This window comes from Poecilia reticulata, chromosome 2, assembly GCF_904066995.2.
Source record: "Poecilia reticulata chromosome 2, P_reticulata-male-v2, whole genome shotgun sequence".
In the NCBI taxonomy this organism is placed as follows: domain Eukaryota; kingdom Metazoa; phylum Chordata; class Actinopteri; order Cyprinodontiformes; family Poeciliidae; genus Poecilia; species Poecilia reticulata.
Genome location: NC_088831.1, coordinates 35,031,295 through 35,266,578, shown reverse-complemented (window position 1 = coordinate 35,266,578; position 235,284 = coordinate 35,031,295). Strand labels below are relative to the sequence as shown.

General features: G+C 38.1%; 8 protein-coding genes across 19 annotated transcripts; 6 read left to right on the top strand and 2 right to left on the bottom strand.

The window, feature by feature from the left end:
• Positions 1-30,514: 30,514 nt before the first annotated feature.
• Positions 30,515-70,770, bottom strand: LOC103461464 (polyprenol dehydrogenase-like). 3 transcript variants are annotated; one of them, XM_008403763.3, is made up of 8 exons: positions 69,952-70,766; positions 55,503-55,723; positions 54,382-54,489; positions 49,159-49,227; positions 40,072-40,173; positions 37,480-37,687; positions 35,807-36,014; positions 30,515-34,795 (listed from the first exon to the last, which is right to left on the bottom strand). In XM_008403763.3, exons 2-8 carry the CDS (start codon positions 55,606-55,608, stop codon positions 34,616-34,618), a joined length of 981 nt encoding a protein of 326 aa, XP_008401985.2. In that variant the 5' UTR covers positions 55,609-55,723; positions 69,952-70,766; the 3' UTR covers positions 30,515-34,615. The 3 variants fall into 3 exon arrangements, with proteins under 3 accessions (XP_008401985.2, XP_008401991.2, XP_008401996.2); XM_008403769.3 differs by lacking the exon at positions 40,072-40,173 and having other exon boundaries at positions 69,952-70,770; XM_008403774.3 differs by lacking the exon at positions 55,503-55,723 and having other exon boundaries at positions 69,952-70,762.
• Positions 70,771-71,166: 396 nt separating this feature from the next.
• znf148 (zinc finger protein 148) lies at positions 71,167-84,061 on the top strand. Of its 2 annotated transcripts, none has more exons than XM_008403783.3 (7): positions 71,167-72,370; positions 74,317-74,689; positions 76,496-76,621; positions 76,730-76,853; positions 77,554-77,637; positions 77,719-77,837; positions 78,498-84,061. In XM_008403783.3, the coding sequence occupies exons 2-7, from the start codon at positions 74,333-74,335 to the stop codon at positions 80,136-80,138; spliced, it is 2,451 nt and encodes an 816-aa protein (XP_008402005.2). In that variant the 5' UTR covers positions 71,167-72,370; positions 74,317-74,332; the 3' UTR covers positions 80,139-84,061. The 2 variants fall into 2 exon arrangements, with proteins under 2 accessions (XP_008402005.2, XP_008402009.2); XM_008403787.3 differs by lacking the exon at positions 71,167-72,370 and adding an exon at positions 73,188-73,400.
• Positions 84,062-85,009: 948 nt separating this feature from the next.
• On the top strand, positions 85,010-102,323 carry slc12a8 (solute carrier family 12 member 8). 3 transcript variants are annotated; one of them, XM_081604493.1, is made up of 14 exons: positions 85,010-85,036; positions 85,563-85,845; positions 86,303-86,449; positions 87,698-87,889; positions 87,975-88,206; positions 94,289-94,402; positions 94,601-94,688; positions 95,931-96,018; positions 96,897-97,043; positions 99,142-99,802; positions 99,878-99,975; positions 100,083-100,200; positions 101,156-101,216; positions 101,815-102,323. In XM_081604493.1, the coding sequence occupies exons 2-14, from the start codon at positions 85,705-85,707 to the stop codon at positions 101,981-101,983; spliced, it is 2,256 nt and encodes a 751-aa protein (XP_081460619.1). In that variant the 5' UTR covers positions 85,010-85,036; positions 85,563-85,704; the 3' UTR covers positions 101,984-102,323. The 3 variants fall into 3 exon arrangements, with proteins under 3 accessions (XP_081460619.1, XP_081460618.1, XP_008402015.2); XM_081604492.1 differs by lacking the exon at positions 85,010-85,036 and adding an exon at positions 85,039-85,172 and having other exon boundaries at positions 85,563-85,677; XM_008403793.3 differs by lacking the exon at positions 85,010-85,036 and adding an exon at positions 85,039-85,172.
• A 1,905-nt stretch (positions 102,324-104,228) lies between these two features.
• On the top strand, positions 104,229-117,677 carry heg1 (heart development protein with EGF-like domains 1). Its single transcript, XM_081604466.1, has 14 exons — positions 104,229-104,746; positions 110,033-111,347; positions 111,795-112,267; positions 113,791-113,904; positions 114,025-114,147; positions 114,239-114,324; positions 114,482-114,537; positions 114,672-114,832; positions 115,155-115,289; positions 115,420-115,462; positions 115,550-115,587; positions 115,698-115,785; positions 115,964-116,141; positions 116,521-117,677. Exons 1-14 carry the CDS (start codon positions 104,473-104,475, stop codon positions 116,662-116,664), a joined length of 3,228 nt encoding a protein of 1,075 aa, XP_081460592.1. The 5' UTR covers positions 104,229-104,472; the 3' UTR covers positions 116,665-117,677.
• Positions 117,678-118,124: 447 nt separating this feature from the next.
• On the top strand, positions 118,125-120,247 carry LOC103461749 (uncharacterized). The gene has a single exon (XM_081604473.1). The coding sequence runs from the start codon at positions 118,167-118,169 to the stop codon at positions 119,079-119,081; it is 915 nt and encodes a 304-aa protein (XP_081460599.1). The 5' UTR covers positions 118,125-118,166; the 3' UTR covers positions 119,082-120,247.
• Positions 120,248-120,517: 270 nt separating this feature from the next.
• On the top strand, positions 120,518-140,915 carry kansl1l (KAT8 regulatory NSL complex subunit 1-like). Of its 2 annotated transcripts, none has more exons than XM_017303750.2 (16): positions 120,518-120,805; positions 122,525-123,627; positions 127,832-127,970; positions 128,726-128,878; positions 129,835-129,932; positions 132,934-133,108; positions 133,310-133,433; positions 134,098-134,229; positions 136,015-136,161; positions 136,630-136,730; positions 137,788-137,906; positions 138,101-138,158; positions 138,239-138,351; positions 138,486-138,606; positions 139,490-139,733; positions 139,984-140,915. In XM_017303750.2, the coding sequence occupies exons 2-15, from the start codon at positions 122,576-122,578 to the stop codon at positions 139,706-139,708; spliced, it is 2,751 nt and encodes a 916-aa protein (XP_017159239.2). In that variant the 5' UTR covers positions 120,518-120,805; positions 122,525-122,575; the 3' UTR covers positions 139,709-139,733; positions 139,984-140,915. The 2 variants fall into 2 exon arrangements, with proteins under 2 accessions (XP_017159239.2, XP_008402030.2); XM_008403808.3 differs by having other exon boundaries at positions 127,829-127,970.
• A 1,906-nt stretch (positions 140,916-142,821) lies between these two features.
• Positions 142,822-227,246, top strand: map2 (microtubule-associated protein 2). 6 transcript variants are annotated; one of them, XM_081604453.1, is made up of 19 exons: positions 142,822-142,930; positions 166,716-166,768; positions 176,747-176,876; positions 188,351-188,616; positions 194,694-194,783; positions 196,352-196,426; positions 200,197-200,412; positions 202,691-203,011; positions 204,131-207,292; positions 207,401-207,643; positions 209,379-209,516; positions 210,636-210,697; positions 212,775-212,916; positions 213,398-213,454; positions 213,625-213,932; positions 218,812-218,904; positions 221,641-221,722; positions 225,008-225,069; positions 225,356-227,246. In XM_081604453.1, exons 4-19 carry the CDS (start codon positions 188,406-188,408, stop codon positions 225,575-225,577), a joined length of 5,484 nt encoding a protein of 1,827 aa, XP_081460579.1. In that variant the 5' UTR covers positions 142,822-142,930; positions 166,716-166,768; positions 176,747-176,876; positions 188,351-188,405; the 3' UTR covers positions 225,578-227,246. The 6 variants fall into 6 exon arrangements, with proteins under 6 accessions (XP_081460579.1, XP_081460571.1, XP_081460585.1 ...); XM_081604445.1 differs by having other exon boundaries at positions 225,008-225,120; XM_081604459.1 differs by lacking the exon at positions 200,197-200,412 and having other exon boundaries at positions 225,008-225,120.
• Positions 227,247-228,212: 966 nt separating this feature from the next.
• myl1 (myosin, light chain 1, alkali; skeletal, fast) lies at positions 228,213-234,446 on the bottom strand. Its single transcript, XM_008403813.3, has 6 exons — positions 234,200-234,446; positions 233,527-233,554; positions 231,805-231,948; positions 230,291-230,464; positions 230,120-230,197; positions 228,213-228,767 (listed from the first exon to the last, which is right to left on the bottom strand). Exons 1-6 carry the CDS (start codon positions 234,329-234,331, stop codon positions 228,739-228,741), a joined length of 585 nt encoding a protein of 194 aa, XP_008402035.1. The 5' UTR covers positions 234,332-234,446; the 3' UTR covers positions 228,213-228,738.
• Positions 234,447-235,284: the final 838 nt, after the last annotated feature.

Here is a 235,284-nt window from a genome sequence, read left to right as displayed (position 1 = left end):
TTAAATTTTAATTTTCCAAAAAGAGTAAGAATTTCTCAGGTTGTGCTACTGTATTTTGATTTTTTAAAAATTATTATTATTCAAATTTAACTTGTCCAAATAATGCTAATTGATTCTTCTGTGGTTCTTGTGATAAAAAGGCATTAAAATGCCACTTATTTTACAAAAAGAAAAACAATCATAAACCTCAAATGACTTCCTAAACAATCTCTCAGTGTTGCAGTCTAATTTTGAATAAAAGGTGCATTTTGTTTCATACCACAGAAAGCTCGCGCGCACAGCTGCATTCTTCATCAGATATTCACTGATATTTTTATGTGAAGACATCTGCTGAATGCTAAGCTATTTTTAGCTTGTTAACTCTGTTTTGATATGAATCTCACATCAAAAGTCACAGAAATCTTTTTTTTTTCTTACTTCATAAACCTGCATTTTTTGTCAAGTTTGTAGCATCTTGCTTTTCTGTGTATCTCCAAGCTTGGATTACTGTTTCAGTATTTACTGTTTTCCTAATACTATTTTTTGTTCTTTGGTTTACTCTGCACCTTTGCAGTGCCCAGCTCTCCCCAGGTGTATCTCATCAGCTCATTAACTCACATGTCTGACATTCTACCAATCAGCTGCAGCTTAAATAGTCTTCGTCAGTCGTGGTGTTGGACTCTCTGTGATTGCTATAGGCCTGTGTTGTTGGTTCCCTGAGTTTATTCACCATTAAAATCAGCTCTCATCAGTACCTGATCAATGATTTGTGTGGACATCACTGAAAATGAAAAGTGAAAGCTGCAGCAGCCAAAACTGTATTTTTTTTTTGTTGTAAATCCCTTGGATTAAATCTATACATGCTACTATCATATTTGCATTTAAGGCCTTTAATGTTAACAAACTTCTCAAGGTTTCTTTCTTCTTATTTTACCACAGGAACCTCGTATTAAGTTTTGCAGCACAAAACATAGTCTCATCTAAAAATGGCTTGTGTTACATTACCTCTTTTAGTTTAGTATGCGAGGCAAGTGTTTTAAAGCAAACAAATATCCAATTTACATGCAGTCATGAAATTTAACAGGAAATGCAATTGTCCGGAAAATTATGGAATATTCAAAGTTTTTTTTTTTTTATCTTTTGAAGTAAAACAATAAATAGAAAAAATATTATACTGACTAACTTCAGTTTCAGCAGTATGTGGGTAAACTGAAAGAAACTTCTGGCATGCTAAAGCATTGCTTTGTTGAAAAAGATGGATAACCAGTGGATGTGAGCGAAGTGATCACCTCAATAGAAGCACTGAGGCAAAGTGAAGACGAGGAAAGAGATTTGTGTCTTTTTCTTCAGGACCCTGGTGAGGGGGCTTCAGACGACCAGAATTGCAAACACTCATGCAGACGCACACACTAGCACACATCCATCATGTCTCACAACTCAATAAAAGTGTCTCTACCCTTTAAGCTGTACTTTGTCACTTCCAAACACCTCCATAATTCATGGGCCAGTGACAGCACTATTGAACTGAGGACAAAGATGTCTGCCCTGTAGGCTACACGCACACAGTCAGAAAGAGGGCACAAAAAAAATAAGGCTGGGGAGGATTTGCATGGACTTCAAACACAAAAACCAGAATGTATTTCTACTGAGAAAGCTTCTCAGCAGGTTGTGTTAGGTCTGTTATTTACATTGTGGTTTTGTGGTTGCATAAACCAAAACTTGTAGGTGGTTTCCCTGTTTATTGTCAAAGTATGTCTAACATATTAAGGCCTGACCTTCATGGGAGCACTGGAGATATGATGAAATCTCCATTTGCATGCTATTAGTAGCAAATCTTTTTACTCTGGTTCGTCAGTTCTGATGATCAACTGATATTCAGGTTTGATAGTAGACAGATCTGTGTACGTACTTCACAAACAGAGACGATTGTGGAGTGTCTGTTGGTATTTTGCAACAAGATGTCAAAAATGCAATAATCTCCACGTCAGTCAAGATGAATGAAGAACGCTATCCTCACTTACTCCCAATGCCAGAGATACTTTATCAATGAGACGGTGTTTCCATCCAACCCTGGTCATGTCATATCGAAATGTTGAAGCTGATCTTATTACCCATCGCATAAAAATGTCACTTTGCTTGTGTTTCCTGAGCAATAATCAAATATTTCAGGTTTATTTTGAATGCTTACATTATTTGAAGTTGTAACAGAAATTCCATTGTTTCAGAAAATCCCAAGAAACCACCTCAACAAAAATGACACTTAGCTATTTATGTATCCTTTCATATCATGAATCCCTTCTTGCTGGATAACAGCCTACAGTACATTTTGCTTTGCAGGCAAATCTTTCAAGATCTTTCAGATTTAATGGTCCTTTGCTATCAAATCTATCCACCAAAGCTGATATCTGTGATTCACTCCACAGCCACTTCATTGCAGAAGTGGCTGGGGAGAGGGAAGTCTGGGCCTCCCTTCTTAGGCTGCTACCCCTGCAACCTGACCCTGGATAAGCAGAAGATGGATGGATGGATGGATGGATGGATGGATGGATTCTTGTGATGCTGGAATGACTCAAGCGGCCCAGATCCAGATTTGTTGCTGCCTGCTTTAGATTTCCCTTCAAACTCTTCACATCCTTCTTTCTACATAATTCTTTGTGTCCCAACAAAATTCCCAGGTTCATATGCAATGAAGTATACAAAATATACAGTGTAGAAGATATTCTTTGAGCTTATGCGTCTCTCCCCTCTTTATCCAAGCATAGACAAGCACTTGCGTCTGCTTATTGTGTTGCAGTTTTTACATGGATAGACAATCTCCTAATAGTTAAAGTCCTACCCGAATAATTGATTTTCCTCAAATAATCGGGGAAAAATTATGACCTCTTGTAATATTTCATATGAAAGAAATTATGAGGTGTTTGACACACAACACAAATGTAAGTTGGGTTTCCAAAATCAGGGAACCTCTTGAATTTCATTACTCTTGAGACTGCAGCTAATCAGCTGTTAAAAAAGCTAATTAGCTTTTGCATAAGGACTCTTGCTCCCTGGAGTGAAGCATTGGTAATGAAAACCGGAAATATGGCATAATATGCCTTAACACGTCATTGCCCTGATAGTTTAATCTTGGGAGCGTACATATTTAAATATTTTTTACACAGTCAGCTGGTACACATGGACTGGCACATCCAGAAATACAGGGACTGTGTCTGAGCATGGATTCTCTTTCATTCAACCATGCAGGGAGTTATTTCCTTATAATAAGAAAAACTTCAATAAGCTCTTATGCATTGGGAGTTACATTAGCGTGGCAGTGTAGCGCGAACCAGGTATGACTAATTAGAACAGTTTAGGGCATCAGGGGGGAAGAACTAAAAACTAAAATGACACTCATTAATATTGAAGAAACTAACAAATCAAAAATATATAATTTAAAATAAATTTGAGGTGTTTGGTTAAGGTAATAAATATAAAACGAGGAGGGCAGCTACATTTCCATTGTCAGTTTATACTACACTGAAAACAGATTCATTCATTTAAAGGTTTTTCAAACATTTGTACCTGTCGGCGTGGAAGAAGGACGGGGTATTTCTGTGGGGCAGCTGTAGTGTAAATGTTCAGATATGAGTTAGTAATTTTTACCTATATGTTTTGTAATTAGGAAATTATATTAGAAAATCATATTTTATTGAGCTGGTGTTTGAAAATCCACAGTAGAAGTAATAAACGATAGGCCTGTTATGGATTTGTTCCACATCTTGTGTGCAGTCTAATGTAAATAGGTGAGCTTGATGTCCTCTGAAATGACAGCTGTGTATATGCGTGTGTGTGTGTGAGTGTGTGCGCTGCATCTCTCCACTTTATGACTAATTGCTATGTTTTTGCACTCCCTTCTTTCTGTCACTTATAGTTGCTTCTCTTTTTTTTTGTATCCTTGTCCTGCCCCACAGCGTGACTAAATACAATCTGTCTCACACATATTCACATGCACACTTTCACACACACACAAACAGCAGGACGTTGTGACTGTCCCGCAGACATATTTCAGCCAGAAGGCTGTCACTTCTGCTCCCAGGCCACATGTCACCAACCAACTGCTCCCATCCTAAAAATAAAAAAAAAAGACAGAGACAAATACATCTCTGTCCTGGTGTTGACATCACCCTCTTTCCCCTACAAAGTTAGATCCAGAAATACACAGCAGACTCTTTCCCATTTTTCATTGCACCGATGTTTATCTTGCCAGATTTTGAATGTAGAGCGGAAGAGCGCGACAGGCGGGAATGCTTCGTTTATATGCGTGACACATATATGGCATCTCCGTTTCATCGAGGTGAAATTGAAATTTGCATCAAAAGACAAACTGATGCAAAAAGGTTGTTTCTCATATAGACTAATGAGGTCCTGTTCCGCCATTTACGTGACTGCGTTCAATAAATAACTGCTACAGATTAAGCCAACTCACTTCTGTACAGCTGAACTGCCTCGTGAAACGATTTATACATACCAGTAATAATCAAATCTATAAACATAATGTACAGCAATTAATTACACATTTCTAGGTGCAAAAGGTTCCAGAACAGAAAATTAAAAAATTTGTCTTGTGGTGTAAAGTTTATTATGTTAACATATGTTATGACTTTATTTGTCTGATGTCCATGTCATTCTGTGATGCTATGTCTTTGTCAGAAAGGAAATTGTTTGAGCCAACACACTGAATGCTTTCTGTTGAGAAATAGCCTTCAGTGGAGCAAAGATCCAAACAGTCACATTCTCTTCCAAGCTGTTATTTGTTTTCTCCTTCTGCAGCTACTATAAAATTGTGTTTTCTGCCTGCTTTTACTCTGACCTGTTCATGAGTTTTAGCTCTTGTGATTCTCGCATTATGCACATTGAATTAATAAACCTGACTTAGTGATTTCCACCTAAAGGTGCTTGGTAATGAAATCCATCCATCCATCCATCCATCCATCCATCCATCCATCCATCCATCCATCCATCCATCCATCCATCCATCCATCCATCCATCCATCCATCCATCCATCCATCCATCCATCCATCCATCCATCCATCCATCCATCCATCCATCCATCCATCCATCCATCCATCCATCCATCCCTCCCTCCCTCCCTCCCTTTTGGCTTCCCTCATCCAGGTGTAATCCTTCCTGTAAGTAAACTACTCTTATTATTCATGCAACTTGCTTGTACTTGTTGCCTGCACCAGAGTCGTGCTGTCTATCATGACAACTAATTGTTTTTATTACTATATCAACTGGACAATGCACAACGTATGTTGCCCAAGAGAAAATGATCAGTTTTTGTATTTTGTTGGAAGAACTAAGAAAACCAGCTGAGGTTGACCTTCGTTGTGTCATTATGCTCACAAACAAACACCGACTTTATAATATCTGTGCTCTGCTTTGTCCTAATGAACAGTTTTTATAAACTGTGCGGAGCCATTATGACTGTGTTAGCTTGCTTTATATAAACAGCCATAATCTTTATAGGTAAATGGTTTCCACTGCCACAGGTCATTACTCAATTGAGCATCTGGCCTTTTTCAAAGAGCACAGTTTGTTTCCGCCAACGACAGCTGAGATTATTAACATATTTACTGTGATTGTTTTTTTTTTTTTTGCTGCAGTGCAAATGCCAAGGTCTCTGTCTCATTGCAGCTCAAAGCAGGAAAATTACTCCGTCCAACAGTCATGTGAATGATTGCGGCCCGCTAAGATCCATCCGTAGTTGCCACACAAAGCCAAACTTCAAATGCAGAAGCCCGGTCTTAGTCTTCGCCTTATCTTACAACGGAGTCAGTGCTCTGTATCAGACTGTCAAGTTTACATCTACAAGGGCAGATGACTCATCGGCGTTTAATTCCTGAGATTATCAGCCGTCCCTGCTCATGTTGATTCAGTGCTTCAGTCTGAGCAGTGGGACATGAGTTAAGACTCGGCTCTGCTGCAAAGTTCTGTCACTTTATTTCTCACCAAGGCAAGAAAAAAACCCAATATTTTTATAAACTAGCTTTCATTTGAAAGCTTTTAAAAGCGAATCAAACACAATATGGAGAATTTATGTCAATAACACAGCAAGGGGGAGAAGTTAACATTTTTGCCAAATCGAACCATCCTTTCTTCATCCTGTTTTACCCTCCTCATTTCTTTTTTACTTTCCTTTGTGATTGGTTTTGTATGGTTCTATTTGTAGTTCGAGAAACAAACTGGCCCTTTTTGTTCTTGGTTCAATATGTTTGTCACCGTTCTTGCATGGACTCCCAAAAGCACCCACTTTTCAGCTCGTAGAGAAAAGAGTTGTATTTCAAAGAGCTGACTGAGATGTGGGTTGAATGAAACAGAACAGCCTGTTAGTCTCATATAACATGACATATTTGTGTCATGCTTTTAGTTTGAATGCAGAACTCTTTCATGTGTTGTGATGATGCAGTAAATCCTATTTTACAAACAACACAGATCTCGATGATGAAACTTTAATATGTTCTGGCACATTTGGGCAATATTGCGTTTGAGATTTTGCAAACAGATTGGAATAATAACCCAGGAAACATTTGTCTATCGTGCTTTTCATTCTGCTCGTCATGATGTAAGAAGATTAACCTTCAAAATAGATGATAGATTTATAAAATATGTATAACTGATATTTTAACCCTGGCACTGAAAGAGACAACCATGTATGCAGCTTCGTCAACCTAAGTGACACTGTGGATATGGTGGTGGAAAAAAGGCAGAGAATAAATTAATCTCTTATAACAGAAGCGTGATCTCTCACCCCTAACTTATCCTATAAAATGCTACAGACTTAATGTACCTAAAGCGTCGGTAAAATTGATGCTTCTATTGAAAGGTAACAAGAAAGGTTTAAAACTTTGAACGAGAACTCCATGACACCCTGCTATACTTTAATAAAAAATATATATATAATGTAACACATGGGCTTATTTCTATTATGTGCTCTTCATAATGGGAAAGATGAAATCAAGTCATTTAATTAAGGTGTTTATCCCCAAATGCCAGGAAATGTCAACAAGAAAATATCTACCAGCCTCTGCTCTCCGGTATCTATATTCAGTTTGCACACATCAGGATGAAAAACATGTTTATCTTGCCATCATTTACAGTAGGGAGGATATATAGGAAAGTTAAAGAGATAAATAAACTCTCCAAAGTTTTGACAGCTCCAGCTGGGAGTGGCATTTTAGGGGGCCGCAGTGTCTCAGTAAAAAATGTTTATATCAAGGGTTTTGTTCACATCTTTGACAGGACTGATTTATTTTTTCAAGCCAGGATACAGCACATACAGATGCTGATGCTCGGACCGGTAAGTATGACTCCTGAGTCGGTAAGAGAAACAGACATCCTGAGTCATTACTCCAATTTCATGTAGCAAATTACATGATGATCAGTGTCCAAGACAAACAATAAAATCATGCAGTTGTGTTTTCTTACAAAACCAAAAACAAAACGATACACATAGACGGTCAAGCGTAATGAACCCAAGCTTCCTGTGCAGCAAGGGTCGTTTGTTTCTTCCAAATCAGTTCTGAAATCTTCCATTCCTAAAGAAAAGCCACAGCAACACTATAGTTAGTTAGTGATAGAGGCTGTGACAGGAGCATTACTCTGTTACCACTGACCTGTCGGCCACGTCAGAACCATTTATCTCTGTGGCTCATGCATTAAGCTGGACAAATACACAGAGCAATTCGTTCCTTATGTGTGTCTTCATCGTATGGGAACTGCAAGGTCATAGTCTCTGTTCATAGTGGGGCTCAGCAAAGCGGCATTTTGGGTTGAATTCATGTTATTTTTTATATGTGAAAGTCAAACAATGGAACAGTCATAAATGTCAGAGTAATTTGAAAGGAAGCCAATCAAGATGAGCCTATAATGAGGTAGTAAATGAGTCTGATTCACACTCTGCTTTGCACACAGACACAAGGCAGCTATGCTCAACTTTCTAGTTCCATCCATCAACTCACAAATACTTATACCTCTTTAAACTACCAACAGTGACTGTTACAACATAGACTGTTTACCATTTGTGTTAGTTACAATTTCCCCTTTAGTTTTATGTTTTCCCTTTCTTGGCTCCCAGCTTTGTTATTTTTTCTTTTCTCTTTGCCATTCTCGTTGCCTGCTCTCTTCCCTGGCTCCCATTTGTTCTTCTCTGATTTTGTTGATACCCAAGCTGACTCAAAGTCCTTCATATCGTCTTCCCTGACCTTTTGCTGTGTTCCTTAGTCTTCATAATGCTGATTTTCATTAATGCTCATGAATGCACATTTGAGGCCTTCAGGGAACAGGTGTATTCATCCTGAGATCTAACAACACACACATAGACCCTTTTATTAATTAGATGCCTTCTGAAGGCACCTGATTGCACTGGATTGTATTTTAGGGTATCCGAGTAAGTAGTCTAAATATGCATAATGAACTTTTCAGATTTCTATTTGTAAAACTCCAGAAAACCATATGTAATTTTCCATCTACTTCAGATTTATGCATTATTTTATTTTGGTCTGTCTCCTAAAATCCCGAAATGATGCAGCAATGCTTGTGTTGTTAACACGACAAAGGCAAAAAAGGGAACTGAGGCTTCCTCAACACCACACCCTCTCAATGCTCCTCCCTTTTCTCTAAACTAAAGTGACCTTCAGTGGCAACTCAACATGCCAGAAAAATCAAAAGGCACACAGAGTGCAACCAGATAGAGGGGAAGAAGATGTGGCGAATGAACAGAAGGAGGAATGCTAGGAGAGATGAGATGGAATGAAATTACATGAGAGACACAAATGAAGAAACAAAAGCCGAACGGAATGAAGAATTGAGACAAAAGAAGAGTGGCGCAGTGTGATGAATCGAGGTGTGCTCTCATTAAACCCAGGTTCTTGTTGTGTGCTTATGGACTCAGAAGCCCTGCTGATCCGTCTTCAGTTCAGATGCATTAGCTTGGATTCACTCAGATATCGGTGGGCGGCAACTTAATGGGACGTTTATGATAAAACGCATTTTGCAAACAAAGGCGGCTTGAGGAGGAGCTGGATCTCGTGCAGCTGGGATGTCAGAAATTAGATTAACTGCATCCATGTGTGTTTGACCTCTTTAACCTAGTTTAGCTTGATTCACTGCAATGGTGATGAACAGAAAAGAGGAGGAGGAGGAGGAGAGAGAGAGAACCTGGAAAAAAAAGTGGAAAGTGTGTCCCTGCAGTGCTGCAGGCTTCACTGCCTAAATGCTTTTTTTCTTCTCTGACTCATCGCAGAGTCATGAAACACTAAAGCTGGTAAAGGGAGATTAATTAAAAGCCATCCTATGCATTCAGTATCAATCCTCGACTGTGAGACCCTGCGAAACACCCACAAAGATATAAAAAATCTCTTCCTCTGACTTACCGTTTCTATCTCAGCCTTTTATTCTCTATCTTGCTCTTCCGCTCTGTATAATCTCCGACTCATTAGCATTTCAAAATTCATATACTTATGAGTCACGCATTGCAGGCATTCTGGTGAGTTTGTCATTAGTTGGTTATAAAACCGAGGCAACTCAGCCTCCCCATGCAAGACCCAGTTGAAGGTTGTCGGAAGGCTCTTTGCATGCCACAGAATCACAGAAACTGACAGAGAGACGTGCTGCGGAGTGAACGTTGAAGGATGCGTGCAAGAAAATAAGGGGTTGGGGAAAAAAAGGCATTAATCTTTAGGGAGAAACTGGGTCACTGCTGCAGGATTTGGCTGGAAATAAAGAAGTAAAAATAAAACAGATGACAGATTTAGAGTGAAGAGCAGCAGTGTCAAAATGTCAAGAAGATTTTGCATCAACAGGTTATGAACTATGACTGAGCAAAACGCAGGCAGTTGAAGCTAAGCAAATTGAATGGAGGAGAGATGGGGAGAGGAAATTTCACAGAATAATGCAGAAACTTGATGAAGCTAAATGGTTTTAGTGCCTCACCCCAGTCAAGCACATTTAATATGGATGCTACTCTGCAAGAATTATCCCAAACTGTATTTTCTTTCAATTATTTCATGTGAATTATTTAGCAAATCAGGATGGGGTTATTTCAAAAAACAAAGAAAAGCTAGTGTTTATCTGACCAACCGCAATGGTACAGTCTTCAGTGATTACGCCTCATCCTCCTCAACTCCTCTGCAAAACTGGTAAGCACATTGAAGCTTTTCTCTCCTCCTTGTCTTTTCTCTCCTCGGCCTTAGGAAGAGGATTTAAAGTATACCAGTGTCCAGGTGACAAGTTACTCCAGGAAGCAGCAAGAGAGTCAAAGCTTCTGATCTGCCAGATCATTTGCAATGTGGAAAGAAAAGCTTAACGGAGCGAAATAGCAGTCATGGAAGAATTTTTGATGCAAGACTTAACCGAGTGTGTTCACGTGTTCTCTGTCCAATTTGCAAAATGTTTTTGGAAACAAAAAGAAAGTTCAAATCAAAACTGGAACCTCAGGCAGTCCCACAACTTGTTGGGAGGACAGTCTGTCCACTTTGTCTTCCTAATGCACTGGGATCCCCCAGAAGGGGGTGGAGTTTGCCACTGGTGTAGAGAAAAGTCTGGATGCGTGGGTGGATGGATGAAGTGGAGGTGTGAGCGTGTTCTCCTCGCGGCTGTGTGGGCTCTTTCCAAACGGTTCTCCCAGTGTTCAAAGACGTGCATGTTAATCTGCCCTAAATACAGTACATCCTATTCTAAATTGTTAGTGGGAGTGCATGTCTCTCTGTTCTGTATAATGATGAATATAGACCTACAGAAAATGTTGCCTGGCTCTTCAGATAAGCTCCATCTTCTCATCCTTATTGTGTGCAGCTGTTTTGCTCTATATTGGTATTCTCCCTCTCACAGATTTTGTCTGTTTTTGGTTGTTTGATACACTAAAAGGTTTTAGATCACACAAAGATGACCTGAGACAATACAAGATTTCCTTTTTAAATAATGTTTTCATTTATTAAGGAGGAAAAAGCTGCATAAACTAACCGGATCTGTGTGGGAAAAAAAATAAAAACATTCTCCCTAATTATTCCTTCCTTTGCTGAAGCAACTGCTATCAAGCTGGCAAAGAATCATCAGCATCCATCCATCCATCCATCCATCCATCCATCCATCCATCCATCCATCCATCCATCCATCCATCCATCCATCCATCCATCCATCCATCCATCCATCCATCCATCCATCCATCCATTTTCTTTACACCCTTATCCCTTCGTGGGGTTGGGAGGTGTTGCTGGTGCCGATCTCCAGCTATCGTTCATCAGCTCAGTTGAGGAATTGTGTCACTCTTTTCTCACAGAATTGGTTGAATTTAGCCACATTTGAAGGTTTTTAAAAATAAACTGGCAGTAGCACAGTGTCCTTCACAATTTTCTTGTAACAAGCAGAATTTATGATTAATTGAGTTATCCGAGTCCTGAACAAGCAAAATAGCCCAGAACCATCAATCTGCCACCACCATGTTTGAATGTTTGGTTTATGTCAACTACAACAGGATGCCAGCCTAACAAAAAGTTGCACATTTTTCTAACCACTCCACCAGTAATTATTTTCCCAAACGTTTTGGAACGACTTTTGGAAAGATGTTTCTTTGTCAATGTGAGAAAAATGTTTGGTGTTCTCTTTTTGATCAACAGTGGTTTTCTGCTTTGAACTCTGTCACAGAAAACATCTATGCTAAATCTCTGTCTGGTTGTTAAGTTATGACAATTAGGTGTAATTAACTTTGGCAATCAACTTAATTAACTGACTGAGATCAGTGAGGCCTGTGGGGGCATTAAATATTGTTTTAGGTTCTTCTGGATGAGCTTTTGAAGTGCTGATGGAGTAATGTTGGTAGGCTGCTCACTTCTGGCTATTATCAACTCAGTCCCATGTTTTCTCTATTTGTAAATAATGGCCCTCACTGTGGTTCACTTAAGACCCAAAAGCTTAGAAATGGTGCAAAACATCTTAGTAGTCCCAAAGGAAAATTTAATGCCTTTAGAACTCATATTTTCCAAGTTTCTTCCTCATACATTTTATTTATTTGTGTTTTTCTAGACACTTAGTGTCACTGAAAATAAAAACAGACACAATATCAAGACACAATAACAATAAATACAAAAATGGAGTTTAAATATGGGAGTGCAGTTTGTGTAGTGGTCTGTCTTCAATGGATCTGAATGAGTCTCCAACTGAAGATACTCAGTTGTTTTACAACAGTCTTTCTTTCTATGATTTGTGAGCTTGTTGCTGAACTAAATCTTGCTTTTGGGTGACTATTCAAAAGTCAAGATAGAAGTCAGGAATTTTTTGCTCATCTATTCTTGAACATCTTTAGATTTGTGGGCGATGCGTCGCTTTTCCAGACAGAGACAAAAAAAGCAGTGCGGGTCTATTTAAGTGATTTCCCAATTCTTCATGTCTGTCTGTAATCAGGCCTGGTTGTGGCTTTTGAAATAGTCTGGAGAAAGCTGTCCAAAAATTGTGTTAATCAGGAGCTATTTTGTGATTTCACAAGGAGAGTTTTATAGCTTTTTCCACTGATACTTGAAATTATCTCTTCAAAACTGTATTTTCCTGTGACTACATCTGCCTGATATTAAAATGTGCTTAATGATCTGAGACATTTAAGTGTGACAAAAATGCAGAAACAGAAGAAATCTACAAATGGGGGGGAAATGCTGTTTCACAGCATTGTGTATGTTGTGTTGAGTAAATTTGTAGCTGTTTGCATATCTGTCTGATTCAAGCTGAAAACCCACAGAGCTCTCAAACAGCAAAAGCTAAAATGACATTAGTAGTGGATTAAGTATGCATACAAAAACATTTCATCTCTTGCACCAGTTTGCCTCACACATTTTAAAACATCAGTGTGTAAAGCATTCTGGTGGCTCGCGCGGCTATAATCCAGTGCCGGCAGACTGCCTGGAAATTATGAATGCAACAGAACTTGAAAGGTTTATTTTTCTGCCACATTTAAATTTTCCCAAATCAGTGAAGACAGACGGGCTCTTCACAACTGCAGAATTTGAAACGGCACTATGAGACTCCATCTACTGCGCTACAGAGATGGAAAGTAGTAAGATTCATGCTGGGAATTTTAGTTTTGGATTTTCAAGATATTGTTGCAGCAATTTCTTTAAGGTCACAATAATAACAGCAGGTTTGTGTATTGTGTTTCAAAAACCCCTAATGTCAAGATCAGGGCGGCTTTACCTGTTGTCTTTAGAGAGTACAGAAAGTACGCCCCCTTTGAGTTCTGCAGTTTTATAAATGTTGTATATATGCAAGATTTTGTTGTGAGTCACATCTTAAAACACGCTACAAAATTTTTCTTTCCCTCAATTGGTATAATCTTTTTTTAATAAATGTCGACTTAGTGAGTTCTGTGGTTTAAATTAGAAGCTACACCTGGTCTGGCCTTTTGTTTACCAATGATAACTTCCTGGACAAGGGCATCGACTGACATATTGCTGCCAACGACTAAACATTTTCCCTCTTCTGCTTTTAACAATTTATTTTTCATGAAAATAGAAAGTGCTTCTACATCAGTTCTGATGTTTCGGTTGTGGCAGATGGCCTGTCATACCGAGCCAGGTTCTGGTTCTCATGCAGGTCTCTATGTGTTCAAGGTGAGTTTTTCTTTTCCACTGTCGCTCCTTGCTCAGTATGAGGGATTGCTGTAAAGTCAACGACACGCCAACAACGATTGTCTACTGTCACTACTTGCCCGTCCAGGAAGCGTGAATGACGCAAATAAGACTGCATTCCTTGGACAGAAAACTTTTTAAGTTAAATTGAGTAACAGACTGAACTTAATTCACAGTTTCACTTGGATCAATTATAATGTAACTTTGTTGTGAAATGACAAAAATATAAATAAAGAGAATGTAATTATTTCTACATTAAAACTTATCCAGGGTTTACTTCCCTTTCACAGTGCTGTACTTGAAACAAGCCTGTTTGTACATCTTTCAACAGTTATATTCTCCTAACAAAGCAGTGACAGCGATGCTTTCCCAGGACAGATTAGAAGGTAACGTAATGGAGCAGAAAATTATTATTTTCTGCGTGTACTCTTATGTCTGCAATCAGCACATTTTCCCAGAGGCTTTATCAAAAATAATGAAAAAGGAGGAACTAGCTTTGAACTCACATCTTATACTTGCAAATCTACCCCTGAGATTGCAAATTGACTAAAAATGTTTCCACAGATAATGTCCTTTTAGACATGATCTCTGTAATTTACCTTGTTTTTGGCGCTCGAAGCCCCTGAGATGCCCATGAAAGCTGAAGAGTGCTTCATGATTGTATGCTGAACATTATGCAGCATTTCTGCTTTCAAAAGCAGAAACATGTTATTTCTGAGTTACACGGAGAGAAACATAACTTTATGCGCTGTGCCACTAAGGCAAACTTTTCCGAATTAAAAAAAAAAAGCATCACTCTATTCAGTAGTCCCTCTGCAGACATCCTGTGAATTTTCACATTTATGCATGTGTGTGCATGTAATGATAAACAGAACATAAGATTTTAAGGTCATTTTTTCCACTTTATCTCAAGGTTGCGTCATTCTCAACCACCTCTCTTAACTTGCTAAAATTTTGCTTGTTTAAAATAATGCAATAGTGATCCCTGTGGTGCTTGATATCAAATATCGATGCTTTTAATGGAGACATTTTGGATGCAAAACAAAAAGAATATATCTTGAACTCTGAGAATAGAGTTTAAAATATCAGGGGTATTTTATCATGACCCCGATAATGTGACAAGGCCCCTTCCATTAGTGCAAATTCTCAAGTTTACTCCATAAAGAGTGCTCAATAACACATAAAGAAAACAGTAAAAGTTTCAGGAATAAAAATTGGAATGATTTTCAATCAATTGTACAATCGGAAAACTCAAAACAATTACTGCCTTAGCTGGCCTAAAATTGATTATTTTTCCTCAATAACCCCTAAAGCTAGATGAGCTGATCAAATATGCATGCTTTTACTTTGTGGAGAGCGAATATAAAAAAAAAAAAACATGAACACCGCTGTGCATATTGAAACATTACAAATTTGTTGTGATATCAAAGACTGTTCTTAAAAATGACTTTCCCCAGTAAGAATTCTCTGGAAATCTCCCTAGAAGTAAGAAATGAGGCATCAAAACAGTTTCAGGGAGTGAATAACACACAGCAGGATGAGATTAATATCAGCAGTTTAACATCAGCAGCCAGATACTCTCTAAATGCGTCCCTCAGAAACATGATGCCATTCGTTCTGAATTCAGACAGTGATCATTATGTGTGTGAATCCCACTGCTCCACTATGTCTCGTACAGTAAATGCAATAGTTCAAGAAATAGAACGACTCCAAGATTCTACAGACCAATATTCTTATTTTACTAACTCTAACCCTTGTAAAATAAAATTATACTTATTTGATACTTCTTAAACTTTTGCACATTTCGGTGGGTTGAAACCAAAGACTTTGCTGTGTTTTATTGGGATTTTAAGTGACAGATCAAACCAAAGTAATGAATATATTTCTGTAGTCATTTTAACTTTTTTTTTTCATTTTAGATATTTGTTGCATTCCATTTCTCTCAATGAAACACATAGAGTAATGTCCTTATCACATTATCTTAGTTTTACCTCAAACTCTTATTTTTAAAGAATGAGACAAAGAAATGACCAGTATAGAAAATATTGAATAAAAAAAAAACAGAAATAGAAATATGCCAATTAAAACAACAGAAATTAATCTCTAGATCTGCAATGATTGCATTTTACAACAAAAGCCCTAATACATAGATACACGTATGTTCAAGTCATTCTTTTTGTTATAGGCCATTTTTGCCTGCCACTTTAGTCAGACCTACGACAAAAGTGATGTCGCATACCTATGATGTCGCAGGTATCATACCTACATCGTATGTAGGTATCATACGATGTAGGTATCGTTTTATGCTTTCCAATTCAACGTAAAGAAGAGCCCACTATAGTAGAGGAAACATCCTCAGCCTCCACCTGTCATTCCCAATCACGTGTCGTCCAGTTTCTTTGTTTATTCTATTACCAGCTGTCCCATTTCATGGCGTTATCGTCCAGAACGCATTGTATGGCCACACGTCGGCCGCAGGCCATTTGCATTGATCCCCTTCTCAATGCCTAAACAGGTCAGAGTTATTTTAACAGACAAGCAGGGTCTCCACACAATGCCTCAGCTGGTTTAACAATGTGGCTGATTGGCTAATCCACCTATTGTTTGGTGTTTTATTTTTTAGAAAAGCTTTGACCAGATGTATTGAAGGCACATGGTATTTTTCTTCATTAGTGCTCTGACCCGGCCTATAGGGACAGGATGTTCACACCGCCACCTTCCTCAAACACCACCATCACTGAGCAGTGCCAACACATTTGATGAAACACATTTTATGAAGATCACAGTGAGCCATGGGCCAGAGAGGCTGAGGAGATGAAACACATGAGAGATGAGGAGCTGACCTTGTAAAAGGCATCATCATCACATCTCTTTTGTGTCCAATTTTTGTTGCTGACTTTGACATAATATTTCTACATTTTTGTTCAAAATGTTCAAAGGAATGTGCTTTTGATGAGAAGAGCTGAGAGGTTTGCTCTCAGTTTCCCTCATGAGGGTTTAATTCGGACTGGGGATGTGAGAAAACTCCAGCCGGTGCTCAGAGAGGCTGCCGCCTCTCGCTTTCCCGTAATCGTGTCCAGATATGAACCTGCAGTGCAAGCAGACACACACAAACACACACGCACACACACAGACACACACACACTGCACACGCACGTGGACAAAACCATGTGTATCAAATGTGAAGAGCTTTTCCCCAGAAAACCCATCTGATATCTGTTATTACCATAATATTTGGAGCTCCACTGCACAGAGTAAAACTCTGGTGTACTTGGGTAGAATAATAACTCATGTAGCAAGGCAAAGCATCATAACAAGTCTAATATTTAGAGGAGATGACTCCCTTTGCTCTTACACTGGAGATTTGATTATGCTGTGAAATTCTGATTTATACATATTAGTCAAGAACAGATGCCTGAAGATGAGCGTTAGGAAAACCTGCTTCCACTTATAAATGCAGTTTACATTTTCCAGTGTGGCTCCAGAGAGTATCTGTGAGCGACAAACCAGCTCATGGTGTTTGTCCTCCTGGTTTCCTGCCTGACACCCATACAAAATCTGTGTCTAATGGAGATTTCTTTCGCTGCCATATGTAATAAAAAGTCATACAACATAGCACAGGTCTCCTCCACTTGTTTCCACAGAACAAACCAAAAGATAGCTTTGCTGTCTCTTTCTGTTTCCTGCAATAGCCTTTGCTCAAATGTGCAGAATCTGCCAGGTGCAAGGTGTTTGGAAAATCGGTTTCCTCAGATTATGAAACTGCGAGGGTGGATTTGCAATCCGTTCCCCCGAGTTTGGCTAATCCATGTGAACAGATTTGCAAACATTCAGCATTTGCCCAAAACCTGCATGTTTCAAATTTGACCATTTTAGTAACACTAACAGGAACAATAAAACAAAGTTTCTTTGCAAAAGTATTCATACCCCTTAAAACCACAACCTTTAATGTATATTGTGTATATTGGGATGTACATAATAAAAACACACACACACAAAACAGAACATAACAAACAAAACAAACTAAAACTGAAACTATGTATGCATTCCATCCCATTTCATACTTATGTAATACTTTGTGTTGATCTATTACATACAATTTCAAATAAAACAATATAAAGTTTGTGGTTGTAAGATCACAGCGAAAATGTTCGAGGAGTATGAATAGTTTTGCAAATCATTGAATCATTCAAAATATTTATTTAGAAAAATGATTCTTAAGTCATCTGATGTCAGGGCAGGTTTTCTCCACATTGTCCACCTTCTTCTTACGTACGTATTTGCCTTTATTTTTCCTCCCTTAGTAATTGTGGGAGAATTATAACCCACTAATTGACTCTAGGTTTATTCAGTTTTCTCATTGGGCTCTCAAAAATCTCATCCTTCTCACTTCTTGTCGCCTCAATTTATCCTGACCTTCCCAAAGCTCTGTCTAGCCGGAACGTCTCATTATTGCACGGTGGGGGGGGGGCTGAAACACACTCACCCAGATGGTGAAATATGTACACACACAAATCTCAGATAATTAATGAAAGAATACCCACTGAAACACACGAGCCAATCTGATAGGATAAAAAGACAACGTGCGAATGGCGGGTCTGGCTTCGCCTTGTTACCGTATGCATATCGCGCACATACACACCACCTGCAGAGGATGGGTGAGTGACAGGAAAACTCCAGAGAGAAAAGGAAAAAAGGCCTCAAAAGTGAGAGAGCGTGAAGACGTTACAGATTTATGCAGACACACACTCAAAGGTGTGCACGCAGACACACACCGAGACACAAAACCAGGAGAAAAACTATGGTTAAGTAAACAGAAAATCTCAGGGCAAACAGTGGGGCTTACGTGGGCTTTGAGAATAGGGTGTTTGTTTGTGGTCATAAACCTCCAGCTGGGGCTTTATTAGGCTTAAAATCATGATCAGACTTTTTGATCTTCTATTCTGCTCCGTTCTTTCTTTCAGTTTATACATATAGTCAACAAAGAACTTAAACTATTTGAATTTGAATCTGTTTTAAAAACTAAAACCAGACTTTCAAAGTTTTAAGCTTCAGCTCTGGACACATGATGAGCAGTGTGATGAATTTTGTATGAACAAAACCCAGACCAAAACAAACTCAGAGATCACTGACATTATTGGACTTTTCGTGTCTACAGGGGTGTAAAGTTTTTCTTTGCTGTCTAAGAAAAATTTGAAGACCAGAGTAAAAATTTTTCAGGGAGAATGCAGACAAAATACCAAGTCTTCTGTAATGATGTATTTTGGACAAATGAGTCGTAATTGTAGTAATAGGAGACCAGAACAGTAGTGATGTTTGACATAAACCATAGTAAAGAACCAAATATTTAAAAAGGTGTCTTATTTTTAGTATGGCTGTATGTGACTAGAAATCAGAAAAAAACATCAGATATGCAAAAACATTATTAACAGCCAATAGCTGAGACTAAAATCCAGAGAAGTGACGCAAACAACTTGACGGTGTCAAAATGCTGATTGGTCGATAGAAAAGATAAACTTTGTCTTTTTACATATGTTTTATCAAAATGTCAGGGGAAAAAAAACTAAAAAGAATAGAAGCAGACGTAGTCGAAAAACTTATCTGCATGCGCACTCACGCTCACTTTGTGAAAATGTTCTTGACAACTACCTTCTCTGCTCTCATACATAAGCACCTCCAGACATTATCTTCACTTTGCACAGAGAGTTAGGAGGATGAACTTCAAAAAAGCGTTCACCTCACCGGTGCAAACATTTGCATACTCACGCAGTTCACCTCATGTCAGTTCGAGCCTGCAGCCAATGCAAAAAAAAAAAAAAGAAAGAAACATTCACCCGTTTTATTTTTGTAACTGGAAAATGTGGTTTCTTTATTGAAGGGAAATCTAGATTTTGACCCCAGATTTTAATGGGGGCAACCAATTTCTAGTGAATCTATATGCATAAACAAGACTTTGGAATTAGAATATACATAGGGTAAATCATTGTCAAAGTTTTCTACTTTTAATTTGGGATATGTCTTGCATGATCCAACTGAAAAATAAACAAAAATAATATATAAGATGCAACAATCTAGTTGCATAGGTGTCCGTCTTTCCAATGACATTTTTTAGAAGCATATTTTGATTCTGTAGGTTTTTAGTTTGGATGCCAGCACCACTGTAAACACCACAGTGATCAACCAGGAAATGACTGTTTCTCGTCCAATGACAGTTGAAGGTCGGCTCTGTCTCTCAGAAACTCAGTTTAAAGGACTTACGTTCTAATTTTTATTAATTGTAACTTTGTTCATCCTGGACCACAAATAATGTTCCAGACTTTTTGAATAAAAAAGGTGCTTCTGTTAAGCATTTGCCTGTGGTTGTTTTCAATTTTTATACCTCAATAGACTCAACTTCAATGAAGGACACAAATATCTAGAGACTGTCATTTAAATGCATTGCAAAGACATAAAGTTTAAAAAAAAAACAAAAAACAAAGATGTGAGAATATTAGAAGCAGCAGTCCTGGGGGTGTTTTATCAGTGTGTGTCCCAGTCAGAAGGAGAGCTCATGTTTACACAATGACAGATTGTCTCTCCAGCCTGCTGTGTGTTCATGCGGTGTCACTCATTTGTCTCAAGCACACTCCTCCTACCACCGCTCTCACACACACGCACTCAAACACAAGCACTTTTAAGATCTCTAGACATCCTTGGTAGTGTTTGATTGTACCACTATAATCTAATGGCTTTATTGACCTGAAGCCCAAGGACTCCAAAGCTCTGTCCTCCCACAAAAAGGGCTGAGTAAATGAAAGTCTTTCTCCTTCTCCTCATCTCATCTTTAGCCTTTGCTTTTCTTCTTCCTGTCTACGTACCACCCACCCCTTCCCTTTGTGATTGTCTCTCTTCTTCGTCATCTTCTCAGTCTCGCTGCAATCTTGTGCTCCTCTCTTAAAGTCAGCAGGTGAGGTGATCATGTGAGACATGAAGAAACAAGAATGAAAAAAAAGAAAAACTGCTGGGGAAAAAAATCCCACACAAATTCAATGTCATGTAGGAACTGCCTGCATGAAACTGACTGTCTGGTAATAGTCTGCACAAATAACTGTACTGTTTGCATGGACAGCATTTGATCTAATTAACTAAAAAAAAAAATCTTTTAATGGAGGTGTGGATTTGTGTCCTATCAAATCATTTAAAAGTGTATCTCCTGTTTATTGTAATTGAATAACATTCATTAGTAACTGTTTGATGCACAGAATGATGCAGGCAGATTGTCAGCAATCTGTACAGATGCAACTTAAGAATTTATATATTTCTTGTATGCAAGTTAATTAATGTCAGTAATTTAATTTAAAATGTATGTAACAGATTAATTACACACAGATGACCTATCCATAACTTAACAGGCCTGTAATAAATTATTTCTCTTACACATTCTAACTTTCATATAACTTTGATGAATTTTTGGTTTCCATTTGCTGTGACCTGTAATCGACACGTCAAGTGGTCATTTTTGTTCATTTTTATTAATAAATAAGTGTTAAGGTAGATGTCTTCATCACCTCCATGCCAGCAATATGCTAAAAGCAAACTAATTCATGCGACAAGAAAAAAAAGCTAAGTATTACCAGAAGTCTCATTCTGTACGCTTAATTGTATTTTGCAGTGTTTCATCACCGTCAGAAAGATATTGGTTACGATACTGTCCAGAAACATTGACTACTATCTAACAGCTGATCTCTAATTATAACATTAAAATACACACAACTCTAACATTGTCTTGCATCTGTTTGCACTTTTAGGTGCAGATGTGTTATATACCTCTGCACAGCAAACAAAAAGTTTCTTCTTTAATTTATTTCTCTTTGTTTCTTGAAAGAAAACTCTGAGGTCCTCTCACTTGTCTAAGCATCACATTACAAAACCACCTTAGGGAAAATAGTTATCCGCTGTCCTTACAAACTGTTAATTAATCTCAGAATGGGGTTTAATCATTTAAGTCTCTTGTGTACATTCACTTGCCTGCACTCTTGCTCAAGTAATAAAACTGTAGTGGAGGTGTGATAAATCTCTGAGGTGTTTTTGGTCCCCTAATAAATTCCTGTTTGGGTTTTTTTTGTGGGGTTTTCTTTTTTTTTTTGGCTTGAACCAATGATTTCCACCAGCACAAATCTAATTTCTGTAATCGGGCTGCATTCAAGAGTCACATTGACAAGTTAGCAGCGGAAAGGAGGAAAGATTCTGATGCACACTTTGGAGGGCATGACAGTCAAGTGATTACAAATTGATTATCTGATTCTGCGTAGGATGTTGAGGAAAGATATTAATTTAATACAATTTGGGATGACACTGTGGAAGAAATTTAAAGCAGAAAAACTAAACTGTCAATACTTTCCAGATGGATTATATATATATATATATATATATATATATATATATATATATATATATTAGAGGTGTGCCGATCGATCAGCCACCGATCATAATCGGCCGATTTTTGTGAAAGAGTGTATGATCGGATGATCGGTGATCGCCAATCATGGTCTCTTGGTAAAGATATTAGGTAAAGCAGCGCACAGCTACAAACACTCACCCGGATTAGCATGATGGTCAGAAAGCTAAACAAATAACCCGCAAAATTATTTAAGTCCTCGAGCTGCGATGTAAGATGCTGGTTCTGCTCTCGCTGTTGAACCGCTGCTAAGCGCTACAGGTAGTAATATTTCACAGACGGAGCGCCGCTTCTGCTCCACCTGGTAGTGACTCTCACACCGAACCTCTGCTTAAAGCTGCACCATCTAACTTAAAAAAATGCATTTTACATACGTATTAAAACTTTCGCTGTCCTAACATGAGACAGATAATCTCTGAAAAAATAATTGATCTCCTCTCTGTTCTGCATAATTACTCCGCTCAGTCAGAAATAGCCACTCAGAACTAGCAGTAATCAGCTAGCCGCCATGCTATCAGGAAGTTTTCATTCAGTAACTCAGGATTGTTTATTGTAATGGATCCTGTATTTGCCTTTGATTGTTAAGTTTTATACTTGAATTTTTTGGCAATGTTGAGAGGTTTTATTTTGGCTCTTTGCATTATTTAGCCTCTTCGGAGCCTTCATGTGTTTTTAGTCTGTTAAAGACAGTATTACAAATAGCAGCACAATTTACACAATGTCTTCTTTTGTTTAGTTTTCTTGGAAAAAGTTATTAAAAACATGTTTTTGTCTAAATTAAGGTGAATTCATGGATCCTTTTTCCACATAATGTAACCGGTAGTGTTTATGATAAAAAATAAAAAATAATAATTATGTGATCGGTATCGGTCATCGGTATCGGTCACCGGCCCTCATGGGTGATCGGTATCGGTATCAGCAGGACAAAACCTGATCGGCACATCTCTAATATATATATATATATATATATATATATATATATATATATATATATTGAGAAAAGTCGAGCTCGTCCCACTTCCCCATGCTGGAGATTTTAGTTTAATAGTAACAATAAATAAAATTACCTTAAAATTAATTACACAGGTGACATCAAGACCCAACAGTAGAGTCAGATGGTAATAAAATTAATCTGGTTGTGTGTATTGTTATTGTGTCCTGCAAACTTAGCTTTAATTCTACTTTTTTCTATTTAATCATAAAAAATCATAGTCAGGCAGAAAGAGAGTCATGGAACTGGTTGAGATCTTTCCAGAACACACAGAAAACCGGTCACAAAAGCCTGGAGCTACTAGTAATCTTGTATTATGATTTAATGATGAATGAAACTCATGTAATCTTTGTTTTTAAATGCAAAATGAATTTATTATGTTTCAAAGATGAGTAAAATACATGTAATCCTTTCTTTAAAGGTTACAAGTTGGAGAGTAGAAATGAAAAGACCAGAGATAGATAAAAAGTGTCTGATGCTGTGTTACAAATATAGGGGTGAAAGAACAGTTAAGCAGAGAGAAGAGAGGAAGTGAGATTTTTAGACTATATTTGCATCAGGTGTGAATACAGATAAGAGGACTTCAGTAAGAAGTTTTAAAGAACAAGGAAGGTTAAAAGTTAAGTGGAATAAAGGTTGTGGCTAACTGAAGATACCTGACGTCAGGGAAAGTACGCAGAGATGTAGGAAGTGAAAGAACTGTGTACGTGGATAAAGAACTGATTTCATGGAGGATTCTCACCAGTTCAACTTTGGATTTATTCTAAATGGGATTCTGCCTTCTCAAGACAGGATCTTGTCCATGGATGTTAAAATTTTCTGCAGCCAAGTTTAACCTCATCATCGGGGGTCGAGTGGAGCTGCATCCCAAAGCCTCTCATTTTTAGTTGGTGACACAGTAGGTACTGGTAGGGAGTGTGATTTCCAAATAATTACTTATATTAATCTTTTAATTTTTTCTTTTTTGATTTAAGAAGCTGTATGTCATTTTCCCCTGCTAAAGCTTGCTAATAAAATACTAAAGTCTAAATTGATGCTGTGGACAGTTAATTAAGTCACTCAGAAACTAGTTTTTCAGGTTAATGTAAAATCAATGTTCATAATCCTAGTACACTGGGGGCTTCAGACGTTTCTTTGGTTATGATAAATAATGACCCTGGGACTCACGCCGAGTCTCTAAAATGATCTAAGCTGTAACAAGTGCACGTTATTAATAGAGAGAGAGCTACCGTTAACGAATGTGGGTTTTTGTTCTCGGGCACCGGCGAGCTACTCCGATGTCTGATACAGGAAGTGCAGCGGGTCATAACGTTCGGATTGAAGGTAGTTAGAGCTTTCCGTGTCTCTCTCGCAGCCAGCTAAAACAAAATGTCCTCTACAATTCAGCCGTGGTAATACCCAGGAATTAGAGGCTTTTTCGGACCCGTTAGTTGGAGAGCTGGTCAGTAGTCAGTCAGTTAGAATTGGGAGGTGTTAGGGGCGTGGCTGATTACTGTGAAATAACTACATATATATATATATATATATATATATATATATATATATATATATATATATATATAAAACTTGTGGCTCCGTGGATATCAGCTGAACTTACTTAGATTGCTCTTTTTAAACGCCTGACTTAAAAATAACCAAATAAATTTGTCTTTACTGCATTTTGAACCAAATCTCTTAATATGACGTGTCTCACTGGAATGAATTGTTCAGATGTGAACTGAGTTTGGATTCTATGTGACTATAAATATATTCTCTTATAAACTCCCTTCAGGTAATATTAGTTTTTGTAAATCAGGTGTAAATGAATTCCATGAAAAATGATCAAATGATGTCATATGACAGGAATTAAAGCTTTAAAATTTACTGAACATTTTATTTTTATTTTCTGCAGTGCATTTGTCAAATTGCATCTGGTATAAAATTAATATTTTCTTAATTTTCTTTGCTCTCTAGGAATTTTCATTAGTTTGTTTTCAGTTGCTACACACCAAGTTCTCCAATGAGCAACACTGCAGACTCTGTTTAGCAGAGCTAATTTTGACTATAAAGTGGACCTTGACTTGTTAATGTTTCATTTGAAAGTTGTTTTCAGCATATTACTGACTAGGATAACACTCTGTTGGGATATATCATACAAGCTTGCTTCAGAAAAGATGGATTGCCATCTGTGCACACACCCAGAGCGGTTTATGTAATGCGGTGCGTTTCAAGGACATATAGGGCAGAAATTTTTTTTTTTTTATACGTAATTTTTTATGACAAAAAAAAAAGAAACAGAAAAGAGGATCCACCAACCACCTGAGAGCGGATGTGAGATTGTCATTCAGCAGGCGTCTGATGGCTGTCAGGCATTTCTCCTCTACTGCAGATATGACGCAAACACATTCTCATCTTTTGCTTTTCTCCGCTGTGTCATCCTTCTCCCCCCTCTTTCCTTTCCTTTTTTCCTTCTTATGTCCTCCTTTTTTACATGTCTTACTTTTCTCGCATTGCTCTGCATGTTTCCACTTTATCCTTCCTTCCCTCCCTTTTTGTTTTTTACACTAAAGATTTTTACTTCCTCTTCCCTCCATTCTCTCAGTGGAGATGAGTGGGTGGAGTGAAACATTGTGCCCTGGAGATTGTTGTGCCATCCGCTTTTCAGATGTTGTGGCCTTTTTGTGTGCCTATGTAACAAAAACAAGAAAAATTGACTTTCAAAGGGAAAATCTAGGATATTGTCTTGTTATTGTCTTACAGAGATATTAATCTTTTTTTAAAAATTGACAGCTTATTTTCTTTATTCCCGCTTTCCCTTCCCTTCTTTTTTTTGTTTGCTTTGATCATATTTATCATTTCGTTTCCAATTCGCAGGTTTCTGAGGATATATCCCCCTCTGCTTTTTCTTTGTGTGGCAGCTGAGAAGGAAAAATGTGGACGTCCTCTCTCAGAATTTTAAAATATCTTCTCACTTACTTTGCCTTCATCTTCACCCCGCCTCCCCCCCTCTTTGGCCATTTTTAGAGAAAAAATCCCATCCTCTCCTACAGAACATCTGAGTGCCTGAGTTTATGCAAGTGTGTAGAAGTGTGTGAAGCAACACACACATGCACACAAAAACACATATCCTCTCAAGGGTATGCGAGGAAAAAAGAAACGGACTAACTTTGCCCATTACTGCAGATTCCTGAAAACACTGACTGGCACCAGGTGATACTTTGATGTAATAAAACAGCATAGTTAACCAATAGTTTGTGGATTTGACATCTATTTATAAGTTATACATTAAATTTGTATTATTTTTCTTTTTGGTTTTTTGTCTTCCTGAATTATTATTGACTTAGCCAATTAAATTGCCATGAAAGCAGCTACTGACGACCCGACCTTTGACTTCTTGCGGTGTATTTTAAAGTGTATCTACATTTGTGTCCTTTCGTCCACCCATCTCTCCTGCCATCAGACAAGGTCCATGTTTCATGCAGCCCTGTGCTGTTAGCCTGCATGAGACACGGCTGCCCGGAAGATTAATGTCTGCCTTATTCTCAGCCTAACAGACTACTAATAGGGGAGTCTGCAGATAAAGATGGAGACATCTGTAGCTGAAAGCTCTTTTTGACAGATTTTTTCATATGTTTCATTGTGTTATCCTGAAAGTAAGATGTCACATTTACGATTAAAATGCTAATATTTGTCTGTATGTTATCCCTGCATTGTACAAGCATTACCATTCGTTGTATTTGTTCCACACATCAAGTAAAGGTCATTTTCTTTTTTCCCCACTGAGGAATCTGTTCAGTGCATCTGTTAAACACATCTGTTCAGCACACTGACTTCAGATCTGTGCAAAAAAGACCTTCAGTAAATTATGAGGAGGACATGTCAGGGGGATGGAGGTGAACGTTTGAGTGTTGGTAATTTGTATCTCTATTTATACATTGGAATTACTAAGCCTTTCATTCCTATACTGGCTAAATCAATGTGAAAACAGTTTTCTGCTTTGAGGAAGTGAGTAAATGAACATTACACCTTCTCAGAACCAAAGGGATAACTTTGAGAAGCTCATTTAAATCCATTTCAATGCAGTCTTGTTTTCAATTAATCTAAATTAGGGCCTATGACTTGGTTTGGAAATGTCCTCAAGGTTTAATCCCAGGCTTAAAGCTTTTAATTTTTATTATTATTACACATTTAGCACAAGATTACCTGATGCAACTTCATCCATTATTAAGCTGGTAACATTTTAGTACTTCATAATACACCTCTTCTCCTTTTCTCTTTGCACTCTCCACACCATTGGTTCATAATTGCTTCACCTAGTTAGGATGTGTAAAAGGCTGTAAAATGAATTAATTGTGTCACTGAGGTTGTATAATCTGACATTGAGAAGTAGATGTTGCTACACTTAATGGTGTCCACAGAAATCGATTTGAAATTAATGAAAAGAAAACATCTTCATAATTTCAACCGATCAGATTTTCTGCAGAAACTTGAAATGATACATTTACGACCTCCTGCTTCCTTGGAGTAAAACAACTTGTTCCTTGAGTTGCTCTCCAAGTTTAAAACAACTGGATCTGCAACAGAGAGTCGAGTTTACATGTGTGAGTTTATCTTGAAATAAATATTCAGAGTTTGCAGGAACTTCACCTAAAACCACATCTTTTGGGCAGGATGAAATAGAAACCAAGCTTTTCTGTAACAAATTCTTCAACTGGATCTGGAACAAAACTATGGAAGAGTATGGGAGGAAAGCACCTCATCACTGTTACGTATGATGCACAGCATTGTTTCTTTTTTAAGCTCCTTGTTAACATATTAAGGTGCATAAAGCAATAGACTGATGAAATACTAAACTCGTGTACAAAACAAAGATTAAGTGCACTTTTACAGCATAATGGGACACGTACCAATAAGTATGATGGCAGTGATTTGATAAACAGCAATATTTGCTGACCCAGGTTTTTCCATGTTGTCTTTCAGTTTAGAAATCTTCCTAACCCGAACCCACGAATGAAGCTTTCCAAATTTACAGTTCAATATCCCATACATTTTCATTATTACATAATGCTTCCCAGATAAAAGATTCAATTTAAGACATTTTTACATGTCTTTACTAGACTGAATAAAGTAGTGTGGAGTGTGCTTCAATGTGTGCTCCACACCGATTACATTAGTCGTTTACTGCCTTGTGAAATAATGTCTTCACTTCCCTGTCTTTGTTATCACCTGTCCATGGGTACCTGGATATGAAATGACTCAATTCTGGTTTCTGTTTCTAACCCAGAGAACCAGGAATGCTCAGTTGTCTCTCCATCTCCATAAGAAAACCTCAAACTGTTCTGTGCATAAAAAAATAAACTGAAATGTACTGAACTCTAATATAAGCAATGACACATCACAAGGCTTTTGACAGTAATTACATAAAGAAAGGCTTACTCTCCACTTCCCTGTTCGTGGTACAGTATACCGTGGGCTAATTATATATCCATAAGGATTTCATGCAGAAAGAAACCCAATTTAATGGCTAACTAAGTATTATTAAGCATAATTATGCCACAACAGATTATAATTAATGTTAATCCACAATCTGTCCAAAACACTTTAGCATCAATTGTGCAGTTATTAATGAGGGTGCTTGTTTTTTCATTTTTAATCTCATTTCCTTCACATGTTCTTTTTGAACGAGTTGACACTGCAGTCAGTTAAATGTAGAGACGTTTTATATTCTTATATTCCTTTGGTGAAAAGTTGTTGCCTTCTTATGCCAATTATGTCAAAGAGTGATTGCAACAAGCAGATACACACATGCACACACGCCTACACACACACACACACGCACGCACGCACCCACCCACACACACGCACACACACACACACACACACACACACACACACACACACACACACACACACACACCCACACACACACACACACACACACACACACATGATGTAGCTTTCTTCCTCTGCTTGTTAAATATGCCTTGGTTGAGTTGTCATACATCAGGTTGTTGAGCCTTTTTGGGTCCCTTGCTCTGATGCTGCTGCCCCAACATTCATTACTGTTAAGGTGTTTATGTTGATATATTTTTTTTTATTTCTTTACAAAACAACAACTAAAACCTCCTTAATGGAATAGGTTCCATGGCTGAGCAGCTAAATACTTATATTTAATAATTTTATTAACTTTCTCAACATTTTAAATACACTGCTCAAAAAAATAAAGGGAACACTTAAACACTTAAGTGAACACTTAAGTGTTCCCTTTATTTTTTTGAGCAGTATAAATACGTTTCACTGAATAAGCAAACATATTCGGGTAATTAATTTGATTATGTACAATGACAATCAAATAATGTTCTCCATGCATTTCCAATGCCAACATTGTTGATGGTGCCTATTTTTCCTCCCTGTGAAATCACTGATTCTTGCCTGTGGAAGTGCAAAATGAATCAATACTGAAGATATGAGGTTCTTTGGGTTGATACACAGCAGACATAACTTTGCATCACTCCCACAATATCCAAAATGGTACAAACTATCATCTTTCAGCATCTCTGAAAATGTGGGGCAGCCTCAGTGAAACAAGGTGCCGTTACCTTCTGAACAATAAAAGACATATCTGAAGTCAAGGAAACATTTGTTTAAATTTTATGGTGTACTGTACATTCGAAATAACCACTTATATTGAAATAGTCTCAGTGTTGTATTAATCGATTGTTTCTGAGCCTTTAGGTATTTTAAATCAGTTAAACCAATAAAATTGTTGCTTGAGGAAAGATGTTTATGGCCCAGAGGAGCTATGCCAACCTCTGTCCTACCATCAGCTCTAAACCAGAAAATATTGCCTTGGTCTAAAAATTCATCTTTCATTTTATCCTCATATGAACAGCTAGGTATGTGTGAGTCATTCATGCTGTTTTATGGTAAGAAAACAACATGGTGGGGTCAGCGTGAGGCAATATCCCGCTAACCAAATTTAGGATGTGCCGCTTATTCACATCCTTATATAGGAAGAATTTCCTTAGCCGAAGAGTAACTAGGCCATATTGTAAATTGATGGATAATCTGTTCAAATATCTTTCATAGGCCACAATCTAAGCCAAACCTTTTTCCATGCAGGCTATAATTATACATGGATTTTCCCCCACATTTTTATAAAATAAGAAATAATCTGCAGAGAGCATATATATATATATATATATATATATATATATATATATATATTTTTTTTTACTATATTTTATCCTAGGCTTAAAATAAGACAAATGTCATAGACAAAATAGTAAATCTATCCAAGGAAATGTTATGTCCTCTGAAATGACGGAAACATGGGGACATACCAGTGTGTGTTTCACGTATGGATCTGAGAATGTCTCAAAAGTTCAGACTTTGCTTGAGGCTGGCAGTCTCATTCTGAGCACATCCAGGCTGACAGATTCTCGATGAGACGGTGCAAAGACATGGAGAGCGAGTGGCACAATGATATGTTTATTGAGAGGCTTTGGATAATAGAAAAAATAGGGGTGGCTGCTGCTGGAATGTTACAACCGAAGACAGGAAACATGGACATCGATTCCCTTAACTAAACAGACACTTACTCACGCATACAGGCGCACATCACCAAACGGCCTCCATCCCATCGCTCTCGAGAGAAAAAACTTACGGCAATGCACGGGACAAGACGGTATCACAGTTACTACTAGTTTAGTTCTACATGAGAAAATTCACAGTCACATAAGAGGGAGTTCTTTTTTTTTCTTCTTAGGCACAGAAAAAGCAATAAGATGTGCATCTCAACAACAGCAAAAATTATGAGAAAACTAAAACACATTTTCTTAAAACCTCAAAGGGCCGAGATGAACTGAGTTTTTACCATGGTTCTGTGGTGGGAACTTTTTTTTTTTTTTGTTGAGTCTCAAAAATGCAAGCCTGGACTTAGAACAAGTATAAGGTTTCCATGCTTTAAGTGAACAGGGAAAACAAACATATTTTCTTATACTTTAATTGTCCCAAAGTAAGGACTCAGTTCATCTGGCTCCCCCTTTTATACTCAGCTCCTCATATACATATACACATTTAGGATTTTGCAAAACATGGGACTAGAACATTTAATATAAATGTAATCCCAGGTCAGTCAAAGGAATGGCTATTAAAGCGTTTTCAATCTACACACACCTCCACTGGGCTCCTCCAGCGCTTTAAATAATCAAATACAAGTTTACCACGTAGACGAAACCACTGACAAATACTTACTGGAGCCGTTTTAGCTCCTTTTCTAAATTTGCAGTTTAAGTTCGGACAGTTCACTTGCTTGTTCGTGCCTCTGTCAAACGCTCACTCTTTGGATAACCTTGTGCTCAGATGAAAGAGTCTGAAGCTCTCTTGGTCCCCTCCGCCTCACTTCTCCCTCATTTAAATACACCGAGTTCAGCAGCTGGACTGAGAAAAACTAGATAGCTCTTTGACAGGATGTAGCACACATTTGTAGCCTTGCACTCTATAGAAGAGCAGAGCTGAGTTGTAAGCTGGTGTTTTTTCCATTTGTGTCACAGGAAGCAAGCACATTTGTTTCAGTGGGAATATGTGTGTTATTTACTCCAGTAGCCTAAGGGAGTCACAATCAAACAAGGAAGCATTGAGGCGAACAGTTTCCGAGTATTGTGTGACAACACTGAGAAGGCAGAAAACAAAATTCATCCAAACACTGAGAAATATTGCTGGCATTGAGTAGTGAGTCCTCACACAATTATGAGCCTACAAAAAAAAAAAAAACATCTAATTATTTGTTTGCTTCAGAATTGAATTACTAATGTAATTGAAGCAATGGCACAAAACTGTTGTGACTGTGGAGATAACTCATTTACTGGACTTCTGGTGCAATTGTATGTCCAAATCAAATTATTAATAAATCATATTTGGACTTGGAGAAATTGCAAAAGCGTCATATCTCAACATTTTGTTGTATTTACAAATAAACCTGACGAACATAGCAAAGCAAAGAGTCTGACAGTCTGTTCAAGTGTTTTGCAACTGTTTCTTAAATGTCTCACAAATATCAAAGCAGGACAAATGTTGTCTTTGATTAAAGTCAACCTTCAAAAATGACAAAACCGGTCTGAGGTTGCTGACTTAAAATGACAAAACCGGTCTGAGGTTGCTGACTTAAAAAGGAGTGGTTTTCTGTCTAAATCTGATGGGGAAAAAAATCTTTGCAAAGTACTCACCACCAAACTGTTACCTATAGAATGACCTTTCCGGCTGTACATGTATAACAGTACAAAATGATGATCTGATAGCAACAGGTCAATCTCATGCTATGCTATGCATGCGCTCGGTATGCACCAATGATGTGAAAAACACACCAAGACTGTGTTTTTTTTAAACTAACGGAAATATTCTGTGACAAATGTATCTTTCTTGTAAGCAAGTAAAAAACATAACAGAGTTTTCTTTCAGCCAGTTGACCAGTAATTTGCAGCAACTTATTTTCGTGTTTGAGGGAGTCCCTTTGTTCTATAAATTGAGGAAAACCCTGGTGCTCCATGATTCCATCTGATCACCTGATCAGATGGAACAAATCTGAAACAATATATATTTTTTAAAATGACTGGATAGCAGTGCATACTAACAGTTATTATAATCACTGGACAAACTATACAGACCTCTCTGTGTCTCACGACTCCTGATCGTCACAATTAAACATTTCTTTACTACGAATCTAAAACTGAACCCTCCCTTTTTTATGACATCTTGCTTTGTAGAAAGCAGACAATTGCTGACAGACAAAGTTGCAGGAGGATACTACAGGTTTAAGTAAAAAATCTGGTAGACTTTTACAAAAACAACAGGCCAGTAAAATGACGTCCTCCACCTACCTTTAGCTGTCCAAATAAATTAACAAGAAAAGGACAGAGCAGGTTATCTACGCTCTCATTTAGGGAGGAGTAACAGATTCGGTTTGACCTCACAGTTTTCTGGAGGAGACAATGTGAGCTGCATCCCTAAAAGGATCCAGACACTTAGTTAAGAAAAGGCAAAAACCTTTAAACGTAGCTACTCTAAAAAAAGCATAACACTAAAAATCTCTTCACATCTTTGTACATGTAGACAGAGAAATTTCAAATTACTCATATATCGGGAACTTCTCTGCTTCCATGCTGAATGTCTGTGCCAGTAGCTAAATTAGCTACCACAGTGATAGTATTGCTTTATATACAGCAAACAAAGATAAGAGGCTGACTTCTAAATGGCAAAGAATTTAGCCTAAGAATGTCAATTTGAGATAAACGTTTGATCTTCAATGCTAAAATGCATTAATCACAGTGGAGAGGGCATTATGGCGCATCTTGTGTGAGGGTGTAGCCCTGCATGAGAGACAGCTGTGTTTGTTTGCTGGATAAGCCTTCGCCTGGACGTGCTGCTTCCAGTGTTTTCCGAGTGAGCGTCTGTGTCAGCTCACCAGATAGAGTTTTATTCTCATCGTGGAGATTTTTCCATCCCACAATGCACTGGGAGTGGCGCCAAATAAGAAAGCGGCATTAGCTGCAGCTGTGGGGAACCAATCACAGTTTGTGCGCTAGAAAAAAAAAAAAGAAAAAGGAAAAAAGTGCTTTCTCTTTTTCCCCTTCCTCCAAAACCGATTATTGTTTTGTTCCCCATCAACATTTATTGGGTCCATAAGAGTTCATACTAGACTTCTGTGCATACTGCACACATGTCCCCGGTGCAAAACAACAGTGCGTATCAAAAACAAAAACGTATGACCAATTTCTCCTTTTTTGTGTCTGAACTGATGGAGAAAAAGAAACACCTGGAAACCCTGGCTTTGCAATAAATTATTTTTCAAACGTTGAGTCATTCACAGACTGAGGGAAAATTGTCCCAGGTTCAAGTGTGTTGAAAGAGATTCTTCACATATCCTTCCAAATCATTTTTAGGTACTAAGCAATGTCTTTAAAGTAAGCAAATCCTTCACAATCTGTCTTATTAGACAGTAAATCTCTAGAATGAGAGAAAAAAAATAAAGTGCTTTGAGTGAAAAAGATGGATTTATGTATTGATAACAGTAGTCATTACTTTTCTGCACATCCTAGACTTGTACTCTAGATTAATTGTACTAATGCGTACCTTTTCGTTATCACTTAACCCAAACATTTGGATCGTCGGAAAAAAAAATTTGTCTTGTAACTCATAGATTTAGCAATTTTTAGATGGCCAATTATTGATATCCAAGAACAAATTCATTGATTACAGAAATCTGGTTAGTGATTCTGCTGGATGACACAAATTTATGTATGTCTGCATATATTGTTTGCTTAGAAAGAAATATAAATAAAACAACATAATATAAAGACATATTCTCTTCACTTTAGCCCTTCGTAAGCAGGTCTGGAAAAACAGCTTGCCAAACTCTACGCAACCAATCACAGTTCTATCTGTGCGACCAACACCTTCATGTGAGATTTGGAAAATAATTTTAAAAAGGGTCAGAAATAATGTAAGCCCAAGTTTAAGGTCTTTATGTGATGCTTTCAAATATATTTAGTCCTCTTAGTCATCTTTAGAGTCCCATGTTACTGTAATCCCAGCAACTGGAGGCTGATTTCCCATAAACTCAATGGAAGCTGAGGGTCAAATGTAGGCGGGGTCGTCATCTCCCTTCGCCCGTTGGCCCAGTAGCCTCCGCAAGAATTCTCATCCAGGGCTGGTGACAAAGTGGCTGACAGTACAGTGGCAGCGCCCTCTGCAGGAGTCTATGGAAAATACAAATACATGCAAAATAGTCTGAGTTTCCAAGAAGGTATTCTTGCATACATATCTAAAGCAAAAGCATCGACAAAAAACATGGCAGTAGAAAAAGCATGAACAGTATTTACTGCGCATGAAAGCAGAACGACTGCTGTCACTGCAGGTTAAGTTAGGCTCAAACCAAGTGTGTGTTTGTTCCAGACGTTAAGTGTTGGATGCAGTGTTGTTGAAATTTTAAGAAAGATTTACTGTCACCATAAACATATTTTAAAATGCCTCCTAAGAGCATAAAAAGCATTGTTCTGTGGTAAGCATCATGTACAAGCCATATCGGATCACAGTATGTACAAAATTAAATTTCACTTGTTCTTTTGTAGGCCTGTATTTGTTCACGTCGAGGGCTATGACCACCAACAATAGTTTCTGAGAAGAAATGTAAACCTAAGTACAAATAATATTTAGGTTAAATGTAATAAAATGGAATGGAACAAGGAATAGGTATTACACATATAAAGGAAGTTGCAGCATGGCATAGGAAGACGGGACATTAAAGCAATTCTGCTCTCAATCTATTGATCTATTGGTTTAGTGCTAATTGATGACCGACAAAGAAGGTTTCTTGTTACCATGGTATTATTGCACAAGCAGCTGGTGATGGGGAAAAAAAGAGAGTTCTCTCAAAACCTTCTTAGCCTGAGTTTTGCAAAACATACTGAATGCACTAGCTCGATGTGTAAATCTCAGCTTCCAAATCGTTCAGTGTGCGAAGTAGGTGCCATAATGAAGAAGAGGTAAGAACTTTTTTCTGCTATTAGTCAGCCACAACCAGGCGGTCCTGACAAGATTTTTAAATAGAGTTATCACTCACTTCACAAAAGAGAAGGTAGTGGAGTTGGGTTTTTTTGTTCCAATAAAACACAAGCAATGCACAAAATTAAACAATGTCTTTGTTAGGGGTTTATTTTTCTCCTTAAAAAAACATAAATGTACATTTTTAGAAAACGTGCAACATTTACCCTGAACAGGATCCGAGCAATTAGACTTTGTGCCAAATGTAGAGGTGTGCAGAGATGCTTATATAGAGCCGTATCCACCATGCCTGGATCCACGGCACATGAAACCACTGGAAAACCTTCTCTCTGCATCTCCTGGTGAAGGTGGGAACTGAACAGCACCTGGGCCAGTTTACTTCCACAGTAAGCAGCATGAGCTGAATAATGTTGGCTGAAGAAACAGAAAACACAACGGTACTTTTAGACTTTAACAATGACCCTAAATAATGAGTCCAGTTGTGTGTTATTAAATGAAATCAGCAATCTGAATGATCAATAGTATTCTCTGATTAGTCAGTCTATGTTTTTAGCTTTCAATGTGAAAGCTTAGACTGATTTTATGGTAACTTTTGTGATATGCAGTTGTGATATCATTGACGGTTCACAAAGCAGGAACCCTAAAATAACTCCTTTTGTTCTTTCAAAAGACTTCAAAATTGACATGGTGCCCCCTTTGATCTCCAGCAGGTTTGATGCAGAAAAAAAAAAACTGATGAAAAAAGATAATAAATGTCAGGCTACCATTTATTTATCAGAAGGATAAAAAGTTCCTCATATCCATGTTTGCAATAAAAAAACCCAACAACAATTATTCCATATGATTATATCTTCGTATGCCAACGCCACATTAATGATGAAGCAAAACAGAGCGACAGCCTGTTTCTAAACAGATCTGTATCTCATATTCATTACATGCGCAACACAAAACTACAAGAAAAGTCCTGTTAGATCTTTCTTTATGTTACAGATAGTTATCTCTATCACAAGTGCTTTGCCTGGAAGACTTCAGAGCCACAAATTAAAGTTAAACAATATCAGCTATAACCCATGGAAATGCAAATGAGCAAAAAGAATGAAGAATCTAAGCTGCTAATACTTCCTGACAGCAGTGATAAGAGCTGAGACGATAATGAGACATGTGAAACAATTTTCTTCTCATCAATGCCAAAACAAAATGAAGCAGCTAATGATAATGCAAACACCAAGACATCGAGTATAACAACACCTGGTATGAAATTGTTTTCTGAATGAGGAAAAAATACCACAATCATTCCATAAGCAAAAAATATACAGTTTTCATGGTCCGTCAAGGCAGATAGATGGTAATTGTTATCCAGAACTTGTAAATGTTGTACTATTCAATTAACATTTTCCCTTTTACAATGCTGTTGCTACTAGAGTAGCACTTAAAGCTGCAGTATTTAACATTTATAAAGAATAATGTTTTTTACATATTTCTTGAAACTGTTACCACAACCTGCGTGTAATTCAATCTCAGTATAAATACAGATGTTCTGTGAAGGCCTCGGAGGGAAAACAAACACAGATGCACGCAGAATGCAACTCTCCCAATCTTACTGAGTTTGAGCAACTCAGCAAAGAAGAATGGGCACAAATTTAAATCTTTACATGTGTTAAACCCGTAGAGACATACCAAACTGCAATTGCAGAAAAAGGCTGAATAAAAGTGTCCCACTTTTAAGATTTTAATTTATAAAAAACAAAATCATGAAAAAATGTTCTTCCACTTCGATATTCTGTACAAACTTGTGAAGGTCTATCATCAAACCAAATTTTATCTGTAATGTGACAAAATGTGTAGAAAGTTCATGAAAGTGGAAGAAGTGTGTACCCACCAGCTGTTTAAGTCATTCAGTCTGATTTCCCCGATGGAATGAGCTGACGACGAAACATTGACCACACAGGAGACGTGACCGGACTTCCCAGAAACCTTCAGTGCATCCAGGAGGAGCCAGGTCAACAGAAAGTGGCCCAGGTAGTTCACACCAAAGTGCTGCTCAAACCCATCCTCAGTTCGGCCCTCAGGAACCAGCATCACACCGGCTTAAGAAAAACAAAAGTCAACATATCTGTTATTACTAGCTTTGTATGCGAAAAACCCCCCACATCCAATCATAATAAACACAATTCTCAACTTTTTATTAGATTTGGAGGAACGCTTGAACAAAGGAGAATACTCCAGATTTTACTTGGGGGAACAAATCTGACTGTACACTGCTGTGCTGGTGCTCAGTCTAATGGTACAGATTCTTGTTTACTGCATTATCAGGGTTCCTCTCTCACCGTTCATTCAAAGTACGTTAAAAAATAAATCTTTGTTAGGACGACAGACCTTCAAAACAACTTGCAAGCTTGTAAACCGACTTCCAGCTTTCTCACAAGGAACATCAACCTCAAGTTAATAGGATCTGATAGCAATTTTACAGCTAAAGCTTGTCGTGTGTGAGGGCCTGGTGACCAAGCAGGGGTGTACCTCGTGTCTCAGCCATCGAAAATGAACTTGTTGTGAAAAATGTTTCTTGTTTAGGAGCAATCAAATTGACAAACAAGAAGGGACTGCTTGTGACACGTTGACTTAGTCGTTAGCTTTCTGTCGTCACTGCCACCTCTTGTTCCGATCAGAAATTATTTATGCTATGAGCAATCTCACTTTCTGACCAACCTGACAGTGATTCAAAATGTCAACAGTGCAGACGTCGTGTTGCGCCCGGAAACGACAAGGGTGACGGACATTGGCAACCTTCCCAAAAACTGACTGCTTCCTCGGCGTACCAGGAAAGGGCCTTTGGATGCAACAACCATTCACAGCAAAGCTCAAAGAAAGAGAATTGTGTGCTGCTCCCTTGCATATGCTGCACCAATGAACCCCATCTATCACGGGTAAACAACCACTTAATTTAATATGAGGTCTGTGCGCCATCAGTCACCCAGAGTCTCACATCGTCTCGCCGTCCAATTTCATATGAAAAACTCTTGGGATAAACATGATTTAGAGAAATTGTTGAAATTTATGTCATAGACGCTTGTCTGCATGCCTAAACAGACCATTTTAGTCCTGGCACAGGGAATCTTCCAGCTGCAATCAGTGATTACTTACAGGAAGTTACAAGACCTTGGCAAGTTTGAAATGAGATAATGGGACTTTTAGCATCAATTAATCATTCATTTATGTCAGTGGATTTTCATTTCCAAAGCTATATGTAATTTTGACCTAAAGACGATCACGGAAATCTCATTATAAATTAAAACCTGTCCACTCTGAGACTTTTTTTAAAGCTCCTGTACTTCTCACGTTACTCCTAGAAAAGCCCAGCTCAGATTAACGTCTCAAAGTTTAGCGATGATCTTCATGACGAACAGAGGAAGGTACAGAAAACACAACAAAACTGAATAATTCAGTAACTTAAATGTTAATATTACATGTCATATCTGCCTCTAAAGTGGAGTTTAATGAAGAGGAAAGAGGTGCCTGAGTTCAAATTCTATGTAATTATGTATAATGTTTCTCTAAATGGTGCAACTGAGATTTAAATCCTCTGCACAGAATTTAAATTCTGACACTGTTGACAGCATTAAACTACACTTCAATGCTGAGGATTTAAAACTTGTGCTCAATACATAAAGTAATGCACTTGCATTAATACTGCTTTAACTTTTTCCACACTTCGCCATATTACAAGCACAAACCTCATTGAATTTTAATGGGATTTTACCTGTCCACAAACAAGCATTGCAAGATTATGAAGTCGGGATTCTTGTTTACTGCATTATAAAGTAAACAAGAATCTTTAAAAAAAGAAAATACATTTCTTTTTTTTTCCGAAAAAAAACAACAAATGTATTTCTTTTTTTTGGCTATTACAAATAAATAAAACTCTAAAAAGGATTGGGCCTGCATTTTCAGTTTTGCTGCAATTACAGCAGCATAGCTTTTGAAATATAGCCAACAGCTTTAAGCCTCGGAGTGAAAGATTTAAATATCTTTGCAAAAAAGTTCAAGCTCTGATAGATTAGGTGGAGAGCATTCATGAGTATCAAGCTTTTGCATCAGACTCTCAGCTTTATTTTTGTCTAGATCATTCTAGCCCATGCATATGCTTTGAACTAAACCAACCCATCGTAGTTTTGGCTGAATGTTTTCATAGTTGTACTCCTTGGAGATAAACATCCAGCTGTTTCTCCTCCAGAAAACTATCCACCATGGTTCACCCTGACAGAGAGCATTTTCACATGTTTATCTCTTTCTTTCACTTCATACCCATGAAATATTATGTGCTAATCTACCGCAAAAAACCCATAAAATTACATTGAGTTTTGTGGTTGTAATGTGACGTAATGTGAAAAAGGTCAAACAGGTATGAATATGTTTGCAAGGAACTTCATGTAATGACTACTCTACAGATTAAGACTGTGTGTCTCTTACCTACCATTATTTACCAAAATATTAAGTGGCAGGTTCCTCTTCTTGAAGCTGTCAGCAAATTGTTGGATTGACTGCAATGAAGCAAGGTCCAATTTCTCAAACTCCACTGAAATGGACAGAAACACACACACACACACACACACACACACACACACAAGCGATTGTAAATGGATTATTCCTGCAAGCACTTTTGCCAGTAAAACATCAAAGAGAGTATTAATCATCTCTTATAGTGGGCTCTCCCACTGCTATGTCTTAGTCCATCATTTCATATCTTAAATTACTAATTTTGTCAGAACCCATCAAAGCTTAAGACTTTACTATCTGAGCTTTAGTGCATGATAAGATAGAGGTAGGAGAGCCCTACAAAGGAGCCAAGATGGCTCTGCGTTTTGGTGATGGTTTATCTTTGAACAGGGTTCCTGCACATTTGTCATGTCAAATTCATTTCTGAAACGGAAAATAGAAAAGTTAACCATGACTTTACCGCCAGTGCTGAGTTCATATTTTAAGTTCTTAGACACCTCTGAAAACTACGGATAGGTACGGCGAGAGCAAGCAAGATAGACCGGATGAAAGAAACGAAAGCAAGAAAGTGTAGAAAATAAAGCGAATGAGAAAGAAGGAAGCAAAAACAAGTTATTTCTTTGTTTGGACAGGAGGAAGGAAATTAATGAAGGAAAAGAATAAAGTATAGACTTAATGACTGTAGGAAATTATTTTCATAATTATTTAACACCTAAGGTGTTAAAAAATGAAATGACACCTCTGGACACAATTTAAATGACTAAAAGTCATCAGTCACAGAAAGTTTCCTGCATAGTTACATTAAATGAATAATTGGTTTAACAATGTAACGTAACCTTAGGTTTGAAGTTAAGCTGCAAAAGATTAATATTTTGCAGCTTAATATTGTTTTCTGCTTTTGCAAGAAAAAAAAAAAAATCGATAACACTTTAATTGACGGGTTGTGAATGAGACCGTCATAAACATGACATAACACCTGTCAGGAACATGAGTAAGTCTTCATGAATATTTATGACTGTTGTCATAAAGTGTCATTCGGTAAATCATGACACTTTTAACACAAAGTTGACAGTATTCAAAATGTCATGATCTGACATAAATTTGTTATAAAAGTATTACTGATTAAACTCTAAAAAATATGTAGCTTTATGTTATTAAAGCTGAAGTTTAATCAGAAATACTTTTATAACAAATTTATGTCAGATAATGGTTACTTGGTTCATGACAAGTTGTCATAACAAAGACATTTTGAATACTGTCAACTTTGTATTAAAAATGTCATTATTTACCAAATGACACTTTATGACAACAGTCATAAATATTCATCAAGACTTATTCATGTTCATGACAGATGTTATGTCATGTTTATGAGCTCTTGTTTCTGTTTTGTTCTTCATTTACCATTTCAATAAATGAAAACATTGATGGGCAACAGTCTTATTCACAACCCGTCAAATAAAGTGTTACCAAAAAAGGTCTCTACGTTATGAAAGCTTGTCTTTTTGGAGAATTGGAGATTTAAAATGAGTCACAAAACTACTACAGTTTTTCCAAAATCAAGAGAAGGAGAAAAAGCAGAAATAAAACATTACACCCTCGGAATAATGTAGGCTATAGTATCTTCACATTTTATTGAGCTCTTGTTTCTGTTTTGTTCTTCATTTACTATTTCAATAAATGAAAACATTGTTGGGCAACAGTGTTTTTCTCAAACGGCTCTCTAGCAGCAAAATGCCCCTTCCGTTGCGGTCATGAATGCAGAGTCATTTCAAATCTCCAGCAGCAAATTGAAAACTCATCTCATGAAGAAATGGTTTAGATTCTCCCTCCACCTCTAGATTTATTACAGAGTTAAATCTCAAGCATTACAAGCACAACAATAAGAACTACATTGTATCTTTTTGGTTCTCTTTTCTACTGTAGCTGATAGAGTCATACAAACACTTAAAATGGCTGTTGGGATGCATCATGAAAATATGTCATGTGCTGCCTCTTAAATTGCTTCATAATTTGCATGATAACATGACAGTGAGATATAATATGTACCTCACAGTTTTTGGAAAGAATACTGCCTGATTATAGTAAAAATGTTAAAGAGAGGAACTTACAGTTTATTAGGTTTGGTAAGTATGCCTCAAACAACATAAATTCTTCAAAATATTCAAAGAGTAGGAGCAGTTTTATTATCAAGCCTGCTTTCAAGGTTTTAATCCAGACGTCCATGGATAAAAGCACTTCCTTTATTTCACAAACCTGAATAAATAAAGGTCTTGGTTTAATCTTTTTGATTTTATTTTCTTTTTTTTTGCTTTCTCACAAACACAACACAAACAAACAGATCAGAACTTTCTAAGAGAAGGCAATAATATATTATTCCACTGTATAACCCCTGTATGTCTGAAGAGGTTCACATATAATGGACAAAGACAGAAAGAGGACTGAGAGGGAAACAGAGGAGAGGAGATTTGATGGGACTGATAAAAAAAAAAAGGCTGCACTTATTGAATAGAGACGGTGAGAGTGCGGCTGTCCCTGATCAAGATCTGATAGCAGACTTATCTCCAGGCCTTGCCATTCACCTCTTTCTGACTGCACGTGTGAGACAGAGAGATTGAAAGGGCGCGCAGAGCACATAATGAGAAATGAGAGTGTTTGTATTCGAATGGCTCTGAGCATGTATTTGCTTCCTTTTGGGGATGCATTTGCCTCTCCAGAAAAAACAGGGACATTTCTATATCTCTGTGAATGCAGAATTAATCGTGCTTGAATGATATTCTCAGCACATCATGAACTTTAGGAAAAATACAATAGTTTTATAGTATAGTAGAGTATAGTATAGTATAGTGTAGTATAGTATAAAGTGTAAACAAAGATGTATTTATTCCATGATCTGCCTTCATTCACATGCTTCTGTCCATCTGTGGACAGATACAATAGAGATTGAAAGAAAATTTATATATTCTTCTCAGTCTATTGTAAAGAAATCTGCTGTTCAATTAAATCAAATCTATGGTTGCTCAGAGTCGTCTTGCTTTGATAAGTGGCCATAGTACACCATATTTCATTACATCTAGTCCAGAGATCAGAGATTTGAACAGGTTCATAACTATATGAAGCAGCCAAGGTTATCTTAACTGACAAATGACATGGTCAGACACTGAAACAGTGACACAGTGAAATAATGGGTGCATCTTTAAAATTAACAACCAATAGCAGTAAAAACTGACTCATCTTTATTTGACTGGTGACAGAGAAGCTGCCAGGGAAGCAAGTTAAACTAGCAAACAAAATTTGCCATAAGACAGTCTTCAGGTAATTTTTGTATAAACTCAGAGATTTTTTTTTACTTCCCCCAGAAAACAATTCCTAAATTTAAACAAACAGTCAGCAGATATGTTGTCAAGCTAAACTGACCTGAGCTGAATAAACCAATCAGCACAGAGAAAACTGCACCGATTGGAATTTTGAGACCGATTCCGATCTTGAGTTCTTATAAACCGTTTCCCTGATACCAAAACAACTCAAATTCAACAATCAGATCTTTAACAAGACAGCTAATAAATGATTTACTATCATTTTAAAACAAAGACAAATTGACCACATCAATTTGCACACTTAGCATAGCAGAAACGGCATTCTCCATCTGTACATCCTGTAGAATGTAGAGCAATGCTCTGGGAAAGACTGAAAGCCCTAAAGGATAAAACTGAGCATGTTTACTGAACTCTGATAAGCCTTCCTGCTATCTACTAAAAGTCTTGATCTCTAGCGATCCAAGAGCCTGAACAGTTTCTCTTTAGAAAGCCTTGCTTAGAATGGAAGTAGGTAACTTTTGAGTTTTCTTCCCACTGTAACAGCTTCCAGCTCAGTTGCATTATATGATGTGTTCACCTATCAAGAAAAACTGAAAAAGATCAGATTTTTGATTTGATGTTGGATGTTAAATACACCCAGAGTACAGAACATTTTGGAACGTATGCTGAAAAATATATTTCATCTTGCAGTTGAAGGTTTTATGAACAATGTTTTCATCTTTAGAACTTCAAATGAAAAGAAAATCCAAAACAAAGCTGATCTCCAACAGCTTTGTTTGGAGATCAGCATTTTCCAACCTTAGCTTAGACCTGGTCTACCATCATGTTTTCATGTCATCTCTGCAACAGAAATAGCTCTGGTTAGAATCCCAATCGGATGCTCTTTGTGTGACACATGGAAGAGAAAACAGTTCCAAGTTGAACCCCGCCCCTTTTTTTTGTATTTTGGCACACAATATATGTACATAAATTGTTAATCGGAGCACAAAAGCAGTACCACATCAAGCAGAAATAAATAAATAAGGGCAACTCGTAAAGCTAACAATATTTTAGTCTTGGTTTAACAATTCAGATTTAAAGATAGAGAGAGAGATTTGATAGAGAAAAAGTAATACATGTCGCTTCAATTTTCAATACAACATTGCATAAATGATGTAGAGGAAGTACCATTCATTTAATCAAATAAAATAATGAATAAACATCCTTTAAACCAATATCCAACAAAAAGATTTAGGTAAGTGCTCATAAAGTTTGTCAGTGTGGAAACATATTTTTCATAATGTTGTTTTTTATCACTAATGGCTAGTTTAGTGTTAAAAATATAACCATTTCTCATCTATGGTAATCTAGGTTTCCAGCAGTGTGAGAAACAAAAATTGTAAAATGTTCCTAAATTTTTCAAGCCCGGTTTCAGGATACACAAGACCTTCCACCATATTTACAGTACTGTGGAAAGTTCTGCTGAACGCCTATTTTTGTCATAGAAACCATAAACTACCACCACCAATTTGAAAATGAAGACATTTACACGTGGTCAGAAAGAGGTGATGGTATAATTTATAAAAAGCAGAGTAATTAGAATAAAGAAATGGCAGGAGTGCATCTAGCTTCTCATAAATCCCTGTTTTCACCTGGCTTTAACATGCTAGCGTTCCGACTCAGACCACAGTAGTTATGATTAAGCAGGATTACACCTAAATCTGATATTAAAATGCATTGCTGTTAAACACATTAAAATCCTCCCCTGGCTGCCAAGCGACCAGAGACACTGCATTACTCGCTAAAGGTGTCGGTAAATATCCCTGTGAGAACGGGATGGTTTAGCTTTATCCTCTGACCTGATTTAGTGATTGATTTTTGGCCTTAAAATAACACAGTTTGACCCGAACGAAGGCAATAAGATTCGTCATTTAATTACAAATCTGAAAACTACCACTTGATTCAGGAGTAAAAAATGCACAATGAATGAACCGGTACCTCCGAACAAGCTCTCGGAGACAGCAATATAAATAGATTCACTTTGAGCTGTCTGATAAAACAGTGGAATCCAAGAATATTAGCTCTGGGCAGCATGCCAGTGTCAGCTCCTCCACAGATGTTCTTTATTCAGCTGCTGTAAGGGAGGGGAGGCTGGCTGGTGTTCAGTCAACTCCAGTCTGTACCATTCATGTGATGCTGCAACCACCAGAGTAAAGACAGCTGCAAATTCAAACATGTATTTAGTTTCTTAATAATAAAAACATGAAAAAAAAGAAGTGTTTGACAGTTAGGCCTATATTTTCTCTTCACCTTACAGTATGTGTGATCTCAGAGCTCAACGAAAACAAAAAAAAAAAGAGAAAAAATAAATAAACTCGACCACTTTGGAGTTAGGTGAAAGATGGAAGAAATTTAATGCGTGTTAACCACACACACTTACACAGCTTGCCCTGCTACACGCTCTTAATTTAGGTCTATGGTTTGAGGCACATTGTGCTACTTTCAATGCACCGTGACTAAAGTTAGTGGACAGCCAGAACTGCCTGCAGCAAATATACAGAAACGGCCGGTGTGTTTATGTACATGTTCATAATTTAAGGTAAAATGCCCTAACTTCATGGACTAGCATTCAATTGTGGTCTGAAGTCATTATCATACACCCGCAGGATTGTTTTTAGGTTTTCTGGGGACAGAGGCTGTTTTTAAACCAGGCGATACACTGAAAACGGATGCCAGATGGAGCAAAGAGGTTGTACTTCTGCTTTGAAAAATACCTGAAAAAATAAATATTTAAAGCATTATTTGATTTAATGTGCTTTGGAAAAGTATTAATATTTCTTGACTTTTTTTTATATGTATACATTTTGTCACTTTCGCACCACAAACTTTAATGTATTTTGCTGGGGTTTTATGTGATAGTCCAATAAAAATCAATCCTCCATGATTCGGCTCCCCTGAACCATTACATTCAAGAACAGGGGTCACAAACCTTTTTGCAACTGAGAACTACTTCATGGGTAACAAGTAATACAAAGGGCTAGCAGTGTGATGCACAAAATTTACTTTTAATTACATAACTTATTAATTAATGATTTATCTATCCTTGGAAGAGCTCTAAAGGCAATTCATATGACCTTCAGGGGCAGCCTTGAGCTTGAAGGCACCGTGTTAGTGACCCCTGTTCTGGAACAATGTTTAAATGTAATTACATTTACAAGTGTTTTGGTGTTTACTTCTGCACATTTGAGACCAATATATATATTTTTTCCATTCTTCCTCACAAAACAACTCAAGTCAGATCAGATGGAGACTGAGAATAACAAGTTTTAGTTTTTGACACAGATTCTCAATTGGAACTAGGTCTGGACTTTGACTGGGCTGTCCAAACAGATAGGCATGCCTGGATCTAAACCATGATGTTGGTTCAGTAATAAATGAAGAGGCTTGGGCTGATTTATCTTCAGACAGTGACAAAAAAGATGTGTGTGTCTTCTTATTTGGCGTATGTCGACTTCTGGTTTCATCTGTATTTCCAAGTTTGAGACTAAAAGATAAATGATGCGTGAACAAACTCGAACATATAAAGACATTCAGCACTGAAGTGGATTTTCTTTCCACTGGTGACACCATGAAGTGATGAAACTACCTCTGAAACCCACATGTCTATTATAAACTGTCGCCAATTTCTCTCAACAGACAAATGTGCACAAACTGGGAAGGGTGCCAAAGGCCTTTTGGACAGAGATGTTTAAGGCTGTTGCCTCACATACTAATGAGAATCCATTACTGTCTCGCTCTACACACCCGAACACACGCACATCAACACATTCGCATTCAGCGCACAAGCAGCTGGCTGTAGACACCCCCATGTCCCTTCTGTCTTAGTGTCTGCCAATTACAAAAGAAGTAATCAATTCTTCCATGGCCGCATCCAGGGAAATCGACTTCAATGACACCGGCTACATGCCTGCTGTCTAAGTACCTGACACCCTCAGCCCTCTGCGGCCTTCTACCACAAGGCCGAAGCACACATGCCAAAGTCGTGCTTAATAAATGGCATTGCTCTATTGAGAACTACTCTAACCAAATACACAAAATGAGTGGTATTCAACATTTTTTATTAAAAAATGTGACTGTAATTTGCAAGGTGATGCAACACAGTGGTAATCAGCAAACCCAGGAGTTTTTTTAAACATGTTTCTGGCCTTAAATTTAAATCAGAACTGTTATCAAAATAAGAAATGTGCAAACAAGAAAAATTTCAGTTTTGCTTTGTTGCGTCTTTGTGCTTTTCTAATCCAGCGGCATGTCTTTAGACAGGCTGATATTTTTTCATCTCTTTTCATTTCATACGTTCCTTTTTTCAGATTGAAATTGTAGGTGGAGAAAATAGTCAGTTAAAGCATTTTGTTGACCACCCATCGATCACTCAATTTAATAGGTCCCCCAAAATATTATTATTATTATTATTATTATTATTATTATTATTATTATTATTATTATTATTATTATTATTATTACAGTAACACATAAAATGAACTTTGAAAACTCCCCACATTGGAAAATGGTAGGTAGTGAAACAAAATGTTGACTGAAAAAACTGAAGTTGCTGCTTATGGAAAATCCAAACTCGCAAACAAAAACCAACAAATAGAAAAGATGTACAATTTCCAAGAAAAAAATAATTAAGGATAAACTAGAATTGGCTAAATTAACCTCTAGATTTCCAAGGTCAAAACCTTGGAAATCTAGAGGTTTTGACCTGGAAAACCTCTTTATTTTCCAGGTCTAGAGGTTTTCCTCTAGACCTGGAAAATCTAGGTCTAGATTTTCCAGGTCTAGATTTCCAAGGTCAAAACCTTGGAAATCTAGAGACAGGAAATCTTAAAAATTCTGATTGGCGCAGCTCCTAATTCAAAGAACCAAAACTCACACATATTTGAACTATTGCTTAATCTAACAGGGGCAAATAAACATAAAGTCTACTAGTGATGTGTATTCTGTACTGTTTTACAAAATAATTACCAATAAATTCAAGCTAAGTATAGTTTGACTTGGAATTCAAGTCAGTAACTTCAATTACAACTGAAATACAGTGTAGTTCAAACTCAAGGCCTCTTCAGCAGAGAAAGGAATAAGTTATGACATCCTTGTCATGACACTGCTGGAATTGATGGTGCTTTGAAGGTCAGCCGATTTAATTTCTCAACACCGGAGTTAGAGAACCCTTTAAGCTTTAGTAAGCTTTTGTCGATGAAGAGATAAATTTCAGTTATCAATTGTCTCTTCTTATCTCTATCACCTCCTCTGCGGCTTCATTTCTTTTCCTGCCTCCTTTCTAGAAACAGTTTTCTTTTTTCTGCCGTGGCGCAGCACATCTTTCACTGGAAAAACATGTCTGTGTTCAAATTCATCAACATGGCAGCACAAATTTGAATGGTTGCCAGGTTGTGGGTTTACAGCTGTTGGTCAGCCTTGGTTTTGAATGTAGAGAACAGGAGCGAGAAAACAACTGAAAGTGTAGTGTTTGTGTTGTTTGTACTCCTGCAGTATTTTTATGTCTTTGTTCATCATGGGCACTCCAAGTAGTTAAGAATAGATTAATTAAAGCTCCTGTTTATGTGCCGGCAGGTGTGCAAACAGGTACGTGTGTGTGCTTAGATTCTAAAAACAAAGCTGAGACTGAGATTTTCCACAAAACGTTTCATTGCTAAATTAAATCTGCTTTTCTAGAAGTATTTGCGTGAATGCTAATGTGTTTACAGCGTTACCTCTGGCCTCCTTGTCCTCTTCACAAATCCTTTTGATGGCAGCAAGACCCCTCTGCTCATCCCTTCCACCTAAAATAGAGATACACAGAGACACAGATGAATATTATGTCTGACAAGGCCTTCGAGGCTTTTTAAAAGAGAAATACACGCAGCTTTTCTGTTATGCAAGTCTTCTATTTCTTCATTTTACAAAACCGTATTTCCAAGACGGGTCCTTCAAATTAAATGAAGACTGGATGAAAGCTCCCCGGTGTTAAGAACTACCTGTTAAAGATTTTATAAACATCTTTTTTTAACTTATTGAACTCTTGATACAGACTGCAACATTGATTTTAAAAAGTTAAGACATGTTAATAAAGACTTTTAAGGCATTTTACTGTGAATTTCTTTATAATCTGGCCCCAATAAACAGCTCTTTTCATGTAAGTGGACCATTATTAGGACGGTTAGACAAAATTTAGCTACAGCATGTCATCTCTTCATATTCCTTCAGCTGAAAGATGTCTCGGATAACACAGATTGACAAGCATAAAATAGTGCTTTTGCACCAGTTTAGCAGGTTCCAAGGAGCTATTAGTCAAACACCTGGCATTTCTTGGCATGGTGCACATTGTCCTTAAAAAGATATGAACGGAGAACACAAGTGGAAAAAGCTTTAGAAAAACAGGATAAAACAACACTGTTCATATGCAAATTTCAGAATTGTACAACCCTAAAAAAATGTGATGAATCCAAAGCACTGGATCTGAATGATACATCTGGCTTTTGAAGTAATTGAGCCACTTTACAAGAAAGATGGATCAAAAATGTTTTTAATAAAGGCGAGGTACTCACAAGAATCCTTAAAAAGGGTGAAATTAGAAACTGGAAATTATAGGTTGCTTTTGCAAAATTAAAACAAATCTAAAATGTTTATGTAATATGTGCTTTTATGACAAGTGGATGGGTTAACTATTTTAGATTTGTCTTAATATATATAAAATTTAAAAAGATTTAAACTGACAATAAACAAATGAACAATTCCATATTTTCTATTAGATTTATGCAGAATTTATTTCACAGTGGAACAAAAATGTAACAAGTTACCCAAACCTCACCAAAATCCCCAAATCATGAGCCTGCAATAAAAAAATGTATCATTTGAAAAATATACAGTACTACTATTTTTTTATTTTAGTTGATGAAAAATCTTGCATTTTAAACTTGAAACTAAAAATATATATTTCAATAATTCTGAAAGAACTTTTTCAGCCTCTGACTGTAGTGTAATGAAAAACTGACATAATTAAAAGTAAAAGCACAAATATGTTTATTTCTGTTTTTATCTTTAATTATGTCAGTTTTGATCCTCTATGTAGCTTAACGTGAAATGGAAGTGGAACATTTTTGGATTAACTAAGAGATCTTACATGTACCTCTTAAATTCATCCAAAAAAAAAAAACATCAAAGCAACCTAAAGTAAAATGATGCAGAGACAAAGACAAAAAGGAGTGAGACAAGTGTCTCTAGCTGGACTACACAGAAGAAAAATGCAATTACTGGACAACTCATCTTAATTTTAGAACGATAGACATTCAAAACAAAACTAAGTATGAAAAACGTCACGAGTTAGTCTGCCAAACAAATACAACCCAAATCAATACAAACGTCAGGAAATTATCATTTAACAAAATGCGACGCCATAAAAATATCTGAATATTTAATCTGATGTAAGAATTTGCCACATATTGACAAACAAACTTATGAAAACACACACACCAACAGTTTCACTTAAACCTTTACAAGGCAACACACACATTCACATTTCCTCTCTGACACACTAATCTCGGATTATTACACTTGGCTTTTCAAGGGCACAGCATTATTTGCCCCGATGCACTGTGGTTCAGTCAAGGCTCACGCATGCGGCTTCTCTGCATGAAATGGCACAAGGGTCACACAAACACACAGGTAGCAGACAGCAGAAGGTCGGAGTCTTTCAGTCCTTTAGTTTTATTCTTTTTGACAATCACTTAAAAGGCACATTAATAAACAGATGTTACACTACAGAAAATCTACTGAGCTGTTTCCAGACAAAGCTGCTCGATAAACTTCTGTGCAACCATTTTTGTTCAGAAGTTGTATAACAAACAAATCAGTCGACACAGAGACCAAGACAGAACATTTTTGAAGCACATTCACATTGTTTTGTGGATGAATATTAACACTCAGCTTCCTGAACACACCGTTACAATTACAATGGTGTAAAATGGTGATGGAAGCATCCTGCCACTGGAATGCTGTCCTTCATGAGTTACCAAAAACAACGATGAAAAGAAATACAAGGAAATCCTAGAAGTTAGAACTTGCAAAAAGTTTAAAGACTGAAGGGAAGTTCACTTTCCAGTAGTATTCAACAATTACATGTTTATTTAAAATATTTGAAAACCATTTATAAATTCCTTACATTACAGAATTACATGATATCTTGTTGTGTCCTGTCATATAAAATCCCTGTAGAGTATTTTGAAGTGTATAGCTGCTCTGTGACAAAATATGAAAATGTTTAAAGGGTATGAAGTTTATTGGAATGCACTACAGATAAGCTCTGCCATGATACAGAAAAAAAATGGGCCTTTGGAAAGATAGTTTTTGTAAACACAAAATTAATGCATCTCACCTTGTTGGACTCCTGATTGCCATTAGAGTTAAGAAACAACAGAAACAAATACCTGAGCTGGATTTAGGGTAAGTGCTCAGCATATTCTTTATCTAGTTGTCAGAATACAAAAACTGTCAGGTTTTATTATTTAGCTGTAATGAAATGTTAATAAATGAGAGGTATGATTTCTGCTCCTTTCGCTGTTGACGATATATTTGCAATATTGACAGAGCTGCCCCATTTAAGACAGAAACATTTACAAAGGGGAGTTTTAAAACAAATTGTGCAGACAGGTTTATGAAGTTCTGACAAGTGCAATCTGCTCGCAGTGACATTATTATCCATCAAAAAAGATGTGAGTCTTGAACTTGTGCATGAAATACCTGCGAGAGGCATTGCAAGATAAGGAGAATTTATCAGGGACAGGAAAAGGAAGGAACATGTTCATAGGGATTATTTTTGTCTGATACGAATGCAAGACATCTTTTACAAACTGAGTTCCTTAACCATGAAAAATAACTGCAGTCACTCGTGTTTGTTTTATTTTTTTCTGTTTGAAATCACCACACTATCACTTCTATGTTTGATTTCTGTTCCTGTTATCACCTACAGTGTCATTGGTCTTTTGAATATTAACAACAAAATTGCCAAAGGGATGAATGAAGATATTTACACTAAGAAATTTGGGTATTTTCCAGAATGGATGGAAATCAAAATAGGGGATTAAAGATTATGTTAATTTAAATTCACTTTTACTTATTTTTCTATTAATACACGGGGATTTAAGGAAAACACTACCAGACTTTTAAAATGTTTGTAAGCAAAAAAAATAAGTAAGGAGCAAACAAATTATTTACCAACTTCATTTTTTTTAAAGTGAATCAATTAAGTAAACTGTGTATTGTTTCTGGATTAAACAGTATCTTTTTGAAATCCCACACTAATTTATTTATCAAAATAAATCAATATTTTATCTGATCCCCCAAGTTAAAGAATAAAAATATGATCAAGTGTTGTGTGGGTGTAACGTGACAAAATGTGGAAAAGTTCAAGGAGTTATTTTATTTTAGCGAGGCACTCTGCTAAAATAAAATAACTCTGCTCCATCACCACGGAGCAGAGGCTCAAAACAAACTCACCTCCTCCTCACACAAGCACTATGCTAACACTCTACCTGAAATATGCATCCACTCCATTATCAGAGCGGGATCCACTTTACCATAAATATTCACACTTCATGAATTCAGTTGGTGGATTTGCAATGGAGATACGTGCGCCGTTATCAGATGTGGGATTAGTCTAAAAATCACAAGGGATTGTCTGAAGCCGGAATAGACACTTGACTGAGTTCTTGTGTGATTTACTTATTCATCCATAGCACACTCTTCTATGTGGCAAATCTCATTATTGTACAACTATAATTCTAGCAAACACTGTGGCTTTCTCCTATACAGTCAAAGCATAATAGTGAATGTTGCTGATCTTGTTACAGTGTAGTCTCTGTGACTAAGAAATGTTTGCAAAACAGCAACAGTGCTACAAACCTCTGCAGGAAGGTTCATTATTTATTATTTGTTTTAGGAATTGAAACTAAATTCACTGTTCTTACATATGGCACACAAATAGAGATTTGCATTTTAACTGCAATCAGTATTTCTTTGTGGGAGTTTTTTTTCTTTCTTTTTGGCCACTAAAAATGTTGAACTACAAATACAAATTTTGATTGCATCCATATGTGGGCCTGTTAAGAGGCCAGTTTAACCACTTTGCACCACATTGGCTAATTTAAATTTAGACACAAATTGCACCTAATAACACTTAAACTAGGTAATGCAGAATGAGAGATCACACAATACACCAAACTGAATAGAAAACTATTTCTCTCAGACTCTCATATTTTCCTAGTGTGCAGCACAGCTTTTGAGAGTGGCTCCTGATTCCCCTTTTAGGAGCAATCTTGCTGTGAGTCATAAGTTGAACTGGCTCAGGTTGGGGAGACACCTGAGGGCAGATAGGAACTACTAAAGTAACCAAAAGACGAGCCAGCAGGTGGCAGATGAGTGAAAATCACCTTCGATTTTCACTTTAATGTAGACGCTCATGAAGCCATAGGAGTCCAGTGATTCACCTGTGGCTTGTTTTAGGTTTCTAGTTTTAATAGTATTTGTGATATTTGTTTGATTTTATTTGTGTGGTTCAGTGAGTTGAGCAGTCGCCATGCAATCACAAGAAGGTTCGGTTCCAGCTTCTTGTCAATGTAACGGTGCTTTAAGTGGTAAGTTTAAGTGGTCTGTTGGGGGTCATGTCTAAAGAAAAAAATAATATAGCTAGCAATATGACAATGGAAATACTGGTAGAGCAATAGAAAACTAGCTATATTTCAGAATTTTCATTTTCTGTAGTATCTTTTTTAAATACTATAACTCTATTCTTAAAAAAAAACTCTTATTATAAACATAATAAAACTATTAAAACTGTTATCTCTTTTACAACCAAAGAAATTAACCTTTACTCTGGGGATATACCTTTGCATATATGTGTTTGCATCTTCATCTGAGTGATGTGGTGCTTGATACTGTACCTATGATAACATGTGCTCCCAGTCTAGCCAAATGCCGGACCACCTCATAGCCGATTCCCCTGCTTCCTCCTGTCACTATGGCAACCTTGCCATCTTGTCTGGGCATCACTGGCAGAGTCAGAAGAGGACACATATATCAGATAGAATGTAATTTCATGTAAGAATTCCATATAACTAACCTACGCTGTTGACAGTCTACAAAACCCATTTTGACTTCAAGTATAAAATAACTAAATTATGGTCTATGTATATGCTAGCATATGAAACTGATGAATTTAATTTATTTTATTGATGCATTGTCAACTCACAATAAACATTATCACAAGACAGCTCTACAGAGCAAATAAGGGCCAGATATCCATTAATGTAGAATAATTTTCATTCAAACTCCATGAACTCTAGATCAGTTCATCAGTGCCAAGCTGTAAAAATGTAGCTTGGTACCCAGAGCAGGCAAAATTCTCTTTGCAATATCGGTGTGTGAAATATCGCAATCAGAGAGGAGAGCTTGGATGCAGATTGATATCGTGGACATCTGGCATAATATTGTAATAGGAATAATAAGAGTATTTCATGATACTTTTTTTCATAGAATAATCACATGATGTGCTGCTTTCACACATTAAATATGAGCAAATTAAATTGACCAACGGTGATTGTGGCCAAGCGCTTTCTTTGATGGACATGAGTTTATAGGGGTTTTAAATGTCTCCAAACCAAACCGCATTTTAAAAATTGACTATTTAATCGCAAATCCCCTTGGAACAAACAAAAACGCTTCGAATCGCACATTTTTATATTGGGTGTAATTAACAGGTCATCCCGGAAAATTCGGCAACATAATCAACCCAAGAAAACATTTTAAAGCAGTGTTTTCAGCCTTTTGTATAACCTAGCTAGCATGGCTACTTTAGCATAACACGGTAATTTCCGTGACAAAATAAAGTTAACGGCTCACTCACTGAATTAAAATTAGAATGGGCAGGGCAGCTTATGAATATGCATACATCCTCACGTTAACTAAGGGGACTCTTACATTACTGCTAGGAGTCGAAACAACGCTGAATAGCTAACAACTTGTCTAACATTTGGTGTAACAACTGAAATCGAAATGAACTAACCTGGAAGTTTTAAACGTTTGTTTAGTAGCTGATACAGCAGGACCTTAAACCCAAGCAGGTACAGCTTGATAGCAGGTACAAGACGAAACCGAAGGGCAGCCCACATCTTTGGCAGGGTGTGCAAAAGCAGCAGAAATCAGTCAATCTAGACAGGCAGAGCGATGCAAGCCTGTGGGACACATTCCAATACGACGTTTCTGTATCCTCGCCTCCTTGCAATTCTGTATGACACACAATTCGAATCCTGGTTAACTTTGACAATATTTTTCCATTGAAGAGTTGTCCCAAAAATATATTATGCCTTCAACTCTTCCCACAACTTGGCCGGACAGTTTGAAAACTGTGTCATACAGAGGAGTCTGTTTGATGCGCCTTCTCTGTAGTTCCTGCATATTGCTTCTTTCAGCTCACTGACTACCTCATTAACTGCTGCCAGAGAGGTCACATACTTCTGAAGCAACAGCCATTTGACACTCCAGTCTGATCCATAATTTCCCCAGACAGGCTTTAAGAGCGTGTGTCTAGAGCTGAAGAAGCCTCTGTCCGCAGCGCTGTTAGACTTTTGACTGACTGATGGTCTGGCAGTTAGCTTTTCCTCTCCTGGGATCATTTCAGTCTGTCACAACCATCTGCTCCTACTGGAGACTGCCATGATAACCGTTAAATAAAACCTAAAGCAAGAAGTGCCCAGCAAAATAACTTTTTCAAGTTTTCAACATGTCACAGCTACAAAATGTAATATTAATGGGATTTAAATTGATAAATCATAAAATGTGGTGCTTCACTGAAAACTACGGGAGAAGGGGGGGGGAGCATGAATCTTTTATTGTTCTTACAAATAAAAGTTTGAACAATGTAACATATTTATTGCTGCCATTTCCACTTCAATTCATTAGCTTTATGCATCTAATGATTCAAATGTTTGCCAATTCTTTGTATTGCAAAATAACCAAAGCTCATACAGATTTGAGAGTTTAGGTAAAAATCTGAAAAGTGTGGCATGGATGTTTATTTATCCCTCTTGATTCAAATGCTTAGAACCGACTTTCAAAATTGGTAGAGACATACAAGACTTCTTGAAGTAACATAGTATTTTGGTACATGTCTCTAGAACATCTAGAACCCAACTTTCTTTCTATTTTGTGCAAATTCTTCCCTTCAAAATATCCCAACCTGAATCTGACTGGATGGAGAGCATATTTGAACTGGAAAAATTCAACTCTTGACACATATTTAGGCATTTTGCCTAAAGCCATTAAGAAATGTTGTCTGAAAAAAGTTTATTGTTATTTAACACTTCATTATTTTCTTGTTTTCACAATTAGTTGAATGCTTTCTCAGCTTTTTTGTCAGCATAACGCATTCACATACTGCAGCAAATAAATGTTATATCCTTCAAGTAATTGGTGACTGTGCAACTATAATCTAATTTATTTAAAAGCCAAAGTGCCCACATTAGAGGTTTATTTCCATCCCTTAAAAGGACACCTGTTACTATAAATGGAAATCACAGTGTACTTTAAATTCTAAGCCAAAATCACCTGTGATAAATGTGTCAAGTGTACCCCCCAAGAGCGTAAATACGGAATACTGTATATATTAGCTTTTATGGAAGTTCTAAAATGGGGTTCACTGTGTATTTAGTGGTATATTTTGTGTTCGAACTGTTAAAATAGGAATGAGTAAGCGTTTTTAGAGGGGTGACTTAAATATATCCAGATTTTAGGTATTCACAGGCGATCCCTAACCCCTGCAAATACTGGGTTTCCATTATATCTGATGCAGTCTATCAGATATAATGGAGTGCATTTCTTCTTTCTGGTTGGAGCTGAGTCATAAGAAAAGCATTATCAGTACTGCAAGTTTAATTTCACTCATCCATTCATTATCTATCAGTCTTAAAATCCCTGAACTGTCACCCCAAGATGCTTACATGTTAGTTCATGGGTCAACGTGGACACCAGTGCCGTCATGATACTTAATGGGTTAACTTAATTAAAAACCTTTGCAAATAAATACCGCGCTTTGTATTACAGTGTACTATGTTGGTTTGTATTGTATTATATAATTTCTCCCTCTGTTTTCCATTCAGCTTGTTATCAATTAACCCTGACTAAATAGGATAATAATTGAACGTCAGATTAAAGTAATTTTGAGGAACAATTGAATGATTGTATAAAGAGTTGATGCATCTATATTACCAATAAACTAAAGAAGATTGTTTGTAGAGTTTTGGTAACGAAGATGGCAACATAAGAAGATGCATGACGACCAGATTTTGAAGTCATTTTTATTTATCACTTTTCTTTGTTAAGTAACAGAAATGGAAAAGAGCAAGAAGTCATCATGTTATAAAAAAAATCATCATTTGCAAGTATCCTCATTTGAAAAAATGTTTTCCTAAGTAATGACAGAATCTCTCAGTCCATATGTGAGTCATTCTCCAAACAGAAGCTTCCTACTGCTGTGAAATTCCTTTGATTTCTTGTACTGCTTTCATTCAGTCCCCTCACTAGTGATGTTAAAGGCTGTTTTAGCCATCCATGCCCAGCATTTATAATGTCTTCCCTATACAACGTTGACTATGGTTAATGATGTGAGCTAAGGATCATTACCTTAAAATGAAAGTCATCCTTTTTTCACCTTTTGCATTTTAACAGTAATAACCCAGGATTTAAATCCCTTCTTCCTTGAAAATTACTTCTGCCAGTCTGCAATTCTACATCGAATATAAATGGTTTAGTTTCCTCACTTTCTTTTTATTTTTGACAGCAAATGAAGACAAATAATCTTTCAGATCAAGACTTAAACGTAACTATTTGGAGTAACAAAACACAAAAGATAAAGTAGTGGCTGCTTCAGTTCCTTCCACGTATGCTTTGGCACTTTTTCATGTCCTTCTCCTTTATTTCATTCTTGTCTTATTTTTATTTTAATATTTATAAATTTTTTTCAAAATCAAAACAGTAATTTATCTGAAGATATAGTAGCATATTGAAATTTATTGAAAGATTTAAAGAAATACACATCAGGAATTCACATTTTAGAAAATAGTTTGTTACAAAACATCTAACAGTTCCCATAACATGACCTTTGCATTTTTGCAGTTTATGTTAGTTATAGTTTCATTTTATCTGAGTAAAATTCACAAATATTCCATTATTTACCAATATTGTGTAAAAAAGATTATTGAAAAAATGGTAAACTCATTTGCAGACAAAATTGTTGTTTCATTAGAGCGCATATTAATATGAAAATGGATAAAATTTGAGTCAATTATTGTGTGTTGTTTAGCAGTACAATTCTACCACTTTATTGGTGTACTAAACAAGTTAATTTGATAATAAGTGATGCTATTATAAATAGGACATGACACAGATGTCAGTTTCCCTTAGTTGTCCCTCCTCAAAATGGAAAAGACAAGAGAACATAGCGTTCAAGTAAGGAAGATGGGTGTTTAAGAACTCCAGTAACTAAGTACGTCTACAACTCATAATGTGAACAAAAATAAATCAATCAAAACCAATATGACTCCCATGAGAAAACATGCATAGGCAGACTGCAACAGTGATGGCCACCGATTGGCTAAGGAGACAGCTAAATAATCACTGAAATTCAAAGCAGGTCAACCAAGCTCTCCCTCATTTCAATATAATTACAATCATTTCAACTAAAGACAGGCTTGGGGCTTTCACTGTATGAAGCAGCCTTTTTTTTGTTCCCCTGACAGGGAAATAATCAGTATTAAGTTGTGTCTTGCCTACAGTCCAATAGTTAAGTTCGGGGCAGAACAGCATCACTGTCAAGCGGTTAGCCTCAGTTATTAAAGTCTGCTCTGGAAGGCAGACAAATAAGCAGTAACATAAAGAGAATGTACCATCATGAGTCTGCAGATGCGTGTACATTTAAATATGTGTGCAGTACTACTAAGGCGGGTTAAAAAGGTGTGTTTCTCTGTCTGGCCGTGTGCACATGCTAGTGTTTGTTCTGCAGCCTGAGAGGTTCAGGGGGTCAGCAAAGCGAACTGGCCTGCCATTGTTTAAAGGAAATCGCATCTCACGCATGACTGTAGGATGATTATTTAGGATGATGGGACATCAGGGAGCACACAGACACACACACTCACACACACACAACAGGATGAAGACACATAGGAGACAAGCTGGGAACAGTACATGACAGGAGGGTGTGTGATGTAAATAACATGTGAACACCATCAAAATAGCTCCAACCGACAGCCACCCAGTCCTTTATGACAGCTACAGGCTGACTGCAAAGCACAACTTGTCTTACTTAGGAATCCAGGCTGACAACGGCTCAGTGGGATTTTTGGATCTGCATGTGTGCTCTGACAGTTAAAATGTAATATTTACTTCAGGACTTGCATATCTGGGAAAGAAAATAATATTTTTCAATAACTTTTTGCAGAAAATGACTTTTGACGTGTCCTTCTTTTTAATACATTTGTTTTTGTGTAATAAAAAAAAAAAAGAAACACCAAGGGAGATTTGAGGTGTTGTGTCTGGAAGAAGGGAATTTGTTTGGGTGTGTCATGGGCAATTTGATCTTAGGAGTGCAACAGCCTGTGTGAATCAATGTCGCCTTTTCTGGCAGTTTGAGCTGCATCTTGCGCAGCTTTCCTTCAGAAGCTCCCTTCACTTGAGAAGCACAGAATCAAGGTTAGGCTTAAAAAGCTCAGGCTTTGACAGACAAAGCTGCCGGCTACATGGCGTTTAGCCAATAATGATACTCTGCATGTGCATATGCAAGGAAGCCTGGTCCCCAAGGGTTTTCTTGCCTACAACCTAAAAGATGCGTAGTGCATATGTTTTCAGCCCTCTGTCCTTTAGTACCCAGAGTAAGCCAGTCGCCTTCACTAGTCATCTAATACGTTCTTGTGCAATTTAAAGTTAATATCATCACAGTGGCTTCAGAGAACCTTGGTGAACAAACAGCATAATGAAGATCTACAAGGCTGGGATACATCTCCAGACAAGGGGATCAGACATAGTGTATTGCAAGATGGATTGAGCTAAATACAGAAAAAAAACTGCTTATGGCAAAGGACTAGAGAGAAGGTGAACTTTCCCCATTCAGGTGCCGGTTGGTACGCAAGTTTATGACCTGGTGTAGTTTCTCCACCACCAGTTGATTTCTCCCTGGGATGACAGAGTTAAACCCAATCACCGTACTAGTATGACGATAAACATGATACACTAGTATGTCTCATGTTTTTTGCAGTGACGTTTTTGTCTCCTAATCAACGGACTGTGTTGTGTGATGTCAGTAGCTCCACCTTAACGTACCATGCGGTTGTCTTATGGACCTATCAAACCTAAACATACAGCCAGAAGTACAATGAAATGGTTTAGATCAAATAATAATGTCTTATAAACCTGTGGTACATTGCAATAACTATGCTAAAGAAAGCTTGAAGATTTTCTATTTGTTTAGTTTAATGAACTATTCAGAAAACTAACACATTTGTGCGTAATGTCAGGGTCATAATCAAGACAATAATCTTTTGCACTTAGTAACAGAAAGAGATTTTTTTTCATTCAGACATGTATTATTTTTGGTTACTGCTTATTTTATAATAAATTGAACATAGTACTTATGGTACTATACTCTCTTGAAGCTCTTTGGAAACAATCCACTGTTAATTAAAGTGTCTGAAGGGTTAAATCAACCCACAGCAGTTTTGGTTTTATTTCATGACTTAGTTAAAACAGGAAAAGTCCATAAAGAAAAGTAGAAACAGAAAATCTTAGATGATTAAGACGAATGGGAATCCCATGAGAGGAGATCCAGGGCGATATTTATGCTCCTTAGATGACTGAGAGTTCACCAGAACACGTGGGTGGGTGGAAAAGGCAGTGGACTCCTGGAGAGCTGATTTGGAAGGTTTTGTGTCATCTGAGGCTGCTGCCTCTATAACTTTTCCAGAGGGAGAGAAGCCAAAGGCCAGCTTGTAAACACTGAAAGTGAAACTGAAATTCTTGCATGTGGGAGACCCTTCAACATCGTGGTCAAATGCAGCATGGGACCTGGGTCTAACATCATACAACACAGAGTTTATTTGCAGTAACAGTTCTATTATCTGGAGTAGTAACAAGAAGATGGCATCACCTTGAGCTTTTCAGAAATTTGAAAGCACTTGGAGGGGTTTGTGGCAAACAGCTAGTCAGACATAGATTGTTTTAGTTGACGTTTGCAATAAAAAAAATTATTCAAAATGGAAATGTAACTTCAGTGGGAAACAGCATCATGTTAAGGGATATTGACAGTCCACAACTCCACAACAATGTTACATTTTGTACTATTTTCTCTTTTTTTTTACTAAATGATGTCTGTTTCTACATGGAGCTATGTTAATTAAGCACTGAACCATCTGCGACTTGCCAGTGATTTTTGATTTTCCACCAGATTTACCACAAATACCAAAAATAAGTCCATATTTTTACAACACGTAAATAAACTATTACTGATAATAATGTTGCAGACCCAAAGATAGTTATTTTAATTAACTGTACTTCACTGTTGCTAAATTCTTGGTTTCTTGCTCAGTATGAAAGATTGCTGCGGTGCAGTAGACGTCCTTATATAAAGATTTTTTTACCCATCTTCATTAAATTAACCAGATTTGATTGTGCTGTATGAAAATGCATTGAGATATAATTTGATGTAAGTAACATGAAGTTGAAAGCTTTTCAGATATTTGTTAGTAAATCATTAAGATCACATAAGCCTAATTTTAAAATAACAAGAAGGTTTGAACTGTTTCTTTATCTGTAACAAGTTGTTCACAAAAAATAATAATCTAACATTGCCACTCTCCTGATTTTTTTCACTAACTGTTTAGTGCTATTGTTTTTTATATGTATGTTTCAAAATGTTCTTACCAGTATATAACTATCAAGATTAAATTCCTTCCACCTGCCTTCAGTGGATTTTAACTTGCCTTAAACTACATGTTTTTTTCTTCAGGTTTCAGATTGAAAAAAAAAAACTGCTTCGGAAATGTCAGATGTATCCAAAACCTTTCAACAGTTTCCTGAAATACACCTGGGGCAAGGTGATGATCCAACTTCATATATAGCTTAAAAATAAAATAAAAGACAGGAAGGACACAAATGAGAACAAAAAACTCAATATGGAAATTCTCATTTTAGGAAGATGGTATGGAATTTTCATGTTGTCCTATAATTCTGTTTTGTATAATTTGTGTGCTAATTTTTGGACTTTGGACTTAAAAACATCTTAGGTCTACTTCATCAGACACATACCACTACATTTTTCCCCTAAATGTCATCAGGGACGGGGAGTGGATGTCTTTCTATTAGTAGATTTAGAATGAGGAGCAGTGGGAGGGATATTTGCTTGGACCAATTAAGTCTGTCATTAACTCCCAACGACACACTCAAACACACACGCACACAAAGGAAAAGGTACACACACAATATTTAACACATTTAATTTAACACTCTGTTAGTCTCTGTTTGTGGGTGTGTGTGCGCCTCTTCCTGTATGAAACCTGTTGGCACTGAAAGAGGACTGTGAGGAAGATCCTTCTTCTGCTTTCCTCCCTTCTGTTTCTCACTTTAGGATTAGTTGAACACTGAGAATTTATATGGTGATGTGTGTGTGTGCGTGCGTGCGTGCGTGCGTGTGCGTGCGTGTGCATGTGAGTCTTCGGCTTCAAGGCCTTCATTTTTTTCAGTGTTTCACCCAGAATAACTGTTTCTGCTCAGTCATGCAGCTTCAAGCACTGACACATTTTAGCTTTATTATCATGTCAGAGTAATATTCAGTGCCTCCTCTGATTTGTGTAATGTGTGATATAAGTGACAAGCTGTTGGCCAAACTTAAAACCCCTTCAAAACAGCATAAATTCACTTAAAAAATAACTCTTATGCACATGTAATGGAGCCCAGAAACAATACTTAATGATGTTTAATTGGGACATTAATGTAATTGAGCAGTTTTAGCAACAGAGAAAATCCCAGTTGGACTTAAAAATGCAAACACCCTCATGCCCCCCCTTGACAGTCAACTTGGAGCTAAGTGCCTTGCCCAAGGGAACACCAACATGTGGCAGGAGGAAGCTGGAATCGACCCACAACCTTCAGATCACAAGACAACTACTCTGCTTGTTAGGCTGAAGCCCCACAAGCAGGGGGCTAAATTAAAATAAATGAAAAGGGTGTAATGCTGTTTGTTTAGAAAGTTTTCATAAATTAATATAAAGTTGAATTGAAGGAGATCGAGTTTTTATGAGTATTTTTCTCCATAATTTGTATAAATTAATTTCAAGACAAATGGAATAATACACAATACGTAGTTGATTTTTTTTCTAGGTACAAAAGGAAAAAAGGAAGGGATGAAATGGTAAGGTGTAGACTTGGAACAAAGGTGGGAATTTAAGACGTGGAAAATTGACTTGCAGTCCTTTTATACAACTGAAGCTCTTTGCTTTATAGATCTCCGCAGATAGATCAAAAATTGGTATCTTAGAATGTCAACTTTAAAAAGGTAATCTAAAAATCCCATCAAAAAGGCTATTCATGTGTGCTTAAGAACTACAAACACACCAAATTGCTTCTAGAAAGTGAACTGAAGCTTGCATAAGTCACTGGGCGAATGCTTAAGCAACACAGGGCATATTGTATTGCAGATAAAACTTTAATCTAGCATTTGTATTCATCTATGTTTAGTTAAGTGATGACAAAATCAATACACGTGCTTAGCAAATATGATTTTTAGATGAAAATATCCATCTTGCTCTGGTTCCAAGTCCTGCAATGCTCCCTCTAACTTTCCCCATTGGGTTGTCTACCTGGCCAAAGGGGCTGTGGATATGATTCATGTCTAACTCAAAGTCTGCATCCCAGTCCCCTCTAATCCTTATTATGTGCAGTGTTTGGGCTGGAGGGAGTCCATTACGCTGACTGTATCACATCTTTGTCCAATGGGGGGCCCGCACAGAGACTCTGAGAGGAAGGAAGAGCAAAGACGGATGGAATAGTGGCTCCCGGGCATATTCCAGGGAAGAGTGTGTGTGTGTGTGTGTGTATGGATGCATGAGTGTGCAGCGAAACTCGGACACAGCAGACATGTGTCACCTCAGTTCTCGCGCCATCAAGCTAAACTGACATAAACAGCCCCGGGCGGCCCTATCAGAGATGGACTTTACATAACGGCTGAGTCACTCACAATCTATTTTTATGGCTTTGAGGTGTGTGTGCAGTTGTGAGTGTTGAAGAGCTTTATCTTCTTGAGAGCATATTTAAGATCCTCAGTGTGAGGACAAAACATATGTGGTGCTGGGTCATCTTGACCCTGTTTCACTGCTTTCAGGGATGATGTGAGCAGGGGTGAGACTCAGCGCTGGCAGGCGTGTAGGTCTAAACGAAGTCTGGGACAGTTGCTTGTCCATATGACAGATATGATAGTGGGAGAAGAAAGAGGCAAAGAGGTGATGAATAACAGCATGCCCCAACACCAGTGACTACGTCCAAACAGAAGCTTTCTAGAAAATGGAAATAGTGACACATAAAAGTCGATTATGCCTTTTTTAGAAATACAACTTCTATCTTCTTGTGTGTCATTCTTTGACCTTGATTTGATTTTAAGTATTTGTACAGACAAATACTCAGTAGAAATTAATGCTCAAAAGAAGAAAAACTTTCCGACGCATGGATATTTGTGATCCTCAACGCTGACACTGGGGGTTGTTTTGTGTTTTCATCAATGCTGTAAATATTATCGCATTTCTTAATCAGTGTTCATATGTTGAATGCTGATATTGACGGTGCAAAGGATGATTTTACTACAAAATTACAGTTGTAGCAAACTGGTTTAACGTTTTTTTTTTTTTTTTTGCTATCATCAATTTTTCAGCTTATCAAAGTTTTGATGAAAAAAAAATCCTTACAAGACATTGCTATAATAGCTGTTTTTAAAATTGGGAATTTAAATATAAAATTAGATTTCTACAAAAATTTGAAAGGTATGGCCTTGAACCTCTACTTTGTAGGACCAACTTTCAATGCACATGTAGTTTCAAGATTTTCATCTCAAGTTCAACCAGATTGAAAAGAGCGCATCAGTGGACATCACTTTTCAAGCCTTGCCATAGATTTTCTTTCATATTTAAGCCTCATCCACTTCAAGGCATGAATGTGATTTGATCTAAACAATCCAATCTAATCACTGGCTGTAAATTTTGTGTTGTTCCTCTGATGGAAGATGATCCCCTGGCCCATCTTCAAATATTTTGCACCTTCTAAAAGGTTTCCTTCGCATCACATTCCCTTCCATTCAATCAATTTTCATGTTCTTGTTAAAGGAAAACATATCCTGAGCATGATGCTGCCACCACTCTACTTCATTGTGTGGATAGAGTGTTAAGGGTGAAGTACAGTAGTCGTTTTCCAACTCACAGAGTTTTGCATCTAGGCCAATTTCTAGAAGAATAACAAAAAAGTCTCAGAGGTGCAAACTTTCACAAAAACAAAACAACAATAAAAAGAAAGAACAAAAATAAAATGTCCACACATGATTATCTTTTGAATTCTAATTTGATGTTTGAAGGTAAAAGATATTTTACGTGATCAAAGAACTATTCAGTTGCCAAAATAAAAAAGCATTTAACTCATGAAGAATTCACAACCCTGTGCGTTTCCAAAAATCTTTGAGTTTTCTTTCTCAAAAGTTAAATGGTAAGTAGTTAGATAACCAAAAACAAATAAATTGCAAACAGTAAGAAAACTTGGAAAAATCTTCTGTTTTGACACAGTTTGTGTTGTTATTTTGATACTTTTAAGAGTTTTGCTTTTTACACCAAAACCATTTTGGATGAAGGTTTTGATGTAAACCTTCATCCAAAGATCAAAGTTTTATAACAAACTGAACACCATCCAATCTTATTTCACTTCTGACCACTTTCTCAAGGTCTGTCAATGATCTCCAACCTGAGATGCTGCCACTTTCCTTCTTCTCTGTCTGGGTGCAAAATGTGGCATTTTTCTAGAGTGCTTCTCATTTATCGGTTTCTGTATCCTGAAACCACGTTAAAACCAGATTACAAAACAAAAAGTTTGCAAAAATGAAATAATAACAAAACTTTTAAATGTAGCTGGTAGGCACAGATCTCAATTTTTTGCTTCAGCAACAACAGCTGGCACCGTCACACACTCTTAGTCCCGTTAGCTCTTTCTCCAGTCAGAGGAGATCCAAAGAAAATCTACCTGGTCAACAACATTGCAGGAATGAATCAGAATTAAAACAAACATCTGTACGGCGTTGACATCATTTAAACTGTTTTGTGATACTAAACTGGTCAATAAAATAGAAATGTCTCCATTTACAAATTGCACTGCATGAAAACGGGAAATAATATTGGGAAAATTCCCTTTCCCAATGAAAAAAATCCTGCAGAGCTGGTCAACATTTTGGATAAGACCATCAAGATACAAATTAATGAAAAAAGAAAACAACTATACTAAGGAGGGCTGCACAGTGGCGCAGTTGGTAGAGCTGTTGCCTTGCAGCAAGAAGGTTCTGGGTTCAATTCATAGCCTGGGGTCTTTCTGCTTGGAGTTTGCATGTTCTCCCTGTGCATGCATGGGTTTTCTCCAGGTACTCCGGTTTCCTCCTACAGTCCAAAAACATGACTGTCAGGTTATGTACCCCGCCTCTCGCCCGAAACGTCAGCTGGAGATGGGCACCAGCAACCCTCCTGACCCCACCAAGGGACAAGGGTGCAAGAAAATGGATGGATGGATGGAAAACAACTATATGCAAAAGTGGCAAAGAAGAATCCGACTGCATCCAGGGCCTTGTAAAAGTATTCAGACTCATCACAAAATAGCACAAATATTTTAATGCAACTTACTGAGATTTTTTTGTAACAGACCTAGTCAAAGTAGTCCCTGCCAGTTTTATAAATCTAGAGGTTAAATTTTACTCAAACTCTTTGGAAAATGCTCAGTCTGATTGGATGAAGAGTCCATGGGTACAGCAATTTTCAAGTCTTGTTACAGGTTCTCATTTAGATTTTCTTTTCCTTTATTTTGACGAGGTCATTCACCAAATGAACCTGCTTTAATCTAAACCATTTTATTGCATTTCTTGCATTCAATTCAATAGCCACATTCTCTGTCTCTGAAGAAAAGCATGCCCCCAGCATGATGCCGTCACCACCAGTGGGGATGGTGTATTCAGGTGGATGTACAATACTAGTGCTCTGCTACATGTTCAATTTCACAAGTAAGCCACAAAATTTAAATTGTTCCAATTTAAACAAAGTACCTTCTTTCATATAAGTACAAATGAATGCCACATTTTTCAAATTTTCATATACAAATTGCAAACACCACATATCATTTTCCTTCTACTTTGAAGTTGCACACAACTTTATGCGGTTCAATGTTAAAAGTTTAAAGCGATTGTTGTATAGTTAACAGTGTCCAAACAGTTGACATGCCACATACGTATTTAGTGATGAATACCATTTTCAATAAACTTGAGTGAATTTGATGCTGTAAAGGTACAAATCCATGCACATTTACACACTTTCACACACACACACCCACGCACACACACACACACACTCACAGCTGACTCCCATGCTGAGTCCCGCTGAGCCTTTCCTGCTCCACTTTTATCAGTAATTCTGGAGCATGTCAGTGTTTAACCCCCTCCCACGCTGTCACACATGCTGCCTTTCTTCCTTAACAAACTGGACAGCCATCCATGGTCACCCAAACAGAGTTTTTTTTTTTTCCCCTCTCGTTCTTTAACACACTCAGACAACGGTCCAGGACACCAGATTAGACAGCAACAGCTGCAGCAGCAGTCATTACTGGATAGGCACATGGCAGTCACTTATGCAGCGTGCAAATCAGTGTGCATTGTGTGTGTGCGTGTGTGTGTTTTAAAGGGGCAAGTCCGGCTTGTTGCTTTCCAACTCAAGTGTGGCAAAAATCATTTTGCGGTCCAGTCCAGCAGGATTCTCCTTGTCTCGGCAGGAGAGTCCTTCTAACATTTTAGGGAGACTGCGGGATTTCTTTCTCATGGCTGCATCCAGCTCAGAGTGGAAAGCACTTATAGCTCCAAAATAAGACATTTTTTGAAATGTTCAAGCCTCACCCCCCCCACACACACACACACTCCAAACACACACACACAGCCGCCCCTCTGGGCACAGAAAGATGCCTGGCTGTTGCAATCCTCTCATGAGTTTGTGGTGTTAACATGAAAAAATGAAGTGGGTTAAGTACAGAGTGAGCTGCAGCCAGTCATTATCACTCAGTAATTACCAGTCAGAGATGTTTCACAGGGGACTGGGGCATCCCCCCCCCACCCCCCCCATTTTCCCTTTAGTTCCATTAAGAGGAGCAGCGTGAATTTATGCCCCATAGATTCGGAGAAAGGTGAAAAGGTAAACTCTGAATCCCTTCTCACGATGCTCAAATTAAAGAAAGAAAAGAAAACATGCCCTTGATTTGTCCTTGCAATTTCTACTTTAATTTGAGCGAAATGAGTTCGTTTTTCTAATCATGACTGAAGAAAATGAAAATTGGCATCCACGCCACTCGTATAATTTGGATTATGCAAAAGCTATCGTATTCAGGGGTAATACAGAGGAGAATCCCCTTTCAGTAACGCAGTGCGCTTGTTTGCGTGCACAGGTGCGGGTTTTGAAAGTGAATCAAGTGAGACTGAACACAGTGAGTGGAAACAAGCTCACGGACGTCAAGTGGGAATGAATTTGCGCTATGCGTAAAAAAAAAAAAAAAAAAAAAAAAAAAAGCATTAGCGGAGCATTCGCGATAAGGGCGCAAAACATGGCACAAGGCAGATTAGGAAGCAGACGCACATGGAACCGGTGGAGATAATCCCGTTATCTCGTTGGACGTGCGATGCCAGCATGAAAGCATTCCTCAAAGACCGAGCTGAACTGAACACGAACTAATGCAGCGGGTATATATAAACGGAGGAGGGGGTGGTGGTGCTGGTGGTGCTGGGAACACGAGGTAAACACTGTTGTTCTTGACCTTAAGGGACACGCACGTCTTTTACCGCAATGTCACTGGCGCTCTCCACCTTCTTCTCTGATTAAAAGCCCGCACACATATAACCTCCTCATGACATTGTGCCACCTTTTGTTTTTTATTTTTTATTTTATTCTCCGCTATAACAGCGTGTTCCATTGCACAAGGCGTCCGTGATGGATGACTGCTGTCAAGTTAAACGGGGCGGGAATCAGGGGCTCTCCTCAGGTCTGTGGTACCGGGGCGCACGCTGGTTTTCACCTTTTCACATTACGCGCGTAAGGAATGCGCGTGTGCACATAAACACAGACGTATATAGAAGTATCCCCAAATTACGCACGACTTAAGTGCAAAAAAAAAAAAAAAAAAAGACATGACAGGACAGCACTTACGAGATGAGACAGGACTCTTTGGGCTCCTCTGTGCGCCCCATTGTTGATTTCCCGTTATTTCCCCGCTTTAACGGAATCCTCAAATTCCGTGGTCGCAGTCCACGTCCCTACAGATGTACCAGAGGATCACATAGAGGATCAGCAGGATGGCGAAGATGAAGAGCGCAACTAGGATGGCTTTGGTCACCGGAGAAATGAGCGACTGCATGTCAGGAGCAGAGCCGGGCAGAGCGGCGTCCGTCCGGTTCTCAGTCTGCCGTCTCCCTCTCTCTCCCTCCTTCTGGTGGCAACTGTTGAGGACGGAGTCCGAGGGCTTCTTTTTGAACACACACGTGTAAGCGCGCCGCGCGCGTGCACACGCGCCGCCGGGCGAGAGAGCCTGAATATAAATATATAAATGTAAAATCCCCGGTGATCCAGGCGCGCAACGCGTGGGGGGCTTCCCTCGCTAGAGGTGGCGTAGGTAGTGAGCTGTCTCTTCCTAGATACAATCTTTCCGGCGGCTTGTCGCACATCAAAAAAAAAAAAAAAAAAAAAAAAGACGAGGCAATTGAGACTAAAGTGGAAACAGCCAGCTCACGGTTCAGTCAAAGAGAAATGCACATTTCACACACGTTTTATTAACGATGCGCTGGCAGAGACGTGTTAGTGCGTGCTGAATGAAAAAGTTGCGCACCGAGCTGCCTGCTGCACTTGACGGCAAACAGGTTGATTAGTATTCCTCACAGCGCCGTCGGTGCGTGTGTGTGTGTTTGTGTGTGTGTGAGAGAGAGAGCGATAGCTGGCGTGACAGGGTATCATCTTATCTCTCCCATCCCCATCTGCTTTTTTTTTTTTTTTTTTTAGCAAAGGTGTCAGCCGAAATAGAAGATGAATTTCAATGCTTATTAGAATAAAATAGTTTACACTTGAGCGCTTTTTGCTCTTATTGATTTGTTACGCAATACGTTGTCAGGGAACTAGTTAGCTATAATATGGATGAGGTGGCCTTGAATACTATGTGCTACGTTAAAACAAAGTAATGCACAAATGTGTGGAATGGGGAAAAAATGTTTTCAACAAACACTTTAAAACGTGTGCCATTTATATATATATATATATATATATATATATATATTTCACCTCCTTTATAAAATATAATCTTGTCAGATTCATACTTGTTAGACATTAGAGAACAAACGGCATCATGTGCACTCCACAATCTGGCCTGTATATAAAAAAAGGGTGTATAAAAAACAGTTTTGGAACGAAATTAACAAGAAACCTAATTTGCAGCTTCCAACAATCCACAGTAAACATGTGGAAGAAGGTGCTGCTCTGAGACCAGAAATAAACCATTTAAGTTTACATACAAAACCTAATGGGTTTCAAAATGCTAAGACTGTTAATCATGCTCCAGCTCCACGCTTCCACATTAGCACGGTGGAAGCGTGATTCTGCCACCATGGGCCCACCTAGGGCCCACCTAGGGCAGCTAGGTGGGCCCTAGGTGCCCTAGCATGCTGCCAGCATGCCTAGGTGGGCCCCATGTGGGGAAAAGGAGGGCAGACCAGATGGGTCCCATATGGGTTTGTCTGCGGATTCCACGGTGGCCCCACATGGGTTTGCCCATGTAGGGCCAGAGCCCACATGGGCCCTACATGGTGGTGGGCCCATATGGGTTTGTCCATTTAGGGCCCATGTAAGCCCCACGTAGGCTGTGGCCCTACATGGGCAAACCCATGTGGAACCCGTGGACAAACCCATATGGGACATATATATCAGCCCTCCTTTCCCCCACATGGGGCCCACCTGGGCATGCTGGCAGGGGAGTATGTTTTTTTTTTTTCTTTTTAGGGAAAGTGAAACTGTCACAATTGATGGGTGGATCTAAAGATAAGGCAAGCCTGTAACCTGTTTGAGGCTTGAAAACATTTGCGAGTTGAGCAAAAGAAAGAAAGAAAGAAAGAAAGAAAGAAAGAAAGAAAGAAAGAAAGAAAGAAAGAAAGAAAGAAAGAAAGAAAGAAAGAAAGAAAGAAAGAAAGAAAGAAAGAAAGAAAGAAACTGTAGTTCCATACGAATGAGTTACTTACATAAACAGAACACTTTCAAACATGTTGGCATACTTTGCTCTGGTACTTTTTTTTTGGTAAAAAATATTCTGTCTTTTGTTTAGTTAATATTTCATACATGGGTGAAAATAATGCTTATTATTTCAATAGAAACTTGAAATAACGATCCAGTGATCCCGTCTACATAATTAAAACATCGCGGTAGATCACGGCATAATGAGTGCACGAACCACTATCCTCCACTAGATGGCGACAAATAGCCATTGTCCATGTCTTCATCAAACGGGATGGTGTGAAAGATTATTCCGTGCAGTCCTTTGGAGTTGTGCCCAACAGTGATGACAGTTAAACGGCTTTAACGCACAGAGGTGAGTATAAATATTACAGTACTAAGGGTTGGCATGTCGTATATGATCGTTTGGTATTTATTAATAAGCCTACTGTTTGTCTGTCGTAGTGGCGAGCTAGCAAATGTTAGCTTTGGTAGCAGGAAATATCGTATCAAGTGAAGGGGAGCTATGGAGAACCCAATCTCTGCGGATTAGGGCAGGGGAAGTATTTAACTAATGTGTCGCACATTGTCGGCTAAGAGTTGCATAAAACACCAGATATGTGAGGGCGCAGTTAGTATTAGGATAATTACACGAAATTACAGTAAGATTCACTAACTGCTTGCAATGCTAGCGGCTATTTACTTAGCTTCAAACAGGCCAGAAAGATGTCAAGTCTTTCAAAGCAGAATGTCTTTTCCTGTTACATTATTCAGATTAAAAGACTTTTAAACGGATTTTAACATTTCTATATGTGAATGTATGCGCAAATAAACATCTTTATTTTGATGTTTTAAGCGTTTTATAAACAAATTGGCACATTAAATATGTAACTATGCCAATTTTGGGGGCGAGGGATGTATTTGGAAATATGCAGCAAAATATGCAATGTGCAATTTTTTTTATTTTATTTGTTTTTTGCATTTACAAGTGGTTTAAAAATATTTCTAAATGAATGTCTTACATTTTCACATACTTTTAAGTAACGAAATCTGAGTCTTTAAGTTGTAATATATTGTCCATGTATAATTTTTAGATTTTTGTTTTATGGAAAGGTGCCATATGATAGAACGGTCTGGAAATTAGGCTTATTTCACATCTACATTGCAAAAAAAAAAGAATTTTAGAAGCTTTTGGGGGGGTTAGGGTTAGGGAGAGAGTGCAGAAAAAAGAAATAACCACAGCTCTCTTCGGAGGAAGTTGAAAAAGTGCTTCTATTTTGAAGAGGAGGTCGCCCTCTTCCTGTTGTTTCTGTAGCTTGTCGCACCAGCGCGATGTAGCGGATTTGATGAGCGCGGTGAGCTAGTTGGCTAACTGGGGTCTCAGGCCATTTAACCTGAGTGACACAGTGAGTGTGTTTACATTGACTGCAGTTGTTTTTTACTGTCGTGGCTGAAATTTTCTCCCGTGCCTGTGTCCATTCGCTGTAGTCCTGCAAAACCCCTGATAAAAACATTCACAAATGCTACGTTAGCTAAAGCCTTTCGGAGCTGAATTCAAGCCGTTGCTAACGCTTCTTGTTTTGTTTTTTATGAGACCTTGTGTTGAAATTTTAAGCTGCTCCACCAGTTCAGTAAGATGTAATAATGTAGGAATCTCATGCTATTTATATCGACTTTCAATTTACTGTCATTGAACAGATGTATTCTAGTTAAGCATGTTTGCTATCAGAATAGCTAAAAAAAAATCTGTTTCTGCATATTAAGTTAATAAATTCTCATCTTTCGGAGTTGACTTTCTGTGTTTTCCAGTTGCTTTCACCGTAGGGTTTGTTTTTAAGATAAGATTAGAGAAGTAATGGCTGACCTAGTTACAAAAGTTGACACTTTCCTAGAAACAGACATTGTTGACATTAAGATATCTGACTTTGTGCGATCATATTCAAGGTGGAGACAATTTTTGGAGCCTTTTTTTTATTACTGTACGTGGAATATTTACAGCATTCCACATACAGAACAATACTCCGTGGAATACATAATTCCAGTATAAAGCAACAGACGTCATACCCGAGCAACTACCTGTTTGTATTTCTTATTTTCATTATTTAAATGCCACTGTAGATTTAAATGTAACATAATGATAACAATATGACCATCAAAGCGATCAGTTTATACTTTGTGAAAGAATTGAAAACTAACATCTGAGCTGTGTTAGTGACCTGTGTCTTTTCTGTCTGTGGTGGCCTGCAAGTGTTTTTATTTTGGATTCATTACGTTCGAATTTTGACCTGATCTCGTTCTAACGGCTCATTTTACTGACTACAGGAGTACTCGATGTAAGATGAACTCTGAGGACAAGTTGGATGGGATGCTGCTGAAGTGCAGCGGCGGAGGAATAGATGGAGGCGGGAGAGTGTGTCTGGGCGCGGGAGGAGGACTGGTGGTGATGACCCTCGGGGAGCGATCGCTGGCAAACCAACCTCTTTTGGCTGAGGATGACGATGACGACGACGATGATGAGGACTTGACTGGAAGTTCGCTGGTTACTCACGACCTGGTCCCTCCAGAACAGCTGATGATGCAGGAGGAGTTGACTAAGAACGGTGCAGAAGGACTAGAAGAGGAGGCAGGGGGCGAGGTTGGAGTGCATTTCCCCCTGAAACTCACTAATAAGTTGCCGTTTTCACTTCAGATGCCAGTGAGTAAATTTTTTTTTTATTGGTTTATTTGGGTCAACATGTATTTGTAGATCCTGCTGTCTGTCGGAACCAGAAATTGATCCCAGAAGAGTTCGAGTTTTTATGGAGGGGAGAGTGTTTAATATTTCTTATTGGGTGAATATTTCCTAAATTTAGTTTCCTTTCTTTGACAGCACAAAGTCCATGATGGTTTATATATGCTGTTAACAAAATTTTACACAGAGTAAATAGTATTTTTGTTTGCAAATTCAGAATGTAAACCCTTTGACTCATTATTCAAATCCATCTTTTAGATTCGTAAAACCAGAAAACCCAAATGGAAATGTTAGTGTGGAAATCTGCGTTCAGAATTTCTTATCAAAACATTTTTAGAGACTTAAACTGTCTGTGCATTTTATGTTACATGACACAAACTAAATCATTACATCGTCCCATGATTACTCATCTAGAACCGATTTTAAATCGGACAAGTCGATTTGCGAGAAAGTTTATCCTTTAAGACACGTCCGTCAGACTTTAGCCGTTATAAGTCTTTAAATCTTTCCATTTCTTTTGCTTTTAGAAGGATGCTATTTGTGTTTCACAGTGTAACTGCTGTGAAGTTATCACTACGTCTTGAAAACATTGGGTTGTAATATTGAACAGAACTCGCTATGTTCTACTTTGTTGCGCTTCATAAACTAGAAGCCTTAACACAAGATTCTGTGTTTGCGAAAAATAACAATAATTATTTGTCACTGATGCACCATTCAATGAAATTTGGTAAGTTATATGGAGGAATTGTTGTGGTTATAGTTTAATACTGAAAATCTGCAACGGGAGTCATATTTTTTCCTCACTTCTGCACTCTGTGGTTCAACAAGATGCCAGTTCAATGAAAATCCTCTGATTACCCATTTCCACAAAATGTGGAGTTATTTTTCTTATCTTTTCATTTCTGTATGAAATAATCTGAGGCCAATTTTGTAATGCTTTTTGTCTGCTATCTGGACTCCTTCCCTTTGATTCCTCCCCCGCAGTGACGACTGAATAATACACTGCTCAAAAAAATAAAGGGAACACTTAAACAACACAATATAACTCCAAGTAAATCAAACTTCTGTGAAATCAAACTGTCCACTTAGGAAGCAACACTGATTGACAATGGGGACCCTCGTCGGGTCAATCAGTGTTGCTTCCTAAGTGGACAGTTTGATTTCACAGAAGTTTGATTTACTTGGAGTTATATTGTGTTGTCTAAGTGTTCCCTTTATTTTTTTGAGCAGTATATTTTCAAACTCTAGTGTTCCTCCTGCGAAGTTGGCGTTTAGCAGTTTAGCAGATATCTCCCATGTTGATATCTTTGGTATGCGTACGTTTGTTTTTGGAGCATGAGGTCAAAACCCTGTATTAGATAGCACAAAATAAAACGTTTCATTCATAACGCCAAAGAGGAGACGTGTGACCTCTTAAAGCTCGCCCTCTTCTCCGCTGCACTGAAGATAAACAAAGTATTAAAATATTCTGCAGAAGCTCATAAACTGATATGAACCTTTGACCAACTTGTGACAAGTCTTCAGCCACTCACAAAATATGCAAATGTCCTCCAAGGCCAGCTGCCATGTAATTTCTCTTGGTGGACGGTGACTCCATGTTGCCCTCTCGACTGCAGTGCCTGAGGCTTTCTCATGTTGAGGTGTCCTTTTCTTTGTTTTGTCCGTTTCCACCTTCCAGACCTGTATAAACTATCAGCCTGCCTGGTAGCAAATAAAGTAGGTCAAGTGTCATATTAAATGTCTTGACTATGTATGGTCCCGCTTTTCCAGCTGAGCATCAAGCAGGAGCTGAAGCTCTCTGACCCTGCAGACCATATAAAGAAGGACAAAAAGGCAATTAAGGACATGACAGCGTACCCCAAGAAGAAAAAGAGGAAGCAGCGCTCCCCGGCAAAGGTACAAATGAGTTCCACTCAACAAATGGCTTCGGGTTCTTTAGCTTTTATTGTTGGAACGTTTGAATGAAAATAAAACATCTCTTCTTTGATCTTTTCACTATTATAGATCCTCGGCATGAATGACGATGGATCTGTGGCTGTACCCAACCCCAAGTGTCACGTTTGTGTTCACTGCAACGCTGCATTCAGAACCAATTACCATTTGCAGAGACATGTCTTCATTCATACGGGTACAAATGACTTTTACTTGATATTTCTTTAAAGTTACACATTGTTATCTAGCACAACCTTGACAGTGATGGTAGATATTTTCAACTTCTGGTGTAGCAGCAGCTGAAATGCGTCTTGTTTTGGGATGGTTTTAAAGTAACCGGGTAGCTTTTCAGATAGTTTTTTTATTATTATTATTTTCCTTTTCATCTATTTACAATAATCATCACGCACCATGTTCTTTTGTGGATATTCACAAACCTATGGCTAGTCTTTACTGTTTGCACTGAAACCTTTTTAATAACACAGTGCTGACAGCAGACCGGGCATGAGCTAAAGTTTCAAAAATAACAAGTAAGATTGCTGCCTCCTTTTTATGATAAGCGATCATTTAGCAGTGCGTGACATCCTGTTAACTCATTCTCAACTTGTAACACAAAAATTATAACGTCAAAATAGTTCGACTCATGGGGGCGCCACATGGCTCAGTGATAGATCTGCATGTCTTTTCCTTCTCTCTCTCTGCTTCTTCCTGTCCAGCTCCTAATGAATAAAATGCTGCAAAACCGTTTGAAAGAGTCAAACTCCACCATTTTGCTCTGTGATTTTTAAAATGCCAAATCAATTCAGGAATAGGGTGGATAGTGTTTCACATATAAGTTCAAACATACTTCGTTCCTGGTGTCACTATTTATATAATTTTTGTTCCTAAATGTGTAGGTGAGAAGCCATTTCAGTGCAGCCAGTGCGACATGCGTTTCATTCAGAAGTATCTACTGCAGAGACACGAGAAGATCCACACTGGTGAGCAACAGATTGTTAAAATAAACATTGATACGGATTCTATCTTCTCTCGGTCGTCACCTTTTTTATGTTTTTCTTCAGGTGAGAAGCCTTTCCGTTGTGATGAATGTGGGATGAGATTTATCCAGAAGTACCACATGGAGAGACATAAGAGAACTCACAGTGGAGAGAAACCCTACCAGTGTGACTACTGTCACCAGGTACAGTCCTGCTGTGTGAATGAAAACTAATTCATTTTAAACAGAGGGAAGTTGTACATTTATCTATAGAGAACTTCCAAAGCTGCAGTTCAGTATTTCCTTACCTGGGTTCATAGGAGTCTTGATTATTTTTCAAGCATGAGATGGATATTAAAGATGCAAATCAGTTTTTTAATATTGATTTATATGCAAATAAAGTCATTGGTCATTGATTTGCCACATCAGAACTTGAGTTTTGTCCCCCAACTAATTGATTGTTGCAGTTTTTGAGTTGCTGGCAGAACTCTGACATGACTATTTAGTCATTAAAGACAACTGAGGGCATTTTGATCATCTTTTAGCCCACAGACCCTCTTAGGTAGGGATTTTTAACTGCACTTGTGGTTTTTAACTTTAGTCTGGTTCCATCATAAGGTTTTATCCTATTTTCTTTGTTTCTAAACTAAATAAAGGGATCACAAATAAGTGGTATTTTTAGAAATCTGTATTTATTGTAGAATAACCTGGTAAAATTAAAAAATCAATTTGTTGTCTTTAAACATTTAGAAAAGTACAGTTTGGTATATTTGTAAAAACAGTGTTTGTACTGCAACAGCATTAACTTTTTCTTTTTTTTTTAAGAAATCTCACTAAAAATTTCTTACTGTTTTCTGTCCACAGTACTTCTCCAGAACAGACCGGGTTTTAAAACACAGGCGAATGTGTCATGAAAACAGAGAGAGGAAAACAAACAAGACCGCTGGTAAAATCGGACCTTTGCATGATACAGATTCTTCAGGGTCTCCCTTCCTTTCCAAAGAGTGCTCTCTACCCAAGAAAAAGCGCCAAAAATGTGCAGAAAAGAGCTCAGGCTCTTGCATCACAGTCCTGACAGAAGGGCACACTTTTGCTGTCGAAGAAACGGAAGCGAAGGAAGGCCCGAGTCGGGATAAAATCGAAACTCCATGTATATTTGCTGTATCATCCAAGGTCAAACATGAGTATGTGATTCCTGACTACTCCGTGGAACTTCCTGAGGAAACAGCGAGCCAACATGAAGATGACGACGTATCATCAGAGGACACAACCCCTCCAAAAATAGTCCTGAAGAAAGTCCCCAAGAGGAGCCTTAAACAGCCCAGCGAGCAAACCCCTCCCTGCTTGTCTTCCTCGCTGTCCTCCTATGAGGAAGCCGATAAGGTAGCGCAGTACACCTTTGAAATTGTGGACAAGCAGGGCCTTTTAGACGTCGAGAGCAACGCTGACCTGGAAACAGTCGAAACTCTTCAAGGAGGAACGACTAAACCGGCGGCAAGTAGCACAAACTACGACGACGCCATGCAGTTTCTCAAAAAGAAGCGTTACCTTCACGCCGCAATGGCCAACAACAGCCGGGACTACGGGCTCAACACGAGCGCCATGTCCTCTCAGCCGTCTGTTACGCAAACCGTGGTGTCGACCGTCATCGATGAAACTGTCCCCGCCACCATCCTGGAGCCCCAGCCCATCAACGCAGAGATAAAGGCAGCTCATGAGAAAAACGTTTTCCCTGATGAGGTTCTTCAAACGCTGCTGGAGCACTACTCTACCAAAGCTAATGGGCAATCAGACATTTCCTTCAGTGTCGCTGATACAGAAGTGACTTCGAGCATATCTATAAACTCCTCCGATGTTTCGGACAGTAGCCCCGTGGAGAGCATCGGATCCTCTGGCGCCCAGGCTCAGCCACCTACAGAGAAGGTCACCCTCCTGCAGGAATACTCCAAATTTCTCCAACAGGCTCTGGAGAGGACCAGTCAGAATGACAGCTACTTAACGAGTCAGAGCCTCAGCTTGGTCTCTGAAAACCCCACATTAGCCGGACAACCTTTGTTCTCTAACGAGAAACAGTTCTCCTCACCCAGCAGGTTCAAATCAGGGATGAGCTCTCCGTTGAGGTCCACTTTGGAAAAGCCTCACTTTGCATTATTGGTCGGAGACTCCCAGCACTCGTTTTCATTTTCAGGTGACGAGACGACTCCGCCCTCGGCGGTGTCTCCAGCTGATGAGGACTTCCTGGATCAGGTCTCGCCCTCGAAGAAGTCTGACTCTACGCAGGGGATACTGCAGACGTTCCAGATCAACTCCTTTGATCAGAACTTCAAGTCTCATTTCCAGGCGACGAGAGCCGCATCGTCCTCGCAGTTCACGGTCACCAACGGACAAGTAAGCGTCAGAGGACACGGCGCGGACTTCTCCGAGTTCCCTTTAGTTCGAGTCACTGAGACCAGGGTTCAATTGAACTCATCCCCTGATGTTTCAACCAGCGAATCTTTTGGCTGAAGGAAAAAACAGGGAAAGAATTTATTTGTTAATTTTAGCAGCACTTTATTTCATCTGTCTTGTTTTGCCAAAACTATTCACAACACAATCATGTTTTCTTAAAGCGGTTTGAAAAATAGTCATGTTTTGTTTGTACTCAAACCTCTCATAAGATACTAATAATAATAACTCATGAAATCATACTACGGTATAAAAAGCATTTCTCTATTGGATTCAAAGCAGTTCTTGTTCTGGAATGTACACTAGGAGGTTAAGTGACCAAAGTGTAATTATTCTCATATCTTTGCCGCCAGAGAGTTTATGTTTAATGGGAGTGTCGGTTTGCCTTGCTCGAAAAATAATCAACTCACTCTTGCTGCTTAATGCAATATTTCCACTTTTTACACACCAATCAGCCATTAAATTATGACTTCCAGACGATAGATCCTTGATGCTCCATTGATTGATGGGTGTTTTTTGTGGACCCTGCCCTGCATACCTCAGATCATTTGTCTTCTTCTGGTGGAGGGATATTTAGCAACACACTGGTGCATCTCAATATTGTTAAAATTATAGCTGAAAAGTTAATTGACTTCTGTAATTCAGTTCAAAAACTGAAACTCAAAAGTAAATCATTTGTGACTGGAGAAGTTTTGGCGTTTCTGTGTAGGTATGGCTTACAGTTCATGAAAATCCCAAATTCAGTTTTTTTTCCCCCCAAAAAATTAGTTTTACATAAAGCTAATCTAAAAGAAAAGGATTTAAGAAATATCAGCTTTTTTAGAAGTACGGTATATACACCCCATACATTATTGGTTCTGCTTTTGTCCCCAGTTGTGGTAAATGGACTGAACTTGTATAGCGCTTTTTCCAATCATTTTACCACTTTACACTAGAGGTGACTCTAGTGTAAAGTCACCTCCATTCGCACTCACAAATGCACACACATTTATACACCAATACCCAGATCGTTAGACAATTTGGGGTTAAGTGCCTTGCCCAAGGGCACATCGACATGTGGCAGGAGGAAGCTGGAATCGAACCTACAACCTTCCGATCACAGGACAACTACTCTTCCCACAGAGCCACGGTCTCCAGTTATACACTGATCCATCCATTATAATTTTTAGGGATACACCGAAATGAAAACTTCAGCTGATATCCAATATTTACATTGCTGTTATGACCAATAGCCAATCTTTTATTTATATATATATTTTGCTAAACGTTCAACGCCTTGGGAAAAAAAATGACTCCACTACTGTATGACCTACTATATGAACTTCATTCAGAAACAATATGGAAATAAATATGGGTTATTAAATTTGGCCCATTTTTATTTATTGGACTGATGCCGTTGTGGCAAGAATGGATAATATTAACTGATACTGATGTTTCTGCTGATTTATCATGAATCCTTAATAATTTTGCCTGAATTACTGTTTCAATATGGCGGCACCAGTGGCCTTGCCTTACGATCTTCTTTCGACTGCACTTATCCCTGTTGCCTGTGAACATTTTTCTACTAATCTCTTTTTCTTCCACTCAACTTTCAGATGAACTGAATTACTTAAATAAATTAACTTCTAAATTATCTCCTACTTTACTGAGATGCGCCTGTGTTTTACTGTAACTAGATATATATGCTTTTACCCGTGTAAGCTCTTGGGGTACATAATATTATGGCTGATTGCTGTATAGCTGTAATAAATGTATGCCTCTTGTTTTCTTCCTTACCTACCTCCCCTTGGTGTTTGTCAAAAAAAAAAAATCTTTATTCTAGCTCTTGAATTAATCACGACAGCACAATCATTCTTTATGTTTAAGTCACTTTATTCTCACCTTGCATGGATGTGTGTAACTAATGGTACAGGACTGATTGTATGCTTGTGACCTATTTCATTTCCCGTTTAAAATTATGTCCAATTTGGTTGGTTTGACATCCAAATGTAAAATTCTGGTGAAATTTGAGAAGATTTTAAGTCATGAATTTTTCCAGACTGTGTAACAAATCTTGATTAGAAAGTTTTTGTCTCACTTTTAAAAAAAATGGTTTGGGCTTCACAGAGCTGCACCCATAAAAATGGTCGCAGGATAATTCTTATTTTATTTGGTATTAAATCACTTTAGGTTTGTGCTTGGTGTACGGTCTGTTTGCACATTCTTTCTACAAGGAATGTAGGATGTACAGTCACTGTCAACAGCTACCTTTTATGAGACCTAATGGAAACATTTGCCACATTTAGTTTATTTGATCAACTATATTATTCTCTATGTGTCACTTAAAAGATTATAGATATTGTTTAGCGTTGTGTCGAAGTAAATGGGGGTTTTGGGATTTGGCAATTTTCTTTCACTATAGGTTATACAGCACAAGCAGAAATGATTTGCTTGGCGTTATGTTTTCTTCTGTGCCTTTGTTCTTTTTTTTTAGCACTTCTTTTTACTCATTTCTGCAAAACTTATTTTTTTGTTTTTTTCACTCAGCCTATGCTGTAAGGCTGCAAATTCCTCTTGCACATTATTCGTAAATACATAAGCTATCAGTTTGTTTATTTTTACTGTAATTATGATTAACTTGGAGCTTTATTTAATTTTGCCTTTTATGTTTTGTTGCTTTTAAGTTTATGAAAGAAAACTGAATTTAATGTCTCAAACTATTGACAAGAAATTGCATTTTATTCACTGTTTTTGTAGGTTTTATTGGTTCCACAGGTTTAGCTAGAAATCAATCTTTCAGGTCTTATTGAAAACATGCAATTTACAAATGGGTGACTTATCATGAGCGCGATCCCTTATGTACTCAATCATGCTGTTAATTGTACATAAATGTGTTTTCTTGATCAGCTCTACATGCTCCATCCACTTTGGGATGGTTTTAAAACTCCCTCTTGTTACATTTTCACCGACAATCAGGGATAGATGGCGCCACGTTAGTCATTCAATTCTTTTGTTTGTTTGTTTGTTTTTTTTTCATTTCAGTTGATTTCCCCAAGAATGTATAGAAAGTATACTGCTGTAAATATGTTGTGTACATTTTATGTTCTTCAAAGTACTGTTTATTAAAATGGAGAAAAGATGCAAGAGACACTTTTTGTCAGTGGAAGGCATTGTTAGTTTTCAAGCATTTCATGGATACTGCAATGAGATGGACGCACTACTGAGCGGTTTGTAGTTGTTAGAGACTCTTCCTAAAAGTTGTGGTCAACGTCAGATATTTAACCTGAGCAGTTAAAGCAGTTTTAGGCTGGATTATGACTGAAAGCTTAAGGCAGTTTCTAGTTCTTCACAAGTTACCGGTTTAATTGTAAGCAATCTTCAAGAGCACATTGCAGATGGGTTCAGCAAATTCAATCCTGTTCAACTTTTGGAAAATTTCAGTACATGCCATTCATTTCCTCTATATCATCAATGCTAAAGTTAAGGTTTCTTTCCCTTTTGTCTACCTATGTCTGTCTTCTGGCCATAAGTGTCCTTGTATAAGCTAGAAAAAAAATGTGTTTTGTGTAAAAAGATCTGTATTATAGATTTTTTATAAATAATATTTTTGAAACATGTCATCCAAAGCACTGATGTGTAAATTATACACTCTTGCTACCATCCTTTAGCTCTTTACTAGTTCCTGTTGAGACCTTTTCGATTACAAAATGGGAATCCAAACAGCATTTTTTTTTTTTTTTACTTTTTTGAAAAAAAATTGGACAAAGAAGCTTCCTGCTTCACTTTAGGGTTAATGAAACATTAGCTTAATTTGCATGGTTGTTGGGTTGGATGATTTTTTTTTTTCATATAATGTGCAGCTTTAATTGTAACTAATTAATCAGTCAAGTTAACCCCGTTTAATTAGAGCTTTGCTAAATATCATGATTTGTAGGCAAACAGATTAAATTGTTTTGATTGTTGTGTGTACTGTCCTTATGAATAAAATTATTCACATAATGTGACTTTGAAGAGTTGTTTAATATTGCTGATGAAAAGGTTTGTTAAAATGCGTTCTCGCCAGGTATCCATCCATTGTCTGTACTCGCTTGTACATGGGAGGGTTTGTTCCCGTCTCATCAGGTGAAAGGTGGGATAAAGTGTGTGATCTAGCTTTTGTTTTTTTTTTCTAGTGGAACTTAAAGCATAAAAAATACAAAAATCCTCCTGGTTTTAAATTATAGAGAAATTTTATTTTATAAATTTATTAATTGGTAAGTTTCCCTGTTTTAAATAGTAAAAAGTATGACTTGTAGAAACACAAACACAGCAACCCTTTTTGGATGGATGTGGACTTACGGACAATCCAAACTGCTTGCAGGCTAGGTTGTCTCATTCTTAACTTTAGAATCCCTTTCTGGTGGGTAAAAAATTGTATTTAATTTAAGATTTGGTTGTTGGCTTCTTTTATGCCACAAAAAAATTAAGGGTATGTTAAAGCTATAGCCATACTTCTCTGTAAACCCAAAGTCACTTTAGATATCAACTGAAATAAATGAGAACAGCATTTTGTTTTGCTCCTTAGTTTAATGTTTAACTTAAATAACCTACAAAAATGTTGACATCACATAAAGCAACTGATAAAACATATTTAAGTGTATGAAAGTAAGTAAGCACTATTTAAAAAAATAAAATAAAATTCCACTTTCAGAAGTTCTTATCTTTATTCTATGGCTGCATGTAAACCTTTGAGCTACATGTGAGCATAATGCATTCTCAGTCGCCAAACACTTTGCTTTTTAAGAAATGTATTTAGCACATTTATAAATCCAAGCTTAATTTTTGCTGTCACACATTTCTTTGAGAATACACGACTAATACCTTTAAATAAATGCAATGTTCGGGCTTTTCGAGCTTTAATCATTAGTCAACCTTGTACATCCGGGCTTCTTGCCAAGACTAACACAGGATCCTAGAAGCTTCCAACACACCCTGGAAAGGTAAGCAGAGGCATGAAGATAGTTCACCTGCTGACGTTTTCACACGTTCCCACTCTGCTGGCTGGATTTATCGTTCAGGATTTTAATTTGGATCTTTTCCTTTTTTTTTTCGAGTAAACGAATGGAAATGTGAAAGGTAATAGCTATATTGAACACAATGAGGAATTTACAAGAGATTTCAAAATATATAAAACTACAAAATTAGGTTAAAGTTTACGTTTAACACTCAAGCTAAACAAATACGAACCCGATTAGGGTTTTACTTTTCGCATTTGTCGTTGCTTATGCAAATATTTTAAATTTAAGTTTTTGTGAGAACATTGCCATTTTTACCTGTATCATAATGTTAAAGCTTCGATTTAAAGCTCGGTAAATTTTCGGACTGTAACAAAACAGAAAAAAAACTGTTGCTCTTCGCTGAGTTTCAGGTAAAAACCGAGACTCTGTCGAATGTTGGCGCCGCGGCGTCGGAGCACACCCCGCTGTATCCGGGTGACCTCCTGCTGCACCTGTTGCTGTTTTACAGGGAAAGGCGGCGGCGCCGGTTGCCTCCTGTCAGCTTCCACGCAGACTGGCTTCAGATATGCATATGTTTGGATGAGACAAGAAAACAAGCGAAAAACACAAGGCCTACGTTTCATGTGAGTCAAGGACCTTTTCAGGTGGCTATGGAGACGGAGGCCCTGCCAGTCGGTTGGCATGTGCACACCTGGGGCCAGGCGGGCGATGGGACCGAGCTGCTGAAGGGGGGATCTGCTGACACCAACACAAACACACATGTTCACGATCTGTTTCATGAAGATGCACAGGTATTATATTTTTTATCAGCTTAATATTTTAAGAATAAGAATACCCATTGAACTTCATGATATGGGCCTCTTGACTGCTTTCGTTGGCCAACCTGTCTACCTACAGCCTCTTCCCAATAGGTTTGCAGTCATACATGGCTACAAATCCATGTCATACCTTTTTCACAAAATAAAGTTTGAAAACGATGTACTTTGCCGCTACAGTTTTGTGTTGGTCTGTCACAGAGATCAGAACAAGATACATTGAAGTTTTGTTGTTTTAACATGCAAAATTGCGAACAAGTTCAAGTGGTGTTAAAGTTTTGCTAGGCATTACAGTAAAATTTGGTGTTTGTGGTTTTACGGATGGATTTCAGTTAAAATCTGAAAACCAGAAGAGGGGGTCAGTTTTCAAATCAAATGCTTTGGGAGTTGGACATCTCCAAACCTTCATAACTTAACTGTCCTTAATGTGCAGCGTTTCCACCAGCCTAGCCAGCCGTGGTGGAGGATCAAGCTGTTTGTGTGGGAGCCGGTGCTTTTTGGGACCTGGGATGGCGTTTTCACCACCTGCATGATCAATATCTTTGGGGTAGTTCTGTTTCTGCGCACCGGATACCTGGTGGTAAGTGTGCAACGGCTGCAGCATATCAAGATGAAAACTGTATTTCTACAGCAGTTTTAAAAAAACAATGCTGACCGAAGGGAGTTGTAAGGTAGTTGAAAGCAAGAAAAAAAGCGTCCTTCGTCTGAAGAAGAGTTGTAATTGTTCAAGGCCGAAGAAAAGAGAATGACAGTAATCCAACCTTGAGGTGATGAAAGCATCCCTGCATTTGCCCAGGTCTGGTTTTGATGAGGGAACAGCATTATATCATAAGGCTCAAAAAAGGTAATTTTACATCACACCCCCTTTTACAACAGAGTAGGACCAAAAATAGACCCTTGGGGTACAGCACAAAAATGGGTACTAATGAAGAGAAGTATTCCTGAGTATATCCAGAGATAGACAACACCTTTAGACCAACAAAACACTCCAAGCAAGAGAATGTTGTGTTCAACTGTGCTGAAGGTTGCTGTTAGATTTATTAGGACCTTGAGTGAACATTTTAACAGAAATGAATAAAACACCTTTAAAAAATCACTACATCAACATGGTGAGCTTTAAATCTGTGTAAATAAATGCTGATTAAAAAAAAAACAATCCTTTACAAATTCTTGAACATAGAAGGCTGTCAACATATAGGACTTTATGTAGACTGGATATCTTGATTTAACTATCTCAGCATGTTTAAAAGCAGCTGGCAAGCAAGGAAGTGTTTTGTAACAATATTTGCCACTTTGCCAAGAGATATTACAGTTGACAACGCAAAGATTACTGTTTACATTTGTTTGGCTATTATAGCAGCCGCAAAGACGCCTACATGCTTGTTGATCTTGTCTGACAGCTCAGATGTAGTTTCCTAGCTAGAAAATGATGTTTCTCATTGAGAATGACATGCCTCTTATCAGACAGAAATGATACGGCTGTTTATGTGTAAAGGGGAAACTTTGTTGCTAAGCATGAGTGACGGCTCAGCACCTGCTCACCATGTCCTGCTTGCAGTATTTCCTGTAAGAGCTGCAGAGATATAATATCAAGCTAAGGAATAGAGAAATACAGAATGAACTTTTTCTTTCATTCTAATGCCAGTTGCATTTCTGCTGACAAATTCCAATATGCAATTTGCAAGCAATCAGTTATTGCTAAATTCGATGTAACTTTGCAAACAATGTTGAAAATTGAAAGAAAGAAAAAACAAAAAACGTTGAATAAAACATTTTAGTGCAAAATGACAGGCATGCTGTATGTTGTAATGTCTAACTACATCATCAGGGTAACACTGGCGTGCTGCTGGGGTTGCTCCTCGTCTCCGTGGTGGTTTTGGTTGCCTTAGTGACAGTAATGTCAGGGATCGGAGTGGGCGAGCACTGTGGGGTAGGGAGCGGAGGAGTCTACTCCATGATCTCCAATGTGTTGGGAGGCCGAATCGGGGGTACTGTTGGCCTCCTGTACGTCTTTGGACAGGTGAGTTCAAACTGCAACTCCGTCCTTTAATGCAACTTGAAGATTCTTCGGGGTGACTGCTCTCCCGCCGCCTTCTTCTCCGCAGTGTGTTGCCGGCGCCATGTACCTCACGGGCTTCTCCGAGTCCGTGGCAGAGCTTCTGGGTCTGCAGAGCCAGTGGGCGGTGCGCTGCATGTCGGCAGCTGTCCTCCTAGCGTTGCTTGGGATCAACCTGGCAGGTGTGAAGTGGATCGTCAGACTGCAGCTGCTGCTGCTGGCTGTGTTGGCAGTCTCCACTCTGGACTTCGTTATTGGCACCTACACACACCTCGATCCAGGTACGGCTCAGTGGTTGTGACTGTTAAAAAAAAAAATGTAAAAAAAAGTTATTGTTTTTAAAATGAAATGAGGGGGGAAAACGCAGCTGGGCAGAGGGGATGCATAGATGCAGGAAGATCCTGGAGGAAATGCTTAACTATGATGGCAAAAGTCTCAAAGGTTCATCTTCCAGCAGGATGATTACTAAACATTCAGCGAGAGATGCGGTGAAATTCATTAGACCTAAGAACATTTACGTGTTCCTAGTCCAGTTGTGAAGCAGCTCAGAATCTCTGTCAGAATCCATTCTGTGATTTTGCTTCTTTTTGCATATGTAAAATAAAAAAACATTTATTCTTTCCCTTCCACTTCACAAATATGAATTTCTTTGAGTTTCTCTGTTACCCCCTGCTGCTGTAATATCTTTGACTTTGCTTGTTTTTTTTATTATGTGATTGAAGTAACTGATGAGAATCAACTCATCCGTGTTGATAGCTGTAAATATATAAAACAAACAGAATGCAAAGCCAAGAAACACTTTGTGTGAAATGTGCTGTTTTTCAGAGCATTTCTAGATTAAATAAATTACAGTCTCATTCGGCTTTTAAAATTTTACACGCTGTAGGAACAGACTCATTAAGTTAAATAGATGACATCAATCATAGACATCAATCTGGTGAATTGTTAGTGGTTGTTAAAACTTAAACTAATTTAAGTTATCTTAAATTAAGTTAGTTAGTTTTTTATTTTTATTATTTGCCCTGTAGGAGAACTCCCCCCAAATGATAGAAACATTTGTTTCATTCAGTTTTGCAATGCAAGTCCTGATTTATATGGTGTTTTCAGGCCAGTAGGTGGTGCTCCAATGTTATTTTTTGCAGCTGATTGTGTCCCATTGAAATGTTTTTTTTAATTATTATTTATTTATAAACTACTTTGTCCTGCTTCTGCCAAGAACAACGTAAAGTTGTCTTTTTTTATTTCTTTATTTTTTAGTAACGTTGAGACTATGATGTTAGGAGTTTTCTTTGGTTGACTAGATTGTTTCCTTTTGTTGGCCTGCAGGAAGTCCTACCCTACATTTCCTGTTCTCAGTGGTTATCAACTTCCTTTGCAGTGGGAAGAGAAAACTGCTCCAAAATTCAAAACAGTAACTGAAGAACACTCCCCCTCCCACCTAAACACGAATTTATGACAATACATAGTCAGTAGATGTCAGTCTGTGCAAAACTCCTTTTTATTATCCCATTAAAGCCTAAGTCTGCTATCGGTGACCTCTTGACCCTTTCGTTTGTTTTATAACACGAGTAGCAGAGACCACATTGCAGCTGTGAAGAACAGTGGGAGAACCAGCCACAACTCCTACTCCAGGTTGTTCCAATTAAAATGCTGCTTTGTGTGTAGTGATGATGATTTCATTATTGGCAGAGGACCAACAGGTCCCCTAACAAAGTGAAACGGCCCAGATTAGTTTAAACTCAGTGAACGCTGGAGCACATCCTAGAGGAAGTGGAGCCACCGGCGAAATGATGTGGTCATGGTTTGATAACATGTCCGCTTGGCAAGTTCTCCCATTAAGGCAGTTGCAGAAAAAAAAAAAAAAAACTTCATAGGCAGCCACTATAACAGGAGGCAGTTTATGCAAACCAAATTTTGTGCTAAGCAAATATTTCACATTTTAATTAAATTAAACTAAATGTAGCTTCTCAGTATTTTCAGCTTCTGACATGATATAAAGAACTTGGTGGTTTGCAAAAGAATCCCAGCACCTTAAGCATTTTGCCACGCTTCACTATTTTATGGGCGGATTAAATTACAGACCAACAGAAAGAAGCACATAATTGTGAAGTGGAAATAGAATAAAACATGGTTTCTAAAATGTTTTTAGAAACAAAAGAACATTTAAAAACGGTGACATGCATTTCGTATTTGATGCCATTTATTGCAGATAAATGGGACGGATCTTTTGGGATATCTATTCTAGCGTCGCACATTTTGAGCCGGAACTATTTGCCTGAAGCTCTTTGCAAATTGCTCAGCTCAGTCAGAGTAACTCACGAGTGTCTATGTTTAACAAAGTTTAATTCTTGCTACAGTTACAATGTTGGACTTAGATCAGGGCTCTGACAACAGCATTCTCACACATCAGCATGCTTTGATCTAACCATTTCACTGTAACTCTGGTTGCATATTTAAGGATTCAAGTCTTTTGCAGCCTCTTAATTGTTCCTTCAGATTTTTCCTGCTTCATGCACTGCTGTTCTTGACTTGCCATCCTGTGTGAATCTTTGTTCAGTCAGTTTTTTTTTGTTTTTTTTTGTTGCAGTTTTTGTCATCACGTCTGCACAATTTTCCTGTCATATTGCTGCCACCGCCTAGTTTCCCAGTGGTCATAATTTGGTCAAGGTGGCATGTCAGGGTCGGTTCTATGTATTAATTGGATTACTTCTCAGGGAATTTAGTTGTATTGGAAGGAGGCTTAAAAGAAAAACATGCCACATTCTTTAATTTTAGTGATTTATTGGTAAGAAAGTTTAAAACCATGAATAAGTTTTCTTTTCCTTTACAAAGATGTGCTAAATAGGAACAAATACTAAACTGTTGGCTGTTTCAGTTGGATCTAGAGTATTGATTTAATGTATTTTTCAAGCTAGGAAAATGTTTGACTCTTTATATTTTCACTATCTGATAGAAGCCAAATTTAATGCTGTTGTTTATTACACTCCATCAAAACTTTGTCATTTACAAAGTCAGACTAAACAGGTGGAGTTGAACATGCAATCTCTCTGAACTGTGTGGGCTTATAATTATTTTTTCATATAAAAGATTGAGGGGGAATCCATTTCCCTCTTTAAGTACAGTAAATGACTAGAATTTAGTCAATAAAGCTGCCAGTGTATTGTCTCTGTGACCAATCTTCTCAACCACAAACTCCTCTGACTGTGATCCAGAGATGAATTACAGCTCAGCACGCCTCACCCTGTCCCAGCTGAAGCCTTTTCTCCCTACAGAGCAGGAAGCCGTAATGGGCTCCTTGGGTCTGGGGTTTAGGGTGTTAACCAGACTCACCCACATTTTTGGAAGATGAGAAACGGAGATGGACAGCACAGAGATCTAAAGGGTCTTCTCACTCCAGGGACCGCCACATTTATTTTATTTTTTTTTCCCATTATTGTTTTGTGGTCCATACTGTAATATATGGTTTTCAGTCGCCCCTCTGGGATCTGCTCCACCTTGGTAAAATCACAGCCTGCTGTGTGCTCAGCGCAGTCCGTACTTGTTAGGGTGGGAGAGTAGGAGGTCAGTTCAGCAGAGGGAGAGGCCTCGGATGCTCATGTAATCCGACTACGCATTCCAGTGTGCATCCGAGGAATGCTGCGCTCGGTGAAGAACCCCACACATATGCTTGTTACAGAAAAAGTGGAACTTTCTTATTAGATTTGACATCAAAATATGGCTGATAACTTCAAATATATAAAAAAGCAAAGGCACTGTCTCTCTTTACCCATCTGTTATCTATGTCAAGTTTTTATCAAGGTAATATAACTCAGGTTTATCTAAAAAAAAAAAAATCAATATTGTGAAAAAGTATTTGTACCTCTTTTTTCAGAAAGCGATTCGTGACAGGTGGAGTGAAAGATATCAAGCTTTCCTTTCTTGCAATTTTTATGATCATGAATGATGGACAATAAAAGCCCAAAATTAAGTCTTGAAGAAAATTTTAACATTTGAAAAACATAAATATTAGAAATTCATGATGTCATAGCTTGATTGACCTGCTTTGATGCTGCAGTTCCTGCAAAAGGAAGCCCAACCGGGTATTGAGTGCTTGGAAATGGACACACTTTTCAGAAGACTGACATTTCTGTCTTAAATATTCTTTTTATATTGATTTGAAGCAACATTTTAATTTCCCAAGCCACTGAATTTTGAGTTGTCATCCTCTACAAGCTGTTGCGATTCTTAATTTTCCTCCGATATCCTTTAGAGTTAAATAAAACAGAGCAAGTTTTCCAACAGACACCTCGCCTGGCACTGTGTATAAGCTTTCCAAGTTTTAGGTGATAGAATTTGAACATGTGAACACCCTTTCAAACAGAGTTCAGTAGTCAGAGCAGGCGCCGTCAAACTCTCTTGGATGTTGGAGTAGGATGTTGTAATATGGGTGGGGAGCTCTTGTTGTGGACACAGACGCAGTGGATTTGTTAGGTCCTGATTGCTTAGACATGGTGATCTCAGTGGGGCACAGAGTGAGCAAGAGTTTAAATACATCTCATCGGAATCCCGAGTCCCTAAAACAAAGGTATTTCCTAAAGAAAAAAGGAGAAAAAGCACGCTCACTCCCTTTCTCGCTAACTTTGATTCTTTTTCCAAAACTTGGAAGCTGCTAAGCTTCTGAAAAGGGTGGCGACTTCCTTTAGGATAAACATGTCATTAATCTGAGAGAACACATTCTTTCCCATCGCAAGATAACCAAAGGGGGGAAATGTCCGGTTTTGTAATGCAGGCAGGTTCTCCAGGCTGTGGGGTTTTAGCGGGCCCCCACCAGCGCAGAATGACCTTCAGTCACACCTTTGACAGACCAGTCCAGACTGAACTGACCCCCTCTGCCTGGAAAGGGCTGCACTACCTGCTGTTGCCATTTGTTTTGACCACTCCTGATCCATTCACTCACATTTGACCAAATGGCGTCTGTGCAGACTGTGCAGTTGCAAAGCAAAATCTTTGAAGTCATCTATTCGATATGATGAACCTTTCTTTTTGCAACATCAAATACGATATTCATCAAAGAGATGGTAACGTTTATATGTTTACATATACTGTATTTGTTTAATGAAGGAAAGTAAATAGAGCAGCAAGTATGGTTTGTCTATTTTAGTTCTAATCCTAACTTAGGATACATAACATGAGATAAATACATTTCCCAAGTTAAACACTTTTCCTCATCAATTTACCATTTTGTGAAGGAGTTGGCTTTCCTAAATATGTCTTTGTCTTTTTGTCACCTTTTCAATGTTTCAAAGATAATCCTATGTGAAAAACAAATTGTCCCTAAACCTATTAATTGGCATCAAGCATTGGTAATAATTGGTAATAAGTTTCATATAAAGCTGTGGGGAAACTTTGGCCCACTCTTCTTTGTGGAATGATTTTAATTCAGTCAAAGTGTTGATGATTTAGTCAAGCCTTGTTTTTACTAGTGTGACTAAACTCAGACTTTTGAAAAAATATATAAAAAATATTTAAAAAAAAAAAAAAATTATATATATATATATATATATATATATATATATATATATATAATGTATGTATATATGTGTGTGTGTGTATGTGTGTAGTCGTCACAGATATTCTTTAACGTGATTGGGAATTCATTTTTTTGACACAGGTTTGGTTAGGTAGTTTTGGTACCCCCCAGATAAATCATTTATAATGTTGCATAAGTCTATATATTCAAAATTTTGTTAATGAGCATGATTTCCAAGGGCACATTGTAGAAATAAAAAAACATAAAAATACTTTAAAGACTCTGTTATGGAATACAGAAGTCTGGGACACTTGAAATTGATTTCCAAAAAGCATATGTTTCATTATAGGCCAGATCTGAGAAACATTTTTTGCAGTCTTTTCAGGTCTTCCTTTGGGTCTTGGTTACTCATTTATTCTCGAACTGACTTACAAACTAATAGTTTAAGCTTTGGGGGAAATATGACTAAAATGTGTTTGTGTATTTGCTCTCTCTTGTGTGTAACCAAAACAGCCTTTCCACTGGGGTTCACTAGACCCCTGAAGATGTGCTGTGGTATCTGGCACCAGTCTGTAAGCAGCAGATCCTTTGAGTCCTGTAAGCTGCAGGGTGGGCCTCTATGAAATCTGACATATTTCTGCAGCATATTCCACAGACTCTCTATTGCAGTTCAATCTTGAGACACCTCAAGCTCATTATTATTCTCCTCTCACCACTCAAGATAATTTTTTTATCCTGATGAAGTATGCACATGGTTCTCAGTCTTAATAAATACATTTGAAAAACTTTTTTTTTTTTGTGCAAACAAGAGAATACTTTCAAGCATCTTTAGTTGTGCCTTTTGTTTCTTTCAGAGCATGGCTTCGTGGGTTACTCAGCCAAGCTTCTCAGTAGTAACATCATACCAGATTATAGCCCAGGAGAAAACTTCTTCACAGTATTTGGGGTCTTCTTCCCTGCTGCTACAGGTGCGTGCTCTCCCACCCTTCCTGCCTCCTGTTAGATAACAAGATTCATTTATCACACGAAGTATGTCAACAACTCTACTCCCTGTTTGTTTGTTTGTTTGTTTGTTTGTTTGTTTGTTTGTTTTTTAGCTACACACTCCATGACTCTAACATTTTTCATGAGTTTTTTGGTGACTGACTGTGTGTGTTCATGCTTAGGGGTCATGGCAGGATTCAACATGAGCTCAGACCTGCAGCGGCCAGAGCACAACATCCCCGTGGGAACCCTAGCAGCTGTTTTTACTTCGTACGGCAGCAGCCGAGTTCACTCTCCCGAAAAAATAAGACACACAAAAACACAATACTTTAGCTGTCCAGGTGTATCCACACAAGTTAGAATATCGTTTAAACATGGTATAGTTCATGTTGATGACGCACAGGGTGATGTATTTCAGGTGTTTGTATTCATTTTGCTGATTTAGATTTAAAGCTTATGGAAATCCTAAATTACATGAGATGAGCAAATGTTTTAATGCAGAAATGTTTTGACTTAGCTAAAACAGCTAAAACCTCCAAGCCGTGAACTTCAGCTGATGAGTTGTTTGTGTAAAATAATTTCTGGACCTCAGACAAAGTCCTAATTTCATAAGAAAGTAGATTCTGCATTTCTTTTGTAAAGCCTGTCAGAACCTGGCGGAAGAGTGGAGAGGCACAGAATTCAAGTTGATTGAACTTTTGTGTGAAGCTTCAAAAACAGTGATGTTCTGGGCAGCCGTCTCATCTGCTGGTGTTGGTCCGCTGTGCTTTATCAGGTGAAAGGTCAGAGCAGCTGTCTACCAGGAAATGTTCGTGCTTCATGCTTCCCTATACTGACAAGCTTAGGGAAATCGTCATGGAGATGACGATTTCACTTTTGCAGCAGGATCTGATACCTCCCATCACTGTTATAAGTACCGGTATCTGTTGGTGGTCTCACATTGCTTGATTAGCCAGTAAACCTGCCTGAGCCAAACTCCACAGAGAATCCATATAGTGTTATCTAGAGGAGGATGAGAAACATTTTAGATTATCTGAAGGTCCACATTAAAGCATCCTGGACTTCCTTAACTCCTCAAGACTAGCTCTGGTTGATGGCCAATATTCTACCTTGATGCTTTAATACATCCAAAATGAACTGAAACTAATACTTGAAAATGACTGTGTGTGTAATGACGTTGTGAGAGGCACATTTTAAGTTGAATTCATAAAATAAATGTGTTTTACAATGATATTCCAATTTATAAAGACATGCTTGTACATTAACAGGATGATGGCAATTGTTGTCCACAAGGGAAATTTACGAAACCACATATGTTACTTTCCCTGCCTGCTGTGGTGTTTCTGTGAAAGGTCAAATCTTTCCTGTTTCAGTGGAGAGAACAAGCAAACCTACATTCCTGGCACGAGCCTATCAGATATATAGTGACATTATTCTGTCTGACTTTTTGTATTAATAGGGAGAGGAGCTGTTGTTTATAATTTGGTGTGGTGTACTGTCTGTGACCTGCAGGTGGTTCCTGTATCTGGTCTTTGTCTTCCTCCTGGGGGCCATTTGCACCAGAGAAGCTCTCCGCTATGACTTCTTGATAGCAGAGAAGGTAAACTCCTCTCTGTTTCCATCCAGCCATGTAACACAGGCCTCCCAGCTGAGGAGGCATGGTTAGGGGGTTTCCCACCATGGCTCACTTTGTTGATATGCTGTGGTTGGTTCAGCCTCCTCCGGTGTGTACTTTAGAAATGCTTGGAGTTTTTTGAAAAACTTATTCCAATTCTACGATGGGGAAAATATTCATATTTGACCATTTTCTGTATTGCCAGTGATTTTTTTTTTCTTTCTTTTTTTTTTTTTCCACTGGTATCTCTCAACTGGAGGCGTCAAAGAACCCATAGAAGTTGTGACACCCAGCTAACTCACAAACTAGCACAGCATTCTCTGAATTTCATTCCATTTGTGTAATTTATTCGCAGTGTAAATAAAACTGTTCAGCCTCTGCTCCTTGAAGGCTCACAAATAACTTGCAGCTGAATCTGCAGCAGTAGTTTGGTCGAGAAATCATTGATTCAGGGAGGTTGTATAAATTCACATCACACTTTGTATATTGTTATTGGTGAAGCTGTTTCAAAACCATTAATCATTTTCCTCACATTTTACTGTCCAGTGGTATTTTGTGGTGGTCTGTCATGCAAAATTCCCATAAAATACATAGAATTTTGTGCATGACGGCATGCAAACATTTTTATTGTAAAATATGACTGTCTGGAAACACATATGTAACCTTCTCAATTGGAAAAAAATTATATAAGTATAATTTTACTTGAATCAAGTGCAGAAGTCCTTGACTTCTCCATCAGTGATTAGTGCTCATTGTTTTTGCAAAGGGCCGACTGCAGCGGAACTGACTTGGGCGTAGCTTTCATGAGATCTCAACCCCACCTCATCCTTTTCACCCTGTGTTTGTTTTCCGTCTTCCTCCAGGTCTCCTTGGTGGGTTTCCTCTTTCTGCTGGGACTTTACATCTCCTCCCTGGCTTCCTGCATGGGTGGCTTGTATGGAGCGCCCAGGATCCTCCAGTGCATCGCCGAAGAGAGGGTCATCCCCTCACTGACCTTCCTAGCAAGAGGGGTGGGTGGTTAGAAGGTTGAGGGAATGACCTTCAATCAGCATGACAAAGCTTGAGATTATTTTATTATCGCTGTGTACTGTTGGAGCTTTTACTTCAGTCTACAATTGACGTTTAAGTGTATGCAAAAGATTTATCCAAAGGTAAAAAAAACAAAAAAACACATGGGCTCATTCTGTTAGGATGTCTCGCCTCTCATTCAACATGCTTCTTCAGTTCTCCAAAACTAATTTTCATCTTGATTAAAGCTGCAGTTCAGTCTGAAGACAAGCACCCTGTCAGTATATCTCATGATAATTGTTAAAGAAAGATGCTTTGTGCAGTAATTCTGCCACAGAAAGTAAGGATTTAAAGGAAAGTAGACCTATTTCCAAGATCTCAAATTTCAACATGTAGCCATAGCTTATTTATTTAACACCAAAAAGCCCAAAATTTCTTATTACTTCTCAGAGTGATCATGTACACATTGCCTTCACCCCGACTGGAAGTAAATTATGAACTTCATTGCAAAATTCATTAAGAGCTGTGAACTCAACTTGGAAGGCAATCCATTGCGAAAATGAACTATACACACAGTGACAGTGAAAATGGCTATAATGGGTTGATTTCTAGTTGCAGTCGTCTACTGAAGAAATAAAAGCATGAAATCACTAAAGCTTCAAGTCATGTGTGCAGGAAGTTAACATCATTGGAGCTTCACATATATTGAAATGAATCTGTCAACATACAGATTGACTGTGTTACCTGCAGCGAATGGCATATTGTAACCTGTTAAGTGTGTAGCCTGCATGTATAGGGGGTGTGGTGCTCAGACTCGGCAGGAAACAGTTTCTGAGCTGCCTAATTATAGTTTGGGCTCCATACAGTAGAAGTGAGTGAACTGACCTCAGCAGAGCAGCGTTACAACATGCTGCTGCTGCACACTTGGTGGACAGTCACGTTGTCGACGTGACCTTTTTGACCCCAGGCTTCCCTGTATGGCAGCGCTGCTCGACCTCTCTCAGCAGGCTGGAATTAGGCCTGAGACATCTTGGCCCAAATCAAAGCCTCAGAACAAACGCAGGAAGGGCGACGGGCAGGGCCCTGCTCTGCTGTGTGCTCTGGAGGCCCGCCAGGCGCATAACAGTCCTGTAACTGTGCAACAAGACGAAGTTGAAGAGGTTGCCGTTTGGTGACAGATTCAGACCTGCAGAAGGAGGCAGCTCTGTGGCACTTTCTTTGAAAGTTAAAGTGGAAGTAAAACCCATATTTAGATAGACATCAATAAATTGGTTATTTTTATGTTTATTTAAATGTGTTTGGGGCATATTAATGGAACTGTTGCTACAAAATGGAGGCTTCACTTTGATTACAAAGGTGTCATGTTGGCCAAGGAAAAAGGCAAAACCAAGTAATTTGAGATTAAAGCCATGCATTGCTTTTTTTAGCAAAAGTGCATAGAGTAAACAATAATTGATTGTAACTGTGACATTTTAATCCAGTTATAAATTTGCCATTATAAACTTGAAAGAAAGAAAGGAAAAAAAAACCCAGAAGATTATTTAAAACCTAAAACACAAAAAGAATTTCATTATGTATAAATTCATGTCATATTGAAGCCACATTCCATTAGAAGTAAACTTTTATTGCATTTATCAATTTTCTGTTAGTCATTTGTTTTGCATTGATAAATGTCACCTTTTTTTTATTTAGAAAATCAAGAATGAGTGACAAAATCTTAAAAAGTGTAGACTTGTTTTCTTTAACTTAAAGCCCAGATATATAAAAACGGCAACAAAAATGTATGGCTGTTGACATTAAAATGATAGAAAGCAAGTATCTTCAGATGATACTTGATATATATACTGAAATGCTTGTGTTTCTATATCAGTTGGCTTGTTCACCAATGGACAGCTTTAGCCTGCTTTGTTTTTTGCTAACCAGCTCATAAGAGAATCAGTTTTATTCTCTAAGCTCTATTGTTCAGGGTAGGAAAGTTAAGTAGTGGCTTTATTAAAACTGCTACTTACACACCCATGTAACCCATTCTAGATTTTTAAATGATTGGGTGTCGAGTATAGCATTGCTAACCATGTTGTGTAATTTTTGTCCTGTTGGCAGAAAGGCCCAAACCGGACCCCTGTGGCGGCCATTTGTCTAACCAGCATGCTGACCTTGGCATTCATTTTCATTGGTCGGGTCAATGTGCTAGCACCAATTGTCACCATCAACTTCATGCTCACCTACAGCTTCGTTGACTACTCCTACTTTTGTGTGGCCATGACCTTCCAGCTTCAAACGAAACAGAAGAGACAGACCTGCATTTCAGGAAGGAGAAGCAGGCGCAAGTCGACCAAGCAAAGCTCTAGGCCTCTGATTGAATCCTCTCCCCCCAACTATGGGAGCGGAGGCGGAAGTCCGCAGGGAAAAGGGACTCTGTTGGAGTTCAATAGGGATATGGACCAGATCTTCCCACCTGTCTCCAAACCTAATCCTGAACCAGAGAAGATGACTCTGAGGCAGGATCTGTGCAGCGGATCTCAGAGTAGGAAAGCCGCCACTAAGCAGAGACTGATGCACAGCTTTGGTCTGGATTTGAACAGCAACATGTTCTCAAATGAAAACGGAGGGGAGCAGAGCTCAGCTCCACTCGAGGAGGGAAACGAAGGGCAAAGTGGAGATGAGGAGTTCAGGGCTGGAGATCAACCTGAAGTCAAATATCACATTAGGACGGGTGACGCACCGCAAGATTCGCCTGCAGAGACTCATCTTTACGATGCAGGTGCGTAATTCACTGAGACCAAGTGTTAACACAGAAGTGACCTTGTCCTGTTTGTACTGACCTATAATCTTTCAGGTAATGAAGAAAAACCAGAGCAGCAACACTTTGAAATTCAACCCATGCGTGATGCCTTCTACACAAAGTTATGTAACCACTGGATTGCCCTCATTGGGGTAAATTACACAACACATGCAGCTAATTACAGTTTTCCTGTTCTCATAATCTGTTTTCAGATGACTTTGCATTTAATGATGATTAATCTGAACATTTTCTTTTGCAGGCAATGAGTTCCATATTGATTATGTTTATCATTCAGTGGGCTTATGCTTTAGCCAACATCCTGGTTGCATTGCTGCTCTTCTTCTACATCGGGAAAACAAGTCCTGGTTTACCTACAGGTAATGTCTGTAAGCTCATTTATCTGAGGAAACGCTTCATATTTGTGTGTGACTCTGTGACGCTAGTCTGTATGCACGACTAGTTAAGACATGGAATCAGCCTGAACAAAATTAATATTTTTATTTCAGCGGTAATCTTGTATAGAAATCTTTTGAGACTTCAGTATTTAATTTCCCCGTTTCGTTGAACGGGGAAACTGAAGGTCATATTTTAGAAGTTCCTATAAACTCTCATCAGTTGAAAAAAAATAAAGTATAAATTAAAATATGTCTTGATTACATTTAATTCAAAGGATGGAGAAAGATATCTTTTTCTACCATATGATTCTTTTTCCTTATCGAACAAATGTATCGGTACATCATTTAGACTTGTCTAAAATCAGAGATTATGCTATTGCAATTAAAGTCAGTTGTTTTTCAAATCTTTTTCACTAAGGGTGTCAACAGATTTAGCCAATGGGATTTCAAATGAGTCCTTTTGTTTACTTTAATATATATTTTTACTTATGAGTATAAAAAGGTCAGTTATCAATATGTTGCTTAAAATTAGAACATTTTGTAATGTTCAAATCTCTTACATATTTAACTTGAGGGAAAACTGGATGCACTTAAAATGGTTCCTCCATGTTCAGTTAATATTTATCTATGGCTACAGCCTCTGTTTTTAGGCTTCCCTTGCAGTCTCTCCTTGCAGCAGCTTTGCAGCTGTTGTGGCTTAGGATTTCTCCAAAAGCTGTATCTGTCTGTGCGGTGCAACACGTGTTGGCTAACTGACTCCACACATTTTCAAGCTCCAGTGTCAAGATTTTGTCTCACAGGTGGATGATGAAAAATCTGCTCGTCTCAGAGCTGTGACTGTAGTTTTCTAAAACACTTTGAAGTTCAGTAAAATCTTATAACCGAGTTATTTCCCTCAAGGCAAAGTTGAACCATTCCTACTTTGATTTATTTACAGGTATTGCAGCTCAGTTCAGCTTTTTCAGATGGCTGAAGTCAATTCTTGGTCACCTATGCAGGTATTGTATGGTTTTACTGTTGACTTTCAAATGATTATTTGTAGAAAAAGAGATAGAGGGGAACTCTCATGGAAGGACAAAATTTGGGAGGTCAAAACAGACTGGGAGAGGAATATCTGGGAGTGAGTTCAAAGTATCCAGATAGGTGAAGAGGGACGTCCAGAGCTGACTTCTTTGTTGCAATGAGAGAGCAGCTCATCGCTGCCTAACGGACTGAAAAAAAAGAAACCTCAAACTACTATTTAAAGTTGCCCATATTTACAGTCAGAGCATTAATTAAAAAATGTTAAAACTACCAGAGCTGTGACAAACAAGGGTTGACAGTGATCCAAGTTTATTTTCCAGCTCCCTCAGGGAGAAGGATGGTAAAAATCTCAAAACCTCACTGCAGGAGAACCACAGCAAAGACTGAGGTCTCGGGCTTAGCATGTCTCTAAATAACTGCTTATTTTGTGGCTTTTTAAACATCTTTACAGGGAGTGCAAGAGGGAGCAGTATTTCAGAAAATGTTAATTCACACTTAAGTTGTCAGTGAATTTAGTTATTCCTTTCTTCAAAACATTTTCAAGTTTTAAATTCTCATTTTCCTATCTTCCAGGAAGAGAGGATCTCCCCGGGAGGAGATGGTGGTGACGCCGTCTCTCTCCGGAATCGGCCTCAAAACCAAACAACTGACTGAGGACAATACTGACTTTTCCTCTCGCCACCGCTTTCACCAATCTTGGTTCATCCAAGCCGACACAATGGTGCAACCACCGTACCAGTGACACACTTGAACTCTGACTTAGTTCTATGTCATGACTGAAAACCTCAAACCACAAAGTGTGCCTCATGCTGCTGCATTTTGCATGTTTCCTATGTAGCAAAGACTTTAAGTGCCTCAGGTCATTTTTGATTAGTGTTGAAAGAACAGCTCAGCTTTTCTTAGAATTACACAAAAGCTGAGGGAGTAAAAGATACTTAGGTGCTCAAAGTCACATTTATTCATTTGTTTTCAAATTAAGTTTACATAGAAATGTATTTTTGTTCAAACTTGTGGTGTTTGATATGCCCAACATAATGTTTTTGTGACATTACAATAAATGTGTTACAAAGGTTTGATTTACACTCGTATTCAGAGATGCATTTTATTTTGAAAAGCCATGTTTTTTCACTCAAAGAGCACAAATTGCATTATATTCAACATGCTTCTTCCCAAAAATCAAGTTTGAAACAAAAATATCTTGGGGCACATCGATTATTTTGTAAAGTTTAGACAAAAAAAATACAAATACCAACCACAAGCCTCTTCTTACATAATATGACCACACACACATGAACATGTATGCTTTCTGATGATATTCCACTTATTTGCTCTGTTGCATGATGCGGTTGAGGTAGATCTTGAGCTGCAGTGCTGGCAGAGGTATATTATATCACCTCTTCCTTCTTCCTGTCATATTTAGTCTCAACAGCAGCCACATGATGATCTGTGAGCACAATAATACCTTATTGCATGTCATCTTGAGAGTAAATATTTGGTTCCTGTTGTTTTGAGATGTTTGGCTGCTTGTTGTCCCAGCTTGCTTTGACGATAGCGTTGCTGCAGCTGAGGCGCCATCTCTACCCGACACGTCGGTTTGCACACCTTTAAACCACAGGATGTTTGGGCTCAGTGTTGTCAAGATGAGATAACTGCTGTTTTTTATACTTTAAAAGACAGTGTTATTTGGAAGACTTTTTACGCCACCTATATTTTTGACCATTTACCCAGTAAGTCCTGATATAACGCCAGAAATGTGTCAGCATTACGTTTGTGAGCACTTGGAAATGTTTGTCATTCCTGTTTTGGTTTTTATTGGTCTGTTCTTGATCAGAATCGAGAACAGATTCTTGAGAATCAAGGTCCTGCTCATTGAGCAAGACCTTGATTTGTTGAATCAAGGTTGTACACAATTCAATGTATTTAATTAGGTTTTTATATGATAGACCAACACAAAGTTGAGGAAAGAAAATGATAGAACCTTTTATTAGTTTTGCAAATAAAAATTTCAACAGGGTTTGCATTCAGCAGCTCTGAGGCAGTACTTTGTAGAACCATCTTTTGCTACAATTACAGCTTTTGGGGGCATGTCTCTACCAGCTTTGCTCATTTGGGATCTAAAAAGTAGCTCAAACTTGGTCAGACTGGATATACAGTCTTTCCGAAGGCTGTCAGTTGAATTTACATCTGGACTTTGTAATATTCTAACACATTAATATGCTTTGTTATAGGCGGCAATATTGCAGATCTGGTTGTTTATTAGAGCCGGACTGTTCCAACACATAATGGTGTAATTTAAATATCGAAACTGAGATTGTATTTTTAGGCCTGTGTCCAGCAAGAGTATTTATAAATCAAATAAAATAGAAATTTTTAACACCAAGTAAATCCCAAAAATGAGTTCTTTTTAATGAATACTTTTTTTTAGTTTAGCCTCATTACCCATAAAATGATCATGGAGCTTGGGGGTAAATAGGCAGCGCTTTGTGCTTTCAAGTGAGTAGGCACCCACAAATGGCTGTCATGGGAAGTTCAAAGATTTTTCAAACATGCATGAAAGAATTAAAACACTCCATGTATGAGAGGATAACATTATATCATGATATAAAGCTAAAAAAAAGTTGATTTTACATAACATCCCTCAACACCTTTTGATCTTGGCCCTCGGCCTTCAGATCCAACTTATCTGGTTTTGTGCTAAAAGCGGACGCCAAGGCTGCTATGTCGGCAAGATATTCACTGCTTATAATGCCTTAATAGAACCTCACTTCAGATATCATGAACTCATGATGCTTTCATTTTTTTCCCCACTTTTTGTCTTCGATATAACTATTCAAGCATTGTTAAACTCTAAAGTGTAAACCTAGAACGCTCACTTTCATCACTTATTAGGAATCATTCGAGGGCATTACTTCTGACACCTGCAGGCAGCTCAGTAATCAGACTTGAATCTGTTGGTGTGTATGTGGAGGAAGAGGAGGAGGAGGAGGAGCCCGGGCTCCTCCGCCGTGATAACAGGCTGCAGCTTCGGCTCTGTTATCTTCCGCTCCCCGCCAGCAGAACTACGGATCTCCTCCGGACCTTCAGCAGGAGTCACACATTTCCCATCTAAACTTTCTCCAACAACGGGAGCGCTCGTCCCATGGTGTCCCCGGTGGAGGACTCCCGGGCATCCACTCGTGTTGGCGGAATCGATCTGCGGCCGCTACTTCGGGGGTCTTAGAAAAAAAAGTCATGGAAACGTGGTTTTTGAATCAAGTCCTCCTCTGCTCTCTGTCGGTGCTGGGTCTGGGTCTGCCGGGGCCCCTCCGGGCAGGGACCCCCGGCTACAACAGCACGAATTCGGTAACGGACGGGTTGTATTACTCAGCGGGCACAGAAGAACCCAGCAACACCGAAAACGGTGGAACTTCAACTTCATATTCCAGCGAGAGTTTATCACCGTCACAGAGGGATCTCCTGCTCACACACACGGCTGGAACCGACGCTGCTACCGCGGGGCACCTCGGTAAGAACACAGAACGAGAGTCCGGCAGATAATAGAAAGTTTATTATGCGAAAGTGTTAAACCATATCTCCTAATGTAGCTTTTAATTTAGGATGCAAAAGTGATGAATAGCTTCAGCATGCAGCATGGGAGCTTGTTGCTTCCAGACTGAACTACTCTAAACACGTGATAAACGGTAGTTATCCTGTTGTAGCAATGAGGTTGTTTCAGAGCTAAATAAATAAAAACGGAGCCAATATATTTTTTTGTCCCCACGCTGTTTTTGAAAGAGTGTTTTTAAATTCCGAATGAAATTTAATTTAAAGCTGTCTTTTATGTAGAAAACAGAACTAAAACCGTAAATAATGAATAATGAGCGAGTAATGATAGCATTAGTCTAAGCTGGATCCAGTTTTATTTGTGTTGTCCACAAAGAAACAGAAAACAAAAACTGATTAAGTGGTCCTCAATTCGCTCCTATTTAAATTTTTTTTTTACGACTCACACTAAATAAAATTCTTAGAAGTCATATCAAAAATTTAGTCGCCATTTTTTTTTCATACAGCTTGTAAATCTAATGGTAAATAATAGATAAATTTGCCACATTGTTTTAATAAGAAATGTAACAAAAAATGTGGTTAGAATTTAACTAAAGATGGTTGTTCAGTCACCTGGTGGTGTCCAACAGAATGGTGTGCCTGATATGTCTGGGTGTAGAATGTTAAATAAATGAAAAGGGTTTAAGGTTTTTTTTTTAATTCTTTAATCAATGTAGCAGCAAATCTGAAGTCAAACTTGCTACCAAGCTGAGGGTCTTCACCCTCCTTTAATTAGTTAAGTGGCCATTTACTTGTTAAACCTACACAACTTGGGTTCGGTACCAACATGGGCTGAAAGGTCACTCAGAGGAGCATCCCGTTACCCCCAAACTGCATGCAACATATATTACATGAATGCTATTATGTTTTGCCAATGCACTCAGTAATATGTCGTGAAGTAAAATGTATGCAAACTGTTGAGCTCTATTATTAGTGAAATGGAGGAAGTTTGTTTTGCATTTAACTAATAAAGTATCTGTTTATGAAAGTAGTCCCTTCCAGCTACCATAAGTGAACTTGATGAAGTTCTTCCGATATAAAGAAAATGCAGACGGAGCTGAAACTCAATTATGACATCATGAATGCGGAGCAGCATCCTCAGATGACTCCACTCTGGGCAGCATACTCTAATTTCCTGTAGTTTATGTACTCTGTCAATTGGCAGAGATAAGACTCACACAAGAACACATTCATGAAAAGTTTTTGCTTTTACACATGCAGAAGATATAGTCATAGTCATATGATGATTTAAAAAATATATATTTATTTTGCTTTTGAGGGAATTAGGGACACATTTCCTGCACACAAACCATTGGGCATTTTATTCTATCATTAGCTCACAGTTAGTTTTCAGACTAATAAAACAAATTGGGGATAATGTCTCAGATCCTTCTACTTTCTACAAAACTTTCTACTGCTATCTTTAATTCAAGAGAGATTATTATGCCTTAATGCAATCCTGGAAAGCCAGTCATCAAGGCTTTGTTCATTTTTGGTGAATTGATTCAAAACATTTTTAGTTAAATGAAGGCACACTTCAAACACACTGCTTCCTGTGTGACACCATTGGAAAATCAAAAGAAATCGGCCATGATGTCAGGAGAAATTTCTGAACCTCCACGACTCTGAAGATAGCAGTTTTATCTGTTCAAGACCTTATATGCAAGTGTAATGTCCAGCCATCATACCATTCAAGAGACAGGTTATGTGTCGCAGATACAAATCTTGTTCAGCACGAAATGCATAAAAGACCTAAAGAAGGTGTTTAAAGAGTGTAGCTGAGTGAAAGTCCTCTCAGCGAGAAAGGCTTGTGTGGTGGCCTGGTTCAAGTAGAACTGAAGTGTTTGGACATAATCACCATTGTGACATTTGGAGGAAAATAGGAAAACATACAAGTTGTAGAACAAGATCCCATCTGTGAAATATGGGGTTGGCGACATAATAGTGTCATTTTCTACAAGAGGGATTGTTGCACATTCAAAATGGATGCTACCACAAGAAAATACAGTTTGTGGATCAATATCAAAGCAACATCTCAAGATATCAGCCAGACAGTTAAAGTTTGAGCACAAATGGGTCTCATAAGTGGATAGTAACCCAAAGCATAACGGCAAAAAACCTTTTTTTTTTTTGACTAGGGCCTTGTTTCTTTGGAAAGTTTGTTGTTTTTTTTAAAGAAAGTTTCTGAGTAGAGCTAAAAAGACATGTGAGTAACACAGTCTACAACCTGAGTCAATTTTTGTCAGGAGCAATTGACCAAACATCCAGCAAATTATAGTTTGCAGCATGTGCAAGGGTACACAAAATAGTTGATCCAAGTCTTTAGTTTTAAAAGGTAACAATATGTCTATAAACTTCTGACTTTGAGTAAAGTTTAAAAGAAAATTCACCCAAAAAAAAAATGTTTCTCATTATTCTCTAAATAAAAATAAGTTTGGCAAACCTAAAATAAAACAGATCAATTTTAGTCTCATTTAAGATTAGACATTGTCAAAAATGTTTTTGTTATAGATATTGTTATTAATATCTGGTATCAGTGGTACATATGTCTCAGATTACATAAAAACCAGCTTTCCTCTCAAAGATTTTTTTTATTTATAACTGAAAAACAAGATAACTAGAACTGTATAATACACATTAAAATGCAACTATTTATGCAATGTGAATGTAGGCAATGTTTTAATCACAAAGAACATTGATTAAATACTGGGTGTATTGTATTTCAAGAGCCATCATTTCATGCTGCATGTCAATAATACATTTGTCCAAGTGTATGAACTATGCTTGTTCTTGATGTCCACACCTACTGTTAAAGTTTTGTAGCGATAGGGGGATAAAGATGATGAAAATTAAAAACCAGAGAAGAGTCAGGGAAATATGGCTTAAATTAAACCTCACATCTATATTAAAAATTGCAGGAATTCCTAATATAGTCCAGTGTGGTATTAAAATGAGCTCCCTGATTGTGCAGCAAAAATAGTGCTGGAATCTGGATGCCTTTCTTATTTAATGTTGTATTTTATTTTAGGTAATATTTCTTAATAGGCGAAACGCGTTGATTTCTTTTTACGGCAATTTTTATTATTATTTATGCTCTTTCAGGCTGGGTAATTAGGATGATGTGTTTCTAGTTTTATTTGGCCTGTGTGGGTTTGGCGAGATATTTCGGACATTCCCACCAACACCCTCTTTGATTCATGCAGTTACACTCGGTCCAAGTGGGAGCCGTCCCAAAACGTTTTATAACACCAATGCCCTGACTCTGTGCTGCGCTTGAAGGCATGGATGCTGCAAGGAAGGAGAAGACTAAAATGACTAACACAGAGCCTCAAGGTCATGGTCATATTGCAGCTGACCATCAACATTTGCAGCTTTCTGGTCACAGCTGAACCACCGGGCAACAGAACGTATGCACAAATTAGATTCACTTGTTTATTCACAGCACTTTTAATAATTTGTCACTAAGGAAGTCGGACATGCTAAACCAGAGAGAACGGTTTCTGAAGCATGTCAGATGTGAAGACACAACACTGACAACTGTGTTAACAGCTAAGAGATAAACAGCAGAGTGATCTGGGAGTGTCCATCACTTTCTGCCAGCACCCCGTTCCAGTCTTAGTTTTGTTTCCCAGGATGGATCCAGAGGGAGACAAAAAAAAAAAAAAAAGCATTATTGAGAGTGACACATGCGGAGGAACTAAGAGGGAAAAACAGTCTGATGACCCCTTTTCTCATCCTCGTAGCTTCCCACCGTCCAGGCAGTTCTCCTGCTGAATCCACCTTTTATACAAGTTCTGCATGGGAGCCGTTTGTGGCACCATCGCTAACCCCTTTTCTCAGACCTGGAGAGAGGCCAGATAAAAGACCACACAAGACCAGAGAGATAAGCAGAGGAAGAAATCTCACTCACACCAGGCCACTAACTGTGTTTAGGCAAGTAGTTATTTTCATACAGCCAATTTATGGGAGGTAAATCCTAAAACAAATAAAAATGTATTTATTTCATAGGGATTGTTGGGGTATACCACTAATTATAGTAAAAATAATGGCTGGAATATGATGCAGCAATAAAAGATTCATTTATTTTGATGATTGCTGCACGTCTTTCACACGGGTGCCAATAATTGTGGAGCATTTGGAGGACAATGGAAAGTAGTTGGTAAACGTCAGGACAGATAAATAAAATGCTAATTGACATACAGGTCATATGAGTTGTTATGGTTCCACATTTACTGCATTATTTCAGCTGGAAAAAATTACATCTCTAACCAAAATGTAATTCACAGCTCATCTTGTGTTCTGAACAAACAAAGTAATGAATAAACTGAATGTCAACACCATAATGTTGCTCTGCGGGTGATGCTAAGAGTCAAGTAATTTAAATACAACATGGAACAATGTTTCTAGGTGGGGACCTTTGCTGCATACCATTCCTCTTCATGCCGCCCTTGATTCTCAGCTGTCAACTTCAAAATACCACAAAAATGTCCCCAAATCGGCAATGGCATCCCTGTCGTCACATTCTTTTCGTTTCTGGTTGTGTTCGGGGAGTTTATATGTGACCAAACCATTTTTAACCAGCCTAAAAGAGACCTTTGAACAATGAAAACACGCCCAGATCCATGCTTTGCCGGTTTCTGCCAATCGCCCTGTGCTCACTCAGCTTTAGGAAGGAAATGGCAGATTCCCAGCAGAGACAGTCACTTCCATATTTAGGACTTCAAGCCATTGTTAGGAGTAGACAAACTGGCTGCCAGTTGTTCTCCACCCAAAATTTACTGCCCATACAAAACGTTTTGTTCACCCTGACAGCATCTTCTCACTGTCTGCACCCTCCACAGGTCCCAGGCTTCCTGGTGAGCGCCCTCTATTGGGCAATATTAAATGGTTGCGAAATCAGAATTTCAAGGATTTTACTAAATCATGACAGCATTTCTATGAATTTGCTTTAGTGAATTCAGGTTTCTTTGAAAAATCTGGAGTGTAATTTATGTATTTTAGTAGTTTGACTAATAATGTCAAACAAAAAAAAGAAAAATGTATTATGAAAAAATATTACGTTTACATGATAATTTGATAAAAATAGATTACTCAGATTATCAAACCTGGTGCATCTTAGTCTTTACGAGTTCATGTCGTACTGTTTCAGAAAGCACACAATGAGAAAATTAATCTTTGGTTTTTGCTTCTGTTTTTTTTGTATTTGCAGACACGGAGCAGACAGAAACCTTCACAGAAACAAGCAGCAGGTTTCCTGAGGCCACAAATCTGTCCACAAAGCCACTTACCTCCTCCTTTATAACTACCACTGAGTTCAGTAGTATCAGCAGCAGCGACAGTAGTAGTAGCACTAGTAGTGGTAGCAGCAGCAGCAGTAGTAGTAGTAGTAGTACTAGTAGTAGTAGTAGTAGTACTAGTAGTGTCAGTAGTAGTAGTAGTACTAGTAGTGGTGGTGGTAGTAGCAGCAGCGACAGTAGTAGTAGTAGTACTAGTAATAGTAGTAGTAGCAGCAGCGATAGTAGTAGTAGTAGTAGTAGTACTAGCAGTGGCAGCAGCAGTAGTAGTAGTAGTGGAAGTAGTAGCAGCAGTAATAATAGTAGTAACATCAGCAGCAGTAGTACTAGTAGCAGTAGCATTGTCAGTAGTAGCAGTGGCTTTACTAACACAAACCAGATGCCAGTAATCTCCCACTCTGTGTCCACGGAGGACAAACCCTGGCTGTTTCCTGAGGATGAAACCATGTCCCAGGACAGTCCGGATACGACGCTCCGTTTGGGGGACGCTACGTCTTCGGTGTCGCAGACCGGCACACTCACCGGCAGAACCTACACAACAACTGTAAGCCGTGCCGGGGAAAGAACCCTGCTCTCTGTTACCTCCTCTAACAACAGCACCTCATCGGCATTTACGGAGGACTCGAGCTCCCGTCAGCCTCCGTCCACCTGGGGTGTCCCTCCCCACAGGCCTGTGGAAACCGAGGATTATACTCAAAGTGCCCCGTCTACAAGGACTGATGGGAGAGAAACTACAGAACAGAGAGTGACTGGGAGTTTTTCTGAAACTAATGGTCCAGCAGTGGCCAGCGGAACCCCGGGTTTAACCGGACAACCTAACGCCACAAAGCATCAGCTTTCTTTAACATCTCAGGAGATATCTAACTCAACTCCACCTCTCAGGGTGACAGAGCCCAGCACTGATCAGTCAGACGCACCTGTTTCCTCCACCCCTCCTTTCACTTCACACTCAGAGGGTCCAGTAAATGGCTCTGGGACGGATCAGGATTCTGGCAGCAGTGTTGGATTGTCCACAGAGATGACCACTGGAGCCCAGAGCCCCAACACTCAGAACCAGGAAGGCACAGAAGGCCTTTCACCCGAAACCAGTGAGGATAGCGTGGGTTCAGGTTTGACTACTGTGCCCTCAACAATCAGCAGTTCATCTGAAATGGATGAGTCTCAGACAAACGTGCCAAGGACGGTTACCGGGATCTTCCTCACTCCTACACCAGTCACTGCCACCGAGAGGTAAAAATATATATTTTTTACCAGTTGGTTCTCAAAGAAGCTAATCAATTTCAGTTAGCGTTTGCGCCCCCTGCTGGTGGTAGAAAAACAGTAGTGGATAATAGCAAAGTGGAAGGAAATGATGCATGGTGTACACATTATTTCAGATGTAAAAAATGTATTTTAAAAAGTGTTAATTTGTATTCAGGCCTCTCAGTTACCTTCAGAAAATCAGTTACCTTCAAAAAATAATCTAATATGTAAAAGGAGCCCAGTTGTGTCAAATTTAATCTCTGTATAAATAAAGCTGGTCTTTGAAGGCCTCAGAGGTTTCTTAGAGCACATCAGTGAAGAAAAGATCAAGTGCTATAAGTATTTTTTAGCAAGATCCTGCACATATTTAAAATTTAGTTAATTCAGAAACAAAACTACTTTGAGATTTAAGCAATTTTCTCTTCGTTTTAACAGACCACAGACAACAGAAGAAAACACCTTTAAGTCAACTGCTTTTACCACCAGCAGCATGGATTCCACTGTTCCTTCCCTACCAGCAACATCAGCAGCAGTGCTGAGCAGCAGCTCTAGTAGCTATGCTACAGAATCCATTACAGAGACCACCGTCCCGTCCACTTCACCTTCCTCCACAGCGCCCACCCCGACCCTGCAGACCTCTGCAGCACTCCCGGCAGTCCAAACGCAGAGGCCTTCAACTAAGATGGTCATTCCTACTAAAGCAGCAACCACGCAGGCAGAAACAAGCACAGGGACCCAAAGACTCACCACAACGCAAAGTCAGTACAGCAAAACCACCGACGGTCACAGCACTCCTGCCAGGACTACAGAGGCTGTACACACCACCAAGAAACAGACGGACGGAGGGGCCACAGAGCTGGAAGTGACGACGGTGCCCACTGCGGTCCAAACCGCCAGACTGCCACAAAGTGAGTTACTGACCTAATTCACGCTCACACTTTGATGTTATTAGGTTCACTGATGTGACCTTTGCACAGCATGTTCTTCTCATCCCTGAATCAGGTCTTGTATGTCATAGAGGGTAACGTTAAAAGTACAAATGTTTCACATATATATATATATATATATATATATATATATATATATATATATATATATATATATATATATATATATATATCTTTCCGTCTAAACCAGACTTAAGACTCACAAGCTCTACTAATCTCCTCTCGACTCTGGTTGCTACGGTAACGTTTACATATCCCTTCAAAATAAGATACAGATGCGCCACAAAGACGAACATTTTACTTTTGTGAAAATTTTAACTCAAGATAATGACTAACGGGAGCCCTGAGCTTGTTTCTCTGCAACGAGACGGTCCCATCTGGGAGTGATGAGAGACAATGACACCCGAAGTGTTGCAGTTTGAAGCTTCATTACCTCATTAGCAGCCGGTCGCCGCATGTAGTACAGAGCGGGCTTGTAATGTGGGACTCACCTACCGGTCCGGGATAAATCCATTCTGCTGTCTCTTCTCTGGGCCTGTTCCCCTTTGCAAAGAAACTTTCCAAAGACATCTGATCTGTTTCTTACTCATTTTGCTGCTTGTGGGCTCAGTGTTGGCGCGCAAGTAACCGAGAGAATCCGGTTAAAGGATTTTCAAAATAAAAGATCCTCCAGACTCAATACATAAAACGGAAATATTTAATTATTTCTTGCGCGGCCCGGTACCAATTGGTCCACGGACCGGTACCGGTCCACGGACCGGGGGTTGGGAACCACTGTGATAGATGACAGATATTGTTAATGCGCGACAAAATGACTAGAAAATAAAAAAAATTAAAAAAAATTTCATAAACTGAAGCTAAGTTGTTTTATTTTCAGAGTAACTGTCGATTTTAACTCTTAAGGTTAAAGTGATCAATTTTTCACAAATGAATTCAGGTTCATCTTTGTAGGTTTTTAGCGACGTCCTGTGGTGAAAGCACGTATTGCAGCCAGTTTGCCTCTCATTTTAAACATGTAGGGGACGGACTAAGGAGTACTTCATTTTTCTCTGCGTATTCCTGTTAAATATTGCACAGCACACATTGCACTTATTCATAAAACATAACAACCATCACAACAGGTTTGTTTATATTATCTGCCTAAGAGCTAGTAAATCCAACACTGAAACTTCTGTTGCATCAATATTAAGAGCTGTGCCGTGCAAGACCTTTTCCGATGCAGTCTCAGTGGTGTAACGTGGTCGGAATCCTAACTGAAATAGCAGACCTATTACATCTGAAAAGAAGAATTAGAAAGCTGCTACATTTAATTTATTATAAAGGCATTTTAGAAGAAACATCCTAAAAATAGGACTGGCATTCTTTGTGCACATAGATAGTTATGCTGTAGTCTGCTTTACAGCAGAAAAAAAAGATTTGGTGTAAAAGAAAAAAAAAAAGAATGTTTTGATGCCAATATGCTTTTTGACCTCCCTGACTGCCAGGAAATCCCTGCGTGTCGAACCCTTGCATGAACGGAGGGATGTGTGTGAGCTATAAGGGACCAGAGTTCATCTGTCAGTGTCAGAAGGCCTGGACAGGACCCACCTGTGACCAAGGTGATGTCATGTTTACACGATCAAAACAAATTTGCAGAATACGAAGAAAATGACTGATATTTACAGGTCAGAAAGAGTTCCTCTTATATTGTATTTTTTTTTCGCACCTACTGTGTTCAGATATGGATGAGTGTAAGCAGAGCCCCTGCCCGACTGGCTCCAAGTGCTTAAACTCAAACGGCTCCTTCAACTGTGAATGTCCACTCGGCTATCATCTTGAGGATGGACGGACGTGCACCAGAGGTGATCCTGAAATACAAATCAGTCCACTTTATGGCTTTGTTGAAGTTATTCCAGCTTGCTCACTGCAGGCTTTTCTTTTCTCCTTCTATAGTAAAGACATTTCTGGGAACTTTCAGTTTTAACAGACATGATCATTTCAAAACCCTGGCCATGTATGAGAGAGAGATCATACAGCTGGTAAGTCTCGCTCTACAATGCAAAAATAATGCGACAAAATATAAAATACTGAGGTAAATACAATATACAAGGCCATACATAGTTTTGCAAGACACTTTAACGTGCATCATCACTGCCTATATCTTCATATAGTTAATACTTAATGTATCTCATTCAGCTCAACGTGTCACTGTCGGTCCTCCGAGGCTATAGTCGCTCAACACTAAGGAGCAAGTAAGTCTGCAGCACACTTCAACTTTTACATACATATTCTGTTGATGATGCTTATTTTAAAATACTTTAATTTGCTAAAAAAAAATAAATAAAAATAAGTAAAACAAATAAAACAGTGCGATTGTTCCCCATAGGGAGCAGGGCGGGGTTCGTATCTTGGCTGTCAACATGTTTTCCATCTCCACTGATGTGACGACAACTGAAGTGTACAACAGCATCCAGATGTCTCTGAGCAACTGCAGCTCGTCGTTGACCCACTGCAGAATGGTCCTGCAGCATCAGCTCTCCTACCACAGTGAGTTGATTAGCATCAACATCACCATCATCAAGATCGATAAGCTTTACTTCTCTTTCTTTCTGAGATGTCTTGGAAGGTTTCCTTTGGGCAGTTGATCAAATCTAGCAGTGTATATATATGAATAGCCGCCAGGGGGCAGAGTTTATCCAAAAACATTTACCAGTCTCAACAGATGGCATTCAGACCACTGTCTTGGTGGAGAATCACAGATTATCTGAATTAGAAAAGCATCACTTCCAACATTCTCCATTACAGATATAAACGATTTAGACATAAACTTTTAATTTAATATCAACAATGACTCTTAATTGTGTTCCAGTGGAGAGCTTATGTGAAGCTCAGAAGACTCAGTGTGATGCCGAGCGCTCAACCTGCACTGACAGCAGTGGCACGGCTTACTGCCAGTGTCTCCAGGGATATTACAAACACAACCCAGAAGACTTGTCCTGCCTAGGTAAGCTCTCTTCCTCATTATAGAATAATGACAGATAAATAAATTGCTCACTTGAAGAAAAAGAACAACAGAATATTTAGTTTGATTTGTTTAAATGATTAAAAATAATGCCAGTTTTGTCTTATTTCAGAATGCAGGGATGGATACAAGCTGGAAAATGGCACATGTGTCGCGTGAGTCAAACTTTGTTTATTGGTGCTGTCAAACCAGTAAAATGTAACGTTTAAAGTTCTAAAGTAGTTTTTGTTTCTGCTTTTCAGGTGCACTTTTGGATTTGGGGGCTTCAATTGTGCCAATTGTAAGTAGATCTACCTGACCAATAATGTTCAGTCTATTTCTAACAAATTCATGTGTTATTGGTATTAATTTTTTAATAATTGCAATCTCTTTCTTATTTTAACACTACAGTTTATAAGCTGATTGCAGTTGTGGTGGCACCTGCAGGAGGCGCTCTCCTCCTCATCCTCATCATTGCTCTAATTGTCACTTGCTGCAAGTAAGATGGCTTTCCTTGTCAGAGAATCTAAAAAAAAAAAAAAATTATATATATATATATATATATAAGTATATTTTTATATAAATCTAATAATTTAATTAGTTTTATTTAATTAGTTTTATCTGGCTTATGTTTGTGTTTTCTGTAAGTTTTAATTTTAAAAATGTCAACCTTTCAGGAAAGACAAAAATGACATCAATAAAATCATCTTCAAGAGTGGAGACATGCAAATGTCGCCGTATGCAGACTTCCCCAAAAATAATCGTATATCCATGGAGTGGGGCAGGGAGACCATCGAGATGCAGGAAAATGGCAGCACAAAAAACTTGCTGCAGATGACTGACATTTACTATTCTGTAAGTAGATTTTATTTTAATGTTCATTTTACAATATTATAACCTTTCCTGGGGCCAACAAGGTTTCAAGGTTCAAGAAGAAGTATGGGAATGTAGTCTAAGCTGAGAAGAACATGTAGCGCTATACCTTAGAAAAAAAATCTAACATTTCAGGAAAACAGAGAGACATGTTCAAATGATTAAAACTCCAGTTTTTGAGTCAACTACGCCACAGAGAGACGCACATCATTATCATACAGACTGATTAGCACACAAAAAAATCCTGAAAAAGAGGCCAACATTATCGATAGGCAATTTTTTTACCCCATCTCAGTTGATACAGTTGCTAATTTCAACAAGATCAAATATTTAAAGTATTTTCTGCATTGTTTCCCCACAGCCTGCTTTGCGTAACTCCGACCTGGAGAGAAATGGCCTGTATCCGTTCACGGGTCTGCCGGGTTCGCGCCACTCATGCATTTACCCCGCCCAGTTGAACCCTTCCTTCATAAGCGATGATTCTCGGAGAAGAGACTACTTCTGAATGTTTTGCTCTGGACCCACACACATCCTCTAACTCCTACTGTAATGCATTATGATTTTTATTGTTGCCACGGGAAGGTTTATGAGTAAAATCTGAAATCAGAGTTCAACACAGAAACCTGTGAGCTGCTGTGTGGTGTGTGGCGCATTTTAAACACAACTATTTTGCAAGTGAAATCCTTTTCCCTGTGACCATTTCAGTGTTTTTGCATGTTTTGAATCATTTAGTTCAACTTCTACAGGCCTTTGTAAATGGAGCGATTCATCCATTGTTTTAATGCAAAGGTGAATGGTCCATTACAGTTTGTGTTTTGTCTGCCTCTCGTGTTCAGTTATTGCTGCCTGGCTATGAAGCACTGCACTGATACACAGTGAAACAAAACCATTCTCCTTTATAAGATTTTAAAAAGGTGAAACGGGCATCAGCAAAATGGTCCAAAAACATCTAAAAATACCAATGGTGCAGCACCTGGAATACAAGTCCACAACACTGCTGTAATAAGAAATCTGTTTTTATAAATCTTGAAAAAAATGTGGAGCTTAACAAATAACTAAAAAAAATGTCTAAAGATTGGATCTATACTGACTGAATAATGATTTTGTAACCTGATGCTAGCTGTTATTTATTCCAAGTATGCCCAAGTTGTCCACATGTAGCACAATGGTTATCTCAATCATACACACTGACTGACTTCAAAGGGATAAACCTGTGGCTTTACGTGTGTGTAAGTGTTTGCGTGTGCACACAATAATGAGGGTAATGTGTGCGTGTGTGTGTGTGTGTGTTCGTGTGTGTGTGCGTGTGTGAGTAGGTGGGTGCAAAATAATAATTACCAGAAAATATTATAACTCTCCATAAGTGTTTGAATGTAAAGATGTATCATAATTTGCTGTTGCTGACATGGATTATTATTTTTATGAGTGTTTTCCTGCTGGTTTTGTGTGTTTATATGATGTGTTGATTCTGGCGTTTTAGTCGGAAGTGTTTATTTAAATAAAAAAATACCAAAATTATTTTATTTTTTTTTGCCTGCAATTTATTCCTGAATTTAATTAATTAAAACACTTAACAAACTATTTTCTCAATTCACATATTTTACACATGAGACAACGGAGCCTGGGGAATGTTATAGGAGCAGAATAATTATTATTGACAAGAGAAAAGTATTTTCAGTTAAAGTGGGAGACATTAGTATTAAGTTCATTTTTTTGTTTACATAAAACATCTACATTTGTCTATACATGACATATAGAGAAGTGAAACATCAAGGATGAGAACAATAATACGTATAAAGTGATGAACACATTGAAGACGACCTTCTTCACAGGTAATTTCAAACTGATGAGAATAATTTTCATAATCTGTTTGCATAATATGTAAATATGTCCGAATTGTTCCATTGCCCCTCTGATGTCATTGTCTAGTCGATAAGAGCGGGTCTCTTCACAGAGAAGACAGGAAAACCTACACATAAAAATAGAAGAAACACATCAACCAAAGAGATGAACTACCTAACCTGGGCCCTGGTCAATGGGCCTGTCGGCGTAATCAACTTCATAATTAATGCTTTTTACATCTTCTGCATCGTGTGTCCGCTCCGCGGAGAAAGGATCAAGCAACCTCTAAAGCTACTTCTGGGCTCCTTGGTTGTCAGCACCATTGTTTATTTATTAACAGTTTTTAGGATGTTTTTTTCTGAGAAAACTGCTGACAGGATCACTGAAATATATCTTGTGATCACACTTGGCTGTTTGTCCAGCAGCGTTTCCTCCTCTGTCTGGCTGAACTTCTTCTATTACACTCAGATTGTTCCTGCACAGAGAGCCATCTTCATCTGGATTAAGAAGAACATCAAACCAATCATCTTCTGCATTTTGCTTTTAGAAAACATTTACGGTTTACTGGATTTAGTCTTGGTCATTATGGCTCCCTATTCTACTGGATCTGAACTCAACATGACTTCTAAGGTGGAACAGGCACCCGTCTCCATACCGGTGGAAGAGTTGCTGAACCAGACTGTGGATATATATGCTATTATGGTTATCATAAAGAAGGGTCGTTTTTATCTCTCTTTTGTTGTGATGATGACATCTAGTTGTATCACTGTAGTCTATCTAGGAATGCACATTCGGCGTATGGTTATAAATGGACAGTCCCTTTCCAGTGCTCGGCTCAGTAGCCAGTTGAGGGTCACCATCACTGGCGTCATTCAGGGTCTCCTGTATTTTTCCTTTGCTGTCTGGCACGAGTACGTGTTTACGTCTCAGCAAAATCTGTCTGCTTTCATAAGTCCTTATGTACGATCGACAGCGGTCAGTTTCTACATGTTGGGCACCACATTTAACCTGGGAGCTGGTCAGTCTGTGTTCAGGCAGAGAGCAGCAGATACGTGGAGCAGAGCAAGTCGGTGGTTTTAGAAATAAAACATACACGACCTGCAGAAAAATTGGATATTTATGGCTGTTTTTCCTTACTCTGCAAAAATATTTTATTGCTTAATGTACTTTTAGTTATTTTTATTATCTTCATTAAATGATTTAAGTAAAAAAAAAAACAAAAAACAAAACTGCTACTATGTGGTATGTGTGTAAGCAATTACTACTGTACAGAAATATTCCACTCTATTATTTTCACTGTTTATCTCCTGTGGTTCAGATTATCTGATGTCTGAATGGGAAAAAAAATATGTATGTCTATTATACAATAGTGAAAATAAACACAATCAATATAAATTTCATTTAACAAAATCCTTTTTGTAAGTTTAATTATGTTTTTTTGCGTTTTGACAACAGTGTACTTTAATGGTACACAAGAGAGAGAGTGAGAAAAAAGCTTCTTTTCTTTAACATCATTTATTTTATAAATATGTAAAATATTTAATATCTCCAAGTTGATTGTTGCTTTGAGGCAATATTAGCCTGCACCATTTTGAAACATTCCATTTTATTTAATATTTACAAGTTAACAAGATTGGACGGTGGTTGTAGTAAAGTAAGCTTTATTTGTTCATATTTCCACAAAGAATAAATTCAGCCTCATTCTAGTACCTTTGAGAAACAGCATTTATTTATTTTTTTAGATTATTTTTGGTGTTGTCTAGTTTCTTCTTTTGATTTGCAGCATGCATTCTACAGCTTATTATTTGTTTTAACATATTATATTGAATGTGTAGTTAAAATAGGCATCTTTTCGGTTCTTCAGTGTTTGCTGCATTTTCAATAAGTCTGTTGTGGAGAGTTCCATCATCTCTTCTGTCATCATCTGGTGGGGGAGCAGAATCATTGCCAGGGACTTATAAAGTCTAGATATTTTTGATAAAGGAGGCTGGCTCTGTTCTGGGGACTACTCTGGAACATCTGAAGATTATGGAACAAAGAAGGATTATTCATAAAATCGAAAAAAAAATTACTTGAGATACAACAACATGCCTTTTTGTCTGGGATCAATGAAGTATTTTTGAATTTAATTTAAATGAAAATGTGACTTCATGTCTCAGTTAATTTTATCAGTTTAAATGAAAGAGAAAATAAAGTACATTACTTGTACAGTTGTTACTGCTACCACTAACAATAGCACAGGTAATACATAAATATTAATATTCACTGGCATTTGGTGCTGACCCATTTCTCTTTACAAATACTTTAAGCGTGAGATAAGCAGCCAATCTATGACCACATTGAAATATATTGTATTAACAACGTGTGCTCTTTCGTTTTCGCGCTACCTCGTCCTTGAAATATTTTATTAAGAGCCATTTGAAGAGAAACGATTTTTTTTTTCAGAGAAAGAGATGAGTCGCAGGGAGTAGTGACAGCTCCGAGCTTTCGAACAGACCGTGAAGGCAGCAGAGGTCTGGCTCAGCCCCTCGTCGATCAGATCCTAGAATCTTGCTTCTGTCTGCAGTTGGCCAGAGGAGATCTGGGGAGCGGATGCTAGCAGGAGGGAGCAGGAAGGGACAAACCTCCTCATGGGGAAAGAAAGTATTGTTTTCATAGTTCATATTTAATAACAGTGCGAGTCAGAACCTCGATCTTCGTCAATATACGCCATCCAGGCTGCTGTGTTTTGATTCTCAAACGCTCGAAAGTCTTGAGCTCTAGATCTCTAACCCTGAAACATACGATGTCCGACGAGCGGTCAGGTGAGTAGCTGAACACTTTAAACAGACTTTAGGGAGTGTTCATATTTTTCGCAATGCATGGCGCTGTCTAACAGCCGGGACAGTTATTCGTTTATTTATTGGTAAAACTTACAGTAAAGCTCAGTTTTGACTTGTTCTGGAGTTGAAATGCACCCGTCTAACGTTTAGTTTTCATAAGTTAGACCGTCAGTTTAGCCGTTTGGGTTAAAGTTTAAGTAGCTTGAAGGAAAAGTTAGATTTACTGACGAGTCCGTTAACAATAGTAAAACAGTTACCCGCTGAATGAAACTGTGCAGAAAAGGCTGGTAGGTAATTCGGGTTTTCTTAGAGTGTCTTGAAATAACTGTTCTTTAACCGTTAACCACCGTTGACGAATTTTATTGCAGTTTATTTACGTTGTACTTGGTTACCATTGGATCTTTGGCAGGGCCGTGCAGAGATTTAAAGAGGCAGATGCTTAAAGTAAAAAAAAAAAAATGGGGCGTGGGGGTTCATTTAATGAGAACAACGTTTTAAAAGACACGCATAACACAGGAAATGTATTTATCATTGTAATTCAGTTCCAGATTAAACTTATACATTGATGTTTGCTATATTTCAAGTGTTTATTTCTGTTCATTTTGATGATTATGGTTCACACATAATAATTAAAAAAAATGTTTTCTTCATTTTCCACAAATAACAATATGCCATATAATAAAAATATACCCATCCCTCTTTTTGCAAAAAGATTGACGTTATTTATTGTAAAGCCTAACTCTAGGCTTTAAAATGTACCGGCTAAATAGTGATGGATTACAATTTGTGGCTCAAATAAGACTTTGTTAAACTGCAATGAGGGCAAATATTAGTCTTTGAAATTTGAAGGTTGCAGACCCCTGGTCTGCACAGCAATGACTTGATAGCCGACCAGCAGACGGTCATCACAAGTTCACTGTTAAGGAAACTGGTAATTTACTGAGTCCTGTAGCCAGGGAGATTTATGGAACGTTGAGTAGGAGGAACAAGTGTAGAAGAAAAAGGTGCAAAAGCAGCAAGGACAGCCACAACAATTAGAGGATTGTAAGTCAAAAGCCTTTTCAACAGTTTCACAAGTTGTGGACAGTGGCTGGAGCCAGAGCTTCAAGAACCGCCGCACACAGACATATGGAGGACATGTTCTGCAGCTGCCACGTTCCTTGTGTGAAGCAACAGATGTAAAAAAAAAAAAACAAAACGCTTTATTCCCTGTTTGCGTATATGAAAAGGTTCACCCATCTCTAATGCTGCCAGGCGTCACTGTCCTCATGCTTTCAATGCGTCTATTAAGTTGTCATGGTTGCTAGACAATGTACCGGCTATCTAGCCGCTAGCAGTCCTATTGATGTAAAAAGAGGCAGCACTCTATACAGAGGTGGTCTGTCCACAGAGAAGCTCCGTTTTAGAGTAAATATGAATACCAGGAAGCATGAGGTTTTTACCTACACATACACTTAAATTAGGTATCTTTATTTTAACTTTTTACATCAATATAATCTTATACTTAAATCAGGACATTAAAAATTAAAATACATATATTATTTTTAAAAAATTACAAAAATATTATTATTTTATTTTATTTTTTTCAGTTTTTGCTACTCGCGTCCCTTCATGTGTTTTCTCAGTGGTACAGTCTTACTGCCATTGAAATACAAATGTGTTTATCATTTGAGGTTAACGAAGCGCACTGCTCTGTGTCAGATCCTTCAGGGCGCGCCCCGTGAAGCCTTCCGCCTGGCTCTTGAGAGGGGAATGGCCCCGGCTCTGACCAAGATCCTGAAAAATGACCACGGCATCCACCTCTCCTCTCCTCCCGCCTCTGTCGCCGTGGACTCGGATGCGAGCGCCATCCTGTGCACCGTAGAGCTCGAGCCTCACCTGAGACCGGCAGATGACAGCGACCTGCAGAAAATCAGCTTGAACCTTTGCTCGCTCGGCTACCTGGACCCCGTAGACCCCCCCGCAAATCCCGATCCTTTCGCGTGCGGCCCTGCGTGTCGCGGTCAGGGTGAGATGGTGGCCCGGCCTGCTCCGGGTTTACTCGTCAGCTTACCCTGCTTCAGTAAATGCCAGAGGGAATCACGTCAAGTGGCCACAGTCTTTCCAGGTGCAACGGACATGTTTTTAATCCCTCTTCCAGAGCACAATAGCCAGGAGGCCTTGCTCCTGCACGGACAAAGCGTTCAGCCTGAATGCGGGCCAGATGGTGGTGATGTGCTCCACTCCTCTCTCATTTTTCCCAGTGTTTGTCCCTCCTATTCCCATGGCGAGCAAGCCTCTCAGAATCTCACTTCCATGTATGCGACCCAACCCAAGATGATGTATGAGGAATTCGAGAAGCTCTGTCCTCCTCCTACTGCGGCTCTAAGGCAGTTCGGGACTGGCTTTGTGAACCCAGAGCGGCTGGAATCAAGAAATCCGCTGGAGAACGCAGCGAAGGAGCAGCTCTCCCGCCACGCGGAGCTTCAAGGTCGAGCCTGCAGGCTGCAAAGGAGACTTCAAGCCCTGCTGGGCGAGCACGCTTTGAAGCACTGCAGCCAGCAGCTGGAGGGCCTGAAGAAGCACTTTCAGCTCGAAGATGTTCCTCTCGACAGTCTGGACTCCGCCACGCCGCCACAAAGCTGCAGCAACCCCTGTTTTTCCTGGGAAGAGTCGATCGCAGCCTCGGCTTTTTTCGCCGAGGTGGCGGATTTCTGCGAGTCCAACCAGATGGTTCTCAGAGGCCTGCAGGAAGCCCTGGACTCGGAGGCCACAGGCAGCAGCAGCTCTGAAGATGAGTCAGAGGAAGACATGCTTTCACCTTTGTGAGTATCATCAAGTTGGTAATCTGTGTTATTTATATTATCATACTGTCTAGATTGGCTTTGAGCGGCTCAAACAACCAGGTGGACAAATTGGAATTCACTGGGAAGGATCAAAAATAATCATACAGCATGAGTTATGTACAAACCTCACTGATATTTGGTTCAGTGTTCCATAGTAAATCATAGAGAAATGTTTTGCAGTCGTTGACGAGGTCTTGGTTTCCTGGCACTGCCTCAGCTTTTAAACATGTTCCTTTTATTTTCAGTAGGGTCAAAGCCTGCTTTATCTGGGCTAAAGCTAATTGTGTTCAAGTTTCAACCATGTAGTTGAAAGGTCTGGCTCTGGGGCTGCATGTTTCTCTTTAACTTCTAGTAAACTAAACGGTGCTATGAAGTAAACACAGTAAAGTTGACTACTTCTTCCAGATGTTTGTGTTTCTTCATGCAATATCACAATAAAACGAATCATTTTTTATGGTTAGGCTTCAAACTTCTTTTCATTTTTTTAGTTCCTTTTATGAATAGAAAACTTTACATTCAATAAATGTGCTGTTTTAATGTTTAATGCTCGTTTTTAATTCACAAAGATGGTCTGCTCCTAATCCTTCCAACTGGAGAGAAGATAAAACAGTTTTACCACTGGCGTACGACAACTTCTGATCTGCAATGTGTCCAAAAGCATGGACTTTAAAGGGGATGACTTTCCAGAGAAAGGATGCAACCCTTTAATGTAAGCTAGTGTGTGTTTGTGTACAAAGGGCCACTGTGAGTATCTTGCTTGTGCAGCTGGTCCGTGCAGCTAAATAAACCAGCTCGGTCTCCTAGACGCTGGAAATCCTTTGAAGCATAAAATTAGATCATTTCAGTGTCAGATGTGAAGTTAACTACTCATGCTGAAGAACACTGGGAGTGCAGAGGATTTGGCTGCAGGAATAGGAGCCCATGTTGTCAGTTCAGACCTATGTGGAAAGTTCACATAGGTGTTGTCTCGCTATATTTCAGGGGATGGAAGGCAGCCAGTAAAAAAAAACAAAAAAAAAAAAACGTTAAGTGGGGTCTGATTGGTGAATTTCTGAAGCGAACAGCTAACACAGATTTTGATGTTGTAGTATTGGTTTTGGGAATTTGTGAACGTGCAGCCCCAGTCGCTGCTTGCATGTTTAACTTTGCCCTCAGAGACATTCCCGCTCTGGCTGTCATAAGTACATGTTTTGTGCTCTCTGCTGTGGTGGGTGTTCTGACGTTCTTTTTTTCCTTTTTTTTTTCTCAGTCAGCTAAGCGCTCACACATAGTTGTTTCTTTCCATGCGGCAGTCATAACAGATCCGTCTGACGAGCCAGCTCCCTCTCTACCCGCAGGCTAGGAAATAAACACGGGCTTGCCAGCGAGCCAGCAGCGTTCCACCCAGACTCTGCCATCATGTCTCAGCTCTTCACTGTTTCTAGTTGACGATGTGCGTCTCAGTGTTTGCTTTGAACGCCAGAGGTGCCGTCGTTATTTAGTCCCTGCATCCTCTACATCCTGACAGAGGCAGGTTGATTTAAAAAACTTTGCTGAGCAGAATAATGCTTTTCAGGTGGTCCAGATTCGCTTTCTTGGTCCACATCAGAGTTCGATTGTGCTCTCACACCTCCCCAAACAAACCAGATTTTCTAGACAAACAAACTAGAGTTTGATTAAAGTGGACTAAACAGGGCTGATCTAACTGAACCTTTACGTTGTCAGTGTTGAATCCCAAGACGTCACTCTTGTAGTTTGTGAGCCAAGACCTTTTTTCTTGACATTTTTACCACGGTCCAGCCTTGCTTATCACAGTTACAAATGCTTTTCTTAATGCGTTTCATTGTAATTTTCAGTTTTTATTATGTAAAGCACCTTGAACCCCCTCGCTGCTGAAACGTGCTATACGTTTCAGGATGATTCAACCTTATTGATAGATTATTACTCTGACCTGAAATATGGGCAGATTTAGGAAAATGGATGTTTTCTTTGACCCATGAAAATCACTTCCCATCTGCCTTATTTGAACGCCATGTGTTCGTGTCTTTCCCCTTGTAGAGAGCGGCTCAGTGAAATGGGCCTCTGTTCTCTGCCTTGTCATATTTTTACCCCAGCGAAAAAGAAAGCCATGGATTGAGACCATGATCTAAACAAATTATATTAGACATGCACTGATGAGGGTTTTGTGACTTTTCTCCAATCTCCAGTTTCGTGGAAAACTTTAATTTACTGATATTGACTTCTGTTTCTCTTTTGGAACTTTAAAAAAAAAAAAAAAACAGATGTTTTGTTGGCATTGTGCATGAGCGGGCAATTATTTCAATCAGGAGCAGGGGTGACATCACTTCCTCCTCTGTGCTAAAACAGTGCTGAAAAGCAGGGTTTTACATTTTGACCTGTCATTAGCATCTGATATTGGTGTTTGCACAGCCAGCATTACTAAAACATGGCTAACACAATGCGTGTGTTCCCTGGAGAATGGAGATCCTTATGTAAACTCTGGAATTTCCACAAAACGCGTCCTGAGGGCCACAGCCGCTGCTCTGCCGACTGCTTTTACAGGACACTTTGATCAAATGGGAAACTTGTGTGGGACCTTTGTAAATATGATCATTCTAGCTCATAATGTACAGGAATTGGCAAACTTGAGAAATCACAAAACAAAAAAAAAAAGTCGTTTTTCCAAGTGGAAACCAGTATATTCATATTTGTGTGTTGGGTTGTGGGTTTGTGTTTCTTGTCCAGATTCGAAGTGTCAACCAGTTCCTTTTCCCCACAGGTTTTCCTGGTATGGAGCAGTTCCCTGTGATTTAGCTCTAAACCTCCACTTTACAGATTTTATAGCTTGGTCCTTCTCTAAGTGGTTTGCTTGTTTCTTGTGAGGAAATGTATCATTACAGTCCGTTCAAAAAAAAAAAAAGAAAATGTGGAAATACTTAACTCTCTGCATTCACAGTGTGGGAACAGTTGAAGCACTGATGGGACGCAGCTTTAAAAGTGTAATTGGTTAAGTTTTGCATTTGTAGCTGGAGCTTGTTTACTCAGTTTGTTAGTTACAGTGCCTTACAGAAGTGTTCATAGTCCTTGAACTCATGTTTTGACATGTTTCAACCATAAACTTCACCTTATTTTTGTTGGTTTCTTTTGATCGACCTACACAAAGTGGTGTGTAAAAATGGAGAGAGAACCCCCCTCATTTTATCTAGCTTTACACATCTGGAGACAGAAAGTATTACATTCTTTTCTTAACAAGAGTCTTTGGAAAAAATGTGAAAAAATTTAAGAGTTCTCAATACTGTTTTAACGGATTATATATTCTTTGTGGTTAGGAGATTCTTTGACAATCTTTAAGTTTGATTGCACCACTTCCTTTGCACGAGTCAAGACAGTCAAATGAGGTAAAGCCTCTTGTTTCAGCTCGGGGTTCTCACTTTAGCTGCGAGAACCCGGAGCGTTCTCACTCTGACTTGTATTCACAGGATGTCAGCTAATATTTTACTTGGTTTCATTAACTTTGTGATAAATACACCGTTTGGGGAACATTCCCGGAAAGAGGAGCAAAGAAGTCATTCCTCCTTTGTTCACTCCCCTTCTCCTCCAGCCAGCGCTTGGCAAAAAATTCCTGGAATTTCCTCATTATGCTGGTGGAAAGCGAAAAAGGGCAAGTCAGGACTGGGCATTGTCTGTGTTTGGGAAGGGGCAATTAGCCGCTTAGCAGACACTGAAGCACACTGACAGGGTGGCTTTCACTGATATTTTCATTTCTGTATGACTTAATCTTGTCTTTAGGTATTTAATTAAATTGAATTTAACTGGGGGGGAAAACACCTTATTATATCAAAGGGTACAGAGAAATGTGGAGTCTGTAGGTTTATGCTGGGAAACCTAACCTTTCCCTCTGGATCAGAGTGTTTGAAGTGGGGGAGTCCCTGCAAGCCAAGGTCCAAGAGCACTGCCATGGCAACTGCTGTGGTACTGAACTCAGCCTCACAAAGCACGCACAAAGACACACACACACACTTGCTCCTATTGTAACCTTTTACACACAGTCAGTTTTATTACACACACTTTGTTCATTCCGAGTGCGGCCTTTAAAATAATCGCTTCCTGTCAGGTCGCCTGCTTGTTTTCACAAAGGTGAAGCTGACACATTGGGAAATGAGATTAAAACAACCATCTATCTCTCACCTTGTGCCGGCAGCAGCAGCAGCAACGAGATGCAGTGGCTGGAAGAACGAGCGGAGCTGAGCAGCAGATGGATCTGGCTGCAGCTCCGTATGTCCGAACTGGATGGGAGAATAGAGCAACTGGTGGAGCTGCACAAGCACATACGCTCCACCAAGGTATGATGGAAGTTAGAGATGCCCAGAGAAATCGCTCCACCAAGGTATGATGGAAGTTAGAGATGCCCAGAGAAATCAGGTGGTGAACAGAATAGGGTGGTAGTCAGCTTGATCAACCCCAACCAGCGATGAACTCAAAAGTCTGACCTTTTTCCAAAACTCTTTGGGTGTGAATGGAGCTCCTAATGGAAAAACACTGACAGGTAGTTATGTTTTGTACCAGTGGAGTGTTTAAAACTGAAGCTTAGAGATTGAAAAAACTATATTGAGGTTGTAATCAGTATACCCATGTCTGTGGGTCAGTCAGTCTACAAGAAAGCGAGAGCGTGAGACTTTGAGCAGCTAATAGGAAGGTCAACATGTTACAGCAAAATTTTTCTTTTCTTTTATTATCCTTTTCATTTTGGTTTTATTTAAAAAATGTAAATTTAGCTTTATAACAATATGACGTCTCTCCTTTTTGTTATATAAATAATTAGTGTCCCTGGAGGCAGGGGTTAAAAAAACAAAACACCATTTATATCATGCTCCTATATCCTCCAATATTATTATTTGAGAAAATTCTGAATTAAATCACACCCAGCAGGTCGAGTCTTTTCTAAAACCTAAAAACAGAAATCGACCACACAATTCTGATTGTTGCGTCCACGTGCTGTGGATTTGTAGAAAATGTTTTATTTAAATCAGTAAGCAAAACACAGGATACCATACAAGATCTGTCTTTTTGCATCTGTGCTCTTTTGTGTGCGCTTTAGGGCCGGGTGGTTCTTGCGCAATCCCAGCCGCTGACCGACAGGCAGATTCAGCAGACCCTGATGAGAGAAATGGCCGGCCTCTCCTGCACAGCCTCAGACGCCGACGCGGAGCCCTGCAGTCCCACGCGCCTCCTGTACAACATCGAGAGACAGGTACGGTGGCTGAGCTCTTTCTTGACTGGAACGTTGTGTTCCTTTGTCAGCCTGTGAGGATTTGACTCATCACTTACACAGGGCTCGCTGTTCGACCCGTGTGCTGTTATGGTAAATTAGTAGCTGCAGGTGGAGGGAATAAATTGCTTCTGCTTGATGATGTCAGGTGGTTCTAATTATCCCAGGAGGGAGGAAGAGCATGTTAATTGTTATAGCGGTTGAGGCAGATGTAGAACTGCTTATTAATATAACACGGTATGCATTCCCAGTCTTAATGGAATTTGAAGTTGAGTGTAATCTTGATGTTGAACGTTCACTAAAGTGAAATATATCCATACTTATGGACACATCACAGAGGAGCATCATTTTTGGGTGACTCCTTAGTATTTTCTGTTTTGTATTTTCTTTTGAATTAAACCTGCAGGAGGTAACTTTTATAAATAATATATGTATTTTAACATATTTGTTAAATATTTCACTATGTCATGACAGAGAAAGATAAAATGTGAATAAATGAAGCTTGCACATTTGCAGAAATGTAGCACTTGTTCAGAAATAACCAACCAGAGCCAGGAGGCAGGTCTTACCACTGTCAATCACCCTAATGTACATGCTGCTCTCAACCTCCCCCTTGCTCTCTGCTATGCTGCATCTCCTTCCCTACAGAGTTACCTGCTGTGAATGCTCAGACCAGTTGAGCTCTTTTTTTTTCACAGATTATCTGTCTCATGTTACATTGTCATGACATAGTGAATGTTTTAAAGAAAAATGTGAAAACAAGCACACTTTTATAAAAGCTACCTTCTGCAGCTTTGATACTCTTATGGCAGCACAGGCTTTAATGTCAGCGGTTTCTATTGATATGAACTACGATACAGGTTTGCAAGCAGTTGGATAAAGCCTCGCTTTCATTTAATTTCTGGGTTAACTTGATTTCTGTGTTTTCTTCTCTGCAGAGTGCCCAGCTCAGCCAGATTGTAAACAGTCTGATGCTTCCCCTGAGTTTTTCACCTCTCTCTAAACAGCCTTCAAAGGAAAGGGGAACCTTCACAAGGTGTGTAGAATTCCTGTTCTTATTCGGGCTGCTCTTCAGTTGCAGTTAATGGATACCCTATTCTTCAGATCACCTTGTAAACACTTTGAGAAAATCTGCCTGACCACTGTCTGTTTTGACAGCTGCATATTCATCCTGCTTCAGCCTCATGCTATGGGTGGAGGTTAGAGTTTGGGTGGAGTTTGTTACCACAGCTCTGGGGCATATTTTTGGTTACATTTGAGATGATATCTTAGGTTACAGTGGTTGCTCTGTCGCATTCTAACCTGACATGTTAATCAACCAACAAAGGTAAAACTTCATTTGAGAGACATTATTCAGATTTAACTATTTTTTTGGGGGTTTTGTTTTTAAACCCCAGACCACCCAGATTATTCTTGAGTCTGTTGGAGCTTTGATTTTACAGAGGAGGCCTTACAGCCAAAAAATGTTGCACACATTTTGAAAATGAATGTTTAAAATTTGTCAATAGATGTATTTTTTTATTTTATTTTGCAAATGACTTGAAGGTCAGAGATGACCTTCAAGTCATTTGCAAGTCTTTGGATATAGTTTGGGGACAAATAGGAAGAAAAAAAAATAAAAAAACAAGACAGAAGTTATGTGTTTTGCTGGCAACATTCAGAGCCGTGGAAGTTATGTCACACTGTTACAGCGGTGCAATGTCTCAGGAGAAAAGTTCAGAGCGCAACATGAAAACAACAAACGGCTACAGTAGAAACTGGAAAGAATACAGAATGTTGCTTTCTTTGCCTTTCATGTTAGAACTTTCTATCTATCTGACATGGAGAATAAAGGACTTTAAAAGTTGGAAAACAATAAGACGAAATATAGTCCTATACTTGCAAATCTGTTTACCGTCTAAAAAAATAAAAGAATTGCCACAGTTAGCTTCAGATGCTAATGATGCGAAAAGCACTAATTGCAAATTCTTGTTATGTCTCTATTTCTATGCGCACATAATGTAACGTCACTTCAGCTCATGAATAATTCTTGTTTTGCAGCAGAAAGGTTCATTCATTTAAATGATGTTATGGGATGTGATGGCATGTTTGACTGCTTTGCTGCCCTTTTACAGCACAGTGTTGGCAGCAGAACATTTTTCTTTTTTTTTTTCCAAGCTTGAGGTCTGTTGTGCCCCAGACGTCCCCTTCTTTGTCTCAGCTCTTGTGCTGACAACAATTAAAATACAGCCATAAAAAGATGACTCCGGCTTATTGTTTAGTCTTATAAATATAAATACAATTAAGTTTACATTAAAGATCACAGAAACACTAACTGTTTCAGTAAAGGCATTCTAGATGAAAAAAGAAATCTCTGTATGTGCAATTATTCAATATAATTATGAGCATTAGAACCCAACCTAATTGGAGCATTTCTATTAAAGCATAGCTCACTTTACTCACCAGGACATAAATTTAAAAGGACATTAGGTAAATATCACCATGAATGGTGAAACACATGATGTATCGCAACTTAACATTCACATTTATTTAGAGCAAAGCTGAAATTCAGAAGCAGATGGTTGATAAACTTCTTCTGGACAATTTAAAAATTTTTTTTTTTTTTACATTTTAGGATTTCTCTGACTTTTGTATGAACTTCCAGGCCCGCCCCTTCCTTGAACAAAAACCAGCTGTGCGCTTTTCCACTTGTGAATGATCTTTCTCGCTGTGTAGGAATGTAGGCCAGGCTGTTTGGAAATGGCATTGTAAAACTAACCTAATGGTGACCAAGAGCTGCAAAATATGATCGCCCTGCTTAATGCATTATTATACCTATTGTTTCAGATTGTTAAACCGTGAAAGCTTTTGCTTTTCTAAAAATATTGACCTGTTTATGATTAGTTAATCATTGCCAAAGATCAAAATCCACAAATTAACTGCCTGTTGACTGGGTTGCCAAAATAAAAAAAAAAGTATAACATTGTATGATAAAATGTTTGAAGAATCAAATACGAGTTGTGATTATTACCAAAACCTTAGAAGTGGAGAAGTGTGTTCTGTCTTTTTACTTTGTATTCACAAACAGCTACTCAAAAGCCAACATTGCACAGCTGCTCTATCAGCATTAATAATTACAGAGGTAACTCCAGCACATACACATATCCAACATACCTGATATAAAGCTGTGGCAAGCAGCAGTGGAAACAGAAGGTAAGGCACCATGTGACTGCACAGTCAGGATTTCAAGTCTTAATCTAATGTTGCAGATCAAACAGTTTTAATCACTGAGTATTAAATCTATTGTAATTTGCTGACACCTACATGCTTGCGGCGGTGCTATAATCCCCAGCTCAGTAGTTTTTCTGACTTGGCTGAGGGAAATATTTTAAATGTCAGTTCTGTGCTGCTTTTCTGTTATTTAATGGGCCATAACTTTGGGTAAGAAAAGCAGTGAAACATTTTTCTTTTTCTCCAGCCTGACATGAATAATGTCTTCTGGCTCTTTCACCTTTCATTCTCAGTAAAGATAAAAAGCATGTGTTATTTGAATGCTCAGAATCATTATTATTTTTTTTAGTTCATAATCATGAGCCATAATAAATATGCAACAGTGGCAATATTTTTGAATTGTTAGGGATAATCACGTGTTGCACATTGAAGATTTCAGTCAGTGAGTTTTAGGTGTACAGTATTCCTCCAGTACTTATTTAAAGACTTGCTTTAAATTCTTTTAGGAAAATAGGCAAAATGTGTATTTTCTGATGTTCTAATATTTATTGTCCAGGTTATGACTTTTTATAATCGCAGCAACCAAACAGCTCTGTCTAGTCTGACTGCATGGTTGCCTTTTTTACACCTGATTGTGAGTGAAAATAAAAGCCTTGTGTTGATGTTTATTAATTGTAAAGTAACAGGAGGATATAAGTATCAGTTACTCATGTTATTACCAGTGATGCACATCTGTTCTGTCAGCAGCCTGAAAAAAAACGGCATGTTTTAGTGCATGAGTCACAACTGTGGCACCTTCATGATCTCATCTGATCTCATTCCCGCAGTACTCCTGGAGGAGATGATGTTTTTCTAACTGGGAGCGCTAAGGGAAGGAGGCTGAAAGGCAGAAGGCTCTTCAGAGTCGATGCATCGTGTGTGTGCGCCCGCACCCGGCCCATGGTCTCTTGCCACAAGCGCAGATTGTTCTCTGTCACCTCCTGGTACACCACCAGTTCACCGGTACGCCCAATGCTGGCTCCTCTTTTTCTTGGTCTGTCCTGCTGCAGATGTACCGCACGCATATGCATCCTCCTAGTATCTGTCTTCATGTTCATAAATGTGAAAGCTAATTACTTATGTGGAAAAACTGTATTCTATCTACTTGCTAACAGAATGAGGTAAAATCTATTTTTCCCTCCTTTTGTTTTATTTTTGTTCCAGAAATCAAGAAAGCCCGTATCTACTCACTTCCCCACGTGTAACTCTTGTGATTCTGTTTGTTTGTGCTCGAAACCTGGCTGCAGCTGCAGGTCGAGACTTCACCCTTTGGTGCCTCTTTCCTCTGGTAAGACTTCCAATTAATTTTTTCCCCCATATGGAAATAATTCAGAATTGTATTCATTTTACCATTTATCTCCAAGATGTAAAATCGTAACTTCTGTGAAGTATATACCACTTTTGATTCGCCCCGTTTTACATCAGTTTGCTCGACCATCTTGGTAGCAAAGTTCAGTGTTATATGCGTAGTATGTAAAGAGTTGAATACCTCGATTATTTGAAAATCTGGAGCCAATCCAAGCATTCTGCATTCTTACATGACATAAATTAGGTTAAGCAATGTAGTCATTGAACCATAGTGCTGATAGTGGTGGAATGTTTCATTGTACAGTAGCTGGGATCACATGGTCTTTGCCACAGTGTCAGATCCATCTGAAGGTAATGCTTAGGTGTTGTTTACCCAAACCTGCATGTCTTCCAACACTGAAAAGTAATACAAACGTTGCAACAGTATGATTTAGTTAATCACGTTTTTGACCCGTTTGATATCTCAAACAATGTAACACATTTTGATCGTGGTGTGCCTCGTCTTTTCAAAGTTGTAGCCTATTCAAAAAAATTGTCAATTTCTTTTCTTGGTCTATTGAGAATTGTAAGTGATCAAATATCTTTGGTTCCTGTGACTGTATTATTTTCACCAAGTTCTTAAAGATTGTATTCTCTCCTCTCAGGCATTACTACAAGCCATCATTTTCAGAAATTCAATGCCAGAGAAGAATGGGTTCAGAGACCTTTAATTATCAATTCTAGGCTGTCCAACCCACCAAACTATGGGAGAGTCAGCTCCACACCAAGGCACAAGAGTAAGGTCCTTCTGAAGGAACTGTGTTCACATCACAGTTTGTTGCCCGTTTTGTCTGTTGACTCAAAAATCTTTTATTCTGTTTTACTTTGACACTGAGAGAAAAAAAACAAACAAAAAAAAAACAAAACAATTTTCTTTAAAATGACATGATCAGGACAAACTATTACCTGAAATCTACTGTACAGATGTCAAGTATCTAAAGAATCACCGACTTTGCCACACAATTTTTGCACCTGTAACAGCTCTTACAAAATAAATAATGAGCTGACTGGCTGCTGTAAAGATGAGCAGATGTGCTTGTTATCACTGTTTTCTTGCTTTCACAATGTTTGCTTCGAAAGACCAATTTGCAGCCGTTATTGCTCTAAATAAAAATAACCTCACAAGTCAACAAATTGCTGTCAATTTGTTTACAGCAATTTACTAACTGATTCTAAAAAAAATAATAATAATAATTTGGGACTATTCAAAACAAATGTATCAAAAAAACAAATAGATCTACCTTGTATCAAGAAATATTGTGAATGTATTTTGAACAAATATAATCCAAGGACTAAACTGTCTCTAAATAATGAATATGACCTCATGGTAATAACTTGATATTTCAACTTGGACCTGTCTCAGCTCCACCCTTGTTTCTATTCATGTCAGATGTCCCACTGAACCTGCATGAAATTGTGTGACATATCACCAGTGTTCGAATATGTTTATGTGCTTCTGCAGTTTCTATAAATTAGGAATTTATTTCTGCTTTTACTTCCTAAGATCACCATGGGATTTTAATATTGCCACGGTTGGTTTTAGTGTATCGTGGAGCAATAAAGACAGGACAAAGCGGAGATGAAAGAGTTCAACCAGTAGGCACAAAGGAACCTGATTGAATATACAGTAGATAAAAACGTCACATGAACAGCTCACGGATGATTTCATGTCGGTTTTAATGATCCTATTCTCTTTAGTCAATAGCAGCGGAAGGCAGTCTGTCAATGGTAAATTACCCAAAATTACAGCCCGACATAAATATACCGTTATCATTGTAGCTTAAATTGAATAGGATCATTTGAAACTTCCGATCAATTCCTGCAACTCATTATGGACTAATGCTTTAGAAAATCCTGACTAAATACATATGGATGCATAGAGTAGAGTGAAATGATCAACGTTAGGAACTAACTTCACCGCAATTTGCATATAGAGTTGTACTAGAACCATGTTAATGAAAATCACAGTAAAATTTGTTCTTTTAAGAAAAGTTTCACTCTAAGAGCAGGAGATTGATCCAAGGCAATTTAGAATGGATCATGTAGTTTGCATACCATCCATTAATATACCATCTTGGCCTCTAAAACCGCAAAGCCAAAGAAATATCTTAAGGAGCCCAAACAAAGATTATTAAACAGTTAAGAAGACATTCACATTCTTAAGCCATTATCACTTTATGAGCTCAAACAATTATCTTGTTATCACAAGACAACATCTTTTATTTTCCAGAGATAATTTTCTAATTATCTCAGAGATAACAACTCAAAAGTATTTATGGCTCTTTTGTTCCAGCTGAGCGTAAAGGGGCTTCTAAAATTTTCTGTGTCAGGTGAAAAAAATGTAAATCCTTACGCAATCGCTACAGTATGGTAAATGTAGGTAACATATGAAAATCTAGTGTTGTGATCGGAAAAAAATGAATCTAAAAACTGATTTGTTGCTGATCTAAAAAAATGTACTAGAAGAGCAGCAAGAAAACCGCATTACACGTCTAATTTATGCCATGTGTGCGCACTTCTAGGTAGGAAATGCAAGCAACATGTGCGGCGTCAGAAAAGGGGAGTTTTGACTCTGTCACCAATCAGGTCGCCAGGATCTGCTTGGAGTCAGCGCAGACGATCCAATAAGAGAAAAAGGAAGAGAGGACGGCGCTGCAGGCTGACGAAAGGTGGGCTTCTTCCATTGCTTACTCTGTAACTAGATGAACTGAAAAAGTTCCCACAGTAAGATGAAGTTTGGTATTGCTGTATTTAAACCACAATGTATAACGCAATTTAAGGCTTTGCAGTTTTAAAAGTAAAACGAGAATTACTCCCGCTGAAACAAAAAGTATTTCAAATAATACTGTATACTGATTTCTCAGGTTTTAAACATGTGATCTTGCCTGTAACAAATACAATTTAGTGAAATATGTTACAGTTTTCTGTAACTTTTAAGTTAGAGAAGGAGGATTTTTTTTTTGTTTGAAAAATGTGTTCAAAGAATTTGTGACATGAAATATATTGTTGATCATTTAGCATCTATTGTACTTAGTTATATTTTTTACCACATTTTTAAGTTGTGAGCTACATTGTTATCTGCAGCCATGTCCCTGATATAGTCTCACTCTCAGAGTGTGTTATATGTTTGTTTCTAGATGACCAGGATGTCCTGTACCAGCTGTGTGATCTTGGAGACAGTTCAAATGACATGCTGGAGGAGAACTATGGGCAGTTCACACTCAGCCGGGGCTCACGGGTAACATACTCAGTATCATTCAATTGTGTGTCAATCTGTAAGTAAGTGACGAAAGTCTTAACTATTGGCTACCAACAAGTGTTAGGAAAGCAAAACTCATACTTAAGTTTCTTCTTGAAAACAACAAACCTTTTCTTTTTTCTTTTTTTTTTTTAGTTAAACCTATCAAACCTACCAAACTTCTGTGAGTTGGAATGGAGCAGAAGTTAATGATTCCCCCCCCCTAATGTTTTTCTTTGTGTGTATTTGTTATTTATTATGGGACATAATGTCTCATGCCTTTAAATTAACCTAAATTATTTTATACAAGCACTAAATTACAGATACGCATACATAGTGTGAACACGGTAAATCACAGTAAATGAATAGTCTTCATTGTGGACCTCGGATCACTTTTAATTTGGATCCTCTTACTCTGTAATAACTGATGGCTGCTGGTCCAGTTAGCGTTGGGTAGGTGCTGGAAGATTCCAGATATCCTGTTTTTTTTTCAATGCCACACTTCATGTCTGAAAGGAAAGCAAGTGCAAAACCAAATGTTTTAAGAAAATTACAACTGAAGCGAAAGACGAGAAGAAGCACAAAGTCAATCACTTCATTATCAGTATCAAAGCAACTGTTCTTTATTTAGTGCCCCACTTCTTCATTTCAGGAAGAGTCCAAATAATCTTTTTTTTTTTCCCTGAAGGTCCTGGTTTTTATTATGCAGCAAGTCAATTACAGAGATTTTTTTTCTTAATTGCTGCTTAAATGCCATGTTATTTGTGGTTGCGGCATACTTATGTTTCTAATTCTACTGCTGCTGGTTCATATCTACAGGACTTGGTGGATACAGTTCATTGAATGGGACTTTCAGATGAATAATTACCCTGTTTTCGAAAACATGCAGGTTTATGTCAGATGAAATAATTGCAAACGTCGTGCGGGACGTTGTTATCTTCACACACAAAAGATCTAACAAATAGAAATGCTAACCCACTGTAATATGTAAACATTAGTAAATATTAGCCATAGTGTTAACTCTGCTTATGCAATAAGATATTTTGCTTCTTTTTAGGGCTTCCTTCGCAAACACCACAGAGGCCGAGTGTACAACATCGATGACATTGTCATTCCCGTCATTCCTCCTCTTTCTAAAGTGGAAAAACTGCAGTACAAAGATATCCTGACGCCGAGGTAAACAACCCGAGTGCTGTCCACGGAGTTTAAAACGAGTTCAGTTTAAACGTAGTGTTCATTTTACTGATCGTATTGACTTGAATTGTCTGAAGAGACACACGTAAGTTTCTTTTTCCACCGTTCAGAAAATTTTGAAATAAGACAATCTTATAAATTAAAGCAATAATGAGCAGTCTCTACTTTTTATTTAGGTGGCGGGTGGTCGACATCCAGGGTTTGACTCCTAAAATGGGAGAAGAGAACCAGAAGGTAAAGTTCAGTCTTCCTGGCGTAAACATATTGATGTTATTCTTGATTTCACCTGCCAGTGTGTTCTGTGTCGTGTGCAGATTGAGGATCTCTGTGACGAAGTCTTTGCTCGGAGGCACCAGGCTCTGGAGCAGAAGGAGAAGCGCCGCTGGACATCCTGGGAAAAGAGGAAGTGCTGGAGACGTTCGACAAGGTGGCTGCACACAAACGGACTCACGTACAAATCTTTATGTAAAAACAATCGGCGTGAAAGCCGAGCGTAGAGAAATGTTCTTCTTGTGGATGGCTTACGTTTTTCTTCTCTCTCTCTCTCTCTCTCCTCTTCAGATCTGGCAGCAGGCTATCGAGCAGCGGGGGCGGGATGTGCACATCAGGAGACGAGAGCTCAGTGGAGTGGGGTTGTGCTCAGCTGGATTCTGATGAGCAGCCGCGGGTGGAGGAGTGGCTGGTACGATCTCAAGCTTCTGGTCCTGAAACGACAAATCTTCAACGAAAATGGAGAATATAACAGTATTCCACTGAGAAAGGACAAATCTCAAATTGTATATTCTGTTTTTTTTTTTTTAAGTGGTTGAGACAAATTCTTGTTTCCTTTCTGCCACTAATGTGTATTTGTTTGGGTTCTTACAGTTAAATTGCTTATTATGCCGAGCGAGCAGAGCAAACCTGTCCCGCTGTCAGACAAACAAATTACTGACATTTTGAATAAGGCTGCAGTCAGTTTGTTTTTAAACTCCTCATTTTCTTTTTAAGGCTCAACATTACTTGAAATGTGTTTTCTATAATATCCATATCAATAATAAGATGTTATTTACCCTTTGGCTCAGGACAGGAATATAAATCAGCAGTAATGAGTCTAATATCCTCAGCCTTTTCCAGACAGGCTTAGGCGAGCTGTGAAGCCTCGATGGCTTCTTGAGAGTCTCTGCAGATACTTGTCTCCACTTGTTTCCCCTGATCCTGCTTTGATTGTAGGACTCTCTTCTCCTTTGCTGTGATTGGAGAGGAAACAAGCTGCTACTTATCCAGGCTTTTCTAATCAACTTTCTCATCACCACAGCTCTGCCTCATGCACTTCAGCACCCAAACAAATCAACGATTAACGCTGAAACCCCCGAGCTTCACCGAAACCAAGCAGACGTCAAAGAGTGAATTAAGTAAAAGGACGGGTCTGGAGAAAGCGTTTAGCGGATTTGTTTTATAGCTGAAAGAAACGACAGTGTCTCACACTCGGTTTATTGCATTTGATGAACCGTACGGAAACGATTTGTGGTTGTCGGCAAACAGACAAAAAAAAAAAACCCACATTATTTGCTCTGTGTTTCCTGCAGCCTCAGGCACCTTGGGAGTCCCGAGCCTTTCCTCTGGATGAGCGTGAGGAAGCGACTCTGCTATCTGATGAAGTGAAAATCCCATCTGGGTGGACAGAATCCAGCTGCCTTTCCCTCTCTTCAAAGCCTTCCAACTCCCAACTGTCCCCAACTCAGTCAGCCTGCACTACTCTGCCCCCTTGCGGACAGATCAAGAGCTGCGCATCCAGCGGTAGCTGAGTTTACGGTGATGACATCTTTATAGGTAAGCAAGGTGACATTTTATATTATTATACATTTGTACTTAAATATAAAACTTAGTTTGATTATTTAAAGATATTTCTGCCGTAGGGTATTTTACTTTACAGCTATGTTGTAATTGGCGCTACATAATGTCATTTAAGCATATAAAAATAAAAGTAACCCTGAAACATAGAATTAATTATGGAAAAACAGCAACACACACGATTTTTTAACCAGTTCACTTTTTAAGTATTTCCTTTTTTCCCCCCCAGCTCTCCTTACGTCAGGGACCACAAGCCAAAACAAGTCCACAGGAAACCTTTGCAGGGATACTGGACACAGTCAATGCTAATTTTTCACTCAGTGTATTGATCTGAGTACTTTGATGCGAATGTCATTTTGTATTGTGAGATGTGCCACAGCAGTTTTAACTGACATCTGCGGCTCTTGCTGCAGTTTTGGGTGTTCATGTAAATGTGGGAGCTGTCTGTGTTGTGATGTAGAGCAACAGTTTACAGTTGTCACAGGCTATTTATTCTCAAAGATGTCTCTTAAAAATGTACAGATTTAAAGACCCAAGTAGATCCATTTATTTATATAATCTGATTGATTGTTTTTACATGTTTTTTTAAATTTTATTTTCATATGTGCTGTAATTCTTGCAAATGTTTTTTTTTTTAAATGAAAACAGTAAATATTGATATTAGTAAACATTGTGAGTTTAATGTTTTATTACATGATGCATGTGCTTGTTTCTTTTCTGGTTCTCAGAGGTTGCTCATACATTTATAAGCACAACAGATGCATTTTGTTAAAATGTCAGAGCAATAATAAAAGAATCTCATTATTGTTATTGACGACCTGGAACAGTATGGAATTTGACTTGAGCACTTCGCAGGTTTTAATATGGGAAAAAGAAGACGGACTATGGAAAAATATGCATACTAATTTCCTGGCAACTGTCTACTTGTGAAACATCTGCCTTTCTAAAAATAAGTTGCTTCAGTCAGCTTACTTTTATGTTGTTTTTTTTTATGAAGAAGATGCACATTGATTATCCATCTGTTCATTATTTAATCCATCAGCTAATTCGTCCACAATGACTGTTGACCACGTCTGACCGTTCTTCCACCAACCCATCGTCATTTGAAAATATGTGACTGAACAAATGCAGTATGTACATAAAAAAAAATCTGCAAACATTCTGCAATGAGTTGATCCAAATATCCCTTTTTCATTGTTCTATACCTGAAAATGATAGTTTGTGGAAAACATTTATGGCATCAGCTAAGATATAAGGCCAAAACATATTTTATAATAAAATTAAATTGGGGAAAAGAATCCACAATTATAGAATATAGTAGAATATGGCACTCCCTTCTGTACATTTCAAGCAGTTTGTTTTCATTAGATCTCCACTGTAATTACACGTTACAGGAAACAACTGTTTTCAAGGGTCTGATCTATTTTTTTCATGTTTTTCTATAAAGTATGCTACCAACATTTAAAATATGTTTTAATTTATTGCATAAAAGCTAATAGTTGCATGGAATACTGTGAGTTCATGTACTGTTAAGATATAACTAACATGTATCAAAGTCACTGCTCTTTGGGCCGCAGTTGGAGTGAAGCAGCTTGTGCTTCAGTCTTGAATGCATAATGCCCACTTATAATTTCCTTGACAGCCAATGAGAGGCCAGATGTGCAGATGGCTGAGGTCACCCCTCTAACTTAAATTAATTTATGTATCTAACTTCATACCAAGGACTTGGCACATGACCTTAGAAGTCATAAACTCAGTTTCATCTAAGTATTTTTTTTTAGTAATGCAGACATGGCTGATTCCAGGTTTGCGCATGTGAATCTGGTCAAATGTCAAGGGCAACTATTTATTTTCATTAATGATGTCCCATTTGAAGTTTATAGTGATCTGAGAATGTGCTTTAAACACACTTATTAAGTCCGCACATTTTATAATAAAAGTGACCCTTCAATCTCCCTGTGAAGGACTCTGTTTAATTTAGTTCTAGTGCTAACTTGTGTTAGGAGTTATGATTGACAGAGCAGGTCTTGTGATGACCAAGGTTTTACATCTTAAGTTCATCTTGTCTCTAGCTGCATCTGTAAAATAAATCACCTAATTAGTCTCAAATAAAAAGCAAAGAGAACAACTGCTGGCCACAAGAGGAGCCTATTGCTTCTCAAATAAGAGGCAAAACAGAATGAATTTAATAACATGCACTTTAACCTTACTGGATATATTTAACTTATTTGACCTAACTAAAAACACGCAAGTAACTGTTAAGGATTTGACATTTAATAATAATAGTGTTAAAAATAGGTAGAGTCTGCTTTTACTATGTTTATGTATTTTTATAGTTACACACTAGAGGGCGTCCTTCTATCAAAGTGAAAGAATAGCTTACCATTTGTCATGGACTTGCATCACATCTGAAAGTCAAGATATTTTTGTTGCGCCTCTCACCATGTTTATAGTAAAAACAGTGCGGCAGAATAGTTTTGGATTACTATGTCAAAATAATATTAAAAAGCAATAAATAAAGAAAGAACTGTCAATAAAATGTCTACTTTCATTATTTTTAACGGGGCACTAAATGCATTACTTTAATGTTTTAAGCTTATATAGGGCTCAATTAAGGTATATTTTTCAAAATAAAAAAATGTATTTATTTGCCATGTGCCGTTTGATTTGCTATATTTTGTCAGTATTATTTCAGCATGATAAAAAAAAAAAGTCTTAACCATCATCATCATTAAATTTCTTAAGACAAACAGCTACACTTCAGTTGCCTTTTTTTTCCCCACTATCAACGACGCTATGACGCACCTGCCGAAAAGAAGTGCCACTTTTTATGGTCATAAAAATGTTTAGGGTGACTGTCAGCATTATCACATTTTATTGGTGCATGGAGCTGAATCGGCAGGCGGTGATAGCTGTCTTTCTAGTATTAATTTACATCAAAATTTTACTATTTACTGTGTTTTTCCCTCATGCTACCGAAAATGAATGAAAATGCAGACATATTTTGATTCAACCACTATGGTAGTTTCTAGCAAGAATGGCTCCTCCAGAGCACCGTAGTAACCGGTATAAACAGGAACCGGCACGCCTAGTTCCGGTATTACGGTAACTGAAAGGCTGCGGTGCCTCTGTGTCCGACAGACCGGTGTTTTACTGGAAGACGCCGAGCCGAACAGGTAAAGATTTTATACTTCTTTTACTCACTACCAGCGTTGTAATGCAGCAGAAAACACAATTTGTAACTCTATTTAAAAAAAACCTAAGACATTGACATTGAGGCAATCTTACCACCAGACAATAAGTGAATGTTTTAAGGAGCTCAACCTCTTTGATGAGGTGGAAAAAAAATGAGGCATTGTTCGTGCATAACAGAACTGGATCTTCGGTTCTTGTGAGTGTATGTGTGGTGGTTCTGTGGTGCCATTCAGCTTTTAAAGGGACGATTCTGCGGCTTTAATCTGATGTGAAATCACTGCTGAGCAACAGATCTAGAAACCCAGATTCTGAGGTGGGAGAGACCTGCTGATTGACCTAATTGTCCTGTGTCTTATTGGTCCAATTATACGCACTGTTTCTATGTGAGGAAATTAAATGATTTAAAAAAAAAAATGTCTGCATTGGGCTTTGGAAAGGCTTCACCTACTGCGGTGCCTGCAGGAACTTGGCTGGCTGCGGTGCCACTGAATGACCATCAGGCTCCAGAGATGATATGGCACATTACACAAACATACAGCATAGAATGAATATGGATGTTAAAAACAAGTGCTTAAATATAGTTGCTTGCTATAATTTTTTTTTTTCTAATGACAGAGAAGAGAGAGAGGGAGAGAACTGCAAAAACCAGTGCTGAGTCATATTGGCGTGCCCCACTGATTGATCACACATCCCAATAATCTGCATTTCTGCTATTGATATTTCCCATTCCATGTTAAACATCAGTAATATATATCCTGATATTGTCAACATACTCTATTTCATTCTGAAATAAAATATGACTTTTTCATACATTGCTCCATTGTGAATCTAATGTAAAAAAAAAAAAAAGCCTGTAATTTACCTCGTCTGAGGTCAAATTGCTCCCTCTGAATGGATATTTGGTTAGCTCATACAAGATGGATTTCTCACTTAGAGCATGCCGGCTTCAGTCACATCTCATTTACATATTGGGGGCTGGTGGTTGGATATCGATTTCCCTTTGTGGAGTCCACTTGCTCCAGTGTCTGCACATACATTTTGATGCCTCATGCATTCAAGATGAGGGTGGGATTCATGGAGTCCTGCAGGTTGCCGAGCGCACCGTGAAGGTATTTGTCTGGAGATTCTGGCTGAGTGTTCCACCTGCTCTCCTATTTTTTATGCTGGCAGGAGTTCATCTAGGATTTTTTATTTTTTTTTTCGCATGTTACACAATGCCATTAACGTGAATGATCACAGCAAGTGGGTGTGATCTGCATCATATGACCTGCATTGATATCTCCTTTATTCAATGTGCATTTATGTTTTATATATATAAAAAAAAATACTCTACGGCCATGCAGTTAGATAAGAACTTGGTGAAATTCGGTGTGTCAAGCCAGTCAGGGTTTGTTTACTGTTTGTTTTTTGCCTAAGTCCTAGAGGGGAACTGGATCTTTAAGATGTGCGTGCCCGTTTTTACAATGTATTACGAGGTAGTCATAACCCTAGAATCTTCCCCATACTTGTCACATTTTGATCCATGAATTTGTGTTTTAGTAGGATTTTAGATGTAGGAGTAACACAAAATGGCACATAGGTGTGAAATGCAAAGAACATCATGCATGGTTTCCAGAATTTTTCACTAATTATGTCTGGAAAGTGTGTCCATCTTCATCCCTGCTGTGGAGAAGTTCAGAGCAGAGTTGGGCTATAAAACCGGGGTGCCCAAAATAGATGGTAAAATAAGACAGATCTAGCTGTGATACAGATTGTTCTCTAAGCAAAGGCATTTGTTTTTTGGCCTTCAAGTTGTGAGCCAGACACATAACTGAATATCCAGTAACTAAACATAATCTGCTTTATAGCACAACCTCCTTGGATCATTTTCTCTCAGTGGAGAACAGGATTCTATAAAGATGTCCTTAAAACCTTTGCACACTATTTAGCTATTCTCTCTAGCATGAATGCATAAATATATGTATATTTTGGTGAAATTCCAAAATTGGAAGCTTTACCAATTGACACTAAGTTCTATATCGCAAAATTACTTTGGATGAGCTCATTTTTTAGTTTGCTACAGGTTCTAAACCAAAGTCGCTGGAAGGAAAATATTCATTCCATTATTTTTTTCATAATTTTCAGTACTGTAAAAACGTCTCTCATCATTAGATGTTTATATTTTCCATTAAGGAGTCATAATTTATTGAAATTCTTAAATGATTTTTAAACGTTAGTCCAAATCTCCTGAAAATGTTCACATTTTTTAGTTGCATATTGTTTAACTTTTACTCATTGTGTAAAATAACTGATACCGTACTTTACATGTGTTTAGTCTATAAACTTAAAATTATAATCACACTGGATGATAATTAATGATAATTAACCTCAACTTTAAAGGAGCCAGTGTCCATTTTGGTTATTTTCCAGACAGCGCAAAAGGAAAACCATCGAAAATCATCTAGTAAGAACCTAAGCTGTCCAGTAACTGCGTCACCCTGAATCATCATTGTCATTAGCTCAGTCAGTTGTTGGAGTCAGCAGTCCAGGAAGAGGTGCCAGCTTGGTGAGGTAGCCGTGCTGTCTGCCTGTTCACACTCAAGTAGAGGTAGTGCTTTGCGTAAGATTGGTGTGTGAATGAGGCAACTTAATCCTAATTCTCAGTGATATGAATGACATAAAATCTGCCGGAAGACATGGAGAGACACAGACAGTCACATGCACACACGGCTCTTGTTTGTCACATCTTGACAGAGTGCTGCATGTGCAGTTATCTCTGTGTGTGAGACGGAAGAAAGTGGGAAACAAATCTCTGTATAATAAAGAGAGGCTTTCAGTGGCAGCAGCACCAACACATTTTGTCACGCAACTAACATGTCTGCCACCTACCTGCTGGTCGTTTACTATCGCTGCCTTTCTGGCTCAAATATGTGTTTTTTTTTTCTTCTTTTTTTTTCAGTTTTTATCACAGTGGTCAGTGTGGCTCTGCAAGTAATGAGGTTACATTTTAAGGCTTCTTCAGTGTGAGAACACAGTTGTATCCTTTATTGACAAATAAAACATTCATTTCAAATTATTAAGAAGATGCAATGCCTTGCAAACACATTCATAATCCTTCAGTTTTTTTTTTAAATATTCTATGCTAGTACAACCATAAAATTAAAATTATGTTCTGCTTTGGGATGTAATACAATAGATCAACACAAAGTAGGACATAATAGTCAAGTGGAAGAAAAAATGCCATAAAGCTTTGTTTACCTATACATCACCAGAGTCAATCCTGTGCAGAACCAGTCGTAAATGGGATGGTGAGACGGTAAACATAAATTTTCAAGCCTCATCACTTATCTTCAGCTGTTTTTAGATCCAGACTGATTGGCTATTTAAACAAATGGAAATGGTTTGATCTAAACCATTCTTTTGTAGATCTGGTTGGGTGCTTTAAGTTGTTCTCCTGCCAGAAGGAAGCTTCAGTCTTATGTATTTTGCAGCTTAAAATAGGTTTTCTTCAATAATCTTTCTGTTTTTAGCTCTCTCCAGAGGAAATGTCTTCCTACAGAATGACACTGTCCCCACCATGTCCCATGTTTCAAAGTGGGATGATGTGTTTAGGTTGAAAAAACCCATCTAGGGACAAGTGCTGTGGATTAGCTGTTGCTGTAAGCACTGTGACGCAAACATGGCAGTGCGGTTCTGTTCCGTTTGTCTATGTCGATGTGTGTCTGTCCCTATCAAATAAACTTAAATAAATAAATTTAATTCTAGTTTTCAGTCACGCATAAAACTTTACTTGCAGGCCAAAAAAGTTTAACTTTGTGTGCATCTAACGAGAGGACAGATTTTTAACATGTCAACTGTGTCCCCTAATCACAAACGGTGTTCAGTGGTTTTTCTGATGCAAGATGTTTGTTTACCAAAGTTGTCCAACAAATCCTTGGGCCTTTCACAGAACGTCTCGATTCACACGAAGGTGAGAATAAACACAGATGGACTTAATTTATCGTTAACTAGAGGCAATTGTTTGCATTTGACTTAATCTAGGGGTATTATAGTAAAGGCAGGTGAATACAAAAGTGCAAATTCATGCCACACTTTTCAGTTAATTTTTATTTGTAAACAAAAAAGAAAAATATGTATTTTCCTTTCGCTTCACAACTGTAAGCTACTTTGCGTTGGGTTACCCATTAAAACCTTCAATAAAATGCAATAACATATGAAGCTGTAACTCGACAAAATGCAAATACTCTTTTAAAAAAGAGATGAATACTTTTAAGAGCATTTCAAATCTCTTAAAAGTATGGATGCTTTTAAAAGAGACCATAAATATCTGAATGCGTTTGTGGAAACAGGAACGGGGCAAAACCTTTAACCTTTACTAACAATTCATATGAAGGACAGGGTTTTGTTTTCCACTTTTAATGCCTTTTGATTGTATTAAATACAATTGGCTAAAAGACATCAAATAAATTATTTACCATTCGGCCTTGTTGTCTCTGCTAATGAAATGTGTTACTGTCTCTTGGACCTCGTCGTCTCTTCTTGAATGTTCTGCTGTTTGGAAGAATAGTGTGTTTCTATAACTTCTTTGCAGTTTGTCATTTTGGGCCTAAATGTTGTTGCTTTGAATTTTATTTGGCTTTCAAGACAGTGCTGAATTCTAATTTCAGTCTTTGGATTTTGCCAGAACAGCGTTTTTTTTTTTTTTTCATTTGTCCACCAGTGAAGCAAAGCTAATTATTGTTTCTCTATCATCTGCCCTCCCTCGCTTACATATCTTTTATTTTGGGTCCTATTTTGCACCCAAACTCTTTCAAAATGGTTTTAACTGCAGAGCTAAAATCCAGGATTATCTCTCACATGAGGCACCTAAAGTAAATCTACCTTGTGTTCAAGGACAGAACATCCTAAAGCAAAGTGGAAGGAGGAAGGGTAAAAGAGAAATGATGGGTATAGGTGCAGGACAGGGATTCATACATTCATCACAGTAATTTAATGTCTTTGCCAAAAAAAAGCAGGAATACTATGGTCAGTATGTAGCAGGTGTTTTGATGAGGCAGTCTAATTTGGCTGTGATGTAATAAACTGATTTGTACATTTTGAGGTCGGGGGTAGTTTAACTGGAACACGATCTGAAAGGCAATGTTTCAGCTAAGATCACCCCAAATGTTTGTGAATAACTATTAAAATTCCTATTAAAGCATGGTGCAGAATGCTGGTCACTGATATATGTTGTACATTACAACTATTTCTATAGTCTAAATAAAACTGCATGTTTAATTCTTTAGAACTGTCATATAGTCAAGCTAATAACTCCTACCTGATCAACACAGAACATGGATGGCATTAGTTGTGATCTTATTAGGTTAGCCTTAAAATTTTGATACAGTGGCGAATGTTGACTTCATTTGTTGTGTTATTATCAGCCCTATCAGGTAAATGACTTGTCTAAGATTTGGGACCATTGTTTCTTTTATGACTTGTGGCATACATTTGTCCATACATCCTCCAATGACCGGTTTGTTAGATAATCAAAGGGTAGTATGTCTAATTTGCTAGGGGTTTGCTGATTTTTATTTTATTTCATATAGAGGAACAACTGGGTTTAATACATCAGATCCCCTAAAATAAGCCCACATTTTTGTATTGAGCTGTACTCAAATACTTAAATGCAGTTTTCACTCTTTGCCTATTTTCTTCATTTCTTTTCCCACACTCTTTGACCATTAAAATCTTTTTTTTTTAAATTTTGGGTAATGTCATTTGTGTCCGCTGTGAGCATTCGCTGCCGTGATGCTTTGTCCAATTGGTTAACGGCTACAAGTACATGTAAAATGCATGTTCATAGCACTTGTTTTTGCTAGTTTGGATTTTATAAGGACTGTTGAAGAGTGTGTGGGTGTAGAAATGCAGATAAATGGCCAGCCACTTTAACAATAACCCACAGAGGATTGAAAATGGAGGAAAATCTCACGACTGCAAATGGTTTACATTAATCAAACTAGTTACAACGAATGTACCTCAGGATTTTTATTTTGGCAGTTTTAATACACCAAAAGGATTTCAAAAATGTGTTCTGTATGTTGAAAGCAAGTAAGCAAAATGTAAGTTCATACTCCTTGACAGTTTGCTATCTATATTCAATTAAAAATCCAACACGCAGTAAACTATTTCGAGGAGGTTTAAGCAAAAAAAGACAATTCAAATTGATATGATGACGCATATCAAAATGCAATTAAAATATCTCCTGTTCACTGCTGTGTTATGCAACACTTTCACACTTCCCATCAAAGACCCAACACTCCTGAGATGAGTTCAAAGCAACCCCGATTCCTTTCGAGCCGAAGAAATTCCCACAACCTTCTACATCCTTGTTAGCAAGTGTTTACTAGCTAAACAGATATCAGTCTTGCACAGACGGGTGAGTATTCCCCAGCCAGATTTCCTTTCATCTCAGTCAAAATGACCAATTTTCACCCCCGTCTCTTGGTAAAATGTTGCCATGATACACTTACTGAAATCCAAAAAAGATGCGTGGATAGGTTGGAGAATTGGGCTCATTTATAGGTATGAAATGAAAGGGCATTTTGCACAGTGTGAGTCCTGTCAGTTCCCAACGCTGAATATTTGCTTTTTATGGAACCGCAATCAGACAGTTTATAATCAGACGCATCTATTTGTCTGTCAGTTTGTCTAAGAATGCAGATGGACATCCTGCTTGTCCTGATTCTGAATATTAACAAGCTTACATAAACTGCTCGGGCCACACACTCTGTCAGCCTAATTGCATTTCACATCAGTTTAGTGAATGGCTTTAATATTACTGCTCCTCTTAATGGCTTTTCTTGATGGAGCACAGAGGTTGATGGTGACGCCCCCCAAGGTCTGCAACGTAGACCAGACTCAGAAGCTGCTAAATGAAGGCACTGCACTGCAATAAAATCTTTATTTATTTTTCTTCCAGCAGAGTAAACAAAGCATAGAGCACTTAACTGAACAGCACATTAAGGGCTTTTTGTCCATTTGCATTAACACGTCCTGAATAATGCCTCTGTTTAACAAAAAGACTGTTTGATAGGTGAAAAATAAACAGAAGATACCTGAGACTCTTTCAATCAGGGTGAGTCAGAAATCCATTTAATTACAATAACAAGTTGATTGAAACTACCTCCCAAATTAAAATGAAATGTCAATTTTCTTAGACATCATATTAAAGTAAGAATAGAACTCGTATGTTTTAAAAAGAAAACCTGTCCTTTCAAATTTGGAGTAGACATGAAACGATGTGCAACTAAATGCGTCCTAAATGCCAACAAAAAGAAGTGATTTGTTTGTTCTTGTAGCATACCCCAAGAAGCTGAAAAAGTCCAAGTTTTGATTTGAAGCAATTTAAGAATGTCTGTCAATATGGAGCTACTTGGGAAAACTAGGCATTTACCAAAATGATAGATCTTTTAAAGAAGTTTGAGAACTTCTTTCCGAAGCCAATTTGACTCATGCTGGTGTGATGTTATAATAAAATAATAATAATAATAACAATAATAAAGCCAGGTAAATTTGTTGTTCAGCACAGACATAGTAAAAGAAAAGTACATCACATGTATTGTCTCAGCTGTTATCCATTCTTCGTTTTTGTTTATGTTTTTTTTTTCCGTTGCCTTTTGTTCCAGCTTTCCCAGATTCCCACCATATTGTCGATATTGTCACCAGACACTTTGCGGCTTGTGTGATCTGCAGTTTTGAGCTTCTTGAGGATCTGTGGGAATTCCAGACGGAAAAGCTTGCAAGTTAGACATGAGAGGAGAACATGAATAATTCTTGAAATGTTTTGAAGCGTTGCATTTTATCTGCTCGGCTGTCGTCTTCAGGGAAGCAAGTCGTTCCTTTTCTAGTTATGTCACAAACGGTTGAGGAAATCCTGCACACAAAGCGAAAGCCACACAAATTAGCGCATTTACATACAAATATAAACACGTACACATGACCTGACAGGCAACTGAAGTATCTGAAGATTCCCGTCTGTATTATTTTTTTTTTTTAATGCGTTTGCTGTCGCTCAAATTTCAACAGGCTTTTACTCAGACTTTTATTCAGATATTGATTAAAAACAAATTATTATTTTAAAAGATCTAAAAGAAAAGCAGGTTTGAATATTATCCTCAGCTTATTTTTTTAATGAGTCGAATCTCTCGGTACGAAGTAAAAACAAACAAAGCTCGTTCCACAGTCAAGGTGCAACGTCCTGGAATGAGTGATCACGTCAAAGTTTATATCTGGTCCTTTGGATTGCAAGTGGATTTCTTTTTGAGTATTTGAAAGTTGTAGTATGTGTATTTAGGATGTCAGTAATGTAAGACAGAGGTAGGCGTTGCAGGAGAGCTCCTCTGTTCTAGTTAAAAGTCTTGCTGTTGAGTTTTGGTCCAACTGAAGGTTTGTAGTTGTAGGAGGATCAAAGTAAAACAATACTTTGATCCTTTATAACTTTCAGAAAGAAAGAGGTTGGGTGGATATCATCTAGACTTGAAGAGGGTTCTCTGTTTTTTAAAATGGTGCTGATGTCCTTAAGATCTAGAGTGAAGGACAAGCATGATTTAGAAGATGACGAGACGGATAAAGAGAGAATTGGTGAAGGTTAAGAATTAGCAGTACGATTCAACATTTCAATCTTGGTGGACGCCAGAAAGTTGTTGCGTTTAGACTTTTTATGATGCAGATATGAGATGAGCTCGAGAAGAAACAATTGTGTCAAACAAAAGCTTTGAGGGGGTTTTTGAAAGGAGGAATCAGCAGAATTCTCCCCTCCACCTCCTTTTCTAAAGCTACATAACTGCTGTCTTCATACAGTAATTAAGCCACGGTTTGAAAGGGAAGCAGATGTTGTTTTCCATTTAAAATAAATAAACTTTTTATGATCAATCCTCTATTGGTAAACTGCATCAAACAAAATGCTCAACAGCCGACTGGAGGACCATAAAGACCACAAGAGAAGGTCACTGGTGTGCTTTTCACACCAATTATGATTACACAACTGGGTGTTTTTACCATTGTCCCAATGTGCACATGGCCATTCTTCAGTATTCTGACAATATTACCAACTACCCTGTAAATGTGTTTAAATTGGTTCACTCCATCTTTTTACCATTGGTCTGCACACAGTTTTTTTTGTGTCAAAGAACCTCTGGGATATTAAAGGAATTTAATACTGATGCTGACATCCTACAAGCCTATTCTAGATTCAGCTGAGATATGACTGAAGAAAAAACAAACAAAAAAACTACTTTATAGAATCACAAAAGAAAAATCCACCCTCTAATTTGAATAGATTTATTTAGCTGGGAGACAAACAATGGTAAAAAATTAAATAAATAAAAATGTTTGTTACAGAATCCCTGTTGGCATTTCTTGCTGTCAGTACTTTGTACTAGTTTACCAATAAAACAGCATTTAGTCCCCGACCATTCCTTTTTGCACAGCTAAACGAAATCAGAGGTGTCAAACTCAACCCTCAAGGACTAGTGTCCTGCAACACACCTCAGTCCAATGACTGAATTACCTCCTCATAAAGTCAATGTCTCCCGAATCCTGCTGACGATCTAATTATTCAGTTGTGCTGACGCAGAGACGCATATAGACGTTGCAGGACGCCAGCCCTGGAGGACTGGAGTTTGACGCTTGTGATCGGAATAATCCAGACTCCTGGGCGTTTTCTTATAATCTCTTCTCTTGACTCACGCCACAGATTTTCTCTGGGTTTTTAAGTCTAAGGATTGATATGGTAATGGTAGAAGGCTGGCTTTGTTTATGTTCGACGGTTTTGGTATTGATTTGGCCATATGTTTGAATCATTATCATGCCAACAGACCCAGTGAGGGTTCATTTTCACTTTCCCGACAAAGGCCGCCATGTTTTTCCTCATATTTCAAATGGCTCAGTAGGATGAATAGCAAAGCAATTCATCCTTTTTTGGAGGAAAAAATAAAAAAAGCTCAGTCTTGTAATTGTAAGTACTTTTATATTGCAGTGATAATTCATTTAGTATTATGTCTCTCTATGATTTCAGTTCCTCATTTATATTTTCTCTAAAGTTTTTTCAAATAAAATGTTTGAAGAGGTAACTACTTTTCACTTATTCTAAATATAATTAAAGTATGCATTCAAACAGATTTGTTCTCAATAGAAAGTGATAAAAGCAGACTGAAAAATATGAACAAAGAAAAGATAAAAAAAATAGAATAGTTATTAGATTAGGATTAGTAGGTAGTTTTATTTGATTAAGTGTGAGAGGGAAATTCCCTTTCATAAGAGGAAAAGAATGGATGGGATTACTGTACTGGTATACACAGAGACACATGAATTGGTCTTATCCCAGAAAGATTGAGAGAAGAAAAAAAAGTATTTTCATATATATGTTAACTAATCCCAAAGATTAACAATGTTTTCTTTTGCTGTTTTCAACAAAAACCTGCTTAGCTGTGATACCAGATTAATCCAGACAGCTCCTCTAAGTATTTAGACCAAATGCCACAATTTGAGGCCAGACTTGTCAACTTCCAGCCCACTCTGACTCGTCCCTTCTAATTCTGTAATGAGCCTTAACACCATGAGGTTTAGATTAGTTGCTAACATTGTACACTGAGTCTTGCTGCTGCTCCCAGTGGAAGCCATTAAGTCTTACCACCCACCATTCTAACACATGCAGAGAACAAACTCTGCTTTTTTATGGCCTCCAGTCCATGTTGTATCCAGTCGATGTGCCTTTTCTGTGATTTGCATATTACAGTAAAAGAGCACTGTACAGTGGAATACTGCTGGAATAAAAGTATTTTATAAATGGCACACTTTTGCTGATTACTTCTTTCATTCTGCTTTGTTTGCCTCATTACTATGCGTTGGATAAATTTATCGTGAGGCACATTTAGTTTTTTTTTCTCTCCCCCATGGTAACCAGAGGCTGTAATCCAGTTAGGACGGGGACATATCAATAATTATTGAGCCCCACTGGGGGATTTGTCTTTGTGTAACACCTTCAGAAGGCATTATGGTGTTAAACGCATGATGTTCGACCAGCTCGGACAAACTGACACCAGGGATGCCAGTAGTGTGGATAGCATCATGTATATTGTGATATGTTTTTGTTTTCGGAATTGATTCACATATTCCCACTATATATATATTTTTTTTATTTCTGCTGTTTATTCCCAAATTCCGACATTCAGTGTCTTGGAAGCTAAACACATAATGTAAAATCTATAAAGATTCAAAATGTTGAATTTCCTGTCGTCTCATTTACCTTGTGATATGGTTTTTGTGATGTTCATACATTGCGAACCAAACAGTTTAAAAACAGAACTGATTTGTTTGCACAATGTGGCTAAAGTACCTTGTATTAATACTAATGAGTACAGTGCTAATATAGCAACGTTTTTGAAATGCAATATTTATTGTTCAGTGTGTTTTCTTAATTTTATGAATGAATGCTTTTCATGGCTGTTATGCATTCAATTTCTTTAACGGAGTCTCACTGCAGTAGCTGCTCACACTAGATATATGAGACAGTGCTGTGAGGTCATTTAAGATTGTGGAGAGCATGGTAATGACTGATATTATCATTGCCATGCTCAATGATAATATCACACTTGCTTGAATTTCCAATTTCGTTCATCCCTGCTGTTTACTGCATTTCTGCTTTCAGAGCTTTAATGTTCTGGTTGTTTACTTGCTCCTATTCTCTTTCTCCCCTTTTTCTATTTGTTGGGAAAGAGGAGAGGAAAACCACCCATGTCCAAAAAGCTGATTTTGTTTCTTATTTTTCCAATGTTAAATGTGGCAAATATGACCATAATATTTGACTTAAAAGCCGAAGTCAAACTTTTATGCTAAATATATAGTAGGTTAAGTATTTCTATTGTTTAGGTATCTGTACAGACATGATCTTGGTCAAGGTGCAGCATTGATGAATGGATACTGTTAAACTTCAGAGACATTGTTTAGTTTTTTTTTTTTATCTCATTATTTGGGAATTTGTTGGATTTTAGACACTGGGTTGCATTGGTCCTCTTAATTTCTTCAATTTTACCTCCTGAAGGAGACTTTGTTGCCATTTTTACAAGTGCATCTTAGCAAGACAGAATATCTTAAAGGTAATTGATTTAAAAAAAATAACTCATGAGGATTTAGTAAACACAAAGTGATACATTTCCAGCATGTATTTCAGTATTTTTTGGTTATGGCTTATATTTAATAAAATCCTGAAATATAGCTTCTCAGGAAATTAGATGGTTTACTTTTTGCATTTAATCAAGCATATAAATTAAACGTTTGATATTTTAATTTATAGCTTGATAATCATTACATCTGTCAATTCCTCATTTATCTCTAAAGACCTCATGTTTCTTTGTGGTTCCTTTGTTTTTTCACTGAACTCAGACTACATGAAAATATGGAAGCTGTCAGCAGAAAATGCCATTGTGTCTGAATATTTTGTCCACTTGCTTCAAATGTTGAGATTATTACATTTTGCCTCCTAGGAGTCCCAACACCCCACAACCCACCCTTCTGTCACTGTTTACCTTTATCAGCCGTTCTTGAAAAAGAAAAAGAAAAAAAAAATCTATTGCCCTCCCTCTGACATGAACCTTTACTTAGGCTGAATCAGCTAATGCTGTTATCAGTTGCCATGGAGACTGTCGGAGTTAGAATGTTGCTGTGGAAACGGAGCGACTGCTCATTACCACCCACAGCAACCTTCCACACTCCCCTGAGCAGCACCTCACAAACACATGAACGCACACCGCGCAAACACACACACACACACACACACACACACACACGCACACACACGTGCGTGTGTTCCACACAGACCCATGAAACCCCCAAAAGGTACGGCCTTGTATTGTATCAGTTGTGTTTATATTAGACATGGTGTGTGATTTTATTTTCAACTCTGAGAGACAGCGACACCTTTTTTACGCCTGTATAAACCGAGGACAATCTGCATTGATGTAACAAATGAAGCTCTGAACTGAAACGATACAAGAAGGGGATTTATTGGTGAACGCATTGTTGCCTTAACCTTCAATGTCTGGGACAACAGTAGGAGTGAGTTAGGAGACTGTGAGTTTAAATTTTGATGACATTATGAATATTAAATTGCTAATGGAGAATTGAGAAGTGGTCCATTTAGCAGCAATGCTGAAATGTTTCCACATTCTATACAGGTATTCAGCAGCTCAGTGTGGTTTCATTCGATTTAGCCAATTAAAGATTAAAGGCAGTTAAAGAGTAAATTACCATCCTCCCCCCACCAATCACTCTCTCTCGCCGCAATCACCAGTGTTGTTGGACTGTGGTTTGCTTCTCTAAAATCAAAAACATATTTAATCCCCTTTTCCTTATGTCTGCCCCTTTAGTTTCTTTTTTTTTTTTAAATGTGTATATATATATATAGACAAACCGTCAGACTCAGTAACACAATAGATATACTAATTGACAAATGATGTCAATCTTCATGCATTTACCAGCCATTGCATTACAGTGGAGCCCAGTCAGTCTGGTTCAGTGTTCTTGGATTTATTTACCTATTCAAAAAGTGAATCAAGTGGCATCAACTGAATGCTTGTAGACATCTAGAAATGGTGAAGGTGACCTGCTGAAGTTCAAACTGAACATCAGAAAGAAAAGAAAGGGGGTTTTAAGTGACATGGCATTTAAACAATGCAAACAATAATGCAAAGAGCCAAAATAAAACCTCGCAACAATGCCAAAAAAATTCAAGTATAAAACTTAACATTCAAAGGCAAATACAGGATCCATTACAATAAACAATGCTGAGTTACTGAATGAAAACTTCCTGATAGCATGGCGGCTAGCTGATTACTGCTAGTTCTGAGTGGCTGTTTCTGACTGAGCGGGGTAATTATGCAGAGCAGGGAGGAGATCAATTATTTTTTTAGAGATTATCTGTCTCATGTTAGGACAGCGAAAGTTTTAATACATATATAAAATGTATTTTTTTAGGTTAGATGCTGCAGTTTTAAACAGAGGTTCGGTGTGAGAGTCACTACCTGGTGAAGCAGAAGCGGCGCTCCGTCTGTGAAATATTGCTACCTGTAGTGCATAGCAGCGGTTAAACAGTGAGAACAGAACCAGAGAATAGAACCAGTGTCTTACATCGCAGCTCGAAGACTTAAATAATTTTGCGGGTTATTTGTTTAGCTTTCTGACCGTCATGCTAATCTGGGTGAGTGTTTGTAGCTGTGTGCTGCTTTACCTGCTATCTGATCCTCCATATGTCTTTTTTACTGCAGTGAGCCTCGATGTAGCCAAACTCCGTCAAGTATGGCATTGTTTTTATGTCATATTAGATTCGTCGTGTTGATGCATTTTGACGTGCTTCACCCCACGTGCTTCAATTTTCCGCCGCAACACGCAAACTTCCCCATTCACTCAGTGCGTTATAGTTCCACATTGCTTAGGATTTTTTGCTGCGCGTTTGCGCAGTGTGAAGGAAAGAGGAGACCAACTGCACAGGCAGGCTGCAAAATGAGATGCAGGTGATCGGTATCGGCAACAAGAGCCAATGATCGCCGATCACCGATCATGCACTTTTTCACGAAAATCGACCGATTATGATCGGTGACTGATCGATCGGCACACTTCTAATAACAATCAATCGTTGTTTAAATACCAAAGCTCTCCTCGGGATTGTTTACCTTGTTGATCCTTTTATCACCACAGTGCATCTATCCATTCCAGCAGGATAGATTCCTTTACTAAAAAATTGCCTCCACAATCATCAGATCTGTCATTTGCGATGTCATAATGGTAAACTTGCATCATGATAGTATCAATACTTTTGCTGAAACTTTATAATGATATTATGTAGATATGGGCCAAAGTCGGAGCAACATTTCGGTTATGTTGTTAAATATAAGGCAAAAGAATTAAGGTAGATCTGAGAGCAAAAGGTGGCTAAACCCAACTAGCGAGGTCTACCTAATACAGTGGCTAGTAACTGTATTTCAAGGAATTTGTTTCATAAGATCATTAATGAACATGAATATATTTCACTCTGCAGTGGAATATTTAATCTATTTTTTTGACTTGTATGAAGTGCCAGCATGTAGTGGTAGGCGTAATGTTATGGTAACACTAGGAGATGGGATTCGGCCAGAGCCAACACATTTGACCACAATAATTTTTACTGAGTCATCAATTCTACTTTGATTATTAACCTATTAGTGATGGAAAATGAATTCTTAGAAAAAGAAAACATGTTTGGAACATTAGTTGCTGTTTTTTTTTAACACATTGAGAACTTGATAGTTCCCCCAGAATAAGATCACTTCCCTGAGTCATTCATAAACTCAAGACCACACTGACTCTTTTGCAATTCTTTGTCCAAACATTAAATTAAATGAGCAATTTCAGGTATAAAAAATATAAACATTTGAACTTCAGACGTTCTTCCTTAATTAAAAAAAAAAAATCTCTTAAAAGATATTCCTCTAAAAGATTAAGCCTGGATATGTTTGCTACAAATAAAAAAAATAAATTACACTACTAAATTATCAAAATGACTTTTCAAAAAATGTAAAGGAATGTATTTTTTTTTATTGTTCTGAATTATTTTTTAATTTGATAATGTTCAGGGTGTAGAAAAACCTACCCTATGCTCTTCCTCCCTTTGGCTCTTTCATAATTCAGCCCTAGCAGAAGCAGAGCTGCCTGGTGTGGCTCAGTATTTCACTACTCCCCTGAAACTTGGCCGTGTGATACTGGAACTTAAACACAATCAGATATCACACCCTATCTGAGGCCATTTGGCCTTGAAGAGAAATCTACAGTATCAGCTACATTTATTGGTACCTGTGGTAAAAATGTGTAAAAAGACATCCTAAAATAAATGTATCTGCTATCGCAGTAGAATATTCTTGGCTGAAAATTTTCTAAAAGATGTTTGGTGGGCAAACATCACCTGACAACTTTTCCTGTTAAGAAGTAGATATTACGCACTTTCTTCAGATGATCCAAAGCACTGGTTTTCTCTTTCGCTCTCTTCTGTTTAGCTCACCATACAGCTTTTTAATAATTTTCCAAAGGATTTAGATGGCAATGAAAGAAAGGCTCATTTTGTATTTGGTAAACTATTTTTGTGCTATGTTTAGAGCATTGAAAGATCCACTAAGGACCCATCTCTCACAGCAGATTTGATTTAATCTCTAAATATAGTAAGCTCCTGAAGTTTATTTTTGTGACAACCGTTTTTTCTGGCATTCCCCTTGACCAACTGGTTAGAGTGTAGATGGGGTCAAAGGGTTATGGAGACTTTGTGACCCAAGATGCCACTTCTTGTTGCAGTTATCTAATAGTGATCTTTAGATAAACACCTCCTTACAAATATGCTCACTGATAAATATGAATCCTAATTGAGCTGAGTGGCATGTGGCTGAGAAAATGGTCCTCTTTCTCAATGCAAAATTTATACCCCAAAGGAATGATTAAAAACTTTGTTTAAGATAACAATTAGTGTGGCAGCTGTTTTTCATTTTATTGAGCTTATTTTATGTTTAACAGGATTTTTTTACCCCGTTGAAAAAGTACAATAAAAATAAAGGTTGGATTAAAAAATTTAATAAAAATACTGTTAAATTATGCTAGAGCAATACAAAATTGCTGTATCTTAAGGTGTTTCATACACAAGGACCACCACAAAATGTGATCAGCACTGTAACCTTTATGCTAATTTCTGCAAGATATTCTCAACACTGGACCAAATTCAAGTTCTTTAGTACTTTAGGAGTCGATATTTTCCAAGTTGTATAGACAAGAACACTAAAATTCTGGTAGGAAAATGACAAGGTGGAAAACATTTATTAGCATTTATGTTTGAAGACCCTTTTCATTGTGCTTGTGTATATCTATCTTGTAGTTCAAAGTGCATACCAACATATGCAATGCATAGCATAGTTATCATCTAATCTTTTATTTCTTGTATTTTTACAAATATTTAATTTCCATTTCATATGCATATTGCTAGACCTATAGTGTTAGACTTAAATGAATTTGCATAGAAGTGATCATGAAGTGGTCTAGTTATTTTTTACATCTTGAGCACCTTGTGAGACCTACGGTGCCATGTTATGATAGGATTTAAGCAATTTAAGTCTTGATGTCTGAAACAAAAAGAATAATGTGAGTACGCTGTAGTAGTGGTAGCGAATTATCACATACAGTTGGTAGGTTTCACACTTCCAGACTTGAAAACTTTGGAGCATTTGTTGTAGCAAAGCACAAACCCCTCTTATCACACACAGCATCTCTTCAGTGGCAACAAAAGCTGAATTCGCCGAATCTCAAACAGTGAACGCTATCAGCTTGCAAGTTGTTTGCTCGAGTGTTTGCGTTTCTGCGTGAGCACCGAGGGGCATTGTGAGTTTTTATGCAACGTGTTCTTCAGTTTCCTTATAACGTGCAGTAATTGACCAGTTCTGTTTTTAGAGCAGCCCACGCAAACTCATAAGGAAGCTGTGAAAACGCTGGCTTAGTTGCAAAGAGCACTGCCATCTAAAACCAGGCAGTGTCTAAGAAAGACAGGGCAGGCATTTCATTTGACACTAAATATGGTGTCAGGCTGTGGAGAAATGATGTTGAGAAGAAAAGCAGCATAAAGAAGCTGAATAAGGTGAGGGCAGGAGGATAAGAGTCAAACAGAGAAGGAAAAAAAATCAAATTTTAGATGGATAATGTGTCCTTTATTGTGTGAAGCCTGTGTTACTTTTACAGTCTTGCTCTTATACACAGCCAATTCCACTTAACAGGAAACAAACTGGTAGAGAAAGTCCTCTATTATTGGGTGTGAAAACAACTTGTTTTCAGAGGGGATTTTCTTTTCTTTTTTTTTTTTATCTCTGAGGGGAAATTAAGGGATTATTTTATTCATATACAGGATTCACACATTAAATACTGGATTTTTGGAAAATTAGAATTAACTATGTTTATATAAACTATGGCTTTGTACAAGCACATAAACACAAGCTGATATCCATCTTAGAAGTGTTGAGCAATTTATAGACCAATACCAGTTTTGGCCACCAGGGAGCTCAGAACTAATGGCGTTTAGCTCATTGAAGGTGATTATTTTTCTTTCCATCTTTTATAGTTTTTTTTCTCTCTCTCTCTTTCTGCTAAACCATTTTTCTTTCCAACCCAATCCTTTGCACCCTCTGCTGGCTGAAGGACAAATTGAAAATCTAATATGAAAATAGGAAAGGTTGTTTAAGAACAAATACAGTTGAGTCTAATTGAAATTCTACTTATGTAAATTAAAAACACACACGGTCAGTATGTTGAGCTGCTGTGAATTGAAAATGAGGATAATATGTACATTTAAATATTGTGCCACAGAGATATGTGGCAGAGAAGTAATCAATCCTGTTGCCTGAATAAAAAAAAGCCATATTATATGCCAGACCACATGTTAAATGTTGTCAATGTAAGAGCACTCTATTAAATCTCCTACACATTAAATCACAACATCGTCCATCGTCGTCTCCCTCGATCGCCCAGCCCCCTTTCACACTCTGTTGGATCATAGTCTGACAAGAATACTCAAGGTCATCCATCCTTGTCCAGTTTACATTAACAGCTGCCTTAAAATTCAGCCAAACATCTTCAGAGTCCCCCCTATTTTCTTCTCCAACTTGCTTCTCACAATTACAGAATTTCAGTAAATAAATAAATGTTACTGAAATGGATATTGAGACAGCATGGTAAGGCAGGTAAAAAAAAAGTAATTCGGGTTGTTGGGGAGTGATACTACAAAAAAGCCTTTTCTGTCCCACAGTCACAAATATAAACGTGGACTTTGCTAAAAATCTACTGAGACTTTTGTGGAAGCTGTCTGCATTGGTTGGATGAGAATACAATTCAATTTAAAAACACCTTCTTAGTCCCAGAGGGAAGTCAAATGTTGTTGTAACTCATCTAATTTTCTTTAAAGAGCCGTGGTACATGCTGATTGATGTGGGCAGGAAGGATCTAGTAGCGGTCTGCATTACAGCGAATCTGAAGAAGCCTCTAATTGAAGACACTTTGTTGTCAGCTCAGGGCTGTCTGTAATTTCTTTTAAAGAATCCTTCTTTGTACCATCATCTCCAGTGGTTCCTCAGTAGTCCCCAAAACAGAACCAGTCTTCTTAATCAGGTTGTTGAGCCTTTTTAAGTCCCTGACTTTGATGCTGAAATCTTATCAGATGATGGCAGATGACAGTTCATGCTCCACAACAGACCTAAAGAAGAAATACAGTCTCTTGCTGCAAATTATGAGGGATTTAAGAAGCTTCCACACAATGCCACAAAGCGGTCCGTCACCACTCTGTATGTATCTTCTTGACCATCTATGTTATATCCCGACGACTTCAGAGGCATCAAAATATTTCTGTGGATGACAGGAGTCTGTTTTGTACTGGAGATCTGAAGTGTACGTAGCTCCTCTGCTGCTGACCACCTGGTTAGACACATGACCATTCAGTTTCACAAACTGGTCTGTTTGTCATGTGATCATTAATCCAGGTGATTGTTGAGGCCTCCACTTGTGTCTTCTGGAGTATTTGACAAAACAAACAAGGATGAATTGTTTTAGATGCTGTGGATAAATCAAAGCACATAATCCTCGCAGCGCTGCGTGCTTTTTGTGATTGACCTGTGTAGTAAACATTTCAGATGGGCCCATAATAAAATGGTAGCGTCCTGAACAGTTTTAAATCCAAAAACATTTGAAAGAAAATCTCTGTGAATGTACAAGACAACTGAAAATGGGTCAACACCGGATCTGTCAGCAGGACGCTAATAAAAAACTAAAAACAATTTAAGACAGAAATGGTTCCCCTGACCCAAAATCAACTTTGATTCTTCACCACAGGTTTTCAGATCTAACTTCTGCAGAAACCTTATGGACTCAGCAGTAGAAAAGAGACCAGATTAGATGATTCAGTGGATTGGATGACCTAGAGAGTAACAGTTAAATATCTCTTTCAAACTTGAGAAATGTTACTTGTATACTGTACTTCAAACAAGACTTGTAAAAGTACAGCAGTGGCACCAACAATTGTTTCACTCTTGATTTCCATCCATCCATTTTCTTACACCCTTTTCCCTTAGTGGGGTCGGGAGGGTTGCTGGTGCCTCTCCAGCTACCATTCCGGGAGAGAGGCGGGGTCACCCTGGACAGGTCTCCAGTCTGTCACATCACTCTTGATTTGAGTACCATTTAGTTCTTAATCTAAGATTTTATTCTTCCACTGAATAATTATGAAAATGTCAATTAATTTTAATAGATTTTACTAATCTTTATCGGGTGTATCTACTAATTTCCCTGTGTATATAAGACAAAGTTCTGATGTTTTTTCTTTATACATCAGTATAAAGTATATTGATCAGTATCAGTATATTGATCTGCTAAATTCAGATGTCTATTCAGTGTTTTAACCAGAACTACTAAAGATTTTTTCTAGGAAGTATAGCCTGATTTATAGTTTTATGTTTTATAGATTTTTTTCGACTCCTAAATGCTGAGTATTTCATCAAATGTTATTTATTTTATTTTTTTCCATTTTCATTTCTGCCAATTCCTGGTGGCAGAAGGCCTGCCACGACACCAGAATGAGCCTGAATGACCTTTAATATTTTTAATGAAGTCTCAAGGGATTGCTGTCACTGTGTTCCCTTTGTCATCTCTTTCATGACGTTGGTGTTAGTACATTATAAGATGTTTCTTTTGAATCATGCCAACATCTATTTAGCTTCAGTGTTGCCTAGCAACATGGATGACACAGACTGTGCTGATAAGCGTCCAAAAGCCTGCTGAGGATCCTGCTGTGAAAGCATTTCTGGAAAGAAGTTTTTTTTTTTTTTTGGACTGCAGCTCTTAGTGAATTAAAATATGACGTTTCTCCCCATTTTGTGGAAGTGGCCTTTTAAAATCATTGAGGAAACTGTTGAGCCAGAGGCTGCAAATGTTCACAGTTTTTATTAGCAAAATGTTTTATGCTGAAATAAAATGTTACTGCAATTTTTACTGGTTAAAATTGGGAAAACATGCTCCAATCAAGCAAAATCGAATATAATGTTTAGCAGGGACTGGGCAAGTCTCTCATTTCATCCTCAGAACATCCCCCTATTCCCTTGTAGACTCTGTGCTACTGTCTGGCTTTTAGCGTGTTGGGAAATTATAGTTATTTCGCAGCTGGAGCACCAGAGTTGCCTCACAACCTCTTGTTAAAGACACAGTAAATTTGGGGCTCCCTTTCGTGAAGAAAGCAAACAAGACATATATCACACACCCTGCTGCTATAGTAGCCCACAGAAAACCACCACAGCCTCTGTTTAAGAGCAAATGCTTAGTATTAAATTGTCTGCTAAGATTACTTCATTTATATTTCACATATTCCATCTTATCAAACTCAAATTTTTGAACTTGACTGCAAGAAGTGAAAATGAATAAAACTTTATTGAGTGTAGTGAAGCACATTTACGCAAAGAGCTACCAAAGCGAGGTTAACAGTGATGTCATCACTGTGTCACTGCCGGTTAGGACTGCCATGAAGGATGCCTACGAGGGTCGGGCCTGTTTGTTTTTCCTGTTGGCATGACAATTACAATGTCCCAAGTGATGCATCCTATGTTTAACATGACTGATTTCTTGGTCTCAAGCAAATATTGTGATTCATATTTAACATTTAAAGTGATTGATTACCAAGGACAAAGGTCGTATTCAAGATAACTCAGAAAGACGGCTCATCCTATACTCATTTAAAACAGAACACAGTTTTTGAACTAAGGGCAAGTTCATATTTTTCGGCATCTGTTTCTACCCCAGTGCTGGTTGTGCTGTCTACATAAAAATATGCTTTTTTTATGTTTAAAAAAAAAAAAAAATCTGAACCCATAGATGGGTTCAGCCATTGTGTTTGCTTGGAATCCAATTCCAGTCAAGTTGCATTTGATCTGATAAAGAATAGCTCTTGTTTTTAACAGAACAACAGGCAGAAAACGGTGGAGGGCAACCTATCGATTTCTTGAGAGAAGGGTGACTGTTAAGGTTAATGCAGGTGCAGGAAGAGGGTCTGCCACCAGTTCAGCACAGCTTTCTATTAGCCATTGTACTACATAAATAATCCAGAGTATTGACATATCCCCATCGGCCTGGTATCAATATCTTAATTCCTTAACTGGAAGAGATGCCACTAAAGCGCCTTCCTTACATACATTTAGTGTACATCTTGGAAAAGAACACCAAAACAAATTTTAGAGACATTTTGCTATACCTTGAAAAAATTATTTTTAGCAAAAGTAAAGTAAAAAAAAAAAAGAAGAAAATGAGACCCTAATATGATCCTTGGGTATTTGGATTTTGGTTTCCTTTGCGGTTTCATTTCCTTGTTTATTTAATCAATTCTTATTGTTTCATGATGGTTCTTGCCATTATTGTTACAAATGTCTTGCCATACCAGTTCATTCCTATCTGTTTAGTTTCTTCTTGTTTGTTGTACATTGGTATTTATTTCCTTATTATTTTGCCTTTTGGTTGGAACTGTTATTCTGCCTTATTGCTACGTGCATTTAAATCATAGTTTACCTTGACCATTGCTTTAAGCTTAATTTAGCTTTAGTATGTCTAGTTGCATAAACTATGCCCCTGGCTAATTTTTTATTTTAAGCTTCTAAAATGCCTTTTTCAAATGAATATCTGCCACTTCTTGGCACATTTTTATTTTTGCACAATTCTGTGCAGGACACCCGTAAACTAATATTTGGTTCTGTTGATTTAACACATTCCATCTGTTATTGCAAGATGTATTTTATATTTGCTTATTTACAGCCTTTAGTTTGAACAGAGGAGAAGAAGGAAAACAAAAATATAAAATGAAAATATAAGACAATGGTGAAACAAGTCAAGGAGGCTGAAAAGATGTAGTTCAATGAGGACAGATTTCCAGTTCATCACAGCAATAATATTAGGAATTCTCCATGTATCTGACACTTGAATGCATCACTAAAAAGAAACGGTATCAACCTAGTGAAACATGCTATTTGAGTAGAAATGCTTAGCCTAACTGGAAAAAATGAGTGAAATGGTAGCTTTATGGTGGTTTCTGATATTCAGACTTTTTAGATTTGTGACATCCCTCTTGCCTCTACAATGAACCACAGCCTTCGTTTTCCATTAAATCTGACCAAAGGGAGTTAAATTAAAGCCACTTATATGGTACCTGCTCTCATCTTCAGCTGTGTGTTTTTATAAATGAAGCATGTCGTTCTCATCCTTTCATAAGCAACTTCACTGTGTGTAAGAAAGGAGGGTAGCGGGAAAGTGAGGAGGCCTTTTTTGTGATTGTGGCTGCAGTCGATTGAATGCTGCACATGTGGCTTTAACAGACGCAAACACCCACTCTCACTGGTAAGCTTCTCTTACCTACTGTCACATCATCCCTTTCTTCTTTTGTGTCCTGTTCCCAGCCAGAACACGACTCCTTTTCACTCCTTGGTTGAATTCAAACCAGCGTTGGTCTTACCCTCCCACATGAACCTCTGCTCACCCTTTTTCTATCACCTCTGCATCTACAGCTACTTCTTTTTCATCAAATTGCCTGATGTGTGTGTGTGTTTACTGAATTGTCACCTTACACTGCACTCCCAAAGTACTTCCAGCCAAGTCTAATCTCTCTCTCTCTCCTGTTTTTTCTCCCCCCTCCCTGCTGTTTCCCGCCTTTATCCCTGTTCGTTCTCTCAGGTCTCGGATGTTATCCTCTCCGCCGAGACACGGACATCACTTAAACTAGCCAGGTGAGCTTTAAAACCTCTGCCTCTCTCTTTTGGACTTCTGTTTCTCCTATTTCTCCTCACTACATATGCCCTTGGATGCTGCTGCAAAGATGCTGCGTCACTGTGTGTGCCCGTCTTCATATTGACTCGGTCGTTGTCTCAGTTCAGAACCAGCAGCAGAAGAAAACATACAACTCTCTCAAGTCACACCTGTTTCCTTCCCTGTCTCAGTCACCTTGACATGCTAATGTCCGTTTGAATACCTGGAAACACAGGTTTTCAGGTATTCAAATCAAATTTGATATTTGTATATATGCAGTGTGTGTCTTTATGTTGGGAACTCGAGGATTCTCTGCTTATGCAGTCACGATCGACATTTACAAGCTCTCTTAGCCAAAAACAGAGAAAAAAAATCCCCTAAATGTCAATGTCAAAAAGTGATTGCATAAATATTCACCCCCTTCAAGTCAGCATTTAGTAAATACACGTTGCAAAATACTCAAAATATTCTTATTGCTACAGATATCGAAATTAAATGTCACTATTTTAACACCGGCACAAGCACTTGGATCACAAAGAAACATTTCCTAATACTGTCAGAGGCTTTCATTTACTCAGGATTGAGATCTTGATGTTGTTTTTATTTGATGTCGGCACCAACCTGGGTTAAGTTGTGCCAAGAAAATCGCTGTAAGGAAACAAAAATCTATAGCCATGGTTCTCAAAGCTGTTTTATGTGTACCTCTGATGTTGCTCACGATCCCTTGAGTGGTGTCAACAAATTGAAAGTTCTAGACTAGGCTAATTTATCACTGTAAATTGTTATTTGAAGCTAAACTGCAGGGCTACCCAGAGTCTAGGTGGTTTAAAACTATTGTGGTTTAAAAATATTCTGTTTTCAGCTTCAAATGAAAGTTTGTTCTTTTTTTCTTCTTGGGACAAAAATAGCAAACTGGGGCAAATCTCGAGGACAACTGTGGAAGATGAAGTGAGCAACTCAGAGCAAGTGTCAGTCCATACAGGACTTGTTAGGAACAAAATGAGCAAAATTGTGAAGAAATGCAATTAGAGTTTATTTAATGTTCATTCATCTGTTGCAGGGAGACAAAGAGCAGTAATGAATGTGTAAAACACATAACGGACTAAACTGCTTACTGTTAACTAACATGCAGGGCTGCCAGACCCAAAGTTGTTTTTTTGTTGTTTTTTTTATGGAGAAAACGTAACAAAGTTATGTTGTTCTACTTGAAACTGTCACCAATATGGTGAAATACTTTTCACAGCAAATCACAAAACTTAATTTACTGAATGGAAACTCAACAGCTACATGAATTGGTGGATGTTGAGCAGGTCTACTAAATACAATTTACCTTCATATGGTTTGGTTTCCTGTAATGCTGCACTTTTAAATGTGAACCAACCTGCCTGGACATGCAGTTGCCACACATTCAGCAGCACAGACTGGGAGGGAAAACATGCAGGACAGCAAATAATTCAAGAAAAACATAGGCAACACCACTTGTATACATTTTTTGCAGTTTCTTGTTTTATCTTCAAACTTAATTGTTGTTTTTTCATACTGGGTCCTACCCAATATGAGCAGCAGGTGAAACAGGGAGCTGTCCATCATGTTGCTCTGGACATGAGATGAGTTGAGCAGAATAACTTCCCGTCTCCATTTGCATTCCCTAAAATTAGCTAAAGTATCACTTGCAAGTGGAGCGGCGCTCGCCTTCAGGTGGACTAGAGTTTGCTTGTTGTTTATGCTAGAGAACTGATGAGCTTAATTTTGACCGGAAACAGTCAGATGTCCAAATCTCGCTTCCAGACATCTTTTTAACCTTACCTGCTGATTGTAGTTTGATGAGAAGCTGATTGAGATTTATGGTAAACCTACAACAAGAATGCTATAAATTGGTACGATTCATAGTTTTAACTCGAAGCAGCTTACTTATCGTTGATTGTGTCTTTCCTTATGCTTTCCTTATGCTTAGTCTTTTTTTCAAGGTCTAAATATGACCATATGTGTTTTATTTCTCAAAAAGCTCTAATTCTAAAACTAATATTGGTCCTTCAGATGCCTCCAGTCTAGCAGCCATTTTTCTTGCACAATTCAAACACAATGAGAGAATTCAATGTGAAAACTTTCCCATGTCTCTTTTCCCTACCGTCTTCATGGAGGAAAAGCATTTGTGGCATTTCCCAGCAGGTCTGTTTGACCTTTTCCTCTCTGTTTAATCCCTCCTTTTCTCCTCACCCTCCATCAAACAAGCTGGTTGCTGAACCTGAAAGCCAAATGGTCCCGACCTTGGTCTGCTGCACTCTTGATATGGTATATCTTAATTATTATAAAGATAAAAAATGGCGGGGCAGCAAGGCAGGCAGGCAGGGAAGCTGATGGTATCTTATTGTTAAATTCAACAATCTGGCAGATTGTCAGAAAAAGCCTGAGGAGATTTATTGCTCAGTGTTAGGTCAGATAAAGATCAGGTGGGTCAGGTAGATGTCAGGGATCTGCCACATCTGAAAGTGCAATGATGGAGAGAGACAGACGGACAAATAAAACAAAAACACTGGAAGCGGGAGGAGGAGAAAAACGAAACAGAAGCTGCTGGATGAGATCATGGGTGAAATGTGCAAACAATTTGTCTTTCTGTCATCTCTGAGTAATGTGAGGCAGAATGAAGAGGAATGTGGTTTGTTTTTGCAACAGCTTATATATTTTGGGTGTTACCATGACGATGATAGTTCTGGATAATCGTTTACTTTTAAACTATTACTTTTAAAAGGACAGTCACCTTTCCATTCGATTATTGAAGAGGGTCTTGAAGATTATGCTCCAGCAACTTTTTTTCAACCCTTTACAATATGTTTTAGACATTATTCAAATATAAAAAGATGAAAAATGTTAAGTCTTTTCTTTCCCCGATGTTTTCCTACATAATAAAGGTTAGATATCACAGAAAAGCTATCATTTTAGTTCTTATTCACACAAAATAGTCACAGTAAATGGATGATGTTTGGAAGATGTTTGCTTCTTACAGATTTCTTCTATTTTTGTTTTTAATGCCATGCTTAAATGTTTCAAGTCACCAAACATGGTTGTTGGCTTCATTCATTCAGGCAGAAAAGCTATAAAAACCAAGTGAAAAATAAATTCTTCCCATTTCATAATCACGAATTAGCTGTGATTAAAGATGATCTCAATTCCACAAGCCAGGCCCTAAACTTGATAATTACCTGAGCTAGAGATGTAATGCATCTTTTAAATAGAAGTTCTATGATTTTTGAAAGATCTTAAAAAGCAACCATCATCTAAATATTTAAAAAACAGTATAAAGCAAAGTCAGCGACATCTATTAGTTTGGAAAAGGTCAGGTAAGAAATTTCTAATACTTTTTGGACTACAGTGAATCAAAAATGATTCAAATAATCCATATTTGGAGAAAACATACAGCAGTGATGAACCTTCCCAGGAGAGACCAAAGTCAGCCAAAAGGTGACTGCAGTGTCCAAGATTTAATAATAAAAAAAACTCAGTAACAAAGGAATGCATGGGAGTGTTCCAAGAAATAAACCACTGCTGATCCATTTACAGAAAAATATACTGATAATATTCCCCAACGTCCATAAGACTTTAAGGAATATATTTTGTGGACTGCCGACACAAAAACGCAACAGTTTCTCAGGTGTAGATCATCTAACATCTGACCTAAAACTAACACAGCATTTCAGAAAGAGGCAGTTATACCGGCAGTCAAACATGGTGGAGGTGGGAAGTGCTTTTCACTTCCCCAAGTCCTGGGTGGCTACTCATATAATCGATGGAATCAAAAATGTTGCTCTCTACCAGAAAATTCTGCCAGAGAACGTTCATATGTTCGTGCAGCTTTTTTCCCTTATTAATGCATTAAATCATCAATGGAAACTATTTGTGGGGGGTAACCAGATTATATTGGTTAAATCCAAGATATTCAGTAGTAAAATTTGTTTAATCTGAAACATTAAAGTGTGACAACAGCAAAAAATATAGATAAATAAATAAAAAAATGGAGGAAATACAGCACTGTAAATGTTATTCACTGGTGGTGTCTGAGGACACACAGAGAGAAAGAAAGAGAGAGAGAGAGACAGAGGGACAGGGAGGGAAAAAGGGATGTTTGTCAGCCACTGCACCAGTGATGTAATGGCCCAGACTCCCCCCACTCCTCATGCTAGACTCTTTTATTGTCTATGTTTCCTTCCTGGTTTTCTCCAATCTCTCATCTGCATGCTTGCCACCTTTTTTTCCCCTCTTTTCTTTATCAAACATACATGCAAAATATACTATTTTTTTCTAATGTAGCTGCTTGTTTGTCTTTACGCACATTAATTTGAGCAGCATCCCATAATCAGCCAACCTTTCTCAAGTATAATACCTGCCGCTCTTCAGGCAAGATTTGCACAAGATTTAGGAGAGTGTTTCCTAGAGTGTTTTTTATATATAAAGGCATTGTTGTTTGAGATTAGCTTTTGTCTTTGGCCTAGTAGGTCAGACTGAAAAACTGCTTATTGAGCATTTCAAATATAAATACGTCTGTTCTGATAAAGGATGTTGGTTTTCGTTTAAATAAAGATAAATAAACATGTTAACATAATCAACTTTGCCCACATAGTAAGAGCAACTAAAATTAATCAGTTTTATTTAACTAAACTAAATTTAACTACCTTGAAAAGGTCAAATTCATTCAGTTTGCCTTTTGAAAGAACACTATTAGTAAACTTATTTCATATCCACAATTAATTTGAAGGTTTTTTTACTTTTGTCAAATACGATAAAAATATTTTAAGAATCTTTTACTTCATTTTAACTTCTTATTGGCATTTTCCACATTCATGTTATTACAACTTTAATTTAACAATGCCGTTCAAGTGTCCCACCAATGATCAAGCATGTTCAAACTGTAGTGCAATATGTGCACAATTTGAGTTGAAACATTAAGCTAACCAACAGTTTTATATTAATTTGATTGGCTTATGGAGCTTATTGATAAAATGGATGATACATTTGAGGCCAAGAGGAAGCACACACTTCATACATCTTTAAAATAATAGAATCAGTAAATCTAATTGGACAGTCCAGAGTAGAATGACATAAAAAGTGGGGGTCACCACATACTGAACAAGGCTCTCCATGAATGTTTGTATTGCATGTAACAGGTAAACAATGGCAAACAGTGTGATGACATGCTATTAGTGACACAGGAAACGTTTCTATGACTAACATGTCCAGATAGTTGGCAATGAACCTGATGTATGCTTTGTGCTTGTCATCATATACAAAGTTTTGAACAGTTCTAATGTTGACCTAGGTTTGGCACTGGGTGAAATGTCAAAGCAGGTCACCCTGAGGGTAAAATCAATCGACCAAACAAACATCACAGCAATTCTTCTGGTGACTGGAGCAATGTGGGAGTAAAAACCTAAATGTCAGCTCCAGTAGGAAAAGTCAAGGGATCACCTGACAATCAGTGTTAAACTTCATAGTAATCCATCCAATGGTATTCAAAACTTAGATTTGAAGTGGCTAAGAAGAAATTGTGAAAATTTGATACCCCTGCAAAATGCTCAAAATGGTTATATCTCTCTGAATGGGACTGCAGTCTAAAGATAGATAACTTTAAACTACAGCATTATATAGGTGGAGGTGAAGGCCACAGCCCAAGAGCACATATTCATTAATAATTAATACATGATTCTCACATAAAATGTTCTATATAAGCTACTTTCATAGTACTGAATAATCTAAAACTTTATTTTCTCACAGTCATCAAGAGATCAGCACAAAATGCCTCTGTGTGTGTAGGTTCATTCACAAAACATGAGGTGGCTGCATTTTGACAGCAAGCAGAGTTTGATCACTAGAAAGACATCGACACGCACACACACACGCACACACACGCACGCACACACACACACACACACACATGTGCCACCTTTACAGACTACATTAAATGTGGGCTGACAGGTGACTGCAAGATGTGCAGTCTCAGGAGACACAACAAAGCACTTTCTCTGTTCGTGTGCTTAATCAGGATGTGTGCATACTCGGGGTCACATCTCTGTGTGTTTGTGTGTTGCATAAGAGAAATACAGCATTACCACTCTGGCCATAAGTATGAAGAGAGTCCTAAATGGTAGATATAAAACCTTTATTGTGCCTAGTGAGTTGTAAAAATGTGTTGTGGTTATAGATTGATATTAAATGTAATTAATCTCTTTGGTAACAAAATGCACAAATTATTTTGTCTTGGTTTTAATAAGGACTCTCTCTTGTTGCATATTTGTAAGAAAGTGCGATGGGCGATTAAGGGTTTAAATTTAATTATTGTAATTTATTTATTGTGATAACCATAAAAGAGATGATGAAAAATTACTATAACATTCAGGACCCTACAAGCACAAATATTGCTTTAAGAATTAAACCATTTATTAAATAGCTGACTACTATTAAATAGCTGAAACCATTTATAAAATAGCTAACCAGACCAGCCAGTTTTTGGGTTAGGAAACATCATAAAGTAGAGCTTTAATGTTAAACAAACTGTTATTTTTATTACAGGAGTACCTTTCTCCAATAATGACGTATACTGTGGTAACTTCACACTCATTTCTAACTAGAAATAATTTTGGAGTTATCAATCAAGAATGGTTAGTTTAAAAGTTAAAGCCCCAACATTAGGACCAAATAAAAATACCTGCTTTCTGGATGGGTAAAATATGCTTAGTGCGGAGGTTTTTCTAACAAAGAGCATTTTATATGTTGGTTATAAAAAACATCTTTGGTGTTTTTTAGGATTTATCAGAAAGACAGCATGTTGAAAGAAAACTAAAAAAAGTAAAGCCCGGCATTATAATACTTAGAAAAAGGCAAAAGTGGGACATTTAAATTGATGTAAAAAAAAAAGACTTAACTGCATGTTGCATAGAAAGTACATATTTTCTGTGTTACGATGAAGGACATTAACATATGTTTATTTTGTTCGTGGTTCCACACTTTGTACAGCGGGGGATGACTTGTTGTTATTATTCAGAAAAGCGGTTTTTTTTTTGCTATACTTAAAATAACTATCCGAGTCATACTATTGAAAACTGAGAAGTTCAGGAAACATTTACAAAAGACATGAGACTGCAGAAATGTAACATGTTTTCCACATGTCCAGATATAATCGATAGTGGTGACAGTGGTCATGCGGTGGGTTTCGTGTTCGATTTTCACTCAGTCCACCTCTGTCGTGTCCTTGGGCAAAACGCTTCATCTGTGCTGCTGGTGGTGGTCAGTGGGCCTGATGGCATGGCAGCCTCGCCTCCATCAGTGTCCCCAAGGGCAGCTGTGGCTACGATCCAGTAGCTTGATGATCGCCACCCTCAGCTTGCATGCTGAGGGTGGCGATGAATAGAGGATTGACTGACTGAGGATGAGAGTTCACAGGCGCTGCTTTAAATCGCTATAACGTGATTTAAAGCTGTTTCTGGCTAGTATTTGTTGACAGATTATTTCTGATTGGTTTTTATGTTCACAGTGAGGCCACTGTGCCACTCTGCCATCTTAGAAATGTTATAAAAGTAACTAGTTATGAGGTGATAGATGAAGTGTCATAAGTTGTCTATGGTATGTTGTCTTCTGGGGTAGTGCATGCTGTGTGGGCAGCAAGCCACAGGAAATAAAGGCCTGTCCAAGGCCTCTGTCTAATGTGTGACTCACAAGTGACCCTCAGCTGATCTAGAGCTGAAGCAGTAACAAGAAAAATAAAAATCCGTCTTCTCCTGTGATTATTTGCATCTCTGAGCTGTAGGCTGGCACTGGTTTCCTTTCAGTCAATTCAAGACTCCTATTATGTGTGAAGGGTGCTCATATATGGAAAAAATAGTGGAGGAAGTTCTTTCTAACTGCGAAAAGCCTGACTGTCATTGTTACACTTGTCTTACTGAAACTGTCAGACTTCATTAGCGAAGGAATAATATCAGTAGAATTCACTCAAATTAGCATTTTGTATGTCTTTATATTGTCGCGCAGCCTTGGAGAAAAGCATCGACTGCATACATTAATTTACAAATGTTATGGAGGTCACAGTTCAGACCACCTCTCTTACTAGGCCAGAAATGTTTACTGATCAAAAAGTTACTTTGAAATTTGACTGTTTGTGTAGAAAAACTACTCAGTGGAAATTTGTGGAAAAAGTTTAATTCAAGTTGGAAGAAACATTGCATCAAATTTGGTCTGCAGTCTTACTTTCGGTTTTCTATTTTGTCTTCATGGTTTTTCTTCAAAAATTCTGCAATGTTTTTTTTTTTTTTTTATGAAGCAGAAATATATTTTTCTGACATGCTCCTTCACTTTCACCTCATCACAATCTTATTGTTAAAAAGCTACATTATATATTCCTATATCTCAGTAAAATTAATGGCCATTAATAAAAAAGCATTAGTTTAGTTCAGACTGGAGTATAAAGCTTCTTTTGCACATTTATAAATTAACTCTATTACTATCCACTGCGTCCAACCATATCTTCCTTTCATTTATCCTTCAGAACACCCATTTATCCAGAGTGATATGAGAACATTAAGAGTCATTTTCTAATATATGGAAGAAAAGGCTCTTGGCAATGCTGACTCCCTCAGCAACGCTCATCAGAATGTAAAGTCTATGCTAATACAGAACTATCATGCAGTATATTTTATATTGTCACTGATGTCTGTGAATATGAGAGTGGAGAAAATTCCTGTATCAGTCTATTGCTGTTTCTTTTTTAAAGGAAATATTTGCAAATCAAAGTGTAGAAGTTTGAGTCCAATTTTAAGTAGCTGAGAGGCAATACTTTATGAGTAAGACATTAGAGTCGCATAAAATTACGCTGTTACTGAAATAACTCAAAATACTCCGAACAATAACTTAGTCTGCTGGCTGAGTGCGTCAAAGGATTTCATGATTCCAGGTTTTTATCTCTGTTGTCTTGGTTACAGTATACACAGTACCGTCCATATTTATTGGCACACCCACTCAGAACATGTAGAAAGCTTTTTTTTTTTTTTCAGCTTTTGGAGAAACAAAGTCAAATATGAAAACTGCTGAAGTTCTTGAACTGTGATTTTTGGATCACTATTGTCCTCACTGTTGGCATGGTGACAGATTAACTTCCTTGTCCAGCCTGGTTTGCCTCTGGTTATTTTGCGTTTAAAAACGCAGATCTTATCTTACTGAACTGCAATCATCTAAATCAGGTGCGTTAAAGTAAGACACATGGGCTCTCTGCATTATCCATGGTGTTGTGCATCACTACTGCTGCCCGCCTGCTTCTCTGCTGCTTTTCGGTGCCTACGCCACCCCAAAATCCACCCATACACTCTGAGGTCAGATACAGTCTCTTGATTCTCTTGATGTCCAAGGGTTAGGATACTCATTGTGTTGTGACCGTGTTTCCCAGTCCTGGTTCTCAAGGTACACTGCCCTGCATGTTTTAGACAATAAGTTAAATAGGGGGTTTCCAAATTAGTGAGGAATCTTTGTACTGTGGCGTTTGTGGGAAATCACTTCATTGCTGTGACTGTTTGTACATCGGTCTTAGGTAAACGTCATGGTCTTTTCCATTTCAAAGAGAGGAATATTTTGTGCCATTTTTATCTGAAATCTAAAGGAACATAACTTTATAGAACTTTTTTTTTAAACACCGTAGCTGGTTTAAAAAAGTAAAGTATAAATAAAATAAGTGGGTATATCCCATAATGATTTTATCAAAACACAAAAACTAACTGAATTCACTTAAAATTTAAAGGTAGAATTTTTCTAAACACTTTTGGATGGATTATTTTTTACACATCACAGTGTAGTATAGCCTAGATGACATGCACTTAATGAGAAAATGTTTTGAGACTTGAGACTTGAAACTTGAGTTGAAGACTGGCATGATCTTAAAATTTGAAGAAAAAAAAAAGTTTTTTTTCTGTTGTCATTATTAACAGGTCCAACCTGGAGTATTTATCATCTGGCTTTTTCAAGAACCTCAATTTCCACGTTGTAACATTTTGGGGCAACATAGATTTCTTGGATTCATCTCGACTCATCCTCCAAAGTTTCTGACCACATAAAGAGGTAAGAACTCAACCTCACATGGACACATACCCAACTCTCTTTACAGTCACAATCAGTAAGTTAGCATTTTCACCAAAAATCAAATCAGTTTATCGATCACTCTTAGTACAATATTGTGACAGAAATGGCGCTTTCACATCTCATCATCATGCCGACAGCAATGTGGAATTTGTGTAACACAGTTAAAAAGTCAACACCAGCTAAAACCATTTTACTGCATCAAACTAATTCTGCTCAGACTCACATTTATCTGTCCTGAAGCTCTGAGATGTGATGAATATCTGTCAGAGTGTGGGGGAAAAAAAGTAACATTTAAAGTGAGAGAAAGAGAAACAGAGACAGAAAGAATGGCTGCAACCTCCACAGATGAAATGGCTGTGTGGGTGGATGTACATGTGAGTGCAGGCTGCTGGGAGCTATGAGTGGGAAGCCGGTACTGAGTGGGAAGAGGAGAGCTGCTTTAGTGAGACAATCAACACCAAGACCCACTGAAAGGCAGTCACGCTCTCATGGCTTATATGTTTTGCGAACCTGCAGAATGACAGCAGGTATTCAGGTTGGATCGAATTCTTGAAGATTGGCAGCTGAATGAGGATCTGTAGACGTGGGTTTCTTTCTATTATTCACAAAACACAAAATGATGATTCAGATTATTGCAAAGTTTTATTAATGAACAAAACAGCATGGTTTGCATTTTATACAACATTTTGTGGTAAAGTCAAATGGTAAAATAAATGGTTAAAACAGTTAGATGGACTTTTTTGTGTCAAAAGTAAAAAACATCAAGATTTTTCAACTTCTAACATAAACGTAGTTGCATGATGTAGAAAGATCATCCTGCCCTGGTAATGTGTGTAATTTTCTTAAACTCTGTTCGTTTGGTCACATTTCAAACACAAGCTTTTCTGTTTTTAACCATTATTTTTTGTGGTATATAAAGCAAGTCAAGTAGGATGAAAATGACTCATTAATTTTGTTTTATGAATGAAAATATGAAATGATGGCCAGAATTTGTCTTCAGTCTCCATTCGTCAATACTTTGTAGAACCACCTTTTGCTGCAGTTACAGCTGCAGGTATTTTGGGACATGTCTTTAGCAGCTTTGCACATTTGCACAATGACATTTTTGCCAATTTTTAAATGCCAAAAAAAAAACCCTAAACTTTGTCTGTAAGGAAAGTCTTGACACAGATCCCGACGTCCTTTATAGCCTCAAAAAAAGTTTTCTCTCAGAAATGATCCATTTATTTTTTCAGGAAATGTCACTAGTTTTCACCATTGGGTACGTTTAGATAGATGTTCAGTGTTAGTTTTCCAACACATAAAGTGTTTTGCTTATAAACCAAAAAGACCTCCAAAATTTGCACTCTTTTGACCAAAGCTCAAACATAACTTATATAACATATAACATATATTATGTTATATGTTATATAACATAATATATGTTATATAACATATATTATATAAAATATAATATATGTTATATTTTGGCAAACATAACATATGACTTTCTAACATGCATTTCTTTTCCATTGACACAAACCTTAGAAACTGGTAATTTTGCAAGGCAATGCACATTTTATTACTGAGAAAGCATTTGAAACAGTTTTGGTACTTGTCAAGTAAATGTTTAAATTATGTTGAGAAGATTTAAAAAGCCAGGTATAACTAAGAAAAATACTTTTTGTCCTATATTTAGTCTAATAAGATATGAAAGAATTAATTAAGGAAGTAAAACCAAATGTTGCCATCATGTAATGAAAATTGCAATAGAAGATAAATATGAATGAGAAAGAATGTTTAGTGTGTGTGTGTTAATTTCATGCTGGACAAATTGGGTTTAATCTTAGGTGGGAAATTTTTTTTAAGAATCTGTTCCATCTGGGAAAATATGGTCCAAGTCACTATAAAGTCTGTCCTTGTTTACTCTTCTTCATCCTTCCTGTTTGTTTATATTTTGGCAACAATGAGCTTAGATATAAAAATCCTTTCCAGATTTTTTTTTTGGATTATGTTGGCGTACTTGAGAATTCATGCATGCAGGGAGAGAACATGCATCTCTAGGCAGGAAAAACCCTAATGGCTGGAATTTGACCTTTTTGCTGGAAGGCAATGGTTGCTAACCGTGCCAGCCAGTACTAAATTAATTTGGTAAACTTTAAACAAAAACGATATCTCTAGATTAGGCATATTACTGGATTAGATAGATTGCTCAGAGGCGCACTTCATTCTTGCTTTAAAAGTTTTACCACTTCATGTCAAAATTCATTTATTTCTTGGATGTAAATTTGCTGATGCAGCATTTGCATTTCACTTACAGCTGCAGAAAAAAAATCTGCTCCTCACAAACTGACAGTGTATAGAAAAGTCTTAAAAGGCTGAGTTGTTTATTTTTTTTAAAAATATAGGATTTTTAAAAATATTCAAATCGTGACTGTTATGATTTGTCATGATTGCTTGTCAAATCATGACAATCAATCATATCTTTACCATCCCATAAGGTGAATATTAAATAATTATAGTTTATATGAATCTTTAAAAAAAAAAGTACTAACCTTTTTGAAACTCAGATTTTAGCCGTCAGTACATGTATTTATTTCATCATCACAAAACATCACTTACAAACATTGAATATTCTCTGATTGTAAAACCGCTAATATGGCACATCACCCTAAACAAACCTCATGCTAAAACAAGATGCAGGTGGCGCTGCACTTCAGGCTCTTTATCTTTAGCAGGTGTAGGGAGGCTGGTCACAGCTGATAGAAAGGTGCTTGGAGCTAAACAAAGGACTATAATGGAAGTACATTTTATGAGACTGTAAACGCCTGGAAGAGTTTCACCTTCCAGCTGAGCAATATCCATAAGCACAACCAGAGCCACAGTAAAATTTAGATCAGGGGTGCCAAGGGCCACTATCCTTTTTACTTCACATTTGCTTTGTTAGTCTACCATAGGGGTCCCCAAGTCCACTCCTATATCTATTATCCTGCAACTGTTAGATATATCCCTCTTCCGATACACCCGGATAAAATGACTGAATTTCCTCATTAGCATGTCATTCAGCTCTGCAGAGGCCTGGCAATGAGCCATTTATTTAATCCAGGTGTTTTGGACAGTTGCAGGACAGAAGCTCTGAAGGACTGGACTAGGATGTTAGGATGAGCTATTGCATGGAATCATATAGGTTTGTGGTTGTCAAAGTGTGAAAATGAAGGAATAAAAGCATTTTTTTTCCCAAGGCATTATAATTTAATATATTCATGCTAGTTCCTTATAGATACTAAGTGTCTATAAGGAACAAACTTGAAGCATTCCTTTATAAAAATGCACATTTGACGAGGGCATGAGCACATTCACAGTTACACTCCGAGGTACAATAACTTGTATCCCTTGCCTCTCTGACTCCTGCAGCGATAGGGCCCTCAGAAGAGAGCCCTGCAATGCAGCATCTGTGTGACGTGCTTGCGCGTGGACACGCAGACACACACGCACAAACACACGCGCACACGCATTCAGCGAGATGGCGGCATGTAAAGTGCTCAGCTCGTAGGAGGGAGATGAGGCAACGGAGAGCGCGGTTATGAGAGTGCTGAAGCCTGATGAAAGGTGGAGGAGTGAGTAGGCGGAACAAAGGTGGTAGGAGGAGGAGGCAGGTGAGGATGAGGAAGAAATAACAGGTGGGAAGAAGCTCTAAGTGCTCGGGAAGAGAAGGAAGCAAATAAGATTGATGGACGTGAAAAATTGATTTCTTTATCAGCTCAGTCGTTACATTGTCTGGAAAAATCGTCTAGCAAGGAATTCTAGCGAGGATGACAATTCATCAACTTCATCTCTTGATGACGGACACTCTTTCTGTGTCTGTGCTGCACAGACACGGCAGAAAATGGTTTCAAAATCCCTGGAAATGAACCGGCAGAAAATTCAGCTTGCATAATAACCCTAAGGGACCCTTTGACAGCTGCATAATGTCACCATTAGAATTAGCTTTACTAATTGCTATAATTATACTGAAGAGATGTTATAAAAGGACAAACAGCATGTGATTAGCCTACTGATAGTTTGTTGATCAAAGATAATTTATGTAATTTTTTTGTAAAAACGGCAACAGAATACAAACTACATCTGTAACAATAGCCTTTTTTGTTTGTTTTCTGAATAATTTTACAGCTCTAGTTATTAAGTTAAATTGATATTACAGTTGAACTTCAAGTTTGAAAATGTTTTACAGTGGTCACAAAGGTAGACTTTTTACTTTAGCACTACATGATTTCTACTTACTGAGAGTTGACAAATGCAAACCAAAATGCAAACCAAAATCAAATATATATATATATATATATATATATATATATATATATATATATATATATATATATATATATATATTCCCCCTCCAAATGGTCTGCTCACTTCTATTTTGAGGCAGTGGGCATGATGAAAAACATGAGTGCATGTTTTGTCTAGACTGCACTTTTAATGGTGTGTCTGCAATGTATCTTCTTTTGACAGCAGTTCTGTTTTTGCATGGATTGTGCTTCAGTGGATAAAACGTGTTCGCAGCTCTCCCTTGTACTGCAGCCCAGGGACTTAATAATACTGGGGCAGCCAATGAGATAATGTCTTTATGGGAATGTGAGGCAATGAAATTGCATCATATTTCTATGAAATGCATCTCAGTCAATTAGAATATCAGATATATTTCAGGAATTTAATAAGAAAAAACTGAAATGGATGTATTTTACAGATTGATTACGCATAGTTATATATTTCAAGTGTTTATTACTAGGCTGCACAGTGGCGCAGTTGGTAGAGCTGTTGCCTTGCAGCAAGAAGGTTCTGGGTTCGATTCCCGGCCTGGGGTCTTTCTGCATGGAGTTTGCATGTTCTCCCTGTGTATGCGTGGGTTTTCTCCGGGTACTCCGGTTTCCTCCCACAGTCCAAAAACATGACTGTCAGGTTAATTGGCCTCTCCAAATTGCCCCTAGGTGTTAGTGTGTGTGTGCATGGTTGTGTGTCCTGTGTGTCTCTGTGTTGCCCTGCGACAGACTGGCGACCTGTCCAGGGTGTACCCCGCCCCTCGCCCGAAACGTTGGCTGGAGATGGGCACCAGCAACCCTCCCGACCCCACTGAGGGAAAAAGGGTGCAAGAAAATGGATGGATGGATGGATGGATGGATGGATGTTTATTACTATTCATTTTGGTGCCCAAAAACAAAAATGCAGTGTCTCATTAGAAATGTAATATTACATAATGTTTTTACATGCTGACCAATGGAAAAATGTGTTCCTGTCCTGGACAGTACATGTATTTCATATTTGGATTTAATGAGATTCACCTGTATATTATATACAGTGCCTCCAGAAAGTATTCATACCTTTTTCTTGCTATGATGTCTATTCTAACATCCATTATAGTCCTCCTTAAAACAACCAACCATTTAAAGATAATGGATTTGTAACTATCCATGCCCAGAACTTGCAATAAATCTTAATGTATTTATTGGACATTTTCACCAGTATTTATTCAAAAGTAATTCAAAATGGCTTCTCGCTTAAACCCATTTCTACAGTCACAGCAATGTATGCTGCCCATAAAACTGCAGGAACAATTAAAAAGAATCCTGGAAGAGGCCCTGAGTTTATTTTGCTACCACATACAATAGTAAAATAATGAGAGATAAAAGAGAAATCTAAAATCACTGCTAGAGAACTTCAGTAAGTTCAACACCTGTCTCTTGTCTAATGCTACAAACCCTGAAAGACAATTTTGTAGAGAGACTATATTGAAATAAATGCCTCAGCTGGTGTTCACCTCATAAGTCTGAATAAGTATTCTAAAGCACAAAAAGTAGAGCCCAAATCTGCTCATTGGTTCATAAATCATCTCCATTCTTCCCAAGTACAGACATACCACCTATCTGCATCAACCAACCCATCTGGCCAGATGCCATTGGCTTTATGCCAATTACAACCAACCTGCTGTCGACTGGGAAATCTACCACATTAGCTTCTTACATGGCCTCAGTCATACAGGAGACTGCATGTTCTGAGTCTTGACTTTGTTATACTTTTTCTTTCATGGGTTCTATGATCAATTCTGTACATGTGCCTCCTTTAAACTCATGTTTCGTGTCTTTTTTATATTACATCTGAATTAAAAATGCAAAGGTGAATGTCTTTCAGTAATTCAAACCAACAAATGAAACTCAAACTGATGTATTTCAAGTATTAATTTTTTTGTTGATATTGACGATTGCAGTTTTCAACTAGTAAAAACCTACAACATTTTGTATTGGTTAAACAATACAAGATGTATTGTTTAACCAATACAAAATGTATTGGTCCACAGTATGCCACTGTGGACCAACAGGTGGCATACTTCCCTAGATCATCACGGACTGTGGAAAACTCACACTGGAAGTCAAACAATGTGAAATCTGTGCCTCTTCACCAATTTCTCCAGACTACGTAATCTTGATTCCAAATTGTATCAACTGAAAAGAGGAATTCGATAAACAGTCCAGTCCCTTTTTCTTTGTTTAGGCTAAGGCTTCTAACACTGTCTGATTAGTTCAGGAATGGCTTAGCATAGGGTTAGGGTTAGGGTCTAAAATGTGCACTTTGTGAACCTCAACTAAACTTACAAATGGGATTTGTTTCACAGTTTTTGCTGCTCCTTGTGTATTTTTTCATTAGACTTTTTCCTTCCACTCAACTTTCCGATATGGCTATAGAACATTCTGTGAAGACACAACCTCAATGAAATTGACCTTTCAGGGTTTCTCTTCCTCATGAATCTTTTTAGATGTTTTTTTTTGTTTGTTTGTTTTTTGGTTTTCTGATATATTCTCAATTTTGGAGAAACTGCATTTTGAGTGTTTATTAGCAGTGAACTATAATCTTTAAAATGAACAGAAATCAGTCTTTGTTAAATGAGTCTAGAAATATGAGTTTCCCTTTTTTATTATTTATATGCTTGTTTTTATTATAGAGATGCACCCATTCTGAGAAAGAAAAAAAAAAACTTCTGTTTTTTTAGTATGAATAAAATACTGGTGTAATGCAGCCTAGTTTTTGTTTTAAGATGATAAGAAAACAATGGTTTTTGTTATGACCAGAATTGCGATGTGCCATATCGGTCTCTGCTGTTTTGTATCAGACTTTGCTTCCTTATGATTCTCTTACTTTATTACAAAATATAAACCATATTGTATACAAAATATCTTGTGCAGAGCTCTGCTGATTTTCAGAAAACCAGATCACTGTGCTTTCGCTCCTCCCCCACTCACACTCTGATCCTGGCCACCATTCACAGTGATCTTAGTGCATCTGGAAATTAGCCAGAGCTCAAAGTGACCTTCATCACCAGACAGACGGCACACATTCAGAGCACCAGAAGTGCGTCCTAAAGTCTGTATGTTGTACCTCTTCCAATCTACGAAGTGCTTTTCAAATGTGGATTTGCCATGGATGCAATGGCAAACAGATAAGACATGGCATACAAGGAACTATGGAGATGACACGTGTACTCAATGACAGGAAAAAATACACTTTTGTAATGCTCGTCATCATGTGCAGAGTTTTACAAATCAACTGAGGTTACATCGTTATTGATGTTCTATACCGGCTTGAGTCATCCTGCTCCCCGTACTGGTACCGTGTCTCCTGGAGTGGTAGGAATTTGGGGTATCGACAATTCAAAGCTGTTTTACAGTAATATGATGGTAACGTTTTCTTACAGAGATTGCATAAACAGATTGCATGTTACTGAACAGATGATTGGCTTGCACAATCAAAGAAAAGGATACAAAAAGGAAGTTCCCAAAGTACAACTCTGGAAACGACCGTGGTTGGGAGTTAGGACCTTTTGGATGGACCTCAAACTAAACATGGAGCCTCGCAGTTGGAGAGTCCTCAGCATTTCTTTCTAAGTTTAATCTTAACATTTTTTTGCTAACCTCTGCCATTGCTGTCTCCATGGAGGTAGAGATATAAACCCTCTCAATTAATCTCATTGACAAACAATAAATTAAATTGAAATGAATTGAATCAAGCCTTACAAAAAATATAATAAGCAGTAAAATCGGATTATTTCACAGCATTTATTTCCTGAGATACAAATTAAAGCAACAACAAATGCCCAGGATTGTGTTTGCTAACATGGTTAGTCCTCTCAGGAAACGCATCTAGCAGGGTTTAATTATGAATGATTTTTGAATCATTACAAACTTCCAAAGAGTTAGAGGTATGTTTAATTCTGTTTCCAAGTTAACCACTGTGAACTTGTCATGAATTATTCCTTCACATAGTTATAGCAATCCTGATTGTAGCTCCGCTTTTTCTTTCCTCCCCTTTTAAAATCTGTTCCACCTACACATTTTTACATGGGTTGGAGTGGCAGTACGTGCCTTTAAAGAATATTTGCCCTGAAAATCGGATATGTTTCTGCATTGGTTTGATTTCACAATATTTTTTTTATTCATTCTGGAATCTGCTGAATGCGGTAAAAGAGGGAGAAGATATGCGTTTCCAGATTGCAGCAGCATTTCTGCAATAGGACGATCCGCTCACCGGCAGGGGATGTAATCTACAAAAAAGACCCAGTAAAGTGAAAATGTAAAAATAAAACATCCTGAGTACATGGAAATTCTCCAGGAAGTTGCATTATATGAAAAATAAACATTCAGAAACTTACAGTAAAAATATGCCTGTAGTGGCCTGAGATCTTTGCCAATGAGGACAGAGAAGAAACACTGCAAGAAGCCTGTGTCTGCTGATAACCAATACACCTAAATTTCCACTCTGTGGAACAATAACATATTTCTATTCTATTATAGACCACATTTACAGCAGGTCATGACAGCAATATGCGCTCTAAGTATTAAAGATGCTTGGAATCTGGAGTTGAAGAATAATAAAAGTTATCTTCTCTTTCTCTTTCTGAAGAATGGCTAAGTGGAATAGGTCTTTGTGTTGTTACTTATTACCCCATAAAAACAAGAAAAAATGGAATACTAAACTAAACTTTTTTTTTTTTTTCATATTATGATCAAAATAAAAATGTCAAGAATAATTGTGGAGAACAAAAAAAATAAAAACTTCAGTTACATTTATTTTTTAGTTGTAAAGGCATTAAAATAAATGTCTTACAACTAAAGCTTGAATTTTTATTTTTTTATTTTTGCACTTTGTGGGGGTATTATGCTCACATAGTACAACATCAACTTGGCGCTTAAGACTTTCCACAAAATATTTCAGCATAATCACTATTATAGAGACACATTCTGGACAAAACTTTGTTACTTTGTTAAATTAGTTCAGGCCTGTAAAACGAATGACTTTCCTACTCCCCTCACTTGTACATTCCCTTATTAGCAAAAATACTCTAAGCTTCTTCAGTTTATTTTATTTCTTCCAAAAGGGTTTTCTGCTCTCTTCGACTAATTCCTTTTTAGAAAGTTCCAGTGTATTATGTTTACAATTATACAATTCATAAAGAAATAAACAATATTTTATTTTTATTTACACTGTAAATTATTACAAAAATATGTGCAAACCTTTACTTTCACTCTTTTCATAGATGCCAGCAACATTCTCTTCTTTACCGCTTGCAGTTGCATTCTGCTAGGTAATCCATGTGAGTAGACGTTAATCAGGAGTATGGTTTGTACTGTGAATTCAGTGAGTAGTGCTCACTGTAGCATCGCCTTGCGTTCAGGCTGCAGTTATTGACTCCTGTTTTCTCCATTAGGCTTCCCTTCACTCTCAGGATCTCTGTGGACTGCAGAGCTAAATGACAAATTACCTCAACACAAACGCTTACACACGGCTCAGGTACTAGCAGCCACTTATCTTCCTGTAAAACCCACCACTGCGCCCTTTGTTTGTCTCTACTTCAGCCCTTTTACTGGTAGACTGCGGTAAATTGAATGTGCTTCTTGTGTCGCCTGAGACTGGAACTGCCTCATTAAAAACGAGGACAACAGTGGAAAAATATGCAAATAAGACAAATAAATCAACATCTGTTTTTTAACTTTTATCATTCTCACATGTGATAAAGACAACAAGTTGAGAACCTCAGCTTTATTAATTGCTTGCTACATGGCATTTCTCTAAATCATTCCTCTATCTTTTCTCTGATTTCGCAGACTCATCAGTGTTTTCTGCATTCAGCTTCTCTCCCTCGTCGTTGATCAGTTTTGATCAGCAATGAAAGGGTTTCTGTGTATATGTAAGGTATAAAGCAGGGGTGCCCAAAGTGGGTCCTGGAGGGCCGGCATCCTGCATGTTTTAGTTCTCTCCCTGGTTTAACGCACCTGGATCAAATGATGGCTCGTTAGAAGGTCAAAGATGAACATTGACATGCTGAAAAGGTTGTTGCTACCACCAGGGAGAAAACTAAAACATGCAGGATGCCGGCCCTCGAGGTCCCACTTTGGGCACCCCTGGTATAAAGTTTGAGCTACTGCAAGCTAAAGTTATTTTACATGATCATTGTTTCTATGAATTGGATTTTATCCAAGTCTGATTAAGTAAGAAAAAAAATAAGGGCAAAAAAAATTGTCTGAATTTCTTGTCTTAATTTGATATTTTATTATTTAAAAATAAATAAAATAATAAAAAAAAGTGTTTTTACATTAATTCTATTTTGAGATAGTTTCTTTTCCACATTTTGTTTACAGTTCTGTGTTTTGGGACTTTGTCTTGCTGTGATTTAAAGGATTGTATTTAACTTCAGTCCATTTATATTTTAAGTTTGTTCAGATGGTAGATGGAAACAGCTGTTTGCCACCTGACAGAATAGGAAACCAGCTACAGCAACGTGTTTTATGATGTAAAATAAAACAAAGAAAATAAATAAAAAAACATTAATATCTGAATAGGTTAATATATTGTACTAAAATGTATATTTTATATTATCTGATGAAAAACTGATAATGAATTTGTAGAATATCGAGTCTGGAAAAACATTTTTCATCAAGTATTTGCCACTTTTATGTCTTAACTGCTTTTTAAATTTCTTTAAAACTGACTACCTGGAGCCCACTGTGCTCGACTGATCAAAGTCTCCCTTACATCAGCCCTTCTTGAATGCCTAAAACTCAGTGTCTCCTCTGTTCATTTTTACCAGTTGTTTATTCCACCTGACCCACTAACTGCATGAGTCATTACACAGCACACATGGAAATCAATATTGTTTTTTTTTACAGAGGTTGTCATCTGCCAGCCAAGAGCCAAACCCAACGACTCACCACCTACAAACAAATTCACAAGCACACATCCATACCTAGATAAGTGTTGACAGTGAAGTGGTGGTGCTGGGGCCGGGATTATGACTGACAAAAAGAGATTTGTGAATGTGACTGATGCAGCGCGTCCTAGAGCCGGAGACTGTTCGTTCTCCTTTACGTAACATCGCTATTATTGCAGTTCTTACCTCACTCCTGAATCTCCTCTCGTCTCTCACCCAGAAATTGAGATTCCCAACCCTTTGCCCGGTCTTGCCAGCTGCTATTTAGCAACAGCATGGCAGACAGTCGACAGTCGGAAGACGGCGCCCCCCAGTGGGACCCATCAGGAGGGCAAGAACCTGGCGGCACCCATGGAGCAAACAGCTACTCTTCGTCAGCCTACCGGACCTGCCAGCCTGGAGGGGCCCACATGACCACCGCTCCTTACACTGCGAGGGAGAATGGATTTAATGGCGAACTAGCTGGAGCTCCCGCTATCACTGCAGGTAAAATGCCCTCAGATTTCCTGTTTTTACAGGAACTTCACTTCACTCTCAAACTTCACTTTGGAAATATTTTAAACTGCAAAAGAGTATGAGGTAAAATATAACCCCTGAGCATTAGGCCAGCAGTGTTCATCAATCCCATGCTTGAAAAGGTCCCTGGTTGCAGCACAAAACAATCAGGTCAGAAACGCTGTTTTGACTCATGACAGTTTGCTTCAAGCAGCGAGAATTATTACTGGGTAGATTAAACATTTGTTAATATGCCAGTTTGGTTTTAGTTTTTATTTCAGTTATTTTGACACATTGATTTGGTGCAATAATATGTTAAGAATCCTTTTATGATGTCATGTTTTGGCCAAGTGGCTGCTATATAAATATGTGGATTTATATTGGCTATCTAGATATGCTTTTTGACTTTGTATGCATTTCATTCTTGCTGAAGTTTTATATGCGTGTTTAAATAAGGGAGCACTGTCATTAATTTTTGATTTTGACTTAAACTAATTTTCCCTTTGGGATTGATGAAGTAGTTTTAAGTTGAATTGAAAGTGCGCTCACTCTTTACAAAGCTGTGTGCTGTGCTACGTACAGTATGCAACTTTTTCAATGTGTTAGAGATGATGCTTTGGATTGTATCTGCAGTGAGTGGGTTTGCTGCACTCACTAGGATACATACTGTTATTAACACAACGCCGTAATTAACACATAAAGTATTTCTCTGTTCTGGCCAAACCCTGTCTTCACTCACACCCAGAAGACCAGACTGGCAACCAGCGGTGCCAGTAGTGCAACTATGGCAACAGTTCCCCTACCATTTTCTCAAAACTTTTGTTCTTTTTAACTCCAGCTTGCCACAGACAAAGGAATTTAGTATGTGCTGACAAAGAGCTAATTTTACATCTCTTGTCTCCATTATTGGGGTTTTTGCAGATACCAGCTCTTAATGATGATTACAGTGTTTCAGAGAGTAACCGTTACTAATGTGTCTTTTTTCAAAATGCAATTGCGTCATAAAGGCCAGATTTGTCTACTGCATAGCTAAAAGATTCTCCAACCTCAGAAGTTCACTTGGGATTCTTGGTTGATTCTCTGAATAATACTTTCACCCCCTACCTGTTCAATTATGTAGATGCCAGTATCTTTGCAAATTTGGATTATTTTGTAAAATAAACTCAAGTTTCTGGCTGTAACATTAGAAAATGTTACAGCCACAACGCCGTCTTTGCAAGGTGTTGCAAATGACTGGTGACTGCTTACAAATAATTTCAGTTTCAAAACAAAGTCATCTTTCACATTCAATTATTTGTAATAATAGTTTTAAGCTGTTTATCAGCATTATATGAATAACATTTACACACCACTTCAGCAGCGGCATGTGAAGCTGTTTGTCTGCTTTGCATCTCGTCGCATTTCATTAGCATCTCCTCAGAGCAGGGCAGAGTGAGGGCTAAGTGGGGCAGGGCGGGTGACAGAAGGGCTGATGTTGGTTCTCACTAGACCCTCTCTCCCCCTGAAAAGCTCCTCAGTCGCCGTGAGAACCAGTGAAGCACAAAATTGTCCTCTTGACTTTCCTTTGAAAGAAAGTTGAAAAAGTCAGTCAGCCATGTTATGAGTGGCCAGAAAAAAAAAGGAGAAAAGAAGGAGGAAGAAACAGAGTTAGTTAATGAGAAAGAAGGACAGCTAGAGAGAGTTTGGGGTGCATGCATTTGGGAGTATGAAGGATTTACTTTGACTGATTTGTATGTGATTTAGCTGATGTAAGCACAATCTTAATGTTTCTCAAAAACAAAAAGAAATCCATTGATATCTTACTTGCAAAATAAATGATCTGTTTGTTCATTTTGGACAGTAAACCTAAATAAACAAAGACAATCTCAATCTTTTAGAAGGCAACAATAAAATCAGGAAGGAAATGCAACCCAGAATGTCTTTTGCAGTAACAATATGTAATATAATTTGTAGAGATTTGAAGGGAAACTGATCAACTTCACCTTGAATGGTCCTGACCAGTAAACGCTGAAGTCTGTTAAATAATTTGAAGGTTCTTTTATAATAGTTATTCAACATTTTGTTGTTAGTTACCTTTCATGTATTCATATTTCATGATTAGGTAAGTTTACCATGTGATACAATTAAGGTTCACTCATTTCTTTAGATATAAATTATATAGCGTGGCTGCACAGTGGCACAGTTGGTAGAGCTGTTGCCTTTCAGCAAGAAGGTTCTGGGTTCGATTCCCGGCCTGGGGTCTTTCTGCATGGAGTTTGCATGTTCTCCCTGTGCATGCGTGGGTTTTCTCCGGGTACTCCGGCTTCCTCCCACAGTCCAAAAACATGACTGTTAGGTTGATTGGCCTCTCCAAATTGTCCCTAGGTGTGAGTGTGTGTGTGCATGGTTGCTTGTCCTGTGTGTCTCTGTGTTGCCCTGCGACAGACTGGCGACCTGTCCAGGGTGACCCCGTCTCTCACCCGGAACGTTAGCTGGAGATAGGCACCAGCCCCCCTCCCGGCCCCCTTAGGGACAAGGGTGTAAGAAAATGGATGGATGGATGGGTATATATAAGACTTTTAGACAGTTAGTCAGACTGTAATCATGACTAGAGGGAGAAATAATTTTTTCTCAACTTAATTAGGTGTCACCACTCTCATGTAATTAGTATGAGTGATGGCAACTCAGAGTTTGTTAATGGTATGAAAGAGTGGAAACATTTTCTTTCATTGGTTAATTTTTCAATCATTTCAATAGATTGTGTCATGGATGGTACACAGCTGTCTGTTTCCACCAAGCCTACCTCAATTCTGGCTCCCAAACTCTGATCTAACTACTTACAAGAGATACAATTCCTATTGTTTCACCATTTATATATATATATATATATATATATATATATATATATATATATATATATATATATATATATATATATATATATATATATATATATATATATATATATATATATATATATATAAAAAGTTGTATCAAAGTAGTCCATCTCATAGGCACAAAGCACAATCTACCAATTGATTTTAATTGGTATTGGTAATTAAATCCGTTATGATTTAGATTCTCCATCATTTCAATCACACAACAAGATATTTTTTTTATCTCTTTAAAATATGTTTACTTTCCTCTCATTTCTCGCACCGCACACATGCAACCAGTGTAGGTCTTTTGTTAGGGAGTAATTGAGAACATTTATGTTGATGGACATCTAACACTGGTGATGTGCCTTGTCCATAGCAGGTCAGTGTCATCAATTAAGTGGTTTTGAAAGTGTTAGCACTGGAAACAAAATTCATGTTTCAATGTTTTGCCTGATTATGCAAATTACAAACAAAATACCTGCATTTGAATAACTCCAAACTAAATTAGTGTTAAGTATTTATATATTTTTAAAAAAGCTATCAACACATACAAAATAACAACTGATTTAAAATGTTATATATGTTCTAGCAGTGGTAGCTGGATACTCGTAAGCATTGTACATCCTGTGACATGTGTCTTGCCTCTGACATACAGATGGGCCAGAGACGGTGACTCTGGTCTGTTGCTGTAGCAACCAGTAGGCTTATACATGTTGGCTGCCTGCTGCTATCAAACCTGAGATCTCTCATGTCCTCCCTGTGCCCTTGCAGACCTTGAATGTGGATTTGAGCGTATGTTTTGTGTGGTGATTGCTGACTCAGAGCTTCCAAAGAGCTTTAAGCTGTTCACTTACCCGGAAGTAAATGTAAATACGTTGTGTTTATATACTGCTGGCTTTGTTCACTGACATAATGTGTTTCGTGGTTCAAAAAAGCTGATTTTGAGAGTGCTTTCAAAAAAACATCACCTGGCCAAACCCAGTGATACACAATCGGCTGTTTTGACATAACGTCTGGAACCGCTGAGGCAGGAAATTAGGGCTTGCTTTTCTAGACAACTGCATGAATTTGCATCTCTTGTCTCCATTGGCCGCTTATGTTGTCAAGCTTTCAATTATTATCAAACCACTGGAGCTAAATCAACATAAATAACCTTCAAAATTTTTTTACAAGAGATGGCTGCTGGCCATACTTTGAGACTACTTATATCATTTTTCAGAGAATGGAAACTGAAAGGCAGTGGTCATAGTGTGCAAGTCTTCAGTTTGTTGTAGAGTGCAGAGCATTACTGTATTTTCCAGTCACACTTTTTTCATAGTTTGCCTGGTCCTGCAACCTATAGTCAGGCGTGACTTGTTTTTTAGGCCTATGGGTTGACAAATCTGGAGAATTTGTTAAAAAGCAGATAACTCACAATGTGTCACTGGGCCAAATCAACATGGAAAAGGTTCCCCTCACTTTTTACTGTTTCTAAGTAAATGTGTCTTATAGTCCAGTGCAGCTCATATATGTTTTTTTCTGTTTCTGTGTGTTTTAACAGTTACACTGATTCACCCCCACCACACCTCCTCTTTTTTTTATATAACATTTTAATCTTTGACTGACAAACCTCTACATCATTTGGTGTCCAATACAATGGTTTAGTTTAAACAATCGGAGGGAAAATTCTTCAAACAGAAGCAAACTACTGATCATAAACCGTAAATTCAAGTTTATAAAAATAGAAAAGGAAACAAATATCAAAGAAAGAAAAACAATTCACACAAATCTGCTTTTTCAGCCGTTTTTATTTTTATTTTTTACCCTTGTGTAAAATCAGAGTGGGCTTGACTTAAGAACAATTTGTCTATTATTAGAAGAAATTATTTTTCCCTGGAAACACTGAAAATGTATTATTTGTTGCTATTGATAATGAGAAACTGGCTGCTTTGAGTTGGTGAGTGGGCAACGTTATAAGCTCCCGGAAGAAGTGTGTGCGTGTGTAATAGTGGGAGTGTGTATGGCTGCCAGATTGTTTGGTGTGTGGGTGATGCTGAATAGAAAAAGACTCTGAAACAGCAGCATTTTAAAGCTATCACATCAAACACTCAGTCCTATAACCACTCCAAATCAAGGCTATGTGCATGATTTTTTTTTAAAAACATGCACAAAGACATTTATAAACATAAATCCAAAGGTGGTTCGACTTTGTTGTAAGCTGCCTCAGTTTATTTCCCACTTTCCTAAAGAAGGAGTTATGAAATGTTGCCCTTCTTTCTGGAACTACATTAGTCAAAAACAACTCTGATGTTCAAATTGCTTATATAATGAAAAAGTATAGCTACTCAACTGTGTCAACAAAAGCAATTAACAGAAGAAATCCATACAGGCACCAATATTTCTTTACAGAATTTCTGTAAAGAAATGCTTTGATGTCCAACTTGGCTTGTCATGCACATCTTCAGACAGACACCCTCATTTTAACAAATATATATTTGGTTGAATATGGGCTGAGAATCTAACTTTGTTGTTGGAATTTCTTTTGAAGAATATACTTCCTCTATAGATTATGCTTTTACTGCCGGTTGCTTAATACATGCATATTATCTGTGCACCAGCATCTACTGTTTACTCTGAGAACTGTGGTGAGTTTTGTGTGCCTAAAGGAAAGCCATCAATTTAAGCATATAACAAAAACCCAAGAGATTATGCTTCACTGACCTACCAGTAGTTTTTAATATTTAATATTTTTCCCAATCAGAGCAAATACTTATTTACTTTTATTAAAGGTGTAAAATAATTTATTTGATTCTATCTTTTGTTCCATGCTGGAAAACAAAACAGTAGTATTTCTTATAATTAAGATAAGCAAAATCAAAAATAAATTTGTTTTGGGACATTACAAATCTTATCTTGACTCCCTTTCTTTGAAGATGATGGTTTTACATTATGACACCAAGAGGACATTTCATACTAAAATGAGGTTATTTTTGCCTTTTTTTTCTTTTTTTACATTTCCCCTCTCTAAGATTTAATGTTATTAAATTAAATAACACCCTTACCATCTATGAAAGGATGCTTGTAAGTCATCCAGCTAAAAACTGCCAAGTACAATATTATGGTTTTAATATCTCAGCTTCATTTTTCATCTCTACCCATTCATTCCATGATATATATATTTAAAATTACATTTTAATTACATTGTGGGTTTGCGTGATTGTCTATTTTCAGAGCAAGTTTCGGCACGGATTGTGCAGGAAGTGACGGCAGAGGCAGTGGCGGTGCTAAAGGGAGAACAGGAGACTCAGCGGCTGCCGTCAGGTGAGATGCCGATCCCAATACTGGCATAAGTGCTACATGAAGTAGGAAGAGGAAAAAAAAAATCTTGTGTATTTGTCTCACAGAACTGGAGTCTCTGCTAGCTAGCGTTGAATAAGGGTTAGGACACACTGCCGGCAACTATCCAGGGATTCAAAGACCTACTGAGGCAGCTTTGAGTCAGCAGTTTTCACACCTGAAGTTCAAAGGTTCATCTACAATATGTTGTAGTAGAATCTTTGTCAGTGCTTTGCAGAGCGTTACATACGCCTCAGTTTTTCTCATTACAGCTACAAACTTTTAATAAATTTACTGGGATTTGATGTAATAGACTGAAAAAGAGTAGTGAAGTATAAAGAAAGTGATACGCAGTTTACAAGCTGTTTGTAAATTCGATCTTGAAAGCTGTAGCATACTTTTGTCATTGGAAACCTGGAGTCAGTGCCTTGTAAAACCACTTGCAAGCTTTTATTCCTGTGTTGTTGTTTTTTTTCTGAGAATGTTTTTTCTGTTTTGCAAGATAATGGCTACTCAGTTGGATTTAATCCGGGGCTGGACTTTGGTCCATTTCTGATTTATGATTATGCTTTGATCTCAACTTCTTTTGAATCTCTGTTCATAAACATTGATGGGTATTTTTTCAGGATTGCCCTGAGTTTAACTCCATCTATCTTTTCTCAACTCCCTGTTAAGAAAAAGCACCCCGAGGTGTTGCTCTGGTTGATATGCAATGCATTTTTTTTTTTAATCACACACAGCATTTTACATGCATTCCAAAAGGTTCATTTTGGTTTCATCTGACCAGAGCACTTTTCACATGACTGCTCTGTCCCCTACATGGCTCAATTTTTTTATGGATTTCTTTTCATAGTGCCTTTCTACTTCCCACTCTTCCATGAGGAACAGATTTGTAGAGTTCAGATCTAATAGCTCTCCTGTTAACAAGTTATCCCCTCTGAGCTGCAGAATCTCTGCAGCTCCTCCAGAGTCACAATACATTCCTGACTGCCTCTCTGAGTAATATGTTGGTGGATGGGTATATGTGATGTTTTGAGATGAGTAAACTGCCAGTTCAAACTTTGGGATATTGTTTTAGAAACCTAAACCAGGTTTACATGTTTCCATCGATTTATCCTTGACCTGTTGGCCGTGTTTTTGGTTCACAATGCTGCTTGTTTACTAATAATCTCATAAAAATGTTTAAGGCTTTCGTACCAATTCTTTTAATGTTTTCCTTCCCTTTATATCATTTTAAACCCAAATATAATTCATTGAAATGTGGGTATGCATTTTGTCAAAATTATACAAAGGTTCTGGATCTGTATATGCTTTTGCAAGGCATTGTTCATGCCACCTTAGAATCTTATATTATTAGGAGAATATGCATGTACAGAGTAAACAATCATCCATTTTAAGCACCTAACTTGGAAAGGAAGATAGACTTCAAAAATCTGCTTTTTTCTTGCCATGGGTTTTTATGTCCTGCATGAGCTTATTCTTTCAATCTATCATCTTCATTGGATTTATGTTGCTGTATGCTTGACTCATCTTCTCAAAATGCCTCTCTACAGTTGAAGATACCACCAACTTGCCTCCCTCTCCACCCCCTTCACCTGCAGCTGAACACTTTGGTCCCTTGGAGCAAGGTAGGCCAAGAATAAAGAGTGCATACTTCTATTAAACTAGAGTGCGGTCTCCTTCTTTCCGTTGACTGTACCTGTTGGGGTTGTGTATATGCACTACCCCCTCACACAAGGGTTTCTCCCAGTCTCCAGTGGGACAAACAACACTATGATGCGTGTTGAGTAAGCCAAAACCGAGCTGTGAAAAGCAACATCATGTTCTTCTTTCTCCTGTCATACATTTCCTGTAATATCTCACCACCTCTCCACCATCCTATGCCTGGAACATAGTCATCCTGAAAACCTTCATTTTTGCCATCGTCCATCCAGAGTGAAAGAGACTTCCACCTGCATGTAGACTGTGTTGGTACAGGTATAGTCCTCTTATATGATCCTCTTCATCCAAAACCCATTTTTTAAGCTGTACATGTCAGTCTTCCCACACACTAAAATCAACCATATTAGGTAACCCTTCAACTTCCTGTTAGTTGTTCCTTTGATTAATTTATGTTTTGCATGTCTTTGGCCATTGGGTTTTCTGCTCATTGTCTTTTGTCTGTCTTATTTTTTGTGTGTGTGGCTGTAGTTTATAAGTCAGAAATTAGCTCTCTAGTCAACAAAATATCCAATATAAACCTAAATATCTAAAGGAATAACTGAACCGTTGGAATTAAAAAATGTCAAACAAAATTAAATCAGTGCAATTAAATTGTATAGTTATAAAGTTGTAGTTACCTTCTGCTGTTGGAACATAAGGAAAACTGTTGTCAAAAAAGTAACTACTATTAAATGAAGTGCTATTATTAGCTGTTTTCTTTCCACTTTGACACATAGACCAGTGAGAGTATGCTTAATTTTTGTGACAGTAAAAAGTGCTCCTAAAACTTGAAAATTGCAGATAAATGATTCAAAAACAAAAAATTACATAGGTGGATCTCAATAAATTAGAATTTAATGAGATGGTAAAATAAAAAAGTGAAATTTTATTCTGTTTTTCAGAAAATAATATTAAATAAGAGCTGAGAAAAAAGTATTTTTAACACAGAACACCTTTTAAGAGGTCTGTCTGGTTATTGCACAGTATATGCATTCCATACTTTGTAGGAGCTCCTCTTAAATTACTGCTTCAGTGCGTCATGGCATGGATGTGATCATTTTCTGGCGCATCTAATGTGTTCAGGTAGCTTTATCAGAAGCTCGTAAAATATACTGTGGGAATGACTCTAGACCAGTGGTTCTTAACCTGGGTTTGATCGAACCCCAGGGGTTCGGCGGAGTCTTTGCCGCGGAGATAAAGACACACTTGTGTAAAGTCGTGATGACGCCCCGCCAATCAAAGCTGCGGAGGAGCCCAGGTTGAAGGAGTTCCACTCTCAGCATGAATTTGAACTTGTGTCTTTAATTACTTCAGCAAAAATCACAGTTTTTACCAAATTCTATAGTCTAAATCTGCTCCTTAGTCGCATCTTTTCAGGGTTGCTACTGCCTCTAGTGGCGTGGGGGTGGTAACACAGCAAATAATTACTTTACTTAATCAGAATACCGCAAAGTATTCTGTGTGTCGGCAGGGGAATGGGGGATAGGAATGAGAAGGGTTCGGTGAATGCGCATATGAAACTGGGGAGTTCGGTACCTCAAAAAAAGTTAAGAACGACTGCTCTAGACTAAAGGAAACACAGAGGACCAGAAGCTGACATGGCTCTCAATAATAATCACTGACAATGGAAACCTCATTAGATTTCAAAGAAAGTCTGATTCAGCCCCCCTCCACTCTTGCTCTACAATCTGAGACATGGATATTCTGAATGAGTTAAAATGCTTCTCCCCTTGTCTTGTTCAGAATCTGATTACGTAAGAACTATGATGGTTCATACAACTGTGTGTGATTGCTCTTGAAGGGCTGACTCCAGCTGCTGCCCACATTGTGAATCACCTACAGTACAAACTCTTGAATAGCCTTTCCTGCACAAGTCTTGCAAGGTTGCAGATTTTGTCCCTGTTGCACGCATGCTTTTTTCTAGAACACAGTTTCCATTCACCCAACTTTCTAACGGACACGACACTCTTTAAATAACCAGCTTCTTTAGCGAGGATATTTTGTGGCTGTGGAAGGTGTCAGTGATTTTTGGCTGGACAACTGTCAAGTCAGCCGTCTTCCCCATAGTCGAGGAAACAATAAGAAAATATTTCTGTTTACAAAATCTGTTTATTGGTACAATATTATATCATCCAATTATCTGAGAAACTAAATTTTAATGTATCCATGATTATCAAAACAGATTATGTTGTTTTCATTTTTAAATGAAAATACTGAAAATAAATTTACATTTTGCTGACACCCTAATTTATTTAGATGCACCTGTTGCTGACTGTTTTTGACTGGTCTGAAAAATATCAAGGTTTAGATATTTGAAAATGTTTTGTGTTCATTTTACAGTTCAGACTAAAGGCCTTTTTTCTGGTTATATGTCCTTCACTGAATAATAAAATCTCTCTTGCTGATAATGTTAACTGTCTTTTATTTGTGTTCTATAATAGTAGAAAGGAGCAGATGTCTCCATCAAATGTTGCCTTCTTTGATAGTCTTAGCTAGATAAAGGCTGGCCCCCAAAGCTTTGATTCATTTGAGTTGCTTGTCCACTTGTTGCTGTGTGTGTTATGTGTCTGTTCTCCTCTACCAAGCTTTTTCTCACATTCTTTTCTTCTACTAAATATTTTGTATTTTGTTTCTTCTTCTAAACATCTTTCTTTTTTGTTTTGTTCTGAAGCTTTTTTGTCTGCAAAAAAATGCCCATCTTAAAACAAGAACAGGCTAGACCCTCTATTAAAAATAATCTAAATGTCCACAGTTTGCCCAAGTTAAACTTAGCGTTAAATTTAGCACGACCTATTACTCAGCCTTATGAATTTCTTTATTTCCTATTACAGATATAAAGAAATTAAAGACTAATTTAATGATTAGGTTTTGCTACAAAATCATATAAGGTGAAGAACTTATTTTCCATTTGAACAACCTCTGTTTGGCACAATCCTTACTCTTCTTCTACAACTTTTGACAATGTGCTTTGGATCAATATGACATTAAGAGACCCATTGACAACACATTTTCAGTTTCCAGGTATTTGGGTTATGTCCACCTGGTATTTGGCTTTCAAAGTCTTCATGATGCTTTAAATATGAACAAAATTGCCTGGATTTTAGAAGAGATAGAGGCCACGAGTACCACATATACCTATCAGTAGACTTCACAAGATATTTTGAATATTCATTTTTCATTTAATGCCAGATCCAGTTGATGTGTTGCTGTAAACTCTGTCTGTGTTTCAGCTTACTACAGCACACATTCAAGCTAAAGTCCCGCATCTATAGTTGGAATAGTAAGATAGAAAAGACTTTTATGGCATCTCCGCCAAATAAGCATTACATAACATTATTATTGTGAATTGGTAACACCCTATGCCACTCGGCTGCCAATATGTGGCGCCTGCTTTTTGTCTTCTCATGAGATTTTTTCCCAACTAAATAACCGCAATAAAAATAGGAGGACTTCTATAAACGTTTTGGTGCTTGCCTGTGCTGCAAATGGTGCAGCAAAGTGTTTATAGTTAGCAAAACTGTCTGGACTTTGAAATGCAACTATTAAGTCATTTAATAAAATCCATTTAAGATGGTCATTCTTTGTGTGTTTTCTTCATTTTCTTCTTTTATCAATTCCTCCTTCTCACTGTCTCTCTTTCAGTCTGTGTGTCCAAATTTCCCTGCAGTTCTTCTCCTTGTGTCTGTCTTGTTCGTAGATGTAGGGGATGAGGAGGAGGCGGGCCCTCTCCGCCGCTTCCAAAATTCTCGGGAGAGGTGCAAGTTCCTCGCCCCCTCCATCTCAGTTTCCGTGCCTGAGGACGACCCCTACCACTCCGACGAGGAGTACTATGAGCACCCATTGTTCAGCCCAGAGTGGACGCACTCGGGCGCTCGCCCCACAGGGCACGCCGTGGCCTTTAGACAGATTGAAGGTGAACCACGCATGGTTCCTCTTTGCCATTCTCCCCTCATCTCCTCCCTCCTTTGTTGTTTTCCTTCTGTGATACTACCTTCTTCCTTCATTCCTACCCTCTTTTTGTCCTTCCGTCTCTCCGTCCTTCAGTTCGTCTCTTCGTCTGTCTTGGTGTGATGTTTGTGTGTCCTTTGTGATGTGCATCCACTCAAAATCTGACATTTTTATTTGCCAGTCATACTTTTTCTTGCCATTCATTTTAACCGAAACAGTTGCTAGCTGTGGTTGCCCCGCTGTTAACTCTAGTACATAACAGTGATGTGTATAAAGTCTGACAATGTGTTTTTGTGAGCCACTCAGTGAGCATTTTCATCAGTAACATTGTTGCCCACAAAGCTGACTCTCAGGACATGACTTAAGCTCCATTGCTCCCATAACTGTCTGAGAAACTGTGCATATCCTCTATGCACACACCCCTCCCCTCCTTGCCAAACATTTTCCAGTCTTGTGCTGTAGTCCATTCCTTGAGATTACCCCAGTTTCTTTCACTGTGGTGTACTGTGCATACATACATATCACAAAGACTTAACACTTACAGTGTGGCAACAAGGACGACTTTCAGCTCCATCATGCTCACATGCACTTCAGACGTAGTTCAAAATCTGAGACTGTTATTGCATCTGGCTCAGAATTTGAATCTTTCCCCACAACAACTTCAAGATGAGTGACATTATAAAATCTAAATTAAATGTAGCCTAAATGACACTTTTAAGTGTTAGCAGTATATAGAATTTATTAGAATCAGTCATTTACCCATTCATATATACACACACTCAACCTACCTGTGTGTGAATGAATGAATGAGTGAATGATTGATTGTATTGTAAAGCTCTTTGGAGTTTGTTTTTTTAACTTACTTACTACCTTACTTAAAAAGGAAATATTGCAAGGTTTTAGTAGTTTAGAAGTCAATTTTTTTGATCATGTTGGTTTACAGTGCCATAAATAAACATAAGCACACCACATAAACTGCTGAAAATTATCGCCTGTTGTATTGCTAGTTAAATAATGAACCTCGAAATAATCCTTTCATGTCTAGACTGAAATCCTCATTGGATATTGAGTTATTAAAACTGATGAGAGGTGAAAGGAGGACTACATGGGCCTTCACAATGGAAAAGTAGCTCAAAGATAGCTTCTGATTCACTTATGTGGCTCTATAGGTGTGACAAGTGGTGGAAAGCAAAGAAATGTGAGATAAAATGGTCTCATCTCAAACTGTTTTTCACAAGTTTTGTTGGTAATTAGTGGATTACCATCACTAACTGTACAAGCAGCTATGCCAACTGTATTTTTTCTACGTTTCAAATATGAACAGAATTTTCAAGTTTTAATTTCAGTAAATAAAAATAGGTGTACAAAGGTGTTTTGAAAAAGGTTCATTTTTTCTACCCACAAAGATTCAGTCATAGATCCTGGAGCTGACCAAAGTAAAAGTAAAGAAGCATTATTATTTTCTAGTTATTTATTAATGGTGCAATTCCAAACATTTAAATCATCACAGGGCAAATATCTTTTTATAAACGTTATCACTCCCCTTTATATGTTCATCTCAAATGGAGAGGGAATCCTTTTCACCTACAACAGTGGTCAAGGCCCACCAAAATGAATCGATGACAATATTAAAGTGACACAATCCACTTTAAAGATGAATTATTAAATAAGTATTCATTCGTGCCAAAATGTTTATTGTACGGGGAAGATCCATTAATAAAAATGAACCTGACTCTAATTTGCTGTGCAGGTTGACCAATTAGATGGCAATTTATCTAAAGGGAAGCAGGGACAGTTTTCACTTATTTCACGATGGACTGCAAATCATTAACAACAAAACTGTTAGATTTTTGAAGGAGTCGGTAGCTTGATTATTTTACAATATCTCGCAAAAATGTACATATTGAAATATGTAATTTACTATGTTTATTACATGTAAAAATATCTGGGCTTATTTATGAATTGGATTGTGGCCTTTTTAGTTTCCCTCAGAGAGTGGCTTTTTTTATGTAAATACAAGTCACAAAGTATGTGATAAAATAGTTAATTATTTTAAACACTCACTCAAGATCCCTCTAAATTAAAACTCCATGTTCTCACTGTTTTTGTGTGAAAAAGCTAACTGTTTGGGCACCTTCTTACAGAGCTGAAAGTATCCCCTCATAAGTTATGTTCTTACATAACCCAAGTCTGTGTTGCCTGTAGTCTTATTGTGTCCCCCCTTTCACCTTGTTTTTGAGAAGAAGAGACCATGGAGGCTCTTACAGCTGAATACGAGGAAGAGGAGGAAGAGGTGGAAGAGGAGGAGGAGGAGGAGGAGGAGAGTGCAGAGGCGGCAATGTCCGAAGCAGCTCTTGATGAGCAGCAGTGGAGTGGGGAAGAGCCCGAGCCGGACAGCCCCAAAGCTGAACTCTTAGATCAGACAGAGGCCTTAGATGAGGCACAGGTTGTAGACCTGGGGCAGTCTGAGGCAGCTAGTGCTGCCACAGAAAGCTCTGTGGACAGAGAGGAGGAAGAGGAGGAGGAGGAGGAGGATGCAGAGGGTGAGGAAAGCCATGAGACAGGTGTGTCCTGCCCTCTGCTCTCCCTGTCTGCATGTTACTGCATTTGCCACTCTATTACAATGCAAGACGTGTCAGAAAGGAAGCAAATAACATAAGCATTATTATTCTACTGGAATGGCAAATAATCCTCTCTGCGCTTTGCTGCGGCTGCAAGGCAACACAGGCTTGTTGGTGAAAAGAGTCACATTGTTCAAATTAACCTGGTTTTCTTGTGTGGTGTCTTTGCTTGTGTTATTTTATTTAATTTTTTATTTACTTGATGTAGTTTTTGGGGCCGGCCATTTCGTGTTGGTATAATGATGTGAAGTGACGCTAAACATATCCGTGCTTTTTCTTTTTTATTTCCCCAGCTTATAAGCTTACTAGTCTCTCATTATGTTCAGACATAATGGCTTGGTGCTGGTATGCCAGTGCTGCACATTTAATGTTACCATGAATCGCAGTAGATAGAACATGCATTGCATTTTTAATCACCAGTCTCAGTACAGAGAGTTTATAAGGGAGCTGTGTTTGGAGTGTCTTGCTCAGTGTGATACAGGTGTTTGTTGAACCATATGTATATTTGCAATTTTATCATCATCAAAAAAGCAAAGATTATATTAATTTGCTTTTTTCCTCACCGTTAGTGAGTGACATATAGCATTTCTCTGTCATTCTTGGGATGTTTGTTTCTTAGATGAGAAAATTACATTACGTTACCAAAGTTCCATAAGATGCTCTAACAGATTTATGATTTATAACTTTTATCTTAAAGTGTAGCGATGATTTTCAACGAATGACAGAAATGCTGTATCCCTTATAGTTGGTTTTGATGCATGGGTACTCCTCCCATCTCTTATAACTGTTTTCCCATAAATCAGCATTACAGTTGCCTCACGCCGACTCCGTCACACTCCATCTCATGTCTTTCATCCATCTGTGACATGGTGGACCCTTAATCTTGCCGTACCTCTTCAGTGATGGCTGTATTTGTGCTGTAAGTTTCCAAAGGAGAGCTTTGCCTGGTTGTGTGCAAGCTTTCCCAGTGACCGGCTTTCAAACGATCCTTGTTCATAGCATGCTAAAGCAATATTTTTTTCATTTGTGATAGAAACAGTCAACTTACAGATATCTTTACAGCTTTGAAGATGGATGCAGACAAGCAGGACAGTGAGTCGATGAGCCCTGACAGCATTGGATCAGAAAAGCGCCCTGAGGAGTTTTTTGAGCCTCAGATGCAAGGTTTCTTTGCTGGTGAACGAGTTGTACCGGAGAGCCCGACCATGGATATGCCATCTTTTGTGCCTCCAGATGTTCAAATCCAAGCCAAAGAACCAGTCAGATCTCTCACACTTCAGCCCACGTATGGGGAGCCAATCACAGTGTCAGAAAAACAGCCATCGGTGGAGGTGGTGGAGTTCAGCAGCATCACTGCTCCTTCTGACTTCTCTTCGATGGGAGTTAAAGTTCAGGCAGGAGACACGACTAGAGAGGCCAGAGACAAATCAGGCATGTCGGCATACTTTGAAACCTCAACTATGGAGGCCGAGGAAGGTACAGAATGTAAGGGCGAGGGTTATTATGAACTGAGTCGATCTGGTGAAAAAACAAATACAGATGATTCCAAGTCCCAAGAAGTCAGCTACAGCACACTGGCAGAAGCTAAGGATAAACCTGGAATAAAAATGGCTCCACCTGGAGATACAGACATGTTTGCAATTCCTGATAGAAGTAATGAATGCAGGCTTTCACCCGGTAAACTCGCCTTAGAGCAGAGGAGTTATTCACTCAACATCACGATTGGAACAACAGATCAGAGTGGACAAGGCAGGCAAAGAAACTTCACCCCACTGGCCACAGACATCATGTCATATACAAGTGGAAGTCTTGACGAGTCGGCTGACTACCTTCCAGTTTCTACACCCTGCGTAGATAAGCCTCCGTCATTTCCTCCTCTGATTCTGGAGACTGCTGCTTCTGTCACATCGGATTCCTCTTCCCCTCCAAGAACCGCTGAACCACCATTAAAGGTCAGTCCAGAACCTGAATCTCCTGAATCACCCAAGCCAAATAAAGGCCCTTACAAAAATGGTTCAGTGATGACACAGGACTTGCCAGAGATGCTAGACCTTGCTGGTACCCGGTCCAGGCTGGCTTCAGAAAACACAGACCCTGAAATAATCCAGAAGAAGCCACTCAAAGATGATGTTCCTATCTTCACTGATGATCCTCTCGCTAGTATGACTTCAGGGGAGCTGAGTCCTGGTATAAGAAAAAGTGATAGTCAACTGGAAGAGATGGGGTATTGTGTGTTCAGTGAATATTCAGGGCCTATGCCATCCCCTGCAGATGTCCTCAGCCCTACAAACACCTGTGGACAAGTTTTTACCCCTTCTGTCTTGGAGGAGAAAGTGGCTGAACAGGCAAGAAAATTAGCAGTAAGAGATACATCCTTGGAAGACAAGACTTTGTCATTTGGAGGTGTCGATGTTTATGAGAGGGATGACAAAAGCCAAGGGGAAAGAAATGATTCACTTGAAGAAAGCAGAAAATACGATTCAAATGATCATCCAGCAAAATGTGTAAGTGAGACTCCTTTTGGTCAGCTTAGTGAGCTCTTTGTGACACCAACTGTCACCGTGACTCTAGAGGAAGGAGAGAGGTCAACGAGTGAGACCGAACGCCAAGCCAGTGGCGAAGGTTCAGTATCAGAAACCGAGATCGCCGACTATGAGAGGCAGATCCGCAAGCTGGAGATGGAGGACAGGCCTCTAAGTCTTGAGGAGGAGAGGGAACTCCAGGAGCTCCGGGAGAAAGTGAAGCTCGTGCACCAAGAGGCCTACGAAGAGGTGGATGCTGAGGATGTTTACCAGCTGACTGGCATGGCCAAGGACCGCATTGCCAGGCCTGTGAAAACATCACCTACTTCATCTGTGGAGAGCAACATTGATGATGACAAACTGCTTTCCCCAGTACTCTCACCCTCCAAACTTAAGCAAAGAGAATTATACGGTTCACCCAAAAGAGCAGCTTCGCCTGTGTCAGGAGTAAACAAAGATGAAAGGGATGAACAAGAGAGGAAAATGAAGGAAGACCAAGAAAGGGAAGCAGCTGAGCGAATAAAGAAAGACGAGGAAGAGAGAAGAATGAAGAAGGAAGCAGAATTCAAAGAAAGAGAGGAACAAGAGAGAAGGGAGAAAGAAGAGGTGGAAAGGATACTGAAGGAAGAGACAGAAAGGCATGAGAAAGAGTTGACAGAAAGACTGGAGAAAGAACATAAAGAAAGAGAGGAGAGGGAGATGAAAGAAATGGAGGAGAGAGTGAAGAAAGAGAGGGAGGAGAAAGAGAGGGTAGAAAGAGAAGAGAGGGAGAGAAAAGATAAAGAAGAATTGGAGATGAAGGAAAAAGAAGAGAGAGATAGGAAGGAGAAAGAAGAAAAGGAGAGGAGAGAAATAGAAGAGAGAGAGAGGAAGGAGAAAGAAGAGAGGGAGAGGAAAGAAATGGAAGAGAGGGAGAGGAAAGAAATAGAAGAGAGGGAGAGGAAGAAGAAAGAAGAAAAGGAGAGGGAGGAATTGGAAGAGAGGGAGAGGATGGAGAGGGAAGAAAAAGTGAAAGAACAAATGGAACGAGAGAAAAGAGAAATGAATGAAAGAATGGAAAAAGAGAGAGCAGAGCAGGAACTGAAAGAGAAGATGGAAAAGGAAAAGATGGAGAGGGAAGTAAGAGAGAAGGAGGAGATGGAAAAGATGGAGATGGAACTCAACAAGGAGAAAGAACAAGAGAAACTGGCTGAAATGGACAAAATAGTTTCAGACCAGCCAGTAGAAGCCAAAGAAATGCAGCAGACAGAAAATGTCTCCATAAATCTTGCTGAAGGAAATCTGCCTAAAAAGGAGAATGCAGAAGTAGAGGTGACAAAAGAGATACTAGAGACTCACGCTGCAATTGAATCTGTGGTGATGGTTGAAGACGATTTCATCACAGTGGTGCAAACCATCGATGAAGCCGAAGAACCTGGTCACAGTGTTCGTTTCTCTGCTCCACCTGAGGCTGAAGCCCTTTGTGTTGGTGCACGGAAAGAAGAAGAAGAAGAGGCAGAAGATGATGAATCTATAGAGCTGGCTGAGGAAGCAGATTTGGAGGCAGCCAGCCTTGAGGAGGTAGGGGAAGTTCCTGAAACCCCTGCATCCCCAGCACAGGAAGCTCAGACCAGAGAAACAGAGGGACGGTCAGAAAGCTACGACAGAGATGAAACTACAGTTGATGACTCCATCCTTGACAGCTCCTGGGTAGACACACAAGGTAATATCATTTAAAATGTATATCATATTATAGTATGTAACCCAGTCCCTTTTCCTGCTGCTGTTTCTAACCAGGTGATGTTTTTTTTTTCCGTGTCTTGTCTACTAGATGATGATAGGAGTATGGCAACGGAGCAAATTGAACTTTTACCCAAGGTGCCCAGTCCAGTTAAGAAACCGGCTGTCGTACAGAGTAGTCTGACAAAACAAAGAAGTATGGAAAAACAAGAAAAATCTGTCAAACCCAAAACTAAAGGAGGGCGAGCTAAAGGACGCATCTGCACGCCTGAACGCAAACCTGTCCGCAAAGAGCCCATCTACATACCCAGAGAAGAGATCAAGAAGAAAAAAGGTACTTTTTTAACATTCGTTATTTTTTCAGTAATCATACAAATTATTTTCTAATCCTACTGAAGAATGAATAATACAATTTGAATAAATAATCTCCAAATTACCCTTATTCCTAAAATTAATATCACTACACATTTTTTTTCGACTGGTTATTTCATGTGAACAGTAAAAAATAAAAAATAAAGTTTTTACTAGAGATGTGCCGATCAGGTTTTTTCCTGCCGATACCGATCACCCATGAGGGCCGATCACCGATACCGATCACCGATACCGATCACATAATTATTATTATTATTTTTTATCATAAACACTACCGGTTACATTATGTGGAAAAAGGAACCATGAATTCACCTTAATTTAGACAAAAACTTGTTTTTAATAACCTTTTCCAAGAAGAAAACTAAACAAAACAGGCATTGTGCAAATTGTACTGCTATCAGTAATACTATCTTTAACAGACTGAAAACACATGAAGGCTCTGAAGAGGCTAAATAATGCAAAGAGCCAAAATAAAACTTCTCAACATTGCCAAAAAAATTCAAGTATAAAACTTAACATTCAAAGGCAAATACAGGATCCATTACAATAAACAATCCTGAGTTACTGAATGAAAACTTCCTGATAGCATGGCGGCTAGCTGATTACTGCTAGTTCTGATTGGCTGTTTCTGACTGAGCGGAGTAATTATGCAGAGCAGGGAGGAGATCGATTATTTTTTTTAGAGATTATCCGTCTCATGTTAGGACAGCGAAAGTTTTAATATGTATGTAAAATGTATTTTTTTAGGTTAGATGCTGCAGCTTTAAACAGAGGTTTGGTGTGAGAGTCACTACCAGGTGGAGCAGAAGCGGCGCTCCATCTGTGAAATATTACTACCTGTAGCACATAGCAGCGGTTCAACAGCGAGAGCAGAACCAGCGTCTTACATCGCAGCTCGAAGACTTAGATAATTTTCCGGGTTATTTGTTTAGCTTTCTGACCGTCATGCTAATCCGGGTGAGTGTTTGTAGCTGTGCGCTGCTTTACCTGCCATCTGATCCTCCATATGTCTTTTTTACTGCAGTGAGCCTCCATGTAGCCGAACTCCGTCAAGTATGGCATTGTTTTTATGTCGTATTAGCTTCGTTGTGTTGATGCATTTTGACGTGCTTCAATTTTCCGCCGCAACACGCAACATCGCTTAGGATTTGTTGCTGCGCAGTGTGAAGGAAAGAGGAAACCAGCTCCACAGGCAGGCTACGAAATGAGAAGCAGGTGATCGGTATCGGCAACAAGAGCCAATGATCGCCGATCACTGATCATGCACTTTTTCACGGAAATCGGCCCGATTATGATCGGTGACCGATCGACCGGCACACCTCTAGTTTTTACCCCAATAAATTGCATTGTGAAAAATGAGTGTTTTCATGTCCTATACTATAATCAACAAATGCTAATACCAGCAATATGGGACGCTTGGAGAAAAACAAACAAAAATAAAGAAAAGGTTTTCTGTATCAAAGGACAAATATCAATATTTATTTTTTTTTACAAATATTCTCTTTTTAATTTTTTCCAGGCATGTTTTTCGAAACAGCTATATGAACTTCCAGGACCGCAATTAAGAAATATGTAGAAAGTCATAAGAAATAAACATTCTCAATCAAACAGCAGAAAGGCACCCAAGTGTGATGATGTCCCCCGTCAAAGGCTTTCAGTGTTTTTAGTCACTTGCTTTGTTTCTTTGAATTTTGCAGCCATCATAAAGAAGACTGAGTTCAACAGAAAAGTGGAGACTCAGACTCTGTCTCCGTCCAAGCGGAGCGCCATGAAGCCAGCAGTCCGTCACACGAGGCCGATCCAGCATCACTCCTGCCCAAGAAGGAGACCAACAGGTGAAACATGGGCTTGTTCTGTCAGGCAGTTTCCTTAGCATTTACCAGAACAGCAGTTCCCATCATCTCAGTCATGCCATGTCAGAGTACTCTTACATAAGGTATTCATTTTTGTTTTATTGATTACAATTACTTGTTTGGTTTTGTGTTTTTCTGTTTATGTAATCAAAATTAAACAGATTGAAAGAAATGTTTCATCTGTTTTCATTTAAAGAAAAGTTATGGCCCTTTGTACATTAATTTATTCAGCTTTTGTGCTGTTGTCACTTTAGTTTCCCACTTAACTTTTGCACTTGGTTTGAACTATTAATGATCTGTCCTTCATAGTCATACATTTTCATTATAATTGGTCGGCAAATACTGAAGTTGTTACAGTTTTTAAACCATACTATAAACTCTTTTCCACTTTCAAATGTATGATTCCTTCTAAGCTACTAATCTATGTTTTGTTCCGTAAGCAGTCTCTGATGCTGTTCTGTCCCAGAGGCAGTTTGCACCTAATTTTCCCCTGATGGACTGAATACTGTGTCACCAATGATAAAAGCTCAGCTTTCTGCTGCATTGCCCCAATTAGATTATAGAAATCCTTCACTCTGTATGATTTAATGCCAAGTCTTTGAAGAACAACGCTCTCAAAGGAGCAGCAACCTACTCCCATTGCACATTTGACTCATAGCCTATGAAGCCATACGTGTTTTTACTTATAGCTTATAACACATGCAAGATCTTGCCTTCTTCCTATAGTGCACATTGGTGCTATGTGTTCCCCAGATTAGTGACACACACACCCCAGGACATCCACCAGTATTCCTCTCTTGTACAACTTTCAATACCAGCAATATGGGACGCAATAGGACAGAATGGTGTTCCTGTCTTACTAATGCAGACAGGAACACCATTAAATGAGCCGTAGTTTTGGAGATCCTCTCACCACAAGTTGATCCTTGTTCAAGTCACCTGTTTTTCTCCAATCTAAGACATACAATTCAAGTATAAATGTGTATTACAAGCTATTTAATTGGCAATGTAGACCATTTTAAGTACTTCTACTTTAGATTAATTGTATTTAGATTAGATACTGTATGTCCTGCCTAATTTTCCCTCATTTCTGTGTTTCAGAAGGCCTTTCAGACAGTCGCCACCCTCTTAGTGTTGCCAGACAGTCGCGAGACAGAGCATCAGTAAGTATAAAAAGCAAAGTCACCTCTGATGTAACATTTTCCATCAAAGCCAGTTAGAGGAGTAACAAAAAAAATTGGAAAAGCATAGCAACTACAAATCAGTGCATAACAGAACATGTCTTAATAGACAGAGATGCTTGAGATCAGGGTCCTAAAAATAAGTCATGCAATCAGAATCACATTCTTGCCTTTGCCAGCAAACAAGTTCACAGGCTAAAACAATAATTTTGATGTAATGATAATAAGATAATTGTATCACAAGTTTTGTCTTCCCATTATTTGTAGGCAAATATCGCAATGTAAAACACATGGTTGCAAGCCTTCTTATCTTCCATGAATCTAGAAACACTCCAAAAATCTCTTCTTAAATTGGAGAATTAAATATTTTCAAGATATAAATGCCTTGTATTGTAGCTTAAAAAGAGAATATAGCTTGATATAACTATCAAAAATACCTCAAACGTTGACGCATAATAGCTGAATTACATCAACTGACAGAAGAATAACACAAACAATATTTTTCTCTTGTAATTTAAAAAAACAGTGACAGTGCTGGCTTTCCATACAGGACTATAAGCTGTTAGATTACTGGTTCTTTTTGCACAGATAGTGAAGACAGACCCATTTGGAGTGTTTATTATACCGAGTGGGTGGAGAGTCACCCTGTGACATTTCCCCATCGGCTGGCGTGGTCGTGACTCCATTTTCCTCCTCCACCATGCTAATGACAGTTATTGTGTCTAAAATAACACCATTTCTGCATTCCTTAAATGTCATGTCATTTTCAGCATACTGTAAATGTCTTCTAATGCATCTATTAATGTGTGACCGGTTACTGTTGCCAAAGCTGAACATGATGTTCTATGCTCCACCTTTTTTATGTTTGTTGATCGACACCTTTGTATACATATTTTTTTAAATAATCGTACAAATGTAATGCATCTGATGAATGCTCCTCAGAAGTACTGATGTCACCTGTGTCACCTAGTGGAAGAAGACTAGTTGAAGAAAAATACCGTACATTCCTGTTTGAGTGCATTTACACATAAAATGGTCGTACAAACATTTTCCCAATCAGACAACACAACTTGCAGAGCTCTGTGCGAATTAGTTTGACCTGCTGTGTCTGGTGTCGAGAACGGTAGCAGAACGCCTCCCTGCGAGCAAGATATTAATCATGCAACTACATCAATGAGAATTTATTTCCATATTTTATTTAAAGTATGGGAGAGCTTTAAGCATAATACCAGAGCTACAATGGAATGGGTTATTTCATAGCCTATTTAGTAGAGTGGCTTAATCCGAGTCCAAATACAAGCTAGAATCTGTGAAAAGAATTTGAAAGTGATGTTCAAAGATGCTATTCATTTAATCTGTCTAAGTTCAAGGTATTTATATAGGAAGGACATTTATATTTTCAAGTGACATTAACCAAAAAATAACACCTGTTATTGCAGAAAGTATTGACTGTATGAAAGTATTTACTCTTTCCAATTCATGAATATACAGTACTTTGTGTGGATTAATCACATACAATCTTTTGAGCTGCTAATGTTAAAGTTTAAGGCCTATAATTATTTTTTTCTCACTGTTCCTATTTCCATTCATTACACTATGTTAACAGAAAATCACCAAATTTAAATGATCTCAATTATCAGTGAGATATTCACTGATAAAACCATTTTTATCAGTGATTTTGATAAAGACTCATGATATCAAGCGTGATAACTGTTCACTTTAAACTGCTGTCATTCTCATAACTCCTTTGTCACTGTGTTGTTTATATTTGCATACTGGGTCACATCGTTGTTCCATTTTAGTGTCATGCTCACCATTTGTTACAATGATTCCCATCTAGATGTCCAGCCTCATTAGACCACAGAGTTCATCAGAATCACAGTCTTACAGTTGAGATGGGTGGACAGTTGTTTGGCAGGCTAGCTCCACAAATTGTGAATGTGCAGAAATGTTATGTAATTACAAGAAGTCAACAATCACATGATACTATTTAAGCTGATGTTACTGCGCTGCACTAATGAGATTTTTTATTTCATTTTTTTTTTTTTTTCCCCATTAGGATGGTGGGTCACGGAGTCCAGTAAAAAGATCATCTGCACCACGTCATGCCTCTATCCTGGGTCGCCGTGGCTACCACGAACACGAGGAGAGTTCTACCTCCATCACCAGCTCTGGATCGACTGCTCCCCGCAGACCCACATGTAGGCTGATCACTTCACTTCACAGAGGCATCAGGCTCCTAACAGTTGTCAGGATCAGAGGCAGAAATCTTTGTTTTTATATCAATATTGCTCAGTTGAAAGCATTTTCTGAAAAGGTAACAAATATTGTCAGTATTTATTTGAAAAATTTAACAATGAGAGTTGTTGATGTTGGGTATATCTGTTATGTACAGATTAGTCTCTTTTTCTTGTTGCATTATTTACCCAGTTCAGATTTCTCTTTCCAAGGGGATAACATATAGATTTATTTTTCTAATCTTTCTTTTAAATGTAGTAACAATTAAATGTGACAAACACTGACCATGATAGAAAAATGAATGTACCCTTCATCCCAATCAACACACACTATATAAAACAAAGAACCATCAAGAGCAACTAAGTCTTTTAAAACATGACCTACCCTGAATTTATTCATGTTTAGGTGCATGTTTTAATTTTCATTTAATTTCCCTTTTTACAGCATTTCGCACTGAAATGAGAGCAGAGCATAGGATAGGACGAGCCCCAAGCATGACAGGTGATGCAGAATTTCAAATGTAATGTGAAATGTTTCTCTTTTTTTTTTCAATGTAATAATCCAAATGACTTGAAATGAGTTGTATTCATGTTTGGATATTACAACTGCAAAATTTAGGATTACAACTCATCCCTGAAGTTCTCCTGTCATCATTTGTTTCAACCATGTAGTTACAGAATCGGTACGCTCCCGTTCAGCTCGCAGTGGGCACTCTACCCCTCGGACCCCGGGCTCCACAGCCATCACCCCAGGAACCCCTCCCAGCTACTCGTCATCTTCAAGAACCCCCGGGACCCCGCGCTCCCTCAGTTTGATTTCCCAGGAGAGGAAAGTGGCGGTGGTTCGCACCCCACCAAAGTCACCCGCAACCACTCCCAAGCAGCTGCGCATCATCAACCAGCCGCTGCCCGACTTCAAGAATGTCAAGTCCAAGATTGGGTCAACAGAGAATATCAAATACCAGCCAAAAGGAGGACAGGTGACATGTCATGTCTTCCAATTTCACCCTCAACACCTGAAGCCATTTGTGTTGTTTCCTTCATTCATGCATCTCCTTACTTAGTTTTGTTTTCCTTGTATCTTCTTTTATGTCATCATTGATTTATTATTTTAATACAGACTCATTAAGACAAAACTATGGGCTTAAGTTGCTTTCATATAAAAGCAACTTGTAGCGGAATTCCTTCGCTACAAAAACAAAAGTTTTTGTAGCGAAGGAATTTGGATCAACATTTTTTCATGTATATGAAAGTAGGTCTCATAACTGAGTTCATTCTAAAGAGTTTCATACACAGCTGCCCGCATCACAAAAATGGTCTGAGCAAATGGCAATATGTAGAAGTGACAGTAGTGCTTTGCAAATTGTGTTTTTCTAACAAATTCTCACCTTTTTTGTCCTGTATGTATCCTAAAGTCTCTTTTCTAAATTGTGTCCACACTTGGTGTTGTTTTGTTGTCTTTGTGATGGATTAGGTTTTTAGAAAAACTAGTTGACTTTGACAGTTTATTAGGTGTGTTTCACTTCACTGAAAAAAAATGTTGAGCTGTCACTGAGATGAACTCATCTCATCACTGTGTTTCAAGCATGTTAATGTTTCTTTCATTATTTTTGGCCTTTCCCTAAATTAGCACGTCAGACACTCCCGATTTTAGTACACAGAAATCTTTGACATCACACTGGAGATTGTTTTCTGAGGGTTTCCACCAGACTTTGTTTGTAAGGACAGCATCAACATATATATTCAAATGATCTTTTCTGATCCAAGGGAGACTGTGCATTTGAGTATATACACCTCCCTCCCTAGTATTGTCGAGATTTTTTGTCTTGTCTAGGTTTCACCCTGCAACAAAAACAGCAGTGCTGCAGCATCAAGCAAAGGGATGAAAACAGCAGTGTGTGTCCGTAGCCATCAGCTTATACAAGGCTGCACTGATGACCCGATTAGGAGTCTAGGCTTTTGCCTGATGTGTTTATGACTTTTACAGATCTCTGAGCTGCTTAGTGTGGTCAACTACAAAGTATGGAGGAATCATGTTCCAAACGATGGCCTGAAAAAAATGGATGCTTTGTTTTCCATTGCGTGCATGTTTCTCTGTCCAAGATGGCGTGATTGGTTATGATTTGTGACATGGTTCTTGTTCCTACTGCTAACAGTTATTTACTTCATCCGTTCCAAACCGGAGGAGTTTCAGAAGTAATCCTGTGGATGTGGAAGTGAATTTTTTGTGCATTTTTCATCCAATGCACAGATCACATTTCTTAGCTTGTGTTTTTTTTATGATGCATATTTCAAAATTAACACAAGCAGTTGTGTCCAAACTTGGTGAGAACAGCATATTACTAATGGGCTCATTTGCACTTGAAAAGAAATATTGTGATTTAAAAAAAAGTTTCTCCTGTTTTCATTAAAATTATTTTTGCTGGTTTGAACACAAGGCCATTCATTTTGTGTGTTCCCTGTCTTATTACTAAAGGACGTCATCTTTTGGTAGCTCATTTGTGTTTTTTTTTTTTTAATTTTATCAGAACCAGGAGAAAACTTCAGATTGTCAACCTATTTAGAGATGCACACTGTCATTTAGCAAAGGTAACATTTAATCTGCTCCTCTACGCAGAGAATCTAAGCTTGAAAGATAGCTTAAGATTCATGTACTTTTATAGTTTCAGTTTTTTGTGATTGCCTACATATTCTTTTGATGGCCAAACGGGGATTTTGTACATTTACTGCTGGAAGTCAGTGCTGCACTTCTTTACCATTACTGTTTGTTTGTTTGTTTGTTTGTTTGTTTGTTTGTTTGTTTGTTTGTTTGTTTGTTTGTTTGTTTGTTTGTTTGTTTGTTTGTTTGTTTGTTTGTTTGTTTGTTTGTTTGTGACACATAAGTTCAGGTCACACAGCGGCTGGTTACATATCCTCTGCTGTTACATATCCTCACTGATAGTTGCATCACACTATCCAGTAGAGTTGTTTACTCAAGAGTAAATGTTATTTTACATAAACTAAATGTATTTGTTGCTGCAGATCAAATGAAAACAAAATCAAAAGCAGATTCTCCCTTGCACATTAAAAAACATTTTGATCTGTGGTCAAGAATTTAAACAGTTTCAGCAACAGTTTTTGTTCGTTCTGACATTCTCTTTTTTCTTGTAAGCAACGAATATGTCTCTGTATTCATCAGGAAATTCAGATTGTAATCAATAAGCTGAACTTAATCACTTTTTGCTGATAAAATTCAATGCCTGACAGATTCTCCCATTTGTGTGACATTTAACAGAAATAATTTACAGGAGATGTTTTGTCAGATTTAACTTCAGACAGTTGATAAACATGTCTTTTGACTTAATGTATGTAAACTTCTGGTTTCAGCTGTATGTACCTTTACAGCTAGCTAACTGTAGTTAGTCAAGGACTAATTCCCTTGACTGTAGTTGGTGCTTCTTTGTATAAAATTGGTCAAGTTTTGTGGTGAGTAGGATTTGCTTTTCCTCTACGCTCTGTTAGCTTTTGGTTTCACAACTGTAAAGCAGTGTCATAAACGCTAAATATCAGAAAAAATCTCATCACTTTTTTTTTCTTTCATACCAAAATACTCAGGCAAACAGAATTTAGTCCAATCAGGTTCCAGCAAAAACATGTCAGTTTACAAAGCTGACATTTAATTAAAAATAACTTAAATCTGTCTGCGCATGAGGGTTAACGGCTTTTTATATTACAGCTGACAGATAAGAAGTGAGCAGCCAATACCAGTGGCAGGATGAGATATGGGGGATGTGGCTCACAACCCAGGGTGACATCCTCCCAGAGGGCTTCATGAGCACTCACGAAAATATTTAGCTAGACAGAATCTTGCAAAAGTATTGCAGCTGGAACATATAGTGGATAACTGAAAAGTGGACAAAGGGTATGTCTTTTTTTTAAATGAAAAATTAGAAATATTTAGAAAGTATTTGTACTAAACTCCTTTCAACCATTGTTTTGTTTGTTTGAGAGCATGGTTTTAGAATATAAGTAAGTAAATAAGGATGAAGAGGACCGCTGAACCACAGAACACATGTGACAGGTCAGCAGTAAAGCTACGGAGAAGATTAAAGTAGGGTTATTTTGTAAAACCAATACTAAAACTAAGCATCTCACATAGCCCTTGTTTATAGTTTTCAGTTAAAGAAGTTATACCTTTTACAACAGTTGAGGTATAAAAATCATAATTCAGAAAGGTAGTAAAGTTTTAAATATTTTTTAGCATAACTCACAGGTTATCAGGCACAGGAAGAGAAAGGGAAGCTACAAGAAAATGCCTGTATTTGATTTATGAACTTTGGTGTCCGTTTCTTTATGCTTTAAAGTTCTTAGTCTGCTCTTACCACTAAAACATTTTGTCTCATAAAACATTTTTTCATGTTAGGTAAAATGAAAGAAAAAATATATTTTGGAAAGCCTGTTAATTTTTCCCTCCATAACTGAAGGACATTTTCTGTCCAAGTGATTATCATCATCATTATTCCTCTTGTTCCAAGTTTTCTTAAATATTCAAAAGAAAATATTAAACGAATAATTAATCTTTGAAAAATTATGACATCTAATTTGTCCCATCATTTAGGAATATCGCTTACATTATCCCACACTTGTAGGGAAAAAGCATTGGTGGATTGAGTATTGTTATTTTGACCTTGAAAAGCTTTCAGCTTCTCCTCATGCAAATGTCTTACTTACAAATGGGAATCATTTTAAGGGAAAGTAAACAGGCTTCTAAATGCTATAAGATGCATAGTTGCAATATGGAAAAGTCTACATAAATAGATTTTCTATGTTCTGTGCTAAGTGTACATTTGCTTTTTAATAATTTTTTTAATATATATGTATATATATTTTTTATTTGTAAAATGGAGATGCAAAAACATTTTTAAGCTATTTGTCAGGATAGACTTTGATAGCCCATAAACCATCACCTGACCACAAACTTATTATCTGCTTTCACTTTTTAAAATTTGTTTAATTCATTTACCTTTGTTTTAAATAAATATACAGGTTTTAATTTTATTTACAGCATAATGGATGGTTATAGAATAACATGAGTCTTTCGGATAGTCATCTTGGAATTTAACCATCTTTTAGTAACAAAAACCCAAAAAGCTTAAGGCCAAATGCCTGTTGTTCTGTCAACAGGTCCTTTCCTGCAGAAACCACCTAAAAATATGTTTGCACAATTGAATGGCTTTTTTATTTCCCTTCCAATTGCTGCATGACATGTCGCTATTTTTATTATTAATTTGCGCTATTGAGTTGACTGTGTCAGCATCTCTCTCCTGCTTTCTCTTTCTTTGCAGCTGCTGCGAGTCATTAATTGTCATAGTACACTCACATATTTTTCACCCTTGCATGCACCTTAAACTGAGGTCCCAATTTAAGGTGGCTGTAATTTGCCTCTATTTTTACCTCAAGGCCCCTCTGAAGATCGTCCCTTTCTGCCACCGTCAAGTTAAGAAAGCTGCAGATTAAAATCAGAAGTATTGGATTACAGTTTATGCCTCCCACTCCCATTGGTATATAAAGCCTTCAGTGTATGTATCGGGTCAGGGCTTCAGTCATGCAGCCTATTTGTCTGAGTTTTGTGTTTTTTAATTGTTCACTTTATTAATTGATCAGCTCATTCCAAGGTTAGAATGGTGTCTTTTGTTCTGCCCTACTGTAGATGTGTTTCCTAAAGTATGCTTGTCCAAGGCTGCAGAGGAACTGTGAGAGCCAGGACTATTGTTCAAAAATCTCTGGACAATTAAGTGACTAGTTGATAGAAACTGTTTACAAGATTTGTTAAAGGGTCAAAGTATTTTCCCACTTCATTGCTCGCCTCCGCCCCTGCAGGTCCTCATCCCCAGTGTAAAACTGAACTATAGCCATGTTCAGTCTAGGTGTGGGTCCTTGGACAGGCGGGGCCACTCAGCAGGAGGTGGAAACGTGAGTCTTGTCCTGCAAACCATTCTCAGTGTTACATTATCAGTGCATTTTGTGGTGTGTTGTGCTGTGCCTTTTGCAGTCTTACTGCTTCCCTTTTCAACTTGTTGTTCTGTGTGTTGTTCATTCACTGAGCTACGAAGATATTTGCCAACATGCTTTTTTATGGAAACTTGTTTTTCTGTAATTTTGATTTGCTTTTGCTAATTTTATTTTTAAAGGTTTAAACGTTCAAATTCTTGTACTTTTCTGAAAAGTACCGCCACTTTAGTAATATGTTTTCTAGCACCAGGTGAAAATGTTTTTTTGTTTTTTTTTTAAAATAAAACCGTAAAATAAATGTTGCTAACTTTGGACATTGGATCCAGGACTCTAGGATTATCAAAAGAGCCTGCGTAGAAGAGGGAGGTCAAAGATTTTTCTCTTTGTGTGCTCCAACCTTGTGAAATGTTGAACAAAAGGAACAAAAATAAGAAGAAATTATCAAAAAATACTGTCAATTCTAATTAGCAAATGAGTGTTGTGAAAAAAAATTGAAACAGGGGTATATATTATTCTACTTGAGATTTGCTGCAAACAAATATCTAATTTTATTTTTCTCTACTGAATAAATTCACTTAAAATAAAGATTCCTTCATTGTTAGGGTTATGCCAGCAGATTTAAAATATGTATCTATTTCAAACCTTTTTATACATGTTTATCATGAAAAGTGATTGCCATTTTATGCGATCGCCATTAGATATGAAAGATTTAAGCATTTGAAAGACATTCCAAAAGCGTTCAACACCACAACATATTATAGTTTTGTTTGAGTTCCTGTTTTGACGTACAGTTAAAAATCTCTCTCAACAAATGTAAAGGTTTTCGACTAGATTATATTCCAATGATTTAAGACCTTCCCCACTGACCTTCAGACCTTCCCCACTGACCTTTATCTGCAATATGTAGAATATTTCATGAAACAGTTGATTGAGTCTAATTGCAGCCATCTGAAGGAGCAGGTACGACGTCTGCTCCATCTGTGGTTTTTGATTTGACTGATCCATATTATCATTGCACCATAACACAAGCCTCATAACGATGAAACAATTAAAAGTTTCTCTGACTGTATAGCCCTGGACTAGGTCTGTTTACATTAAACCTATTTTTGTTTAATGAATTCAAGCATTCAGCATGAAATTACCAATGTACCTTGGCAAACAGCTGTGCTTAAACAACAATTACAAAAATGTACTGGTGCCCTTGGCAAAGCAGTCAATAGCTGTTCATAGAACCGTTTTGTGCTCAATTGAGTGTTGTCTGGAATATTTTCTAAACAGACTCAGTTGGTGATTTTCTTTTGCTTCTTCTTAATGCCTACGACTTTGACTTACGTTATTACTCATTTGGAAGAATACATAGAAAATCAAAAAATTGCTGATTTTATTAAAAATTAAACAATAATAAAGTAACAAAGGGAAATGTTCCAGAAATCTGATCCAATTCCTACAATGTAATATGTGGAATTTTCTATATTCTATAGAAAGATCAAAGATGGCACAACAAAAGTAATATATTTTATTTGCAACAAGGGGAACATGGTTCAAGAATTTCTTTGGTACTTTTATACCAAAAATATACTTTTTAAAGTTTTTGCAGATTATCTGCTAATGTCTGAAGAAAGTGATGCAAGAGTTTGAGAGACTTCATGGATGTAGAACTGCTGTTTATTGTCCTCACAGAAAGTTTTTTTTAAATACATAAAGATTTGGAGTTGCCTTTCATATCACAACCCAACAGGAAGAGTTGAATGGTTTGTCAAAGGATTGAAATACTTGATGATCTAATTCAATACTTACACAAAGCACAACACATTATTTTTAACTTTGTGTTCATGTTATTTGTTTTCATACCAGTGAAGCTTCTTTATGATTCACCGACACCACAACTTTTCAAACCAACATTATTATCCATGTAGGTGCAGAAGCTCCAACAGCTGTACTACGTAGTCTGCATCTCATTACCTTCATTGTTCATCGTCTGACTTCTATTCACGTGTTCATAACAAAGCTTCTGTTTTCCAGAATAATCATTGAAAAACATTAACTATGTCGGTGACCTTACATGTTGCAGTGATTCATTTCAGCCTGTGTTGTTTCTCTCCTTACTCATTTTGCTGTGCCTTAGAGCTTTATTACTCCTTTCTGTTTGCTGTCTCATAGTGTAGAAGTAGAACTACAGTAGTCCTGATTTGAATCTGATACAGAATCTTTGGAGAGAGCTGAACATGAGGATGATTTTCTACAGGAATCTTCCTATTGATGTAAATCAAAACACATTTTTATATTCTTCTTCAAAAGACGTTTTTAACCTATTTGTTTGTCTATTCAAGAAGGTGTCTACTATTTTCATAAGAAAAAAAGATCTGGGCACAGAAAACATTAAATGTAAGAGTTGTCAAGGAAATAAATATTATTGGACATAAATGTACTAGAGAATTACCAACAAAATTCAACACCTCATTTTAAGCAGGTTTAACTTTGATCTCCAGCGTCTCTTGGAGCCAATGCTATTACCCCCAAATTTGAGGCCTTTTGGGTTGAGGTTGAATTATTTTCTTTATGAAGAAGATGCACGGCGGAATTGCATATCTTACAGCACGCAATCTGCTGTAACTCAGAGAAATTTGGTATTTTTTTTAACATGATTTAGACTCTCAAAATGTTGACTTTGGTATTTCTCAACTTTGTCTTTTCCAGGTACAAATACAGAACAAGAAGATTGACCTGAGCCATGTGACCTCCAAATGTGGTTCTCTCGACAACATTCATCATCGACCAGGTATAGAGCTCCATACATAGTTGGTGATACAAAGGGAGTCAGGGGTGATGTGAATGACAGCAGCTGTGGGTGTTTTAGGAAGCCTTATTCACTGGTATGCAGCCCCATCCACACCTGTTGGAAACACGAGTGAAAAGCTTTGAATTGATCTTCCACTGCAGCAGTATTATCTTTTGCTGTAAAATTCATAAAATTTTACAGCAAAATTCACAAAATTTGACATCCACGATATTTACCACTAAAACATGTTTTACAGCTATTATTCACCTTTAAAAATAGCATGATATATAAATCCATATCTGTTAGTGAGGCTGGATACTTAACATACTGCCAGATGCACTGAGCAGAATGGCAGACAGCTTTTAAAGAGGTGCATCACACAGCAGCAATCTGGGTTCACCAGGTCTCCATAACAACCATCTACATGCCTTCCAAAATGCCAACCATTTTGGAAGGCATGCCAGGAAAAAGGCCTTTTCTGTCCAACTGCTACAAAGGTAAAAGTTTGGAGCCATGTGCTAGAGGGGATGGAGACTTTTTTTTATTGAAACACTGACTTTTGATGAGATGGGTTTAGTGCAAAACAAAGACAAGTTATCATGTGGTTTATTGTACATAGTGGGAGATCTGTCATGCTGTGGGCTTGTCCACAGCCATTGTTTCTCTTACAATGGCTGTGGATATCTTATTAGAAAGCTTCACAAGCTCTTTGACATTCCAGAACATTTTAGATAAAAAATAAGAGCAAACCACTAGAGGAAAAAAAATTATTCTGTTATTAGTACTTCAGTCATTAGGATAAGAGTTTAAAGCCATTTGGTCAAATTAAGCAAGAAATGAGTCACCTCAGTTGGAATGGAAATAATTCCTGACATAAAACATGCAAAAATATCCAGCAGTTAGCTGAGGGTAAGATGTGTAATTGCAGTAGTTTTATGCAATCAGTTATATATAGATATAGAAAATTGAAAATATTGCTCTGACTGACTTGCTTCTCAGACACTAAATAACAAATCCATTTCAGCATAAATAATGGCTGTTTTGTAGCTTATATAAATCTCCGAAATAACCCGTCAATCACTCTGGGTTGCTGAACTCTTCAGTGTCCTGTTGTGCTGGAGGAACAGCAGCTGAACTGAGGCATGAACTGCATTTGGATTGACAGCTTGATGGATCTGTCCACAGGCAGTGGACTGTAGGAGGTGTTTTTCGGGTCCCTGGCAAACATTGCTGCAGTTGCGCTTTAATTCTTTCTAGAAAATGAGTGTGAAACAAGATGTTGAGAGCTGCATTGCATCACACCTCAGCTGACTCAATCCAGAAGCATTGACAGTCTCAGTTCTGGCCTCTACAAGACATGATAAATGTTTTAAGGGTTGCTGTGCTTTTTTTTTTTTTTTGTAGCTTGGACATATGATACTGTCTAAGCCTCTGGATAGTCTTGAATGTTGAACACTTAATAGTTGTAGTGAATGGTTAGGTCTCACACACGTATATAATTAGCTTGCATCCATCTTTGACTGTTGTTTTGGTTCTGTGTGTTTAAGATGTCACATTGATACTCTCCAAGTAATATTGCAGCAGTTGTTTGTTGCCGTTCTAGCTCCCTCTGCTGGCGTCTTTTTGTCACAGTTATTCTTGCTGCTCTTTATTATTTGAGGCTTTATGTGCAGGTTTGTCCCCAGTGTCAGCCTTAAGGCTCATTCCCAATGGTGGGTCAGTTTATTGTTATTTTTATTTAACCTTTACTTAAGCAGGCTAGTCCCACTGAGATCAAAGACCTCTTTTACAAGGGAGACCTGGCCAAGACAGCAATAAAAACAAACACACATTTAAATTTTTTTATTTGCTTGCAGAAAACACTCACTCACAGACAATGTGCACTCCAAAGACATTACCATATTTTTAAAGCCCTTCGATGTACCAAAGGTTTGAGGTTGAAGAATATAAATTATAAATTGTTCCAGGCACAATATGCTGAAAACCTTAAAGCTGCCCACTTTATTTTTTACTTTGGGGAACTTTAGCAGAACATCCATACATCTAAAAACAATCTAAAATACATGAAACTGTTAAAAATGGATGCAACATGTCTGTAAACATCAGTTTTCTAGTTGTGCTCCAGACTCCCAGTTGGATCAAGGTCTGGAATTTGACTAGACCATTCTGACACGAATATGCTTTTATCTAAACCAGTTCACTGTAGGTCTGACTGGGTGTTCAGAGTTTTGTTGGAAAGTGAATCTCTACCCCACACTAGAGTCTTTTTCAACCTCAAACAGATCTTTTTCTAGTATTGTACTACTCATTACCTTAGATCAACATTTAGCATTAAACATTTAATATCAGACCATTGTGTGCTTTGTGTTACTTCATAGGTGGTCGGAGAACAAACATTTAGTTTTATACCGAATTAATAATCTTTCCCAACATGGAGAACCAACATCTAATTTTACCAGAACAAGAATGAGAGAAACTCCTACTGGTTTATAAATTACAGACTACTTAATCTTATTAAACATGGGGAGCCAATATGTTTTTGTCTTTCTTTTGGTTTGTTGTATTGTTTGTATTTCCTTCTAATTCATGTAAAGCACTTTGAATTGCCTTGTTGCTGAAAATATGCTATATAAATAAATTGGCCTTACCTAAATACCACCTATCCTGCTCAGTGTTTATGTCCCTCCTCAAGATAAGCCTCCCAGTTCAGTTCACTTCAGCTTTATCAATATCCTCAAGGGAAATGAATCCTCAGACATCATAGCTACAAAAACAAAAGGACACAGAGTTACATAAAACATCAACAGTCAGTCCCTTTATCTCCACAATATAAGCTGCCATCACCATAAGTCACCATGTGGCAGCAGTAGTTTTTCAGCTACATATAGTGTTTTGCATGTTGGCCTCAAAGCTCAAGTTTGGTTCCATCTAAACAGAACCTCTTCTTAAATGTCTTTTTTGTATCTAAGTGGCTTGTGGCAAAGTCTGTGCTTGATCCCCTTTTTGCTTTTTTAAAACAATAATGTCCTTTTTCCAAATCAGATCACAAAGGCAGTAGGTGTATTTAAGGCTACTAAAGTAAAAATCAACTTAAAACAAATGCAAGACACAAAACATTTTGAAAAGAATGTGACCTTTTTCTTTCACTTAATGCTATACGCTATTTTATGTCGCACCATCTCATAAAACCTGATAAAATGCACAGAAGCATATACAAAATAGTACAATGGTTAACCCCCTGTACTTTAGCAAGGGGGTAATTCTTTTTCTTCTTCTTATGCTCAGGTGGCGGTAATGTGCGAATAGAGAGTGTGAAGTTGGATTTCAAAGACAAAGCTCAAGCCAAGGTGGGTTCACTGGAGAATGCACATCATATTCCTGGTGGAGGTCGCATTATGGTGAGTGTTTAAATGCTAAATGCTTCTACGCATCAATGAAGGGGAGAGAATTTGTTGCGACGTCAAATATCTACAAAAACTTATTCTGTTTTGACTGACTAATCACACATCAAAGTCTCGTTTTTTTTTTTTCTTTTTTAAATATTTGAGAAGACAGACAGACTGTCTGCCTGCAGTCATTTAAACTTATTCTCATGGTATATATTTTTTAAAACATATTTTCTGCATTTAACAGATTGAGAGCCACAGGCTGACATTTCGTGAGCATGCAAAGGCCCGTGTTGACCACGGAGCTGAGATCATCGTCCAGTCACCTGGTCTGTCAGGCTCCGTCTCTCCCCACCATCAGAAGGAAAGCCAGCTGTCGTCCTCTGGCAGTCTCAACATAATGGAGTCTCCACAGTTAGCAACCTTGGCCAAGGATGTAAGTGATGCCTTAGCCAAGCAGGGCTTGTGAACACTGGACCTCTAGACGGCTGCTGTGCATCCAAGACACCCTCACCTTTAAGAACTCTTCTGCCCTCTCTCACCATCATGAAACAAAGTGGTTACCATTGATGCTCAGCACACAGAGGTCTCCTTAACATCTTTCGCGCAACATCCGTCACTAAACTCTAAGCAGAGACTAGACTTAGAAGCTACTGTGTTTTGGTCTTCTATTTTTAACCTTAAACATGTGTTTTTTCTGATTTGTTTTGTGGATATTCCTTTATGTTTTGAACAATGTTTTGCATAGTTAGACTGGGCGTTTGCTCTTGATTAAGTGGTATATCTGTCATCACTGGCTTTACTGGTCTTGGATCAGTGTATCGAAGAAGCGACAGCCTTTTTTTTTTTTTTCTACTCTAAGCAACTAAAGACATGGCCTGTGCACCATGCCACCCTTTTTGTTCTTGCTCAGCAAACATGCATGATTGCCAGATCCCCTAACAACGAGCATCTTTACTGTGAGTCATTGTTGACTCGATACATGATCTGTTTAAAAATAATAATATAGAGATCTCTATAGGATACAACCTCTTTCTCATTCACATGTCTCACATTTTAAAAGGAAACAAAAATATGGCTATAAGATATTACTTTACAATGGCATATATGCAAGAACCACATCATGTTATGACAAGCATGTATGAATCAAATATGAAAAGAGGCTCTTTTATATTGAAGAAAAAAAAAACATTTTAGTAAATAATTTCCTCATTTATTGGATAAAGATTAACAAGTTCATGTTTTGTAGTTAATAGATGTTTTACAGTGTAATGCTTGGTGACAATGTCCAAGACTGATTTGGTGTTGCTGAGGGATGCATCTCCGTCTTGTCAAACAGCCTTACTCACTTAAACCTGCTCAGCAGATCTATATAGACGCCTGCTTAAAACACTTGGAGCTCATTCCACAAATATCTGTCCCAGAAGGAAATTCTTTGAGGAGCAACTAATAAAGGTTGATCTTTAAAGTCGATGATGATTGCTGTCTGAGCCACTGAAGAATAGATGCTACGGTAGATGTTGCCACTTCTCCAAAACGTGTGCAGGGGTGTGTGTATGGGTGTGCGTGTGCGTGTGTGTGTGTGTGCGTGTGCGTGCGTGTGTGTGTGCGTGCGTGCGCGCGCGCAAAAGCATGTATGTGTGTATGTGTGTGTGTGTATGCATTTGGTGCAGATCCCATGCCGTTTTATGGAGGGACGCCGCTGTATTTGGATTGTTTGTTGTGATGTGTAGGGAGATGAAATTGTTAAAGGTTAAAAAACTTTTTAAAAGCCTTAAATAAAAAAAAAAATACTTGTCAAATGTCCACTGGGAGAAAGAACTCGGTCAGCTCCTGATATATCTGTTTGGACAAAATGTTCGGGTGATCTAGATTTTTCTTTGTTGTTTTTTTTTCTCCAGACACTGTTTGTGGTATGACCCGCTTCCTGCCCAATTACTGCCCCCCAACTGCAACTGTTTGTTTGCTTCTGTGTTTATTCTGCATCCCCCATCTCCGTGTGCCTCTCCCCCACCTCTTGCTCCACCCTGCAGCAACTCTTAATGTATTTAAAAGGTCAAGTAGATGTATGCAGTTTTTCTCCTGTTGATATGACACCAATTATGATAATTAATGACAATAAAAATAACAAAAAGTGACACGCTTCTTGTTTTCTTTTCAAATGATCAAAAATATGTTGACATAGTTAGAAGTACACAGCGATGATTATGCAGAGGTTTATTTATTTGCAATAAATAACCCAATACACTGTATTGATTGATTGGCTTGTTTGATCATGTTTTGTTTTTGTGTTATACAGTGCTTTGCTAAAGTAACAATCCCCTTGAAAGTTTTGCACATTTTGTCTTGCCACAGGTTATCATTTGGTTTTTAGTCTGGACTTTGGCTGAGCCATTAATATGCTTTGATGTAAAACATTAAGCTTCAGCTCTGGCTCTATAGTTACGATTGTTGTCTTTCTGGAAGGCTGAACTTTCTCCAGTCTCTTATTTTCAGCGTTTACCAGGATTTATTTGATGTATGCACTATATTTATCTCCATCTATCTTCTCATCAGATTTGACCTGTAATCTTGTTCCTCCTGATGAAGAAAAGCATCCCAACAGCATGATGCTACCATCATCATGTTTCACAGTGAGTGTTCTGGGTGAGCTGCATCGTTTTTATCCCAAACGTAGTGTTTTTTTAATATATTATAAACAGAAAAATTCCATTTTGAAGCATCGATTCCCCTTCATATGTTGTTCTTCTGTTCTTCTTAACTTTACTTCTAGAACTAAGGTTTACTATGACTACCAAATGTTGCTTCAAACTGAGAAGATGTAAAAAGTTGTGGCACTATAAAAATCATTCATATAAAAAGACATTTTTGGTCAGACTTACCTTTAAGGGTATCCGTAGGCTGAAAAGTTTTGTTTACCGAAAAAGTGTGTCATACAAACATTACTTTGCTTATACACACACACTTCAAATTAGGTGCTAATCAGTTAATATGTGCATCTATTTCTCCAGGACTTTTAAAAGCAGCACCTTAAACTTTGATGAGTAGCTCACTAGCAGAATATTATTAGAAATTGCACAAAAATAGAGACAAATATTCTGGAATAAAATGGGAGTATGAAACGTTTATTGTGAAATGGCAGAGGATACAATAACTTAAGACTCAGGGATGGATTGAGTGAAGGGTGGATTGATTTTGATGGCCAGTCCTGGGCCAAACCAGTCACCTACATGGCAGATAGACAGCCAGCCAAACAATGAGTGGGAGGAAATGGTCATTTGTATCCCACCTCCCCCTCCATCACCGTTCCTCTGTAATAACAAAAACCCCAAATGAGACCACGGGACCTGAATGAAGATGAAGGAAGAATCACTTCGTCTGCAATCGTTACTGCTTTCCAAGTAGCAGGAGGAGGAAGAGAGAAATGAAAAATAATAATAATAAAGCACCATTTGGACAAAAGAGAGAGAAAAAAAGTAGGATTTAACAAAACAGGGTTCAGGAAATGACATCTCTTAGTCCTTTGTTCCCCCTGCTTCCACAAGATGATTCAGGAAACAGCGAGTGGATGTCGCGACACCATGGGGTCGTCTGCACTAGTCGATGTTCACCACCGCAGTGGCAGGGTCCTTACACAGACATGATGTGCTTGACAAAGGCTGCAGATGAAGACCAGGGCAATATATAGAAAGAACAGAGTAGAAAAATTAACGAGGAGACAAAAACTGGCAACATGACATGAGTTCATGAACTAGTAATGCCACGTGATGGTGTAGCAAGCGCCACAGACACAGTAACTCTGTATCAGACTTCAATGAATGTTCAATGACCTGCTGTCTCAAACATTAAGGTAGCCATGTCATAAGAATGCATTCTATTTTATGAGCAGTAGAGGGAGACTGAAAATACATTTAAAGGAAGTGAGGTTTTGCTGATGGGTTATAAGAAATTAATATTTTACCTGCAGTAAATAACTCTCTTGGCACCTCCATTTAATATAAATGTAGATTAACTACTTCCAGAGGCTGAAGGTAATGGCTAGGTCAGGAAAAAGCAGACTTCAATCTCCTTAAAACACCTTCAATCCAAAGATGTCATCAAGGCTCATACAAACAATATTTTATGAACCATAAAACTTAAAACACTGTTGCTATGGGTAATTTCTTTTACAGAGAAGCCAAACATTATCTATGTGGTGAAGTGGGAGGTGGTGCATCACCAGACTATGTATATAAGACACAGACTGTAAATGGAACCTGCTGATAATGAAAAACATGAATGTAATGGTACACAGGGGATATTTTTGTTGCTCTAAGCTAATTCGAACAATCTCCTTTTGTTCTGTATATGCTTTAAGTCGATCTCATTTTTAAGGCAAATCAAAAACTCCTAACAAAAGCTACAAAAATATGTTCAACTGAGTAATTGCTGAAAGCTTTAACCCATATGACTTTTGCTTGGTGTAGCTGCACTATTATTTCATTTTAGTAATGTGAGGGTGTAGTGTGCGTTTGCATAGACCAGACAGTAACCTTTCATCTTATAAGTGACAGAGAGAGGCCTCCACTGATAAAACTGAATATTTGTCCCATTTGTTGCCATCTGGTGGCAGAAGGCAGAACAATCCAAATGGGTCTCTTACTGGGCCAGTCCTGGCTGAAACAGGTGAGTTGCGGCAGTCCTGCACCCCACCGCTCATCTAAAAAGTAATGACTGACTTCAGTGTAAACAACAGTGTAATGCTGTTGTTATGACAGCTTAAAGGTTCATAAACTAACGTTCACAAAAAACACTATTATGAGAGAGGAGTTGTTGGTCTTGTTTTAAGTCAGCAAAAAGCTGCTTTGGTCTTGGCACCTCTTTGACTGACTATTGGTAAATGAAGATACCAAGTAAGAAATAACGCAACACCTAAAGGATTAACCACCTGGTTTAAAATAGTTCCATTGTGTAGCTCAGTTCTGTAGTAGTAGTAGTAGCAGAAATAGTGTTAGGGTAATTTTTGGCTCACCCTCATAGTTGATGCAGCCATTCTCATCCTCCTGTCCTGCCATAAGGGCATCAATTTCAGTCTCATTCATCTTCTCTCCTGCAAGGGGTCACAGAACACATTCAGTGTTGAAAACACATAAAGTAGCGTGTGGAGTGCCATATAAATCACCAGAGCCCAGTTCAAACTTACCAAGTGTTGACAGGACAATACGGAGCTCAGCACCCATGACTGTGCCGTTTCCCTCCTTGTCAAAGACACGCAGACCCTCAACATAGTCCTCAAATTGTGCCTTGTTTGGGCTGTTGATGATTGTCTGAAACATGGGCAAGAAACCCTCAAATTCTACTCTCTTGTTGGCCATGTCTGTGGAAGAAGAAATAAAAAATACAATAGATATTTCACTAGTAAACCTCAAACAGCTGACTATTCTGCTAGATATCATCCCTCTACCATTGCTGTAGTGGAGAAACTCCAATGCAGCAGCACACAAACTCACAAGCGTCCGTGAGTTTCACAAACCTGCTTTTATTTTTTGCAAAACACATTAGTATGAATGTTTCTGGTACTAGTAACTTAAGAGTACATTATTAATTGTCCTAGAAGTTACTTTTGCTTTAAGTAAACTTCATCACTGGTACTTCTCAAAAGCAAATCTAAGTTATTTTTTATGTTAACAAAGCTTATGATGAAGGTCTGATGCATATGTTTTCAACATATGGGCCCTACTGTAGACTACACCGCAGCGCCCTCTTGTGATAAAAGGTTCATATCTGCTTCATGATTATGCTCTTGCATTTTTCTTGTTTTTTTGAGCAGCATAGCTTTCATCATTACTAAAAAATATGTGTTCTCGTATTTAAAATAATTTCAAAACCACTTCAGACATGTCCAAAACACTACCACAATGTCTACTTGACTTATTTTAGCTAGTAAAGTGAATATTTGCTTGCTGAAAAACACTGTTGTTGCAATTTGAGGTCCTGAAGAAATACAATCAAAATGCAGTGATTGAACTGATGTCATAAACGGTTGATGGTGACTGTAAGTCTGTTTTCAAAACGACAAACTGTGCCATCTTATAGCACAATCAAGTAACTATGTTACCTTCAGTTGTTGTAAATATGCTATTTATTCATAATATGACTTAAAAGAAATTTGACTTCATAATTGTATGTCTTGAAATTGGGCCACTGTCTCTTAGACTGACTCCTGCTATTCCTCTGCCTTCAGGAAGTCATCAAAAACATTGCTCCTCTACTAACCCTTCAACAACATTTTTACCAGCCTTTCACTGAGAAGTAGTTCATATAATTAGCTCCACTGATGCGCAGTTCCATCATGTGTTTGTTAATTGCTACTGGCTAGTCTGTAGGAGCTCAGGGAGGAATCGCGGGACTGGTGCTCTGTGAGGTGGAAGCACATAACCTTGGAAACTGCAGCTCCAAGGAGGAGCTGCGTTTCGAAGGCGGAGCTAGCTCCACCCAGACAATTTGCAGATGAATGATTGCCACCCGAGATTAAAGGATTTCTCAAACATGTATCAAAGAATGAAGGCAACACTCCAGGTATGTTTTTGATGAGGGAATAACATTATAACATGGTGCAAAGCTAAAAAAATAAATAAAAAAAATGAGTTGATTTTGTATAATACTAACAATATGAAATGAAAACACAAAACTTGAGTTAGTGAATGGTTCTCTTACCTTCAGGTGTGGGATTTCCCAGCAGTTTGCTGACTTCCTTGTTGGTGGGGTTTTGTCCCAGAGCGCGCATGATGTCAGCGATCTGGTTGTACGCCACCTTGTTGTCACCCACCCTGTCAAACAAGCCGAAGGCCTCTCTGTAGTCTGTTGAATGCAGTGAGAACAGAATATCATCACCTAAATGCTCCGGTGTATTTGTTTAAATCATGAGCTATTTTGTGTATGTATGGAGGAGCATTTGGAGTTTTTAATACCCAAATTTTACTATACAGAGCTTTTTATCTCACACACCTTAAAATTTCCATCCCCTAAATGTTTTACACTACTCAGCGACAAAAAAAATTACGGGAGAAATTTGTAGGAGAGGAATCATTTTATACGGTTTCTGCAACCATTTTTTTATTAATGTAAAAGTGTCATATTTTGGACATTTTTCGTCAATCATATTATCAAGTCATTTTAGTGATGTTTAGAATGTAATTATCTGTCTAGCTGTTACATTTCTGAAGCTTCTAAATGCTTTAAAATCAGTTCAAATGTAATGTGTTTTTATCAGCGCTTTATTTCTCAAAAAGTGCAGCTGTTGCAAAACTACCAGCAGGTGGAAGTAGTTACTCTGCTAACTGACAAGGGAAAAGCACAAGTGCAAGACGTCCAAGGAGGCTGCAGTGTTGCTGGCTGAATGGACCGACTGCTGCCGAGCTCCATCACCCCTCACACTATTTCTGTCTCAGCTGTCTCCTTCTGTCACAGCGGGGCTCTTTTAAAAGACCACCTTGGAATTGATATACATAGCTGAGAACATGAGCCCCTCCTTTTAAAGGCAAGACCCTCTGTGGGTGAGAGCGGAGTAAAAGAAGGGAGTGCTGACTTTAGTGTAACAAGCATCCAGCCAGCCCAGTGGTCTAGTCCTTTGCTGACTAGCAGCCCACAGGTGCTTCTTTTTGTCAAAGTCATAGCATTTCTTTATCCCTCCTGTGGCTGGTACTCTTTCTGAACAGTTTCATTTCAAAAGATCTGGAGATGGTATAATAAAAGAAGCAAATATCAAGACACAGAAACATCTTAGGTTTATTTAGCATACCAGAGTTCAATAGTCATTAATTAGTTCTGTGCTATATTTGTGTGCTATGAACTAGTAATCTTTTTAATTTGACACTAACTTAATTTTTTTGTTTGCTGTTCTACAGCTGTAGGTTAAAGTTCAATTATTACACAGATGTTTAGCACCACAAGTTATTCATTTTATTTTAAAGAGACTTATTTACATTTTTCCTTACAAAACCTGTTGACCTGTTGTGTTTACTCAAATGAATTGCTGCACAAATTGGATGAATAGTTGATATATGTTTTTGAGGGATAATTAAATCTTTATAATTAACTACCTATATAAGCATTCTCCTTCTTAGCTAGTCTTAAGTTTCACTTGGCATGTGATATTTCTGTGGATTGGCAAAACACAGAAATGATTGGGGTGACCACTTGTCACAAATATTGTAACACCGGTTGCTGATTCTTCTACAGGTTTGCTTTGGCTTAATTTCATTCAAAAGTTCTTCCGTTAACTAATCTGTCAAGCTTTAAAGATTGAAGATAGTGACAGATTGACTTACTGGTAGGTCAATTGAAATCTGAGACAGATGAGAGTTTTTTGATAACATGAACTGTTTACAATGTGATATTCTGTCTTGTGGCTGCAAAATTGGGCAGAAGTTTACTTACCATCAACCTGGTCTGCGCTGAATTCAATCTACAAGCCAAATAAAAAGCAATAGTGTAAGTTTCAAAAGCAATACATGGCATAAAAGCTCTTTTTAATGAAATCATCCATGCACAAATTAATTCCCATAAAACAATTTTTTTTTCCCCAGCTGCCCTACTTTTTTTTTTTTTTTTTTGCCATGTGATTGCACCTGATCTGTGGGAGTCCATCTTTAGCCACATTAAGATGTCCACATTTGGAGACGCTGTGGATTGCTATCAAGCATTACTCATCACCTTGAGTCCAATCCGGAAACAGCTGGGCGTGGTCTAAAACCGCGGTGAGCTATCCATGGTTCTGCTTGTTCCCTGCATCCCCATTCATAGCTGTGAGAATGTTCCTTTAAACCTAAACCTCAAATTGCTCTCAAGATCTTTTCATAAACTTATTGTGACTGCATCAATCGTTTGACTAAAATAAGCCTAACCGTGAAATAACTCACAATGCTTCATATTTTCACTCAAAAGTATTGATGACAATGTCGCAAATAAAATATGTTTTATTAACCACTGCAGATTAATATGTAATGCAGTCCTTAGTTGAAAACCGCAGTTGCTGCTGATCCCAAACCGTGTGCGTCCCACTCTAATCCTTCCCGCTCCAGATCAGGTCATGCGTTCATTGTCATGGTACCTTGACGGAAGACAGGTCAATAGCGGGGGCCGCTGCGGGAGCGGGCGCTGGCTCGGGTGCCGGTGCCGGTGCGGGTGCAGGTGCAGGTTCGGCCTTCTTGGCGGGAGCTTTAGGGTCCTTCTTGGGAGCCATTTCTGCTTATAGTTAAGAAAGCAACTACCTTTTCCCCTGAAGCACTCACAATTTCCGGTCCGGGTGGCACACAAGGAGTGCAGCACTGAATGGAGGAGACTCAGAGGAAGAAATCCCTGTTTGGGCGTATATATATCAGGCTATTTTCCGTGTGACCCCCGCCGATTCTGTCCTCGTCTGAGGATTGGATGGCGGAGGGGAGGGTGTGTGAGAGAGTGATGGGCTTCTCTCTAAACATGGAATGTAAGATTGCAGGCCAGAGAAAGTTTATCCATTCCTCTCATCACAAACACACTGCACAAGGTTGGAAAGGTTACCTGCATGCATAAAATGTTCATTAAAACAATTATAAGCACGTGTTGTTTCATCACGCACTCACTCAGGGCTGGCCCAAGGTTGTATGGGGCCTTGAGCAAGAGTTGATGTGGGACCTCCTCTCCTGTTAAGAACATTGCACCATTAACACTATTCCAACACAGATCTGGATAATTAGCTATCATTACTCTGGTAAGTAATGATTTGTTTTTTTTATGCAGAAATATTAAAGCATATCTGATACATTTTATCAAACATCACCTTGAATAGAAACAGAAAATTACAATTTACCACTGGACATTTCTTTCAATCGCCATGTGCTCTTTCTAATAGCTTCAGTATTTTTTTCTTATGTTATAAATTTGCCCTGACTGCAGAGGCTAATTCTTTTTTCTATTATATATTTACTGCATGTATTTATTTGCTGATGTGCATTTCTCAATAGATCTTACTCAAACACAGAAACATTTAATGCCATAGTATTAGAGTGTTACTATATTAACACAACAATAAAACAATGAAGAACTTTCAAAAGTTATTTTAAAATGTAAAAGAACTTTCTGGTTCTTTTACATTTTAAATTAAAAATGGAAACAATTTTAAAATGTTTTAAGTTATCTATGCTTAAACCAAAATCT

Bases quoted from the DNA above. Each gene is read 5' to 3' on its own strand.
- LOC103461464 (XM_008403763.3), bottom strand. From the start codon at position 55,608: ATGTGGGCTGCCCTTCGGTTTCGTCTTGTACCTGCTATCAAGCTGTAC. The intron at 54,490-55,502 runs GTTAGTTCATTT...TGACTCTGCCAG, and splicing joins CAAACGTTTAAAACTTCCAG to TGATGCCCAGACAAGATGGC. The intron at 49,228-54,381 runs GTACAGTATCAA...TCTCTATTTTAG, and splicing joins GGGAGCACATGTTATCATAG to GTGGAAGGGATGAGCAGAGG.
- znf148 (XM_008403783.3), top strand. From the start codon at position 74,333: ATGAACTCTGAGGACAAGTTGGATGGGATGCTGCTGAAGTGCAGCGGC. The intron at 76,854-77,553 runs GTACAAATGACT...CTAAATGTGTAG, and splicing joins ACATGTCTTCATTCATACGG to GTGAGAAGCCATTTCAGTGC. The intron at 77,838-78,497 runs GTACAGTCCTGC...TTCTGTCCACAG, and splicing joins AGTGTGACTACTGTCACCAG to TACTTCTCCAGAACAGACCG.
- slc12a8 (XM_081604493.1), top strand. From the start codon at position 85,705: ATGGAGACGGAGGCCCTGCCAGTCGGTTGGCATGTGCACACCTGGGGC. The intron at 96,019-96,896 runs GTAAACTCCTCT...GTCTTCCTCCAG, and splicing joins ACTTCTTGATAGCAGAGAAG to GTCTCCTTGGTGGGTTTCCT. The intron at 97,044-99,141 runs GTGGGTGGTTAG...TCCTGTTGGCAG, and splicing joins TGACCTTCCTAGCAAGAGGG to AAAGGCCCAAACCGGACCCC.
- heg1 (XM_081604466.1), top strand. From the start codon at position 104,473: ATGGAAACGTGGTTTTTGAATCAAGTCCTCCTCTGCTCTCTGTCGGTG. The intron at 112,268-113,790 runs GTGAGTTACTGA...CCTGACTGCCAG, and splicing joins AACCGCCAGACTGCCACAAA to GAAATCCCTGCGTGTCGAAC. The intron at 114,148-114,238 runs GTGATCCTGAAA...CTCCTTCTATAG, and splicing joins TGGACGGACGTGCACCAGAG to TAAAGACATTTCTGGGAACT.
- LOC103461749 (XM_081604473.1), top strand. From the start codon at position 118,167: ATGAACTACCTAACCTGGGCCCTGGTCAATGGGCCTGTCGGCGTAATC.
- kansl1l (XM_008403808.3), top strand. From the start codon at position 122,576: ATGGCCCCGGCTCTGACCAAGATCCTGAAAAATGACCACGGCATCCAC. The intron at 127,971-128,725 runs GTATGATGGAAG...TGTGCGCTTTAG, and splicing joins AGCACATACGCTCCACCAAG to GGCCGGGTGGTTCTTGCGCA. The intron at 133,109-133,309 runs GTACGCCCAATG...TTTTTGTTCCAG, and splicing joins GGTACACCACCAGTTCACCG to AAATCAAGAAAGCCCGTATC.
- map2 (XM_081604445.1), top strand. From the start codon at position 188,406: ATGGCAGACAGTCGACAGTCGGAAGACGGCGCCCCCCAGTGGGACCCA. The intron at 200,413-202,690 runs GTGAACCACGCA...GTTTTTGAGAAG, and splicing joins GGCCTTTAGACAGATTGAAG to AAGAGACCATGGAGGCTCTT. The intron at 213,455-213,624 runs GTGATGCAGAAT...TCAACCATGTAG, and splicing joins ACGAGCCCCAAGCATGACAG to TTACAGAATCGGTACGCTCC.
- myl1 (XM_008403813.3), bottom strand. From the start codon at position 234,331: ATGGCTCCCAAGAAGGACCCTAAAGCTCCCGCCAAGAAGGCCGAACCT. The intron at 230,465-231,804 runs GTAAGAGAACCA...CTTCTTCCACAG, and splicing joins GGGAAATCCCACACCTGAAG to ACATGGCCAACAAGAGAGTA. The intron at 230,198-230,290 runs GTAAGTTTGAAC...GACCCCTTGCAG, and splicing joins TATTGTCCTGTCAACACTTG to GAGAGAAGATGAATGAGACT.